This window comes from Sporothrix brasiliensis, assembly GCF_000820605.1.
Source record: "Sporothrix brasiliensis 5110 chromosome Unknown Cont20, whole genome shotgun sequence".
NCBI classification, from domain to species: domain Eukaryota; kingdom Fungi; phylum Ascomycota; class Sordariomycetes; order Ophiostomatales; family Ophiostomataceae; genus Sporothrix; species Sporothrix brasiliensis.
Window position 1 is genome coordinate 681,214 of NW_024467139.1, and position 271,606 is coordinate 952,819.

Below are 271,606 nucleotides of genomic sequence, written 5' to 3' on the forward strand. Positions count from 1 at the left end.
GCGCACCGCCGCACCACCGGCCACCTGCACGTCGCGTAGCGTGAGGACCTTGGTGTTCAGCTGCTGCTCCGGATCGAGGCCCACATCGGACGCGTCCGAGGGCGACGCGGGTGCGATAGGCGTCGACTGGGCCACGACGAGCTTCTCTAAACGCGACTGGCGGCACACAAGTGCGCGCTCCACCACGTCGACAAGATCGCCCGCCACGAGGGCGGCCGTCTTCAGCGCTACGCTGCCGAGGTCGACCTCCGGGTCGAGCACGAGGGCGCGGTCGTTGACAATGTTGCGCAGGATGCTCTGACGCTCCGTCTCGTCGGGCGCGTGCATCTCCATCTCGTGCGTGAAGAGACTGCGCACACCGTCTGGAATCTTGTCGGCCTCCGTGGTCGTCGCGATTAGCACACGTGCGTCCTCGAGGATCTCCTTCATGGACGAGACCATGCGGTCGGCTGTCAGGGCTTCCATGTGGCGGATGAGCAGCGCGCAGCAATCGGGCCCACAGCTCATGGCCAGGCCGGCACGGCCTTTGAGCACACCCTCCGTCTTGGCGTCGCCACCGCCGGCGCTGGCCTCGTTGACCACGTCGTAGGCGTCCACTGTGAACGTGTGCAGGCCCATGTCGGAACAGGCGTCGACGGCCACAGTAGCCTTGCCAATGTGGCGCTGCGTGGACACGAGCAGAATGGCGACGGGGGGCATGTTGAGGTGGAGGGCGCGCTTGCTCGTGGCAGCCGCCACGAGATCGCGCAGCTGTCGCCGCAGAGGTGAGACTTGCTTGCGGTCGGGCTCGACGACGGCGGGGGCGGCGCGGTCGCCATAACGGCGGGGCGGCTCGCGGAGGCCGAGGTAGTACGGCCAGTTGCTGTCCTTGGTGCCAGGGATGCGCGACGTCGTGGTGCCCGACTGTTCCAGGTGCGCCGTCGAGATGTCCACGCAAGCCACCGTGGTGCCCCAGACACTCTCCTCCTCCTCACCCTCGTCGCCGACGTAGTGACGCTGCTGCTGAGGCTGCGGCTGAGGCTGGACATGGGTCACTTTGAACCACGCCACCTCGTCGGCCTTGAGGGTGGGCTTGCCACTCGCGCCGGCCCCGGCACCCGAGGCGGGGGTGCCTGACGACGACGGCGACGCAGCAGCTGCTGCTGCTGCGGCCGCCGCAGACGTGCCATTACTACCGTTCGTAGCGGCGGCCGACGACTCTTTGATGCCACCAGTCAAGGATAGGATGTCCGTGACGGCGGCGTTCTCGCTGGTCTGGAGCATGTCGTTCATGGTGCGGCCGAGCTGTGCATCGATGGGGATGGCAATGTAGTCGCCAGTCTTGACAACACGCAGCTTTTTCTCAAAGTGCCACTTGAGGCCGGCCACGACGGCCGTCTGCACCGACTTTTCAATCGGCACAGGCGTGCGCACCTGCTGGATGATGACCTTTTGCGCAAATGGCGGCTGGGCGGCGGTACCCATCTTCGTAGAGGACCGGCCAGCATGGGCGCCGTGGCGACCAAGGGATGACGAAGGTGGGTGCTGGGCGCTTCGCAGCGGGGACAGTCGCAGATACGACGTGCTTTGCATGTTCGCGAGCAGGATGGGCGACAAATAGGCGATGGGGCTGGAGGGGCGCTGGATCTGCGACTCGAAAAAGGACAGGCGGCGGCCACCAGCCTCGTGCTTGGCGCTGGGGATGCGTGTCACCGGCCGCTGCGAATAGCCCTCGGGCAGGCCAAAGACGCGGACAGGCCGCCAGTCCGGCTCGTCGCCCACGGGTTCACCAAAGCTGCCCAGAGCAAAGCGGCCGAAGCCATTGACGGGCGGCTCCTCGGCCTCCTCGAGACGCACCCAGTCGCCCGAGAAGCAGCCGATGCGGGTCAGGTTGTTCACGTCCACGTAGACGCGGGCCTCATCGTCGTCGTCGGCACCGGGCTTCGGGTGGAGAATCTCGGGCGGGATGGGGGCGGTCAGGCCTTGGGCCTTGAACAGGCGGCCGCGGGGCCGGTCGGGACGGGCAGTTGTGGCGGTAAAGCTAGAGAAGACCGAGCCAGGCGTGGCGACGCCGTTCGTCCTCCGGCCACGGCCAATTGTCATGGGTGAGCCGGGCTGCAAGGTCGAGACGCCGCTGGCGAGTGTGGCTGGCAGCGTCGGGGCCTGGAGGGAGATCATTTCGTCCATGGAGTCGTCGGAGATCTCGCCGCCGTCGTCCTCCTCGAGGTCGTCATCGTGGCCGGCGGGCGACAGGTCAGCCTCGGACTCGCCAGTCTCGGAATCTTCGGTAGGTGCGTCGGTCTCCGTCTCCGTTCGCGTGCGCTCTTCGGCGGCCGAGAAGAACTGGTCGTTGGCCGTGTCGTCGCCCTCGTCCTCAGACACGCCATTCAGCTTGCGGCGCGCAGGAATGGGGGCCAAGTCGGCACCGCGGTGGCGGCCGCTCTTGGAGTGCAGGCGGCCGCGCGACACAATGATACGTGTGCTCGGCGTAAGCACGCCCTGGGCGACAGGCTCGCAGAAGGTGACCTTGCCCGGGTTTGGCGGCACGTGGGTGATGGGGTGGGGCGGCAGCGGCAGCGGGAAGAGGTCGCCGGAGTGGACCACCTGCAGAGTGCCCAAAGCAACGCGGAGGGCGGCGGTCAGACGGTCTTCGCCCGACACCTGCGTGCCGTTTGCGCCCTTGGTCTTGTTCTTCGCGGCTTGCAGAGCAGACGCAGTCGGGTGGTCACGGAAGAAGGTGCCTTCACCGGCTTCGAGCCGCTTGCCGAGGTCCCCCTCGAGGCTCACAAAGACGGTATCGAGGGACACGGCCGTGACATCGAGCAGCATCACCTCAATGCCGCGGCGGCTGTGGCCGGAGAACTTGGAGGGTGCAACTTGCTGCAAAATGGCGGCGAATTTCTGAAGGGCCAGAGACGAGGGCGAAAACTGCACGGTGGAGGGTGCGAGGGCCGAGGACTTGGAGACGGGCACAATGGTCCAGTCAGTGGACTCGGGAGACGCGCTCGGGGCCCAGGGGGCCATTGCTACGTGGTAGACGTCGGGCTCGGCGATGGAGGAAGCGGCGGCTGTCGAAGTGGGCGTTGCGCGGGCGAGGGCTGCACCAAAGCCATTGGCACCTGGGACGCGAAGACGGTCAGCATGGGCCAAGGGAGCGACACAAGGTAAAATGACAGAGCATGTTGAGGCCTACCGTCTTTCTGTTGCTGCTCCTGCTGGTACAGGTGCGGGAAGAGGTCGGCAAACAGGTCCTCGGACAGGATGCCGACATCGCCCCGGACGTGGTCGTCGAGGACGAGGCGTGCGTTGACAGCGGGCTTGTCGAGCCGCCGACGCCGACGAAGACGGCGTCTGCGGGGCCGTGAGGCCACGACTTGCGGCGGAGATGCCACCGCAGCCATAGCGAGGTGTGGAAAGAGGGGAGGATGGTAAGGCAAGATGGTTTGTTTATTTTTGTTTATTCTGATTCCTTCGTTTCTTGTCGTGTGCGTCGTTCAGTTCGAGACGGGCTCGGTTTATGCTGTGTCTGCCCGGCTGTGTAACGCGTGCATCGCTGTTTCAGGCGTGTTGTCGGGATGATGGGTCAATGGCTCGCAGGCTCGCAAGCTGACGCGAAGAGGAGACGTTACAGAGTGCCGGCCACGTCGTGATGCGATGTGATGCGAGATGGGCGATTATGATCCGAGAGGGAAAGTCCAATGGGTCGCGAAATGGTGCTGGGGAAGCAAGACCGAACTAGCGCCTGCAGAACCTCTCCTCGGTCGTCGTTTCCCCTTGTGCTCGCTGCCCCTGCCCCAGAGCTTTCTTACCATTGCGGAGCTTATTAGCGGCTCTTTCATTTGGCCTCGGTTGGTCGCGCCTGCCCTCTGGGGTAGCACTGCTGCGGTATAGTCACGTGACAATTTTGGGGAAAGCCACCGCACAGATTGCTCGCTGACAGTGTGGCAGTCCACTAAACGCGACAGAAACTGGGGCAGATCACATGTGAGCCAGCGAAAGGACCGCTATAAGTACTCCATATCAGCGCTCCACACGGTCCACAGTAGTCGCTTTTCAGGCGGTCGAGGCCCTGTAAATCGCCGTGGAGTATTGATCGCTATGACGCAACACCAGCCGCCCCTTCCCTCCCTGACACGCCTGGGCGCGGCAAGAGCGATCGTTGGCTGAAGTCTTCAACGCCAAACAAGTTTAAAGCATTTTGCCAACCTCTCGTCTCATCTAATTTAGGGTTTCCACGAACCAACTGCCAGCGTGCCTTGTTTTTGCCGTATTGGGAGGTTTGTCCTGGTTGTCATTGACAAGCCTAGCTGTCAAAGACTGGGACGGCTTTGGTTGGTGCGTGGCGGAGCGGCCGTTGTGGAATCCCATTGAATCCAGTCTGACGTCTGTTTTTTATCTTTTTCGTCATTTTTTCTTTACTTTCATTGGCGCCCTTTTTTATGCACATTTTGTTTACGCCTCTTTTCTGTTCGATTTTTGGACAATCAGATCCTCATATATGACCAGATTCCGCTCATTGTGTATCGATCCGTCGTACATCTCTCACTGTTGACTACCCTCACCATCATCACACCGTTTCGATGTCGACCTGATGCAGCATCTGCTTCGCCAAGCTACATACAACATCCGAGGTCGTTGCATTTAGATTCCCATACCCGTCCGAATCCCTCGGGTCCGGACCCCATTCTCGCCATGGTGTCCGAAAAGCCACGACCAGACGGCGATCCACCGGCTCAACAACGGCAGCAGGGCGACAGCAGCGACGACGCCCACAGCCCGCTGCTGCTAGATGAGACACTCGCACAGACAGCCGTCGAGTTCGTGAAGCAGTCCGAGAAATTGTCACTGCAGAATTCCGACAATGAGCCCCCAGGCCAGTCACGCGACATGGCCGTCGAAGCCCGCTTCGTCACGCCGCAAGATCCCGTCATCGTCACAGCCGATGGCAACCGACTGCCGCCCGTGCCCCTGTCCGAGGCCCACAAGCTCAACATCCTCAAAGACGAGCTGCAGGGCAAGGCACAGGTCCTGGATGAAAAGGCTTCTGCGAACAAGGCCACGAAACCAGAAAAAGCAACCTCCTCCAACCAACCCCCCCATGGGGCGCCGGATCAGCCGGGTCCGGCCTCGTCGTCCGAGAAGCTGCTTGACATTGGCCAGAAAGAGCGGCAGAAAAAGGCAAAGAGGGCCAAGCAGCGCTTCGCATCTCCCATGCAACGGTCGGCCGAAGGCACGCTGCAGCGCGCCATGCCGCCATCCCACACCAACCCGCTCTTCCCCCCACTGCCGCTGTACGGCCCGCCGTCTATTTTGCGCAACCTGCAGAGCACCACCTTCCGTGTGACGTCGTTTTTTCTCAGCCTGTCATTTCTGAGCGTCATTGTTCTCGGCTCGCTGTTCACGAGCATCCCGGGCGCCTTTCGACGCATGGCCTGCCGCCTGACGCTGCGCGACCCGGACGCCAACCGACCGCTGTATGCCGAGGAGAAGCGCCGCGCGAAGCTGCGCCGTGACGTGGACCGCAATTGGCGGCGGCAGCAGCGCCGGCAGCGGCAGCGGCGCGACAGCAGCGAAGACGAAGACCCGGCAGGTGCTGGTGTCGGCGACGTCACATACACGCCCGCGGCTGGCGGGCCCGATCCTCTTGTGCCGGACGTGGCCCACTATGCGCGCCGCGTGGGGCTCGACGTCGAGGCGTTCGAGGTGCAGACCGAAGACGGCTTCCTCATCGACCTGTGGCACATTGTCGACCCGAACGAGGACACGCCACGGCCATCGGAGGCCCGCAAGCACCGGGGGCCGGGGCTGCTGTTCGACGAGACGACAAAGGAAGAGCGTGCCGCGACCGAGCAGGCGATGCTGAACGAGCCGCGGACCAACAACAAGAAGCCCAAGTTCCCCGTGCTGCTCGTGCACGGCCTGCTGCAGAGCGCCGGCGCCTATTGTGTCGGCGACGACGACTCGCTCGCCTTCTACCTCTGCAAAGCCGGGTACGACGTGTGGCTCGGCAACAACCGCTGCGGCTTCCAGCCGCGCCACACCGTGCTGCATCCCTCTGACCCGCGCATGTGGTGCTGGAACATTCGCCAGATGGGCGTCTTTGACCTCCCCGCGCTGGCGTCGCGTGTGCTGCGCGAGACGCGCTTTGCGCACCTGGGCCTGGTGTGCCACTCGCAGGGCACCACCGAGGCGCTCGTGGCCCTGGCCAAGGAGCAGCGGCCGGATCTGGGCGAGGCCTTGACCGTCTTTTGTGCGCTGGCGCCGGCGGTGTATGCGGGTCGCCTGATTGGCAAGATGTATTTCAAGTTCATGCGCGTCATCTCGCCCGCCATGTTCCGCATCATGTTTGGCATCCACTCGTTTATCCCGCTCATGATGCAAGTACACCCGCTGCTGCCCGGCAGGCTGTACGGCTGGCTGGGGTACCGGGTATTTTCTTTCCTGTTTGAATGGACCGACGCGCGGTGGGACCGCGGCCTGCGCGACCGCATGTTCCAGTTTTCGCCAGTGTATGTCAGCGCCGAGTCGATGCGGTGGTGGCTGGGCCGCGAGGGGTTTGCGCGGCACAAGTGCATCCTGGCGACCAAGGAAGAGTGGCGGCGTGAAGAGGCGGAGGCTGACGCTGCGGCCGAGGCAAATGAGGCTGATGAGGCCGACGAGTCCGACGAGGCGAGCCCGGCCGAAGACGAAAACGAAGATGATGCCTTGGGAAACCGCGTTCCTGGCTCTTCGGCCTGGTACGACGAGCGGGTCCCACCATTTGCGCTGTGGGTGTGTGGCCGCGACGATCTCGTGGACGGCCGCCGGCTGCTGAGGCGCTTCCTGCCACGGCCCGTCTTTGCAGCACTCGAACGTGGTCAGGGTAGCCGCAGCACGAGCAGTGGGATACAACGCAGCCTCCGCGAGCCGCATGTGCGCGTCGTGCACGCTAAGGTGATACCAGAGTACGAGCACCTGGACGTCATCTGGGCCATGGACGCAGTGGACGAGGTGTTCAGCGAGGTGCGTGACGTTCTCTGGAAGACGTGCAACGTGCGCAATTCGTGCCGGGTGCCTCGAGGCTGTGAGACGGTGGAGGCGTGGGATGACCCTGCTCGGCAGTGGCGACTGAAGAGTGACGGCGGGGGTATGAATGATGAAGACACCATGGACGATGCGGCCGTTGGAAATAGCGGCACGGCCACAGCTGGCGCATGAGTCAAGAAGAGCAAAAAGCAACTATAGATGTGTCGGGCAAAAAAATGGATAATAACGAGAGTCACGAATAGAAAGACAACGCAGCCCACGAGTACACGAGAGCGACAGCCTGCTAGCATAAGGTATATGGTAGAAAAGTATATAGAATGTATATAATAGATCCAAGAAAAGATGACCAGGTGATCAAAAGACTTTTAAATAGGGAAAAGAAAAGAATGTATGGGTAATATGAAATAGAGTGTCCAATCTGAGTGTAAAAGATCGAGAGCAGGTTGAAGTGCTCGTTTGTGCTTCTGTGTTTCTGCGTTCTACGCTTGCCCCAAGCCTTGGCTCCGCCATGTAACAAAAGTTGCTTCGGCAGCTGCCTCCTCGCACGTCTGCTTTGGCATGAACCTCGTCTGAAGTTTGTTAGCTAGGGCCTCAATAGAGTCTGGGATAATGTTTTACTCATCTGCCAACGTACAATGCTTGTTGAGAGCAATGTGTTTATATGTATGTCGTGTGCCATATACCTTGTGCCACTTTGTTAAGCGAAAGCACGCCATACGATCCAAAACTCTCCGAGAAGGAGAATAGAAAATAGACTGGCTGTGATGGTCACAGCCACATAGCCTGACAAAGAGGGCAAGAGGGCTCGTAGCAACGTGACGATGTCACGTTGCGGCTGCCTCTTCACTCGCGCTTCTTCAAATTGTCGATGCCGGTCTTGGTCTCCGAGTGCTCCGTCTGCAGCTTGCGCTGCCTCACAAACAGGCTAGCGAGGACCGAGACGCCGGCAATGACCGTGTACATCAGGAAGATGTTCTTGATGCTGGCCGAGAAGGCGTCTTGGACGGCGCGGCGCTGGCCGGCGTCTGCAATGTCGGCGATGAGGTCGACGTTGGCGGCGGCCTGGTTGCCGGCAAAGGCAGCGAGCGTGGTGCCGTTGAGACCGGCGGCCTCGAGCGTGTGCTGCTCGGTGTTCATGCCGTTTTGCAGCACGACGCCGCCCAAGACGACGGACAGGGCCGTGGCGACGTTGCGGATGAAGCCCATGGTGGCGGTGGCGGTGGCGGTCTCGGACTGGCGCACGGTGTTCTGGACGGCGAGCATGGGCGACTGGAAGAGCAGGGCGGTGCCGACGCCGCCAATGATTTCGATGCCAATGATGGTGCCAATGGGGGTGTCGGGCGTGAAGATGAGGAAGAGGCCGGTGCCGAGGGCCATGAGAGAGGTGCCGACCCACATCATCTCGCGGTAGCGGCCGGTGTAGTGGATGAGGACGCCGGACAGGATGTCGACGGCAGCCTCGGCGGCGGTCATGGGGATGAGCATGAGGCCGCTGCGCAGGGGCGAGGCCTGCTTGGCGCTCTGGAAATAGAGGGGCAGGTAAAACTCGCAGCCAATGGCGACCATGTTGTGGCCAAAGGACATGATGCAGATGGCAATGTTGTGCCAGTGGGTGAACATGCCGAGCGGCATGATGGGGAACGTGGCCAGGCGGGCCTCGGTGTAGACAAAGACGCCAATCATGGAGACGCCCACGGCGATCAGGGCGATGACCTTGGGGCTGTTCCAGGGGAAGGTGGCGCCGCCAAAGTCGAGGCCGAGCAGCACCAGCAGGGTGACGGCCAGGATGGCAACGGTGCCGAGCCAGTCGACGGCCCGCAGGCCGTCCTTGAGGGGCGTGCGCGGGTTGTGCACGTCGAGGAAGAGGACCACGAGGGCAAAGGACACGCCGCAGATGGGCAGGTTGATCCAGAAGCACCAGCGCCAGCTGGCCAGCTGCGTCAGTGCACCGCCGAGCAGCGGGCCCGCCGAGCCGGCGACGGCCCACACGATGGCCAGGGCGCCCAGGTAGAGCGAGCGACGGCGGACGCTAAACAGGTCCGAGATGGTGATGGTGACAAGCGGGAACACGCCGCCGCCCGCCACGCCCTGCAGCGCACGGCCGGCGATCATGGTGGGCATGTTGCGGCTCAGCGCAGCAACCGTGCTAGCGACAGCAAACAGCACGATGGCGGCAAGGAGCGCGGGCTTGCGGCCCCAGATGTCGCTGCCACGAGCCCAGATGGGCCCAGCTGCGGCCGTGGCTAGCAGGTAGGCGCCGCCGATCCACACATAGCCGGTGGCAGAGTGCAGCGACGCAGCAATGGTCGGGATGCACGTGGCAACAATGGTCTGGTCAAGGGCCGCAATGAAGAGGGAGAGCTGAGGTCGTTAGCGTTTGTGTTTTGTGTGTGTGGCGATAGTAAGAGAGAGATGCCAGGGGAGGATTGGAGCAGGGAAAGGGGTATGAGTGGACGTACGAAAAGGGAAGCCAGAATGGCGTACAGGCGCCAGCTGGTGCGCTCCTCATCTTCGGTCGCGACTTCCACGGGATCGATGACGGCCTTGTCTGCCGGGGCAGGCACGACCGCCGGCCCAGCAAGCCCGGCAGGCGTGGTCTCGAGGACGGTAGGCTCGTCGGTGGAAGGCGCAACCGCGGGCTTAATGGCGTCGGTGTCGGCCATGGGAACAGATGGGATGAGGAAGGAGCAAGTGTCTAGCAGACAATGAAGTAATTAAAATAATTGAATAAATAAATCGTTATTTGGTAGTGTTCTTCTCTTCCATTTTAACGTTCTCACAACTCAATTCGCGACGGAATACGATGCCATTTGTATGGTTTTTTTTGTCTTTGTTGTCCAGCTCATCCCGTGTCACGAACTGACATCTGACGCCCTTTACTCCCCGCGTCCCCATGTTGCATTGCGCCCTTTAGCACAGCCTGCGGCCAAAATTGCAGTTGATTTGAGCCCGAGAAGGATCGTGCGCGGCAACTATTTTCGACAGCTGCAATTGTCTGTCATTCGTTGTCTTCCCTGTAACCCGTCTGCTGTATCTCTGTATCAAGTCCTTCTCGACGGAGTCAAACGCCGTTGTTCTCTTGTTCTCCAGTCCCGGAAACGCCTACCGCTGAGTCACTTCCCCGGGCGGCTTGGCGTGCAAATTTCGCGGCTTTACGTCGTAAAAAGTGTGCTGCGCCTTCCGCTTTGGATAACTGGCTGACAGATTCCTCAAATGTGCTTCGGGAAACAAGACGGAAGGAGCGATGCAGGGCATTTGTTCGAGAACATCACGAAACTATTTGAAATCAAAAGAAAATGGCAAAACTTAGTGAAAGTCTCAATGAAGACTCAATGAAGGCTCAATGAAGGCTCAATGGATGCAACATCGTCGCGTCGACCGAGCAAAGTATGAGCCACCAGACGCTTGAGTCTGTGGGCCTGCTGCATCGGATACCCGGCACCGCAAATGCCGCTGTAGAGTTTTGAGCATCGTTTTGGAAGAGAATAAGGCGACGGTCGTTTCTCAAATACCAAACAAAATACCTGCGATCCAAACAGTCGAGGAAAAGCCACTTTGAATTTATCGACGTCGGGACGGACCTCCCTCTAAATAGTGTCCGACAATACAGAGGTCCTTATCGCCCTCTTGGCCGCTAGCTCGGCGTCGATAAATTCCACATAGATAACATGCATAGTTGGCGGCATCTCGTCCACGCGCCCACTCCGTTACGACGCCGTTGGTGCTGGCCCTGGTCGAATCGAGACGCCTGATAACGGACGCCCGACACCGTCGATAGGTCGATAGGTTCACTCGGCGCCGGAGGTGGCCGCGTCCGCGATTGCTACCAAATCGATATGAATATGAAATGCCAAATCCTGATAAATGTGAGAACTTGAGAAAGTTTGCATCGAGACCGTATCTGATATTTACTGCCCTCTGTAGAATCGCTTCATTTGGCTTCCATTTCCAGCCGCACACAGTACTCGAAATCAGGGACGTACTAACAAACTGACCGTCCGTGTTCCGTTGCCTCCCACCATGTCTCGCTCGCTGTGCATTGCCGCGGCCCAGATGGGCTCGACGCACTACGCGGATCCCCGCGACAAGACTGTCGGCCGTATGTTGGCGTTGCTCGACGGCGCGGTGGCCAAAGGCGCCCAGGTCGTCCTGTTCCCGGAGACGGCGTTTGGCACCTTCTTCCCGCGCCACCTCATCGCCGACCCAGTCGAGCTGGACAGCTTCTTTGAGCACGGCGACATTGTCACGCAGCCCCAGACGAAGCCGCTGTTTGACCGCGCGCGCGAGCACAAGGTACACATCTGCGTCGGGTACGCCGAGAAGACGGACGCCGGCGAGGCCTTTAATGCGTGCATCTTTTACGACGGCCAGTCCGGCGCTCTGCTCAGCAAGTACCGCAAGATCCACCTGCCGGGCGACGTTGAGCCCTTTGCCGACGCCAGCGCCCTCAACCAGCTCGAAAAGCGGTACTTTCGCCCGGGCGACCTTGGCTTCCAGGCGTTCCGTGTGCCGGGCCTCGTCGATAGCGCCGAGGCGGCGGCACAGGGCGACCCGATCTTCGGCATGATGATCTGCAACGACCGTCGATGGGCCGAGTCGTGGCGTGTGCTGGGCCTGCAGGGCGTCGAGGTCGTGCTGTGCGGCTACAACACGCCCGGCTTTGCGCCGCACCTGTACGGCACCAACGGGACACCCGCCGCCGACGACTATGCTGCCTCGCGTGCCAAAGCGCTCTTCCATCACCACTTGGTCATGCAGGCCTACAGCTACACCAACTCGTGCTTCAGTGTGAGTGCCGCTCGTGCGGGTCTTGACGACGGCAAGTATGAGCTGATCGGCGGCAGCTGCATTGTTGGCCCAGACGGCGACATCCTCGCGCAGGCGTTGACGGAAGAGGACGAGATTGTCGTCGCAGACATCAACCTCGCCGAGTGCAAGGCGGGGAAGACGCGCACCTTTGACTTCCAGCGCCACCGCCGCGTAGAACATTATGGCCGCATCACGCAGCAGACAGGTGTCGTTGAGCCGCCGCGACTGGGGAGCAATGGTGGTGTTGTAGGCACGACAGCAGCCCCACCATCCTCGCGGAAAATTCGCATTCTGCTCGTCAACCCTAACAGCACCGCGCCCATGACGGCTGAGTGTGTTGCCCTGGCTGCACCAACACTGCCGCCGGATGTTGAGCTGACGGGTTTCACGGCGCCGCGACCTGCGCCCTCGGCCATTGAGAGCAGCTTCGACAATGTCATGTCGGCGGCGGCAGCGGCACGTGCTGTCCTGCCCATCGCTGCCACACATGACGCCGTGCTCGTGGCCTGCTACTCGGACCACGCCCTCATCCGCATGCTGCGCGAAGAGTTGAGTGGCCAGCCCGTCGTCGGCATCATGGAGGCGTCGCTGGCCGTGGCAAGGACGCTGGGTGGTCGTTTCGGCCTGATAGCCACTAGCGACCGGTCGTGCGTCGCGCACGAGGACGCCATTCACAACATGGGCCTGTCGCGCATTTGTGCGGGCGTCGCAAGCTGCAAACTGGGGGTGCTCGACCTGCACGCCGGCGACGACGAGGCCCAAATAAGGGTCAATCAATCCATTTTCACAGCCGCACAGAGTCTCGTGGCCAAGGGCGCCGAGGTGTTGACACTTGGCTGTGCCGGTATGACGCCGCTGAAGCTAGCTGTCGAGGTTGCTGTCGGACCGGACGTGACAGTCGTTGATGGAGTGCTCGCAGGTGTACAATACCTTTCGGGCATCGTGCGTGTAGGCAGCCGCACGGCTAAAATTGGCCTGTACAAGACCTCGTCGGCGACTCGCAAGGCCCGCGGCCAGGACTGGATCTAACCCTGAAGCCGGCCAAGGACAGCTGCATACAACATATCCCAGTCAACGTTGCATCACCATGCCATTGTACATAGACACAATCCATACCTCAAAGAATATACCACTTGGTATGACACATGCCCACCTCTAACGGGAACCGCCTCTCTTGGCCTTGCAAGTCCCCTGGTGCCCCCAGCGTGCTTTCCACGTGCGGTGGCCAAAGTTTGTGTGTGAGTGTGCGTTGTGTGCTCGTGTTGCATTTGTAGTCTTTGGCCTGTTTAGTTTTCCATTGGCCCATTGTCCTGTCCTTTGCCACTTCTGTCGTCTCTTTCTTTTTGTCTTCTAGTATCGTGACGTGTCGTTCGTATTGAAAGGATTTCTTCATCCCTTTGCCCGTGTCCCTTTCCACATTGGGCATCTAGCCGCTTGTCGATTAGCACTGAATCGCAACCGCCCATAGGGCTGCGGCATGGAGGCACACACAAAGGGAGGCTTTTCTTTTTGTCGTTTCGATTCCAGTCGAACACCTGCCCTTCGATTCACGCTGATGAAATTTGCCTCTGCCTGACCGGGCGAAACGGAAAATAGGGCAGACCTAGAAAGAAAGTGCTTCTTTGTTGTTCTTCAACTGTTGGCTTCATTATGAACTCTTAATTGGCGAAATGTGGCAGGTCGACTGAGACACGCCAACCGGCCCCGGCGGACGGGCCAGAGCTACCAAAAGCAACCAAACAAGCGGCGTTCCCTGTTCACTCCATTTGGCAGTTAGTGTTGTTTCCCTCGTTGGTATTGAAAGACTCTGATATGTTGTATGTTCCCGTCACAGTTGCAAAGCTGAAGCAGGGCACCAACATCGCTTCCATGAAAAGCACGACGTAGACGTAGTGCCTGTTTGCTGTACTTTGTCCGCACGAGGGATTCGCAGCGTCCTCCGTGCACATCCGGCCGCTGCAGTTGGCGTTGGCTCCATGTTGGCACGGCCATGTTGGTCACGCTGACCCGTCGCAGTCAGACAAGAGGCAAATGGCCAGCTGCAAAGCAACCCGCCGTCGTTCCATTCGCATAGAAACCCATCCGTCCCCACCCATGTCACGGAAAGACGGTGAGCGCGACAAAACCCAGGTGGCCACGCTGTCGTAGTGCATCGTCGAGGCCCTTGGCGATTGGCCAAGCCTAACAGCATGTGTTTGCAGCAATGGAATGCTTGCAACGCGCAACCGCGAAATGACGGTCAATTTGTTTCATCTGAATCTCACGTGATTCTGAAATTGCCGGCATGGATCAGCATCATATTTAATAGGTGTGTGGGTCTTGCAAGCATCGACGGCTCGAATCGAGAACCGAGGAACAAAGAAAGAAAACAAAGTAAAGCAAAAAAAGAAGGCTTGCCAGACGCCAAAAGATGACAATAGGTGGACGAAAAGCGATCGGCCGGAGGAGGGAGCAAATCGTACGCAAAGTATGAAAAGGAGAGATGCAGGGAAACAAAGAACACAATCCTACAAGTCGGAGGCAGGAACCGAAGTCGTTTGTCGCCTCTTTTGTTTTGATTTGCTCTTTCCCGATGGGGTTGTCCGCTCTCCACGGATAAGGAAAGAGCTTTCACGAGCTAGCATTCAAGGAGGAAAGAGCGAGGGCGACAAGGCGGTAATTCTCCGTGGTTTCTCCATATGTCGTAAGATACTCCCCATAGGAAGGTGAGACATGGCACATTACAGAGGGGGGAAAGAAGCAAAGAAGAACAAAAAGAAGGACCGAACGGGCAGAGAGACAGAGACAAAACGGCTGCCGGACGAAATAAGAAGGAGTGGACGCCAATTTCCACTCATAACGAAGGACAGACGGAACACCACCGAAGACTGTGGAACAACAGAACAGGGGCAGCCAAGCAAACGCCACGCCATGCATGCTGCACAGGAGGCGTGGCACTTGTCGCCAGCATGTGTTTCTGGACGAATCACGGCGGTGTCAGAGGCCTGACACAACGCAGGCTGCAGGGACATGTGTGTATGACGGAGGACGGAGGACGCAGGTCGCAGCTTCCTGCCTGGTCCCAATGCCGTCGGCCGGGACAGGACTTTCAAAACAAACTGGCAAGAGCCCGGGTCCGCATCGACTGGACTACTACAGAATGGACTACTCGAGGTAAGAAGCCCCTTCAAACAAGCGAGACAGGCCAGGTGTACCAAGGTACCAAGCGAGGAAGGAGCGACTGGAGAAGCCCACACACACGCCGGCCAAACACCCAAACACACATCCATGCAGGGCTAGCTCTGGCCCCCAACAGGCCCAATAAACCAGAAACAGGCGCAGCAAGCGTCAAGCATCCAGGAAATTGAGAAAGAAGTAAGGGCAACCGAAGGAAATGAGTCGTTGCGGGGGTGGCAGGCCGTCCCGACTGTGTGTGCAGCAGCGTTTGACAGCGCCAGGGCCCACTCCCTTGAGATTTAGCGCAGGCTCGCGCCTCGAGTGGCCTACCCAAGGTCCTGGCCTGCCCATGCAAGCCGAGAAACAGGCGCGCCTGCCCACTAAATAGGATGTCGGGCCAATTGCATCGTCAAGTCTCGTTGCGGAAGGCAGCAGGCGAAGGCTAAAAGGCGAAGGCGAAAAGCGAAATCGAAAAAGGCGAGGCAGGAGCGAGGGCCCTGGGGCCCATGCAGTATGGCCTGCAGCACTGCAGCACTGCAGCATCGCTCCTGCCTCGCCTGCCTCACACCCACTGCCACCTGCTGGCGCATGCCACCCTGCACCTGCCTGCAGCACAAAAACACGTTTCCGCTCGTTCCTTCCTTTCCCCAAGCCCCCAAACCCCCGACCCCCCCCCTCCCCTCAACACAACCCTCAGCAACCACCCACTCGGGTATTGTGCATTTTGGTAGCGTCGTCCTCCGGTGACCATAAGCCCAAGCCAAACACGTCCGGTCGAATTCTCACCATTTCCACCACCACCACAACCGCCCTTTCGAACGTGCAAACGCCTCTCACACCCACGCCGCACGCCAGTCGCTTCTGGCGCGCCCGTTGCCCATTTCTATCGCCCAACTCGCACACGCCCGTCCGTGTCCTTCTCTCCCTCTCACTCGCGGCCTCTCTCTCATATACGCATATCGCCACTTTTTGAGTTGCTTCACCTCCGCATCCACCGCCGGGGCCACCACTGCCTCTTCCCTCTCTCGCTCCCTCCTTCTCACGCCTTGTCTCAATGCCGTCCTCGCGAGCCGCGCTTTGAGTGAACAGCCAGCGACCGCCATGGTTGGTGTTCCCGGACGCTCCAAGGCGTGCGCGACGTGCCGCCGGCGCAAAAAAGGTGTAAGTGTTTTGGATCCTGGATGGTGTCTGTTTTGCATTGTTTCCCGTCGGTTCTCGTCGTCGTCCGTTGTGTCCGTTGTTTCTTCAGCCGCATCGATCTGGCCTGCGTTGCACAGGACCCTCCCGTCGCACGTTGGGGGCCGTACGTGTTTATTTTTATGTTCTCGCCAACGTGGACGATGGCTGCACGGCTGCAGCGCGCATTTTATTTCCCTTTTGGGCCTGTGCCCAGAGGCCCAACGTTCAACGTTCTTCGTTCATGCTCCCGCGTTTGTGTTTCGTCTTCTCTTTTGCACGGTTTCGACCGTGGGCATCCCATCTCGGGATCTTGTCAATACGACGGCACGCGCTTGTTTGACCAAGGACAGCTCGTCGCCGCACACCAAACGCCTGCCAGCTGCGTCGTCGTGTCGCCATGTCACCTTGTCGTCACTGGTCGTCACCATGCTTCCTCGCCGTCGACGCCTCATGCCATGGTGACGTAGGACAACGCAGGTCGATGCGCCGGATGAAGAAGTGAAGGGCCCAGGACCACAGCGGCGGGACGGCCGGATCGGGTCTCGACGAACCCGAGAGGCAGCCTTACAGGGCTGGGATGGTCGCACACGATGGGGCGGGTGACACAAGTGGTGTTTTTTGGGGGTGCACGTTTTCTTTTGGTCTCGTCTTTCTTTACTAACCAGGGGGCGTTGTCGTTTGCCTGCTCGGCTTCTACAGTGCGATTTCCAACGACCGTCATGTACCCAATGCCTGCGTGCAGGCCTCGAATGCGGCGGCTACGAACGCGGCCGCATCTTTGTCCACACTACGCAGCACCGCCCGTCGGCGCTGGTGTCTGTCCGCGAGAGTGCATTTGCACCCGGCACGACCGTCGACATTGGTGCAACACCGAGCAGCACGAGCACGAGCTCTGGTCTCTCGTCGATTACCAACAACCAAAGCCGAAACACCTCGATTGTCAGCGGCGTGACCCCGAGCCCCACACCAAATAGTTATGACAACGGTCTGCCGGGTGGCTTTGGTTTCCCGAATGGCTATGCCAACCACCTCCCGAACGGCCTGCCAAACGACCTCCCAATCGACTTCGACGACGAGCCGAATGACTACACAAACGACGGCAACGGCCCTATATACGACCAACCGAACGCCCTGGTCACAAACTATGTTGCTACCAACGGCGCCCTGACCAACGCCACGCCGCCGCATACACCCAGCCGGCAAACGCCGACGTTACAAACCCCGCGAGCCACTCCTTCACCGCGGCGAAGACCTGACCTGCGCATCGTGCCAACGTATTACGGGGCCGGGTCCTCGCTGGGGTCGGACAGCAGTCTGATCGGGTCTGCGCGCGAGGAGAATCTGCTCGCCACGTTTTGGCAGGCCTACCTGCCAAACAGCACCATCTTCCCGCCGCAGGCCGTTGGCTATGCCAGTGGCGGCTGGACGAACGTGGTGCAAGAGCTGTACCGCAAAGATCCGGTGTTGCGCCACACGCTCATGGCAAACTGCTTCTCGGCCGCCGCACGCACCGCCGAAACAAAAGACGACTCTCGGGCCTTGGCTGAGCAGAGTTTGCGCTCGCACGGCCGAGCGCTGCACGAATTGCGTGTGGCTCTCGACAATCCGCAGAAAGCAAGGAGCGACAGTGTATTTTCTACCCTGCGGCTCATGATTGTCTTTTCTGAACGTTGATCTGTGGTCCCCACCTGCCGGTACTCCTATACAGTCCATACCCCGGCATGTCTCAGTTCTAACCACAGGCAGATGTTCTTCTCGGATCGATACGAAGAAGACCGGAGGGCGCGCGCCCGCGGCTGGAAGGAGCACAATGCAGGCGTGCTTGCCCTTCTTCGGGCGCGTGGGCCTGAAGCCCACATCTCTGGCCACGGTCATCAGATGTTCGTTGACTGCCGCCTCGCTCTTGTAAGACGACCGCCACACACATATCCAACCCCCGTAGCTTCCTTGTGGCCTGACGGCTAACTGTTCGAAACAGATTGTGGCGGCCATGCGTATTCGCAAGAGGTCACCCCTCAACAGCCACCAGTGGATGACGATCCCGTGGTCGCAGATCCCCAAGACGCCCAAAGATCGGCTCATCGACATCATGTCCGGCATGCCGACCATCCTTGAGAACATCGACTGGCTCGAGCAGATGCCGCGCAACAAAGAGTACGACGAGTTCCGCAGGAAGGTGATCAATACGTGCTGGTCCTACGACGAGCAGCTCAGCGCATGGTACGAAGAGAACGTTCCCAAAGACCGCCTCTTTGCCCTCGAACAGAGCACCTTGCACAGCGAAGGCGCGTTCCGGCCTCTGCCGGAAGACGGCGAAGAATACGCCCTCCCCACAGAGGACCTGTCGATTGTCTACATCATGACGGTCTACTGCACGGCCTGTCTGCTGCTCTACAGCACCATGCATTCGCTGAATGTGCCCGACCTCCCCGAGCGTGCCAACGTGAGCCAATACATCAACAAGATTGCGCTGTACCTACAGGTCTTTTTCCATCCCAGCACGGGCCAGTACGGCCTGGAGATGACGTCCTTCCCGCTCGGCATGTGCCTGCAAATCCTGTCGTCCAACTTCCCCATCGGCGGCGATCCAGTCAAGGAGCGTGCCAAGTTCACACGGTTGCTCGAGACGAACCGCGGCAAGGAGATCCTCGACTTCTTGCGCAGCATGCTGAACACCAACGAAACAACAAAATCATGACTGGATGGGCCCGTTCCATGGACAGCGGCTCATGTTACCAGACGACTCTAATTCACATCAGCTCAATATGGGCATATAACTACCGTCCTACGCGAGATACCACAATACCCACCCTCTGCTACCTACACCAACCACCTACCTCGATTCCGTCACCGTTTATGATTCGACATGACGCTTCACTTGTTCCGATAGAAACACTGGCCTACGCTAGGAGAAGGTTGTCGTCCTTTCACCGCCATGGCCGGCGGCGTCAGTTTTGTACCCCATCATGTTTAATGTTCTCTCCCCTCAGGAGGAAAAGGGGCGGCTTTGAAGATCTCACTTGATGTATGCAATTTATTTCTTGGGCGTTTCTTTTTGTTTTCTGTTTTGTCGTTTTTGCTATATCCAAAGTTGGTGTTTACTTGTTGGACTAATTATCCCACGCGTGGTTAACGTCTTTTGTTTCTTTTCTTTTTCTTTTTTTCTTTTTTCTTTTCTTTATTGAAGGGCTCGCATTTTCTCGGTTGTATATTTAACGATTTGTCTCATTCTTAATGTTTTCATGTTGGCTATTTGTTCCTTGTATTTTTTCTGGTATTACCCCAGTACGCATGATAGGATTCGATTCTAGGGGCGAGGAAAAGCAGAACTACTGGATAGAAAGGTGGAAGCTATTGAATGAAGGCGAATGGGAAATTGATGTTGTATGTACTGTCACTTGGGCATGAACCGGAGAGACATGCGCTGTGAATTACTCCATGTCGTGTTACTTCAACTGAACGAGTCAAAATAGATTGCCTCTTTGTTTTGAGACAATATAGCTAGCGGAAGTACCTTGACAGGGCGGAAGTCGACACGACAAACGACGACAAACGACGACAACAAACGGGCGCAGTCATGGGATGTCGTGTTGAGAATACTATGTTTTGATATTCACAGCATCTACGGTTCTACGTTGCCATTTGCCTAGCATCTACCGGCCTCCAGAACGCAGTATCAGCCCCAGTTGCCAGTCAAGACACCAAGCTTTTAGTCACCCTTTTGACGGCCTGCACAAGTAATTGCACTGCTCTAAATACATCGCCGTCAACCTACTACCAAGTTTCCTGGCAAACGTCATCAGCTACTACGATGTGCACCATCTGGTTCCACATCACCTACTGTGAGACTTGCAACGGGTACATCGACTCTCATCTCGTTGGCACCGTCTTTTGCGGCCGCCGTGACCAGGACTTGCCGTGCGAGGTGGAAAAGGCAATCGGGGAGACGGCGGTGCCTGGACCGTGTGGAACATGCCAGCCGCGCCCAATACTTCGACGAAGCCGGCGCCTGTGGCTTCTGAGCCTGGAGACGCACAAAAAGGGCCATGAAGAGTCCCGAGGGCGAGACGGATGCTGAGGGCGCTGAGGGCGCAGACGCCGACGACAAGGACGGCGACATTTCAAAGGGAAAGTCAGACGCAGGTATACCGTTCGCAGCCTAGAAGTTATGATATACATTGAAGCCTTCATCCCATTTGTGCCGTACAATCTTTGGGCTCATTCAAACCCGAATACAAGCACCTGACCCATGTCGGTGTTGATGCCTTTGCTCTGCCACCCTGTTCAACCCGTAAAGGAAACGTCTCGTGATACGTTCGACGGCATTCTCCGCCCTCGCACCTCGTCTCACCAAACTTTCACTGCAGTGCTCCACAATGGACTGCAGGGCGAGAGGGCCTGACTGAGACGCTTTTTGAAATACGACGGCTGCGTCACTAATGATTCGTCCCCATGCCAAGGCAAGGATTGTTGGCGGTGAGCGTGGGGATGCTGACATGGATGAGATGGAGTGTGCTGACGGCAGACGGAGAAATGGATGGCCGGTTGGTAAATGGAGCTTGGCTCTCCTGGAGACGACACGATGAGCGCGAGAACCGGTGTGGCAGGCAATACGACAGCAGGCCGGAGGCGAGATGCGGTGAGATTAAAGAGTGTCTGGAAAGGCAAAATGCGAGTGCATAGAAACACGAAAGGGGATATTGACAAATTAAAAAAGAAAAAAAGAAAAGAAAAAAAGAAAAGAAAAAAACGCCACCGAAAAGAGTGAAATTCCCACGATATCGGGTCATAAACAACATCCCTCTTCACTCATCGTCGTCCATTCGCACACCGCAGCCCTCAAAACTTCCAGTCGTCCCGGCCCAGCCGCACAATGTCGTTGGTCTCAATCACCCAGTACGCCGACGGCGCCTTGCCCTGCGACGCCAACAGCGCCGCGTGCGCCGCCGCCTTGGCAATGACGTCTGCGTCCTGGGCCATGCTGTCGTGCCACGCCTGGGACACGGTCTTGGACGCGCCCACCAGCGCCTTGAAGACGCCGGCGCCCTGGTGCTCGACCTCGCGGTCGCCCAGGATCAGGCCCGGCTTGAGGACAATGGCCTGCTCAAAGCCCAGTTCCTTGATCGTGTCCTCGACGCCGTTCTTCATCTTGGAGTAGGGCAGGCTGCGCGCCAGCAGCGACCGCGTGCCGGCGCTCGAGACAAACACAAACGTCTTGACCCCGGCGGCCTTGGCGGCGCGCGCAATCTCGACGTTGAGGTCGTGGTCGATCTTCCACTGGTTGGCAATGCCGCCGGCCGCGGCACGCGTGGTGCCGAGCGACGAGAACACGGTGGACACCGTTTGCGCACCCGCGGCCGCCGCCTCCTTGAACTTGGGCGCCCACTGCTCTGTGTCCTTCTCAACGACGGCGTCCAGCTTCTTGGCCAGCGTGGCGTCGTCGGCCTGTTTGGGCGCACGGCGCGTGATTGTATGCACGGTGCCAAAGGCGTCGAGGCCCAGCAGCGCCGTGACGAGGTGGGATCCGACGAGACCCGTGGCGCCAAAGACGGCCGATGTGATGGGGGAAGAAGCCATGGCGGTGATACCGACGTCGAGCAAGCAACTGATGTTGTGCTACAGGAAGCTGGTCGACGTGAAGCTAGATTGCACTCCAGGAAGATGAAGTTGTTAATAGAACGGATGATACGTAGAGAGGACTCAAAGAAGCGGATCGGGCCACTGAAACAAGAGACGTGGCGCAATGGCTATCTATCTGGTTCATCGGACACTTTCCGTAGCTCTCCGCATTGCTTTTATGTTTCGATGCTGGCGTCATTGGGTTTTGTCGCACTTGCCCGAAATGGGCATCACGTGCTCATTTTGACATCCGGCCGCCAAAAATACGCTGGTGCTCGCTGTTAGCGGTGGAGCGCTGCTGGATACCGCTTGGGGAAGCCGCGCAGGGTAGCACCTGCCTGCGGCCTCTTGCGTCAACGCCCGCGCTGCCTGTTGCGCCTGCCGCATCCGCTGGCCAGCAAAGGCTCTGCCCCGCGCCGCACCTGCGCATTTTGGAGCCATCCGTCACACTACGACTTGGCGAGCTTCACGATAGCTCTTTCTTTTCCTGTCCCTCTCCTAGAACCACAAGGACAGGCTTCCACAATGGCCACACCATACGAGGGTGCGTTCCTTCCTCCTTTGTATTCTCCTTTTCCTTCTATCGTACGTTTTGCCCTCAGCTAATAAATAATCTCAAAACATAGTCGAACACAACATCAAGACGTCGTCGGCGCCCCGGCGGCGGCGCCAGATCGACATGTCCACTTTTACGGCGCACCTCAACAACGTGTCGACCGCCACGGCCGCCGGTGCCCATGCGGATGCCACGCACAACAACCCCCACGCCACGCCGACACCGGTCGATGTCGCCGCCGTCTTTCGGCTCGTGCAAGACCAGATGCTGACGCTGCTCCCCGACAGCCCCAACGCGGCCAACCGCGACCTGCTCGAGCAGCTCGCCGGGCAGCTGGAGCAGCAGATTGCCGACCCGCCGCGGGAGATTACGGGTGTCTCGCAGGAGTACCTGGACACGCTGGACCGCGTGCCGAAGAAGCTGCTCGGCCAGGACGAGTCGTGCCCCATTTGCGTCGAGCGGTACCTCGACGACCCGTACGCGCTCGTCGTCGAGCTGCCGTGCCACGCAAGCCACCGCTTCGACCTGGAGTGCGTGGGGCCCTGGCTGCTGTCCAATGGCAACTGCCCGCTGTGCCGGACAGACCTGACAAAGAAGAAGCAGGTGGTCACGCCCGACGACGAGGAGGAGCAGGAGGACGACGGTGGCATGTTTGGTTAGAGCAGAGGACGGGAAAAGGGAGAGAGTGAGAGGGTGAGAGCGCGAGACAGTGAGAGAGAATATGGCAAGATGAATGAACGAGCGAGCTGGCGTTACTGGGCATTAAATTTGGCACGATGCAATCAAACAAATTCAACGACAACCCCGTCTCTTGGCCTTGCCATCAGTGCGTTCCTCGTGTTGACAGTCTCTGGTACACATCGGGACGCGTATCAAAGACCGAAGCCGTACAACCGTCCGGCAATCCTTGCTTATTTGACGAGCCTAGATGCACAAACGACAAGAGGCCATGGCATATATCATGAGACGCAAAGGTGCGAAACTTGAGAAACTCGCATGTTCGACTTACACTGTGTGGCCCTGCCCACGGAATTTGCCAGTCCAAAGATCCAAAGCAGAGTCCAAACAAATGCAACTCGTATGCAGAGGCGGCAAGGGAGCGGTCACAAGGCCCCACGTGAATAGATAGGCCAAGACGACCGGCTCACCAAGCCTGCGCGGCATGCTATTTCAGGTTTTGGCACAAGACAACATACGACGTATGTTTAGTCTGTTCGTCCTGAGCATGGAGGAAAGTAGAATAAAGCAACACTGTGAATTGGGAGATACAAGTCGGGACATGCGGCGGAAAGGGACGAGAATATGTCACAATCCGTAGATATATTGGTGCTGTGGAACATTGCACTGACGAGCACTTGCCTAGCTTCTAGCACGACCTGACTGGAGGTGCATCAAATCTTGGGCCATGGCATGCTAAGAAACACGACCTAGACCGGCCATGCAATGATGGCAGAGCCGTAGGTGCGGCAGGTACTCCGGCAGAGGCACACGGGGAAAAGATACCGAGAAACAATGAGAGGAACGGGACGGACGGGAGGGCACCACCCCGGTGATTTGGTCCCTTCCCCCAGAGACTCTTATGATTTCCACGTGGCAGAGGCCCGCCGTTACTTTTTCTTCACTCCCCCGCGAACCTCTCTTCACCCGCTCTTTTCCCTTTTGTTTGGATATCGTCGACGCGGTCCATTTCATCGTGGTCCGTCCCTTCCTCTAGCGTGGGCGCTTGTTTTCTTCGGCCCAGTCACTATCGTCGTCTATACCGTGAGAATGTCATCTTTTTACCGTGAAATCGATGTCGGCGGGACACCCGACCTATCTTCTCCGTCACATTGGTCCTTTGGAGTCTCTGCCCCTGGTTGGTGCCAGGCCATGTGCCCCTATCTTCCAATATTGGCATCTAGCCCTGGCGTTGTTGTCTCTTTCCGCTTGGTCTATATCTTAGGGCTGTTCTGGGGCGCAGTCCTTCCTAGTTCTCGTTTCCCTGCCGATGTACGAAATACTCTGCACCCTCTTTTGTCGTACTTTATCATATGTTTTTCTTGCAATGTCTCACTTTCCATTGCCCTGTCTGCCAGTGTTTCAATTGCTGGGCTTTCCAGGTTTGCCACGCGCCAAGGCCCAATCTGGGAGGCTGCAGCGACTTATCACACGTGGCGGTGACATGGGTCCGTCGCAACGACCTCGTTTAATACTCCATGTGCGCTGTTGCATCTACATTTCGCGTTCCACATTTCTTGCTCTGCGCACTTTGGCATACCACGGAGTAATTACGACGTACAACGTACCAGATATTGCACGCCGTTGACCACCAACGCGTTCGAGAACGACCCAGCAGTTGGGGTGCGAAAGACTGCTCGTTTCCCTTAGGACAGGGCCATGCTACTTTCGTACTGAGCAGTCCTGAAACGTGCCTTGACTGGCCGCTAAACTTAGAGATACAGTCTCGCCACTGCCGTCGGTAATTTAGATTAGCTTTTCGCCACAGGCCCTGAAAAAAGGGAGACGAAAAATGGAAGCTGCATGGAAGAATGCAAAAGTGGAGCAGCCTTTCGGTGTCTCCGTGGTCCTGGGTTCGCCTGCAAGGACGCCTGCAAGGGGGGCGGTGAGGTTTGATGCAAATGGGGACTTCGTCTCAATTTTAATGTATTTTTGTTTCTGACGGACAGAGAATTTAGTTTCTTCGTCTCAACGCAGGTTGGCCTGTTACTTTGTACTTTCACAGTTCGACCCGCCTCTCTACGCACAGATGTTCTCTACCTTGCTAGCCAGCAACTACGACGTATTCGCACAAGAACTGCATGTTCTATCAGGCTCCCATCGGGCTTGGTCAGTCTCTGTTTCTGACACCAGTCCTCTGAGTTCCGGCTCGCGGTCCAAGCCCTGCGGCCACTCTCACCCCGGACGCTGAATGGACAGGGAAGGAAGGCAGGATCGCTTGTGACAGCGCATTCATGCTCTCCGCATGCGTTTGCCTTGTAAGATTATCTCGTCCGTCCGTCTTATTCCCTGTCTCACATCGCCGTTCGCAGCAACGACAGATTACATTGTGAAGTTACTTCTGTACGGTGTGCACGTATTGTGTGCCCTGTCAGCCTGTGTTATTTTAATCTGGTAAGATACATGCACATGCACAGCAGTAAGTATTAACCCCCAGGCTCTCCGATGACATGACTGGCATATTAATGTCGTATTTCATGGCAAAGTGCCGACTGCCATTTTCATACAACATGTGGAGTAATACGTTGTAGGCACTCTTGCTAGCGTCCACTGCCTCGCTCCTTCCTTCGTCGCTGAACCGGCTGCCCAGAGACTGCGGTGTCTTTTTAAATCAAGATATTTAATCAAGATATTTAATCAAGATATTTCAAAGGACTTGAAGAATGCTTAAAGCACAGCGCTTCCGGCTCAACAAATTCAAGTAAATGGACACTCCGATGTTGGTACTCCTTCAGACTGTGCCGACGCTTTGTGTCCACCTTCGTCGGCCGCTCCTGCCTGCCGAGCCTGCATAATGCGCTCACATGAAAGAACGCCAATCCTTCCCGAATCGACCTGTATTACTGCGCAATTCTCCACTCTTCGTCCCCTGACGCCAACTGCTGTCGAACCAACAGGTGTCAACTGCCATGTGCACACTACAAATCCTTGCTCAACCCTGCTAGAATGTCCCGCTAACAGGCCTCTGTTGGCTCTCTACCACGTTTCCCACACACCACCTCCGCCCCCTATTTCATCGTCAGATCGTGTCTTGTTTCGTCGCCACGCCACTCCCGAAACACTGAAGGATTTGTCTGGTAGTTTGGGTGCTCTGCGCTTGTCCAGCCTGCTGTGCCGAAAGGGGCAAAGGCGATGTCCTTGCAATCATCAAACTATCCAGACTACTTCGTATCTCTTTATCTGAGAGCGGCACCCCGCTCCTTCCCCCGGTGTAAGAGCCGGGGTTCTTTCCCACTCTGTCATCCTGTGAGCGACTGCTCAATAAAACAAGCGCCCCTGTTGCGTGCACATAAGTAATAATTAATAATTAATACGGGCCGTGCATGGGAGGCTGCAGGCCGGTATTTCCATTTTCAGTTGTTTCCCACCGCGCCCAGGAAACAGCGACGAAAGAAGAATGGAAGAAGAAAAGAACAAATAAAGAAGGAAATGAAAGTGCATATTGCAGCACATCTCACTTTCCAATGGAGTCTCACATCTCCAGCCCGACGTGGCAAAGCAACATTGGGCGTATAATTACATGATCCATGCGTCGCGGCGCCGCGACCTCTGCTGGCTGTTGGGTTGCGCCTTCCAAGCACTGCTGTTGCCCAGAGACAGAAACCGAGCCCTGACGCGTCCGGCGACAAGTACGTCGTGTGCATTGCGCCTTCCTTACGAGATAGAAACGTAACGACAGAAGGTGCACCTGCAGAGCAAAGGTCGTCAATACTCCAAGACAGGGCAAGCAAAAGCTTATTCGGCGCCATTTTTATTCGGCTGCCCGTTTTTCAACTTGGAGCCCGTCGCCATTTTAGACCAATATAGCCTGCCCTTTGCTCCTTCCTGCCCATATCTCCTATCACACTCACACACTTGCTCACCTTCCCATTGTTCTGTTTGGCTTCTGCGTTCCTTCTCGTTTTCTTCCGTTGCGCATTCCTGTTTTGCTCACGTCCTGACCTCCCTTCCCCCCTTTCTCTGTCGCCATCTCTCCACACCGCAACTTTCCCTCTTTGCGCGGCCCCGTTTTGGCTTCATTTTATCTCGTTTTATCTCTCCTCTCTCCTCTTCTGCCCGGTCCAGATCCAGCCTCTTCACACCCACACATCCACCCCCTCTTCGTCCCGACTCACGGAGCACTTTGCCCGCCATTCGTTTCTCTGGCTTTCCCCAGATACCATCCGTCCATCCTTCTGGTCACTGGCTTCCCAGGCAATCAATAGTCTGTTCGGACATTTTCTGTAAAGAAGAACCAATCTCGTGCTTGTCTCCCCCCCCCCCTAAACCGATCGGCTGCTCCACACCCCACCGAGAAAACACGTTTTTCTTTCGTGCGTCTGTTCCAGTGCCTGGAGCTGGCCTCCCTCGCCTCCTTGCTTGTCGACACACGGCGGCTTTCCTTTGCATGCTGCCCTGCCTTGGACGATCCACCCACCACGTTTCTGCTTCCCGCTGCCCACCAACCCTCCTTGCGTCCTCACATTGACCCTCACACCTCACAAGCTTCTCCCCCAATCCTTTCCCCTCTTCTCTACGACATACTTCGTTTCTTATAAGCAGCAGGCCGCCTCCTCCGGCATCGACTGCCCCGACCTCACCCAGCCTTCCACCTATGCCGCTTCTCTTTTCTGCTTCTTCTGCTGCTTCTTCGCATCCTTCCTCACTGTTTCCCTTTCTTTTTTTCTTTCAATTTCCACTCACAGCACCCTTCTCACCGTCGCCGCCGTCTTTTGGTTCGATACGCTGCGCCCCGAATCTTCGATTCCCGCATCTTCTTACACCTGGTCTCTTGGATGTTTTTGAAAACGACGTTCCAACCAGTACCTCGATCAACAGCCGATTTTGCGTTTCAGTGTTTCAGCGTTTCAGCGTTTCAGCGTTTTCAGCGTTCCAACCGCCGACAGAAACAAGTACTACCATAGCCAAGCGACCCATCGTCGGTCGAAATCGACGCGCTGCAGATCCGTATCACAGGTGACATTGTCGCCCATCGTCCCCGCTCTGCCAAACAGACGCACCTGGCACACGAGGGCGACGAAAACGGAAACGGAAAACGCAAGCCCGCTCTCGAAATCTACAGCGGAAAATCACGAGACAAGGTGTAGAACGAAGGAGCAGCCCCTTCTCCCCCCCAATTGTCTACGTTGTCCCCCTTTTCCCGACTTTTAATCTCGACGAGAACTCACGGGACGAATACCGAACCCGACTGCCACGAGCCTCGATAATGATTTAGTGCCGAACGTGAGCGACATCCAACAGAACAGCAAATTAACGGCGTCCTCACACTCCCTATTTTCGGCCGCGCAATTAACCCCACCGCCATATTTTTGTCATTCTCCGTCCCGTTGAACTTCCGACGACGCAATTTTGAGCAACCGCTCCCCAGCCAGGTTACGCCGCCGTTGCGTGAAACAGCACCATGGGTAACGGCCAGGGGAAAGTGGCCGACCTGACTGGCGAAGGTACGCTGTCTAGAAAGGCAAAGGACACTTCTCTCCCTACGAAGAAGGGGGGCACGATGGAATAATGGATTTCGCGAGGAAAGGACCCGCGAAACTCACCAGGAAAACGACCGTCGGCTAACGTATCTCGGCCCTCTGCGGCCTCGACCTTCTCTACAGTGAATCTCAACCACTTTCGCCTGCTTCGAGTTGTCGGCCGCGGTGCCTTTGGCAAGGTCCGCATCGTCGAGAGAAAAGACACCAACCTATCGTTTGCGCTGAAATACATTCGGAAAGATGAAGGTGCGTCCCCTCCATACCACACTACCCCCCCCTCTTTTGCCAGAGGAGTGTCAAAGAGCTGACCCGTTGCTTCTATGTCCCTCTTCCAGTTGTCCGGTCCGAAAGCGTACGCAACATCATTCGCGAACGACGCATGCTCGAACACGTTAACCACCCGTTCATCTGCAATTTGCGATACAGCTTCCAAGATATCGAGTATATGTATCTCGTTGTCGACCTGATGAGCGGCGGCGATCTTCGGTTTCACATCTCCCGCAAAACATTCACCGAAGACGCCGTGCGCTTCTGGATAGCCGAGCTAGGATGTGCCCTGCGCTACGTCCACGGCCAAGGCATCATCCACCGTGACGTGAAACCGGACAACGTCCTGTTGGATGCTGATGGCCACGTCCACCTGACAGACTTTGTACGTACCCAGTCGTAAGAAACTGTTCCATTTTGTTGCCTGTGGCTAATCCTCCTCTAGAATGTTGCTTCCGATATCGTCCCCGGTCGGACGTTGACGAGCAAATCTGGAACACTCGCGTATTTGGCACCGGAGGTCTATGCCGGCCGCGGTTATGATGTCCGCGCCGACTGGTGGTCATTGGGCGTCACATTTTACGAGTGCATATACAGCAAGGTACGTGCGAGTCTCGGTGTCTGGACGATGAGAGCCGTTGTTCCACAATGACTCGTCGGCGACGCGTCCGTTTCTAACATTCATTCTCCACAGCGTCCGTTTGAGGGGAACACAGAATCGTCTCTTGGTGCAACGATTCAAAACGCACAGCCAAACTTCCCCATCACATCACCACCCGTCAGCCTCCCATGTCTCTACGCCATCCGCGACGCCCTGCACCCGGATCCTGACATGCGCCTCGGCTCCACTTGGGAGAGCTTCACCCGGCACGAGTTCTTTTCCCAGATCGACTTTATTGCCCTCGAGCGGAAAGAGATTGAACCCGTCTTTATCCCATCGGCAGACAAGACCAACTTTGATGCCACGTACGACTTGGAAGAGCTTCTGTTGGAAGAGGCGCCGTTGGAGGCACGTGCTCGCCGCCAAAAGCCACGGGAGCGCCTCAAGGACGATGCGACCGACAAGGAGATTCGTGAAGACGAGCTGTACCGCACCATCGAGAGAGACTTCCGTCCTTTCGACTACACGCTGGCTGCGTACAAGAAATTGACTGCCGAGGAGGAGCTGAGGGTACATGGTCAACACGTTGTGCCCTTCGACGAGGATGCCAACGATCAACCGCCGCAGCCGCAGGCAATCACGACGGACGAGGCGCTTCCGGCATCGCGTGCTAGCAACAGCAACAGCAACACATCCGACCCGCGGGACTACAACCTTGACTATGCCAACCTGCAATCTCCCGATCCCCATAGACGGGCAGCACCGCCCGGCCGCCCGCCCCCATTGCCACCATACCCCAACCCATACACAAACTCCGCCCGCAACATCAGCAGCCGCCCAGGACGCCACCTTGGCCATGTGCCGAGCGGCAGCATTGTGGTCGGCAGCTCGACAGGCGGTGTGCAGGTGCGGCTGGACGGCGCCGGCGACTGGTCTGAGCTGGCAAGACAGGACAACACGCTCCCCACCGATGCAGCTGTCGGCCGCCTCCTTGGCGAGGGCGGTGATCCCGGAGCGGACGGTAAGGATGCTGGCGGCGGTGGCGGCGTGTTTGGTTTCTTAAGCCGCAAAAAGGGCCGTGGAAACAGCCCGAAGCCCAAGGAACGCGGTGTGCTGGGCAAGGAAGGTGCTCGTGTGGTGATTGGGTGATTCGACGCTTTTTTTCATGTGGCTGCTCAATCCGTTACGACGGCCAACACCACACACCCTGACGCCAACTTTTCACGCGACCGGTAACGCTACCGGACGGTCACGACCGGACAACGGTTGTTGAAACCGTTTCAAGGCTCCGGCCGTGGCACATTGTCTGGCACGATGGATTCTCATATCTGGTCGAGTGTCGGTCGCCCATGAGCCGCCAACCAATGGCAATCAAAATCAGCCCCAGAGCCTCTTCCCATACCGGGGAAGCACCCACCGAGGCACGCATTTTCAGTTCGGAGACATGACCGCGTCTCCAAGCTCAGCCGACTGTCCTTGTGCACACAACCTACTATCCAGCTGCAACTCTTCCAGCGCAGAGCAACGCTTATGCATATTATACACACACATTGTCTGGCGTGCTAGTTATTGTACTAATTTTTTTGTTTGTTATATTTTCTGTTTCTCGTACTTTGCTTCTCCCCTTTGTTCCCCTTTTATTATTTTATTATAAATCCTTTTTCTTCATAGTCTTTCTTGTCTTGGACTTATCTTAGCTCTTATACTACATAGTTGCGCTGCAGGAAACGACGGGAGGTCAGTCTGCTTTATATATTTCATGTTCATGCGGGGGAGGAGACGGCTCGATAGGATACCCTTTTCAGGCATTCTTGCTTTTCTTTAATATTTTATTTTGAAATTTCTGATCACAGCAGCAAATACCAATCAATCTATAATGTACATCTTCCTTGCTTGATATAAGCACGCGCATTTTGTAATCCCATGTCGTACAAGTTGTGCTATCAGATCATATTTCAACTAGCACGAAATGGAAGATGGCATATGCACTTATAAATCGTGGAGAGTTAAGATATAGAAACATAGATCGAGGTTCACTAAGTCTGCAGAATACAACAGGTCCCCATCAACAAAAAATATCAGATAAATGCAAGCCTTTTGTGATCCCCGTGTACTGTCTTTGCTTGGGATACAAAGATGTCAAACGGATCCATCTGCAACGGCGGTCGTTCAGCAACAGTGAAGACGAGTCGGAGCAATGGCTCTGCGAAAAGAAGAAGACAATTCAGACCGTCAACAAACAAGCCTTTTTGGCTTACTGGCGAGACGCCATCGCCAAGCAGTGTATATCCTCGGGCTAGGGCCTCGAAATGGACAACAGTGATACAGAGAAACAGAAAAGCGAAGATCAACAACCAGAAAATGCAGCACAAAAAGGAATCAACGCGAGGCCAAATCGCCGCAAAAGAGAGGCAAATAGAATTATAAGAAAGGAAAAAAAATGCAAAAAATCAAAGATATTCCCCAAAAATTGTCGACTAGACAATTTGATAAAACGCGCAAGTTGCAACCGGTGTAAATGAAAGATAAAACTGTGTTCCCTCCCAAATTCGTTGGATCCCCCCCTTGTTGATATGTCGTGGGCCCCAATCTCGCCGTGACACCTTAGTCGCCGTAATTTTTTTTTGGTTTCTTTTTCTTATGTCTCCGTCCAAGTGCAATGGTATTGTTTCGCAAAAGTTCTTTTGCTCCGTCCTGGCGCCCGTTTCGTCCCATCGTATCGCTATGCGCGCGGTTGTTTGCCCCTGGAAAATCAAAGAGCCAACGTCGTCCCGCGTTCATCGTGTTCTCGCTAATTTTTGTCGTGTTGTACAGTACCCTGTTTCCGTGCGCTGTTTTAACCCGTTTCGCCCATTTTTGTGCATTTGTGCATTTGGAATGTGTTCCCATTGTACAAGACGATCAGCAAATCGCCAGCCGTCCCTCTCACGTCCGTCAACGCCTCATGCGACAGGCGCCTTGACGTCGTCTATCAGATCTTTTGTGCAGTCGGACTCGCCGTCCTTGTCGAGATACTTGTTCATGACAAACTTAAAGTCCGTCTCGTCAACGACGGCGCCCGACCCGGAGCACTTGGCCTTCTTCTGCAGGTCCGAGCACAGGCCGTCCAGATCAAAGTCACCGTTCTGGACCTTGGGGCAATTCTGCAGACGCTCCCAAATCTTGTTGCATGTGAGCATACCGCCAGCAGCAGGAAGCTTGGCCACAGCCGGAACGCCGGCCGCGCCTGCAATGGACGACGAGGCGAACTCGCCCTCCTTGGCTGCATCGATTTGAGCAATCAGGTTGCTCTTGTTCCCGCCAGGCACGACGGGGCTCGGCGCCATGTTGAACGGAGTGGTGAAGTCAATTTCCAGAGCATCGTTGAAAAAGCTGTCGTCGAAGCCACCACTGGACAGAATGTTCTCCTGCGGCTCGCGGTAGTCACCAAACAGCTGTGGGTCAAACCGGAAATTGGTCTGGTTACCCAGCCAGTTCATGTCGTTGATGTCCACATTGGCAAACTGTGAGAAGTCTAGACGGCACATGATGTTAGCTGGGGGGGTTGTGCTGTAGCTGTAACTCGCTCGCACCTCGAGCTGCGCGCTGTCAAAGGAAAATAGTACCTGATGCTGTGTTTGCATTTGCATTTGTGTTGGCAAATATGGCCGGCTGTTCCTCCCCAATCGTCGTCAACGTGTCCACAGGCTTAAAGCCCATAGGCGACTGTGTGAAGGGCTCGGGAGAAGTGCCGCACGACGAGCTGGGGGCGGTGTTGGTGTGCGACGAGGCGGAAGGGGAGCATGTGGAGGCCGAATCCATGCTGGACCGGGACGCGTTGGCGACATTGCCGTTGGTCAAAGGCGGAGTGAAGGCGTTGGACAGCTTGGACAGGTCCTCCTTGGTGCTGGTCTTCTTCAGGCTGTTGATGGACTCGGCGGGGCTGTTGGCGTTGCTTGTGGCGGTCGTGCTCAGACCCGGCAGCTCCTTGGGCGAGGTGGAGCTGAGTGTGTCAAACGACAATCCCCTCTTGTACGACGACAATGTCGGGCTGTTGTCGTTGGTATTGGTGTTGACGGCGGTGGTGCCATTGGAAGACGCTGGTCCTGGCAGCTGGCCAAACTTGGGAAACTCAAACTGGAAGTTGACGTCGTTGATGTTGTTGAAGATGGGGTTACCAAAGACCTGCTGGCCGCCCTGTGTGTAGGTGGACCGCGATCGTGACAGCAGCTCCATGCGCTTCTTGTATTCATTGATCTCAACGGTCATCTTCTCGACCTGTGCCCGCAGCACGCCGTTCTCGCTGTTAGCGGTCTCGGATGCCTTCTCCAGCTCGGAGACCTTGGTCTCCAGATCCTTGAGGTGCTTCTCCTTGCGCTCACGGAACGCCCGCTGGGCGGCGCGGTTCTGTGCCTTGCGCTTCTACAATACGGAGCAGTTTTTGTCAGTAACCGTAAGTCTTCGGGAGTTACATGGAGAGTACGACGTACCGAGCTAGGCTCTGATGTGAGGGGTTTCCGGCCGGGCTTCTTGGGCACCTTTTCTGTGCTCTCGTGGCGCTTCGCTATGATGCCATCGTCCTCGTCGTCATCGTCCGGATGGCTTCTTTTGTCCGGCGAGTCGTTGTCGGCATTGCTAGGAGCCGAATCGGTCTTTGCATCATCGGCGTCGGCGTCGGCATCGTCATTGTCAATGAAGTTCGACTGGTCGCCCTCCAGCGAGAAATCGAGGCTGGTGTCGGCGCCGTCGAATGAGTAGTCGTAGTCGAGGAACGAACTGTCGGCGATGCTGTTGATGAGATCGGTGGGCTTTGTCGTGACGGGTGTGTCCGTCACGCCGGCTCCGTTGGGAGACATGCCGGACGAGCCGCCCGCCGGCCGGTTGGCGTTGAGGGCGGCGAAAAGCAGCTCCTGCTGCTGAGGTGTAAGGAGGAAGTTCTGGTTGGAAGCCATTGGGATGGACCGGGGGGTGGTTGGGGCGGGGAAAAAGTGTTGGGAAGGGAGTGCGGGAAGAGTATAGACGGAGCGAAGATGCTTTGCTCTTGCGATATAGAGCGTCCGCTTTCACACGCAGTGAAGCCTCAAGCGCGCGAGGGTGAGACACAGAGTGACCCCAGGGGAGGCGATGGTCGAGCGATATTGTCGCCTCCCAGAAAAGTGACGATGCTCAAGTCCACGCCGAGCGAGGAAAGAAGGGACAGATGAGAGTGACGAGAAGATGCTGGGTGCTCAATGCACTCGAACCGTTGAGGATCCAGGCCAGGGCAGACAATGCGAGCGAGGCCACACGGATGTGTGGGTAGGGCAAAGAAAGTTGAGATGACGACGTTATCTCGAAGCAACGCACGAACAAAGTATGCAGGAGTGAGAAAACGGGGATGGGGTGAGGGTGAAGAGAGAAAGATTGTGGCCTGAGACGAAACGTTTGGTGCCTGGAAAAATGATCTGGGGGGGAATGCTGCGGGAGGCAAGATAATACCAGAAACTGGGGGGCAGGGAGGAGGACGAGTGGCCCGTTTCAAAGCAGCCAGTGGGCAGAATGGCGACTTCTGAGAGGGGGTTGATAAGAGCCTATTCGTGCAGGTGTTCTTTTTCTTTTTTCTGCTTCTTTTCCTTTTCCAGTTCCCGTCTTCTTTCTTTTCCTCCTTGTTTTGCCGCCTCTTCTCGGCGAGTCCTAAAGCAAATGTGTCTTTCTCACTCCCTGGTATTCCGCTGCTCAGGGTCGACGCTGTCTTGTTGGTGGTGGTGATGAGGCAAACAAGGCGTGGTGATGGGTGGTGGGAGAAAGAGAAGCAGATGGATGGGGTTGGAAAAGAGGGGCTAGAAAGAACCGAAAATTCAATTTGTAATCCGCACTGAACGCGGACAAACTGGAAATAACGACTGGAACCCAGCGCCCCGTGCTTCGCCCCTGCCTCTTTTGGCTCTCCTGCCCCGTCTGGATTGGGGTTCCTCTCTTAGATTGATCTTCTAGCCCCCGAGCCCCCCCACTTGGGCCTCCCATTCCAGGTACGGTGTCGATACCACTGTGTACCTGAGGGAAGGTGCGTCCAACTGCACGCTTGAAAGTCACTGCCCCCAGTTCAGATACCATCGCTCCTTCTCGGCCCCACGACGCATTTTGACAGTTCCGAACTCTGAACAGGTCGACCATACCTGCCTGGACAAACTACGAAGTACACAGGGCAGGAGGGCAAAAATGTATGGCCCCTCCTTCCCTAATCACCACAACGAGTGTCAAGGAAAGAGGAGACAGAATCGACATATTTTGAGAAGAGCAACATACAGCAGGAGCTACCGGGAGACGAGAGCCCACCCAGAGCACCCGGCTCACGAGAAGAAAGCCAGTCTCTCGCTACGCGACGACAATGCCGCCGGACTGTGTCTTACATCCGAACGGCATCGCCGCAGTAGCGTCCTGCCCTTGTGAAGCGGTTTACCTTGTAAAGTGTGCCACAGCACGGTTCGTGAGTCACGGGCATATTCGTACTGAACCTGCTGACAAGCTAAGACGAGCCTAAATCCTGGCCCTGACCATCTCATGAGCTCCTTCCGTGTCTCCCAGACATGGAATCTGCGGTTTCCTCTTTCCTCGACAGTGCTGTGCCTGCCCCGTGCATTTGCGAAATACGTCATTGCAACAGGCACTGAACGAGGGTTCCGTCAAGCGCGTATGTCCTGGTATCCGACATTGGATTACAGACGAACGGGAGACGACAGTTCAAGAGCACTTTAATTAGGCGGTGACTGCGTATTTCGTATATTGCAAAGCGCAAGCAAATAAGTTCGCAGCATCCTTCGTGCATTCCCCACAGTGTGCAACTGAACTAGCACGGTAGATGAAGACAAAGAACCGCAAGTGCGACCGGCCAATGAGTCGCTGCGTCTCACACCACGACCTGGGCGTTCCTTCCTTTGTTCGTGTCAAAGGGCGCGCCTGTGGACAGTGGACGGGTTGGCTGCTTCTGGCCCATAGCGCATGCACGCGGCGTAACCGGTCGCTCCTTCTGTGCCCCTCTGCAGTTTTCTTCATACAAGATGCACGACTCGTCCACTCCTCTGTGCCGAGTAATTAACATCCCTTTCGCTCTCCGGGAAGGAGTGGGTACGACGTATCCTTTCGGCTTTTGCCTGTCAAAATTTGGCCGGCAGAAAAACGTGCGACCAAGTCGTTGAATTTGAAAGCGGAACCATTTCGTCATTGCTCCTCACTCCCCCGATATCCGTCGCGCGTGCCACCGACAGCCTCTTTGTTGCTGCGTTTCGCGAAGACGCCACATCACGTGACATGATCGAGGCTCACAAGAGGAGAAACAGATGGATGACGCAAAACGTCTGGGAATGCAGGTCCTGCAATCCAATGGAATGGCCCAGGACTTGGCAGCTGATCTCGTGGCCAGGGCATAGCCTGGCGTTTTTGATACAATTGATCCCGTTCGAAAGACTGTTGCTATCAGAGGCGCACCCAGTGATAGGGCGTGATTTCCGTTCTTGAGAAGAGCTGTTTCTGTTGGTCGCTCTTGCCAATTGCGAGGAGCAGCAACAGAAGGCTTGCTAGTGCCTGAGGCAAGGGCCGGGGCCAATATTACAGCGCTCTCTGCGGCTTTCCTTCAGCAACCTAAACCTGAAACCCACGCTGAGGGAGCCGGCTTGCTGGGATGGTTCTTTGAACAGGTGTGGCTGGTGTCCCGCTGACACATCACTAAAGTGGGCTTGGTCCCGCCCACAAACCGTCTGAAATAGGCACAAGCCAGTGAGCACCAGAGCACCTGCAACGGCCGTAGGGCGCTAAGCATCCCGCCCAAACCACAAGTGGGTAACATCCTAGTCCTTCTCACTATCACTCCTCCTCTTCGGACCAGCAACCTCACCGCAGAAGCTTCAGCAACGTGACCGCCTCGGACCTCTGCATTCTCTTATCCAATTACAGAGGCACTTTGAGAACCAGACACGGCTTGGAGCAACCTGTTGTGCATCGATACCGTGAGCGCAGGCACGATTGTCGACATCCTCATATCTGCATTGTTTGTTCCATCTCCTTTTCCACTTCCACCCTCTCTGCCGCGATAACCTCTCCCCCCCACCCCCCCCTCCTCAACCCCATCAGCAGCCATGGATCTCGCCTACGACGAGATTACCAGGGAGTCGCTTCCCGAAGACGGTGAGGGCCGGGACCACTCCCGCGACCAGCCACCGGCAACAATCAACGAGGATCTCCAGGCTGCCGTCTCGGCGCTCAGCCCGTGGGCCACCCGGATCGGCGGCTTCTTTGGCAACGTCGTCAAGCAGGTGTGTGTAGTCTCGGGCTTGCTCGAGCAAGCAACGTTGGATGGGACGGACGGTGCTTCAGACTTTCAGATGGAACTGACAACATCGTCTAGGGCGGCTCGGTTGTCCGTGAAGCCCAGCTCGAGGTTACGGCCCTCGGCCAAGACGCATCCAAGGGCCTGACCGGCCTCCGCGACACCCTCGTCAGCCACACACGCAACCTATCCCTTGTCACGGGCCCAGCAGGTGCCGGGGGCAACGGAGAAGGGTCCTCGCCGGCCGCTGCGGCAGGCGCCTCCGAAGGGACACCCACTGCGACGGACGGCGCGGCCGCTGGCGGACAGGATGAAACGGTCCTGACCAAAATCAAGGGCGAGGCCGCCAAGCGGCTGCGTGACCTGCAGCGGGCGGAAGACGCCGCCGACGAGGCGCTGATCAAGTTTGGCACGGGCCTGCGCGACTTCTTGCGCGAGGCCATCACAATTGCGCCGCCAACAGCCGGCGCGTCTGCCGCGGGCGGCAGCGGTTCCAACACGGCAGGCAGCACGGTGCTCTTTGAGAGTAAGGACGCCCAAGGCAAGCGCGTGATCCATACGTCGCGGTTCGACGCGCAGCTGCACGTCATCCACACGAGCCCGGACAGCTTCGCCAAGGATCCGTCGGGCGGCGACGAGTTTGCGGCGTTTGCCAAGACATTCAACATCGACTCGAAGACGGCAGACATTGCGAGCGACCTGAACAAGTACCCGGAGCTGCGCGCCACGATGGAGAAGCTGGTGCCGGCCACGGTCCCCTATGCCGACTTCTGGAAGCGCTACTACTTTTTGCGCCGCGGCATTGAGACCGCCGAAGCGCGCCGCCGGGATCTCCTCAAGGGTGAGTTTGGACCATGAGGGCAACGAGAACAACGAGAACAAGGAGGACAAAACGAAAGGTACTTCATATGCTGACCAACACAGCTGCCTCCGCTGAGGAGGAAGTCGCATGGGACGAAGACTCGGACGAAGAGGACTCGGATGAAGACTCAGATGAGGACTCGGACGAGGACGAGTCCGACACCGAATCCGAGGAGACCAAGGCTACCGGAAAGGCTATCGGCAAGGCCCCGGCAAGGGCCCCCGCAAAGGCCCCGGCAAAGGCCCCGGCAAGGGCCCCGGCAAAGGCCCCCGCCAAGCAGACCGGCTCCGCCGAATCCTCCAAGACCCTTCAACCGCCCAAGAAGACGACGACGAAAGCGACCGCCACGAAGAAGGTTTCCTCGACACCGTCCGTGGACGGCCTTTTGAAGCCCAGCGCCTCGCCGCGTAAGTCGGACGAGAAGTCCGTGGCCGATAGCGAGGCCAGCTACGACATTGTCGGCGCCAAGTCGGGTGCCCCCAGCCAAGCGCCCAACAGCCCGCAGCGGGTCGAGGAGGACAGCGAAGAGGAGGACTGGGAGTAACGAGAGACACGCGGTAGTCGTTTGCATTTTGATTTTTGATTTTTGATTTTGATTTGCCGTTTTCGGACACAGTCAGTCTTGTCGCCGCCTTCTGTTTGCTGTACGATGCGAGACGGAGTTGCTGCCGTTCAATATCCCTTTCCCGTCGTTGGATTTGTTTTGGGCGCCAACCTTCGTTCCCGTTTAGGGCTCTGTTCGCCTGGCCTGACCCGTTTCATGAAAGCATGTCTTCCGTCTGCTGGTCTTTGTTTACACATTCTCTTGGTGGCAGCTGGCGTTTCTCAGGGTTGTTTTCTCGCTCCTTATTTTTTTGGTTCCTATAGGGTCGTCCATATGCCCACTGGTTTTAGGTCTTTCGCTACATACCTACAAGCGTTGACAAAACGTTAATTCACTCCTTAACGCTGGGCAAAAGCAAACTTTTGATTGAACCCAAAGCCAAGTCTATCCCGTAATTGAAGCTGAAATAAGGCAATACACGATTATCATAATTAAACAGCAGTCTTTCCTCTCTCCTCCTCTCTTGATCACCTCTTCTTTCTCGTCACTGTGGTGAAGCCGTCCTCGTCCACCTCGGGTTCTGGCTTGGACCGTGTCGCCGGGCCGTCCACCAGAGCCGGGGCCTCGTCCATATTGACGTCACCGCCCGCATCGTCGTCTCTGCTGTCGTCCTCGTCCCCCTCGTCGTCCTCGTCGTCGTCGTCGTCCTCATCGTCCGTCTGCCATGCCGTGTCCGCGTCGGGGGCCTTGCCGGCATGGAATGCGCCCCGCACCGACTTGCCCTGCGACGCCTCAAATTTCTGCCGCAGCGCCTCGCTGCCCGCAAACTGGCCCCGCCGGCACTGCGTCCACAGCTGCACGATGCTGCTGGCCACGTCGTAGGCGCTGCCGTCGTCGACGACAGTGTCAAACTCGTCGTCCATGATCTGGAGCAGGCGGCTCTCGGTGTCCATCAGCAGGTCTTCGGCCACGGTCGAGGTGGTGCTGGACGAGAGGGGCGCGCTGGTCCACGCGTCTTCAAAGAGCTCGGCAATGGCGCCGGCGAACCAATCGCGCTTGTCGGCGCCGTCGCCGCCGCCGAGGTTGGACTCGACCGCAAAGGAGAGGGGCTGCCAGAGATGGAGGCTCATGGCGACGGCGGACTCGAAGGTGTCCTGGCACGTTTCTGTGGGGAGGAGGAGCGGTCTGTTAGCGGGCGTCATCCTTTGGGACGAGTGTAGACGGGGGAAACAGAGGGCAACGCACGCCGAGAGGGAGCTTGGGCTGCCATGTTGTGTGGTTTGTTGTGGCCTCTGCGAAGACAGTCCAGGATATCGCAAAAGTGGACTTTCTGTTTCTGGTGATGAGGCACTGTAGGTTCGCCGTCGGTCGTTGTTGCCAAAAGATTTTTGAATATTTTAAAGTGGGCCCATCCGTTGCGACAGCCTAGTTAGTAAATAAGCCGTTGGGCGCTGAAGAAGGAACACGGCGAGTTCACCAGACTTTGAGGCTTTCAGCAAGTTAGTTGTGAAGGCGTTGGACTGGTTTATTGTGACATTATTTATAAAAATTACTGTTGAATTATATTTATATTAAAACAGCATGTTCACCGTATTTTATTATACTGCTGTCCTCTGACGAAGGCTCGTTAAGTCTCAACCAGGCCATGCTTGATCTCTGTTCTCGAGTGATACGAGGAAACAAATAATCAAGACATTTATTGGATACATTGTCGAGTCAATGCCAATTTCTTTGATTTGCGTCTTTACAGTGTCTTGTTCTGAGTGACGCCTTGTTTGCGTTGCGCTGTGGTCGCGCCTTCCGTTCATTAGTCCGGGGTCTTGCCATTTCATGAGGGGCAATTCCCGATGGCAATTCCCGATAAGATAAGACGTAAAAAAGTGGTGGAGACATTATTGGCAGGAGCCTCATATGGCGACATTCGATTGTGACGCATATTGATCGTGCTCCAGCAACCCATGTCCGACAACGGCAATGTAAACGGCTCCCATGGTGTTTGACAGTAGATTATTCGATTTTTTTTGGTAGTATTTCCAGCACCAAGGGTGCGGAGTCATGCAGAGTTATATGCAGTGCACCCGAGTTTCCAAAAACTGTATACAAAAATAGAAAAGAGAAATAAAAGCAAGCAATGCAAAATTAGAAAGCCAAGCCGTAAACGCCTCGCGAATAGATTGTGTATACAAGACACGACGGACAAGAACTATGCCTGCCGCCTGCCGCCAGTCGCGTTTTTTCTTGTGGTGTGTATATGCAACCGTCCGCCGTCTAGTGATTGTATTTTTTGGGTCTGTTTCAAATTTTGTGTATCGTCGTGTCCAACCAGAGGGAGAACCTACACCTCATCGACCTGGGGGCCCGGGAAGGGGCCGGTCGGGTGCGTCTTGTCCAGGTAGGCAGCCAGGTCGGTGATGGTACAGATCTTGAGACCGTACTTTTGCGCAAAGGCAATGCAGCCTCCGCCCCGCAGCATGCCCGAGCCGCGGTGCAGGGCCTGGCCAGGGACCGGCTCGCCGTCGTCGACCAGCTCGGAGATGACGGCCGCGCGCCGCTTGCCGGTGAGGCGGCAGAAGTCGATGGCGGCCTCGGTGTGGCCGCTGCGCTCACGGACGCCGCCGTGGCGGGCGCGCAGGGGAAGGACGTGGCCGGGGCGGCGGAAGGCGGCCGCAGCCGAGATGGGCGCCGCCGCGTGGCCGTTGCCGTTGGTGCTGCCGTTGGCCTTCTGGGCCTCGGCAGCCACAACGGCCTCGAGCTCGGCGTCGTCCTGGGCCAGGCGGCGGCAGGTCAGGGCGCGGTCGTGGGCGCTGATGCCGGTGGAGACAACGGCGTCGGAGGCGTCAATGGTCAGCGTGTAGGCGGTGCCGCGGGGGTCCTCGTTGTTGGGGACCATCGGGGGCAGGGCCAGGCGGTCGGCACGGGTCGGCAGGATGGGTGCGCAGATAATGCCAGACGAGTGGCGGATTAGAAAGGCCATCTGCTCGGTGGAGACGTTCTCGGCGGCAACGATGAGGTCGCCTTCGTTCTCGCGGCCTGGGTCGTCCATGACGACAATAAACTGGCCATCGCCTGCGGGGGGATCGGGGACTGTCAGCAGTATCCAGCGCAGCAACTCTCCCACGTCCTCGCGGCGCACGTCTTCGAACAGGAAGAGGACAACATACGGAACGCCTCGATGGTCTCCGGGATGGAGTTGAAGCCTTCTAACGTGGAGCCAGGCATTGTGGACGATGTGGGCTGAAATGGGAGGAAGAGAACCAAATTCAAAGTTGAAAACGTTAAGAAAAGGTCCTGTTCTCTTGATGTCGAAGCAAATGTCGTGTGCTGTCGAAAGCTGGCAAGTGAAGCGAATAAATTGTGTAGTTTGAGCCTCGGCAGACAGCGGGCGACGCAAGGCGAGAAAAAAAAAAACAATAGTAGATAAAATAGAGACGGTGTCAGAGGTGGTGTCGATGGCCAACAAAGACCCGCGTGAGTCGGGAATCAGGCGACTCGCCAAGAAAATCCCTTGGAACAGGATAAAACAAAAACAAAAAGTAGAAGAATTGTATTGAAAATGTGCAATTGGCCGCTGGAAACTGAGATCCAATGAGACTTTGGCGGTCCGATCAGTAAACAAGTGCCAGAAGATGACCACGAGACGGAAGTTGACGAGCGGGAGGTAGAGGAGAGCAAGCAGTTGAGGACGTTGGAGTCGTTGTTCCGTTGTCGCTATTTCGCAATTCCCTTGTGACAGAGGAATACTGGGGATATTAAGCACGAGGGTGGGAGTGGGGCCAGTTGAGAATTGGAGCGACAGAGCAAAAAGACAAAATCGCCACTGGCCGCGCAAAAATGTGCCTTGTACGACGGGGAAGGGGCTTGGGAGCGGTTCCTTCTTAAAGTCTGGGCAAGACAAAGCACGGCAAGGGCGACGCTTGGCGTCCTTCGTCCGCTCTGCGGGCGGAGATTCCCTAAAGTGATTGCTGTTTGCTCTGTAATAATTGCTAATGACTTCTGTAGTGTCTTACCACGACAACATTCTCGGTATTACAGCCTGTTCGGCCTTTCCTATGCTAGCGGCAACGGGGCCTCGTTCTTTTTATGTCTGGAGACGCACCGAGCATGTCCGACTTTGTGCCGTTGGAGGACGAAACGAGCCCTTTTAGGGGACGCTGGCATCGCCAGTACCGGGCCACTTTCAGGCCATCGTTAGGGGGGGCTGCAGCGGTCGTCAGCAGACAGCCGACGAAAGAAACGGAAAGCGCAGAAGCGCAGAAAGTGACCTTTTTTCCGTGCTCGATAACGCGGAAGGTGCGTTCGCGCCGTCTCCTCGTTTTTTTTTTTGTTCTACGGGCCCGTCTAAAGGTTCTTTTGGCTTCCATCCCTCTGTACAGCATACAGTGCTGAGCGCCTGCCGTTTTGTCCCGCGCTAGGCTCATGCAAAGCACTTACACACTCGCGAGCAAACATTATGCGCGCCTTACCAAACGGCTCGGCAGTGGAAGTCGTTGTACTATCACGTAGGATTTACACGCACATGATATTCACGGGTGCGAGCGCATTGCAAAGAGGCAAAGGCTCCAGCACATCATAGAGCGGACCCATAAGCAGACGTGTGAATAGACATGCGAGGCTGGTCGAACAGCAGCCAGTAAATGTGGCAGGTGCGAGTGGCAGCTCCGTTTCTCCAGCATGCATTCCATGAGAGGAAGGAAGGCCAGGCAGAACGAATGGAAAGTGCGTTCCGAAATCTGGCCGGCCTCGTTCCGGGGGAGATCGGGCGCGGGAGCGACATCGCAGACATGAGACGACAATGCCAAAAAAAGACCCTGCAACTGCTTTCCTCCTGGGGGCGGTTTTCACTTCCAACGGAGTGGGTGGGCTCACGGCCGAATGACGTACGATCACATGTACTGCAACGATACGTTTCCACTGAGGAAAGAGGAACAACCACTTTTGGAAGGCGGTAAATCGTGGCAGAATCGCCCCTTCTCATGACGAAGCATTTTGGGAAAGCTGAGCTTCTGCCACGGCCTCGTCAGCTTTGCGTTCTGTACAAACAGCCATGGCACACCCACGAGCTGCAGCGCCAATGCTGCGCCAGGCATGCCGGCTCCGGCAGAGCGCGTCGGCGCGCAGCTTCACAACGGCAGCGGCCCAAGCACATCAGCTTCCAAGCTGTCAACGGCTGGTCCGGAGAGCTTCACGGGTCTCAACACCAACAGCTGCCCGTTGCTCACGACACCATTCGACGACATCCACATCCACAGCGTCTTCTGCGTCGTCCGCATCAGAGCCTCCCTTCTCTTCCGTCAGCCCCGAGGAGGTCGCACACTTCAATGCCCTCGCCTCCTCGTGGTGGGACCCGTTTGGCCCGTCGCGTCTGCTGCACCAGATGAACCCTCTCCGCCACGACTTCATTCGGGCGTGCATCCGCGACGCAGCCTTCTTCTCACCCGCCACCACCTCCGCCCAGCCCATGGACGACCTCCTGCCACGCACGTTTCTCGACATTGGCTGCGGCGGCGGCATCTTTGCGGAGAGCGCCGCCCGCCTGCCCACGACCACCTCCGTCACCGCCATTGACCCGTCCGCCGAGGTGCTCGCCGTCGCCCGGGCCCATGCCCGCCGCGACCCCGTCGTGTTTGAGCGGCTGCAGTACCGGCAGATGTCGGTGGAGGACCTGGCGGCCGCCGAGACCGCCGAGGCCGCAAGCCAGCCGTACGACATCGTCACGCTGTTTGAGGTCCTCGAGCACGTCGCCACCGACCCGGGCGCGTTCCTCGACCGCTGCGGCCGCCTCCTCAAGCCGGGCGGCTGGCTCGTCTTGAGCACCATGGCGCGCACCTGGACGAGCTGGCTGACGACCGTCGTCGCCGCCGAGGACGTGCTGGGCATCGTGCCGCGCGGCACGCACGACTGGAACAAGTACATCAATGCAGCCGAGCTCGAGGCCTTTTTTGCCCCGGGGGCCCCGGCGTACACGACGGCGACATGGCAGAATGCCCGGTTCCAGGGCGTTGCCTATGTGCCTGGTCTGGGCTGGAAGGTCGTCCCTGGCGGCGAGAAGCTGGGCAACTATTTCTTTGCCATTCAAAAGGCCGATACGTCCTGATGGGATAAGACGCTGCCAGCGAACGAACGGACGTGTATCTAATACATGTATAAAGAGACATTGCAAAGGAAAGATAGGATGAGCGTTGTTCTACTCCAACGCAACAAATGCATTCGCTAGACCCGGGTGATCCAGGTCGTTTCTCGTGGAGGAGAGCTGAATTCGATACCACTGCTTGTTTTGCAAGACAAATGTTTTCAAGTACACTTCCGCAGTGTATAATATATTATTGGTTATAGATATGACAAGGTGGTGCGCAAAAAGCAAAAAAAGTTACAGAGTAAAGACCTACAAACAACAGCAAAGTCGAGACGGGGCTGTTTCGAGGCAGTCTAGACAGCCTCATGGAACCCAAATGAAATGTATGTACCCATGGATACACAAAACACAATATCCAAATGAACATACTCCAAACAGCACAAATCAGTTCGGAAGTACGAGCCGCAGCGATCAAATCGCAAAGTAAGAATGGAAAGACCAACGAGACAGAAAAGAGTCCAAAACGAACCAGTAAACAAACCAATGACAAATTCAAACCACACCGGGCGGCCTTCAATCGAAAATATAAAATATAAAATGGAAGCGGAAAATAAAAATTATACCAAAGCAAGAGAGAGTCGGAGTCAGTAAAGAGCCAATAGTCAATTCAATACCATGAGACGACGAGGCAGGGCACGGCACAATGTGGGAGACTCATGAAGCGGTGCTGGCCGTTGTTGAAAGGAAAAAGAAATCCGAAAAATCAGCGCAAACAGAAAAGAGAATACCCATCAACACTTTACCACCTGTAGCTCACATTTCTCATCCGTCCAGTGGATGAGGCAGTCAGACAAGATGGTAACCGGGGTATACCGACTCATGGCAGGATGTAGACGTCGCCATCGATGTTGGCCCAGGCTCTTGATGAGCCGAAGGGACTTCGGATAGGCCCTCGCGCGCAGAGTACGCCGAATCGTATGTCCGCATAAAATCCATTGCACCTGGTAAAGCGTTTGCATGGTATGAAGAGCTGTGGTCCTGCCGCTGCAGGCAAGGCTGGACAATAATTTCAGGGAGCGATACTGGTGACAGTGGTACGGTTCTTGGCACCGGATGCTGTTCGAACATGGCCTTTGCGGTCCTCGGCGACGGCGGCTGGCCCTGAGAGTGCGGCGGCGAGGAGATCAAATGGTACCGCCGGGTCTCATACGGCGTCACAGACACATGCTCCGAGGCAGCCAAGGCCCGCGGTCTCCCGTCCAGTTCGCGGGACTTGTGGTTCATGTCCCAAAACTGCTTTTCCGAATGCTGATACTTGGGGGGCAGGTCGCCCAGCGGCAACGAAGGCCTGATGAGACCCTTGACTGGTGGATACGGGTCATGATGGGCCTGGGAATTGGTCCAGGCATTGGAAGAGCCAAGAGCTGTCGGACATGGGCACGGCAGTTTGTAGTCGTTCGGCTCGTCTTGCTGCTTCCTGGCACCATTTGACTGTTGCCACGGCACCGCCGGCTTCATATTCGTGCCGGTATCAGACGTCGGCAGAAAAAGAAAAGAAGACGGTGACTCTCTGCCCACGGCGGCTTGAATCGCACTGCTTTGCCGTGCAGGGTTCGAAACAGATCCGTCATTGTGAAAGCCTGTGTTTGGAGTCGGCGCCGAGTATGACGATGCCATTTCCGAATAGGGAGATGGCATAGTCTGCAGGCTGCTGATTCCGTCTTGGCGCTTCACATGTGCGTGGACCGACCGGGGAGTGCCCTGTGATAAAGGAGAGTAGGCGATGGTTGATGACGACGAAGGTCGTGTCCCTTCACTGGGCTCTGAATATCGCCCACTGCGAGACACTGGCCGTTCCTTGCGGTTGTATTTTTTAATGCCCCAGAGGCGGAACTGCTGACGGTACGCCCGCTGTCTGAAGACAAGAGGCAAAGATATGTCAGTAAACGTCTTTCCCAGTGTGGTCTAACATACAATACTGCAAGAAGTGTGGAAACATACGACGCGTGAAACCCGTGATCAGTGGCCATGAGAACCATGACTTGGTTGAGCGGGTACTTGTTGACCTGGTAGTATCCCAGTATCGTCTCCTTGTTGTCCGCCCAGGCTTTTGTCATTGTATAGCGGAGATGCGGTGTTTGGCAAAATAGAGAAGAAGTGTGGCAAATAGGTGGACAAGGCGACGCGAAGATGTTTTGAGCAGTGGACAGCAGCAAGTCTATCGTGACAGGTGAGGAAGGAGGGACAGCTGGGAGGCTTTCAAGGAAGAAGGAGCAGACGGCTGGGAAAAGGGGAGGGGACAAGGCTAGGTACGTCAATGTCTGGGAAGGAAAGCGCGATGGAGAACGACCTGAAGAGGCTGAAGAGACTGAAAGAGACGTCTCGGAAACAGAAACCTCAAGGGCGAGAAAACAAAGGATACGAGGAGTCTATATAGACAAAACCAGACGACGGCCATCAGCGTGCAGAAGAGATGGCATGCACGAACCACAGACGCCATGCAAGACTTTCTGATCAAGATGTGCAAGCCAGGTCAAAAGGTCCAGAGGTACCTTCCTCCACCTTGGGCAGTCGACGTACCTGCCACCCACGGCTGCTCCTTCCGTCTTTGACGCCCCCGCTCCTTCGCGGCTTCCTCGACACTTCTATGCGTATCTTGCTCTGTGCCTCTTTCTCTATTTTCTCTCCCCTTTTCTCTACCCCTTTTCTCAGGCCATCGACAACGACAATAACAACACAACCACGACAACAACAAGATAGTTCTCGTTTTTGTGCATTGCGGCGGACTGCCACAATACGAGCACACGACTAACCACCGTAATGCTTCGACAACCTTGACAATGACGCCTTTGCAGCAAACAATGCACCAGTCACCAGGCCACGCTCTTACTCCGTGGGTGCTACTGATCGAGGACAAGGCAAACGCGGAGTGCACAATGTGTGCATATGGAGCCCCTCAGAGCATGCTGGGTCAGGGACAAAACTGCTATTTTCTGGCGGTGCGGCCCAGTGCGGCCCTTTGGCGGTCTGCGGCATGGGATTCGGTGCCTTTCTGGACGCCTGTCGTGAGTATGTCCAGCCAACAGCAGGACGCGGTTTCAGCCTCATCGGTTCGACACTTCGCGCGGGGCCTGCGGGTCGGGACACACCCTCAGAGACAGACGCCCGGCCGTGCCCCTGTTCCCTCTGCCCTTCTTGCGGAAGATAAGGCTACCAATGGCATCACGGCAGCAGCGCATACAAATGATTGCGCGGATGTAGTCCACCGCCTTTTTCTATTTTGGAGTTGGCTCACGTACTAGAAGGAAAGGAAAAAGTCAAGAGGGAAAAAGAAGAAAAGAAGAAAAAGAAGAAAGAATTCAAACGAAGGTGCAGACCGACTCTCCTCGTTGACATGAGCCGGCTGGCAATTTCCCACCTTCCACTACCCGAAACCAGTTGATGTTGGCGTGTGAACATGAGAGACGGAGACGATCGCTTCTGCGCCCGCCCAGCCTTCTCCAGGTGGGCACCCCTGAGGCAGGACGACAATTTCCAGGAATGGGGACAACATACATCTGCCTTGCGACGTTTTGGCCGTCGTTGTCAAGGCCCGGACAAAATCGATTGTTATTGGTGCACACACCTGGCCCGAGGGGACAGGGCCACGAAATACGACCAAACGGGACGCCTTTTTTCGCCCTGTTTTATCGATGCAATGTTTCTTTCCTGACACAATACATTCTTCTTACCAAATTATTCTCGTCCGCAGATTCTGATTCTTTCCACTACGAAGCTCGTTTTTGTACACACCCTCTCGCACGACGGCGCTGAGCTGGCCGTTGTGGCCGAAAATCTGTTTCGGCCCCCATCTTGCATTCACGGCGTCGACGCCTGCTTTATCCCTGTCTCGTGGGCCAAACTGGAACGCACGAAAAAAAAAAAAAAAAGGCGTTTACCATCCCCTGCTCAACCCTCCTCCCTGACGGGGGAAAAGTATCAAAAAAGGAAGAAAGAAAGAAAGAAAAAAGAAAAATACGACGACCCAAAAATGAGTGGAAAGGTTTCGGTATTCAATTTTCAGCTATCGTCTCTGCATCGACCTTGCTTCGTCGCTGCCCCCTCTTTCTCTTTTCAGTTTGGCTCCCGCTCGGGGATCACCAACATACCGTGGAGAGCAACCAAGAAAAAGAAAAGAATGCAGCAAATGCTTTTCAGCTTTCCGAAAGAACAAGAAGAGACCCGACGAAGGGAAGCTGTATTTGTTGGGGACACCGCCGACAGTTTGACCGACAAGGCTACGATTTGCGTTCAAGCTTTGTACTCGCAAGTATGGCGTATGATATCAGCCAATGGGCCGCGCGTATGACAGACAGGGTAGGCGCCCACGCACATGCGTCGATGAAAGACCCAATGGGATCCGAGCCGCAGGCAGACTGGGCTCAGCATTCCTGCGCAGCTGCCAGTTCGTCTGGCCATGTTGTACCCCCCTCCCTCCTAGCCGAAGGGAGGCACGGGAGGAGGTCTCGAGGTTCAAGCGTAGTCTGATCTACTTTGCTCGTCAAAGGTTATCTGACATTCGATTGAGGTAGATTGCCGCTGAATGACGTGTACTGGATGGTCTGGTCTGGTCTGCAAATGGACAGAAAGATGGTGTAGCCACCACTTGACCACTTGAGCTATTCATTTTTATTTTATCTTTTATCGTCGTTACCCACCTATTCGGCCACCTCGACTTGTGCGTCCAGTATACTCCAACACAGCCTATGCACAACCACGGCATAGAGTATCTATCGAAGGTGAGCACAACAACATTTTCCAGACCGTCTTTCTGCCTTCAAGCTGATGTCGGCCCATATTTCTTCATATTTTTTGCTGGTGGCAGACACGGGGAAGCGGAGATGTTGAACAAAAAAAAAATCAGATTTGCACGGCGAATTGACAATTAAAACAACACAGTCCCTCTTTTGATGCCAAAAGCTATATGCGTGGCAGGATCACGAAAAAAAAAAGGCGTCTGTAAAGAGACGTCTGTATATCAAAATGGCGGTGAAAAAATAAAGTACAAGAGCCTCAGCAAACAAGATACAAAGAGATCGAAAATGATGTGGTTTGCCATAATGTCTTGCGGTATTCTGGCCTTGTCATCTCGAATCAAGTGAGATAACCATTACGAAAAAGCACATTGAAAGCATTAGAACGGTGAACCGGAAATTTTGGTTCAACTGCCAACGTCCTAAACACGTGGAAGTGCTGCTTTCTTTCCTTATGTTCCTTCCTTTCTTTTGTGTAGATCCTCCAATGTCCCATAACATACCAACGCTTAGTAGCAAGGCTGAAGATGTCTAGCATGGATTGGCTCAAGACTGATACCCTGCCTGTTCCAAATAGATTAGACAACACTCGGTGCGTGGGGGAGAAATATAAAACGGTTGGCACTGGCCAGGCAAATTCAGCCACAACAAAAAGAATAAAATGATACCAGAAGGGCTCGGTTGAAGACAAGGGTGGTGGAGGTGATAGTCGTAGATTATAAATGGTGGTGTGCGGGAGGATGACAAGACAAGGCTGAGTAGGAAACCCTGTGAACGTGAAATGGACGAGCACTACTCCCTGTGCAAGATGCAAAACACGGCAGCATCAAAGCATCAGTCAAAAGCCAATTTCATATCATAATATTAAGCGGTAATATAAAACAGCGAGACGTATTCCAAGAAAAACGGGAAAAACAGTAGCAAGACAAAAAGTCCATAGCAGGCATACATAACAAAACGTAGTATAAAAAAAACATGGTCAACGCACAACGATAAGGGGATATGGGCCTCCCACTCCGACTGTGCCTCACCATCCCACGTCCGCCCTTCCTAGGCTACCAACGACAGCCTCGTTTTTCTCTCTTCTTTGTCTCCATTTTCGTCTAGGCGAGGGCCTCTTTGCTTCCTCTGCCAATGCAGAACTGCAGTCTTGGCCGATGTCGTTACCCTGGCCAAAATGGGCCCGGGACTGTCCGACGCGGCATACATGTCATCCCCATCTCATTGCAAATCTAGAGACTTTCCTTCACTTTGGGCTCGCCCCGTTTTAGGAACGGGGCGAAAGATGGCAGGTCAGGAGCAAAGTGGCGTTGCACTTTCACCGCGACCACACATTTGGTGACAGATAGTCCTCCATTTCGTCGGCGGAAAGTGGGGATACAGTGGTATGAGGCGACGAGTAAGACGAAGGGGTCTCCTAAGCCAGCGTCTTGGTCTGTGCTGGTGCCACGCCCGCCTCAGCAGCCTTGGTCGAGGGCGCTGCTGCTGCTGTCGGCGTGACGCCCGCCTCCTGCGCCTCGTGGGCCACGTCAGCACCCTTTGTGTCTGGTGAGAAGCCGACGGCGGTGCTCGTGCCGGCTGTCACGGGAGAGGTGATGACGGGAGAGGCCAGTGCAGGCGAGGTGGGGCCGGGTGAAGGCGACGGCGAGACGCCAGCGATGTTGGACGCCGGCGACTTGGACAAGGCAGCCGTGGGCGAAGCTGGTGACGCGAGCTCGTTGGCCTTGGCGCTACCCGCCGGCGACGCAGCAATGGGCGAGATTGGAGACGCGGCGGATTCGGCGTGGCTGGCGTGTGCAGAACCGGCGACATCCAGGATGATGTAGTACCACTTCTCAGCGTCGGCCGGGCTGTGGGCCTTGAACTGCAGCTCCGAGGTACCGGCCAGACGGCTGCCCATGGACTTGCTGCGATCCTTGCCCTTGATGGTGAACTTGTCGCCGTTGGGCGAGCCGATGACGGCGTCGGGCAGGTAGATACTCATTTCGGGGACGGGGTCCTTGCGGACATTGTCAGAGTCCTTGAACTCGTGCAGGAAGCGCGAGGGGCTGACGACATAGTAGCCGGTGCTGGTGCCGAAGCTGAGCTTGTTGCGGCTCTTGCGCTCGAGGCTGCCCTCGATGACGGCGTGGGTGCTCTGGTGGTCCTGGTTGGGGAAGGAGATGGACTCGACGGTGCGGGCCGGCTCGTTGCGGTCGATGAGGATATCACTGAAGCGCTGGTTGAAGCTCTTCCACTCCATGTCTAGAGGAACACGCTGGATGGCGCCCAGCATGTCGCCATAGAGAGAGCTGACGCGGTTCGCCTGGCCGCCGGCGAACATGTTGAAGGCCTCCATGGCCTGCTGCAGGACCTCGATGACATGGGCCTCGAACGTCTCAAAGTTGGTCTGGACGGAAATGAGGTCGTTGCGGTGGTTGTTCTCCTCGACAACCTGTTTGTTCAGGCGGTGGAGAACGCCACGCTGGACAACGTAAGGGTCCTGGGTGGCATCCATCTTGCCGCCGGTGGCCTCGAAGGAGGCCGTCTGCTGGCCCAGCAGCTCGATATGTTTCTGGGTGTTTTGACGGGCCTTCTCGACCTCCTTGGCGCCCTTTTGTGCGCCCTGGGCCAGCTCCTTGGCCTTGGCCTTGATCTCCTTGTGCAGGCGCTCGAGCATTGGTAGGACGGAGCCCTTGAGGTTCTTCTCGGTCTCCAGGTTGGTGTTGATCAGGGCCTGCGTGTTGGCACGCATGTTGTCGAAGAAGCCGTTGATGCCGCCGAGTTGAGAGTCGAAGTGCTGGCCTTCACGCAGGGGCTTCGAGATGGTCTTGAGGACCTTCTCGTATTGGCCCGCCGATTCCTTGTGCAGCTTCTCGACAGCTCCGATATAATCCTCGAGGTTGCCGCAGATGTGCTTCCATGCCTGGATGCGCTCAGCCAGCAGGCCGGCCGTCTGAAACGAGTTGTCAGTGTCTTGGGTCCCACATGTCCGGATGCCACGCATTTTGGAATAGACGCGAATTAAAAGGGGCGCTTACGCTGGTCGGGTCGGCATCGGGAACAGCCTCGTCGCCGGCGCTGGTGACGGACGTAAGGCCAGTGCCCTGGCGAATGGGCAGGTCCTGCTTGACGGACGTCATGGCGGTCTAAGGCGTGATGTAGAGTGAGGGGAAGCAAGGAGAAAAGGGTGACACAAATCGACACGGGTGTCTGCAGAGAGTCAGGATGGAACCCGACGTCTTGCTGTGTTGACGAGGATGTTAGTTTATGTAACTAAACAGCCTCAATAAAAAATCAGGAAAAAAAAAAAGGCACAGTAACTGCACGAGAAGAGGAAAGATAAAGGTCGGACGAAAGCCAAGGAGACGGGTAATCGGCGGATAGCCCAAGCTCTTGTTCGCCAGAGCGGGGTCCCTCAGAGTCCCAACAATGCCTGGCGGTTTAATGAGACGGTGTGTGCAACGGGGCCATTGAGAGTGGGTTCATTTTATTTTACCCCCTCTGAAATAGCTGCTGCTGAACGAACGAGCGATCCGAAAGACGTCACAGCCCCAAGTGCCCGATAAAAGCCAAGTCAGGACCCCCTGAATAGAGACGCTGACTGCCGCGCGAATGCGACGGCAAGGATTCCGAGGCACCGACCTGTGCGGGCCTGGCCTGCCTGGTCTGGGCACATCCTCGACGCTTTGGCCTGGTAGACATGGCGAATGGCGAAAAGGTCGAGATGGTCGCAATGGTCGAAATGGTTGAAATGATGGTCGAGATCGAGAGTCACGCAAATGTTGGCAGAAAAACACGCTTGGAAATGGCTGGACCCTTTGAATCAACTTACAGTACTGGGAGAAGCCGCCTAGGGCCAGGTAAAGCCGCCGATCCAGGGACAAGAGGCGAAGAAGAGAAGAATGGACGAAGACAAGCGCCTTTGGTCAGGGCAAAAAGCGTTAAAAGTGAAGCCAAAAAGTGACGGTTCTTAGTAAAGCTAAGAACTAAGAAACAACGAAAGAAATAGGGGAACCGATTTAGGGGAAATGAGGGGAACAGCGGCCAGTAAAGGAGAATAAGAAAGGAAAGGACGATCCAAAAAAAGAGAAACCGCCCGTGTCTATATAGGAAACCGCGATCGACGCAACAAAACCAAAATGATGCGATGCTAGTCAGGGTAAAGAGAAGACCATTGTAAAATGGGCAAGAGCAGCAACGAGCAACTCCCCGATCTAGGTGGTGGGTCTGGGCCCCGTCGATTGCAGAAAGTTGTCTATTCGTCGACTGGCAAGCGCGACCTGTTGCACCACTTCGCAGCTTCCGATGTGATGCTGTGATGGAGGGGCCGCATGCGAAAAAGAAAGACAGATAGCATTTATGACGTCAACTTGTGGAGCGCCACTGGGAAAAAGGACGGGACAAAAAGGGCAGGAACACATTGGCTCCTGCACCCACTGAGACCGCTTAAAATCCATTCTTTCCTTCCCTGCTTCTGGGCCTCTCTAATGGCCCGATGACGGAAAGGCCGATCGGATGGTACAAGTGCCGGTTCTGGTTTGGATGCATAACACTGTGAATTTTGCGCATGGGAAATATGAAGACAGACAAGAGCTATAAGGAACGACAAAATCATATAAAGGCGACGAAACCAAGCACACTGAACACTAACGTCAAAATAATGCCGTAGCTTGCGACATACATGTACATGTCCTGGCCCTCGTCTTCAGCGAACCATCTTAGTCATTTAGAGCTGTGGTTGTTGACATAGATCGCGATGCCGAAAAGCACGCCGACAGGATTCTGTATCACTCGACGACAGAGCCAACGCACCTGCCATCCGAGCTGCGAGACTAGATAGGCAGCACAAAGCATGCCTCTCAGCGTCTTCTAATGTCCTCTGCGTCACGCGCACACGGTTGCTGTCGTGGCTGTCTTCGAGGCATCCACTAGCCCGAGTCGGGATGGGCCCGGTCTAGATGGCAATGGCCAATCTTTTGCCCATCTGGGCCAGCAAAAGAAGGCGCAGCAGCAGCAGAGGGGCAGTAAGAAAAGTTGGGAGGGGATTCTCTGTGGATCGCCCAAGAGGAAGACAAGAGAGGCAAGGTTCCAAATGGACGATAGAGAGAAGAAAGGGTCTAACCGATCGTCGATTGCTTGCCGTCGGATCAGGGATATCCGTGCCCATTGCATCTAGTTGAGTTGGTCTGGCCATCGCCACTTTTCTGGTCCTCCTTATCTGTAGCAAGCACACCTCGACGGACGTTGGGCCATCACGAGTTCTACGATGTCTGCTGTCTGCATAGCATGCGTCCTCCGAGGGTCGCCGGAAACGAGAAATTGCTGTTAAAAATAATAATGTAGAATTTGACAAAGGGTATAGTATATACTAGAATAGATAAAGAGAAGGGAGAACAAACAGAAGCAAATGTAGCGTGGGTGCCATGACCTATCATGAAAAAAAAAGAAATGAAAATGAAAAGAAAAAAAGACGCCTGCAAGCAATGACAATGAACAGTAATATGCCGCCCCAGGATATCCCAAAAGTCTAGATTGCAAAGGAAAATGACGAGAGATGAGACGGGAAGAAAGAAACAAAAATTGAAACATCGCTGAACGCCCAACAAGTCTGTTTCCCAGTTCGTGTTTTAAATTTAAGTCGTAAACCCGCGGCTCGTCTGTCACATAACGCGAGCGCCGATGAAAGTATGATGTGTCGTGCAATGTCGTTCTTTGTCACACGCAGTTTCTCTAGGTGGCAACCCGGCCGCGTGCCTGCAATAGCTGCAGCCAGCCGCGCTCGTCAGAATCACCGCTAGGTGACTGGCTGTGCCGGGTGTGGAGAAAAGACACGCTGCTGGACAAAGGCCGGCGACGGCCTGAAGACCCCGTGCCTGAGCCAGCGCCCGGGCCCAGACCCGAGCCAGGGGAGGTCGACATCTGCTCTGGATGGTAGCCGGCGGTTCGGCTGCGCTGATGCAGGCGCGGTGGGTGTGCAATGGTAATACCGTCTCCGCTGTCGCTGGCGCCGCTGTTGTTGTCGTTGCTGCTGGCGCGACTGGCGGGTGCGCTCGTCACGTCGTCGAATGCACCTGCAGACTCTTGCGGTGCCTCCGCAATGAGCGACAGAGGCTCACTGGTCAGTCCCGAGCTGAGAGCGAGCCCGCTGGCGCTGGCGCTGGCGCTGTTGTTGTTGCTGGTACTGCTGCTGCCGTTGTTGTTGCTGCCGCTTGTCAAGTTGGCCGGCAGAGACGCTGTCGACGCTGTCGACAAAGTGCGCGGCACGGCAGGTCGCGACGCGGCGGTGCGGTAGTCGGGCAGCTCGGCGTCGCCGCCGACCGTGATCTTGTTCACGCGCGAGGTCTTGATGGCCGTGGCGTACGACGGCACCTTGTTGAGCTCCTGCAGGTCGACAAAGTCAATGTGCTCTGGGCCGCTGGGCTCACTCTGCTCGCTGTTGTTGCCCGTGCTGTGCCGCGACTCGCCGCTGTTGCGCCGCGACGCGGCCTCGGACTGCGGGTGGCTGTGGTTGCCACTAGCCGTGCCGCTGGTGGGGGCGCTGCTGTGGCCATTGTTGCCGTTGGCGAGGCCGCCGAGGTCGGCCGCATAGGAGTGTGACCGCTGCATGAAGGCGTGAGGCAGGTGCATGGGAGTGAAGGGCGTGGTCGTGTCCGAGGACGAGCCGGGTGGCGTGAGGATGGAAGAGCTGTTATTGCGACGGACGGCCATGTCGCGGGCCGAAACGTCCTGCAGGCGCGAGGTGAGTGCGGCTGGGTGGACGGGGATGCTGGGGTTGTGCACGGACGCCAGGTTCTCGCTGGAACCGGCGCGCGACATCCCGTACATGGGGCTCTGTATGGCCGACATGGGCGCAGGGGTCTGCAGGTTGTGAATGTCCACCTCGTCGTAGAGCTGGTCCAGAATGTGCTCACCGTACCCGGGAGGGGCAATGGTGCTGAGGTTGGTGGCGTTGGTAGTGGCCGAGCCGGTCGGGGCGGTCAGGTTGCCCTGCTCGTCGAGCGGGATGTTGGGCGAGATGAAGATGGTGAGAGGGAGCGTGGCGCGCAGCTCCGAGACGTGGCCGTCGGGGTTCTTGAGGGCCACGACCATCTTGAGCTTATGGCGCACCTTGATGCCATGAACGTTGACGTCCTGGACGCAGCGTCCCAGCTTGCGGGGCAGGTCAAGCGAGGTGTTGACGACCCAGCCTTCCTGGCCGGTGTCCTCGATCATGTCCTGCCAGTGCTCGTCTCGGTTGACGCCGACCGTCCAGCTTTGCACCAACTTCTCGTTCTTGAACTCGCGCGTGTGAGCGTGGTAGCTGCTGCTGCTGCCGGACGGGGGTGTGGCCACAAACTCGTGGATCTCCACGAGCCGGACGGTGATGTCGCCGAGCTCGAGGCCCTTGAGAAGCGGCGTGAAGCGACACTCGAGCGGGATGTGGCTGCCAAAGACAACGGCCTTTTGTGGTACGACGATGGAGTACTCGACCTTGTTCGGCCAGATGTTCTCGACGCTCATGGCATGCAAGAACTCGAGGGCGGACGACTCGAGCGTGCGGACGATACGGACGTGCTTGTAGGTGTGCAGGTCGTAGGCGAGCTTGCCGCGGACAATGGTGGCCTTGAGCTTGTAGGTGATGCTGGCCTCGTGCAGGCCCTCGACGCTCTCGCAGGTGTCGCCCGGCAGCATGAGCTCAAAGGGAAACTCATGGTTGCCCTTTTCGAGGACGGTGGTCTTGCCGGGGGTGCCCTTGAAGGACGGCCACTGGTGGGTCAGGATGTTGCTTGTGCGGTCGATCTTGGAGGAGGTGAGGCCGGAGGGAGTGACTTTCGGGTCGCTCCAGACGAGGCGCTGGGTGCCGGTTAAGCGCAAGTGGATGTCGTCGATCTTGAAGGAGGTCGGGACGCAGATGGCGAGGACGCCCTTGAGCAGCTGGCCGCCGGCCTCATGCTCGTTGCCTCGGAACACGATGAAGTCATTTTCGAGGCTGCAAGTTGTTAAGTCAGAATTCCACGCCACAAGGCTGGTTTGGTTGGCTGCTGGTATTGGAGGCTTTTTGCAGGCATTGCTCACCGAATGTCAAACAGCGTCAGTGCATGGCGTCCTGTCACAGCCGTAAACGGATTGAAGGGCATTGCTCCAGAGGATGCGGTCTTCTCTGGAAAATGCCTGGGCAGTTGGAGACGCTGCCCAAAGAGAGGAAAGTTGGAAGAGAGTGGAAAAGTCGTCAGACAGTGACAACGAGCGGATCGAACGAGCAAGAAAACGTCGAGAGTCGAATTCGCTCGAAAACAGTCCAGTACACCGAGGGCTTTCTCGTATAAATAAAGATACAGGGGTCGGCCAGTTTTCGGAGAAGGCGATCGAAAAGCCGTCAAGCGACTAGGGCTTCTCCAAGTGATTCGCTACAAGAACCGTTGGCCGCTATAAGTGACGTGCGGCTGTTGGGCCTGCGTAATGTATTTTGGTGCATTCGTTCCTGGGGACACACCAAAACGTTGTATTACACACGTCTTTGACAGACGATGACTGTTTGGCGGCGGACTTTGATTGGAAAGAAAGGGTCCAGACGACGCTTTTACAGACGGCGCGGGAACGAGCAGCGGGCGGTGCTGGGTGTGTGTTTAGGAGGCGAAAAGGTTGAAAAGGCTAAGAGGGCGCGGTTGGTTCCCGAGGAGGCGAGTTTTGGCGGTACCGAAAGAGCGTGATGCAAGTTGTGCAGCGTTGATGTAGGATGCAGAAAAATAGATTGCTGAAAGGGGCCGAAGGGACGTTTTGTTTCAAAACGCTCCCCAGGGAGACAGAGGTACTAATAATACTCTGAGAAGGAAAGAACTTCAGAGTTGGTTGTTGGGAGGGCGGTCGCAGGGCAGGTGCGGGTCAATGCACATGCCAGATCGGGACAGCGACGGTCTTAGATTGAGGTTGTAGCAGGAACGAGGCAGGGGAGGCAAGGGTAGGGCAACGTGATGATTGTTCTGCCCAGGTGTGGGAAGGCAGGCAGAAAAACAACAATGGCGAGCAGGAAGGGGCGTGCGTGATGTGTTCCCAGTTGGGAAAGAGACGACGGCGGAGGCGCGAGGCCGTGTGTCGCAGTGGGCAGGAGGAAAGTGTGCTTGTGAGTGGACGTGGGCGTTGGCGAGGGTCAGGTGAGGTAGGTGAACGGGAGAAAATGGGAAGGAGCACAAGAGAGAAAATGTGTCAAAGGAGACGAAAAAAGCAAGAGCAGGTTCGAGCGCACGAAGCAAATATGGAAGGAGGTGAGAACGACAGATGTACAAGAAAAGGAAGGAGAGACAGGAAAACACGAGACACCCCGAAAACCGAGTTTCTGGGAACGGAGAAATCTACGTAAAATCATCGGAGGCAGGGCCAAGAGTGCGCATGAGTGCCCGTTGCATAACGAGATGGTGTTCCCGGGCAGTCGACCCTCTTTGTTCCAGATTTTTCTTTTTCTCATTTCGTAATGGGCCGGCGTCGTGCTGGCGTCCGATTTTCCATTTCTTTTTCTTTTACCATTTTATTTTTTATTAACGGTTTTACCATTTACCATTTACCATTTACCATTTTTCTGTTAATTTTTTGTTATTTTTCTACCTTCGTCCCACGATACCATAGATAAGCCATGCCCGGTGCAGTCTAGCCCGAGGTAGAGATTGAAGGATGGAGGGGCGTGTGCAAGAGAACGGCGGCGGAACCCCCCTGTCTTTGCCTGGCAGCCGCATATCGGCTTTTCGTTAGGCCTAAGACGTTGTTTGTTCATGCTCTCCTATTTTCGTCAATCTTGTCAGGTATTTGATGTCCTTGTTATTTCCTGACTTGCTGGCCCCATATTCCCTCCTCGTCAACTGCACCGCCAATTGGGACAGGGAGGGGCCGCTCGACGACACGGACGTCCAGGCGTGCCAGACAGGACCGTACGATACGATACGACGCGATATCTCTCGTTTATTCACGAAGCCAGGGCTGAAGGTGTGCTCCATCCTCATCCTGTGGCATCTATTCTGTACTAGTGCTGAGCTGCGAACCGCAAAGACAATACTGGACACGACGGCAGCGAGGCAGAGGCAGCGCAAGACGTGGCAAATATTGGAGGGCCGCGGCCGTGAAAAACAGCTTGCGTGGGTGGGTTGCTCTCGTACTGGACGGGGTCAGTAAGAAATGGCGTTCATCTTGATGTCATGGGAAAAACCTCGCTGTTTGATTCCCTAGCCCTGTTTGCGACCGTCGGGTGCTAGGAGAGGAAAGGCGCACGGGGGGTGTGCATAGTTTGCTCTTCCTTTCCTTCCTTTTGTTCTTTCCTGGTTCTAACAAAAGCATATCGGTGGCAGGACCCACTCACCGCGCTAGGAATGCCAAATAAAAAGGAGTGTAGCAATTGAAGGATCTTAGAAAGCCATACAGAAGTACTGTGTAGAGTGACGGTCGTGGGCGACTGCAGTGGGCGACGTGGTGTGGACAGGAGGCTCCCGACCATACGCTAGGGCGTTGAAGCCGCGGACGGCCTCCCTATTGGTGGGGATAGCGGCCGCTGAGCCTGGCAACACACAGGGCCGACGCTGGCGGTCTCGGTATGATGTGATTGCGGTCGATATCTTAAAACGGGTCTTCCGGTTGCACCTCTGACAATTACTGAGAAGGTGTTTTGAAGCGGGACTAGAAGACAGGGAACAGTAGGCGTGGGGGCACTTCTTTCCCAGGGCGCTCTTCCGAGGTCAGCACCCATGAACAATTGGCAGGAAAAACCCAGCACAGTTTTGCCTGCATTTATCATCTGCAAGGGCGGCATCTACCGCCGCAGAGGACGGGGTCCAGCATGGACGGAGACTGCAAAGAGTACGATGGCCTCGGAAGGTGGTATGTTGCAGTAACTTGTGGTTAATGTTCGATGTAGTAATACTGAGAGCTCAGAGGGACTAGAGGCCTGTAAGTCGTTGGAAAGCGGCACAAGGATGGGAGAATTTCGGGAAGCCCATACAATACGCCGTAATTCCGCGTACGTAATTACTGCTGTTAGTGGACTGAGGACCTGTACGATGGACGAAGAAGTACGCAAACACACCCAGCGAACCTGCCGCTTGTGCCCGGTTCAGCTGATCACAGGCTCCAAATACAGGACCTTTGTACTGCGCCATTCCACCATACCGTGACCTGTTTCTTTGACCTCGCAACTTGCTTAGTCACGATGCCGAGGAACCACGGCAGCCCAACATGACGAAGCACATGAGAAATGCATCTGACGGACTGTTATCGAACCGCTATCGAACCGTCGGCCCATCAGTGACAGCGACGGAGACCGAATCGATGGCGGCTTTACAGTGCTTTCCATTCGAGTCTGACGACCGTTCCAGGCTGCCATAAACTTGACAAATTTGTCGACCGCGACGGTCGACAACACCTGGCCCGATGCTTGGATACAGACTGCCTGTGTCTTGTGCCCTGCATCTTACGTCTTGTCGTCTAGACCGAAAAAGGAAGTTGTGCGTGGGGGGACGCGACAAGCCACCGAAAGTAAAGTACAAAACGGCCACCGAACATTGAGGAGACAAGTATGTCGACACGACTGCTTCGTACAAGCTGAAAAGTCAGCCAATATTATCGGACACCTCGACATATTGGTGGCTTACGCAGTCAGCATTGGTGAGGCTGTCGTCGGACGCTTGGTCAATGTGATGCGCATAATCGACGCACGAAAAAGATCAGAGAGGGAGCGAGGTAGACCAACGGAATGCTGTCCGTTGCACAACGCTCCTCTTCCGTCTCGGAAGGGTATGCCTTTGCGGGGAGCGGCTTGGAATACAGGAACCGGAGACTTTTAAAGAGTATGGCAAAGCAAAACGTCGTGCTTTGCTCAGCCGCGCTTCGTGGCTGTCATGGACCCAAACGCAGGGATGCTTGCGAAAGGACCTACTCTACCGCCTTCCTCTTTAATCCTCACCACCTCTTTCATACATGGGTTGTCTTCTTTTGTCTTCTCTTGGTTTGCGTCCCGTTCCTTGGTTCGCGGTTCGCACAGACGGGGCATGCAGCGATGGTCAAGGCGACGTCCATTCCGTGTCCGTTGAGCGAAGCCGCATCACCTCGTTTTCTATTTTGTCCTTATTTTCTACTGTGTGGTATAATCAGAGGGTCCCTTTTTGGGAAAGATTTTTGTCAGAATCTCTTCCTCTCCCTTTCGTCATGCCAATCCGAGAAAGCGGTCAAGAAGCGAGGGCGTGCAACGCGTGCAAGGCGGCCTCGACGAAAGAGTGGTCTCCGACGCAGAGAGAAGGTCGTCAAGTCGGCCTGCCCCTCCTTCCCGAATGGGTGGGACACAGCGCGCCTGCTGATCGGGGAAGGCTGCACCCGACCGTGTAAGTTAGCGGCTGCCCCTGCCTATTGTGACCTTCCTCGACGAACAATATACGTACGGACTGTATGGCACGAGCGGATGAAAAGGAAGGAACGTTTGATGGTCTGAGCAGCTTTTTCTTATGAATTTTCCTTTTGACACCCTCCTCGATGACCCTTGGAAAGGCCCGGGCAGTTTGTTGTTTCCAACATCCTTGTGTGATCAATACGTCCACCTGAGGCTCATCTGCTTTCGTAATCCGAAGCGCCGCATTCCTGACACTCGTTCTGTGCTTATGCATTCCATGACTGAGCAAAGCAAAGTGACACCCGCGCCTTCCCTGTAAAGCTCGTGTTGAACAGTGGCCGAAGCTTCTGGACTGTGTCCGAGATTACGAGGAAGGAACGTTCGCTCTTGTCAACTCGAGACGCCCTGGCGACCTGACTCACATTTCAATCATATCTGTGGACAGGTTCCATGGATTGGGGAAAAGCGGACAGCTTTGCGAAATCGCTATGGACATTGTATTGATTTTCGACTTGACTTACCTTCATCGGCCAATGAAACACTTCAAACTTTGAGAGCAAAGATGGTATTGCCATAGCATGACTTGGTCTGGGCGTCGGTCGCGATTGAAATTTCTGCTTCGCCACAGCGGCGTGCTCAGCGTCGATGACGCGATAGGAAGAATGTTTGGCCCAATTCTTTTTCGTTTTCTGGTCTGCTCGTTCACGCATGTTGCTATCACTTTGCCCCAATTTTTTCTCTGTAAAATGTGGGTATGTGAGAGCACTTTTAAAAGATACGGTGAACAGCACCAGCAAAAAACAATCACAGCGAAAGAAACAACGAGTGATACAGAGAGTAAATTTGAGAGGCAGGCTCGCAGGGAGGGAGACGGGGCCTTTGGAGTGACAAAAAATGACTCTGAATAACCTTTACCCAGCCGCGCTGCCCCTTTGCCGACACCCATCGGGAATAGATTCGCCAAGATCGGCATTTAGAGAGCGAAAACCAAATCGAGGCAAAGTCCGTCACGCTCGGTATAAAAATACAAAATGAACATAAAATACTACCAGCTCGGCCGAGAACATCTCGGCAAGGTAAAGAGACAATGCAAAGAATGGTCACAGGAGACAAAGCTTGCATTTACCTTCTACCGTAATGTAATTACCTCGGAAACAAAACGTAAAGGCATTACGGCAAGCCGTCGATCACAGTGGGTAGCTTTTCACATTCACGACTGTCACAGGCAAGTCTGCCGTTGGACTAAATAATAAGGCAGAAGCCGTGCTACCAGGAGACAATAAAATGACGAAACGACAGCTTCCTCGGTCCAAAATAGCTCCCGCCCGGTGCGTGCATAGCCTGACCGAGCCTTGAGGCTGCTGGATCCAAGGTGAGTCTCCGAAATACAAGTTGCAGAGGCCGACGAAAGTATCAAGCTGAGGCCGAATCGTTGCTTTCGCTGAGTGTAAAACTAGCTCATAGTAATACGTTGTACCAACGGAAAACGTGGCAGGCGAAGAAATTTTGTGATTGCCGCCGCCGGCGGGTGGCGAAAGAAGCTCGGGAACAGGCCCAAACGGTGTGAAACGGTGTCAAGTCACGGTACGATGATGGAGCCTGGCGTTTCAAGAACATCGAACAGGAGAATACGACGTACAGATTGAAACGGAGATTCTATTTCTTAAAAGCGCACAATCAGACACCACTCCAGGGGCCGTAAAATGGACTTGTCGGTTGCATGTTATCTTACATATTATGCATACCAATACAAATGTATACTACTACAGGGCTGAGTGTATCCTGCGATCTCGCCAGATCTCGCCATATCAGTTCATGGCACCACCGGGGTGTAATTACAATTTAGAAGCAAAGTCGCACTTTCTGAAGTGCAATAGAACCAAAAATGAAATGCCTAGACAAAATACCAAGTCTCTGCTTGTCCTTTTGTGGCGCCCACACCTCGGAGAAACTTCCTGAGACTCCTGATTGTAGCCTGCCCAGTCGTATGAGCTCATGAACCCACGACGTCCTCGGTCGGCTAGGCTCTCTGTGATGGCGTTATCATCTTTGCCGCCATTTCTTTTATCATATCAGTAATGTATCTGCGTCCAGGGATGCATTCCAAGACGACCGACAACACTCTTTCCTTCTTGCCCATGCCCCGCCGACTTTTCCACACATCCACCCATTGTGTCGCAGACGGAGGAACCATTGGATCAACAGGGCCCTCCCTCAGATCAACGAAAAGTGCAGAAAAATAAAGAGATCCACATATGCTGCGGGAAGAGGTGGACTCGGGTCCAGAGCCGACAACGGGGATCCGCTTTGTGGAAGCTCAAGAAAAATGTCCGTAACAGGAAGAGGGGGGGGGTGCGTTTTAGATAAAGAACGGCCCGAGCTTTAAAAATTCTTTGCCCTCTTTCCCTGTGAAGGCGTGTTCACATTGACTGGCAGGTGCAAGGCTGCGAATGCTTTGTTGGGAAAGAGCAAGGGAGACCAGCCTGGCCGGTCGTTCTTGGCCGATTCGCTTTTGGTGTACGGGCGTGCCTGCAGTGCTTTGGGCAATGGGTTTTGCTGTACCTTTTTTTTTGCCTCTTGCCTCTTGATAACTGGAGATGTCCAAAAATATGACTCCATTCGCAATCTTGAATTTCTGCGTCTTATTGAGCGAGATGCTGGAACCCATTGGCACCTGTATTTCCTCATGGCCATCTTCCACCCTGCTCGACGTTTTGTAGCTGGTGTACACCGTACTTTCATGTTCTCACTCGTCCTGACTTTCGTGACTCTGTGCGTCCACCGGAATCTGCGGCATCCATCATAAAGAGGACATGAGCACTACAGAATACTTTGGCCGGCCTTGCACCTATTTCTAGGGAGAGCTTAGTGATCCAGCGAGACTCGCCAACAAGGGCATCTGTCAGCCCGTGTCAACACCGCTGGGCACCGCCGGGCCGTTTCGGGTGTCGGGCATTGCTTTGCGAGATGCTGCTCGTTATCAGCGAACCGTCTTCCCGTCACAATGGCTTGGATCGCTGCGGGACCCTCGTGTGGATCGCTCGCAGGTATCCGTATCCCTCCTGATAGACAGACGCCTTTGCGACGGCCCGCCCACTCCCCTCGACGCGCGGTGCAACTCGTTCTAGAACTGCACACTGTAATCTGTACCATGCACTGGCAATCCATCTGCAGCTCGGGTGTACTGCACGTAGCCTCGACAGAGCTCCGTCCCGTTATGCAATTCTGATTGGCAGAAACCCCATCACGTCGAAAACGCCAATCACATGCGAGCCTATGTGGAACAGTACGCCGTACCTGGACGAGGCTGGAGACACAAATGAATATCGGAGTGATCTATTTGAACATTTGCATCACAAACACGCACGTCAGCAGTTGGTAAACCAAGCGTGGGTAGGGAGCGCATACGCTTCGTTTTGGTTATCAACAAGCGGAGTCGTTTCTGTTTGGCATTGAAGTTGACTTGTTGACTGGTGAGTGTGATTCTTCTTCTGAAGCCCACAGCGAACGAGATCTTGCCCCAGCACACCAAGCGAACAAAATGAGACACCAAAATCAAGCATAAATGGAAGCGATCGACAAATACTGCGTACAATAACAGAAAATCCAAGAAATGAGCGGTTCGTTTTGTACAAGGAGAGTGTGACATGAAACATATCCAAGGCGTAGAGGGCATGACGTGAAGCACAATGAGGGAAGCAGTGGACAGGACACGCCGACAAAGATGATGTAAAGTGCTTGTGACACCCGGTGAGAGTGAAGTGCGTGCAAAGAAGAAACCAAGTACCCAAAAGATAGCCAAACCACAAATTGGGAGCCTCGGCTTGGCTCTTTATGGCGCTTGCGCTGCGCTGTCGGTCGGCCGCTTCCATGTGCGGATGTGGCCAGTCTTGCTGCTGATCATGATGGCGCTTTCGGTGAATCCGAGCCAGCAGAGGGGGTCCTTGTCAACCACCTGGGACTGCATTGTGTTAGTATGGATATTCTAGTTTGTTGCAAGAAGAAAGAAGACGAACAGCCAAAAAAAGTCGACCTACACAAACAGGCGGCAGAATGGCTGTCCGTGCCCGCGGCTCAACCGGGTGCACGCGCTCGTCACCGCCGTTGGACTCATCCACCATCACGTAGCCGTCCGCGTCCTCCTCGCTGCCATCACCACCGCCACCAGCCGCTGTCGACGGCTTGCTGCTGCCTCTGCCGACCGCCTTCCCGGTTGATGTCGCCGTGTGGATGTTGGAGTTGCTCGTGGACGTCGTCGCCTTGGGCCGGGTCAGCATGCCGACGCTGAAATCCCAGAGACACAGCCGGCTGTCCTCGCCGACACTGCCGATGCGGTAGACGCGGTCGTCGCAGCGCCACGGGTCAAACGCCACGGACGTGACCCACGAGTGGTGGCCCTGGCAGCGGGCGACGAGCGTCTGGTCGGCCACGCGCCAGATGGACAGCAGGTCGTCCTGCCCGCCCGTCACCACGTACTTGCCGTCGGGCGACCAGCACACGCAGGTAAGGCCGCCGTAGTACGAGTAAAAGAGACCCAACAGCTCCTCGCGCAAGATGTCAATGATGCGCAGCGAGCCGTCCTCGGACACAACGGCGACGTGGTTGGCCTGCGGCGAAAAGGCAAAGGCATTGATGCGCTGGTTCGACAGCTTCCAAAACGCAAACGGGTTGCTCTTCTGGCCCTTGGTGTGGATCGAGCGCTCGACCTGAATGTGCGCGCGGGCCGCCGTGCTGTTGGACAGGCGCTGGCGATTGGCTTCGTCCTCGTCAAACACAAAGGCGGCGTCCTCCTTCTCCTTGTCAAACACGACGAGCGACCCGTCCATAAAGGCGGCCATGAACAGGTTCTCGGACCCGGGCACCCAGCGCACGTCGGACACGGGCGTGCCGCGGATGATGCCGTTTTTGTTGAGGCGCATGTAGCGCTGCGAGAAAGGCTCCCACCAGATGAGCTCGCCGGTCGAGAAGCCCATGATCACGTCGAGGTGCGACGCGCTCTTGGTCACCGGGTTGATGTCGTGGCACAGGCAGTGCGCTTTGGTGAACAGGATCTTGGTGAAGTAGTCCTTCTTCGTCTCGGAGGACATGTCGACCCACTGGAAGGCACGGTTGATGTTGGCAAACACAAAGATGCCGGTGGCCGGGCGGTCCTGCAGGCGCTTGGCCAGGTTGTCGTTGACAATCACGCGGGAGATGAACGACGAGTTGCTCTTGGTAACGTTGTTCTTGGGTTTGCGCTGCTTGCCGCCGCTGGCCTTGTTGCCGCCCAGGCTGGCCAGGGTCGCGAGGGCGCTGGTGGTCGACGTTGCGCTATGGTTGAAGCTGTTGGCAGTCAACGGGTTGCTGCTACCGGCTGCCGCATCGGCCGCCGTGCCTGGCGCCGCACCGGATGCAGCAGCACCCGCCAGCGCGGTGTCGCTGCCAGCCGACATGGCGCTGTTGGTGTTGAAGCTCAGCCGGCCCGTCGCAGAGTCGCCTGTAGCGTTGCCTGTGGGTGCACTGCTGCTGGATTCGCCGTCCGGGTGTTCTTCCACTGTCGCAAAGGGGCCCGAGGACGACCCCGGATTGTCTGCGGGAGGAGCAGTGCTGTTGGCGCCGGACAGGAGCAGGGCCAGAGCCGGTGGCGGCGGTGGATCGACAAGGGCGACCATCGAGATCTTGGTGCCGGCAGTAGCAGGCAGAGGAGTCGTCGCAAGCGGGTTGGGGTTGATGACGGGAGTTTCCGAAGGGTGCGGCGGGGGCGTCGCGAGCAGAAGGTCTTCTTCGAGGACGTAGAGACCTAGCGATGGACGTCAATCAGACCGAATGCAAGGCGGCAATCCATTAGCAGAGCAGAGCGCAGAAACATACCTTCGCCGACGAGGAACTGGCAGTCGGGACCAGTTGGGTGTGACAGGATGTTGTTGGTCTCGATCATGGGAACCATCTGGCCACTGAGATAGGCGCCATTGTACAGCATCTGACTGGGATACCGAGGCGGGGGCGGCAGCACACTGGAGGGCATGTTAGATGCAAAGGACACTGGTTCAACCGACACGACAGCATAACGTACAACATGGTTGCGGCTGTGATACTGGCAGTCCCAGTAGACTGCTGTCGGTGTCTTTATTAATGTTTGATGGTTTTCGTGTCACGAATAGTCGTCGCGAAAGAGGTCGCCGAGTTCAGAAGGTCGGTGCTCCGTACTTGGGCGGCTGTTGCACAAGGCTGACAGGTATGAGCGAAATGGACCACGGGATGCCTCTTCACAGAGCTGGTCGGAGACGAGGCTGTCGTCAGAATCGTCCAACCGTCGTCAGTCTGCTGCCGATCGTTGCGATAATGCTTTCAATGATCGTCGGCGATGGCGGACGCCGTGACTTGGTATGGCTGGTTCGAGGGGGGACACTGCAGTAAGGCTGTCCCTGCAGTTGGTCGCACGAGCCAGACAGTCTGTCCGCTGTTTTGTTTGCGGTGCTCTCCAGCTGTCGTTCAAGTTGTCGGTTTATTCGTCGTCGAATTGGGTCGGTTGCAATTCGTCCGTTAATAATGTACGGAATATGGACGATACCACACCGAAATGTCTCCGCACCAGGGTCAGACCAAGGAGTGCATGCACACGCTATCGCCAGCGTCGCTGGTAAAGCCGAGATAGGCGCTGATGAGGCACAGAATGGGCGAGTGTCGATGTTGTCGGTTGGTGGATGGAAATTTGTTGTTGAGGGCAAAATAAGATCACGACGAGAGGGCAAAGAAAAAGAGACGAGGAAAGAAAGAAGCAGCGCGCGTCCGTTGCTACTTCCTCCGACTGGTCTTTTGGCGGTTGATTCGGAATTGTCCCAGGGTTGTGCCTGCCTCGCTGCGGATAGGTGATTGTTGGGAAGGTGCCAGAATGCCCGTCTGGCGCTGTCGAACAGGGCAAGGCGTGAGGAGCTGGGTCGTTCCTTACCCCACAAATAGTGCATGCGCCGACCACTCAGAGGCGGCCGTTCAGCATCGGTTGCGTCCTTTTGGTGGGTGGCTGGCTGTCTGGGCCGTGCCTTCCCCCTCTTTCCCACGTCTGTGGTCTGGCCTTGTGGGTGTTCTTGCCTTGTCAGACCCCGCAAACGTGCGAGCTAGCAGCTACTGGTGCGAACTGTTTCTGGCAAGGCAGGCGACACAGGCCGGTTTTCTGCCGGGAAGGAACCACCTGCAGATGCTGCTGGGTGCATCTGCGCCTTCTACGAGACTTTACATGATTCGCACACAGAGTGACCTTCGGACGTAGAGACAAGATGGCGTATGGAGTACAGAGAACAGACCAGGTCATGATTCACAGGACATTGTGGTTACGCAGCGACGGGCACAGAAGGATGCAAAAATATTAAATAACATACTGTAATACAACGAGCATACTGTGCTATGCAGGGACATATTGTTACAGGAAGTGGAAACTCGTGTCAAAAGGGTCGAAAGACAAAAGAACTGGGTATCATGAGAAGCGTCCAAATAGGAGTGGCGATGGGAGATGAGGGTGAGGAGCAGGGGACATTGAGTAGATCGAAAAAAGTGGCATCTGGAAAGACATGGCCTCATGCCTGGCTGGTCGACCTTCGCCATCTGTGTTGGCATTAGCAACGGAACGGAACTGGGAAAAAAACAAAAATAAAGCACGGTAACGTTAACATACATGATAAAGGCGGCAGCGGCGGCACATGCCACGGCGCCGAGGGCCACGTAAAGGCTGGTGCGGTCGGCGGCGGGCTCTTCGCTCTTGGGAAAGGCAAGGCTGGGGGTGGTGGCGGCCTCGGCCAGCGACACAAACAGATTGCTGATGCTCTCCCAGGTGGCGCTGACGTGCAGCGGGGCACTCATCCGCAGCGCCGCCGTGTAGGCATCGGGCTGCTGCTCGCTGCGCTGGGTGGTCTTGTCGCGGTCGGCCTTGAGCGCGGCGTAGACGGCCGGCAGCTCGTCGAGCAAATGGCCGTTGCGGTTGCGCAGATCGACGAGGTGGCTGAACGAGTCCGGGTCGGACGAGTCGTAGGCAAAGCAGAGCAGGTCGCACTGGTCGAGGCGGGCCTGGTTCTCGAGCACGGCGGGCTCGAGCTCGCCGAGTTCCTCGAGGATCAGGTAGCACTGCTTGCCGCCCTCGAGCTCGACGCTGTTGACGGCACGGCGCGGCCGTATGGTGGGGCGGTGCAGCGGGTCAAAGGGGCGGCCCAAGAATGCATCGAGCAGCGACGACTTGCCAGCACCGGGTGCACCCACAATGTAGCACAGCACGACGTTGCGGTCCACACGGCCCGGACGCCGGCGGCGCTTGCGCGGTTTGGTGATCTTGAACGCAGCTGTGGGGCCGGCAGCGAGGCCCTTGGCGCCGGGTGCCTCGAATCCCAGGTAGGCCAGATACTCCATCGTGGTCTTGGGCTCCAGGAACGTCGTCATGCTCCACTGGGCCAGCCAGCCTTGCAGAGTAATGTGGCCGGCCTCGTTGCGCACGGTGGATGCGGGGAAGTCGGCCTCGACCCAGGACGCGGGCAGGCCGGGGGTGGGCGCGAACAGCGCCGCGAGCTCCTCGTCGTTGAGCCCGCCGTCGTTGTCCTTGTCAAAGAGCAAAAAGAGGTCCATGAAGAAGCGGTAGCCGGCAGGGCTGAGCTCGGCAGAGGCGGAGTCGGGAATGTCAATGCGCGGGTGCAAAAAGCTGTCTGCAAGACTCAGGCTGTCGGTGTAGTGGAACTGGCGCAGGATGACCCAGATGGTCTCGTGGCGGCCCTTTTCGGCGTAGATGCGGTTCAGCTGCAGGAATCCCGCCAGGTCAATGCCGCGGTCGACGAGTTCGGAGGCCGCCGCTGACGCCGACGCCGACGCCGACGCAGCAGCCGCGCTGCGCCCGAGCGTGCTGCTGCTACCGTTGCTGGACACGGGCCGCGAGCCTGTAGCAGCCGTAGACGAGGTCCCGCGTGCAGGCCCGCCGCCTCGCCGAGACCCGGTCGTCGTATCCGCGCGACCGCTGCCGTTGTCGGTGCCTCCGCCGCGTGCGGCCTTGGCAAGCGTCAGCTTGATGCTGGCCAAGTCCTCGGGCGACAGAGCCTTGTTGAAGGCCGTCTCCTGGAAGGCGTGCATCTCGCGGTCGTTGAGGTAGCCATCCTGGTCCTTGTCGCAGAGGTAAAAGATGCGGCGGAGGGCGGCCACACACGCGGGCTTGAGGTTGCCCTCCTTGTAGTCGAAGAGCGGCGCGATGGGGTGGGTGACGGCCTTTTGGCACAGGAAAAACACCTCGTTGACGTTGCGGTGGTCGCGGGCGCTCGCGCGGATGCATGAGTCGATCTCGCGGAACTCCTGCATGACAGGAACCATCTCCTCCTCGAGCACCTGCGCCAGCTGGTCGTCGCTCCCGGGGCTGTTGCCGCCCGAGGCTGGCACACCGCCCGACGGCGCTGCTGGGCCCGTGGCTGGGGCCGCCGTACCCGTGGCTGCAGCGGTCAGGTCGGACTTGTTGGCGCACAGAACCACGGGGACATTGACGCCGAGGGAGCGAAAGTAGGGCATCCAAAACAGGGCAACGCGCTCGTAGCTGTAGTGGTCGGCGTAGACGAGCAAGATGACGTTGCACTTGCGGATCTCCTTACGCAGCGTGGTGCGGTCCTGCGGGCGCGCAGACGTGTCGACAATGGTTGTTGTGACATTCTCCGGCGTGCCGATGTTGGGCGGGATAGTGATCTGGGGCAGCACAGCCTGGATCTTGTTCGTGATGAAGACATCCTTGACGAGCGATGCGATCAGGCTGGACTTGCCGGTGCCCTCGTCGCCGCAGACGCAGATGCGGACTTCTTGCGCCATGGTATGGAGTAGGAGGGAGAGGCGCTGGCGGGCACGCAGGGGCGCGGCGGAGGGAGAAGGGCGGTCGCGTGGTCGAGGTGGACGAAAAGGAGATGACAAAAGACAAGACGAAAGGAGGCAAAATGGGACGCTGTTTACCAGCTGGACCTAGATGTGGGCAGGTGCGGGCGGGTGGCAGGGGTGGAGCTGCCTGCTAATTACGACGTACCGACAGTTTAGTGGCCTTATCAGAGGACGGTGGGGTCTTATCGGGAAAGCACCTTCCTAGCTAGACTTGATGCTCCTATTGGTACCTGCCAGATACGTCACAGAGTACCACAAACGGCATCAAAATAGGAACGCAGCAAAATAAGAACGCAACAGCAATGACGACCATGACAATGTCAGAAGCCTACGACATTTCACCGTCTCAATTTGTCGTTTTATTTGAGATCATCGCTTACAATGTAGACGCTCAATCTCTCGCCAGTCGGTCCTGGTCAGTGGTGGCAAGAATGGCCCTTGTCGCTTTCGTCTCTTCTTTCGCCGAGTTAACTCGATTAATTAGGTGTCTAACCACATATGAAGGGTATTGATGGTCTGTTACTTGCGGTGGTTTTTCTGGTACAGCATATCTTGGAATGGTTGCTAACTCCTACTTTGGCACTCTTTCAGACTGATCATGATCAAGGATCACGCGTAGGCGGTTAACAATCCGCATGAATTACAGTACGGCCGCGTACGGGTGGTAGCGGTAGCGACTGTTACGGCGATCTCGAACAGAAAGCCATCGCTGACGTCTACTGTCTTTGACTGCTCGCCCATATCGAGGCTTCTGGACGTAGGCGGAGCGCACGAAGTGCTTTACGCGATCGCTCTTTCCTTGTCCGGGTCCTACCGCATGCCGGGCCCACCGCCGCGTTCGCTGCCGCATCGTCTCTGGCGATATGCTGGCTGCTCCTTCCTCTTGCACTTCTTGACAAAATGGTTTTTCAAAAGGCAAGTGCGGCTTATTGCCCTTGTAAACCTGTATTGGCTTGTTCCTATTGATGTTGACGCACTCGACTGCCGGCGTGCACGTGGAATTCGTTACTGTATTGTGGTTGTACATTGTGATTTTGTACATTGTGGACTAGTTGGATTCGACGGCCGTTGCCTGTGTCTATTTGTACATAAAATACCTGTTAAATCATGTCTCATTATGGATACTACCACATTGCTCCAAACTTTCGTGTAGTTCGTGCATCGCATCCCCCCTTTTCTATTTTGACTAGTGTGTCCGCTGGAAACGCTCCCGCTTGACACTCCGGGCCTCGCTTTCTGCCTTTGTCATGCGGCGCAGCTGGCTGGCGTCGACAATGTCGTCGACGTCCTGGGCGTGTTCCGGGCCGTTATCCGCGTCGCCATGGCCGTCGCCCTCGGCGTCCGACGTGGCCGCCTCGGCGGCATCCCGGCGGCGACGCTCACGCCTCGCGGCTTGCTGGATGCGGCGGCGCATCGTGGTGTCGGGGACGAGGTCGAGCGCGGTAAACTCCTTGGTGCAGCCAGTCTGGGGGCACTTCTTGGGGACATGGGCGGCGCTGCGGCTGCTGCCGGTGGGGCGGAGGTACTCCATAATGGCGCTGTGCTCAAAGGAGTGCTTGCAGACGTTGCTGCGGTAGGGGTCCTGCATAACCACGAGCGACAACGGGCACTTGAAGCTGATAACCTCGCGCTGGACGACCAAATCGTCGTCGTCGTTGTCGCCGCCCACCTCGTCGCCACTGTCGCCTGCGCCGCTGCCGGCACGGGGCCCGTACGGGGCCGGCTCACCCGCCGCGTCAAACCATTGGGACGCATCGGGCAGCTGTACATCCTCGTCGGGGTACATGCTGACGTGCAGCATCTGCTTGAAGGCAATGTAGTCGTTGTTGAGGCCGTATTTTTGGTGGGCCGTCATCTCGGCGTAGGCGGCGGCACGGATGGCACGCTCCTCGCGCAAGATGCTCAGAGCGCTCGCCGCGGGCGGGCCCTGGTACGTGTTGGTAATGTCTCCGTCGCCGTCGTCGTTGTCGTTGTCATCATCGTCTTCGCCACTGTCGCCCTCGTCTCCACCGTTGTCGTCGTTGCTGTTTTCTTGCTTCGTTCCGTCATCGGTTCGCCGCCGCTTCCGTCGCCGCCGCCGTGATCGGCTGCCACCTTCGGCTGCTCTCGCTTCGCGTTCTTGCTCTTGTTGCTGCTTCCGCTGCTTGTCCTCACGGTACCGTGCCTCGATCCGCGACGCCATGGCCGTCAGCGCCTGCCGCTCGTCCTCGAGCTCCATCTGCCGGTCAATGGTCGTGCGCGCGCCCCGCTCCACCTGCGCAGTCAGGTCGCCCACGCTCTCCTTGAGGCGCGCCACCGACTCGATGAGCGCCGCTTCGCCCTCGCCCGGCTTGTCCCCGCCTCGTTCGCGCCGCCGCTCGGCCGTCGCCTCGAGCTGGGCAATGCGCTCGGCCAGGGCCTCGTTGACGTTGCCGACGGCTTCGCGCAGCAGCTCGGCAGACTTCTTCAGGTGGGTTTCGTAGACGCGCAGACTGGCTGAGCGATTGCCAATCTCGGCAATCTTGCGCACCGAGGCCTCGGACAGTGGCAGCTCCAGTGTTTGGTGAGGCGGCAGGTCATCGGGGGCGAGCCGCGTCAGTTGTTGCGTCGACGACGAAGAGGGTGTAGAAGGACCGCTACTGCGGCGCCCAGGCTGCTGCACGAGCAGACCGCGCCGGTTCATATTGGTTGTATGGAGCGCTGTGTGCCGATGACTCCGTGCGCCCGTGGCGATTCTTGAAGAAAACGCGTCGACCGCGTTCTCATTAACGCCAAACCAAAAGCGGAGCGGAGCTGCATCTTGTGCATAATATGCCTATATCCGTTTATGTAATATTTAGATAGACGAATTTGGCCAGATTGCAAATTGCCGAAATAGGCAATCATGATCTGTGTCCATCTCGAACATTGGAAGATCTTCCATCGTGAAACTCTTTGATGCTGAATATCATAGGCTTCGTATCAGTCATCGACACGGCGTATTCTGTACATCGTACTGCGCCGCCGATCGCGAGTGGACAGCTACAAAAGAAACATCGTCTCCGTACAAGACAATCTCGATCGCACGGCCGACGCCTTGTTAGCGCGATCACGATTCGACGTGAGCATCACGTGACGTCTTACACGAACCAATCGTGTCGGCCACCGATGCAGTTCCGACACCCGAACCGGCAAACAGGAACGGGGATCGTTAGTTGGTCGTTGGTTTTCAGGTGTGTGGTGTTTGTAGTAGTAGAATGCCCGTATGGGGTTAGGGGGTCTCGAGTTGCCGTGCCCTGGCGATGGTCTTTCAGATTCCACTTTACTTTATGGAATTCTTGCAATATATTTCTTTCTTCACAAATTTTTGTTGTACTGTACTCAAAAAATGGTTTTGTAGACGAGGACATGGTTTACTAAGAAACGCCCACGCCACTTGTGCAGCAAATGGAACGACTGAGGAAAAAACTAGTGCGAATAAATACAGAATAAGAGGTTTGTGAAATACCACTCCACGAAAATGCAACCCATGTGTGGCCACGTTCGATGGGGCGTGTTTATTTTCTTAGCCGTTGGAAGACGTAAAGCCGGCAAACGATGTGAACCAGAGCTTGCCGATCCTTGGCGCAGGTTCGTCATCGACGATCGCTTCTCTGCCCGACCAGCTCACGCCGTGCTTCGAATAGTATGATTATTAAATATAATCGAAAGATATAATCGAAAGGTATAATCGAAAGGTATAATCGAAAGGTATAATCAAACTATAATCGAAAGGATGCACCAGGATCTAGCTACTTTTTGAAACACAAACTACGCTGGCAGAGCACGCAAAATAAACAAACCAAAATAATGCAATGAATGTTCGACTCTCGCCAACTTAGACCAACTACCAGTCTCCTAAAGTCGTAGGTTGATTTGTGGTCAAACAAAAAGGAGTACCCAGCGGGATCTACAATGTACCGTTGGCTACAGACCTGTCAATCCGGCATGTCCACTTTTTTCTCAAAACAAGCAGCTGTGACATCGAGATCCGACCCGCATAGCGTTCACGGAGAGGGCCGCGGAGTAAAGGAGCCGGGAGAAAGCAAATATAAAGAAGAAAAGAAGAAAAGAAGAAAAGAAGAAAAGAAGAATAGTATCCGAAAGCTGCAAGGGTTTTCGACGTTTTCTCGTCTTTTTGCGGTTTCCCCCCTCCCTTCTTATGTTTTGTGTCAAAAATACTAGAGTACTAATGGCATCAAACCAACCTGACGGTGGTCTCATCATCACTTACATCATTCTTTATCCGAGCTAGTCTGACCAGGACCCCAAATCTCTTCAATATTTACAAAACTGGATACGACAACGACAATAGCTCCCCCTTCCCCAAGCACAACTATAACACCGGCCACAAAACTGTGACAACCACAACGCCACTAGCAGCATGGTGATGGCGCTGGCGCCTGCGACGCTTGAGCGTGAGACGAGCGCTCAGGATGCCGTCGACCAAGAGCCCGCCTTGGCCTACGACTCCAACCTCTTCTTCTTCCCAGGGATGTACTGTCCCAGCGGCTTTGATCTCATGAAGATTTTGGTGAGCCATACATACACCCATACATAATCCGGCCTTGGCAAGAAGGGACCGGAGCGGCAATGGCATCCGACCCGGGCTGCTGACTCGCTACTAGTACTGCGTCGTGGCGCGCCCGCATCCCGCCATCGACCTCGGCCCCGTCGACGCCTCCTGCCCCATTGTCCTCTGCGACCTCTACCTGCCGGACACACCCATCGTCTATGCCTCCCACTCGTTTCTCGCCCTCACCGGCTACAGTCTGGACGAGGTGCTCGGCCGCAACTGTCGCTTCCTGCAGTGGCCGGGCACGGTGCAGGAGCCGACCGTCCCGCCCTCGGCGCCGTCGACGCCCAGTCCATATGTGCAGCCGGCCGTGCGCCAGCTGCTGCACCAGTCGGTCAAGCACAACCGCGAGGTGCAGCTCGAAGTCACCAATTTCCGCAAGGACGGCTCGGCGTTTGTGAATTTCCTGTCGGTGGTGCCCATATACTGGGACGACGGCGGCGACGGTGACCGAAATCGACATCCAAGGAGGCACCGCTACTCTGTCGGCTTCCTCTGTGACAAAACTGCCATGGAATAGGTGGGTGTGGACTATGTGAATGTGCTTTTCATTTCTTTCCATTTTTCTTGTTATCCTTGTTGTATTTCCTTTCACAGCGAAAGATTTTGATCATTTTTCGATGGTCTGTTGTTGCATATTTCTACCCGTCCGTGTGTTATTTTTGTTTATTTTCACGGATTGAACGTTTACATGGCCATGCCAAAAAAAAAAAAAAAAAAAAAAAAAAACTGCGCAGATAGACGATACCCATGTAACCAATCGAGATTATGAATTATTATACAAAACGAAATTAATACTCACATACGAGTACGAGGCCCGCCCGGTTGAAATGGTACATTCCCGTCGGCTCATGACCACTTAAGCAGCCGCATGCTCTGTCCGGTTCAATGCGCGCCGTGAATCGGATGTCGGTTTTATCGTGTAGCCAACTGCAAAATACACAACGATACTCGACGATACTGCAACAAGTCTGGGTCTAAGTTTTATTTTTGTCTCTACAAGGGGAGAAGATTGGCAGAACTAGAATACAAACGATGCCCATCTTTGCTTTATTTTATTTTATTTTTGTCACTTAGTGTTGTCGACTCCGTTCGTGTAATTGCGTCGCACGTGCCTGGGAAAGACATGCGCAACTTACACTGCCAGACCGACTTCACATCCATGGAATATAGAACGAGCAAGGCGATGAAAGAAGCTGGCACGAAGCCCCCCCTTTTGCCGTCTCCTTGCCCGTCCCGTTTCCGTCCATACCCAAGAATGTCGCTTAACCGCTGGCGGCAAAGGTCGAGTTGATGGGGCCGAACTTGATGTTGGCTGCAAAGTGTTAGTATTGTAAACGGGAGACAAAATCAAAATCAAAATCAAAATCAAAAACAAAACAAAAAAATCCACAACGCCTTGGGAAGACATACAGTAGACGACGTGGTCGCTGCCCTGCTTGGACTCCACATCCTTGGGAACACCGGACGAGGTGTCGCACGAACCACGGGCTCTGCCGGGGGCGGTGGCATCGCCGTCGGTGGGGTAGGTCGAGTCCAGCCACAGCATGTTGGAGTTGTGCTGCGTGTCTGTTAGTACTGTTCTCTTTCAACTTGTTACATTATGTGTTCCCTCCCGCTCGACATGTAGCACTTACGTCGTCCCACAGAGACATGACAAGAACCATGGGGGCGCCGACGGCCTTGGTGAACTGGACAAGACCGCCCTTCTCGCTGAAGTGGTCGTCGTCGCCAAAGGCCGTCTTCTGGGCCTTGCAGAAGGCCGTGTCGATCTGGTTGCCCGTGGTGCCAGCAATGGCCGACTGCGAGTTGGGGATGACCTTGCCGTTCTGCACGTAGAAGCGGCGGATCGACTCGAGGTTGCCGTCCGAGCCCTTGATGAACTGCGTCACGACCGTGAACTTGCTCTTGGTGTCGACCGTCATGCCGGGGCCGTAGAAGTCCTTGACGCCCATGCGGTACGAGTTGAAATCGCAACCGTCGGGGTCGCACGTGCCGGCGTAGCGCGTGGCCGAGTAGGTGCCTCCACAGCCGTCACCCTCGCAGCGCGTCTGGCCGACGTCCGTGCAGGGGTGCGGCGTGTACGCAGTGGCGATCGAGTTGGCCTCCCAGATGTCCATCTCCGAGCAGCACGAGCCATAGCCGCCGACACCGGCGTTCGCGTCGTTCGACGACGCCTTCCAGCTGGCCGAGTTCGCCTCGCCGTTGATGAACTTGAGATCACGAGGGCATTGGGCGTCGCAGTAGCCCGTGCCGTACTTGGCGCCGGCCTTGTTGGTAGAGTACTTGCTCATGCCACCATCCTCGTCCATGGAGACAAAGTACAGAGCGCCGTTGAGACCACAGCCCAGATTCGAGACGTCGACGTCGAACGTGAACTCGTTGCCCAGGAGCGTGAACATCTGGTACTTGGTCTCGCTGGCCATGAGGTAGAAGCGCGAGCCAATGTTGGTCGCGTACTGGCCCTTGGTGACGAACCCGATGGTCAGGGCATTGCCGCTGGTCGAGGCACCGTATGTGGCCTTGTAGTCGGCGCCTAGGAGCAATCGTTAGTCATTTGTTCGTTGAACACATATGACACATTGAACACATAAATTCTGCCTCTCCCCTCAAAACGCACCATCAAGAGCACAGTTGGAAGCGCAGCTCTTGGCGTCCTTGCAGACGGTCGTGTTCCATTCGTTGCCGGTGTAGCAGTTGCTGTAGCCGCCCTTGTCGTGCAGCCAGCGCCAGTTGGAGTCGATGGTGACTTCGCCCTGGACAGTGGAGCACGAGCCGGCGCCGGAGCACTTCTGCCACGACATCTTGGGATGCGTCTCGGTGGTCTCTTTGCCGACCTGCTGGCCCGCGACGAGGGCCAGGAAGGTCGAGAAAGCGGCAATGTTGGCGTACATTGTGGCGGTTGGTTGCAAACAAGGCAAAACAAAAAAAACCTATATAAAAAGAGTGTAGTTGCACGAGAGATGTGGACTTGGGCTTGGAAGCGGCGAATGCTCTACTGCGAAATGCGGGGCCCCGGATCTTGGAGATGGAGACAAGAGAAACAAAAGAGAAGGACGGGGAGAGGCAAGCTTCGACGAGGCGAGACGAGGGCCACTCTTTATAGGGAAAATGACAGGACGAGACGGACGGGACAAGTCGAAACCACAGACCAAGGGCGTGAGTGCAAATGGCCGTGAGCGTGGGCGTGGGAGTTCGAACAAGGTTTGCTCTCGGCAGAACTTGGAGCCATTGCGGTCGTTCTAGAAGGTATACGCGTTGAAGCTCGAAGAGGGCGTCCATGGGTGCATCTAACGGTGCCGCCAAATATGTGAGAGGCGTGCATTGGCAGCCCGCTTTTGCCAAGATGCTGTATCATTGTGTTCTGAAAGACCAATGTAGCCCTCTCTTAAAACGGTAATGAGGGCCCGAAAGGCCGTGGGAGAGACATGCTGCGGTAAATGAAGTTAGATGGGCGGGTCTCAACAGCCTACACGGTGCATAGCCGGTCCCGGGGATGAATGTTGCGATTTGTCGGCGCGTATGGGCCCAGGTTTGGTCCTGGCTGAGAAAATAAGTCTAAAACAGAACGAGATAAATTGGAAGTCGGCAGAGTTGTGGAGCGCGTTGGAAAGCAAATCTAAACAGCTCTAAACTGCTGCCAGGAGAGCCGTACATAGCGTCCATTGAAGTGTATTGTCTCCAGGGTCTGGACTCATTTGATGAGATTGGGGTCGTCCTTATGGACCTTGTGCTCCTGGAAAAAGGCGAAGAGGGCGATGCGAGGAGACGTGCCATGCCACCGCCTTGAACGAATTCGGATCCTCCTTCCGCTGGAACTATCACGGGACAGATAGGTGCCTCATAGATTCAAAGTGCCATGCACTCGCAGAGCACGCCCCGCTCCAACTTGCTCTCGTACCTGTCCTGGCAACGTCTGGGCGGTCCTGAATCTGGGGTCGAGCCAGGCCTTGCTCCTATTTCGCTGGGGCCACCGTACTGGTGGAAAGCAATCCGGATCGAGGGCTCCGGAAAGCAACATACTCGCTTGAGTCAAGATGGACGGCGGCACGACTTGCCCCATACCCGCCATTGTTGGGGCCAAGAAAAGGGACTATGAGCCAAGAACTGTGGAGGCGGAGAGAGCCAGAAAGCTCCCAGTCCTCCACGTTCCTATGTTGAGTCCATCTTTGGTCGGTTTGGTCAGTTTGGCCGGTCTGCCCGTTCCTGGACCTCGTCTGACCTTTCTCTGGCACGGCTAGTATAAACGGAAAATAGACAGATGGGAAGGGCGGGATGAGATGGGGTCAGCGATGCGTGGCAGATGGTGCAACAAGGAAGCAAAGGGGTGGACGAGGAAGAATGGGCGCGATTGTACGCGTTGCCTTTGGTACAAAAAAGGGGCGGTGGAAGAATAATATCGCGGCTGATTGCAAGGAAGTTGGGGGTGGGATGCTCTTTCCCCCATGGCATTGCATCTCGAAATATCGAAAGAAGAAGGGCCGAGGGGACACGGGCAGGCCGCGGAGGGGTCGATGGGAAAGGAAGGATCCACCACATTGTCCACTACATTGTGTTGCTCTTTCCTGTTTTTCTGTCCGTTTGGAGAGAAACACACACTTTCCTTATTTGGACCGTGTTTGATCCGAAGTCTCTCCAATGACTCGGGAGCCGCAAATCGACTCCACTGGGAGCGTCGACGACACGGAAAGAACGACTGTGTTCCTGACGCATGGTGTTGTTTCCCCAGTTTTGTTGTTCATGTGATGACGTCCAACTCAGGGGCTGTATCAACAATGCCATTCGAATGTCAAACAACCCAAACAGCGCCAAAGGCGACGTCAACTTGTCAACTTGTGTCTCTCCCTGCAAGCCTAACGAGGTGATTGATACTGTCATGAAAGTGGATCTTCGCCTCTGTCTGCACGATCTTTTGCCGTCGTCGCCAAGCTTCTTCCCGACTCTTGTCCTTATCTTCTTCCTCTTCCAGTCGACCATCTACCCCGTCTTGCCCCATAGCACTCGCCAGAGAGCATAGTCATGAAAAGTGCGGGCGCGACGGTTGCAAAATGCAAGAGTGGATCCCTGCTGTGATTCTCCAGGCCGTGTTTGGCGAGCAACGACGGGAGTCGAGGGCATTGGACTGCGAGGAACGTCAGAAACGATGCTTCGAAATCGACAAAACTGGGGCATACCAAGACAATATGCCTAGACAACGAATGGAGGCATAAAAACGAAGCGAAAAATCCCCCCCCAAAAAAAGTAAAGACAAAGAAAAAGAGCGGAGCCTTCTATCCACGCCCGTGTGTTTATTTCGACCTGCTTTGGCGAGAAACGGGGTGATTCCTCCTGTCGAGTCTTGTCTTTTTTCTGGGCGCACCTATTTCGTCGACAAGACCCACTCCATAAGGCATCGCGGTAAGCAAAGCCGTGTGCATGCTTGCCAGGAGGCCACCGGTTAAACGGGACTCGCTTCCAAGACGGATAACGAAGGGAAGCCAAGAAAGCAAAAGCCCAAAAAAGAAGACGACGAGTGACAAGCGAACGAAGCGGCCGTGATGCGATGTGCGATGTGGAAACAAGACGCAGTGTTGCCACGGCTACCGAGCGACGTCGACGTTGTTTGGAAAAAGAAAAGGAGGGAACGACAGGAAGAGCCTCATTCATTTCTACAATTAGGTTGGGCCTTCCGAGCTGGGGACGAGCTGGAGAAATACCCCGCGACCAACAAGACATAAAACGAAGACTGACTCGAAGCCGAATGGTGGACGGAGGGGACGGTGAGGAGACAGGAGAGGAGAGGCCAGGATGTCTAAACGACCTATCTAGGTCAAATTAAGTTTTTGATCGATGTCCGGCCTCTTCTCGAATCGCACAGGACACCACGACACCCTTTTGTTGTGCGTTGTGTCATTACGCGCAAATACCCCTGATCTGAGTGATAAAATAAGAAACACGGAGATGCACAGCACGAACGGGTTTGTCCTCTCGATGTAGACGTTGTTGTCCAAAGCATACAAGATGTCGCGAAATCGATGACCAGAGGAACTTGAAAAGCAGCCAACCAGGATGTTCTCGCTTCCCCGCTCGCTCACCTCTCTTCAAGCTTCAATTTCTCCCTTTTTAGAAAAGGCGGGTTGCTCGGCAGTGGGGAGACCAGCTGGGGACGACTGGGGAAGTTGTTTTGTGGCTGTCGGCAGTGACGGATAAATATGCGCAGAGCCATTGGAGGGCATGGGAGGTACAGCTGCGATATGTCGAGTTGATTGATGCCGTCCAAAGACAGCTCGCCCGGTCGTTCGGCACAATTGTCGATCAAGGGACCGAAAAGATATGAAATGGGAGTGGCAATGGCCAGTGAAGAACAAGCAAAACTCATTTGAAAAAAAAAAAAATGGGCGTGTGCAAACAAAACAAGCGGAGGCTCAAACCCCATTTCCTGTTCGAGATACATTAGCCAGACGACCAGCGGCGCCCATCTTTAGGCAGATGGGGGAGAGTCGAAGCGAACGGTAGCCGGCCGAACAGACAATATGTATATATTAGACCCAGCGAGAGCCGACACAAAATAGAAAAGGGTCAAATGAGGAGCACAAAGTGCTGAGACATTTAAGACTTTTATAGGATGGCAGTTGATGAAGGGCTAGTTTGTGGGGAAGATCGTCGACAGGCGGCAGTGACGAGCAACCGTGCGTCGGAAAGGCTGTCCGGAGAGTCGTCGGTGGCACCTGGAGAGGCACAGTTGATACGAAATAATGAAATAATGATGACATAAAAAAGTACGGCATAGAAAGTTTATTTAAAAAAAGAGGGAAACAAATGCGGCACTGGACGACCGTTTCTGTCCAAACGTCGACGTCTGACATAAAAATCTCGGATGAGGTTAGATTACGACTCGCGAGTAACTGCATCGACCCCGGCCAGGTTCTGGCCGGTCTGGCGAGTCAGTCGTCGTATAGTGTATATAACTCGAATTGTGTGACTTGACTTGACTTTTTGATATACCACCCAAACTATCCAAATAAATAGACCAAAACTCAAGTGATGCAAACTCAAAATGAGGTAAACTCACGCGAAGCAAGCTCAACTCAAAACACAACCATTCCTACGTCTCCTTCTTCTCTGCCTCCCCCGTCTTGGGCACCACGTCGTCCTTAATAAACGTGCCGTCCGGCTGCTGAATGCCGAGCCGCAACACATTCTCCTTTACCCAGAGAAGTCGTCCGTCGTCGGCGACCTCGGCAAACAGGTACGTCTCGGCGCCGCGCACATTGCCGTCCGGCATCTTGGTCGTCGAGCTATGGCGGTCGGCGCGCTGCTTGCCGTCGACCAGAAACTGCGTAATGGTCAGCGACACGGCGTTGGCGGGCAGATTCTCGCGCAGCCAGGTGATGTGCTTGACGAAACCCGGGAAATCAAGGTCCTCGAACTCGGCCGTCAAACGGAACGACGGGTGCACTAAGCGCGTTAGGTCGGCCTCGGTCTCCTCCGGCTTGCCAGAGAAAAAGCTGTTGAGCGCCGCCTCGAAGGTGTCCTTCTGGTCGGTGAACGTTGTTCTAGACGTGGCCATGATGGTGACGTTAAGCGAAGAAAGACGGCCGTCGTGCAAGTGTGAAAGAAAAATGACAAAGGCTCAATCGGTGATGGTTTGAATCCGTCTGAAACGGTTGAGTGTCACTCGTTGTTTGTCGCTTTTATATATCGTGCAAAAATATCTGCCTATCGAAACAGGCACCATTATTTCCGTTCGATGCTGGGGCCTGAATTTTTTAAGGTCGCCATTCGAGATTACCTGGTGCCTGATTGCGTGATATCCAGAATTTGGAGGAACGATCTCACCTGTACGAATTGTACGAAATACTCCGCTCACTTGTACGAATTGTACGAAATACTCCGCTCACCTGTACGAATTGTACGAAAGTACTCCGCTCTATTCCGTGGAAATACCGTCTTGCGATAGACTCCGTGGAAATAACGTCTTGCGAGTGATTAGCAGGCAAGCCAATGCCGCCGACAATGAAGCTGCCTAGGATGATGCAAAATATGGGAGAAATGACACCTAACATGTGGAAATGCAGTATGTTGTATATTACAAAGACAGGAGCAATTCGGGGACCAAAACAAAAATACCCAAAAATAAAAAGATCGCCGCGCTCTCAGCTCGTGCTCAGTCGGGTCGACCGCCGCCGGCCAATGTTCGCTGCGGGTGTCTCTTTGGCAGCAGGTTTTGCGGCCGGTTTCGCTGCCGCCTTCTTGGCCGGCGCGGGCTCCGTCTTTGCCTTCTTGCCGGCAGCACCATTTTTTTGTGTGGATTTCAAGGACGGCTTCTCACCTTCGTCGACAGCCTTGCCCTCGTCGTCCGCCTCTTCCTTAACTGCGCCTCGCTTGCGCTTCTGGCCCTTCTGGCCCGCCCCCTTGTTCTCGGCGGTAGACGCCTTCTTGACGGGTTCCTTCTTCGTAGTAGCAACCGCATTTTTGGCAGCTTGCGGCTTCACAGCAGCCGCCTTCTTTGGCTTCTCGTCCTTGATAACCACGGGCTCTTCTTTGATCCCTGGCGCCACGTTGCCGCTCTTCTTCTGCAGTCCGGGCGCAAAGCAGCTGGTACGTCCGCCAACGGTCAGGAACGCGAGCTTCTCACCGTTGGGCAGCCGGGCCACCGAGTCCTTGCCGCCCTTGCCCCACCGGTGCTGGAACAGCCAATCGGCCGGGAACTTGTCCGAGTCGCCCAGCAGATCAACAGCCGTGCTGCAGACATAGCGGATCGACTTGTAGAGCGTCTTCATCTGTGCATCGCTAAACTCGTCGCAGTACTGCTCCGGGTGCAGCCGTGCGTGGAACAGGACCTCGTCGCCCACCCAGTTGCCGATGCCGCTGATAAACGCCTGGTCGAGGAGCAGGGCCTTGATGGGCACGTGGCGCTTGCGCAGCGTCGACAAAAAGTAGTCCTCCGTAAACGTCGTGTCGGCGTCCACGACGGGATCGGGACCGTTTTCGACGAGCGGCGAGTGCTTGCGGATGGCCGCACCGGGGCAGTCCACGAGACGCACGCGGCCAAAGCGGCGCGGGTCTGTAAAAGCGACCTCGACCTTGGGGCTCGAGTCCGTCTCCAGCTGGAACTTCCAGTACTTGGGCGGCCACGCGTCGGCGTCGCCCGGCTTGAGCTTGTTGTAGTAGTTTGTGTAGCCCGTGCGCATGCCGCGGATGTGCAGCCAGCCCGTCATGCCAAAGTGCATCACCAGATGCGGCGCGCTGTCCAGGACGAGCCAAAAGTACTTGCCCTGGCTGCCTGTCCCGACCACTTTCTTGCCTTGGAGAGCATTGGCCACGGCATCGCCCGTCGTGCCCACCTTGCCAAACACGCTGGCGTCGTCGATGCCTCTGGCCGTCTTGATGCGCTTTCCGACCAGATGGGTCTTGAGGAAGTGCACAATGCGCGCGGCTGTGAAGTTAGTCGCCATGTTCCATCGTGGTCTTGCTGCTTGATTTCGTTCCATTTCATCGGTCTGAATGACGAGGCTTACCTTCTGCGATCTCGGGCATAGTGGGCAGTGTTCGTCTCAAAAGCAGTATTGTCAGGCGGTGGTCGAATTTCGAAATGATATGAACCGCGTATTTGGGTCAAGGAAGAAAGACTGGAGGGACGAAATGCCACACAAAAAAGGAGAGCAGCAAGAAATGACAGCCTGGGAGATTTTGCTCTTGATGTATGCCGTATGTCGTACCTGCCCCCTGAACGAGCTTGGACACGCCAGCCGCCTCCGTGTCGCTGCCTAACGCTCCTTCCTTGGCCAAACGGGGAAGCGAAACCAACGCGCAGTCCCGTGACCAGTTTAATTAAGCTCACGTGCTGGATCCCTTGCTGTCGCAGACTGGTCGCTCTTTCTTCCCATACTCACCGCCCTCGACCCAGTTCCCCACTCTTTCTGCCCACGACAAAAGCTCCAGCTCTGAAATTTTTTAAACGCTTTTCTTCCTCCTCCTCTCCTCTCTTTCGACTTCGCCGTTCTGCTTAAGACGGTACAGCCGCGCTGCAGCCAGCCACAACACATCGCCTACGAGCACACCAACAAACGGTAAGTTCCGAGTATTGGCTTTTACGACACGCACTGCTTCCACCGTCTCCTGATGACACTCAACAAACCGCATACAAACTAGAGTCTTTGACCTTTAGGAATGAAACTGCTTTTGTCACGTCAGTCTGAAAGAACGATTGCGGAAGCAGCTGCTTTGCATTGCTGATCCAGTGTCTGTCGACTATAGCCGGAGACTGATTGCTAACTGGCTAAGAATAGGATGCGGTGGTCACGATAGACGTCGTCGCTTGGTGTGTGTCGATGTCGACGTGTTTGGGCCGAAGACGGAGAATGTACTACGCGTAGTCGAGTCGTCTCTTTCCTCGTCCCTCGCTTCGCAAATGGTACGACCAGTCTCTGTGTTTTCGTCTCGTCCTGCACTTTATGATGATCTTCTTTTTGCTTCGGCAAGTTGGAATTACCGACTGAGTAGCCTCCTGGCTCCTGAAGATAACAATTGGCTGTTTCTGATTGTGCATTCACCATGCTTCTTGTGCCTTGCTTTCCACGTGTCAAGAGAACTCTTGTTTCTAACAACGGAAATAGTAAATGAACGAAAAAGGTACGAACACAGCGTTCCGCCAGGTCCTCTCCCGTCCGCCCGCAGCATCCTCCTTTATGATGAAACGGCACTGGGCTCCGACTCAAGTATGAGCAAGACATGCCACTTTTGCGACAGGCCTAGAAAACCTCGTCCACTGATCCAAATCCCATTGCGAAATGGGCGCATGATGCCGCGGCGGGAAAGGATTGGAAGGCAACCGACAGGCATGAACAACGACTAACGTCTTGTCAGCCGATGAAGATATGAACACACAGTAGAGACTGTCTTGTTGCAGAGCAACGACAAGGTAAGCTTCACAGCATCGGCACAGAGCCACTGCACTGCACTGCATACTTGATCCCCCTCCAATATGATGATTTTTTTAGATGACGAGTCTTATCCGCGTTAGCGATGCAGACAACATGAAATACAATTCCATTCATGCATTCCTGATCTTGGATCTTTTCCATTCTGTCGACTTTTCTGTCCCATGATGGTCATAAGCTAATACATCACAGTGTTGTTCGTTTTTGCGGCAACATGACTGCCAGTTCCTTGACAACTTTTGATATGGTATGTTCATTGTTCTCCGTCTACACAATAATGCCCTTTAAACCCATCACAGCAGCCCTGCCTCCCAATGATGATCTGACTTTACCAAATGACAAGCATATGTCAGAGCCTAACGGCACAGATGAGAATTGTCCTGTCTGAGTTGGCTATTGCTGTTTCCCGTGACCGGCTCGATACATATTTGTGTTGCAAAGTGTTCTAACAGTCGCAGTGTCTTGATCTCATTGGCAACATGACTACTGATTCAACCGCCACTTTGCTGTACGTGAAAAGTCCCTTTTCTTGCGCTTTGCCTTTTTGTCTCAACGACACTCCCCCCTGCTTTGATGATGATCATAAATATATATCACGACGGTCTACATAGCTATATGCCTTGATGATAATTGCCTGTGACAAGGCACGATTCCTGATACAAAGCACAGTTTTTCTCTTAAGTGGCAATCGATCTGGAGAGGGGTTTCTGCTGACGACATCTCCAGATTTCTTTCAGGTTCGCAATCCAGCAGTATAAGCAATTCGGCCAAGGTAAGTCTAGTCATCGTAGGCGTATTCGCGAGATGAGATGTGACCTTTTGGGGAATCAGATATCGTTTTGGATACTTTTGAATATAAATTTTATTTTGGCATATGATTTGCGATTTCTTTTTTCAATACTTGAGTGATGGACGGTGGTGACGATGTAACGCTGGTGCTATAACTTCTTTATTCTCTTGGTGCGTTCTCGTATATCACATTTTACGTATCCTCTGTCTTACGTCGATGCTCAAGACTAACGTTTTAAAGGATCACGATCAGCTCTTACGTTTCACGTCACAACCACTTAGCAGCACCTGTTGCTTGTTTCCACAACAGTTTGGTAACGCTTGAAATTAGGAACGCCGTCACCGTTTGACGTACTGCCGAGACGGGCACGCGCCATGCCGCGAGCAGCTAGTGCAAGGCTTAATTGGCCAGCTGCCTGCAGCAGACGACAGGGGTTTGACGAACCTACGATGTTCGGGGATCTAGAATCCTTTTCTCCTTTTTGTTCTTGTGCTCATTTTTTGTTCGTTGCATTGTTGTGATTTTTATCAGTCGCTCTATATTCCTCTCTTGGGCGCTTTTTGCCTAGGACGGATATTACGCGACCCTCTCTCGATCTGTCACGACTCGCCCTCTATTCACACGCAAACTCACTTAGACGTCGAGCCGCCAAGCTCCAACCATGTCCAACAATGGCCCCTCGGCCACCGACATCATCACCTACATTGGCGTGCCGCTCGCCGTGCTGGGCGTGCTGCCCATCATGTACAACACGTTTATCACGCTCGTCAACGCGTCCAAGATCAAGCGCATGCTCCGCCACAGCCGCCTGACGGCGCTCACCCGCAGCGACGTCGTGAACCGCGTTATAGAGATTGAACTGCCACGCTACGCCGTCACGCCGTGGGACCGGTTCCAGCACCGCCAAGAGTACTGGACGCTGTCGCGCAACCCCAGCTCGATCCCCGGTGGCTCTTGGACGACGTTCAACTGGAAGACGAATGCCATCGGCTTCAAAACCCAGCGCGTCGAGTACGCCGACCAGCTCCGCCAGCCGCAGGTGGACATCGCCTTTGACGAGCTCATCTCGTACCTGCTGGACCTGGGCGCCGTGCCTGACCCGCACGGCTGGCGCCTGCTGCGGTCGACGGGTCTGTGGACGCCCGTGGGCTGTGCGCTCATGAAGTCGCCCGACGGCCACCACAACGCGCTGGCTGTCGCGACGCTCGACGACTCCGATGGCAACTTGTCGCTGAGTGTCACTTGGGAGCCCACATGGACCTGCCGCAGCTTTTCGGACCTGCCACCATACTGGGTCAGCCTGCCGGCGCCGCCACCCGAATACAAGGAAGAGGAGAAGCCGGCAGACGAAAACAAGGAGACAGGACCAGCCGATGATGCGGCAGGTGCAGGTGCAGGCGGCGCTGCGTCGTCGGCCGCGTCGTCGCGCCCTACCACGGCCAACAACGCCAAGGATACAAAGGCAAGCCAACGCAACTCGGTCGACTCGGCAACGCGCGAGGGGTATGCCGCGGCAACAACGCCCATCACCTGCCAGGTCTCTGTGGACGGCATCATTACGGCGCTGACGGAGGAGAAGCGGCGTGCCGGCGGCGTTGCCAGGAACAACACGATGGGCGGCAGCACCAGCTTCCCGCTCACAAGCACGGTCAGCCTCGACAGCCTGTACATTGAGCACATCCGTGTGCGTCCGGGCGTGAGCGACGGCGTGTGGTTTGCGAGCGCGGCCACCGCGTACGGCACCAGCAGCCAGACGATTCTGTGGAACTACCGCATCCCCGACGACATCTTGGCGTTTGCGCGCCGCGAGACGGTGCCCTGTGGCGTGCTCGTGCTGCTCGGCGCGGCGGACGAGAGCGAGACGCCCGAGTGGGCCACCCAGCACAGCTCGGACCATATGCACAAACACAACCTGTTTGTGCAGCGGATGAACGAGGCGCGCTTTGCCGAGCAGGCCGAGCAGCGTCTGCCGGCGCACCAGCGCGAGGCAGCGGCGCGCGACCGCCGGGCCCGCGAGAACATGCAGCGCATCGACGACATGCGGGCGGACATGCAGCGGGATCGGGAGCGGCGCGAGCAGCGGGAGATGGAGGCACTGCACAGCGCCAAGTGGGACACGCGGCTGGTCGCCGAGCATGCGCTGCGCTGGCTGCTGCGGGAGAAGAAGCAGCGCGCCGGCGAGACCTCCGATCCGCAGCAGCCGGCACACGCGGACATGAAGGAAATGGCCGGCCACGTCCTGCATCGCATGGTGCGCGACGGCGAGTTTGCGGGCAGGCTGTGCCGCATGCTGGACCAGTGGAAGTCGTGGGCCGACCTGGGGGGCATGAAGAAGGCGGATCTGCAGGCGCTGCGCGCTGACATGGAGACGTTTGTGTATGCGGCGCTGCTCGTCTCCCTGATCAAGGACTCGACGAGCGCCCTCGACGGCACGCTGTCTGTCGACCTCCAAGAGTGCATGCGCATGTGGCGCAAGGTGCGGTTAGGTTGAGTGGTGTCTGCCGTCCCTTGCCTTCCTTTGCTTTTCTTTTGGATTATACATTTCTTTGCATGGCCGTACTTTTGTATTTTGGCATAGATAGCGGTTAGCTGCCATTTATTTTCTTTCTTTCTTTCTTTTTTTTTTTCCTTTTTTTTTGATAAAAATATTCAATATCCGTCAAAGCACCAGAACAAAACCCACAACCCGCCAGGTCCCTTGTCAAACGCCCTGAACACCCATACGAACGCTATTTAACGCTGTCGCTACCCGCATATACCAGTCGCCGTGTCATAACAACCGGCCCTACGCCCGTCCGTCCAAGCCGTCCTATACTTTGTAGAAGCAGAACGCCACGTAGAAGCCCGCCGCTTCCATCTCCTCCTTGCTGACCAGCAGCTCGCCCGTGTTCCGGTCGCGCACACCCATTCGCTCGCTCAGCGGGCCCAGTGTGCGGTCGTCCTTCTCGGCCTCCCAGACTTCGGGGAACGTCTTGTGGTACTGCAGCTCGAGGTTGTAGTCCTCGGCCAGCGCGCGGAACGCGTGCCACGGCACGACGTACTCGGGCACCTCTTCGACGGCCTCGTTGAGGAAGAAGTTGTACTTCCAGCCAAACGGTGGCCGGAATACGCCGTCGACGGGTGTGTCGCCGGGGAAGCGAACGCGGTAGATGCTGTTGCCCCACTCGGCCGTCTGCCCGGACGCCGCGGGCGCCTCGGGCTCGATCTCACCGTTCTCGCCCGGTTCACCGCTCTGGCCCGCCTTGGCCGCCGCCGGCGGTGCCGCGGCGGCTGCTGCCTCGTCGGCCTTCTTCTTCTCGGCCTGCTTGATGTGGAAACGCTCGACCTGGTCGCCCAGCACGTCCGAGTTGGGGATGCAGCCGAGGAAGCGGCCGCCCTTCTTCAGCGCCGACGCCACGTTCTTGAGCATGGTGCGTGCCTTCTGCTCCGTCTCGAACGCGTAGTGCATGCAGAACATCATGCTGACAACATCAAAGCCGCGCCGCGACAGCGGGTTCTGGTCGAAGCCCACGTCCTGAATAATGTTGATGTCGCCAATGCTCTCGCCGAAGCAGTCCTTGACCACGAACCGCGCATCGAACACGCGCGGCGGAACGCGGTGATGGTACCCGCCGCGTCCACCGCGCCCGCCACCGCCGCCGCCCCGTGTCGTCATCTCGCGGTACCGGTCACGCGCCTGGTCGATGCTGACGTTGGCCGGGTCCAGCCCCACGTACAGCTGCACCTTTTGCGGCGCCTGGTTCCACTTGCCGAGATCGCCGCCTTTGCCGCAGCCAATGTCGAGCACCAGCAGCTCGTGCTGGCCGGCGCCGCCGATGCCGTGGAGCGTGCGCTCCTCAAAGTCCTCGTCGGGCGCAAACTTTTGAATGATGCAGCTCTTGACCCAGTTGTTCATGGACCGCAGGCCCCGAATTGTGCTGGCCGTCTTGCGCCACTCGCGCCCGCGTTCGGGGACGGCGTTGTAGTGCGACCGCACAACGTCGTCAATCACGGCACGCTGCTGCCGCCGCTCCAGCTCTTCCTTGTTGTGGCGTTCGCGCTCGAGGGCGCGTTGGCGGATGGCTTCGCGCTCGGCATCGGTGATGCGAGCCCGCTGGCCCGGCCGTTTGGGCTTGCGCGGCAGGTCGGCGCCACCACCACCACCACCACCACCACTGCCGCCGCCACTGCCAGCGCCCGCGCCCGCGCCCGCGTCTCCACCAGCACCCAATCCTGAAGCGGCCGGCGATCTTGAGCGGGCACGTCTCTTGGCCGGCTCGAGGGCGCGGGCGTCAAACGGCTGTGGAAGTTCGTCGTTGGCTCGGCGGGCGTCGTCGTTGTAATCACGGTCGCGGTAGTCTCTGCTATCTCTGCTGCCACGCCTGTCGCGCTCTTCCTCGTCGCGCCGCGACGCATACGACTGCAGTCTGCGCTTTGGTTGATGGTCGTCCCGGCGGTCGTCCCGGTGGTCGTTCCGGCGATCGTCTCTGTAGTCTCGACGGTCACGCTGGTCAGGCGAGTGCGAGCGGCGGCGCTCATTCGGAGCATCACGGTGTCTCTCGGTGTTCCCCTGGCTATGCCGCGAGTCGGATTCGGTGTTGTCGGCCATGTCGATCGACAAGACGAAAGTGACGCTCTTCAAGCCCAAACACCCGTCATGCGCTTTGTGTGCTCCCGAATATCGATGTAAAGGACGGTGGATGGGAGTCTAACAGTGACAAAGTAAAGGTTTTGCTTCTAGATCTATAGGCAGCTTTTGTGTGTCTTTATATTTTCACCGGATGTTGTGTTATTCAGAGACGACGTCGTTTTGCAGAGCAGCTGCTGAGTGTGGTCGCTCTTGCGCTACGCGGCTGAATCGGTGGAGCTGGCTGCTGACGTAAGTAGCGTTGCTCGGCAAGCGATTTCGCCTGTGTGTTTGGAAGGTGCGAGTCTGCCGCCTGCCCTGCCTGGGGCGCCCTGGAACGCGTGCCTTGTCTGCCGCCTAGCGGCCACACCTGCCCCAATTCCCACCAGCCGCCCACTCTGTCCCCTCCAAAAAGCTTCAATCGAGCTGGAGCTGCATATCTACACAGACACCACACTGCACCACGCCACAACCAGCCTCTGACGTGCATTGCATTCGGCGACGACTCCCAGCGCACCAGCCATCGACCATTGCATCTCCCTGGGCCTTGTCATCGCCCATTTCCTCTCTGAGCGAGCACGGCCGAGCTGCCCTTTCCACTGGACAAACGACATCGTCTCCGGCGTCACCACATCTACATCAACCGTCTTTCTCGCTCTCGCTGCCATCATGGGCTCGGACCCGCAGTACACAAAGTGGCCGCTGCTGCCGCTGGCCCAGCAGGTCTTTGCCCTGACCAACCCCTATGCCGGCCGCACCGCCCAGCAGGCCGCCGTCAAGGCCGTCCAGGAGGCCATTAGCGAACACAAGATGGCACCGCTCTACCGGTACCTCGCACACCCCGTCGAGGGCATTCTGAACGGCGTCGGCGACCTCTCCTCCTCCTCTGCGACCGCTTCCTCTGCCAAGACAAACTCCTCTTCCTCCTCCGCCGCCGCCGCCGCCGCCGCCACCACCGCCCCGCATATCCCGCCCGGCAGACCGCTGAGCCGCAAGTCGAGCGCCGTCGGCATGATTGCCAACAAGAACCCCACGGCCACGGCCGCGCTCGCCTGGGACGAGTCCCTGTACCAGACGCTGCAGAAGGACAACGAGACGGAGCTGGCGGGCCTGCAGACCGAGGAGGACGAGGCCGTCGAGCAGGCCGGCGACACCGAGATCCAGGCGGTGCGCGGCAAGCGCGCCGAGTTTTGGGCGCGCGTCGGCGACAAGGACAAGGCCCTGGCCGCGTACGAGGCGGTCTTTGAGAACACGGGCATCCTGGGCGCCAAGATCGACGTCGTGCTGGCCATGGTGCGCGTCGGCCTGTTCTTTGGCGACAAGTTTTTGGTCAAGCGCCTGCTGGAGCGCGCCACCGCCCTCGTCGACGCCGGCGGCGACTGGGACCGCCGCAACCGCCTCAAGGCCTACGAGGGCCTGTCGCTGCTGACGGTGCGCTCCTACAGCGTGGCCGCGCCGCTGCTGCTCGACAGCCTGTCGACGTTTACGAGCTACGAGCTGTGCACCTACAGCCAGCTCGTCGTCTACGCCGTGCTGGCCGGCTCCGTCAGTCTCAAGCGCGTCGACTTCAAGGCCAAGGTCGTCGACGCCCCCGAAATCAAGGCCATCCTGGGCGACGGCGAGGACAAGCTGCTGGCGCTGTCGGGTGTCATCTCGGCTGGCCCAGGCGCGGACGCCGATGCGGACGCCGATGCCACGGCGGCCGCGTCGTCGGGCGCAGCATCAGGAGCAGCAGGCGCGTCGGGCGCAGCAGGGCCCTCCAAGGGCGTGGTCAACCTGACGACGCTGGGCACGGGCCTCGAGCAGGCCGAGGCCGAGGTCGCGGTCGACTTCTCGCCGCTGGCGCAGCTGGTGGCCAGTCTGTACACGGGCCGCTACAAGCAGTTCTTCCAGGCCCTGGCGCAGGTCGAGGAGCAGTTCCTCAACCAGGACCGCTACCTGCACGAGCACAAGAGCTGGTTCATCCGCGAGATGCGCCTGCGCGCCTACCAGCAGCTGCTGCAGTCGTACCGCGTGGTCGGGCTCGACAGCATGGCCCAGGACTTTGGCGTCACCGTCGACTTCCTCGACCGCGACCTGGCCAAGTTCATTGCCGCCGGCCGCATCCCCTGCACCATTGACCGCGTCTCGGGCAAAGGCGTCATCGAGACCAACCGGCCGGACGACAAGAACAAGCAGTACCAGGACGTTGTGCGGCAGGGCGACCAGCTGATTACGAAGCTGCAAAAATACGGCCAGGCCGTGCGCCTGCGCGGAAGCGAGCGGGCATAGTCAAGAACCTGCGTTGGCGAGGGCCGCAAGGATCGTGGGAAACGAGCTGCAGACGGCCAAGGCCGTCTGCAGCAAAGTCAAGGAGGGAAAAGGGTTTGCTGTTTGGTTGGTAAGAGTCGGCACAGGACGAGTCTTGTTTTTTTGACGCATTTTATAAACCATTAGTAAAATACGACACATTCAAACACATCAAGTACAACACACAGTACTGTTGAGAAACTATGCAATAATCCATTCGTTATATGTCTAAGCAGATCTCTCAAATATATCCCGATCCAAGTATCATAACCAAAGAGTGAGTAGCGATGCTGTTGCAGCAAAGACAAATTCATTCTCCCCGGTGCCGGGAACAGAGAATATCAAAAAAGGACACGACACCGCACCAAGCGTATAAACAGCATCCTTCATCTATAGGTGTCCATAAACTCCTTGTGGAACTTGATGATGCTGCCCACCCACTCGGTGCCAGGCGCCAGGAACGTCGTGCGGAAGTGCAGCGTGTTGGGCTTCTGGCCGAAACCGCTGCCCGCCACCACGCACACACCGGTCGCCTCGAGCATCTTGAGGCAGTAGAACTCGTCGGCCGTCCGGCCCTCTGCCGCCGCCGCCGCCGCCGCCTTCTCCGAGAGCTGGATCGTCGGGAACAGGTACATGCTGCCCTGCGGCTCGCCGCACTCGACGCCCTCCATCTGGTCAAAGGCCTTGTGCAGCGCCACCGCACGCTCGCGCAGGCCGTTGTAGATGCCGTTGTACTCCTTGTCGTACAGCTCGTAGCTCGGCTCGCCCGGCTTGGGCGGGTTGACCATCAGCTCGACCAGGCACTGGCCGACCACGGGCGCGCACAGCATGATGCTGACAAACTTGTAGATCTCGGCCTGCACCTGCGGGTCGAAGCCCACGAGCTCAAAGTAGCCGCCGCGGTGGCCACACTCGCCGACCATGCCCTTGGACACCGAGTGCAGCGACGCCAGCTCAATGTTGTCGTACTTTCCGGGGTTCTTCTCCTGCATCCGGCGCAGCACGCCCTTGAACGAGTGGAACTTGCCCACGAACACGTTGGTCTGGTACACCTCGTCGGCAATGATCACGAGCCGCTCCGCGCGCGCCAGCTCGATCACGGCCTCGACGTCCTCCTCCGACAGCGACGCGCCCGTGGGGTTGCCCGGGTTGATGACGACAATGGAGCGCACATCCACGTCGTTCTTGCGGGCCTCCTGCAGCGACGTGCGGACCGCGTCCATGTCCGTCGCCCAGTTGTGCGCCTCGTCCAGGTAATATGGCACGCACTGGGCATTCAGCAGCGACAGCGACGCCGTGTACAGCGGGTATTGTGGAATGGGCACGAGCACGCCCGACGACGGACCTGCACAGATCACATGCAGCAGCGTGTTGACCCCCGACGAGGCGCCCGCCGACATGTAGATGTCCGCCTCGTTCGCCGGGTAGCCGTCGCGGCGCTCCAGGAAGTCGGCAATGCTCTGGCGGATCGCGGGTGCGCCATTGCTTGCGCTGTACGCACCGACCGAGCCGACCTTTTCCAGCAGCCACTTGGCACGTGCAATGACGTCCGTCTTGTAGCCGAGCGAGTTGATCAGGACATCCTCATTCTCTAACAGAAGTGGGTTCTCGACCAGACTCAGGACCTGGCGGAAGAATGTGATGGGCTTCTGGTCGAGCTGCTGCGGGTTGCCGATGTTGGCGGAGACGATCTGGTTGAAGGGGAGGGACGTGTCGTTCTTCGCGAGGCGCGCACGATACTCTTCCGAGCGCACGGCAAGCTCGCCTCGTACGGCGTACTTGGCGGCCTTGACATGGGGATTGATGTTGTCGTAATTTAAACGCCGCTGCGAGGAGGCCGACATGGTGACGGTGGGCGACGAGGAAAACAATCTAGTATGGAGAAATGTCGGCGAGACGGTTGAAGTCTGAGCAGGTATAGTGGCAAAAAGAAGCGGCGACGAGCCGTGAAAAGTGCCAGACGTGCGAGAAGAGCGTAGAGCGGGTGGGATGCGTTGCGTTGAAGAGAAAGTCGGCGACGGCACGGCAGCAAATACGGAGCCGTAGGAAAAAGACGGAAACGCGGTTGTTTGCCCTGGAAGAGTCACAGCCGCTGGCGTGGTCGGCGGCGGTGAAGCTAGGCCTTCGGAAAGCTGCGCTGGAGCGGCAAAAGGCGAGAGTTAGTGAGTTGGGCCGAGCGAAAGCGAAGGGGGAAGGATTGCCGAAACGGGTAAGAAACTAACACAGGCTAGAGGAGCGTGCTGTGCCGTGGGTGACGTGGGGGCGTTGGAGTTGGGGAGTTGGGGAATGGGGTGAGAAAGAAGGAGAGCTCTCACAAGGAGAAGACGATACTGTGCGGATGAAGCGTGAGGATGAAGGAAGAAAGGTTTCGTGATAGGATGTAAAGGTATTTTGGAAAGAAGAGAGCAAAGGAAGGAAAGTAATATTTATACCAGGTGACAGGAAAGAGCTGACCGGAGAGGCGGATTTATGTAAGTAAGCCGCAGAGAGAGACCAGGGGAGGAACGATGCGGCCTGATCATGTGAGGCAATTACAGGCGAGTTGAGGAAGGAAGGAGACAGAGGGTGGGTTTTGTCAGAGGTGCAGACAGGTAGACAGGAAGGATCATGCCGGTTGTTTACGGTGCTGTTTGCGCCTGCCTTGCCATGTATCGTTCGACTTTCGACTGCGCATGAGATGGCATGGTCTTGCCATTTTGAGCAATTGCCAATTTGAGCAACTGGGACTGGACAACGACTTGCCCTAGCGGATCGCACCTCCTCGCACTTGTAACATGCCTCGCCCTTTGCCCCTCTGCGCTGCATTTACAGGTACTTGTTTGGGAAGGATTTTAAGGGCAACAGGAGAAAGAGAAGGAGCGAGCCACTGATTCACTGGTTTGGTGTAACGAAAATGGCCATCGCCGCTCTCGCTTGATAGCTCCTTCTTTAGATGGCAATTATTCCCTTTCTTTCCACTTGGAGTCAGAGGGATAGAGCGGCTGTCTTGGGGAAGGCGCAAGTCAAAACACAAACGGGGATCCGACACCGGCAACGACAGCCTATGGAAAGGACGCACGGCCGCGAAAGACGGTTGAATATGCAGGAGGCCAAGAAGTGAGAGAAATATACGCCCGTATGGGTGAGGGAAGAGAAGGGATATGCCAACAATATGGCGCATAAGACACTCTGGAATAGGCAATTGTAGGCTGAGCCGAGCGTTGGAGTCTTGGGGGTGAAACGATGCCATGCGATTCGAAAGAGGAAAGACCCAAGCAAACAAAAACACACACAAAAACTCACCTGACGAGAAACAGGCCAGAAGTGGGTCAACTTCCTCAGTCGACTGTGGGGTGGATAATGCTGTTCCTGCCCTGGCAGCAACCATCCGACTCATTGACGTGCCTGCCTTCACTCGCTGCGTCCGCACAGCTGCGGTCTGGGCAGAGCCCAGCGCGCCAGGCGCCCTGTAAATGGCAGAAAGCATGGCGAAGTGTCGACAATGGGCGACGCTGTTGGGGAAGAAGGTGCGGTGGGCAGCCAGCGGAAGGAGCGGAGGACGAAATGGTCACGATGTTTCTATTTTACTCCCCTCCTTTTATTCACTCTCCAGGCGAGGAAGGAGGGACCAGCAGGCGTCACTATATATAATAATCCAGTGACCACCCGCTGACCGCCTCGAGATAGCACAGACGCTGACGGTGAAATAAACGGAGAATATATTTATAGGGAGAATATACCGATAGAATGCGAAAAAGAGGGGAGATGTTGTGTGTACGGAGTAGAACGGATCTCCGCTTCCCGCTCTACTGGACTCAATTGGGCCAAAAAGGGGTAACCGGTGGAAGTGGTCTCTCAAGCGGTTGCTGTCGTGTGAGTCAAAAAAGGCCCCGACTCGTCAGTGGTGGACGGATCATTACAGCGCCTTGGCCAGTAAGAGTTTTGGTCCCTGAAAATGGGCGACACAACGGCAGCGCCAAAACTGCGGCCAAAAATTGAGCTGAACTGTTTTCAGCGCCCAACATAAGAGCCCTCTGATTGGCGGGTATCGCTCTCTGACCCACTTTTACCTTTCGACGTCGTTCAAAGGTTTTGGCGCAAAAGCTTTTTCGTGAATGGCTTCACTTTGGCCGCCGTCCGATCCATCCAACAGCACACATTCGAACCTCGCGCGACCTACCAACCCGCAAGTATGGCAAAGAAGGGTACGGCCAATCTTGCAATGGATTTTACCCCTTGATTCTACCGCGCAGCCAATGCTAACGGTCCCGCAGCAAAGTCACGCGTCATTTCGGTGCGCGTCCTGTCGATGGCCATGACCGGCTTCTTCTACACCTTCACCCGGCCACGCACATCAACACCGCTCAGCTTCCTCAAATACGACCCTATCGGTACGTTTCTGTCCGTCTTCTTTGGCGAGGACAGCGCCAGTGCTAACCGTTGCCTCTCCAGTCCGCAGAAAGGTCCTCTTCCTTGAAAAGAAGCGGAGCGGTAAATAGACGACGAGCGACCAACAGCGGCACGGAAAAGAACACATCAAAACGAAAATATTGTCGAGACAAACGAACGGGGTGGAGAACGACCTGTGCGCCGTTTCGTCTGTTCCGCTTGCTCCTCAACAGCACCTTGTACAAAACGCGTAAACGCATCCATGCATTTCTCATCTGGCGTTTGGGGGGAATTGGGAACCTTATAAACACACCTTGTCGAATATACTCTATTGATTGATTGCTAAGAAGAGTAAAATCTGCACACGTGAATGTATATACATATACGTTGCCTATGGACTTCGTCTGCCCCTCTCACGAGTCTTCAATCTTGATAAGCGCCGGTCGAGAACTGGCCATCATGGCCGCAACGGGCTCGATCTCGTCCTGGATCATGGAGGGCAGTACCTCTGACTGCCCGCCACCCTGGAAATACACCGAAGTTTCGCTGTGTTCCCTCACTGATGCTGCCACCACCCCATGGCCGGTTACGGTGTCTAGCCGCTTTCGCTTGGCGCTTCGAGTCGCCCTCTTTCCGGTCGAGCTGACCGGATTGCGCCGTGCAGCTTTGTTTGCCGCAGACGACCGTGTCTCTCGTCGGGTCCGCGTCGGTATGGGGCTCGCAACCATCGGCGAGCTCAAGGTTCCCATGCCACTCTTTGGATCGACTGCTACATGGACGATGCGTTCCTTGTGCACTGGTGGCGGCTTCATGTCCGAGCCTTGGTCTTGGGGCCCTTGCCCATAACCAGGCGTCTTCAGCGAGTCCCTGCTGCCGCCCAGGATCGCCGCCTGTATCGCATTCGTCCACGTCTCGGCAGAACTCCTAGCATGGCCTGCCGTCTTCTCCCCTGCCACTTCGGCGTCTAGGAATGCCGACAGGTCGGACACGCACTGTTCGTGCTCGTCGTCAATGTCATGATGCAGGGGTGTTAGTACGGCTGGTGCTGCTGGTGCGGCTGTGCTGCGTCCGGATCCAAAGCCCAGTTTTGCGTCTTGCTCATTCTGGCACGCATAGTATTGCCGTAGTTGGGCGAGGACGTTATCGATCTGCTCTGCCTCCCGGATGCGCGCGGTCGCGGCACAGGATTGGTCGATTTGGCTAAGCATCTCGAGGCGCGAGCGGATGGCACTAATGTGCGAGTGATCCTGCGCCCAGACGCGCAAGTGCTCGATGAGCACGCGAACCTTTTCGTCGTATGCCTCCATGCTGCTTCGCAGGTTGACGTAGTCCATCTCCTTGTCTGAGAGGGCAGCCTTGAGCTGTGTGATGAGGGTAGCATCATGGTCCAGGCGGGTCTCGAGAGCTCGTGTTTTCTCTTCTAGGTGCACAGTGACGGCTTGGTTGCCGAGTTTTGATGCACCCAGCTCGTTCTGCAATGCTTCGTTGGATTGTTCGATCCGTTTGCTTTTCTCCTCTTCGACAGAGAGGTCTTCTTTGGCTTGCCGTAGTTCCTTTTCTAGGGCTTGACGTCTGGCTCGCTCTTGCTGGAGCTCTCTCTTTGTTTCTTGTTTGTCTTCGCCCGATGTCCGCCGGGCTTCCTTGATTGCAAGCTCCGAGGCTTGGTCCACAGCACGCCGATACTCTTCTTCCCGGTTGTGAAAGGTGCTGGTCAGCTGCTGGAGTTCGGATGCAAACTTTTCCGATGAAGATATGAGTGACTTTGTTTTTTCTTTGAGGCTTTCCTCCAGCCGAGCGACCAGTGCCTCTTTCTCCCTCAATTCGAATTCGAAATGACGACCTTGATCTTGCAGTGCTATGATTTGTGCGGCCATTTTGGGATCCTCACGAGGGCGTTCCTGGAGCGTCCGGAGAGCGTTGTGCAGTTCGCGAATTTCAAGGAATTGCTCTTGTGAGATACGGTTTTGCTCCGCCAGTTGTTTCGATAGCGTTTCGCTATCAACTTCTCGTTGTTGGCAAAGATCTGCTAGAATGTCGCATTCGCGAATTTTGGCGGTGAATACTTCATGAAATGAAACCTCGTGCTTGTCGATGCATTTTTGCAAATCACCAATTACACTGGTAATATCCAAGTGTAAAGAAGACTCTGCCTCTTTTCTTTCACCATCAGAAGCATCAAGTTTGTCCAGAATCCTGTTGTGGGGTCAGTGGTGGTCGGGTGGTGCGGATGCAAAGAAGATCTGACAAGATTAGTGAAACGCACTGCTTGGAAAGAGTCTCGGTCTCCTGCTGTGACATAGCGAGTGCCTCGACATGTTGTTGAGAGGCCGTCAACAGCCCCTTTAGACATTCGACCATGGCACCACGTCTGTTCTGTTAGCTGGTCTACTTTTAGAGAAAATCACAGGGGCAGCGACAAACTACTCACTGCTCTTGATGCTGTTTGTTGATGGCATGTCCCTCAGCCAAAATCTCAGACTTTGAGTCGCTTAGCTTGTCAATAATTTTTTGGGAACAGTTGGTCAAAGCCTGGAGGTTTCGCTCAGGGATGGTGTCTAGCCTGTTGGCCAGCTGCTCGTTTGCGTCTTTCTGGGCTTGGATTTCCGCTTCACGGAGCTTTAGCTGTAGCTGTACGTCTTGTAGTTTTGCATCGGCTGCAGATGTTAGTAGTGTTGCGTTTCAAGTATGTGTATCGGTGCAGCAGCATAGTGCATACCTTTTTCTTGGGCTTGTTTGGCTTTTTCAACGGACATCGCAGCAGCATCACGCAGCTCTCTTTGCAACGTAGTGATTTGTGTCCCCATCTCACTTATGGTCTTGCGGACGGCCAACAGTGCGTTGTGGTCCTGAGCAGCCTTCTCTTGGGCCTTCTCAGCGTCTTGCCTTGCGTGGCCGTGTCTCTCTTCTGATGCCCGCAGTTCATCCTTTCCTTTTTGAACATCATTGCGCAGTTTGTTAATGACGTTGTTGGTATTCACGATCTTTCGTTCGAGCTCTTCATTCTTTTGCTTGAGCTGCCGTTTGTCTGTATCAAGCAGATCTGCTGTCACGTTAGCATCGTTGAGGGAGAACCTGAGCTCGGTGATTTCTTGCTCTTGCAGTTGGATCTTTGTCTGCAGATCTTGGAATCTGGTGGCAATGGCGTCTTGGATGCCGCGACATCCGGCATCCACGTCTCCGGGATGTGAGTGACTGCTCTGCTGAGTGCTCCGTGCCTGGTTGCCGTTGTCCTACGACTGGCTACCCCGGCGGTCATTGTCAGCGGCTAAGCCAGGGTACGAAACGATGTCGCCAGAGACACGGACGGCGTCCTGGGTGCCTGGTGTTCGAGTTTGGATTGAAGAAAGGGTCTTTGGTTGGCCCGTGTGGTCTCGTTGCTGAAACTTTTGCGTGAGCGAAGAGAAGTAGCTGGTCCGGGGCAGGGCCTTGTCTCGATCTCTGGGTTTGGAGGTAGATGGAGGCATTCTTCGTGACGCCGGTGACACTTGCACGATAGCATACCCAGTCAATATAGCCCAAAAGACACAAATATAGAAACATAGAAGAGTGTACGACAAACCATTTCCAACAGGACTCGTCCTTGTGGTTTCAGCATCGAGCTCGAAGGGTTTCAAGAGTGCATTTGGCCGCTTTGAAGACGAAATTTGCGTGTCCTGGCCGAGGCCGACAACACTGGTAGATGCCAACGCATTTCTAGGGGGGAGTAGCAGCTCCATATTCCTGTCCAATTGAGGCGTATCCGGAACTCGAAAGTCGTCGAGGTCCATGATTGCCGTCCGGATAGTGCAGATACTTGTTAGATACTGGTTGTGTTGCTGGCGGTGAGGATCCGATGTGGATGGCGGATGTTGACAAGTTGACAAGAAAGGAGGTCAGTCCATCAACTGGAGAGAAAGCAAGCACTCGTGACATCAGTCAGCAATGGGGAAGGCACGATCGAAGCTGTGTTTATCTACGTCAGAAGCGGGCGTTCCTGCTTTCCTTGCTGTGGATGTCTGCGTGGAAGGAGCAATCGGCTTCAACATATCACTAGTGATACGCCATGGAAGGAGCGACGAGGCTGATGAGTGGAGAGTATTGGACTACTATGAAGTGATATAACAGCAGTTACTTGTAATGTACGGTTTCTAGTACACTTGTGACGTTGCCTTGAGTGTACTTGTGGTCAGATTATTATATTATTTTTACTTTACGAAGCCCAAGAAATGAATACATAAACAAGTAAATTCAAATAGAAAACAAAAAAAAAAGGTTTCCGCCAGAGCAACATTATTTTGTCTCTATTTTCTTCTTTTTTTTCTTTGAAAATATACCACATGACTTCATACCCAATTTCCAGTTCCATATTCTAGAAAACAATTTTGGAAACAAAAAATAATCATATTGCCGACCACTTTAGTTCGAGATTGAGAAACGGCCATTTTTCACACCAAGGCCGATTTACAGACCCAAGATGAAGCACGCAACAATCGATAAGGAGCATTTGACTTTCGAACCGGACAAAAGAGAGGCTTGCAAAACACTCTGTGTGTCGTCGATCTGCATGCAACTGCCACAAAGCCCCAACGTCGTCACCTCGTAGCCGCCGAGCAATATGTGGCACCTGCCGCGTGTACTGTGATTGGCTGGCGGGCGGTGTGCACTAACACGCGAGCCCTTGCCGCTTTTCGAGAGGGAAGGGTGCATGAAGCACACCCCCAAAGGCCCAAAGGCCGGCGCTTGGCCGGTCGACGACAGAAAACAATCGACGAAACACGGCCTGGGGCCTGGCTAGGGTCGCCAATCAGACGGATGCATCCCCTGGTCTCGCCGAAAACACAGTGGTACCTTGCGTGTGCAGTGCCGAGTCGAGCACCGAACCCCCCTGCGTCGATGCTCGCAAAAGAGCAGAACGTGACGACTGTCCAATGAGAAGACGTTTTATCTGAACGACAGAGGCCAGTCACATCACGCGGTGCGCTGGAGGGATGGACAGAGGGGCAGATGCTGTCGAGTGACAACGTAGTGCAGCCTTGGCGATGCACGACGCCGCCGTTCTGGTCACAGTGAAACTGTTTCTTGAGGTGGTGGGCGCAAAGAAAGGAAAGGGAAAGAGCAAAAAGGCAGAGACCCCTGTCAATATGCAAAACAGAGTTGGTTTCTATGAAATATGCTAGAGAAACTGTGCCGGCAAAGTGAAATGTGAAATGTGAAATGTGAAATGGAAACTGGGCTGCCCCAACGATATACAAGTGATGAAATGAATGAAAAATGGCTCCTCAGGGAAGAAGAAAACATCCTGCCGCCCGCCTATATACCAGAGAGCAAGCCCCCTTCTCCATGCTTTTGTCTGTTGGCCCAACTTTTTACTCTCTTGTTTTGGTCGTTTTGATCTTTCCGTGATATCCTCTCGTCTTCTTTCGCCGCTGGACGTGCTCCCTCTCGACGTTCTGGAAACCGTCATCGCCCCAAGCAACACGACAATACAAGTAAACTCCACCTTCGACACCATGGCCGACACTACACAGACAGCTGCGTTCCCGCTGGGCACCGTCAGCTACTCGGACGGCGGCGGCAGCAGCGACGGCTCGGGGGTCGACAACGCCGGCGGCGCGTCCGGCACATCGTCGGGCGGCATTAACTTGTCGCACGGCGCCATGATTGCCATCATCCTCGTGGTCGTGCTCGTGGCCGTTTTTGGAAGTGAGTGAAAAACACGCCAGTCTCTCCTCGTCTTTGCCCGTCGCGTCCAACTGACACTGCCACGTTGAGCCGCCTCGGCTGTCCTCTTTTACCTCGCCAAGAAGCGCGAGTGGAAGGTCCGCCAGAGCATCCGCAGATCGGCGCGGCGTGTCGTCACGGCGCTCACGCCACGGCGCTCCGAGTTTCCCACGTCGGTCAAGGATGGACCGCGGGGTGGTCGCGGTGTGCGGATCGACGACGTGCCGCCGACACCGCGTCTGCCCAAAGACCTGGAGAAGGGCCTGGGCGGTCGTGACGACAGCGGACGGTCAAACAAATCAAGCAAGACGAGCAAGGCAAGCAAGTCGGGCGCGAAGATGAAGCTCTCCAGTATCGGGCAGAAGTGAGACGCGGAGACCGGATAGGAGACGGGCGACGGGCGGAGGCGGAGGACAAAGGCCCTGCACAATATCGGGTCGGGGATCGGGGCGCGTTTGCGGCGGCCGGCGGCATATGTTTTGCCCGAATGAATGATGAGTCGACAGAGCATCTCTTGACGAGCTCTTTGTCCGTTTTGTACTATTAGATGTGTCCATAGCTTCGTGATATGCCGTTTTCTTTTTGTTTTTCGTCTTTGACCTTGTCCATAGCAGAAAGCAAGTGCCAAACTGGATTTTACCTCATCTCCGTGCCTCCTTATTTCTTCAAGTTGCGGAACGTGTTGCCACTGGCGCTTCTCCGCGTCCGGTTGTCGCGTTTCGGCGCCTCGCGCACCTCCTCTTGCTCGGGCTTTTTCTTGGCCGACTCGGGCACAAACGTCACAGACCGCTCGCCCACCACCTTGCCTTTGCGCGTCTGCCCGAGGATGCTGCTGTTCTTGCTGCTGTTGGCCGCACTCTTCTGCACCCGTGCGCCAATCGTGCCGCGCGAGCCAAACTGCGGCGCCGACGACGTCATGCGCATAACCACCCCATCGCTGCCACCGGCACCACCAGAACGAGTGTGACCGCCGCCCGCCGCCGCCTCCTCCTCCTTCTCGTCCTCCCCATCCGAGTCCGACTCGTCGAGGCCGCTGCGCATCGGCTGCCACGCCGGCTTGCCCAACGCGGGCTTGCCCTGTGCGTCGACGCGCGTGCTCGGGTTGAGCGCGCGGAACTCGGCCGTCGTCTCGTCGATGGCCAGCTCCTCGTCCTCGAAGAAGGCGCCCAGTCGGTCGTCGCCCAGAAGGCCGGCCGCCGCATCCACCTTTTGGCGCTTCTCCTGCTTCTTGAGCAGCGCGTCGACCGTCTTCTGGTTGACCTTGACCTTCTTGGTCTCGCGGATGCGCGTCGCCCGCTCCTTTTCAATCTTCTCCTTGACCCGCTTCATCCGCTCCTCCTCGTACACGTGCGGGTTGGCAATCAGGCGCGCCTGGTCGTACAGCTTGCTTGCCACAAAGAAGCCGTGCATGTACGGCCGCAGCAGGTTCGTCTTGCCCACCAGGTGCGACAGGCTCAGCGCCCGCAGCTCCGGCAGCGTCAGGAACTTGTAGTTGTCGTACGTCGTCGACGACACCTCTTCGGCCATCTCGTCCACCAGCCGCTCGAGGAACGTGCACCACTTGGGCGCCGGGCCCAGCATCGGGATGAACCACGCGTGCTGCTGGCGGCCCTCGTTGGCGCTCAGAAGCATGCCCGAGTCGGGGCAGTGCGCCACCGCGCTGATGTCGACCTCGGGCTCAATCGTCGCCCACGGGTCGCCCGTCACCACGTCAAAGATCTTGATCGCCCGCCTGTCCGACGCCAGCAGCATCTTCTCGTCCGACGACGTCGTCATGTGGATCAGGTTGTTGACGCGCGCGCCGAAGCCCAGGTCCTTGGTGAGCAGCGGCGTCGGCCGCCGCAGGTCGTACATCTGGACGATGCCCGTGCTGGAGCCGGTGGCCAGCGACAGGCCCGACCGCGAAAAGTCGAGCGCCGTGATCTCGCCGTCGTGCGTCTGCAGCGTCGCCACGCGCGCCCGGCTGCGCGTGTCCCAGAACTCGACCGAGCCCAACGACGTGCCAAACGCCGACAGACCATGCGACTGCTCGGCAATCGCCGCTGTGTTGACGCAGCCGACGCCGATGCTGCCCTGCAGACCGCGCTCGACGCCGTCGTCCGATCCGACATCAATCTGGTACGACTTTTGGAATCGTCCGAGTTCCTGCACGAGCGGGTTAGCAGAATGCTCGACACACCCAAAAGAAAAAAAATAAAAAGAAAAACACCACCACAAACAGCGTGCACTCACCAAATTCAGCCGAAACACCTCGCCTTGCCCATCGCCGTCCAAACCAGCAGCCGGCACCAAAACTTCGGTGGCCCGCCGGTCGTAGACAATGTCGCGGCCGAAGCGGGGGATGCGCACGTGGTAATGGCAGCCGTTGGGCGTGTGGAACTCGATACGCCGGTCTTCTTGGAGGTGGACTGGAGAGTTATGTTAGCAGTCGTCCGGGCCGTCCGGGGCAAAGTTTTCTTTCTCAACCTACTCGACTTGGAATAGTCTGTCGAGCACAGGACAAACTTGTTGTTGAGCGAGACTGTGTGGCGGGAAAACGAGAGCGACATCTGGTACAGGTTGTGCACATGTATCTGGGGCGGGAACGTGCCCGTCGACATGACCCATTCGCCGTCCTCCGAGACGCGGATGCAACTGCTTGCGCCCGTAAACTCAAAGTCCTGCAGCAGCTCGACGCGGTTGGCAAACTCGGGATCGTGCTTCAGGCCCCGTTTCTTCTTTTGGGCCAGCCAGTCGGGAAGCGACCGCAGCGACGGGCCGGACACCGTATACACGGGTGCCGTGCCGACGTTGGAGAGCTTCATTGTTCGGGGTGTGCTGTGTCCCTTTTCCTTCTTTTTTTCCTTCTTTTCCTTTTTTTCCTTCTTTTCCTTTTTTTCCTTCTTTTTTTGGACAGAAATATATAAAAGTGTCGAGCTTTACAAAAAGTCTCGTTCTCGTGTCGAAAATGTGCAGAGAAATGCCAAACAGGGGTCGTTCTCGGGTATCGTGGGTGCGTAGGACAATGTCGTTTTCTGCCGGGCAAAAGAGTGACGAGAGGCAGAATGAGGCTGTTCCTGCGCTAAAGAAAATGTTGGCGATAAAGAAAAAAACGTCCGGCTCTTATCGATATTGATAAGACCATTGATAAGAAACAGTTAGCGTGGATTATGTAATATTGTGGAGAACTGAAGCTGTTGAGGCCAACCCCACACTGTGCAACATATGTCACAACGGCAGCTGCAGGCCTGCTTCGTTCGCTCTTGCCCCTCCAGCTCCAGGTGCACGTAACGTTCATCCTCGCCAAACATAAATAAAGCCACTTTATAAACCTTCACTCCTTTATCTTCAGCGCTTCGTTGTTCAAGCTTTTCGGCCGCGCACTCACTTACGTTTACTCTCGTGTATTTTACGCCGTCTCTCTCAGTATCTGCAGTCCGCCTGCAACGACAGCCCCGCCAACCGCCGCCATGTCACGACACAGACTTGTTCGCAACTATGACTATGAGGAGGACATGGACGAGTATGACGGCGGCGAGTACGACGAGGGTGCAGACGATGACGGTTTCTATGATGGAACGGAGGAGCCTGCGGCAGAGTACACCGAAGAGGAGGAGCGGGCGTTCCTGGAGCAGGCAAAACAGAACGTCGTGGCCATGCTGGGCGCCGAGAATGCGGCGAAACTGGCAACCGGGAAAGTCGAAGAGGCCATATTATACTACGATTACGACGAGAGCAAGGCCATGGCCTACCTGATGCGCACGTACATCGACCCACCAAAACCGGCAGAGAAAAAGCCCAAGGCGACACCCCAACAATCTCCAGGTACGCCGCATTACCTTTCTCTGTTTTTCAGTTTGTTTATTAGTTTGCGTTGTTTTTCTACCTCCTGTCTGAACGCTTTGCCTTTATGCGTGTTCTTTGCTTGCTTGTTGCTCTTGTTTCCTCTTTCTTCTCTGGCAACGGAAGCGCTCCAACACATTCGTTGACGGTCGACCACGCAAACAAGGATGCCAATCATGCCCCGGCCCCCTCTATCCTCTGCCGCCCACGACAACACCTCGCGCACCGCCCGACAGTGCCTTTCTCGCCGCCTTTTTTAGTGACATGCCTTGGCTGAATGTGCCGCAGCCGCGCATGGCCGTGCTTGTACCGCCACCACAGCGCCGAGGCGGGCTCCTGGGCGGATCCAGCACTGCCGCCGCGCCCAAGATGTCCAAGCTGCAGGCCCTCGCGGCACAGCGCAAGAGAAAGGCCGAGGAAGCGAAAAGGTCGAAAGAGGCCGGTGGCGGCGGATCCCCGGGCGGTGAGAAGGCGGACGAGGACGTGCGCGAGCTCCGGAACAAGGCGGCAAAGCTGGCCATCGACGGTCCGGCGCACGGATCGCCGAGAGACACAGCGAGCATGGTCAGCAAGGCAGCACAAACAAGCCCACCGAGCAAGAAAACCTCTCCACCGCCAGCACCAGAAGAGCCTCTTGCCATGCAGGATATTCGCCAGGAGGAGCCGACACCGGTGAACAGCGAAAGCGAGCCTGCCCTCGTCGCCCAGCCGTCTGCATTTGCTCAGGCTCTGTTCGGCGCAAAGAAACAAAATCAAAAGCAGAGGGCGCATCCGTCTCAAGGCGAACCAAATCTCCTGGCTGTGCCCTCGCTGTCTCGTGCTCCGCCGTCTGCTTTTGACGCTTTTCTAGGACCCTCGCCCGACGATGTCGTGTTGGAAGCACAGGCCAAAGGTTGGCGCCGTGGCCAGCCCAAGAATTGAGGCGTGACAGCTTGTTTGCTCGCGCTGTATTATTTATTATTGAAAAGTACCATGACTAACGTCTATTGTTTCTGTTCTCTTTCTCTGCGCTTTCTACAGCTTTCAAAAACACCAACAAAAACGCTACAACGAAACCCGCAACAAAGAGCGCGCCAAAACAGCCGGAGGCGCTCGTGGAGGGCGTCAAGAACATGAAGCTCGATTTCGCACCCACAAAAAAGAGCAAGAAGCTCAACGTGTTGGAGGAGCTCAGAAAAGCCAACCTGAAACGCAGCACCAGCTTTGTTGTTGTTGGCCACGTGGATGCCGGCAAGAGCACAATGATGGCCCGCCTGCTGCTCGACCTCGAGTACGTTGAGAAGCGGACCGTAAGCAAGTATGAAAAGGAAGCCAAAGTCATCGGCAAGTCGTCCTTTGCGCTCGCATGGGTGCTCGACGACCACGAAGACGAGCGGAAACATGGTGTGACCATCAACGTGGCAGCGCGGCACTTTGACACGGACAAGACCGCATTTACGATCCTCGATGCACCGGGCCACCGCGACTTCGTGCCAAACATGATTGCAGGCGCCTCGCGCGCCGACTTTGCCGTTCTGGTCGTCGACGCGAAGACGGGGGCGTTCGAGTCCGGCCTTCGCGGGCAAACACACCAGCACGCACTGATTCTACGCAGCATGGCCGTGATGCGCGTCGTGGTGGCTGTCAACAAGCTCGACACGGTCGACTGGTCGCAGGAGCGTTACAACCAGATTGTGGACCAGACCAAGGGCTTCCTGCGCGCCACGGGCTTCTACATGTCGCAAGTCACATTCGTTCCCGTCGCGGGCAAGACCGGCGACAACATGACGACGCGGACCAAGACACCGGCGGCATCGTGGTACAAGGGCAACTCGCTGATTGAGGAGCTGGAGTCGTGCGCGCCCCTGCCCCGGCCCGTCGACAAGCCGCTCCGGCTGCCCATCTTTGATACCTCCAAGGCCGCCGGTAGTGCCGTCACTGTCACTGGGCTGATCGAGGCCGGGTCGCTGCAAGTAGGCGATGCACTGCTTGCTCTGCCCGGCAATGCGCGGGCGTACATCAAGAGCATATTGCGCAACGGCCAGGCGGCTGAATGGGCCGTTGCGGGCCAGAACGTCGCACTCGACCTGACAAACATTGACCCGCTGAACGTGCGGCCCGGCGTGCTACTGTGCGACCCGGCCAATCCGGCGCCGTGCATCGATGCGGCGACCATGAAGGTCATGGCATTTGAGCCGCTGATCCCACAGCCCCTGGAGGTGCACCGTGGCCGCCTTGACAAGGCCGGCAAGATCAAGGAGCTTCTGTCAATCATCGACCTGAAGACGGGCAACGTCCTGAGGGAAAACCCGTTCGTGGTCACGGCATGCCGTGTCGCACGCATCAAGGTCGAGCTGGAAAAGAGAATACCTCTCGAGTCAGGCCAGCGGGTCGTTCTGCGCTCCGAAGGCAAGATTATTGGTGCTGGTCTTTTGGAGTAATACAGGAAGGCATATAGGTCTATTATGGTCGGGAAAAGCGTTTGAATATTCATCTTTTCCGTCTTTTTCTTGTATTTTTTTGGCATGGCTAGCACAGGAAACAGCATAACGAAATCGCCCGAGAAACCGCAACAATACACAAATACGCCACACGCAGCACCGTTGCCTCGACATCGACGTCAGATTACGTCCATCCGACCCCCCCTACAGTGGAACTGTGGAGTTGTAGGCGATGCAGCCGCCAAGGAATGTGCCAGACAGGGCAGCTGTGCTGTTGAGGGTAGCCTTGCCGAGGTCGCTTGTGCCGCACGTCAGACCGAGCACGAACGCGCCCGCCATGACGTCGGCCAGGTACGGCGACGTGTGTGTGTGGTCTTGCGGGTAGTTCTTGCGCACAACGTCGGACCCGAGCGCCTTCATGGCCTGTGCCGCGTACGCACCGTGCGGCACAAAATACGCGCCGGCCTTGGTGCCGCCGAGCTCTTCGGCCGCCAACATCGCATAGTACGCAAACCGGTCGGGCCCCCACGAGTAGACGCCCGCGTCGCTCCACACGTCGTTGGGTGTCGGCGCCGACAGGACCAGCTTGGCGCCGGCCTTGAGGAACGCGGCGCCGGCCTGCTTGAGGTACGTCGGGTACGTCTGGACCGTTTCGGGCTTGCCGTCGTACGTCGTCTGGCACGTCTCGTCGCCGGCGCCGAAGCAGTCGGAGCGGCCATTGTCTTTGCTGAGCCCGCCGCCGTCGTTGTGGCCAAACTCAATGACGACCCAGTCGCCGGGCTGCACTTGTTTGAGGACGGCGGCAAAGCGGCCCTCGCGCGTGTAGCTGCGGGCCGAGCGACCGGCAATGGCCGAGTTGACGACGGTGAAGCGCGCCGGGTCGAAGCTGTAGTGCAGGTACTGGCCCCAGCCCTGGATGGCGCCGGACATGCTGGCCATGGTGCTGTCGCCGCAGAGGTGGATGGTCGGAACAGACGCCGACGAAGCAGAAGCGATGGCGGCCGCCACGGCCATGGTGGCTTTGGAGACGGCCAGGACTGCCGCAGAGGCCTTCATGTTGGTGTTGTTGGTGACGGCGAATGTACACTGTAGATTCCGCGTGCATCGATGTATTGCGCACACGAAAATCAAAACAGAAACACGACCCTTTTCTATGAATTGTGAATGACGTTGGCTATGCCTATTGACTTTTTTTCCTCCATACAAATATGGAAGACAGGAACTTGCTCTCCGCTCGCGTCAGCCATTTCCGGGTATATTTGCCGTATATGGGACATACAATTTGCAAGCTATCCAGGGCCGGCACAGCGGGACGCAATATAAATCGGGATATACGCGGTAACGGTGTATTTACCAACGGTTGCGATTGATCCTGCGACTTGTTTTGCTTTGTTGGAAATCAAGCTTCACGGTACTATTTTCAACGTTGTACTTAATCTTTCCTTTTATATATATATTTGTATCTATTTTTTGGTTAAGGTCTTTTCCTTCCACATTCATCAAGCCTTATCTCGTAAAGCATCGTGCTATTCCAAACAAATACAAAAGCTCAAAACAAATGCCGCCGTCATCCACGTCGTCGCCTCGGTATACATAAAAAATCATAAGAAAAGAAAATACATCGTCCCATTTCTCAATAGTACACGGACACTGACCACGCTAACAAGCTTTCTACGCCTTGCTCGTCGCGCCACCGGCGTCCTTGGCGGCGGCGGCCTCGTCTTCGGCCGAGAACTTGAGACTGACGCTGTTGACACAGTGGCGCTCGTCGGTCGGCGTGTTGTAGCCCTCGCCCTTGAAGACGTGGCCCAGGTGGCCGCCGCAGTTGGCGCACACAATCTCGGTGCGCTGCATGCCGAGCGTGTTGTCGACGTTGCGCTTGACGGCGCCGGGCAGGCTGTCAAAGTAGGCCGGCCAGCCGCAGCCAGACTTGAACTTGTGCGAGGCCTTGTAGAGCGGTGCCTGGCAGCCGGCGCAGCGGTAGACGCCGGCTTCGGCAAAGTGCTTGTCGTACTCGCCCGTAAACGGGCGCTCGGTCCCTTGCTCCCGCAGAACGCGGAACTGCTCTGGCTTGTTGTTAGGACTTGGCGAACAAAGGAACACACAACTATCGAGACAATCAGAAACTCACCAGGATTCAACACGGCGCGCCATTCCGAATCAGTGCGCTGGTCGGGGAAAGACATGTTGTTTTTCCGGGCAGTCGAGGAGGAAGAAGAAGAAGAAGAAGAAGAAAAAAGACTGCCAAGGAACGGAATCGAGGGCATGGACCGCAAGACGGTGCGCGATGTGACTGAAGGCGGCGGAGGAGTTGGAAGAGGAAGACGGCGGAGAACGGACCGGCTGGATGCGACGGAGCGTGCAGAGACGGCAGAGACGGTGCGCAAAAGAGTAGTGAAGCGTTGAGAGAGCATGAAGAGCGTTGTGCGAGGATGGTATGTAGTATGAGACGACAACTGTCTGCTGGTGTGGACTTGGCGATATTTATATACATAAGTCGATGAGATTCGTGATACACAAGGAAAGAGGCCATCAGTGGCAATATGGCCGTAGACAGCTGCTAGACAACTGCTAGACAGCTGCTAGCTTAGCCGTCGCGCAGTGATTTGAGTTACAGCGCTGGACCCACTCTTGTCGCGGGCGGCCGATGTGGAATCGCGCGCAAAGCCCCCACTAGCACCTTCCACCAGAAACTCAAATACGGGGCTCGGAGGGGCGCCTTCCCGCCGAGAATCGACTGGATGACGTGAACCTTGGGCAAGGCAAGAGCAAAAGTACCCCGGTAGATACATAAAGCAAGTTGGAGAGGCTGGCCGCAGCGTACTGTGTCGATGCTGTTGGGATTTTCGTGATTACCCATCATGCAGGCTCAGGCTCCCGGAGACTACCCTGCCCCAGGCCTGGCCTCACTCTGGCAGCCTTGTCTGACATCCACGTGCAGCAGTCGTGTTGAGGTATTCGAACGGGGTGTGCGTCAGAGCCACGCTTTGATGCCGGTTTAGTCTCTGTAGCCGCGATATTTGGCCTTTTCTAGGCTATAGCTGGGATTACAGTGACACAAAGAACATACATGTAAAGAACCTTGCCCGGCCATTCAACGATAGGCATGCAAGTGAGAGCATTTAAACATATGGGGGTTTCGCCATGTCCAGAGAACTGTCAATTGCGAGAAAAATCAATAGACCTGTATCATTGCCTTGCTCTGCATAAGTTCTGTCTGTAGTCATACTTGTATATCAAGTTTGTTCAGAGTCGTCACCAGCAAAATATAATTTACTGTCAACCGTCACCCCCAAATAGGAGACACTGTGCCGCAGCGTATATCGCACACAAATACAGTGTCTATAATTAACCAATCTAAACCAGCACTGTACGAGCCCCGCCAGAACCTTGGTCCGTTTCCAGAAGGAAGGCCCCTGGCGCAATGGCGAGTTGAATAAAGTTCCCCATTTGTAGGCCACGACATTTCCGCTCTTTATCACAGCCTTCGGATGCAGCCCAACCTCGTCGCTCGGCCACCTTGCACCTTGCACCTTTCTGCATACAACAGCACTCTCCTCCCATCAATCTGCGACTTGGAGCGTTTTTCTGTCTGCACACGCCTTTCGAAGACCCGTCAACTGCGCACCGCCCTTCACCTCCTCTCGGCCGTCTCCTTTTCTTCTCGAATTTTGTTGATTCCGACTTCAGTCCGCCTCATCCCGTCCCACAACACACTTCACATCGCCATGTCGCGACGACCAGCCCCCAACCCGGCCGCTGAGCGCGCCGCGCAGAACCAGCAGACCATCAAGAGCCTGCTGAAGCTGGAGCCCAACAAGGTCTGCGCCGACTGCAAGCGAAACAAGCGTACGCCCCTGTCCCCGCCTCTCCCCTAACCCTCCCCCTTTCCTATCATCTGCAAATCACACGCTGACGTTGTAGACCCCCGCTGGGCATCGTGGAACCTCGGCGTTTTCGTCTGCATCCGCTGTTCGGGCATCCACCGTGGCATGGGCACGCACATCTCGCGCGTCAAGTCCGTCGACCTCGACTCCTGGACCGACGAGCAGCTCAAGAGCATACTCGAATGGGGCAACTCGCGCGCCAACAAGTACTGGGAGGCCAAGCTGGCGGCCGGCCACGTGCCGTCCGAGGCCAAGATCGAAAACTTTATCCGCACCAAGTACGAGATGAAGCGGTGGGTCATGGACGGGGGCATCCCGGCGGACTTGTCGACTCTGGACGCCGACGGCGACGACGACATCCCCCTGAGCATCGTCAAGGAGAAGCAGGCCATCGACCGCAAGGAGTCCATCCGCAAGGCGTCCATCGGCAGGTCCGCCAAACCAGCCTCAGCCTCGGCCGCGCCAGCTGCACCCGCTGCCTCCATCGATCTTATCGGCGGCGGCTTTGATGCTGCGCCCATCTCGTCAACGCCACCCCCACGGGCCAGCACAGCTGGCCCCCCGGCCGCACGCATACCGCCCAAGGCCGATGCGGCACCGCCAAAGACTACGCCCGCCGCCGCTGCCAACAACAACAACGCAAAGGACTCTCTGCTGGGTCTCGACTTTTTCGGCAGCGCACAGCCTGCGGCGCCTGCACGGCCGTCGAGCACGACGGGCACTGCGGGCGGTGCCTCTGCGGCCCAGTCGCGGCCGGATCTCAAGCAATCCATCCTCTCCCTTTATGCTACGGCACCCCGAGTCCAGCAGCAGCAGCAGCAGCAGCAACAACAACAGCAAAACGTGAGTGGCTTTGGCGGTATGCCTTCACCAGGTCAGAATGCCGGCGGCGGGTTTGTCGATGCATTTAGCAGCCTGAGCTTCTCGTCCACGCCGGCCGCACCGGCCGCCATCTCACCGAAGCCAGTTGATGCCTTTGCTGGTCTCTCGGGCTTCACCAACGCGGGCGCTACCCGCTCCCCCCCGCCCGCCGCATCCTCGTCTGCCTTTGGTGGTCTGGGCGGTGGCAGTTTCTTTGACAACAAGCCGGCGGCTGCACCCGCACAGCCGCCCAAGCCGGCAGCGACTTCGGCGTCGTCGTCGTCGTCGGCCTTTGGCGGCCTTGGCGGCTTCGACGCCTTCTCCTCCTCTCCCTCGCCGCCCGCGGCCAAGCCTGCCGCCGCTCCCGCATCCGGCGCCTTTGGCGACCTGTTTGACTTTTCTGCACCGGCCCCGGCCGCTCCTGCTGCCACATCACCACCACCCGCAGCGGCTGTGAGTCCGCCGCCCGGCGCGTCCGCGTCCATGAACTCTGTGTTCAACCTGAGCCAGCCTGCCGCCAAGACCGCCGTCAGCCCACCCACGGCCACGGCCGCCGCCGCCACCAGCCCGCTGGCCAGCGTCAGCGCCAACTGGGGCAACTCGGACGTTTGGGGCAGCAACGACGGCTGGGGCTCGTCAGCGCCTGCGCCGGCCGGCGCTGCCGCCGCGCCTGCGATCACGACTACCTCGTCCTTTCAGAACACGGGCCTCGGCAAGGCCTCCACGGCCAACGACTTTGGCTGGGGTGGCAGCGGCAGCGGCGGCAGCGGCGGGGGGGCCGGCGCTGGTACCGGCGCTTCGTTTGCCAACCAGAGCATTGTCCCTGGTGCCGGCGGCGGATTTGCGCCTGCGCCCAAGGTCGCTGCGGACGAGGAGTTTGGTGGCTGGTCGTCGAGCACGGCGGCTGCCGCCAACAACGGCGTGAAGCCTGCGGCGGGTTTCGGCGCCAACGAGGACCTGTTTTCCAACGTGTGGAACTAGACAAAGGGATGCGGGAGTATGTCGTACTTGCGGTGACGGATAGGAATACGGACGTGGTAGGAGGAATAGGCAGGACGAAAAGGCCGGTTGTGCCTCGATTTCGGATGTCTTGGCTGCTGTCTTGGTCTTCCTGCCAGCTAAATGTCGCATCATACGTGCTATACGGACAGTAAGAAAAAGAAAAAGAAAGACTGTTTTGCTTTGTATATGGCCGTGGTTGCTGCGATGACGTTCTCTCAGTAAAACCCCGGATTCGATTCGGCTCTAATACAACGTGATATGTTTCTAGTCAAATACAATAAAAAGGCAGAGTGTACAGCTAGTAACAGCGCAAGACGCAAGGAAGACAGCCCCGGGACGTCTCCAAACAAATAAATTCCAGTGGTTCCTTTCCAGAATACATCGCCTCCCAAAACGCCATTGCTATGCCCAGTTATCCAGGCCGCCGGACGAGCAGCCTCGATGCTGTGTGTGTGTGTGTGTGTGTTTGTTTGTTTGTTGTTTGTTGTTTGTTGTTTGTTGTTTGTTGTTTGTTGTTTGTTGTTTGTTGTTTGCTTGTTTGTTTGTTTGTATGCTTGTTGCTTTGATTTCGTGTTATGCAAAGACGTCGAGGTTGCCGTCAAGGCATCTTCGTTTGGTGCTGATTCCGCACCTCAGAATATCAACCGGTAGGCGTAGTAGAGGAAGATGAAAACGCCAATGATGATGCCCGACAGCTTCAGAATGGCCACGCGGTTGCCCGACGCCGCCATGCGGGTCAGCCGCCCCGCCGACCCCTTGAGCTGCGTCGACATGCTCGAGAAGGTGTCGTTCGTCGAGTCGATGACGTCCTGCTCGCGCGCATTGTCGTAGATGTCAATCGTCACGCCGCGCAGCGCCGTCACCTTGGACGCCAGCTCGTCCAGCCGCGAGTTGTTCTGGCGCTCGCGCTCGTACGCCTCGGACATGGTGGGCGAATGGGGAAGAGAGGAGAGGAATATGCGATCTGAAAAGGCGAAAAGGGGTTCGTGATCGTTTGTCGCCGATGCGATGAGAGATGCGATGGAGGCGATGGCAAGGTCTTGTCGTGTCGTTGATTGTTTGTATGTTTGTATGAGACAGTTCAGCGAACAAGTGAACAGATTTGGCGATGCGCAAGATAGAGACAGCGATGAACTGCGTGCTCGAGTCGAGGTATTCGTCGTGTTGGGTCGATTGGGTTGCTCGGATAGGAGATCAAACACGAATGTTTTTGGTCTTTGCGCACTGACGATGGCGCTGGGGCGACTTGGCCAGGCCTTGTTAGGTCCCAGTCAGATGGCAGTCAAGAGCGGCACAAGGCTAGGCCCGCCCAGGCCAGGGCGCCACAACGTCCCAAAATGGCCTGTGTCACAGGACTTCTCAGTGCTGTCTGTGGCTGACGTTTACGGGTGCAGAGTGCTATCCGCTCCTGCGTTGGCAACGTTAAGCACTGCGGGGTGGCCGCTGCAAAGAGATTAGCGCCTTCCAACTGGACGGGGACACAGCCCCTCCGTCGCTTCCGTGTGAACAGGACGAGCGGGAGGCAAGAGGCGCGTCCACCGAAGGACACTGTGAGACTGTCCTGCTTTGCGCTGGACTGGCCATTGCGTTCGCCGGTCGCTGCTTCCATAGAAACGTGGAATCCCGAACACATTCGCATTCGGAGACAGCAGGAGCATCCGACCGTGCCGCTTGCTCTTTCTGCCCAACTTGTCTTCCTCGCTTTCCCTCCCTATGTCTTAATCCCCAGACTTCTCCTGAATTTGTTTTGACATCACTCGTCATCACCACAAACATCGCCATCCTCGCCTCTGCCAACGCCTGTCGTCACCGTCTGCGCCATCCTGCGACCGAATCGTGGTGCCTACATACTGCTGCGTCATACACAGCATCTGCATACTGCCACTTCTGTCCAGCTGCCAGTCCTACGCGCGGCAGGCATCATAGCCACAGGTTCCCTCTTCTTAGGCCTCGTTTCATCGACTCTTTTGTGTCCTCGGTCCCCTTCCATTTCAATTGTCGTCTGAGTTCCCCCAGGCTTCGTTCATTATCCTCGCCCGCCAACGTGCCTTTCCGTTAGCTTTAACACCCATAGCGTTCGATATTGCATCCCTAGCCTCCGCTGTCGTTCCCCACCACGCATCAAAGATCTCTCCGTTGCCCACCCTCTTCTCTTTTGAGTCTGTCTCACTCCGCGTGGCGGCCTCCTTTGTCAATCTGCCTGCACTCCGATTGCCCACAGACGTTCCTGGTTCCGCCTGACCGTTGTCGAACCGACTCCAAGTCGCCTCTTCCACCAGCCACACATCGTACGTCTGCTTCCCACTCGTATCGAAAAAGCAGCTCCCCGACTGTCGTTTTCTTTCGCCCTCCTCTTCTTTCGTTTGCTTTCTTCATATATTTCACGACTTCAGTGCGGTCTCAGTCGCTTCTCTTCCATCGCTGACACGCATTCCATTTAGGCATCCACACCTGCCTCAATCCCACCAATCCGTTCCACTGCCAACCACCCCAATAGCTTGGCTCGTCAACGGTCCTAGCCTGCAATAGGCCGTGCCACGCGCAAATATTCCCCATATTCCACAGACCTTCCTTGTCGTTCTTTCGAACCTTGCTTGTCCTTCCTCCTCCTCGTCTTGAACCCCTTCTTTCCCTCCACAAACGTCACCGCGAACGACGCAAATTCCATCCAGTAGCAAATCGCAAACCACAAAAGCAACCGCAGCCATGGGTATCAACAACCCCCTCCCGTCGTCGATGGCCTGTAAGTTAAGCTCCCGTGCTCAGCAGACATTACCCCTCTCTCTCTCTCTCTCCCCCAACCCGTCGCAATTTCATGACCGTCTCTGACATCACAACCTGCAGCGGAGTGCAAGAAGTGCGGAAAGATTCTGGCTTCGTTTATTGATCCTCGCCAGGCCTTTGGCCCCGAAAAAGTCATCCCTCCCTCGGTTCTGGCCGGCGCAAAGGTACGTTTGGACCCCATCCGGGCATTCTCTCGCCTTCACATGCACATTTTCTGTTGTCTAACGGGTCGCCTCGTGTCCTCAGGGTCTTGCGATCATCACCGTCTTCAAGGCCGGCTTCCTCGGCTCCGCGCGGTTTGGCAGCGGTCTCGTTATTTCGCGACTACCCGACGGCAGCTGGAGCGCTCCCAGTGCCATTGCGACAGGCGGTGCAGGCTTCGGTGGCCAGATTGGCTTCGAGTTAACAGACTTTGTTTTCATTCTCAACGACGCAAAAGCCGTCAAGACCTTCTCGCAGGCTGGCTCGCTCACCCTTGGTGGCAACGTATCGCTTGCCGCCGGCCCCGTTGGTCGCAATGCCGAGGCTGCTGGCGCCGCCAGTTTGAAGAGTGTCGCCGCGGTCTTCAGTTACTCCAAGACCAAGGGTCTGTTCGCCGGTGTGTCGCTCGAGGGTTCTGCCATCATTGAGCGCAAGGAGGCCAACGCCCGTCTCTACGGCCGCCCGGTCAGCGCCAGCGAGCTCCTGTCTGGCTCTGAGCCTGTTCCTCACCAAGCCGCTCCCCTGCTCAACATTCTAAACTCACGTGCCTTCAACAATGGCGGCCGCAGTGGCGACGACATCTACAATGATATCCCCGTCTACGATGACCAGTACGACAACGGCGGCGGATACGGCAACAACAACCGCCGGGGCTACGGTGATGGCCCTGTTCGCGACAGCGGCTACGGCAGCCCATCTTGGGACCGTGGTGGCGACCGCGATCGGGACCGGTACGACCGCGACCGTGATGATGGCTACGGCCGTAACGGCGGTGGTGGCGGCGGCTACGGTGCACCCCGGCGCTCGGCAACGACCAACTCGTGGCGCGACGACGTATATGACGACCCGGGCTCGCGCGGCTTCAACAACAACTCGCGCTCCAACACGTACAACGACAGCAAGCCAGATTCGCGATCGGGCCCCGGCCGGCCTGCAGCGCCCAAGCCCAACTTTGCCAGCAAGCAGAACCTACTTAAGAAGAACGAGGCTGTGGCCCTGTTCACGTTCGAGGCAGACCAGCCGGGCGACCTGGCATTCAAGAAGGGCGATGTTATCACGGTGCTGAAGAAGACGGAGAGCGACAACGACTGGTGGTATGTATTAGCAGCTTTTTTTTTTTTTTTTTTTTCGTTCGAAGCCGCTACCAAACGGTGCAACAGGGGCTAACTCTGAACAGGACAGGAATGATTGGCACAAGACACGGCATCTTCCCCAGCAACTATGTTAAAATGAAGGAGTAAATCCGAGCTCAGATTCTGACACCGAAGACTATATCGCTCAGCAGCGCGGCGATTTACAAACGACACGAGAAAAGCGCAGACAAAAGTGCTTGATGTGCTGCTTACGACTGCGAGTTGTTGACATTCTGATGGGAAACGGCTTTGAGACCCAATTGTTGGGTCTTTGATTTTGCCCTTTGACGTCTTTCATGTTTTACTTTTGGTTTTTGGTTTTCCCATTCCGCCTATTGTATTTCTTTTACGGTTGTTGAGATTTTTTTTTATTTTGAATCTGCTGTTCTTACTCTTAAGAGTTTAACCTGGACTGCTTTTGTCTCGTTTAGTTAAACTTTCATCGGTACTCATTTTTATGATCTCATTTTACCTTTCCATGTTGCCTTTTTTGCCTCTTCGAGCCTCTTGGATGTCATGACGTGTCGTTTGTGACGGCTTTTTTTTGATATTACCTTTATTCTTCCCCAAAGATCCTTTACAGCTTTATCAATCTCAGCCTCCAAGACACTTCTCTGCATATAAGCGTTCTACGATCTGCTCACATTAAGAATCCCTCATCCTACGGACGGTTTCCGCCAACGTAGTTGGCGCTTGGATCGTTGTCCGCTTTGACCAACGTCTGCTCAACAACGGCACCCGGTGGCGCATACCCGCCCAAGTTTGTCACAGCCGCCGCCACATTGCGCCAAAACTGGCAGGGCGTCTTCTCATTCTGCGTGTCGTTGATTGTGCTGAACCGAAAGTCGCCCATATTGAGCACGCCCATGATCTGCTCGCCACTCGAATTGCTCACCGGGTGGTCCCATTGGATCGTGCTTGGGAAGTTATCGACGACGCGATGCGCGTTGGGATTGCCCGCCGTTACGAACGACGCGAAGTAGCTCTGCAACGCTGTGCTGAGACCAAACAACAAAATGCCTGCGGCCGGCATCAGCAGATCCAGGATGTCCTTGAGTACATCGCTGGACAGATTGACACCCGCGCGCGCGTTGAAAAACATGGGCAGGAGGTCTGTGCCGTGCCAGCCGGGCGTGACCGAGTACTGCATATTCCAGACCTTGTTGTCGCCGACGCCCTCGTTGAGGTGGCGCACGTTGCAGGTGAAGCAGCTGTCGCGCAAAAACGCTTCATAGCGGGCGGACTCGCTGCTATAGACGGGCGTACCGGTGGTGTTGTCCACGGGTGGATAAAACTCGAGAATCTTCTCCACGACGTTTGAGTGCGTGTAGTTGGGAAAGGTACCGCGGAGAAAGTCGGCAAAGAGCGCGTCCGTGGAGTCACGTCCGGTCACAAACAGCGTCGCTTCTTCGGCACAGTGCGACAGCAAGAACGCCTCGACACCCTTGGCATAGTTGCCCGACGTCAACTCCAGCACGGGCAGCTGCCGGATGAAAGAGCCGTCCGTGGTTGGTCCCACAGCAAAGGACCCGGCTGGTACGGTGTCCATGAGAGCCTTGTTGGCCTTTTGGAGTGCGTCCGGATGCGCGCTTCGCAGACACTGGATGGTCTCCGTTTCACCGCTCGTACTGCTGGCGTTCCCTCGCTGAGCACATCCTGCCAGCTTCGCAAACGCTTGAAATGTCGCCTCGACCGTCCCTGCGCGGTCGTACATCCACTGGTACGCCGGCGACTGGAGGATGGCGCGCTTGAACAGCGGATCCAGAGTGCCGCCCCCGGCCACGAGATGGTGCATCAGCGAGCCGGCACCGGCCGACTCGCCCATGGCTATGACCTGCGTGGGATCACCGCCGAGCAAGGAAATGTGGTCGTGCACCCACTGAAACGCCGCCCGCTGGTCCCACAGACCTGCATTGGGGAGGGCCTCTCGCTCCATGGTGGTACCGGCGAGAAAACCGTACGCCCCGAGGCGGTAGTTCATGGCGACAAAAATGATCTCGCCGCCGGACTGGTTGATGAGGCCGGATCCGTCATAGAACGGAAAGCCAGGAAGGGCACTGTCCTTGCTTCCGAAAACATAGGCACCACCATACAGCCAAACGACGACGGGGAGCTTGGACGTGGATGGCGACCTCAGGGCCTTCCCCGGCACAGACACATCAAGAAAGAGGCAGTCTTCGTTGCCAGAGTTAAACAAGGGGACCGGAATGCCAGAAACGCTTAAAACCAAGGACTGATGTAAGTCGATATGGGCAGACACATGGACGCACAGAGTGGAAAAAAACGACTCGGCTACAGGTGCCGCCTCACTTACAACTGGTCGATTGCGGTCCCCAGGGGAAACTTGTTCCCAGGGCCGAGTACATTCAAGTTCTTGACAGCAGTTTGAACGCATGCGTGGCCTAAGCTTCCATCCTGAAGTGTGCTGTTCTTCAGCGGTGGCGCCGGCTTTGCCCAGCGCAGATCACCGACCGGCGGCGCGGCATATCGGATATTGGAAAAGATGTATCTGAGGAATGGCAGTGTGAGAACCAGAGACAAGAGTCATTCAGTGATGTGGCTCCTCCGTCACCAGGAAGGAGGATATCTCTCACAAGTCTTCGTCAGCGTTGTAACTGGATGCCCTGTACGATGCGTACGGAAGCTTCAGAATGGGCAACGGTGGCGAGTTGGCCTCACTAGCCCGAGGCCTCGACATGCCAAGGCCGACGAGCGAGAAGAACACGACAAAATGGGTGAGATGGGTCTGCATTTCGGCGATGTCAGGAAATATGAGAGGCAGGATCTCCAGAAATGGCTATTGAATTTGATGCTGTAAGAAGACCGAGAGCATCGCCAGATGGGGTCGATCCCGACCGTCTGGCTATATATCACTCTTCTGCGATCGAAGTTGGCACACAAGATACAACATTTCAGCCGCTCGTGGCCATCCAGAAGCTCGCAGAGACACGCAAGGAGACCAGGTTCTGTTTGCCCCCGCCCATAGGACGGCTCTACAAAAATGACATTTGTACACGAGCGCGGTACAGAGAAACAATCTCTGTCCACATATCTGGCGACAAGTTTCCGACTAAATTAAGAAGACTGTGAACACGAGACGCGACCCGTGGAGAAAAGAAACGATGAAGAAATGAGTCGAGCCAAGAAACGCTCCAGTGCCTCGCACGAGGACATGTGCATCCTTCCTCGGTGGATGTCAGCTGGGCCGAAGCAAGACACACAAACACAAAACACGGGCCTAAGACACCATGGCCACAACGCCACACGGTCCAAGGCAGTGGGAGAGAAAAGAGGAAGGGGAGCAAACAACCACAACGCAAAGAGTAGGGGAAGCACGGGCAAAGAGATACGTTGTCGTCTATTCGGTGTATTCGGCCCTAATCTGTGTGCGATGGCGCTGAGCACGAGGCCGGATGTCGACAAATCAGGAGCCTTACACACCTATTGCCGTCATATTGCAGTGCTTTACCGCCGCACGGCAAGAAACCTGCTGTCTACCCAATCACGACGCGATATGCGACCTTTCGGTGCGTCGATATTACGATTCTACGATTCTACGATTCTTCTAAAACTGGAGAGCCGGTCGGTCGGGCGCTTGTTGTGTACTCCAATTTGGAATACGCATCAAAAGCGAAGACGCAAAAGGGCAAATGGACGACGGAGACGACCTTTGGACTTGGTGATGTGCACAAGTGGCAACGCCGAGTGTCCGTAAAAGGCGTCCACAAGATACAACCACATCGGTCAAGCCTGGCAGTCCGCCCGTGGCAAGATCTACAACAAAATATGATGCCTTTGATATCCGTCGATGCTGTTCTTCGGCTGCATCCGTCCTCTCGTCAACTCGAAACAAGCGACGTCAGCCTCGTTGTACTCGCGGCCACCAGCGAAAGGTAGAAACGAAAAGAAAAGAATGGAAAACAAGTCATAATGATATCAACATCCGGGACGTTTGTTATGCGAACAGAGCAATTTCATCTCGGGCAATTTCTGTTGGTCTTGACGTCACACGAGAGACAGCAAGGCCATGGGTGTGCCGTCTTACACGATCTTTGTTAAGATGATAGATGGTGCATTGCTGGAAGATCTCTTGTCGTTCTCGGCCCGCCTCGTTCTCGCATGTCGTCTACTGCTTCCTCATCCATTGGCAGTGCACGAAAGACGGAAGGACTGCACGAATACCCGTCGCGGGCTCGACATTTCCTGGTGCCAGCGTTGCAGGCGGCAGGGGGAAGACGCCAAAAGCGGCTGCCCACCCTCCGTCGATCTGTGTGAAACACAACGCATCAACCGCATCCATGGCCACTCTGGGAAAGGACATGTCCAAGCTGGGAAAAGTGGACAAGGCTTGATTCGTATAATGCCTTTGAAGAGCTGCTATTGTAGGTTTTCTTTTTTTTTTCGCCGACATTATTTTGAATTTTTTTTGTCTTTTTCTTTTCTTTTTCTTTCTTTTTCTTTCTTTTTTTTACCCTGCGTCATTCACTGCCCTTTTTGCCAACCCCAGCAAACCTTCGAGCCGAGTTTCCGTCACTGCAACCTCCGTTCTCCGCGTGACGTCGTTTTTGTCGGGCTTACTCGCTCGCCAGGATCGTTTCGCATCGCTACATATTAAATTTAATCTATTTTCCCCAGCTAGTCGAGCGGCCACTGCCCTTCTCCGTCGATCTCATCAACATGCCAAGCACCTCGTCTCCGCGTCTACACCTAACCACCCCCCACCCCCGGCTCTCTCTCCACAGACTTGGCCTTCCGTCTTTGCCGTGGCTCGCTCCGTTTCTTTGGTGTGCGTATATTGCTTCGATATTGCGATGCCCTCCGAGGCGGAGTCCACCCAGGGTATGGATCCTCAAAAGACGAAAGTGTTGTGCAGCAAGGGCAAAAGCCAAGCCGTCCCTAACCCGGATGAGCATGTTTTCGACGATTGCATTTGAGGCGTTTTTAATATGATGTCGCGGCTTCGGCACGGCGCACGCAACCACTTCATATGCCATGAATCCCGAGAAGGCAGAGCGAAAAGGGTGGTGTTCTTGAACGTGATGGTGGAGCGTTCACGCCAGGACGAAAAGTATAAAGGCCGACTTGATGACCTCGATTCCTTGGCAATGCGAACCAACAGGCAGAAGCAGCATTCGCCAGACTCGAGTCTTCAACCTTGACCCGAATTCTCCAAATAATTCTTTGCTCTTTGTCAACAACTCCCACCCACAAAGCAACAAAATGCGCTTCTTTGCTCCCGTTCTACTCGCCGCTACGGTCGCCGATGCCCACTGTATGCTCTCTCCCCTCCCCACCGGACATGGCTGTCCTTCTTTCCCCTTGCTGACCATTGCTGCGTAGATACCTTCTCGGCCCTGATCGAGGGCGGCCAGTCCTCGGGCGACTGGGTGGCCGTCCGCAAGACAGTCAACTGGCAGAACAACGGCCCTGTCACAGACGTGACGTCCAACGACATCCGCTGCTACGAGCTCAGCCCGGGAACGGGGGCGGCTGAGACGATCAACGTCACGGCGGGCGGCACCATTGCCTTCCAGGCCAACCCCGACATCTACCACCCGGGCCCGCTGGCGTTCTACATGGCCAAGGCGCCCAGTGGACAGACGGCGGCGTCGTTTGACGGTGCGGGTGCGGTGTGGTTCAAGATTTACGAGGAGCAGCCCAGCTTTGGCGGGCAGACGCTGACGTGGTCGAGCAACGGGCTCAAGACGCCGTCGGTGACGATTCCCAAGTGTCTGCCGGACGGCGACTACCTGCTGCGCATCGAGCACATTGGCCTGCACGTGGCGCAGAGCGCGGGTGGCGCGCAGTTTTACATCTCGTGCGGGCAGATTTCGGTGTCGGGCGGCGGCAGCGGATCGCCAAAGGACCTGGTGGCGTTCCCGGGCGCGTACAAGGCGACGGACCCTGGCATCCTGATCAACATCAACTACCCGGTGCCGACATCGTACACGAACCCCGGCCCGGCGGTGTTCACTTGTTAAAGCGGTATGTGAAGCAGCGCGGTATCATCTCAATCTCTTGTATCTTGTATTCCTTTCCCTTTTGCCATCCATATGATGGATCTTTGTGCCAGCGCCTTCTGGGTCGCCGTTTTTGGCTGCATAGCTTGTCTCTTTGGAATACACTTCTAGACCATTCTCTCCCTTACATGCAGAATGAGTTTGTCCGCTGTGTGCAGATTTCTGTAAAGCGAGTATGGAACTCAATGGCGTATCGTGCAACGAGACGCGCTTCGGCCTCGTCGTGGTCGTCGGCGCCCAGTGCTTTCGTCATGCTCAGGCACTCCTTGAGCATGCCGTCCTTGAGATTGGCCAGCTCTTGGAAGAGGTCCATGCCTGCCAGGAGAGCGACTTCCGGCTCGACAAAGGGCGCTGCCGTCTGCACTTCCGTGTCGGTCGTGGCGCCTCTGCGACCATGCGCGCTGGCTGACCGCGTGTCCTGGCTCGGTGTCCGCGACAGGTGTCTCGTGACAGACTGTGGCAGTTCTCGTCGCGGCGGCGGCTCGTCCACGTCGTTCGAGGCCATCAATTGTGGCGTCCGACTGAGAGATCGGCTTGCAGGGACGTTGACGGGCGGCGGCTGTCGAGCGTCCTGCATAGGTACATCCGCAGCCGACGACTCGCGACGTAGGAGACTCGGCGAACATGTGGTCTGTGACGCAACAGACGTCTGGCGACGCTTCATTCTGCTAGCATTGGCGAGGTCCGGCGGTGCGTCGGAGTAGGTCCGCTTGAGGGAGTTCTCCAGAGGACCAGTGGAGCGTCTTTCGGCTGGCATGGCTGCCAACGCCGTCGACGCAGACCGCACAGCCGGTTGAAGGGACGTCGATGTGCGGGCGACGAGGCTGCTAGAGCGTGCAAGACCCGACGCAGTTCTCTTTGGAGAACTCCGCTCCTGTGAGCCTTGTGAGCTGGCCTGCATTGACACGACAGAGGACGTTCTGCTCAGCGTCGCGCGGCCGTCACGAGTTGGCAAGGAGGTGCATCGAAGGCCGATGCGCATAAACTCGTGGGACGCGGCCTTGAGATCGCCGACACTGAGGAAGCACAGCTTGAGGAGAGATCTCTTCTTCTGCGACGTATCTTGTGTTAGATGGGAAGAGTGCTTGTCGACTGTGTCTATATGTCTGTTCTCACCCTTTGTGATACACTTTGAGAGGCATCTTGCGAGCCAATCTGTGTCTGTGGCTGAGACATACCACGGCCATTGCCACGTCCCATTCCAGAGCGGCCTCCATTCCCGCCTTCGCTCACGGTCGGATCGTCCCCCTCAGAAACGAGCAGCGTGGCCCGTGTTGGCGGCACGATGCGGACTTCGCTGTTGCCGGGGTTGAGTTTTGAGGTGTCGATTTCTGTCTTTGCTTGTCAGCTGTGCCTCCCTGACGAGACGGCGAGTGTGACCTACTATCACAGTCGAACCGTCGACAATGCAGATGCGGTACGACGGCTTTGCCTCCGCTTCAGGCCCTGCGCGCTGTCGATTGGAAGATGGTGCAGACGGAAAGGAAGAAAAGGAAGACAACGACGAAGACATTTGACTGTTGGAAATGCTCTCCACGTGCAGTGTCACTGGCGCGGCGGCTGTCCGTATGGCCGTCCTTTGCTCAGTGATGGCCTCTTGGAGGACCCACTGGGCGATGAACTGCCGTGCCATGATGCTGATGGTCGGCGAGGAGGCTTGCAAGTTGAGTACGAAGACGATAGAATCAGAAATTGGTTCGGACAAGAAAAGGGGCAGATTCTGGTGTAGCTGTTGTTCCTTCTTGATATGGAACGGGGGATGCTCGACAGTGCTTCGTGGAAGGTGCGATCAAATCGCAGCATTGCATTCGTAAACGGAAAGAGCTCGTAAACATAAACAAGAGGATATCATGATACAAACTGTATCTCATAACAAATACAGGACTGCTCGATGAGACATGTATCATGTCCATGCAAGTCAATGCGATGGTCAGCCCTAAATGAGCTGTTCATACAGTTTATGATTTGTCTGCATTGTATACGACACTCTCTGTACTCTGAGCATTCAGCATAGACATAGCACTGAATATGCATGTATGCTATTGTATGTTATTATATGACGTGCACCAACAGTCAACATGTCAACTTCAGGCTCATCTTCTCATGGAAATGTATTCGTAGTCGTGGACGTTGTTAGTCGTCTTGGATGTCGTCGTGTTATTCAGTCCCTGCTCCACGTTAAAGCCACAATTGGTGTGGCGCTAATAGCGACATGTGATTGGCCAACGCCGGGCCCCGCACGGACCACGCTTTGCCTCGAAAAAATAGCAGCCCTTTCTCACATTCGCGAATTCTAGCGTCGCCTTGTGGCTGCTGCAGCTGCGCGTCTCCAGCATCCCTTTAACACGCATCCATCTCCAAGCGCAAACGACAGGGCCCATCGCTTCGCGCAACGACGACAAGCACCGGCATCGCGCATGCAGCACGGCCACCACGCACGGCTGCTCTGTTTTCGATAACAATACGAGTCGACGCGACGATCGCGTCGTCGCCGCCAGAACGCGAAATCGTCGTTTTGAGATCCTCCAGATTTGTCGAGACCGACGAGGCGTTGCTTGGAGCCTCGGTTGCAGAAACGTCCACACGGGGCGTTTGCGGCGTCCGACGGAGAGAGCACGACGGACGGGGCCGGCTACGCGCAGAGACGCGGCCACGCTACATGATACCAAAGGCCAGATATCACAGCAAGACAACAAACATCACGACATCACGACATTGACACAACGACAACTTGATCCGATCGAATCGAATCCGAGCTCCATTTCGTCGACCTTCCTCCTCCTCCTCCGTCTCCTCCTCACTCCTACTTCACATCCCCCCTTCCCCCTCCGGTGGCCACGATGGCGCCGCAGCCGGGGCACACAATCGACCAGACGCCCGAGTACGTCGAGTTCATTGGCAAGCTGCGCGAGTACCATGCCAAGCGCGGGACCAACTTTGAGCCGGAGCCCAAGGTGGGGCAGACGCCGGTGGACCTGCTCAAGCTGTTCAAGGTGATTGTCGAGCACGGCGGCTACGACAAGATCAGCGAGGAGAAGCTGGCGTGGCGCAACATGGTCAACGCGCTCGAGCTGTACAGCAACAACGAGGCGTCCGCCGCCTACAGCCTCAAGCTCGCCTACTACAAGAACCTGGCCGCCTACGAGATCACCACCATCCACAAGCAGGAGCCGCCGCCGCCCGAGATCCTCGAGCACATCTCGGCCAAGGGCGGCGGCCTGCTGACGCGCACGCTCGAGAACTTTGGCGGGCACCGCGCGACCATGCGGCCGTCGGCCGGCTTCGACTCGCCGATGGGCGGCACCGGCAGCAGCATGGGCGACCCCATGGGCACGCCGACACGCCAAGACCATGCGGCGGCCGGGGCCGGGCCCGACGGCACGCCGCTGAGTGGCCGCGCGTCACGCGGTCTACGGGAAGCGCCGGCACAGCGTGTCATTTTCCAGCCGGACACGGCCTCGACGCGCCAGTCACGGCACGCCTCGGGGCAGCAGGCCGGCAGCGGTGCACATGCGGCAGGGCACCACGGCCCGCCGGGGCACCATCACCTGCCAGGAACACCACAGGGAGCGGCGGCGGCGTCGTTTGGTGGCGGCATGCACCCAAGCCAGAACCACCACGGCCTGCCGCCACATCAACAGCAGCAGCAGCAGCAATTGCTTCACCGCAACGCGTCCATGGTGTACAACCCGCCCAACTCGGACATCTTCTCGTCGGCCGTGCAGGCTTATGAGCCCCGCGGGCCGGTGCCGATTGTGCTGCAGCTCGCCGAGGCGCCGGCCAACGCGCCGGCCAAGTTTTTGCAGCAGAACCGGCTGCAGCGGCTGCAGGCGTCGGGCGTGTCGCTCAGCCGCTTTGCGGCGCGCCCGCCGGTGCCGCCCGGCAGCGAAGGACCTAACATTTACGTGCGGTGCCTGGGCGCGCTGCGGTCGGGCCTGCAGGCGGAGGAGGCGTTTGCGCTGAGCCACCTGGTCAAGATCTCGTACGAGCGGGGCGACAAGTACAAGTTCGAGTCGTTTCCCGGCCTCGCCGAGGGCCTCGTGGAGAAGGCGCTGCAGGTGGGCAGCCTGTTCTACCACGACGTCGCGTGGACGGTGTCGTACGACGCGGACGGCGGCGGCGGCGGCGGCGACGACGCGGACGACGTGGGCGAGCTGGACGGCGTCCACGGCACGCCGGACATTCTGGAGCGCATTGCGCAGCTGCGGCCGCGCGCGCGCATCGACTGCATCCAGACGGAGGCGTTTGCCGACCAGATGGTGCTGATCACCGAGGCGGCGCTGACGGTGCGCAACATGGTGACGCTGCCGGAGAACGCGTACTTTGTGGCCGACTTTGCGCCGTGCCGCGACTTTCTGTGCATCGCGCTGAACCTGCCCGACCGCGACGCCGTGGTCGAGCTCAAGCACTGCGCGCTCGACATTGCCGAGCAGCTGACGCCGTTCCTGGTGCTCGGCGACGACGACCCGCTGTACCGGACGCTGCTGCGGCAGCTGGCGTCGCCGGACCGCGGCATGGTGCTGACGGCGCTGCGCGCGATTGGGCGCATCTCGATGAACCTGGCCGAGACGAACCGCCTCGGCGGCGTGCCGCCGAGCGTGCTGCAGCGCGTGACGCAGTGGCTGCTGCTCAACGACGACGAGCTCATGGACGCCTGCCTCGACTTTTTGTACCAGTACACGGCCGTCGCGGCCAACGTCGAGCGCCTGCTGCGCGCCGTGCGCGCCGAGGGCCTGGTCAGCCACCTCGTGCGGCTGCTGTCGCACGGCGCCAAGCGCAGCGTCAAGGAGCTGGTGCTGCAGCCCGAGCGCAGGCTGCCGGCCGCCGACGAGGTGCTGGCGCTGCCGCCGGACCTGCTGACGCGCCTCGTGGCCACGGACGAGCCCGAGCGCTGCTACACGTGGCTGCGCTGCTTCTTCGAGGAGGACCCGGACTCGTCCATTACGCAGATTGCCATCTGGCAGGCGTACCAGTCGTCGTTTCTGCAGCCCGTGCAGCAGTCCGGGCGCACGATGCTGGGCGCCGCCGAGTTCATCCGCAACGTGACGCACGTCTATCACGCGGCCGGCGCGCAGATCCAAAAGGAGCAGACGCCGCAGGGCGAGGTGCAAAAGTTTATTATCAAGGGCATTCGCCCGCGCCGGCGGCCCATCAGCCCCGAAGGCCAAGAGTTTTTCCGCTGCCAGTGGCGCACACCGGCCGCGTCAAAGGCTGCCACCGCGACCGCCGCCGCGCCCCTCGCCTCGCCGTCGTGCGGCATCTTCTTTGGCGCCGCCGACAAGCTGTACGCGCACATCCTCCACGACCACGTGGGCGAGACACCGGGCGCCGACGGCAAGGTGGCCAATGTGAAGGACTGCGATGTGCGCTGCCTGTGGGCGGGCTGCCGCAAGTACCCCAAGGGCACCAAGATGCCGCTGGCGGACTTTATGAAGCACATCAAGACACACGCCGTCCAATCGGAGCAGGACATCCGGCAAAATCAGAAGCAGGTGCAGCAGCCGCAACAACAGGACGCGCCGGCCTCTGCCGAATCCGGCTCGCCCGCCGACGGCAGCAATGGTGCCGCACAGCCGTCCAACCCCCTCAAGCACCAGCGCCAGCGTAGTAGTGTGAGCAACGGCGATTTGCTGGCGACGGGCGGCGCGCCGGGCAGTGGCGGTGCCGGCGGCAGCAGCAGCAGCAGCGGTACAAACGGTGCCGCCTCGACCGGTGCCAACGGCACGCCCAATGGCACGTCACCCAACGGCGGCACCGTGGCCGGCGGCGGTGGTGGCACCGGCGCAGCGGCCACGGTGCCCAACAAGCGCCAGAAGCGGTCGTACGTCGTGCCGGCCAAGACCATCAGCGTCGCCTACGAAGAGACGGCCACCATGCGCGACGAGCGCAACCCCAACCTCCCGGCCCAGGCCGCGGGCATCCCGCTCAGTGCCGTGCTCGTCCTGCGCAACATTGCCCGCAACGCGTCCAAGGCCGAGGTCGTCCTCGACGAGCGCGGCCAAGTTGTTTTGCTGGACGACGATGACGAATGGGAGCAGCAGCAGCAGCAGCAGCAACACCACCACCAACAAGAACAACAGCACAAGAACAATGGCACGGCCGGCAAGCGCAGCAAGCCCTCGCTGCCGGGCACGCCGTCCTCGTCCTCGGGTCTGCTGCCGCCGACGTCGTCCAAGTTCACCGGCGGTGCGGCGGGCGGCGCTCGCCACGCGCACTCGCCTGCCGACGCGGCCGCTGCAGCAGCTGCGCAAGAGGCGGGTGGCTGGAACGAGCGGCTGTTCCGGCCTGTGCTGCCACGGCTGTACGAAATCATGTCCGAGAACCGCGCGCTGGCCACGTACATTGCGTCGCTCTTCCAGCTGATTGGCGAGGATGTGTGATGGTCGTGGGTGAATGTGGGCCGAGATGGACCGAACGTGTTGTTCTCAGGAGCGTAATCCGATTGTGTGCTCCTTGTTTTCTGTTTGTTTTTTCGTCTTTTTCTCGTATTTTCTATTTGTTTTTTTCAGTCTCCGTCATTTTGTCATCGTCATTTGGAACGTATGTCTACGTATTGTTGCTGCAAAACGGTGGGAAAGCGTGGGATGGGAGTTCTACGAGACATAGGCAAAGGGGAACATTGTCCTTTTTACTTTTGTTGTAACCTTTCTTTTGTTTCGTCTTTGGTCTGCAATTGTCCTCGACTTCGGGTTGCCTGTTCCCAAGGTTTTATTCTCTCCTGTCACCTTTTACTCTGATTCTACGTGTACGATTATTCCCAGTCAAAATAAAAGTCTAAGCCTAGAAAAGCGAGCACAAAGGTGTGGACGTGCATGTCATAGAACCGACGAATACACCGTTTACGGGCAGATTTGTTGACGATCGCTAAGTCAGTATCGCGACGCAGGAGTCTCCGCGGACATTCTCTGCGTCCAAATCCGACCGATCGCGTGGTAAATTCAATCGCAGCGCTGGACGACGGCGCTTGAATCAGATTGTACACAAGAATGGGGCGGCGCCATGGGAAAGGGGAGGACAAAAAAGAATCACTAAAATACCACAAAAAACATCGTGAAGAGGGGCGCTAGAAACACCGGCTTCGTCTCCTCGAGGGTGCGGGTTGGCCCGTGGAGGAGGGCGTGCGCATCGTCGCGTTGCAGTCTGGGCAATTCGCAGCTCCCGGGAGCATGGCACCTGGGACGGGAGGATGACTGGCACGGAACTGGCCACAGGTGAATGCCGCAGAGATTGCCGCGCTGTTGTGCCTTATCTCTGTTGTGGTCTTTCACGATCTTTTGCTGATATGGGGTAAACAAGATCGTGAAATGCCAGAAAGGGTCCGGCAAAGGGGGTCTTCGGCCAGGCCTAGGCCCTTGTTCGTGGCGGGTTGGTGGGTGTCAGCGGCCAAAAGGGGCAATTCGGAGAGGGGGCGTGTATCCTGTAAAAGCAGAAACGTTTAAAGCAACGGCGGCGATATCTGAAAAGTTTGTTTTTCGAAACAACAAAATCCGGGGAAACCTCCGTGGCAAAACGAGGAGCACCATTCTCGACAAACGACAAGGACAAACGACGACAAAGGACAGACGACAGACGACAGACTGGGCAACGGCATCCGACAGAAGACAGACTGTGGAGGCAGTTGGGCAACATGTTGTCTCCTCGCTGTGCGAAAGAGCCTGTGCTCATCGGCGGCGAAACGAGACGAGCTGCCAGAACAAAGTTCAAAGTCAAGATCGACTTTCATAAGAGAGGGCGAGGACCGACGAGAGAGGACGGAGGCCGACTCAGACATCCAGGAGACCGACCGTCGAAGAGAATCGGAACCCTTGGTCCCATCCCCGAGCCCACTCACCACTCACCATTCTTTGCTCGTTGTCATCCTTGTTCCTTTTTCTTTTCTCTCCTCACTATCTTGGAAGGGGTAGGGGAAGGGGGACGTCGTCCTCCCCCAATCTTTGCTTTCGTGCTGCCATGTCCGTTTTCGGTGAAGAGAGCTTCGGCCAGACTAGGACGGGAAAAGAGCGATGGAAGCAATAGATGAAAAACGAAATTTCGCCGCATGATGAGACGATCAGAGCTCCATTGTCTTTTCCGTTTCGGTGTTTCCCCGTGCCTTGTTTGTGGCCCCGTGGACATGATTTGCATTGTGATTCCCCTGCTCCGTGCGTCCTCGCTTCGGTATCTTTTGTCGTCCTTTCTTTTTCGTGTCGTTTCCTTGAGCGATTGCACAGTCGCGTTGCTCTCCAATCTCTCTTTCTTCCGCTGTTTTCTGCCCATTTGGAGAAAATTTGCATTTCTCCTCCCTGTCTGGAGGGGGAGTGTGTGATACGCCGTGTTACTGTTGGGTGTATGTGGTGGAAACTGGGGGTGCCGAGATGCTAAGAGGGGCGTGCAGGAAAAGAGGGGAGGACCAGGAAGATGCCTTCTGTCTCCAGTCAAGGGGTGAGTCGAACGTGTCGAGTAGATTTCTTTCCATCACAGAGACACTGGCCACATTGCGACCAAAGCACAACGACCAAGGTCGTATGACACGCAAAATGAGGACTGTGATTGTGTGGGGGTCCGATGGCGTATGCTTGACGGGGCCCTTAGGGAAGGATGGATGCTCGGACGACAGCAAAACTTCTCGAAGCTTTTGCGTTTGCGATGCTTGCCGAGTTCATCGTGAAGCGACTCCGCTTGCCTGGGCTTCCCTCCGTCTGATATGTGCGTGCCCGCGACTGTGGCAAGCATTGTCACAGCAAGGCGCTCCTCGTGTATGCATGCCTGGCCGAGTGAATCGAGTATGTAATGATGCGTGATTTTGTGTTGTCCTCGTCTTCTGTTGTCCCACCTCTCTTCAAGGGAGAAAAACTGCTTATCAGCTAAGGCCACGGAAGGAGTGGACAGAAAGAAAGCAAAACACAAAATTGAAAAGGTGTGAGCTTCGTGGGTGGATGGCGACGCAGAGACGCAGCATCCCCCCACTCTCGAAGCACGTCCATGAGCTCCGATAAAGCTTTGAGCTTTTTGGCCTGCCCTCCGTCTTCTTGACGCAGCCAATCAGTAGATTGCCTTCCCTATTCAGAGCCAGAGAAAAAGGAAGCGGGGGAATGCTCCGTACCGATGCCTCATTTTGTATGCTTTTTTTTTTCTCTGCATCCGAGAAGGAAAGGCAAAGGACGGGCATGGAGATGTGTGGTGACAGACGTTCGTCCCCGGGCCAAAGCGTGCCCGCAAATGCTTCGGCTCCCATGCGTATTTTGTAGCCCAGTGGCCCGTCTTTCCATTGCCACAGTGCAGGACAATCCCACTGGGGGCTTCACCGGCGGCAAGGTGGGAGGTAACAGGGCAAACAGAGCTCTGGTATGAGTGGGCGTGTCTGGGCAAGGTGGTGGAGGGTAAGATCAGCACTAGCCAAGGGCCTCGAGTGTTCCATGATCTGATTGTGTACTTTTCTTCCTCTCGTTCTGCCCAACTGTGCTTTGTGACTGCTTTGGCTGCAATGGTCTCCTGTCCAGTCGTTTGGTTCATCCTGGCACATGTTCTGCAATATGCCATTCCACTGCACTATATCCCTTTCCTTCTCAAGAGTTAACAATTTGCGGAGCACAGCTGCGGTAATGCAGCTGGCAGCATTTTTACTGGAGCACAGCTTCCGCTTCGTCTTTCGATCGGGCATTCTCTGTCTGAAAAACATGTTAGCATACGGCACCCATCCACTTTTTTTTCCATATGTGCTGCAAAGGCACAAAAATCAGCCGCCGTGCCCGTAGAGCTTGCTCGTATTTCGTGATATTGTTGAGGAATCTGTCGGTGCGCCCCGAAGTTGCAATTGGCTTGTTCACCGTACTTACCAGAACGGCGGTAAAAATAGCACGGCTGCTGGCGCTGAAGTAGCGTCGACCTTGGCGTGACTTGTCACTCAGCCGCCTGGTTACCCCTTTCTTCTCCTCTGCTCCCTTTTCTTCTTTTCCTTGCATGCTGCCTCCTTCTTACGCTGACAATCTTCCTTGGTGCGTTGTGATTTCGCGTTGAATTCCTCGAACGGGCATACCCCAACGCAGATGACGGGAGAGCGGGGTGCTGTTTCCTGTCTTTCTTTTCGCATTCCTTGTCATCGGATCATCGCCTCCTGCTGGTTAGCCACTCGCCGTGTCCGTCTTGTCCACTGTTGTGTGTGCTTTCCAATTGGTAGCTCCTCCACTTGTTGATTTTTTTTCTCTCTCACACCGCCTCTTCAGACCAAGACAGGGTGAAATATGGAAACGTAACACATATTGCATGCCCAAACACCACTAGTTGCGTGAGACCCCATACTGCTACTTTTGAACATTTGCGTTGGCCTGGTCATCGCGGGGAAGGGCTCCGGGCGGAACAGAGCCGACGTGCAGTAGCTCTCCTGCGCAGCGTAGCGTTGCGGCCCCCTTGCGTTTATCGGGCGAAGTCCATTTGTTTTTCCTTCCTTTTATTTTATTTTTAAAAAAATATAAACAAAAGGATAGGGGGTGCAGCTTCGCAGAGTTGTCGTTTCGGTCGTTCGTCGATGGCCGTGTGGCTCTATGAGAGATTGCCATTCGTCAGGCGGAGATTGCCATGTGGAGCAGAGGTGTACGAAGTATGACAGGATGCGTGTAAGTCAGAGGTGGTTCTTGAGTGCGGTAGAAGACAAAAGCGGAGTCCCGCCCGACTTCGTACAAAGAGCACAGGTCTTTCAGACCAGGTTTCTTTTGAAAATGTTTTGTCTTCTGTAGAACTATATTCGAGCGTTTGCGTGTAAGTTTCAGAACGTAACGGGGCAAGAAGCCGATTCCTAGCTGGCGGATGTTAACGAATAACGGCCACGACTGTGTGAACTTGTCTTAGCCACCAAAATGCAAGTGTCGCCTCTTTCCGCAAGCAAATAAGGCTGATGGTGCCTGTCGGCAGGTGTGATACTGACACAAGGTACGGAAGTGTGGCATGGTCTGGCAAGAACAAGTTGTTTGTGGCGCGGACGATTCTTGCCTTCGGATCAAGGAGAGCTTCTGGGGTTGAGGGACACGCCACATAACAGAGTTAGACCCCGGTGGCCCCGTGTTTTGAGCCTCCTTTGAGCCATTCTGGATTCGCTGTGCAGAACCAGATGTCTGCGTCGTGCGTCTCGAACCGTGCGCTGTGCATCGTCCAGTTGTATGCATGTACACCACTTTGCTGCATATCCACACCGTAAAGGTACACGGCACCCTTGTCGTGGTTTTCATGATTTATATTTTTTCGCCTCACATGACCCTTATATGCCGGCTTGTAAAATTGCATGGCATCTGCAAGATGCGCCTCCTGCTTCAGGTCCGACCGAGACCCATCGAGCCAGGATGGTTTGATGTAAGAAAGGGGGCGGAGCTACACCGGATGCTGGATGCCGCACTTTGCTTGCACCTGCGCCATTCTTTGTTTGCGCTTGTGCAACGTCAACCAAGCCCTTGCATTCCGAGAACGAGTTGCGAAAATTGAAGAACAGATGTGGGCTGTAAAGTTGCTCTTTGGTTTGCGACTGTTTCTGTTAGCAGATTTCCAAGCTGCAATAGTGTGTCCCTCAACAGACGTGGCGGTGAGGTCGACTCCCCAACTCAAACCCAAACCAGCGCCTGCGCCGGCATGAGCCGTGCCGGACACATCGAAACCCGGATATTTGCCATCTTTCTGTGCTGCTTTCTTACCACGAAAGCGATAGCTTGCTGCTTTGTAAAGAGGGAAATATGCCGTAGACTGGTTCAAACCGTCAAGAGTAGCTCGGTGAGATAGGCAAACTGCCCCCCACACGAGACGTATCGTATCGATGCACCTTGTCCAGGTTCGTCTTCACTTAGCACAGCGAGCCCACACAAAGCGGCGCATGCCGACGCACGCCCTCCGTGACGTGCAACCCGGTCAGACGAATCTACCATGACAAAAGGTGATGCCAGACACACACCCTAGCTCCGAGACCGATCTGGGTGAACCCCATGACCGTTCGAATCTGCTTGCTGAGGAGGAATGTGCATCAACAAAAACAGAGACCCCCGCACTGCATCCCACACTCCCAGGGGCGGTCAGGCGAAGCGGATAGTCGCGTAAGGAGCAATTACGGGGTATGGATTCTTGTGGTCTTTGCCTCTTGTGGTTCTTCGACCGATTGCGTCTTTTGTTGGGGGGCTTTTGTTAGAGTGTGTTATTCGAATTCGGTTTGCTATGGGATTCTCACGTTGTGTTCTGTCGACTGGGGTCCTCAAGTGCAAGTCGTCCTAGCGTGTAAACAAAGCAAAGTAAGCGATGGAAGCACTAGAGAAACCAATGTTGTGGGACAAGGAGCAAGGGTGTTGGTATGTGATCCTTGGAGGCTTGAAAGTCAATGGGAAGAGAGGAAATGTGCGGATGGGAGAAGAAAGGGGCCATCTTTTGCTTTCGTCCACAATACTGCCCACAACCACTTCGATACTGGGGCTGGTCGTTCTTGCCTTTTGTGCTTTTCAAATTCTCGCCGCCTTCTATCTCTTCTGACTTCTCATCGCTCCTTCCCATTTTCCCCGTCCTTGGACAAAGTAGTGCCGACCGACACACGCCGTGCGCCTTCCTCGACTTCCCATTCCGCGGCTTCCGTCTGGCATCGAGTAAGTACGGTCGCACCTTCCCCGTAGAACACACCATGCAAAAACGTCAACAAAGGCCGCACCTGCCAAACAAAGAGCCGCGCCCCTGTATTCCCCTGGGTCTCCTTCTCGTCTTTTTGCGATCCTCGTCGTCTCCGTCCTTCCCGCATACTTTTTCGTCAAAATAGCTTCACCCACCACCTTAAGCATACTTTGTACGCTCACACCCTATATTTCACCGTGTTAGTGCAAAGTGGCCCTCCCTCCCCACCTTTGGAGTTACCCAGGTGCATCTTCATTTCACATTTCATTCCGCCTGGGCCTGTGTCATACCTGACTTTTTTTTTTTTTTTTGCTGACTTTCAATGGCACAGCGTTGGACCCAAGCCAGAGCTTGAGTCTCCCGTCTACCGGCTGTCAAATCTTTCTCTCGACATACCCTCAGTTCCTAGGTGAGATCCTCCTCGTCTTCTCATCACTTTCGCGTCACTACCGTTTCTTCTCGTAACGAAACGAAACAATTCTCCCATATTACATTTGCCATGTTGGTGTCTTGACATCTCCTCACTTTTCCCTCACTGCCCTCTCTCTCCGTTCTGGCAGCGATCCTTGTCGATCCCTGGAGCCTCCTGTCATCGACGGTCAGATATCTAGTGCTGTCCTAACTCCTTTATCCGCCTGCCAGTCTATCCGACCACTGTCGCAACTGAAAGCTTATTTCCAGATTGCCAGACTAAAGTGTATTGTTCGCTAATAATAGAGGTCATCACAGAATCCGTCCTGATCACGGAGTAATCCAGGTCACTGTCACCCTCCACCAGCGCCACGCTAGCTGCCTGCCAGGCCAGACCGACCTCATTCTCTATCCACGCCCCAGAAGGCCAGGCCTCGTTCCTCGTTGCCGTCCACGCCCGCCGTGTAGCCACTGTTTTACGCACACCTCCCATCCATTTCCTCAACACACCCTCTCCTCAGTCCCATCACTCGAGTCTTGGAGCTTTGCGGCGAAGCTTGCGAGGATACGAATGCCCCCAAATCCCGTCCACGTATTCAGACCTCTTCACCCCCAGAAACGCCGAACACCGCAGTGCAGATTTTTCGGTTCTGGACTCGCCACGTCCACGCGGTCGCCTCCCTAGCTTTCTTCGCGTCGACCGAAGCATTCTATTGACCCCTTTCTGTATTGCTCCTCTCTCATCTCTCTGCTACCTCTCGCTGAACCCCCAAACCCCCCTCCCATTGTCCTATATAAGACTGGCGGCTCTGTCCAACAAAAGGATTTTCTAATCTCCCTTTTTTTCTCGTCATATTCATTTACCAAAACCTATTCAAGTTTTGTCGTCGTTATTGAGGCGCGTAGGTACTCTTTTGTACCGCACTCTATAGTTTTACCAAACCCAAGTTGTTTGAGTTGGTATATTCCTATTCATCGTCAACGACATTTTGGCGTTGCATTCCCCACACAAGCTTCCAAACCCCCGGATAGTTTGGCCTTCGTCGAGTAAAATTCACGATCCGTCCAACCACCCCACTACCTTACCTTTTTACTACTCTACTTATCTTCGCTCGCTTCACTTACACACACCTAGTCCCCAAATCTGCCGTTCTCTATTTATTCTCACCTTTTCTTTTTCACCTTTCGCTTTTTTCTTCCCCCTTCACTCCTTTCACATCCTCCGATCCGCATTCTTTTACGTCTTTTCTCATACTTTTCACATTTGCCACAAATCGTCAAGATGGGCTTCATTGTCGCTCGCTCCGTCGTGGGCTCCATCCGCCTTGCCTCCAAGGCCCCTGTCGTTCGCTCGACTTTGATCAAGCCTGCTGTCTATCGCACGCCGGTGCAGTCGCGCGTCTTTTCCGTCGCCACCCCTCGTCTCACGAAGAAGAGCGAGGTCATCAAGGAGACCGAAGTCCCTGTGTCCATTTACAGCCCTGATAGCAAAGGCACCGCCTCGAGCCCCGACCATTTCAGCATCCCCGTCAAGCCGGCTGCTCAACCCTCCGCTGCGCTCAATGAAGATGTTGAGAACGAGGACGTCGTTCCCCTCGATCCCAAGGTCTACAAGGCCATGTCCCCCACCATGCAGAAGATGTCCGTCATGGGCAAGGTCATCATCATTACTGGGTAGGTCTTTATGTTTTTGTGTCCCGCTTCGCAGAGCCTGAATGAACGTCCTTCTTTTCAAACGGCCAGTAGCTAACAAGTGTCTAAGTGGTGCCCGTGGCCTCGGCAACCACATGGCGAGAGCCTGTGCTGAGGCTGGTGCCAAGGCTGTCGTGATCTTTGACGCCAACCAGGAACTGGGCGACGAAGCCGCCGAGGAGCTACACCGCAAGTCTGGTATCGACGTCTCGTTCTTCAAGGTCGATGTTCGTGACGGCAGCGCTATTAACGCCGCTGTTGATCAAGTTGTCAACCTCTACGGCGCTCCCGACGTTCTTGTCAACTCTGCCGGTATCGCCGATTCAAACATCAAGGCCGAGACATACGACCCTGCCATGTTCCGTCGCCTGATTGACATCAACCTCACTGGTTCGTTCCTCATGGCCCAGTCCGTTGGCCGCGTCATGATGGCCGCTGGCAAGCCCGGTTCCATCGTTCTGGTTGCCTCCATGTCCGGCAGCATCGTCAACTACCCCCAGGAGCAGTCTTGCTACAACGCGTCCAAGGCTGGTGTCATCCAGCTCGGCAAGTCTCTGGCTGCCGAGTGGGCCAAGTACTCCATCCGCGTCAACTGCATCTCCCCCGGCTACATGGACACTGCCCTCAACAAAGTCCCTGCCCTCGATGCCCAGAAGAAGATCTGGCGTAGCTTGACTCCCCAGGATCGCCTCGGCGCTGTTGATGACCTCAACGGCCTCTGTGTCTTCCTAGCCTCGGACGCCAGTTCGTTCATGACTGGCTCCAACGTCCTGATTGACGGTGGCTACACTCTCTACTAGACCAGGCACATGCGTGTCTACTAGTAGATGATGATTTTCGATGATACCCAACGATTATGATTATTTACTTTCCGATTTGTGCCATTTGATTATCATTTGGACAACCCAATGCTCGCTTCTCTCTGGCTTAATGTGGATGGTGAAAGAGAGGGTAGTGGGATACTGGGCGACATGATCTCTTCTCATATTGAAGACTATCGGTTCTTTTCTTCGGATTTGTGTCTTTGCACCCAATCAACTCAGGAGTACGCAAGGGCGGAACGGCAAAGAGTGTTTGCAAAAAGGTGTTTGCTTTTTTTTCTTCTTTCGTTTTTGCTTTATTTATGAAGCTGCAAAAGGGGAGTTCTACAAGGTTTTCGGCATTTCATACGGCTTTCCGACATAGAATAGCGATTTGTTGTGTTTACGTGCACGTTGATCACAAGGGAGTTCGTCCTTTTTTTTTCAAAAGAATAGAATTGGATGACAACATCCACCTTCAAAAATACACACCTTTTTCAATTTAATACCTGCTGTCAATAATAAGACATCAATTTTACGTCGCAAACCAAATAAAAATTCCCAAATTGTAAACAAACACCAAGGAGACGACGAGGTCACCTGCAAGCTTGTCTTGACCTTCAACCTGATGAGCAAGTCAACAAGGTGGCACAGACGTAATATTACCGTTGTGTCTTAAGTCAAAACAGTCACAATCATCAAGAAGAAAGATAGTAGGAACAAGACCATAAAATAGGTAGAATAGATTCAGATTTATTCGGCCTCCCCAGATCGTAAACACAGGGAGCCAGTAGCTGAGAACATAGGAAAAATCCAGGCAAGGAATAAACTGCCGGAAGATGAAACTGAAAAAAAAAAAAATAGAAATAAAACGAGCAGCTTATAATAACCTGTGCTGCATATGTCCATCGATGCCTCCTTCCCCGGGGCGTACTGTCGGCGTCTAAAGAATTCAGAAGTTTCGTGTGTTCGGCGTGAATTGCGAATGAAGGAGTTGTTGGTTGACGCGTGAATTGTGTATGGTATGTATATATGGTTTGGTGTTCTCGTCATGTCCACGTTTTGCTTTCATGGTGGCGACCCGACTTCCCCGCATGGGCACATTAGTCGCACAGTCCTGGGATGTTATTTTGAGTTTTTTTTTTGGCCGTTGTCTTGTTGCGTGGTTGGTGGTATATCTTTTTCAAAACAAAGTCTTGGTTTCACGTCACTTTTTATTATTTATTTTGCCTGGTCTTCTCCTTTCCTGTGGATGACCATTGTTCATTGCCCCTTCCGAGCCTTCTCCTGGGCTTTCGCTTCACGGGCGGCACGAACCAGCGGCGACAACTGCGATAAGTCCACACATAGCTTCATAAAATCATGCTGGAGGAATGTTAGCATCGGTCAGACTCGGTAGAAACAATGGGTAGCGAGCGCGAGAGTCGGGAGAGCCTATATTTCACATACCCTTAACAGGTCATGGGCGCTTGCCCGCTTGTCAGGCTCCACCTTGAGGGCAAAGTAGAGGAAGTCGCGGAAGACCTCGGACAGATTGTGCTCCTCCTTGATGACAGGCGTGCCGTTTGTGGCGATTAGCCAGAGAGCGCGCAGCGGCGATTCCGTCAGGTAGGGCGGCTCGCCCTCGATCATCTCAATGGCCATAATACCGAGAGACCAGATGTCGACCTTGCGGCCGTACTCCTTACGCATGACCACCTCAGGAGCCATCCAGTAAGGCGTACCGACCATAGTAGTCCGCTTGTTTTGGGCTTCGTTGATAGTCGCGCAAAAGCCGAAATCAGCTGCAAACGGTTAGTTTGTGAGTCCAGAAACAGTACCTTTTTTTTTAAAAAAAAAAAATGAAGAAAATCAAGGACGTGGTAACATACTGAGCTTGATGTTGCCTTCCATAGACAGTAGGATGTTGTCCGACTTGATGTCACGGTGGATGACACCCTTGGAGTGCAGATGCTGTAAACCCTTTAGAGTTTCGCGGCAGACGGACGCAATCTGGCCTTCCGTCATGATGTTGTACGTGACAACATCAGTCAAGCTGCCGCCTTCCATGAACTCCATGATGACCCACAGCTCGCCCTCCCACAGGTAACTGTCAATGAAGTTGACAATGTTCGGGTGGGAGCTGTCTTTCATGACCAGGATCTCGTTGATGATCAGGTCCTTCTTTGGCTGCTGCTCCAGGTTCATCTGCTTAATGGCAACCAACCGGTTGCTGCCCCGCTCAAAGCCCGTGTAGACACCACCCGAGGCACCCTGGCCAATCTTGTTGAAGCCACGGTACATACGGTGCGGGTCGCCGTCGGAGCAGATTTGCCGGAGGCGCGCAGAGATATCGATACCAGTAGCGGTGTTCGTACGTGGTCGCTGGCGCGGCCGGGCCTGGGACTGCAACTGCTGGAGCTGCTGCTGCTGCTGTGTGGTCGTCGCTGCTGCCGGATACGGTTGGGCCTGTGGTGAGCGCCCAGCGCCATTGATGTCGGGCGAGCGAGCAAACTGGTGGTGCTGGGACTGCGGCGGTGTGGGCTGCTGTTGCTGTATTGGTTTGTGCTGCTGCTGGCGTGTGCTGGTCGTCCGTCCCAGCTGTCCAGTCATAGCGGCCTGCGCCTGCGCAATGGCCTGGTCCTGCTGTTGCTGGAGGAGCTGCTGCTGGTACGCAGCGGCTTGGGCGGCCGCGTTCGCCTGCTGTGCACTGCTCACGCCGCCAGCCCCTGGCGGCTGGTACGGCGCTGTGACACGCGAGTTCGACCGAGAGCGGTGTTCTTCGGGAAGCATGGGGACGTTGTCTTTCGGCGGAGGTGCAATCGGCGGTTGGCCCGTTCCATCGTCTTGCTGATGGTTCATACCAATGCCCGAGTCCTTGGTGGGCGGGAATGGTGCCTGGGGCGCGGTGCGAGACGGCAGGCTTACAGGTGGCCGGGGTGCGGGTCGGCTGGGCATCAGGTTGATATCCTTCAGGCCAGACGAGCCCGGGCCTTTGGGTACGGGTGGTGGCGAACGGGGGTTCACAAAGCTGCCTTCGTAGTTGACGAGCGGGAAGCGAGGACTCGTGGGCGGGCTCATGAGCGGTGACATGGGGTTGAATGCTCCGGGAACACCACCTGCCGGGACGTTGGGGGACGGAGCCGTCAAAGACGTTGACGAGTTTGCTTGTGGAGGCATACCAGGGCGGGCATCGTGAAACTTTTCCAACACCTGGTCCTCCTGTGGCTTCTCCGTCGTCTCCTTGTAGAACGTGATGACCTGCATGAGGGCTTCTGGATTTTGCGTGCGCTCCTTTTCTGTGATGCCACTCTCATTAATCAGTCGCTGCCATTCCTTTGGCAGGCCCTACTCTTGTGTGTTAGCTAACCTTAACGTGGGAGGGGGGGGGGGTGGAGGGGTTACTCAAAAACCCTGTTTGCAAACTTGCCGTAAACTGTCCCGTATTGCTGTCGTAGCCGACATGCGTGACGTGAACGGGGTTCTCCGGTGCAGAAATCAGCGGCTTCTTTGGTGAGCCGACCAAGCTGGTCATGAAGCCTGAGAAGCCCGACTTTTTGCGCAACATGCTCGGTCCCCTGAGCTCTCTGCCTTCGTCGGAGTAACGCTTCGTGCCTGGGAGCTGCGAGTCGGCGCTAGAGCCTCCAGAAGGCCAGGTCGGCCCAGACTGTGCTGACGGGGTCTTCTCGCTCAACTCGTTTGAAGGCGTGGGAGACGCAGCGGCTGTAACGGGTGCCGATGCGGCGGTCGTTGTCGAAATCGCGGCGACAGCGGGATTGCTGGTATTGGCGGCATTGGCAGCACTGGCGGCACCGGCGGATGGCGTTGAGCCGCCTGGCACGCTCGTGGGGAAGCCCGAGGCCTGCATCGTGGTGTTGGCGGCGGTTGGCGGTACCGGGGCGTTCCGCGAGGGCTGAAATGACTGTTGTGGGGGAAGATTTGAGGACAAAGACGAAGAGTTCGGGGCAGGTGTGGGTGTCGTAGTCTCTTCGATGCGGTTCAAGATGGCGGCGCCGTCAAAGGGTGCGCCGACAAAGTCCTCGGAGGCCGAAGTGAGAGCGCTACCGTTTGACGGCGAGCGGACAACGGCGTCGGGGATGGCGCTGTGATTCATACGATTGGAGGGCGCGGATGCAGCAGCAGAGGCAGCGGCCGCAATCGAAGCGTTGTATGGGTACGGGTAAGAAGGATGAGGAGGAGAATACAGTTGCTGCTGCTGCTGCTGCTGCTGCTGCTGCTGCTGCTGCTGCTGCTGATGTTGCTGCGTCTTCTGATGCTGATATTGCTGGTAGTCGGCCGTGAGGAACTCGCCGCCAGGTAGGTTGGGTGAGGGGTTTGAGAGCGACGGGGTGCCTGCAGAGGGCAGATGGCGCGGCGAAGAGGACGTGGACGAGGACGCGTAGGCCGAGAAAGACGTGCGGGTTTGGGGAGCGCTCGGAGCGCGCCTCAAACTCGTGGAGCTGCCTTTGCTCTGCAGAGACTGGGTGTCGATTGTGCGACCATCGAAGCTCGTCGACGAAGAGTGTTGGTATGACGAGGGCGGAGGCTTTTTGGTGAGTCGGCGACGATTCTGCTGCTGCTGTTGCTGCTGCTGTTGTTGTTGTTGCTTCTTTTGTTGTTGGTGGGAAGTGCCGAGGGAAGAAAGAATATTCAGGCTTTGGCCGCCACCGTCCATGGTACTACACCTCTCAGGTGGAGCAGGCTAAGAGGGAAGGGGAAGAATGGGGGGGGGTCACAGAAGGGGGGGGGGGAGGGTTGAGAGACGGTGGAGATGGGCGAGAAGAGGAGGGAAATGGAGTGGTTCTGGCGGGGAAGAACCAGAAAGTACACGGCAATGGGCGGGTCAAGCACGCATACAGCAAGTACCAAAGGCGAGCGAGACGAGCGAGACGGACGGAAGACCAAGGGAAAGGGGCCCTGGGGAGCAGCGACGGACGAGACAGAGGTGGGAAGCGTGGTATGGCAAATGAAGGCGTGCGATTGGCCGACAAGCGTGGAAAAAGACGAAAATGAGTGGGAAGAGGAGAGTGGGAAGAGTGGAAATAGTGGGACAGGTGGGCAAAAAGGTGGGCGTGTGAAAAATTTGGACGGGTCGTCGCTGTCTGGCGCAGTGCAGCTGTCCAGGCCCTTGCAGGCTTTTGTTGGTGCTTTTGGGGTGTGCTGTCGCCCCTTGGATCGCCCGTCTTGGGTCCCCTTGGTCGATTTTGGCCCTGGATGCGAGACAAAAACTGACAATCGAAATAAAGGGTAACTGTGGGGTCGACCGGGAACGGAGAGGCGTGAGAGGCGCGAGAGGCGTGGATGGCAACAGCTAGTCGCGACGGACGGACGGTAGCGTCTGAGCGAGAGATGCGGTTGCAGACGGCGTGGAAACTTGTGAAGCTGCGACGTCTGTCCTTTCGCAGTGCGTGCTGCAGATGTTTAGCCTTTATTCTCTTTTTTTTTTCCTTTCGTTTCTCCGGTTTTATTTTTTTGTTGCAACTTCTTTGGCGTGTCCGAATGGGTGGTGCTGTTTTAGGTCAGTGGAGGAGGGGCGAGTGGAGAGCGAATGGAGAACGGGGAACAGAGGACGCAGAATGGTGGAATGACGGCGTGACGAAGGACGGGTGACGGATGCACGAATACCAGATGTCGATGAGGGTGTGTTGTTGATTTTTTTTGGTTCGCGTCGGAGGATGCAGGAAAGGGGGGGATTGGGAGAAAGAGGGCGGCAATAAAGAAGGAGAGAGCATGAAGAGGAGAGGGGGGCCAAGAACGGGGGATATATTGGACACTGGGAGCAGGGCAGTCGCGACCCGATCGATGGTCGACACGGAAGCAACGACGGGCAGAAAACGTCAGGAAGAAGGAAGGAGGTGGTAATCGAGGGCCAGTTGGGCTTGCTGGCAGCAACATCCAAAGGCGCCAAAAGGAAGGAAGCGATGGCGGCCTGGAAAGTGGCAGCCAAGTTGCAAAGTGCAGTCGCAGCGCAGCGTGCAGAATGCGCCTGCTCCGTTGCGTAACGGTAGACGTGTATGTTGCAGTGGAGACGACCTTTGAAGAGCAAGTACCCGCGCGCAGTCGGCGGCAGGAAGGAGTACTTTGCGCCTGCACGTTCACGTCCACGTTCACGTTCACACTCACACTCACACTCACCTCTCACTTCGCATTTACACGGACGGTCCGTAACCCAGGAGCGGCAGACGCTGGACGAGGACGGCGGTCTCTTTCGTCTTTTGTGCCGTTTGTTTGCAGTGCGACGATTCGTGATTCGGCGTCGGCCAAGCGCGGATGGTGGTAAGACAGCGTTCGACGGCGTTGGGTTCGTGTGCTGATCGTCGTCTGTGGGCCGTTTGGTGTTGCCCGTTTCGTCGTTGTTGCCTCCGGGAGACGAAAGCGCGAAGAAACACGGAAGGTGCGAGATCGTCGAGCGGGGAGGGAGACAGGGGAAGGCGGCAGGAGCTGGCGAAGACAGAAGATGATGAAGGAAGGAACGAACGGGCACGATAGTACCAAAGAAGGTGAAATTTTGGATGCAGAAGAGGACGCAGATTTGAATGCCCCCTACGACGTCAGGCAGGAAAAGATAGGACCAGGGGAAACCGAACATGCGAGCATGGCCAGGGTCTCTCTGGGTGCTTGGCCTGCCCCCTCGTCTATGAATGCTCCGTGTTCATAGTAGCTCCGCGGCAATGGGCGTCAGCAAGCAAGGCCTGGCCTTGTCGCAATTGAGCAGAACAGGAAACAGCTGGGTAGCGGGACAGCTTGGACGCACCTTCCCAAGATTAAGATACCTAGAACGCTGTCGCGTTCCGCGATTTTCGTCTCCTTGGGTGCGCGTTGTCTTGACTCTCTTTCAATCAACTACGACATGGCACAGTCCGGGGTCGTTTGACGGCGCTGGGGACGGGACGATTGGCCCTTGGTTCGAGATACTGTGGTTGCGCTTTTGTCCAGGAAACATTTGTTGGCTCTGCCGCGATCGTCCCTGCACGTGGTCGTCATCTACGAATTGCCGTCTCTTGCGACCTCACAAAGTATTTGCTTTGGCTCTCTCTGTCTGGCCACTTTTCCTGCACCGCTCTTCCCTTCATCATGTTCGTCCGGTGTCCGGGCGGTGTGGCAGCACGAGAAGCACATGTTGAGCGTCACACGCGCAGTCTCAGCGGTTACAGCAGCGCGGTGTTGGCCCCATACCACACGGCGGTCGTTGTATCGTGCGCTCGATGTGCTGTTCGATGTGCCGTTCGGTGTGCTCCGTTCGGGGCCCAGGAGTACATGCAACAACGTCCAAACACCTCTCCAAAGACGGCGAGCCATGCGACGTACACCCTATGGCGTACAAGAACTCGGATCGCAGCTTTGAAGACCACAAGACAGGCTACAATACAATTCGACTTTCCCCAATTCACCAAGCTCTTTCACATTAAGACGCAGATTTGATGAGGTGCAATAGCTTTGCAAACACGCCAGTGGTACGCTCCTGTTTCCAGCCCCAGAGCAACAGGCCCTGTGTTTCACCAGTGGCCGGTTTTTGTTCTCGACGGTCGGTAGAAACGGACGAAACACAGCTTGGCGCGGCAACAACTGAAAAGACCCTTGGGGGCCAGTATTTCGCGAATGCCTGCAATTCTGTGTTTTCTGCGCTGTGATGATGAACAACAGTGAATGGAGCGACCGTTGAAAAGCACAGATGGCCGTGCATAAGCACAGTGGATACAGTCGGCGCGCTTCCTCCACACGCCAGCCACGACTTACACGCGGCGGCGCGAGTCAAGCGTCCTGTCCCCACGATCTGCAGCAAAGTCCCCAGAAGACGCAGAGCCAACGGCAAGCAGGCTTCTGACGTGGACGGAGACCTACAACGCACAGCATATCTCCAGATAGTTTTCAACCTCGCAGCTTCCACGACGAGCTGACGACAGAAAATGACTGCATGCAAGATACACCTACCACATACGCCGAATGTCCGCACGGCAAAGGAACAGCTGTGGCGTGTGGTGACGCGCGTGTGTGGCGTGCGTCTGAGCTCTGAGTAGGTTCTTGATCTGTCGCCCCTAGTGCCTGCTTCTGCAGTCCGTTGGGCTTTGCAGGCGCGTCACGCATTTTCCTGTTCGGGATTGGCCCAACCCGTTTCTTCGAGCTTCGTCCCCTGTCAATCCAGCCTGGTAGCTCTGTGCTGGCAGTTGCCATGTCGTGTTATTGTGGCGCAGGCGAGACGAGAATTTCGGGAGAGAAGTACGGCGCGGTGAAAAACGAACACTTACGAATAGTGCTGCACGAGGAGACGAGGAGACGAGGAGACGGGCCGGCAAAAGCCCAAGGAAAGAGGCTTAGAGGGACGCAGAAAACCAGAAACGAGCCCATGACGATCGCTTCCCAACGAGTTTATTGCTCCGTAGTCCGACAACGTATATTTACTAAAAGAGGGAACAGATACGAAAGGTTCTAGGTCTTGTTGTCGATGCAGGCTCCCAAGCTGTCCAGAGGCGCCTTGGTGCCTTGGAATGACAAGTTGGCAAAATGATGCATCAACGGGGACCGCCTGCGCCATTGTTCTATAATTATCCTTGTGGAGGCAAAATGACCAAGCATTTGGGCCACAAAGCGAACAGCGTCGGGCAGGCACGCAGTCAGACAGTCTCGCTGCGAAAGGCAACAGCGAGGGCAGCGGTCGCAATTGGCCGTTTTCTCACTGGCCCAGCATCAAGGCACAAGTTGGCACGCAGGCTGCCGACCGTGGCACAATATCTTCCAACATACTTCAGGTTCCATCGTAGATTCGTATCTTATGCGGTCGCTACTACAAGTGACTACTGCGTAGTTGCCATCTTTCTGACAAAGAATACGCCACGTAAAATCTCAGCGGCAGGCACTGGAAACCCCCCGGACTAGTTTGTTTAGCGACCTTTATCGTTGTTTTAGGGCCTGAGATTCATCATGGCTCTCCCAGCCCGCACCACTAGACACTCTGCCTGCACTCTTAACCCTCACTACCGTCAACTCACCACTGGCTGCGGAACTCCTCTCTTATTTGTTTTATCTTTTTATTTAGTGATTTTAGCAGTCTTTCGTCGGCGACTGGGTCTTTCCCCACAGTTTGTCAAAAGCGACCGATCCAGCACCGTCGAGCGTACGAGTGTAGCAGCTTCCGCTTTCAGATCGATCGCACAGAAAGAAGAAAGAACGATAGGCGAATGCTGGTGGACGATAACGGAGGGCAAGTGCAACGGCGCGATGCCACGCGCAAGTGCGACGGCGTATTGTCCGTTTTTGTCTCTAGCGTCCATGGCCTCTGGTTCGAGCGGGCGGGACTTGGGTTGCTGTGTCCCTGGAACGGCATTGACAGTTACAGCACTGGTATGCGCCTTCCCACAACAAGATACGATTCGTACTACAGGACGGAATCAGGAAGGACGGGCCACTGCTCGTTTATATCTGGCAGGCACCGCAAAGAGCAGATGGAGCCTTCCGTGTTTGTGCAATATACTTTGCAGTCCTGAATCTTCAGCAACTACGGAGCACATAGTATTTCATCTGTGAGATATTTCCAAGAGGCATTTTGACACAATTTGGGCGCAGTTGCAACCTGCAACCAACCAGCAATCGATCCACCCGAAGCTGTAGAGCATTGCGATTGCGTCTTTTATCAACTCGACTGCAGACCGTCCTATAGCCGCCAAACCAAAACGGGCATCGGTTGTATTCCGTTTGTCGCCCATAGTAATTCGTACAGAGAACATAATACGGTCTAGTGAAAACGCTCCATCACCAGACTTGTTCCTTCACTCACGAGCAAGGCCTGGACTGTCGTGTTTTTCTAGGGCAGTCCGAAGCGCAGTTGCTCTCGACGCTAATTCGCAGTACGTCGAACGTTCATCGACGGCTTCTCTGTTGACTTTCTAGTCCGCTTCTGTGCGGCCAAAATTCAACATTGACATATGTTTTCTCGGTACTTTTGTGCAAAAGGACACAAAACGACAGGCAGCAGTACTGTACGGTGGCGGCTACGTCGAATATCTTCGACAATAGGCAACTTGTCAACCGGTTGGGGGCGGTGCTCTCGAAACACCATCAGCCGATTACTTCATACTGCTTGCACTTTGCACAGAATGTTCATCAGCCTGGGAGACGCTACGAGGACCGCAGCCGTCGATTCCTGCTTTCGCTGCCCTTTTTGTTACTGTGCCGGTTTGTATCGTCTTGTCCACCTGCGAACCTAGCCTAGGCCACTTTGGCCGGGCCTATTGATGACTGTGGCAGCCTTGAACCCGCAACGTATCGCATCACGGCAGGTTTCCAGGTCGCCAAGGCGCCACAATACTGGCAGCATGCATGCTCACGTCTCTCACTTGCTGCCCACAGACACGTACGGCCCCATCTTCCAGTCAGCTCTTGACGACCCTTGGATGGCCTGCCGGCATGGCAACAGTGCAAGTGGTAGGGCACATCCAAATAGGCGATCCTGTCATCCGGGATCCGCTTCAGCGCTGCGCCCATAGTAGTTATATAGGCATATACTGGATATATTGCTATATACTATCCGCTGCAAGCCTTGCCCTTGAATTCCGTCGCTAGTGTTTGTTGATTCTTGCTCGTTGCTGTTTATGTCAAGGTAAGACCTGGGAGAGAACCAGATATCCCATCGGAACCCTGAAAGGGGAGGTAGGGCATCCAATGTCAAAATCCAGGCCACGGCATGACAGCCGAAATCATGCACCACCACAGTTTCTACAAGCTCTGTTCCTTTCACAACCTTAGATTCTATGCTCTCCCTAGGATTCGATGCCTTCCGTATCTTGGATGACGAACATCTCTGTAGCAACTGGTCTACCTGTACTCCGTAGCTCTGCTTGGCATTATTGAGGTTTATGAAGGCGCCGAAAATGTCATAATTTGTAAACGTCGGAATCTGAACATTGTACGCTGTAAGGCAGCAGAATAAGCAGCCTATAAAATACACTTTCTTCTGTCTTATAGACAACCTCGCCGCCAATCGTCCTAGCCCTTCCATCACTTACCGGCTTCTCATCGTATTTGCCTCTCGCTTTCTCGTTTATTGTTTATTAAGCGGCGCCTCCATTATCCTTCGTTACTTGCCTCGTCGAAAGCGTCGCTTCCTACTTCCTCATTATCCTTCTTTTACCCACCCTAAGCTGAGTTACTGGCGCGAAGGTCCTTCGTCAACAATGACGGCCACAGCGAGCAGCCGCCTCCTAGATAAATCCACAACACCCTAGGCCAGAGCTCAAGCTAGAGACGACCAAGGCCGAGGAGCACGAGGGCGCACATGCACCAGTTGCTAGCTGGCGGGCGTCGGCATTCCCGTGGTCCGGTGGTTCGGCACGGACGGCGAGCACAATGCCATGGTGCTTGACCACCTGGGTCCGGGACCCCAGAGTCCAATGACCTCAAGAGAGAGCCACAGCATGTGTTGATGTGCTGAACCTTGTCCGTCGTCATGTTCTGCCATGTTGTCCCTCGGATGAGTGGCTTCTTTTATGGTTACGTCTCTGCCTACCCGACGCAGTCAAAGTTCCTTACGATAATTCTTTGCCATAATTTTCATCGTACCAGAAAGGAGGGTAAAGGTGTAAGAAAAGAAGGAATCGAGACAGTGGTTGGGTGAAGTTGTATACGTATAAACATAAATTTACGACGGATTTACGGCTGGTTGAAGGCCACGTGAATATGAGACCCACAAAAAATGGTCCTACTAGCCCCGGCTTCTTCCAGCCTTGTGCTCGCCCAGCATCCAGGACTAGTCTAATAAGCGCCTGTCACAGAAACTGACATGATGGGGCCCCCATATACTACACGCCAAAGGCCACGCTCCTGCGCTCATGACAACCACGCGCACAGCTCGACAAGACCATGGAGCTCGAAGACGAAGAAGAATAAAAGGTCAAGAAGATTCTCGATCACCACAGAGAAGAACCACGAACAGAGTACCTTGCAATGTGGAAGGGCTGTAGCAACGACGAAAGGACGTGGAAAACAACTCCGTAACCTGACCAACACGCAGGATGCCGCCATATCACCACCATTTAACACAGAAGCCCCGACGCGGTGCGCGGCGTCAATCCTACCATCGTATTAGACGATGAAGCGAACGACCCTGCACGACCGGAATCACGGAGAATCAACCATAGGCACTCGGCCCTGCTGCCTGAAAATCCGTCGCGCCCAACAGACACCGCACCAAAACAAAACCGCGACAACGAGGCGTCGTATACAAGACCCATTCAGTCGACCACCCCGACACCCAGCCTTCTCCTCTTCCACTCTTTACCATGGACAAGAAACAAACCTCCCAGGAGCTCTTGCAAAGAGAGCAAGTTCCTGCAAGCCCACCGTCACGAAAAAGACAGATCGACAGCGACAGTGACGACGAAACTCCGGTAAAACGAACACGACTGACGCGGGAGAACTTGGTCCTGTTCGACAAAATGGGCCAGAGGAAGAACAAGAAGTCAGACCCCTCGGACGACCCAAATTCAACCAAAACCACGTCAACAACGACATCTGGGTTTGCCGACAAGGCTTACAAGAATGGAATCCTCGAACCAGCATACTCAAGCCACCCACGAACCTCGACGATATTCGTAAACGACATGCGGCGTCCCGCGTTACTGCTTCGCCTCCGGAGTCAGTTTACGAGGGCTATGTCAACCGAGTGGAGGGGGCCGGTAACGAAATAACCATGGTCATTGAGACCAGCGGCAAGCTGCTGAAGGGGTATGATGACAAAGGGTACAGCCGAGCCTTCAACCGATTGTTTACAAAGGCCCCGGCAAACGCCGGGTACAACGACGGCTTGTCGGCCCCGCAGCCCGACTTCGTAGAGGGCCTCGAGAAACAAGAGTTCCGCCCGTTCCAGGCCGCCGACTATATCCCTGGAGCCACTCTTTATAAGGACGACCCCCGTTCCATAACCCTACCGATGATTGCTGGAGAATGGAAGGGCCCTGCTGGGGACATGAGAGAAACGAGAGTGCAGAGTGCCTACGACGGAGCAGCTCTTGTCCACGCAAGAAACCAAGCACTCGCCTACATGGGAGGGTCTGATCCCCCAGGCCACGCAGAAGTCACAACATTCACCGCAGACGGCACCAATCTCAACCTGTACGCTGATTTCGCGACCCCGTCAGAAGGAGACAAAGACGCACTCGAGTACCACCAATATCCCATCTCGTCAATAAATCTCACAGGCACTTTTCAAGCTCACAAGGACGGACGGAGACGTCTCAGGAACGCCCAAGACTATGCGAAGACTCAGTCCGAAGAACTAAGAGACCAGCTGAAAAAAATATTGGAAACAGCAACGCGACATCCTCCAGACCATTGCTGCACCACTGCCTCCACCGAGCGACGAACCCCCAATCCCGACGGACACCTACGACACGACAGCCCCTGGCGAAGCATACGAAGACGACGGGTACGAAATACTCGAACAGCCTTGGCAGCCAACACACGCAGCTTCTACTGGGCCCCACAAGTCAGGATCGCACTCACAGTCTTCCTCGAAACCATCAAAGTTGCACTCCACAAAATCGAGTCACAGCCACAACAGCGAAGGCAAACGAAAGTCTCCGTCCTCACAATCATCCCATGGATCTTCCGGGCACGTCAGCAAGCACAGAAGCTACTAGAAGAAGGACCCTGCGACGGGGCGGTATTCCCACAGGCATTCGGATGGCACCGTCTCTTGGCTGGACGAGGAGGAGGGAGACAAGCTTGACTAGTACGGTCTCTAGGACATCGAGTATGACGGAGGGGAAACCTGTTGCAACCGTTTACTATTGCTGCGGATATATATTTACTAATAACTCTTTATATATGTACTTGTATTTGTCCCCCGTGACGCTCTTGCCTGTGTCTCCTAACTTGCCATCTCCCCCTCGCAGCCCGCTTCCAGCAGCCACACAATTGTCGCTCATCGTCATACTTTGATCTCCTTGTACGTCGCCGCTCCACGGTTATAAGAGTCTTCGAAAGAACGACAACCTTACGGAAGTTATTGTTCTTCGTCTCATGTCATTCCTTTCTCTTCCCAGTTTCCATGTTATGGAATAGGCAAGAGTAAGACTTATGTACGCTAGTTCATTATGCGTGTGCTATTGCTTAGACAGTAGATAAGTCATGCAGTATATTGTCATGTTTACTAAAACAAAAATATAAAATACGAAAGTGTGGCATACACATGACATCGTTACCCTTCCCACGTGTCTGTGCTGTTCTCTTTCGATGAATTTGTGACTTGCTCGACCACGTTTGAGCGGATAGAACAAGGGCAGCTCCGTTCGTCTGGCCACACGTCTGCCGGTTGTTAAAATAGATGGTGGCGTTTTCGCCTCCATGTGTGAGATAGAATACCCAGCGTTGCGAGTAAAGTGCAGTGGTGATGTCTACGCCCGGTTTCTGGAGTGAAACGCAGCAGAGAGAGGGAGAGACAAATGTCTAGTCGGTGCTCTTCGAAAGACGAGCTTTGAGATGATTTTGTAGTTGTGGTGCCTCGGAATTCACGATTATCTCTTTTAATTTATTTTATTTATTTAAAAATGTACAACTTCTATTAAAAATAAAATCGCGGAGTGCGGAATGTCCTTGAGACTTAACTGATGCGTACTTGCTATTCTGCACAACATGAAACTCGTGTGGCAAGGCTGGCTCCCATTGTACGTCGTATGCCCGAAGGACTCGGGCGGCCAGGCCGAGTTCGTGTTTGTTTGAGGCGCTTGGGTCGGGTACTGGTACTTGTCAGAGACCGTGGCCGGAAACACGAGAAATTGGCGTGGACGTCAACATTGCCGGAACTTGGCGCTTGGAGACCAAGAGGCACTATCGCTGATGCACTGGGCACTTGAGCACTCGTGAAAGGCTGTGGCAGGGATTGTCAAAGCTTCAAAGATCGGCAGAGCGCCAACAGGGATGAGCTTTCGTGATACGCTCGCCGCACATCAAGCAGCCTTTCGGCGGCGTTCTAGGGGTCTTCCTTTGAATTGCAGGGCGCAACGAATGCCATTTGTTTCGGATTACCGAATTGCGGCCTGTTCCGCCGTTCTTTCCCAATGACCGTTCCGCCGGTCACAAATTGCCAGAGAAAGCACTCCGAGTTGGTCTGACTTTCCGTTTTGTAAGGGAATTGAAGACTTGGGCAGCTCCTTCCCTTGGTTGGGCTCCTGTTGGGACGCGGAAGGAGCCACAGAGTCGACCTGGAGAAAGACCAACCGACTTCCTACTTGGATGATTCAGCACTGTGAGCAATGTGGGCGCCGGCTATTAGTACTCGGTCCAGGTCATACTTCCTGTGCGTTTCAGTAAAGCGGAACGAAAACTCAAAGCTGGCTTTCCTTTCTGTCGATATTCCCAAGGTCTTCCTGACCCTGTCTGCTGTCTTGGATTCACCAATCAGATTGCGTCATTGTGCGCTTCTGTGTTGTCCTCCTGTTCCCCCTTGACCTGTCCTTCGCTGCTTCCTCTTCTTCAACATCCACCGCACCATGCACTCCGCTGCTTCCCCCTTCTTTCTGCTTCTGAAGCTGCCCCGCGGCAGGTGCGTCTCCATTTCCACGCTATTGCAAAATTGCCCGTCGAAATAGCGCATTTTTTCTGTTGCTTTCGCTGTTCTGTCCTCTGCACCTTCCTGTCCCAACATGTCTTTCCCTGCTCGCACTGCGGGCCCCGATTGTCCCTTCCTCTGCTTGCTGATTGCGCGATGGTCTGCTTCTCCTGAAATGCCCCGTAAACGTAAGGAGACAAGGCCATTGGCCGGTTGCCCTCCGCAACTGCGCAAGACGTAGCTTCTTCTTGCGGACAGCTTGTCCTGTCCCACGGTGGACCGCGAGGCAATGTGGGGCCCCCTTTGCACCTTCCCCCGACTGAAGGTGGTCTCCTCTGGCAGCAGGCACCGTTCATCGTAGTCCAAGGACGGCGTCCTCAATTCCCCATCCCCCATTTCCTCTCTCCTTCTCTCCATCCACAACATCACCACCGTCACCGCCTACCGCCATCCTTACACACGCACCGTCTCGTACGAGCACAAAGCTATCACCGAGGGGCTACCTGCCCGTTCTATTGTTCACTGTACGTTGAATTGAGTCGTCTGCAATTCCTGCGGAACGATCTGGTCGCCCCGCCCCACATTGTTCTCCTTGCGAAGACATGTGCGTTCGCCTCATTTGCCTCCTCATTGTGTCGCTTTGCCCGGCAGAGCTTTGCTCCTCACATGGCCTGCGCAAGTGGCATGGCTCTTAGGTTTAGGACTTAGTGGCCAGACGTGTGTTGCTGACGAGTACCGCATCCAATGCCATGTATCCTATACATCGCTGGCGCGGCTTCCTTTTTTTTTTTTTTTTTTCTGGTCTTCTCCTTATTTTGGCTTTTCTATTCTAACCATTCATTTCCCCAAACAGAGTTTTTTGTCATCTCCAACATCCACCTGCTCTGTTCGGTTGTCTCGACGCCTCGGCCCCCCATCTCTCTCCGGTAAACGACTCTGCGCCTGGTTAACGAAAAATGGCCTCCGGTTCCCCGTCCACTGCCGATTCCGGCAACGCTTCCTCTGCGGCTCAGCGCCTGCTTCAAGAGCACGGCAGCCACCATGTGACCATTGAGACCGTCCCCGATGAGGAGGACCTCAAGCACGACGCTGTTCTCCGTCGCGAGGCAGCTGAGGCGGCCTCGTCTGGTCCTGCCCCGGCTGATGCCCCGGCTGATGCCCCGGCTTCGTCTTGGGCGGCTACGCCGTCTGCCAAAGCCGCTGGCAAGCAGAAGGCGCCCGAGCCCACGCCTGCCTCCAAGCTGGACACCCACTCGCATGAGCTGTTCCCCGAGCTGGGCGCGCCCAAGAAGGCTGCCGCCAACGTTGCTCCCATCTGGAACGCAAAGACCGGCGGTGCTGCCAACGGCGCGAACGGGTCATCGCAGCCCTTGTCCAACAGCAGCAGTGCTCCGGCTGCTGCCACGTCCCGCTCGACCGCCCCTCCGACTGTAAACATCCCCGGCCGCAACGTCTCGAGTGTCACTCTCGAGGACCACCAGCTTCTGCCCCGTGGTTCCCTAAAGCGCCCCATTCCCGACGTTATCAAGGACATCAACCGCAAGTCGCGCGCCAACATCACCATGCTGCCGCCCACCGGTAACCGGAGGCAGTTCAACGCGACGGGCCCGCCGGAGGTTGCCCAGCAGGCCCTGCGGGACCTTGTCCAACAGATTGGTGCCAAGGTGAGACTTTCCCCGCCCCATCTCGTTTGATTGTCACGCAAACAATGTAAGAAGGGTGCTCGGACCATTTTCTTTGGTGCGTGCGGATCTTTTTTCTGCTACTCGTTACACATTGTCTGCGGCCGTTGCCGACGGCCAACAGCTTTGCTGTATTTATGCATTGCCCCTTGTTTGGTTCGCTCAATCTTGGCTGCTTGAGACTAACTCTCTTCTCTCTCTTTTTCTACAGGTCACAGTCAACGTGCCGATTCCCCAGTCTGTGAGACCCCACATCATTGGCAAGCAAGGCTCGACCATCAAGTCGCTCCAGGAGAAGACGGGCGCAAGAATCCAGTTGCCCAAGGCCGATGAGGTTGCGGCTGCCTACGAGGAGGACGATGACGCAACGATTGACGTCACCGTGGAGGGTAATGCCCTTTCTGCGCGTGCGGCTCAGGATGCGATCCTGAAGATTGTTGGCGAGCGCTCCGCCAACACGAACACCCGCCTGCGCGGTATTCCTTCCGAGTTCTACCCCTTCATTGCCGACCCCACCTTCGGCCTGCTCTCCAACCTGGAGAACAACGGCGTCCAGATCCGCGTGCCGCCTCTGCAGCCGCGCTCTGCTCAGCCCCCCACGTTGGCTGCTACTGGCCGTCCTGTTTTCACGCCGTCTGCCGACAACCACATCCACCTGGCCGGCGAGCGCAACGCTGTCCTGAACGCCCGCGCTGAAATTGAGAAGGCAGCCGCTGCCCTCCAGCAGCGCCTGCAACTGCAGCAGACCTCCATCCCCCCCGGCCGCCAGCAGTTCATTATTGGTCAACACGGTACGCCAATGGAGGACTTCTTCAACGAGACCGGCTGCGTGGTGATCCTGCCGGAAGATGCCGAAGACGATAACGTCACCATCATCGGTGACGCGGACCGGGTCGAGGCCGGCCTCGAGCGCGCCATTGACCTGGCTATGGGCATGCAGTGCTCCAACTACGACATCTCGCGCTTCCACCGCCAGGCTCCTGGCAGCGCGGCCGCCCATGCGCGCAACGTCACCCGCTACCTGCGGCAGCGGAAGGAGATTGAGCGCCTGGAGCGCGAGTACCAGAGCCACATCAACACGCCCTTCACGAGTGAGGGCGCCCTTCCCTGGGAGCTGTACTCGCGCGACGGCAAGAACGCCTTCCGCGCTCAGACAGAGATCAAGAACATCATCTCCAGCCACCCGCCCAGCCGCATGGCCTCGATCCCTGTCGACCCCTTCTTCCACCAGTTCCTGCGCAATGACGTTCGCCCCCGCGTGCAGCAGGACTACGGTGTCTACCTCGTCGTGCCCGAGGCGTCCGAATCCGACGCACCAGTCCTCCTTGTTTACGAAGGCCCCTCGGACGACTCCACTGGCCCGTACACCCTGCCCCAGACGGTGCCGACGCCGCAGGAGGTTGCGGCCTTCCAGCAGGGCGTCCGTGATGCGCAGAAGCACATTCTCGAGCTTATTGGTGCTCAGGAGGACATTCAGACCACACAGATTGAGGTGCCCCTAAAGTTCCACGAGCGGCTTCGCCGGTTCATCAAGAAGGAGCAAGAGGCCCGTCCTGCCAACCAACCGCCCGTCCGTGTCTCCAGCCTGGGCACAGCCGTGACCCTGCGGGGACCCAAGACCTCCGTGGACGAGCTCCTCCTGAAGATCAACGCCTTTGTGGAGCAGGAGAAGGAGGACGAAAAGGAGCGCGGCTTCACGCTGTCGTTTGACTTCCCCAAGGCTTACGCCAACCATCTCATTGGCAAGGGCGGCAGCAACATTCGTGAGCTGCGCGACAAGTTCGATGTGGAGATCCAGGTCCAGGATGGTCAGGTCGAGCTCAAAGGCCCCAAGGCCAAGGCCGAGGCCGCCCGTGCCCACATCAACTCGGTGGCCCGCCACCTCGCGGACGAGACCACGCACATCCTGAAGATCGAGCCCAAGTTCCACCGTGAGCTGATCGGCGCGCAGGGTAGCACCATCAACCGCCTCCAGACCCGGTACAAGGTCCTGATCTTCTTCCCGCGCGTCGCCAAAGCGGCCCGTGATGACGAGTCGGTCACCGACGCTGCGAGCGACGCTGGCAAGCCCCGCCGCCAGCAGGGCCCCGACGAAGTGATTGTGCGCGGTCCCAAGAAGGGCGCCGATGAGGCTCGTGAGGAGATTATGAAGCTGTACCTGTACCTGAAGGAGACCTCTTTCACTGCCACTATTGAGGTGCAGCAGAAGCAGGTTCCTTACCTGATTGGCCAGGGCGGCTCCGCGATGGAGGCTCTCCGCCAGCAGACCGGCGCGAAGATTGATGTGCCCAACAGCCGCGGCGACCCCGACTCGACAGTGGAGATCCAGCTCAAGGGCACCAAGGAGCAAGTGACGGCTGCCAAGAAGATTCTTCTGGAGAAGAAGGCTGTGCTCGACGACACCATCAGCACGACCATTGATGTCGACAAGAAGTTCCATAAGGCGCTGATTGGTCCTGGAGGTTCGTCTTACCAACTGCATTGCTCATCCATTTTCTACAGTATGCAATGACTAACTTACAACCCCTTGCAAACTAGGCTCTACTATTAAGGACCTCGTCGTCAAGGCGGGCGGCTCCGACGACCGCAGAGAGCTGTCTCGGGCGATCCAGTTCCCCAACCAGGACAGCAACGACTCTGCGATCAAGATCGAGGGCCGCCGGTCGTTTGTCGAGGCCATCACCAAGTCGATCCAGGAGTTTGTTGACCAGCGTTCCAACCAGGTCTCGGAGACGATAGACGTTCCCCAGGACAAGCATCGGTCGCTGATCGGCCGCGGTGGCGAGACCAGACGCCAGATTGAGGCCAAATTCTCTGTCGTTGTCGACATCCCCAGACAGGGTGACGAGCGCACGGATGTCAAGGTGACGGGTGCGCCGGACAATGTCCAGAAGGCCAAGCAGCACATCCAGTCGCTCATCAAGGAGCAGCACACCACGACCGTCCAGGTGCCCCGCAGCGTGCACCACGCCATCTCCAACAACGGCCAGTTCTTCCGTCGCCTGCGCAACGAGCACCAGGTGACTGTTGACCACGCCGGCCAGGCCGTGCCTGCGCGACCCGTCCCTGCTGCTGCCAACGGCAACAGCACCCTGCCCCTCATCACGGACGACGAGGACGCCGCCGACGGTGCGCACTCGTGGCGCGTGGTGGAGGTGTCGACGACGGAGACAGGCGAGATTCCGTGGGTCCTGCACGGCACGCCGGAGAACGTTGAGAAGGCCAAGAAGGCCCTGGAGAAGGCCCTTGAGCAGTCGGGCCGGAGCAATGCTACGGGCTACCTCGTCCTGCCGGACTCGAAGCTGTTCCGCCACGTTGTGGGCCAGGGCGGCAAGAAGATTGACTCGATCCGGAAGCAGAGCGGCTGCCGCATCTTTGTGCCGCAGGGCAACAGCGGCCAAGATGCCATTGAGGTCATTGGCACTGTGGACGGCGTCGAGACGGCCCGCGAGCTGATTCTCGCGGCTGTCAAGGAGGGCACGCAGAAGCGCGAGCTGTAGCGCCAGCATCGCGACGAGAACAATGCCCCCCTATCGGAGGTAATGTGAGGGGAGGAGTCAAATTACATAAAAAAAAGGCGTTCGTGTTCCGTTACGATAGGATGGAGTAGAGAATGAGAGCGGAAGAGTTTGGTTCACTGGCTAGAGAAAAAAAAGCTTTTTTTATTCTTCATGAGGTTGATTTTTCACTCTTTAGTTTTAATGCACAAAACAAATTGGACGCCAACTGAGGTGAGCATCTCTTTATCGTGTTGCTTGTATTTGCGGGCAAAAATGGAATTTGAACGAAACGAGGCGAGAAGACAAAGAAGTCAAGACCTTGCCATAATGATTCACTACAATCAATTTCTAGTTTTGAAGACCTTCCACTATGTACAAATATTAAAGAGGTAACACTGTACACTACCAACATTGCTGCTGTATTTGCGATGCATAATGTAGAGTGTCGAAGCTACCTGATTGAGCACGTTTGAGTGCGAGTCCTGGTAAATGGTATGGATATATAACAAACACAAAACTCCTGGTGATGCATTGCAGAAACGCCATTTTGTATGCAATTATAAACACGTTTTCATGTCGTATTTTCCAAGACCTAAAACGACAACAAAAACACGTCACTTCTTAATAAAACGGGAAAGAAACGTAGTATGGATGCTGCACCTTTGCAGAGCACGCGCTCACATCCGATGCTAGCGCGGAGGGTGTGTCGGTTCCGGGTTCTTGGCCAGGTCCTCCGTCAGGTACAGCAGGGCTTGCTCGACAAGTCGGTACTGGTCCTCGAGCGACGTCTGCGCCATGGATATGTCGTCGGCCGAGCCCGGCACGCCGAGGCCCGAGAAGAGGCTGCCCAGCGGATCCGCCAGCATGCCGCTGGTCAGGTTGCTGCCCTCCTCGACGAGAGCATCCGGGGCGCCCGAGACGGGACGCGTCAGACGCTCGCGGCACCGCTCCAGAAATTTCTGGCTCTTGAGGAAGTTCATCAGCGTGTCGTCGGGCAGGGGCATCTCGCCGCGGTTCATGGACACGGCCATGCGGGCCGTGTGGTCGGTCAGGGAGACGATTTCGCCCAGCAGGGACTCGCACCGCGCGCGGCGGGCCGCCAGGTCCTCGGCCACATTGCCGTTGGAAGCTTGATGCGGCAGGTTGCTGGTTTGGAACATCTCGGGGGTGGGCAGGGGCAGTGCGGCGAGTTGCGACATCTGCGCCGCGAGCGATGCCAGTGCGGGCGCGATGGGCGGCGGCGGCGGCGGCGGGCCAAAGACACGCGGTGTCGGGACCGCAGGTTGCTGAGCCTGGGACTGCTTCTGTTTCTGCTGCTGTTGAGGCTGCGCTTGGGACACGTGGGCCTGGGCAGGCGGCTGCGGCTGTTGTTGCGACATGCCCTGCAAGAGCTGGTCTTCCTGTGCCTCCAGAGCGGCTTCCTGCTGCTTCAGTCGATTCTGCCTCTGCTGCCGCTTCTGGCGCTGCTTACGCTGCCGAGCGGTTCCTGGGGGTCCGCTCGGTGCAGACGCCAAAGGGGATGGCAGGGTCGTAGGCGTCCCCTGCGTCCCCTGCGTCACCTGGGCGGGATTCACAGACGGAGACGCTTCAGCTGGCGCAGCATTGGCGGCGGTGGGAGCCTGTGCGGCGGCGTTCGTGGTAACCGACGCCGCTGGGACGACCGGGGCAGGAGGCGTCGGGACAGCTTTGCCCTCCGCACGGACACGGACCTTGACCTCGCCCTCTACGCCGTCGACGCGGACGCGTCGCACGCCATCGGCTGGCTGCTGACCGTTGGCTGCTGGTCCACCGGTGGCATTGCCGCCGTTGCTGGGGAGCGGGGTCGACTTGACGAGCTCGCGGACAAACAGGTTGGCTTCCTCGCAGCCGTCCATCAGGTACTTGAGGCACAGCTGGACACGCTCGCGGGCAAAGCGGTTATGGTCGTCGTAGACGCACGCATTGAGCAGCGCGAGCATGCCCTTTTCTTCCATGATTTGGCTCTGGACCTGCGCATTGCCGGGGCTCGTCCTGCCCGGGTCCGGCTGCAAAAGGGTGGCGAGAATAGACAGCACCTGTGTCTTAATCCCGGCCCAAGGGAACTTGTACGCAGGGTCCTGAGGAATCGGAGGCGGCGGCGGAGGCGGAGGCGGCGGAAGCTGCTGCTGCTGCTGCTGCTGCTGCCCGGGCCGTCCAGCGTTAGCAGCGGCAACAGCAGCGGCAGCTCGACCGGCCGTGGCACCGGCCATGGCGGCAGCAAGGGCGGACGAGTTGGCATTCGGCCTCTGGGCCGCCGCCTCGACCAGGGGCTTCTTTGGGATGGCCTCCTCGAGCCCCTTGAGAAGCGCGACCAGTTCAATGGCCAGCTCCCAGTCGACCAGCTGAGCACGGATTTCCTCAATCTCCGAGACGGTGGCAAAAAGCTCCAGCACCTGGCTCAGCCCGTCGCGGGCACGCTCCATGTCCCAGGTCTCGATGGGGAAGACGGAGCTGTCGGTGGCGCCGCGGCGAATGTCGCCTTGCACGGACATGAAAGCCAAGCACTCGGGCACAATACGGCACCGCACCGTGCTGACCATGAAGTGCACCAAGCGCATGTCTCTGGCATCGACGCGCTGCCGGGGCGGTGCGCCGTTGGACGCGGCGGGCAGGGCGTTCTGGCCAAGGTACTTCTTGCGGAAGAAGTAGGTGATCATGCGCAGCATGACAGCCTGGGCAGGCGACACGACATCCTTTGGAATGCGCAGCTCCGTCCAGGCGTAGGGAATCAACGACGCGTCGTGGATGGCCTCGAGGATCTGGGACGTGAGCTCCCAGATCAGCGAGCTCTCCTCCTGGTCCCAGACGGCAATGAAAACGAGCAGCTCACGCAGCAGGCTGCGGCCGCTGTCGGATGCCAGCAGGAACTTGCAGCGCGCCTGCTGCAGACTCTCGCCCTGGGGCGTCAGGCCGCTGCCCATGGTGTCGAGGATGCACGACTTGATAATCATGTGCAGGGCTTCGATTTGCTTGGGGTCGAGAATGTTGGGAATCTCCGTGAGCAGGCCCAGGACGGGGCCCTCAGCGTACGAGTCGTCGTCGAGATCGTCCCGGTCGCTATGGGGCCCGCCGTGATGGTGATCGTCATCGTCATCCTCCAGGTCGTCGTCGTTGTCGTCTTCGTAATTGTCATCGATAGGGTTACCGTGAATGTCCAGGTAGGGACCCTCGTGTTCATCGTCGGTATGATCATGATGTTCATGGTGGTGGTGGTGGTCATGGTCATGGTCGTGGTCGTGGTCGTGCTCGTGATCGTGATCGTGATCATGGTCATGATGGTGATGGTAGTGGTGATGGTGGTAGCGGTGGTAGCTGCGGCCGTGGCTGTGGTTGTGATGCTCATCGTCCTCGCCATCGCCTTCGCCTTCGCCTTCGCTTTCGCCTTCCTCGCCGTCTTCATTGTCTTTTTTTACGTCAGCCTCAGCATCCTCATTGCTAACGTCACCGTCCTCGTCTGTACCGTCTTCGTCGACCTCGACCACACGGCCGTCGGTCTCCTCGTCGGTCTCCTCGTCGAGCTCGTCGAGCTCGTCAAGTTTGCTATCTAACTCGGCGTCGCCCTTGCCGGCAACGCGGAAGTATTCACCGGTCATGTGGATGCTGTATCCTTGAGCGGCGTCTTCGTCCCGCATCCGCCAGCGCGGGCTGAACCTGTGCAAGAGAATGTGTTTGAAAAAGGACTGGCGGCGCTTACCGTAGGCACGGTCGGGCATGGGTAGCCGCCACTCGTCGCGATTGGGGTCGCTGACGCGCTCCCACCAGATTTCGTTCTCGTGCGAGACGCGGCCAAAGGCTTCGTCTTGGGCGTACTTGGCCTCGTCGCGGCCGACGTCCGGGTCCAGGAGGTTGCTGGGGATCCAGAGGCGCGCGAGCGGGGAGTTGAGCGAAGGGATGCCGGGTGCCTTTGTCTGGTGTGTGTTGGCGTATTCGACGAGGCGTTCGCGGGCCTCGGCGCAGATGGTGGCATTGCGCTCGAGCCAGTGCCGCAGCTCCATCTTGGCAAGGTCTGGGCGGTAGCCGGTTCCGTCGCCGCCCAGCGTGTCCAGGTCGTCGGGCATGGACTCGTCCTCGAAGAAGACATAGTACCAGAAGGCCATCTTGTTGCGGTCGTTCTTGGCGGTCCAGTTGTGCACTTGTTGGAGAGATGTCACCAAGAGTTTTTTAACTGCCGGTATTAGTGAGAAGGATGAAGGATTAACCCAAAAAAACCAAAAACACAGCCAAGTACAAAGACAACTGTCACATACACAAATCATAAATCTCGTTGAGCTTGTTGCGGCTGGCGTCGTCCAGCACATCGCCATGGTAGCCTTTGCCAGCCAGGTTGACGCACAGCACAATGATCTGGAAGACGACGGCGTCGAAGCTGACCGCGGCACAAATGTCCTGCGGCACCTCGGGCACAGAGCAGACCAGCAGGTTGCGGGCAATGTGCATCAGCTTGTTGAGGATCTGCAGATCTTCCTTGAGGCTCGCGTGGTTCTTAATCATCAGCTCCGAGTTGTCGTGGCCCATGTGGGCGTGCAGGTGGTGGTGGGCGTGGGCGTGGCTGCCGCTGGCGCTGGCGCTGGCACTGGTGCTGCCGTTGGCAATGCTCGACTTGTCGTCGTAGGGCGGGTCGGTCAGCCCGGCAATGGATCGCAGGGTGAGGTTGTCGATGGCGTTGTTAAAGATGCGCGTCAAGTACACCCAGATCTCGACGTTGCGGGCGAGGGCCTCGCGGACGTCCTTGCGGCCGTGCGTCTTTTCGAGCGTGCGGGCCACCATGCCGGCCACCTTGGCCTGCGTCTGCGAGCCCGGGATGGACGGCAGGTCGCTGAAGTGGCCATCGAGGCAGATCAGGGCGGCGGTAAAGCACACCTCCTCGATGGACTGTTTCGAGGACGGAGCACTGATGCGGTCGACGGGCGGCACATTGCCGGTCGCGATGGGTGCCATGGTACACCGTGCGGCGGCAGCCCGACGGACGCTCTAGGAAGGGAGTCGAGGAGTCGAGGAGTCGAGGCGTTTAGTAGTCGGGAAAGGTAGGAAATTGGGATTCGATGAGGTGAGAATGAGCGGAAAAGGACGCGGTGGAAGACAGGCAGACGCAAGACTGTCAATTCGAGAGGGAGAGTCAAAAAGGACCGAAGTCGGCAAAGAGAGCAGACAGCCTGTGTGTCGAAATGCAAAGAGACGGTGAAGGTTGGTCGAAATCCCAAATAGAGAGAACCGGATTTGAAATAACCAAAAAAAAAAAAAAAAAAAAAAAAAGAACTCAAAACGGCTGCTGTAGCGCTGCCGAAAGGGCGTGGTCCCGTTGCCCGCGTTCAAGGTAGCCGGACAGTCGTCGCAAGCAATTGCAAGAGGGTTGTGGGATGCAGAAGTGCGGTAGACGGGGCCAAAAGCGAGGTCGTGAGCTTTGGCGATGTTTTGTTGCGGAGAAGAGAATGCTTCTGCCGGAGTCACGGCGGAGAGGCACGAGACTCGTCGTCCGCTGGGCCAAACGCAGCTTTGGGCAGGGGCGGACTTATTTTTTCGAGATAGGAAGCTGCTACTGTGATTGGCAGAAGGTGCGGGCGGTCGGGACTTGGTGCCTGCCACATTTGCTCTCTTCTGCTCCGGGGGACCTTCCCTGCGTACACAGCACAAACTCGGCAGGAACAGACTCGGAAGGAGCAACCGCCAGCGCGAGTCCAGTGGCTGGCCGGCCTGGAGGCACGTGTGGGAGCCGCTGTAGTTGGCCAGATTGGAAGCTGCCAGCCCCTCCATAGCGCTGCTGACCAGCAGTGAGACGAACCGAATTCGTAATCGGCGGGGTATTGCGTCTTCAGCAGCTTCATCGCAGCGAACAAGCAACGACCAGGCCGCGCCGGCGGGCAAAAGCATACGCCATGCAAAAATAAGAAAAATCAGAAAAAATCCAGGAACCGCTAAAAATGCAAGATAAAAAAAGGCCGAGCATTATGGTCCCTATGTTTTATGTACTCGTACTACCGGCGGATCGGGCACCTTATATTACCGCCATGGGTTGCTCCTGCCGATCTTGAAGCTGCACGACTGTGTCCCTCCTTCCTTGTGTTGCCCAGAACAGAACTGTTCTTCTCTCCAAACAGCGTTTCGTTCCTTTTGGCAGTTGCCTCCTTTTGCGCTTCATCTTTCATCGCCACCATGTCTGCACCTCTCGCCGACCACTACGACCGTACGTTCTGCTGCCTGTGCTCGCCCCCCCCAGGTCTGACCCTGCTAACCCTCGCAGACCCGGTCTCCATTGCCGTCATCGGCGGCACCGGCCTCGCCAAGATCGAGGGCTTCGAGCCCGTGGCCTCGCTCGACATCACGACGCCCTGGGGCAAGCCCTCGGCGCCCATCCAGATTGTCGAGCACAAGGGCGCGGCGTTTGCCTTTTTGGCGCGCCACGGCGTCTACCACCAGCTGGCGCCCCACGAGGTGCCCTCGCGCGCCAACATGGCCGCCCTGCGCCACATTGGCGTGCGCTGCGTGATTGCCTTTAGCGCCGTCGGCAGCCTGCAGGAGCACATCCGCCCCATGGACTTTGTGCTGCCGGACCAGGTCATCGACCGGACCAAGGGCGTGCGGCCCTTTACCTTTTTTGACGGCGGGCTCGTCGGCCACGTCGGCTTTGCGGACCCCTTTGACGCCAAGGTCGCCAAGGTCGTCCAGGGCTGCGCGGCGGCCATGCAGGGCGACGGCGTCAAGCTGCACGCCAGCGGCACGCTCATCTGCATGGAGGGCCCGCAGTTCTCGACGCGTGCCGAGTCGAACCTGTACCGGTCGTGGGGCGGCTCCGTCATCAACATGTCGGCGCTGCCCGAGGCCAAGCTGGCGCGGGAGGCCGAGCTGGCGTACCAGATGATCTGCATGTCCACCGACTACGACTGCTGGCGCGTCGGCGACGACAGCGAGGACGTCGGCGTCAGCATGGTGCTCAAGTACATGGAGGCCAACAGCGCCAACGCCAGGCACCTCGTGGGCGCCGTGCTGGACGAGCTGGCGCGCCCCGAGCACAAAGATCTGGTCCTGGCCAAGCACCACGAGGGCTCGGCCGTCATGGCCGTGCAGTTCATGACCAAGCCCGCCGGCCGCAACCCGGAGGCCGTCAAGCGTGTCGAGTACCTCTTCCCCAACTTCTTCAACCAGTAAGTGGCTGACGGAGACGAGTGAGACGACAGGGTCTTGAGGGCGTCAAGAGGCGTCAGGGAATGGTTTGCGGGATTTTTGGGAGAGGACTATTCCAAGAAGGCTTTTGCGCTGCTTCGTTTTATTTTTTATATTTTCGTCTCGCCTCGATTCACCATAGACGGCTTTCCATGATCACGACCCACAGAGTAAAACACATTCAACATGAAATGTCTCCATACGACAAAATACACCGTAAAACATCACCCAAGCGCCGCGAATGATACGCTGCGAACTAGACGAAACAAAATAAAGACAAGTATATCTTTGTAAACAAGACGCCCAAAACGTATGATGGCAACTGAAAGCAAAGGCGCTTGAAACAATGACCGAGCATAGAATATAGTATGCGAGTTCTCGATAACACATACATACAATAATGCAAATAATGCAAATAATGCAAATAATGCAAATAATGCAAATAATGCAAAAACAGTGCGCAAATATCCTACATCCATCGACAGAGCGCCCGCGCGGCCCGCTCGGCGGCGGCAATGTGCCACGGCCGCGCGTCGCGCTCGCTGTCGAGGATGCCCCGAACGCGTGCCAGGGTGCCCAGCGCCCGGTACGAGGTGAGGATGTCGCGGGCGAGGGCGTCGCTGACGCGGTGCTTGGGGTCGACGTGGACAATGTTGACCTCGAGGACGACGGGCGCGTCGTCGCGACCGATGCCGCCGCGCTTGATGAGGTAGCCGCTGACAAGCGCCGGCTGCAGGTCGACCCAGGTGGAGGCCGTGTTCAGGCGGTGCGCAGCCACGGCGATCCAGGTATTGTCGGTGACGTCGACAAGGACGACATTTCCCTCAATGTCGACGACGGTGTTGGGGTCGGCGCCGGCAGCGGCAAGCTTGGCACTGGCATCGTTGTTGGCGTTGCTGCTGGCGTTGGCATTCGCATTGGCGTTGGCGTTCGCGGCATTCGTATTCGCATTGGCATTTGCATTTGCATTGGCATTGGCATTGGCGACGGCACCAGCACCAGACGGCGTATTGGGAATCGCCGGGCTGTTTGGGGCCGCGACACCGGCCTTCCCGAGCTGGCCGCCGCCCGGCGTGGCCGGCGTGGGAGCGCCACCGGCGGGTGTACCGGCCGCCGGCGTCGTGGGGTTGTTTGCAAAGCTGCTGCTGCCGCCGGCCGGCGTCACAGGGTTCCCGCTCTGCTCTGGCGAGAACACCGACGCTTGCGGTGTCTGCGCAAGGGTTTGGACCGACAGCTGCGACAGCACCGTCGGAGCCACCGTGGCAATCGGCGGAAGCAGCTCCAGCGTCGGCTGGGTGTCGACAGACACCAGCGTCAGACTGATGGATGCACGCGTCTCCGCCTTGGCCAGCTCGGACCAGATGCCGATCTCGTCGGGATCCATGTGGCCGCTCTTGGCAACAATGGCCCGCCAGTGCACCTTGAGGTTGGAGACAATGGCGCACGTGTTGGTCCAGATCTCGCGCGCAACGGCGTCAAACGAGTTTGCGGCGCCGCGTGCGTCTTTGCGCCCGATCCAGTAGGCCGAGCTGAATTGTCGCCACCCGCTGTTGTCGGTCCACGCGGCCGTGATCCAGCGCTCGTCGGCGCTCGCGGCGTAGGCCACGTGGATGCACGAGTTCTCCCGCTGCACGTCCACGAGCGGTGTCGATGACAGTTTTAGGTCGAGGTTGCGCGCAGGCGGCTGCTCGAGCAGGAACGCCGGCGCCGGCCTGGGCCCACGAGGGCTGGCACAGCGGTCGTACACCTCGAGAGAGAGGCGCAGCAGATCGGTCGGCGTAGGCACGGCGAGGGACGTCGGCGAGGACAAAAAGTCGGCGGGGATGAGCTGCAGAACGAGGTCGTTGGGCTCGGAGCTGCGGCTCGTCACCGCAATGTCGTAGAGCTGCGACAGCCGCTGGAAGGCCAGGCAGGCATCGACAATCGCCGTCGTGATCTCCGGGCAGTACACAAAGTAGACCACCAAGCTCTTGCCCGGCGTGTCCTCGGCCGCCAGGGCCTGTGCCAGCTTGTGCACCTGGTCGACGCCCGAAAACTCGGCGCCGGGCGTGGACTGGGACAGGGGCGACGACGAGGACAGGCTGCTGTTGAAGGCGACCATGCCGTCGACAACGCTGGCCTTGAACGACAGCGGCTCGTGGGCGCCCAGCCGCAGGGATTCGTAGACGATCCGCATGCGGTCCAGAAAACGGGCGACGTCGCCGGACAGGCCCTGGTAGTTGGGGTAGGCACAGACGGCGCGGATGTCCTTTGGCCCGTGCAGCGGCTCGAGGCCCAGCACCTCCCAGAACTCGATGCCGGTCGGCTTGATGGACAGCGTCGACTCGTTGCGCCGGATGCCAACAAGCGGCGTGGGCGCCGGAAAGAGGTTTGGGATGCGCTGCTCGGACCCGGGAGGCGCGCGAGGATGTAGCCGACCGGGTGGCGCCAGCTGCAGGGCATCTTGGACGTCGAGGTACGGCTTGAGCGCACAGCGGGATGCGCCGTCCAGCGAGGCCGGCAGCGAGTCCTCGAGGGTCGCGACCGAGTAGCGGACACGCTGCAGAAGGGTCTGGCGCAGCTTGGACGTCTGCAGGTCCTGGCCGTCGTCCTCGTCAAAGACGGATCGGATGGTCGCGCGCGTGATTTGCTGGGTCAGGATCTGCGCCACGTCGGCAATGTCGTCGTCTGCGTAGTTCAGCTCCGTCGGCTGTGGCAGCGGCTCGGCAAAGAACCGGGCAATGGGAAAGTCCCAGACGCCTTCGCTGTAGGCGCGGGACAGCTCTGTGGCGGCCTCGGGTGACGGCATCAGCTCGGCCATGGCGCGCGCGCGCATCTTCCTGTGCACGGCGGTGACCGCCAGAGGCGCTTCGTCGTCGTCTGAGTCGTCGGACGACGAGCTCGTGCTGGACGCGTTGGAGGATGTGTCGCCGCCGTCTTCGAGGTCTTCGAGAAGACGCGGGCTGGGCGCGGCGTGCAGCGAGCTCGACTTGAGGCCGCGCGTGATGCTGGAGATGAGGGACGCAAACTGCGGCGACGCATCCGACAGGCCCGGCCGTTTCTTGAGCGGCCGACGAAAGGCGGTCGGCGACGTTGCCGAGGACAGGTCGGACAGCATGTCGGCTTCCGGATGGGGCCAGCTGAAGCCGAACTTGCCGTTCAGCTCGTACTTTTTGCTGTTCTGGATCATAAACTCGGTGAACCTGAGGCCTTCAAACAGCTTGCCGGGTTGTTGGGGGCGAGGCTGTCGTAATGCACCGACGGGGAGCGCCTTGTTCGCCTCGGCAATGGCGCGGACGCGCTTGAAGACCGTCACGGCATTGAACGGGCTCGGCGATCGTTTGCCGCTGCCTTTCCTGGCGTCGCTGAGGTTGCTCCGTGCGTGCCGCAGCTCTGGCTTTGCAAAGACGGGCGACCCGGGCGTCTTGTTGGATGACTCGCCGACTGTCTCGTTTGATTTACGGTCGGATGGTGGTTGCTGTACCGGTGGTGGAGGAGGGGGCATGGAAGGTGGGTTTTGGGGTTGGTTTTGGTTTTGATTTTGATTTTGATTTTGACGTTGTGGTTGCGGTTGTGATTCTGACTGTATATTTGAGTCCGCTTGCGATGTGGCCTGCGCATGGGCATCTGGCAGTGTGTCGTCTGCCGGCATTTCGCTTGGTCGGCTGCTGACGTCCACGTCCATCTTGTCCGGGGCGAGAGCAGCAGACGAAGCCGTCGAAGATGGACCGGCTGCTCCCGTGGCGCTGGCGGCCGTGGCGGCATCCGCTTGCTTCGTGTCGTCGAAAAAGTTAAAATCGGCGTCCGTAATATCGTCGCCGAACATGTCCGCGCCAAGGTCGCCGCCCAGCAAGTTGTCGGGCTCGCCCATGAAGGCTTGGTCTTGGTCCTGGTCGTTCTGCTGGGCGCCAATGCTCGGCCAGTCGCCAAAGCCCTCCTCGGCGCCACTCGGCCGTTCGGCCGGGATAGCGTCAAGGTCCGCGGGACCCGCGCTGGGTCCCATGGCGTTCCCGGGACTCGACGTCGCGCCATCAAACGTCGGTGTCGCGCCAACCAGACTGAGAATACCATCGGGCGGCGTTGGGTAGATGGCGCCGGCAGCGGAAGTTGCGGAAGTTGCGGACGTGGCTCCTGCTCCTCCTGCTCCTCCTGCCCCTCCTGCTCCGCCTGGCCCTCCTGGCCCTCCTGGACCTCCTGGCCCGACTAGGTTGTGCCGTAAGCCAGCAGGCGAAGGGCCGTCGGACTGTGTCCCTTTGCCGATGCTCGAGACGGTTTGCACGTCTTCCATGACAACGTCCTCGGGGGCGGCATCGTCTTCCTTGGCGGCCTCCTTGGACCGCAAGGCTGCTTCTTCCGCCCGCAGCTCTTCCAAATACGCCGCGCGCAGCTCCGCGAGCGGGTCGAGCCGCTGGAAGGGCGCAACCGTGACCAGTGCGTCCTCCAGACACCAGAAGCAGAGGACGGAGGGCCACAGGATGACGACCGAGTTGCCGCTGCTGTTGTCGCTGTCATTGCCACTGGGCGTCTTGTCGTCGAGCACAAACTCGAGCTGCAGCCACGTCGAGTCCTGCAGAACAGACGCCGACGTGCCGCGCATCTCCAGCATCTTGGCGGCGAAGCTCTTCCAGACATGGGGCACGGCCGGCAAGGGCACGCCGTTGCGTTGCAACCGGGCCACGGCATAGCGGCTGTCGTCGGCGGACATGACGGGCGGGTAGGCGTCCTGCACGGTGGCAAACTTGCCCCAAGGCGCGGTCAGAACAGCGGAGCCGGGCGGCGGCACGCCGGCGTAGCACTCCCACTCGGAGCAGCCCATGCCGCGCAACAGCGAATGCGACAGGCTGACCAGCAAGGCGCCGGCGGTCGTCAGAGTAATGCGCAGCGTGGCGACGAGCGAGCGGCTGTCGGTGCGGCTGCTCTCCCGGCCGTCCCACAGCGGGTCGAGCGGCGGCAGCAGAAAGGTGCGGTTGTTGAGGGCAATGGCCTTGGCGTTTGAGCAGTACGCGGTCGACAGGCTGGCCAGGACGGCGGACATGAAGAAGTTGTAGACCACCTTGGTCGGCACGGCGGGGAAAGCGGATCGTGGATCGGACGCCTGTGCTTGTGTCTGCGAGCCGCCTTGCGTTCCTTGCGTCCCCTGTGCCGCGTGTGCCGCGTGTGCCGTGCCGCCGTCTTGCGTCCCGTCACGGTCAGCGCCTCCATTGCTCCCGGCCGTCCCCTGTGCCTGTGACGCCGGAGCATCGACCACGCCAGGCAGCCCAGACAGGCCAAAGGAGGTGTGCAGCGCGATGGATGTGGCGGACGACGATGCCGAGCTGCTGGGCGTGTTCACGGGGTTGGCGCTGGTGCTCGCTGCCGGCTTGCCCAGAACAAGGCTGCCGGGGTCAAAGGCGCCGTCGGAGACGGTTGTGAGCTTGTACGGGCCGACGTCGATGGTCGTGCCGAGCTCGGACTTGGTGGGCGAGCCAATGGGCGAGCCGTCCTTGCGCAGAAGCCGGAAGCACCAAATGCCCTGGCGGCGCGAGTCGGCAAAGACGAGATGGCCATCGTGGCGCAGGGCCTTTTCGACGTCCGAGGGCGAAAAGGTAAAGAGCGCCGCAGACGCCGAGGCCGCAGCGACGGGGCGGTAGACACGGAAGGCAATGGAAGCGATGTTGGTGACCGCCAACGTGTTGGTCTCATATTCGCCTACTTCCATGTCGCCGTCCGTTTGCCGGGACGGGCCCTGGGCACGGCCACCCCGCCGACTGTGGACTGAGGGCGGGAAGGACGCGGAGGGCGAAGACGAGGACAACTCGCTAGCTAGCCGGTGAGCAGCGGATGGATGAAGAGATGAGCCAGGCCAGTGGACGGCTGGACTCCATCACCGTGCGGCGGTCGACGAGAGACTGGGTGTCGGTCGCGGGACAAACACCGGGCGAGGAAATGTCGAGGAAATGTCGAGGAATGTCGACTGTGTCGATGTCGTGATGCAAAGCGACAATGTTCAACGTTTTGCGTCGGATATAGCGCCGTGGGTGCGCCGTATTCGGAACCGGCGGCAGGAAAGACTGAGTCTACCAGCTGCAGCAGTCGTCGCTCGTCAGCAGAGACGCGCACGAGAGCGCGAATGGGTCGTCGGGTGGCCGTGGGCTGCGTCGGATGGTCCGGTCGATGTCTCGAGACGACAGGAATTTGGTTGGTGCGACGTCGATGTTTTGGGTTGCTCGCCTGAGCTGTCTGTCGCTCTTTCCCCGAAACAATGGAAACAGCACACAATGCCCACAGGCTGTTGATAGCCTAGCTTTGCCCCAATGGCGGAAGGCGCTACGTGCGTGCTGTGGGGCCGTGCTGGGGTTTGCGCGGAAGGTGCTGCAGGGGAACGATGGAGCGACCTCGACGTATCTTACGGGCAGGCTCGATAAGTGAGCGCACGTGACGCCTACTGCCAACGGCAGGAACAAGGGGCGGTGGCCAGCAGCCAGGCCACAGGGAAGCAGCGAGGGGCAAAAGTAGGCAGGCCACAAAAATCAAAATTCAGCGGCCGCGATCCGCTTTGGAACTGCCTAGAAGAGCATCGACTGCAGCAAAAGCTGTACCACCAAACAAAACCGCTTTTTGGACCTCACCCATTCCACCACAACCACACCCAGACCCACGACCGGCGAGACACGCATTCCGACACAGACGCCGAAACACGCACCCTCCCCTACAGTCGCTTGGTCTCGCAGAGACGGCAACTCCTCCAAACATGGCGATGAGTGCGTTGCAAAACATCCCCGCGCCCCGTTGGCCCCTATTTCAGCCTTTTGGTCAGCAAGCTAACTTCTCGCCCACAACACAGATCTCGACCTCTCCAACGGTATGCAAAGCACCCCAGACCGACCCAGCTGCCTTTTGTGGAAGCTCGCAAGCCTACTAACACGCCACAGCGTCGGTGATTCAGGATGAACAGGGCCGGCCGTTTATCGTGGTCAGAGAGTAAGTCTGGACAGCACAGCTCGTCCGTCCGCATGGCGTCTTCCAGGTACCAGACCGCCGCTAACCGCCCCCCCCCCTCCGCAGCCAAGGAAAGAAGCGGCGGCAGTTTGGCAACGAGGCCGTCAAATCCCACATCCTCGCCGCGCGGACAGTCGCCAACATCGTCAAGTCGTCGCTCGGCCCGCGCGGCCTCGACAAGATCCTCATCTCGCCCGATGGCGACATCACCGTCACCAACGACGGCGCCACGATCCTGCAGCAGATGGAGGTCACAAACCACGTGGCCAAGCTGCTGGTCGAGCTCTCCAAGTCCCAGGACGACGAGATTGGCGACGGCACGACCGGCGTCGTTGTGCTGGCCGGCGCCCTGCTCGAGCAGGCGGCCGAGCTGATCGACAAGGGCATCCACCCGATCCGCATCGCCGACGGCTACGACCAGGCGTGCGACATTGCCGTGGCCGAGCTCGACAAGATCGCCGACGTGCTGCCCTTCGGCCCCGGCGACGTCACCAACCTCACCAAGGTCGCCCGCACCAGTCTGGGCTCCAAGATTGTCTCCAAGGCGCACGACCAGTTTGCCAAGATTGCCGTCGACGCCGTCATGTCGGTCGCGGACCTCGAGCGCAAGGACGTCGACTTTGAGCTCATCAAGGTCGACGGCAAGGTCGGCGGCGCCCTCGAGGACTCGCTGCTCGTCAAGGGCGTCATCGTCGACAAGGACTTCTCCCACCCGCAGATGCCCTCGGAGGTCCACGACGCCAAGATGGCCATCCTGACGTGCGCCTTTGAGCCGCCCAAGCCCAAGACGAAGCACAAGCTCGACATCACGTCCGTCGAGGAGTTCCGCAAGCTGCAAAACTACGAGCACGAGAAGTTTGTCGAGATGATCCAGCAGATCAAGGACACCGGCGCCAACCTGGTCGTCTGCCAGTGGGGCTTCGACGACGAGGCCAACCACCTGCTGCTGCAGAACCAGCTGCCCGCCGTGCGCTGGGTCGGCGGCCCGGAGATTGAGCTGATTGCCATTGCCACCAACGGCCGCATCGTGCCGCGCTTCGAAGACCTGACGGCCGAGAAGCTCGGCACCGCCGGCGTCGTCCGCGAGATGACCTTTGGCACCACCCGCGAGAAGATGCTCGTCATCGAGGAGTGCGCCAACACCCGCGCCGTCACCGTCTTTGTCCGCGGCAGCAACAAGATGATCATCGACGAGGCCAAGCGCTCCCTGCACGACGCCCTGTGCGTCGTCCGCAACCTCGTCCGCGACAACCGCGTCGTCTACGGCGGCGGCTCCGCCGAGATTGCCTGCTCGCTCGCCGTCGAGGACGCTGCCGTCCAGACCCCCGGCCTCGAGCAGTACGCCATGCGCGCCTTTGCCGAGGCCCTCGACGCCATCCCCATGGCCCTGGCCGAGAACTCGGGCCTCAACCCCATTGCCACCCTGGCCGAGGTCAAGAGCCAGCAGATCAAGGCACAGGGCGGCGCCGCCCGCGGCCGCCTGGGCGTCGACTGCATGGGCGTCGGCTCCAACGACATGAAGGAGGCCTTTGTGATCGACCCGCTCATTGGCAAGAAGCAGCAGCTGATGCTGGCCACCCAGCTGTGCCGGATGGTGCTCAAGGTGAACAACGTCATCATCAGCGGCTCGGGCGAGGACGACTTTTAGAGGGCGGGGGAGGCCCAAAGGTGATCGAACGGCAATATAAAAAAAATGAAAGAATGAAAGGAATCCAAAAACGTATGGAGCATGTATAGAATAAAAAGCAAGTACGGCGACGGGGTTCAAAACGACGCCCGTTGCACGACTGTATACCCCCCCCCCCTGTGTTCTGTGACTGGGACTGGGCAAGGAAACAGGAAACGTTTGGAAAATACATATGGTTTTCAATATAAATGACTCTCAAATGCAAAACCGCGTGCGCCCCATTTGGGGTTGATTGTATGCTTTTGGAATAGGATGTCTTTTGTGTACTTTACAAGTCAAAATGAGTATCCCAACGACGACACCATAATTAGGAATAAAGAACCTTGGCAGCCGCATCCCGAAAACGCTCGCTAGAAAGCAATGTCGGCCCCAACTTGTCTATCGTACTCTTTGTTTCCGCAACTCTTTTGTTTCCGAAACTCTTCCTCGTTGCCCGTCTACGAGAATCCAAATCCCTTGGCATTCTCCAGCGCCATCGCCAGCCGCTCTTGGAGCACCTCGCGATTGGGATACTCGGGCAGCAGCAGCGTGCCGTAGCACGTGTATGCCGTCGGGAGATGGCCCCCCACGGCTTCCTCCTCGCCGTTCCGCTGCAGCACAAACTGCATCGTCTTGGCGCCGCCCACCGGCATGCGGTCGCTCGCCGTCACAAACTCGAGCAGCTTGCGCTTCATCGGCTCGTCGTACGCCGACACAATCGACCAGAAGTCGCTCACCGTCGCGTGGCCCGTGTCCCAGCCCACGTACCGCGTGTGCTGCCGCAGCTCGTCCATGTCAATGGTCTGCTCGCCCTCCAGCAGCGACTGCAGCAGTGCCGGTGTCAGCAGCGTCAGCGACTTGGGGTGCAGGCACTTGCGGAAGCCGCGCGAGAACGCCTCGTACTGTGCGCGCACCGACACGTCCGTCAGGTAGCGGATGTAGTCCGTGACGTAGGCGTTGCGGTTCGCGCCCGTCACCATGGGGGCGTCGTCGCCAGGATTGCCAGCGGCCAGCGGCGATGCGTTGGGAGCGGAGGGATCCTCTGCTGGTTCGGACCGAGCGGCAGCGACATGGGTGGCAGCAGCAGCTGTATCGGACATGCCTATTGGTGCTGTGGCCCGCGCCTCAATGTCATGCAGGACGTTCTCCCGGATCTTCGGCCACGGCGCACAGTCGTCCCCCATGACGCGGGAGATGGGCTGGCCAAACAGGTCGACGGAAAACTCGTACGTCCGAACAAAGACGTCCTCCACCGCACCATCCTGCTCGTTCCACTCCAGCAACGCGGTCAAGCCACTGGCCAGGTCGGGCCAGCCGTCGGCAATGTGGTGCAGCTCGTCCACGGGCTCGCCGAGCAGCTTGCGGTAGAGCGCCTTGGGAAAGGTCACGGGCAGCGATATGCCATTGAACAAGGCGAGGGACACCAGCAGACCAATCAGCTCGAATTTCCAGTCGGCCTCCAGCGTCGTCGGGTTGAACCAGGTCATGTGTGTGCGGCTGTCGACTGTGAATGCGCCGTAGTTGGGCTCCAGGGCCTCCGCCAGGGCCAGCCGGAAAAATTCGTACTGTACGCCGCCGGAGTCGATGCCCTCTTCGCCGCTGTTCTCGCCGAGGCGGACCTTGAGCGGCCGCAGCAGCTCGCGCTGTTCACGGCGCCACAGCTGGTCAAAGGCGTCGGAGAGGATCGAGCTGCGGCTGATGTCGAGAACAAGGTACTTTGTCGATGCCATCTTGAGTAGGTCCTGCAGCACCTTTTTGTGGTGCGGATTGATAATCAAGCTCCCCGGCGAAATAATTGCATTCATCCGGCTCTGGAGGGAGCTCGACTCCTCAAACGAGCGGTTCATGCGCGAAAAGTTGATGGCCCGGAAATACGAGACAAGCGACGTCGGGCTGAAGATGAACGGCAAGTCGAGCAGGTGGCGACGCTTCCGCGTGGACGTGAACGACAACCACGCGACCGGCATTTCCATCTCGTCGAGGCGCTCCGCAAAGTACTCCGTCCGGAACTGCACGTCGCCGACCAAAAGAGCCTGTCGCTTTTCGTAGAGGGCCGCGATGAGGGCGAGGGCGCCGCCAAAGTGGCCATCGCCGGGCACGGCTGGCGAGCCGGTCCATTCGCTGAGCATGACGGCGCGAGCCCAGTCAAGGAGCAGAGTCGGCACGCGCGTTTCGTGGAGTGTCCGATCGGGGAAAGAGAAATTGAGAATATAGGCCGCGTCCATATTGAGAAAGTCCAGTTGCGAAAACAGCGGCGCGAGAATGTCCATTGTGCCCTCGGCCGGCCGGCTGCCCCTGCGGCCTTGGCCGGCAATGGTGCCGGCAAGGGCGCCGTCAGAGCCGGAGCTGCCGTTAAAGGTGCGCTGTGCCGCGATGGCCGAGAACAAGACCCGGGCCAAGCGCAGGGCAAGGTCGTTGGAGAAGGCATCGTCGTACTGGAGGCAGAGCTCCGCCGGCTGTCGCACGACCAGGCCACTGCCGGCGAGGCTCAGGCCTTGGGAGCGAATGCGAGACATGTCGTAGAGCTGCGACTCGTTCTTGACAACAGGCGCAACGGCAACCAGAGCATGCAGGCAGATCGCCATCAGCATCCCCGCCTCCGCGTCGGTCAGCAAGCTCTGCTGCTTGTGCGGCGCGAGACGTGCCTCGGGCAGCCGTCGTGCCAGGAGCGTCTTGGTGGGTACAAGCAGCGCCTTGGCGGCCACCCACAGGCTGTGCAAGACGAGGCTCGGCGCGACACGGGTGAGGCGGAGCATGCAGTACCAGAGGGTATGCGTATCATAGAGCTGGCCCTGCTTTGTAAACGAGGAGATGAGGGCCCTCGGGTCGCTGAGGACGTAAAACAGGCTCTGCTCGACAAACAGGCGCCAATCCTCGGCGAGATGGACGTCCTGTTGCCTGCCCTGCGGCTTTGGCTTCCGTCGGAGGGGAGGCGAGCGGCTGCCCCGGGTCTGTTTGTGAAACTGCTTGACGACAGGCGGCTCAAGCATGTGCACCTCGCGGGTGCAGTCGTCTTGCAGCACATCGCACACAAACTCCACGACGTCGGCGTTCAGCCGTGTCAGGGTTTGCGGGAGCAGCATGTCCAGAGCGGCGTCTTCAGTACTGTCGGCCCCCGTACCATCGACGTCGTTGGCAGCAGAGGACTGGTTGGAAGAAGATCGGTCCGAGGAGCGGGAGCGGGAGGAGGACGAGCGTGACTGCGGAAGGCTGGTGTCGCTTCCGCTGTGGGTCAAAATGTCGGCCTGCGTCCGTGCCGTCTTCTGCGAGGCCTCAAACGATCCTTTGAGGTTGAGCGGCGGCATCTTTTCCAAAGGGACGCTGTCAAAGAAGCCAGCGCTGGACAGCTGCGAGATGGGGCGTGCAATGGTGGGCGCCGTGCTCTTCAGCGATCTTGCCGAGGGGGCTATGGGATTGAGATCGCCCTGGACGCCTGGCAAGAGGGGAGAGAGGACCGGCGGGATGTCGTCGGCGTCGGCGGCAAACGGGTCCACCGACAGTTTCCGTTGTTGTTGGCGTGTGGATGTCGGGGCTCGCATGCGGGCGCTGGCATTCAGCACCGCATGGCCGTTTCCGTTGGTGCTCGCGTGACCATTTGGAGGTGAGGGTGCACGCTGGGAAATGCTTGCGACCGGCTGGTCCTTTTGTGTTTCCGCTGGGCCACCGCCACGATCGCTCGGTTCGACACGTCCAGTCGTTGCCGTGCTGCCGTCTTTGCCTTCCATCTCACCTGACGATACGTCGCGGGTCGGTGCCGGAGACTGGCCCAGGGGCTGGTCCGGTGTAGCCTTGCCGGAAGAGGGCTTGGACACCTTTCTTGCACTTGGTTGAAGCCCGCCTTGCAGCACATCTGCTGCGTCGGTCATGGTTTCGACACTCGCAGGCGTCAACCATTCCAGCATTTTGAAGGCTACTGTGCCGAACATGTTGGCGGCAAAACTCCGGTAGTCCTTGCTCACGGGCTTCTCCGTGATTGTAAAGTACAGCTCGTCCTTGTCATGCTCTTCGTTTTTGTCAGAGTTGGCGTGTCGAGGTGCAGGGTGTGCTATTGGCGGTGGTGATGGCGTCTTGCCCGTCTTTCTCCCCGTTGCCTTGTCTGCCTCGGAAGAAGTCCTTTTTGCGCCATGTACGCTCTTTACGCCATTGGATCCCTTCGAGACCTCGTCATTTGATGCACGGGAACGGAGTGTGCTAGGATTCGGCTTGAAGCTCCCTGCAGTAGCAAGGCCATGCATGGGCGCATGCTTTGGCGTGAAGATGACCGAGTTCAACGCGTCCGGTGGTGACTGGGGCAGCTTCAGAGCTGGGCAGAGGCCAGCCTCCGGGTTGTCCTGGCTGGCAAGGTGGATCGCCAGCGTGCGTGCGCTCGTTGTGTTGTATCGACGGAGGGGGGCCTTGCCGGCGAGTCGTTTGCGAAAGGAGAGGCAGGTCGCGTTGCCACACGTGGCCGTGCCGCAGCCATCACGGAGCTGCACAATGTACCTGGGGCGGGCATGGTTAGCGAACAGAAACATCAGCACGGTGGCGTTGGTGTGTGCGGCAAACATACAACTGGATCAGGAGCTGGAAGTTGTGTCGGCGGCTGGCCTTGTGGACGGCATAAACACGGCGCGGGTTCTCGACCTCGTCGACCAGTTCGCGCAGCTCGGCTGGCGCGTCCCAGGGCAGTCTCGCGAACGGCGCCTCCTCCCACAGACCGGCAAGCAGGCCACTTCCACTGCCACTGCCACTACCGCCACCACTTGCACCGCTCCTCGCGGGTGGCCGTTGTGTCTCGATCGTCATGACGTCCGTTCAAGGGTCAGTCGCTGGTGAGACGGAAGGGCCGATTCATGTCGAGGAGGGTGACTGCAGAGTTCGGGGTCGGCCAGGGTAACGCGGTAAGTGGTCGCCGTAGGCCGTTGGGATACGGGCCGGTGTACAGGTCGAGCGGTAGTCGCAGTCCGGTCGCCAGATAGGCAACTGTCGTTGTGATGGTCGTTGAAAGCCCTCCACGTTCGAGGCTGAGTCGATGTAGGGGACCGACGAGAGTGCCGGATGGAACGAAGGGAACGCGGCCTGCCGAGACACAAGACGCGGGTTGAGAAAGAGCGTGCGGTGTGATGGATACCAGATGGTGCGAAAGTGAGGCCGTTGACTGTCGTTTGATGACGGAAAGTTGAGATGGACGAAAGAGACGATGCATCGTCTGCCTTGGGGCAAACGGGGGAAGGAGAGACGGGCTGGGGGTGCCTGCCGTGGTCCTGGGTTGTTTGACCTGCGGAGGCTTTGTAAAGAGGAAATTTGGGGCGCTAGAGTGCCCTAAAGAGAAGTAGCGCGCCCTGGACGCAGCATGGGCGGCAGCGACGATGCACGGACCACTCAGCGTTTAAGCCGCCCCAGGAGGCGAATTATGACCTAAGTCGGGCAGGCACGCGAGACTTCCCGTCGCAATGCTCCGTACAGGCAGGTGCGTTTGCGCTTGCTTGGTTGACGGGCGCAGAAGGTGGAAGGTGCATCTGAGCAGTTATTCTGCGCCTGTGTTTTCGGTTCTATGAGATTGTTTGTGCGAAAGGGTCGCACCTTCTCAACAGGTGTGGCCATCTGCCACAGCAAAGCCGCACCTTCCGTCTCTGTTCGTCTATGAGATCATTAAATCTGGAAATCCGATTGGCCGTCATGTTGAGATAGCAGCCACGGAAAGCGTGTGGGATGAACCTTCCTCTTTCTGTTTCTGTCCAAACTTTTGTCAGGAAGGAACCGCGAAAAAGGAGGCTGATGTACGACATACTGCTCACTTTACCTACTTCCTATTCTGGTCAATGCCCTGCACATGTTGCAGCATTCCGGCATTGCCAAACACATCGAAGGCAGTCGCGACCACCGATCGTAGCCCAGGCGGCCCTAAGACCGCCCCACCTTCTAGAAGCCTTCCCACCCACTAAAATCGCCCGAAAAAGAAATCCTGCATGACGGACTTTTTTCCGTCCCACTCAAATTTTTGTCAATCTGCTCCTGCCAAAACCTCTCTGACGTCGTGCCTTCCTCCCCTCACTTCCACTTTTTTGGCTTTGTTGTCACAGCCTTTCTTCACGTCGTTAAATCCCCTTTGCGTCAATTCTTCCTTTTTACCACACGTTTTCTTCCACGCTCCTCTACCCCCTGCAACGCTCACTTCCTTTCAACGACCACCCACGACAACGACCCTCGACGCTTTTCATCATCGCGGGGCTCGCCGCTCCCACTCGTCCACCACCGTATAGAGCCTCCATCGAGACGATTCTGCTTTGGCCTTCAGCAGCATTGACTCAGACTTTCTCGGTGTCATCAATCTCCCAGTGATCACCGGGCTCAATAATACGTCCGGCGGCCTTCCAACAGACTCCCAAGAGCCAATAGCGTCCACTTTTTTGCTACCTTATTTTCCGTGTCTCACATCAGTGGCAAACTTGTTTACTTTGACCGACAACTATTTCTCTGCCGAATTTGTCGAGTTTTGACGAAACAACGATCAATCCCTCGTCCTGGATTACGAGTCCCTATCCAAACACTTGCCATAACGACTACTCATAGCCACCGGCCATGACGACAATAGCAGGCGACCGGCCGGTAATGAAGCCGGCGGAGGACGCGGCGCCGGCCACACATCAGTTCAGCTGCAACTCGTGCCAGGTTGCGTTCCGCAGCGTCGAGCTGCAGAAGAGCCACATGAAGAGCGAGTGGCATCGGTACAACCTGAAGCGCCGTGTGGTGTCGCTGCCGCCGATCTCGTCGGAACTCTTTGCCGAGAAAACGCTGCAGAACCGGGCCGGTGCGGCGGCTGAGGCCGGACGTGCCGGCTTTGAGCGCAGCTGCGATGTGTGCCAAAAGACCTACTTCAGCGAGAACTCGTACCAGAACCACATCGGCAGCCAGAAGCACAAGGCCAAGGCGGCGAAGGCGGGCACAAAGCGCAGCAAGACCAGCAAGGCACCGATCGACGATGCGAGCTCAGTCATAAGCTCGACGTTCTCACTGGGCGAGCCGACGCAAAAGATGAAGTCTGCCGTGGCTGACACCGAGACCGAGACGGTGGGATCGGAGGCGGAGGAGGAGTTCTCACAGGTTGTGGAGGGCCTCAAGAAAACAACAATTGAGGGCCACTCGCCCGTCAAGCGGCCTGCCAATCCGCGTTTGTCAGTGGCGGCACAACACAAGGGTGAGCATCTTCTTGACTTAGAGGCGGCGGACAAAGAGTACGAGGACGACGAGGAGCCGGCTGCCCCGGCGGCTAAGCAGTCGGCGCCGGCGCACTCGCTCAAGTCGTGCCTGTTCTGCAACTACGCATCGCCAACGATTGCGCTGAACGTGGCGCACATGGGTCGTTTTCACAATATGTTCATTCCCGAAAAGCAGTACCTGGTCGACCTGGAGGGACTGCTTGCGCATCTTGAGACGCGAATCCGCGACGACCATGCGTGCATCACCTGCGGCAAGGTGCGCGGCGACGTCTTTGCTGTGCAGACGCACATGCGTGATAAGGCGCACTGTACCATCCCGTACCTGACGTTGGAGGAACAGGTGGACATTGGCGATTTCTACGACTTCCGTGGCACGTACTCGGACAGCGATCCGGAAGACGACGATGACGAGGAGGATGGCAGTGATGACGGGGATGGCAAGAGCCCGACGAAAAATGCCGCTGCCAAGCTCGGCGCCAAGCGCGCTACCAAGACGACGACCGCCGACGGAAGCGACGTTACGGGCGACGATGGCGCGGATGATGGCTGGGAGACGGACAGCTCGGCATCGTCGCTCGACTCAGCCGACCTGACGGCCGTGCCGGCGGACAACCACATCCACCAGTACGAGCGTCTGGACAAGCACCCGCACCACAGCCAGACCGATCCGCGGTCGCACCACCAGGCAGATGGGTGGCACTCGCATGCGCACAAGCACAACCACGCGGTGTACTATGATGAGCATGAACTGCACCTGCCGTCAGGACGGTCCGTGGGCCACCGATCGCTGAATCGGTATTTCCGGCAGAACCTGCACAACTACCCGTCGCTTGCGGAGCGCGAGAAGCAAATGCAGCTGGCCATCGAGGCGGGCGTGGAGTTTGACTCGGAGGACGAGGACGAGGACGTCGACGGACTCGGAAGTGAGGCCGCCTCGCTGGCGCTGGCCCGGCGCACAAACGCGGCCAAGGCGCGCGCGGTGTCGACGCGCCCGGCGCCGCGTAACACGCTCGGCCTGACGGGCGTGACGGACAAGACCAAGGCGAACCTGATCAAGGTTGAGCGGCGACACGAGCTGGCGCAGCAGATTGCGGCGGACAAGGGCCGGATCAAGTTCAGTGCCAACTCGATCGGCCAGAGCTTCCGCTTCTTGGGCCGGACGTGAGACGTGAACCCGTTGCGTTTGTTGTCCACCCGATGTCTATTGCATTCCCGGAGTTGCTAGAGGTTCGTTTCTATCACGTTTCGTTTTGCCTTTGAGTCTCCTGGATGCTCTATTTTTTTCTTTTCTTTTTGGTCTTCTTCAATTGATTTTGCACCATGTATTCTGGTATGAATTCCTTTATTCTTTTATTTTTCACCCCCAAAACGGCGTGGACTGGCAGCATTTTAATAGATCCGGTACAATCCACCATGGAGTCTTTTGTCTGCCCTATTGTTTTCTTTGACGTATTACACATATGGCTTACTTATGTAACGACTGGTTATCTTAAGGTACCATGAAGAAGTTTTGAGAGCCGCCTCCTATTGGTCCGTTGAGGCCCGCTTTTTCCCGAATACCCTCCGTTCATTGGTTGTTTGGAGAGTGCGTAGATTGTTGTAGCCTGATTGGTCCGTCACGTTAGCGGCCCCTAGTTTTTCGCCCATTTAAGCCCTCTTATTCGTCAGAATCGTTTTTTTGCTCCACTTTTTCGTTAGCGTCGTACGTGGAATCGATTTTATTCGTCGAAGGGGGGTTTTGTGGTCCGTTTTTATAGGTCGGTTTATTTTTAACCGTCGTGTTTTTTAGTCGTGTTTTTACGTTTAAATTAGGTTTATTTATATTCGTACTTTAATATTACTAATTGTTTTTACGAACTATTACTAACTATTTCACTTATCGTTTATTTTATACCGTTACGATAAAAAACACCTTTATATCTTCTCCGTAAATATGTTTTATATATAAACACACCTTTTTTACTACTTTTTTCGTAAAGGAACGGTTAAGTATTAAACCGTATCGGACTTATAAAGACTATACTACTACTTTAAAGAACCGACGTACCCGAGACTCTTTTTTTTAAACCGTTTTAACCGATATACGGAAGTGTATTAAGTGTAAAAAAACCTTTTTAATTTCTTCTTTTATTAACCGTACCCGTAAACGGTCGTAGTAGACTTATTTTAGTTATAAAGACGTCGAAAGGGGGTATATTACTCTTACTCTTATTATTAATAATATATCGTAGTTCCCCCTCTTTATCGTAATAAGTGTTTCTTTTTATAATACTAATATAATAAATATATTTTAGTTAGTTTTAACCGGTCTTTCGTCGTAACGTTTTATTTTTAACTTTAAGATTTATTAAAATCCCGCCTTTTTTACTACACCGTAATAACCGTAATAGTTATTTTCTTCCTTTTTTACTTTAACTACTCTCTCTTTTATTTTCCTTTTTTATTTACCTTTTTCCCGACGTGTTTTATAACCGTAATAGTTAAAACGGGTTTTCTTATTTCTTTTCTCGATATCTTCGGTCTTTTTTATCTCCTTTCGAACCGTGTAATAGTCGTTATAATCTTCTTCGTTTTTTTTTTAAATACCTCTTTAATCTCTTTAATACCGTAATAAACGAACTTACTACTTTTACGGACTGTTTCACCGATACTAGTAGTTATTACGTCTTTACCGTACCGTCCGTCTCGTTAAGTTTTACTTTTAATAACGTTTCGGCCCGTATTTAACTTTTAAAATAGCCCTCGTTTTAAGATTACTATAAGCCTTATTTATTAATATTATAAGGTAATTCGTTAAAAAAGAAACGGGCCGTAATCTTATTACGACGTTAAAAGGCGTGTATTATAATCTTTATTAAACCCTTTTAAGTTTTTAATAAACTTATTAATATATAAGTTTTATTTTTATTATATTTCTTTTAATTACGTTTTTAACTATTTCCGTTTATTTTAATTAACACTACCCGAGTAAGACGGTTCCGTAATAATATTCGGAAGTATAATTATATATTTTCGTTTACTTCGATTAATACGACTTAAACTATATACGGTACGGTCGGTAACGCTCCGATAACGTACTAGATATAAGGTACACTTTACTATAACACCGGTCCGTTATAACTAGTCGATAATAAACCTCTTTAATTTACGTAATATTACTTTTTAAACGTGTAAATAACCGTTAAGGTCCGTAATATATACACGTAATAAGTGTTAAACGAGGGTTTAAATATAAACGAATTAATTAAGATTAATTAGTTTTTAACCGAATATAATTATTTCGTAACTATTTATAAAAACGTAAAGGAACGACTAACGCGTAAAAACAACCCTCGGACCGTTACGTTCTTAAATCCTTAAATACGGTTAATTATTAATAAACGTAACGATTAACGACGTTATAATACACCCATTTTAAACGAGGTTACGGCCTTAATCTTATACGAATATAATAAATAGTCCGTTTACGATATCGTTTTAAAGTTAAAAGACCCGAATTAACCTTATTACACTTATATTAACTTTAACCACGTTACTTATTTCCCTTTAGTATACGTATTAATGTTTCCCCGTAAAGAGATCGGTTTTTATTAAAATATTATATTCGATAACGGATCGAATAATAGTAACCCTCGTTTAACGTTAACGAAATAAACCCGATACTACTTATATCGACACGAAGGCCGGTTTAATATTATCCTATTCCTTTACGGTCGTTTATTTTAATAATTTTTAATAAATATATAAACGTATATCGATTAAAAACGAGTCCGATAAATTAAAACGAATTAAAAGAAACTATTAACGGAGTACTACTATATATTACGTACCGTGTTAAATTAGTTAAGATGGGACGAAATTATAATTAAAGAGTTAAGGCGTGTATTGATTATACTTATAACGTATATTAGTAACGACCGTTTTATAATAATATATTACGAAGACTTTATAGTTATTATACGTATATTTAGTCGGTCGTCGTTCTTTATTATATTTACTTATAACCCGAATAGTTTCGAATTACTTACTTAACTTCCGTTCGGAGTAAATATTTATAGTTATTCCGATATTATTATATACGTATTTAATAAATAAACGTAAGATTTATTTAATTAAGTCCGGAATAAGTAGATTTTTAAAGAGTTTCGTAGTTTAATATATACGATCGAGTATTAAAAACACGGTCTTTTATATATATATCTTTTATTATTTCTATTTATTATAAACCGTAATAGATTATTAAACCCGTATTATATTAATAATATTATTTTTACGGAAATTCCCGACCCCGAAATAAAACCGGAACTATATAAATTAGTCACCCGAAATATAATATACGGTCTTTACGGTCTTAATTATACGTTTATACTTTATATAAAACCGTCGAAGAAACCCGGTTAAAGTCTTTATTATTTTAAGGATTTTTTAAAACCGTTTTAGGACGAAACAACTATTAATAAAAACGGTTACTTATACTACCGTCGTCGGTACGGACGGGTTTATACCGTAACGACCCGTAATAATTAAAGAATTAAGGATAATAAATAAGTCGTTTTTTATAGTCCGTATTTATTATTACGGTATAAATCGTATATTAATATAAAGGTATACGGTTTTATAAATACTATAAAATACATTTATAAATATATTTATAAAGGGTCGGATATAGTCTCGGTCGTTTTTAAGGCCTGAAACCCGTGTAATTCGAACCGTTTTAATAAAATCGGGTTTTATACGAAATACCGTTATATTAGTCTTTACAAGGTAGTGTAGTGTATTTTCGAGTTTTCGGTATACTAAAAGTGGTTAATTATTATACGGTTTACGGTTTATTTTCCGGATAATTAATAAGTAATTTTTAAACCGACTTAATTAAAAACTTTAACGGAGACGATATAAAGGATAAAAAAGGTGTCGGAAAAGACTAGAACGACTTTAACGGTATAGTTTAAATATAACTCGTAGTACGAAAAGGCCCGGAACGTGTTATATTAAGACTTTTCGAATAAATATACTTTTTACGGTAAAGAGTAGTACTTAAAAAGAAATAATACTTATATTATCGGTCGTATACGGGTCGTTTTAAAAACGTACGACGAGATGTATTTTTTACGACTCTTATTTTATAACGTTTTAAACGTAATATTCTTTATATACCTTTATATAGTCGATAACGTCGAGTATAAAACGTTCCACGTCGTTTATAATACTCTCGGTTTATTAAATAACGATAACGATACGATTTATACGTTAACCGAAGTAATTATTATTCGGAACGGAACGGTCGTACGTTTTATATTTATAACTAAGTTAATGTTTAAGTTTATTACGGACCCGAATATTTTATAGTCGTAGTTTTAATCCTTTTTATACGATAACTTACTACGTCGTATTATAACCGATTAGTCTTTATCGTCGGTTATTTCGGATAGTTTTAATAATCTTTATTTAAATTACGGGTTATTTCTCTTCGAAGGTTTATTATAATAATACGGAAAATTATTAAATAATTTTAGTCTTTTTATACCTTAACTTAATTAATATCTTAATATAAAGTGTTTTATATTTATAAAAGAACGTTATAATTATAAAAAGTAAACCGTTACGGTAATAATAACCGAGGTATAATTAAACTCCGGTTAAAAGTTATATTTTAAAACTATTACGGGCCGTATCGAGTCGGCTCTTTCGAATACGCGTTTTTTTTTATAAAGACTTATAAGTATCGGTAAGACGTTTTTATACTAGTTATTAATCGTATACTACCGTTTTAAAGAATAAATCGTATTTTACGTTACTTCGTTTAATATTACGGCCCGTTTTTTACTTAACGGTCGTACGTTATACTCGTATTTTAAGATTTTAATTAAGATCGAGAGTACTTTTATATATAACTTTAGTAAAAGAACTATATTAGTCCGTTTAATTCGGAAGACGGGTTTAATTATTTAAAACGAGGTACTTATATAAGACCGTCGTTATTTCGAGGTTATAAATAAATAATTATAAAATATTCGTAGTTATAATAACTTATTTAACGGTTTACCCGTACTTTTCGGTGGTGACTTTATATAAATTCTTCCTGTTAAAAAAAAGGGAACGTGTTCGGAGATCGTAAGTCTCGTATTACGGTCGTTTACGTTTTAAAACGAGTTAACTATTTTAAGTTTAATAAAAAATATACGTTTATATAATTAAAACGATTTAAACTTATCCTTTTTACTTTAATTATAGTCTTTATTATACGATTTTAAAAAGTATAAAATAATTAAACTATACTCGGAAATTACCCGTGTTTTTTTTATATAAGACTTATACGAACGTATTTACCCGTTATATATTTTATAATAAACCGTTACGAATATTACTCTTTTTAAAAATAAGTGTATTTTAATTATACGGAACGATTTAGTAGACGATACGAATTAAAATATCTTAAATATATTTCCGGGTGTAAAACGGTTATATCGATCTTATAATATAATCGAGGATATAAAACCCGGTTCGTACTAACCGTCTCTCGAGGTGTTACGGTCGTTACGTCTTTTTTCGATACTTACGGGTAAGTTAACGTTAAAGGTTAACGTACCGGTTATACTATTACGGAATTTATATTTAAATAAAGGACTTTATAACGGTACGTAAATGGTTATTACGTTTATAAACCGTTCTTTTTTACGTTATATAATCTTTAACGGAGCGTTTTATAATAAAAAGGCCTTTATTTTTAAGATTATATTTATTTCGAAGGAGGACGAGTTTTCGTATAAGTTAAAACGGTGTTAATTTCTAGTCCGTCTTTATTTTTCTATAACTATTAATAAGTTATAAGATTAGTCGTTCCGGACCGTTAGTGTAAATTTACGGACGTTTATTTTTACTTACGGTTAGTTATATATAATATTATCCCGTGTAACGGATGTTTCGGGGTTTACCGTATATTTAACGGACCGTGACTAAGATTATACGAAGAATATTATATATTTAAAGGTATTAATATAAAACTAATTTTACGGGTGTTACGGACTAGAATATAAACGGAAAGTAACGTAATATATTAAAAAAATTAAAAAAACAAAAAAAAAAAAAAACAAATTATCCACCCCGTAACGGTTTATATTAAGTGCCCCTTATAAAAATTCCGTTAATTTATCGGCCTTTACGGTCCGTTTCGTATCCTTACGTTTAAAAATATTAATGTTTTTTTTTTAAAAAAAACAACCGAAACGGCCCGTAACACTTAAAAACACCTTACTAAACCGGTTTAAAAATTTCGAAAAAATAGTTGTAACGGCCCGTAATATATAAAACACCTTACTAAACTAGTTTAAAAAATAAAAGAAAAAAATAAAAAATAACCGTTTCGGCCCGTTATATATCCTATATAACCTTTCCGAAAAGGGTGAAAAACTTAACGGTTTTAACCGTACTCTTCGAATTAAGGGTTATTCCGGCCCGTTTTATAAACGTAACGACTATAACGTTATTATTATTATCGTCGTTATCTTCGTCGTCGTCGTCGTTACGGACCGTTATAGCCTATTTTCCCTTTTTAACCGTTCGAGACGGGCCCGGAACGGTCGTAGTAACGCGTTTTACCGTAAGGCGTAATTTAAAGTCTAAAAAAAATATTAATTTACAACTATAATAGACCGTTTCGTTTATATTTCGTACTTACCCTTAACCTTAAATATACACTTATTAATACTAGAATTATAGTAGTAGTTTCCGTAAGACCCGTTACTAACGTTTATAAACGTAACGTAGTCGGTGAACGGTCCGGACCGTTTAAAATAATAACCGTAACTAACCGTTACGGGCGTGTTAACCGTTTAAATTAACACTATTTTAATGTTAAAACTACGTTATAAGGTTAACGTAGTCGTTCCGGTCCGAAACGTAAACGAACTATAAAAAACGACCTATTATAAATGTAAATTTAATACGTAATAACCGGATATAATTAAAAATAATTTTTAATAAAAAAGTAAAGGTCCGTAATAGTTTATAATATACTATACGTTCGACTAATAGTTTAACCGTGTTTATAATTAAACGGTAGTTCGTAGTATCTTAGTCGTTTACTACCGTAACTAACCACTCTTCGAAACAGATCGGATCGGACTTAAAGTTTAATATTTAATAAATCGGAACGGTTAATTATAGTTTTATAAAAAAACCGTAAAAAATAAATTTAACTATAACCGACCGTAATATACCGTCGGATCGGTCGTAAAAGGGACCGTAACGTTACGGTCCGTTATTAAACCGGTTACGTCGGGCCGGGTCCGGGGTAAAAAAATATTTAAACCGTTAAAGCTCGTAACAACCGTTTTATTAGTTATAATAACCGTGTTAACGTTTAAGGCGTTTATAATAAACACGCCACTAGTCGTAACGGGTCCGTCACTAACCACACCGTTAACGTTTATAACGTCCGTAACGCCCGTAACGTTTATAACGTTTATAACGGGGGGGTAAAGAACGGCTCCGTTAATAAAAACACCGGGAGTTATAATATATATAAGGTTTAACGATATCGTATTTCGTATATTTAAAACGGACCGGAAAAGTGGGTTATTAGTAAGATTTCTTTAAAATTTTAATATCGTTTAATTCGTTTAAACCGTACGAATCTTTTAAACGTAGTAAAATATACGCGTATCGTTTATATTATATACGAATTCGTCTTAAATACGTACCGTTATTATTATCGTTATTATTATTATAAAAAAGAGGGTTTTTTAAATCTTTAAATTATTTCACCTTTCGTCCCTTTCGTCGTAAACGTTTTATAAGTCTTCGTAAGATTAGGTTAATTAAAGACCGTTATTTCGATTACATTCGTCGTATCCGACGAATCGTAAAATTTTTCACGTTTTACTTTATTTTAACTATACTTTCGTCTTACTTTTTTCTTACGACCGTATAAATAAATTATCATCAACTTCCAACTATTACGTATATTTTCGCTTCGATATTAACATCACGTTTCATCTCTTTTCGGATCAAAACTACTTTTATTGTTTGTCTATCTCCCACCCCGGTAGCCCTGAAAGCGAATTGTACCAGGCAGAATCAGCCCTACACAACGTAGCAATAAGCTAATAGGAGCACCCGTACGTCCGACGAAGGAGGGCGGGAGGGCCATGCTAGTTACGTATAAGGGGCAGAGACCTCCGGCGCGGCGACAGGACGAGATAGGACTTGGGGGGGTAGAGTCTGTGTGGTGGTTTTCGACTGGTAAAATTAAAAATTAAAACACATATTTATTCATAAGACGTCCATGTGTCATTATATCAAGTTGGCGTTGGAAACCGAACATAAAGGCCGACGTGCCATGGTCATCACTCTTTCTCGTTTGGGATTTGCCTCCGCGTCGGCGCTCTTGCCCCCGGTCATCCTTCTCAGTCCACCGGTGCAGCTCGGGCCGGGCCTTGGCAAGAGCAGATCCGAAGACCACCCGCGACTTCTCTGCTCCGATCTGTGATGATATCAGTTCACCCTCCACACTTTTTTTTCGTTATCTGCACCACCAATGACACACACGAGAGCAGCGAATGTTTTGGTCCGATAGGCAGCCCTTCTTAGGCCGCTCTACTATACTCCCACACTTTCCGTATTGCTATCACTTCTAGTGCGGCAATCGAGGACACAAAGCAGTGGAAGGAATGCGTGAGAGAATTGAGGGAGTGAGAAATGGGTACGATGTAATACAGACGCGTATATTGCCCATCCTGTGGCATGCACTACGCGAGGCAGCTGCGACCAGCATCCAGGCCCAGCCGATACGATCAGAACGTGCAAAGAAGAAAAGGGCCATTGGAGGCTTGGGAGCTGTAAATTTACGCATCACTCGCTTTTATTTTATCGCTTGATTGTGAAACAGTGAGCATAGGAAATACAAATTTGGCCGGGGGGTAAGCATCAGCAGAGGGAAGTGTGTCACCAAGAAAAATGAAAGGTAAATTAGACATTGATACTCTTTGCCAGTGCCAACAGCCAACACATACCAATAAAGTCAGCAACAGCCCGTCAAAACAACTGCCGGCTGCTGCCTCTACTCATCTGTCGGTCAATACGAGCATCAGCGCAGCTATCCGCTGTCACAAATGTCGTCTCTCCTGTCCCTACAGCCAATGGATTCGCCCCAAGCCTAACGGCGAATTTCAATTGGCAGTCGACAATCACGAGCGCTTTGAATTTGTCTTTTTGTTTGCGCCGTGCTGCGGGTGGCTTGTCGCCACAGCCCATTTGCACAGCGGCACAGCCTCTCAGCTCTGTATACGTCGTACATTGAGATGCAGGTTGACTGCTGGTTTTCTGTCGAATGAAAATTCCAAACGGTCGTCCTCTCCTCACATTTGTGGGTTAATTCAGGTGAGCTTTCATTTTCCTTGGACGCTTCTCATCAAGTTTATCGTTTAAGTGCTGGGGACCGCAGCGGTCACATTGTAAGATGACTAGTCGAACAAAGCCTACCAAGAGAGTAAGGCTGAAAGACGATATGCCACAGACATAGGACGTAATTACATAGGCAGCGCAGAATTAAAATAGATTGCATCAATGATCGTCGTGACATTGATCGTCGGTGTCCACTTGACAGGTCTGGATGGGGCATTGCGAAAAACGCCCATTGAAAACGATCAAGTCCGTACAATTCGGAGTACAACATTGTATGCTTTGCCTTTTTTGAAAAATAAAGTAAAATAACAAAGAATGGATAATACTAAATAAAATAAACATTCCGTTTATCATCCCTATTTCGTTTGGCTCTTTGCTCACCGCCCATCCGAGCCAACGGGCTAGGTTGAAAGACAGCAATGAAAGTGGTGTGTGGCTGCGTTGGCCTGGGCCTGGTCAGGTCGTTACGACACACGATGCCTGTGGCCAGCCGCACAAAATGGTCATCTGGACTGAAAGACGGCGGGTAGCCACCTTACAGCCAGCGTGACAAGGGGTGTTATCTGCCAACGCATCAGACACCTTCGGCGGCCAAGGCGAAAACACGATAGAGGGGTGGGGGGCACGGCAGTCCATTGGGGAGATGCTGAGGAGGTGCAGTAGAGAGAGGACTTGAAGGTAAAATACCAAAGGACAGGCAGAACCTACCGTATCGTTTTTTCATTTTTACTTCTTTTCTTTTTTCTCTCTTTTTATTTTTACAGATTCATTATTTTATTTCTTTACCTTTAGATATATTTTATTCGAATACGTCAACATAAATCCAACTTCATATCAGTCGGTCAGGCCGCTAGGATGCAATGCAACGCATTGTTGCCAGGTTGGCCACGCAGATACACACAACATTTATTGGTAACGCTGTTCAGCGTTTGACTACATTCCAGCCTAGGACAGCCCCTATCCCTTTATCGGACGGATCATTACCGCATGCTGCATTTTGTATTCTATGTTCTGTATCTTCGTTTGCATTCGTAATATGCCTTGAGACGTGCCCGCAGCTTGTCCATGACCAAGATGCTCCCCTCCTGTGATCGCCACGCCAAACTTGAAGAGGTTGTAGGAGTGAAACTCGAAATGTCAACGTTTAACCAGAATTAATCAAAACAGCACCGTCTCCGTTTCGTCTTCTAATCTACTTCTTGCTGTCACATTTTCACCTCCCACCTCCCCCATACTACTCCCGTTATCTCCCCGTAACGGTGGTTTCGGCCCTATGTTATATTGCACGCGGCAAAAAGCCACATGGAGCATCGCGGGGGACGGTCCGCTCTGCACTTTGCCTCCAGGTGAAGCTTTACTGCTCCAACATCGCAACACTGTCCGGAGAAATGGGACAAGCCACCCGCCGGAAGGACCACTTTGGCTAAATGGCAGTTGGGGCGCGGTAACCCCCGTGCTCTTCTCCCTCGGGGAGACAAAAGTCTACAAGAGCCACGTGGGAGGAGAGGGGAGCGCCCAGGGGACTGCCGCCGGTGGAAGAAAGCAGTGATGGTGCGGCCTTTTTGAACTTGGTTTTCGAGGGGTGCCCTGCCTTTACCTTGCACCTTTTTTACGTTCCATGGAAGATTCCATAGATTGGGCTTTCATTTGGCCGTTTTTTCCTTCCAAGTGCCGGTGACAACTTCTGAAATTGTATAGTAGATATAAATAAGGGCGTGGGAATATGAATGTATCGAAATCATGGCCAGGCCATGCTCGCATCGTTCTATCGGATGGGCCTCCCGACAGACCATCGACTTCGATATAGCACATAACGGAGGACTGGGCTGTATCATATATTGTGTCGTGCGTATTGAAGAAGCAAGACGTTGTAAGATGTGTTTTTACTAGACAAGGCTGAGGGAGGTCACGACAGCTATCAGAGGAAAAATCAAAATGGAAGGAGGCTAGGATGCTGCCGCTCACCGACGGCTCTTGCCGTTTCCCGACGCTGGCTTACACGGAGCTGCCACGTGACAAGACGGAAGAATCAACGCCAAACAGAGAGCAGAATATCACACCAGCCAACGTTGTACTTGCGCGGTCGTCTGACAGTTAAAAATAGGTGCTGAGCTTGGGTATGTAAGGGCGTGGCACACGTTTTCAGTGCTGCACTCGGAATGAGCGCCTGCATGTCCACCGGGGGCGCGCGCTTACAGCAGAAACAACGAGTAAGGGGCATCATCCTCCCACCCTCTTGTGTTTTTGTCGCTGGCAGCATCGTATGGTTTCGGCTTTCACAGGAGAATTAAAGGATTGCTCTTTGATTTTATCGACGTTTTCGTTCGTCAAGACATAAGGTGATCAAAACGGAGCCATAGTGAATCGAAAGCAAGTTTCCATTTTATGTACTTCGTCCTTTGTTATTATCGTCCACCGTTTCCCCCTTCTTCGTACCCAGTTCTCTGGTACATCTGGTAAATGAATGAGGCGGCATGCCGTGGCCGTCAACCTTTGAATGCCTTCGTTTGTCAACAAAAGCGGGTTTTGCAGTATTATAGCAGCATCCCATGCACCGCGAAAATCTGGGGAAATATAGGAAAACGGGCCGTCCAGGTCTCGATCATGGGCCAAAACGGCCAGTCGAAGAGCTTCTGTATTCTCCTTTCTGCCGTCTGCTTCTGACGAGCCAAAAGGAACCCGTACGCTCGGACGGCGTGCATCCCGCGCCATGACAAAAAGGCGACGGAAAACAGTGGTACGCGTCCGAAAAGGGGAGACGGGGATGAATGGAGGCCTGTTAACGGAGGCAAAAAGTGCGAGAAGAGCGGTTGATGCGACGCTGGACGGCCCAGACCGTGTCGCTTTTGTGTTTTGTGTTTCGTGATCTCCAAAAACTGGCGGTGGCAGGACACTGAGGGAAAAGAATTCTCAACATACGCAGTTCCATTGTGCGTATTTTTTATTTGGTTTTGTTCCTTGTTCTTGTCTTGCTTTTTTTTATTTCCGTCTCTCTTTATCCGTCTTCCCTTCGCCGCCCTGGTATATGCATCTGTTCGTCCTGTCTTTTTATCCCGGACACATCCAGTTCGCAAAAAGAGTCACGAGACGACCATCGTTTATGCGCTCCAGCAAATCCCCGTTTCATGCAACGACGAAGTGATGCAGATAGACAAATACGGCGTGAAGACGGTGCGTAATCGCATCGACGTTGGCATCTTACGTCACATTTTGGACGTCGCGTGGTTGCTGGTTAGGGACCCTGTAACCGCTTGTTTGTCTCGTTTGGTCCAAGAACGACGGTGACAAGCCATACAACGCACTCATTCGCACACTCAGGCTCAATACTACGTAGCAGAGTGGTACGCATGGAGACGTGCTCATGTTGGTGGAATGCCCTTCGTAATCGATCCCCCAAAAAGCTTAGACCTTCCTTGCTTGATCTGTCAACGGCCGTCCATTCAAACGGTCATGTCCGTGCTAAAACGGTCAATGTCGTTTCGTTTTGACATTTTTGACATTTTTGACATTTTTGACATTTTTGACATTTCTGACGCCTTGACTTCTGTGCACACCCTCTTTGTTTCTCTCGTGCTTCATCTAGAGTCAAAGCTTGCTCGGGTGATTGGCAACGTCTTGGGGCAGATTGTCGGATTGAAGAACTGCTGAACGATACAAGGCCCGCGCCGAAGACGAGGCCTCACACCTTTTTTTCGGGTCTGTGAATGAGTGTGGGCCCTGGCTGTGGGCTACCCTTTTCTCCGTTCGACCTCATATTAAGGCACTGCCATTGCCGTGCACATAATCATACGACGTAATTATATTATATGGCATAATTCGTACCCCGTAATCTGTTAGGGCAGCTGGCCAAGGACGGAGCAGGTGACACAATTTCGACTCGACGGCACAGCTCCTCTGCACTACGCGGACGGACGACGGACCGTGTGGCCGAGGACGCCAGACAAGCACAGAGGCTCTGGCCAATGCATCTGCCGCTGCACCTTGCCACAAGACCATCTGGGCAAGGCTGCAGCCTGGTCAGACGCTGGCCGGGCCTCGGGGATGCATTGCAGCGTTCCGTACAAGTTGAAGGGCGCATATAGGATTTCGGATCTGGTGATCTGGAGCGACATAAAGTTTTTCGTGAAAATAAATTAAATAAAGTAAAGACAGCCATTGGTTCTGCACATCACTCCCCATTCAGAGACGTCGTATTTCATCGCAACCATTTTAAACTGCAACAGCTCACCTGCCACACACACTCGCACGCCCACGCTCGCCACGCTTAACTTTGCCTCCCTACAAATGTATGTCAAACAATCTGGGGAAGATGGCTGGGTGGTTGTATGCGTGTGGGGAGTGGCGATATCGATTTTCGACGTGTCCTGGTGTCTCATCGAGTCCGCCGTGGAAGGTTTGCATTGGACAACAAGGGTCAAGTCTTGTTGACCCTGTCCACTCTCACTGTAACTCTGCAACGGTTCATTATCAGCAGCCTTTCCATTCTTGTCAGGCGGAGGCACCAATTGACTTCAAAATAAACAAAATACATGCCTCATCAGGACCAATTTGAAGATTGCCCGAGAACGAAACTGCCACACAACCGGTCCCCTCGTGACCATTTTCTCTCGATTCCTCTTCTTCTTCTGTCAACTCGCAGCTCTGTCTTGCCTCGCTTCCCACCTTTGCCGCAATGCCACACTGTTTTTGCCTCTTCTGGTCCGAGACCACCCCGAAGCCGTGCGTTCGGGGCCGGCGAGGGACAGACGAGCGGAAAAGTGAAGGGACTGGAGACTGGAGAAACTGGAGAAACTAGATAACTGCTTCGTAACGACTTACTCATCGAAATGTCGTACCGTTCCGTTCTGTACGGAGTACTCTGGTTCTCTGTGAGAGTGCGACCGGTGAGCTCAAGACAGGGAATCCCTTCCTGAGGGAGAGGTGAGATACAAAAACGCCGCAATGACAATAAGAAAACGACAAGACGGGAAAACGGGACGTTGTCAAAACGGAGGAAATGGCAAAACGGACTACGAAAAGGAAAGGGGGCGTGGGGACCGGGTCTGGGAAGGCTCTGCCGACGTGGTACGGAAGATGGAAGACGGTACGAATTAGACGAGCCGCTCCTGCATAGCACAAAAACGCTCACCTGAGCAGAAAAATAAGACTGGCAAAAAGGCAAGGACAGATGTGCTACGGCATACAGAATACAGCAGGATGATTTTATGATTTGGCATCGTCGAGGGTCATCACTGCCGATTGCGAGTGTGACTGCCGGGCTGCCCATCTGTGAAATCTGTACAATAGGAGCGCTGCATGGCCTCGTCTTGTCGTCCTGCCGGCTGGACATGCTCTGTACACCGCCTCCTTCGTCTTCGTATCTCTTTGTCTTCGTCTCTTTTCTGACGCACCCCTGTCTCTGCTTCCTTCTTTGTGTCAGCATTGTGACCGGCGACGACGACAATGGCCTGTCGTGGCTGGTTGCATTGCGTCTATGTAGATCCGGCTACGTCCCTCCAAAAGCCCTTCTGGTCAGCGCTGTGCAACCGAGGAAAGCTCGGCCCTTTTCTGGTTGTCCGTTTGATGAGAAGCGGAAGGATGTTGGGACGCTGTGGAAACAGACGGCGCGGAATGACTTTAAACGGGACCTATTCTTTGTCCAAAATAAAAATCATCGTCTGGCCTACTAGCACAGAGTGCAGCCATTTGTTTACTTCCATCAAGCTAGTATTAGTCAAACAGGGGCATCCAATGTTGCGTGACATGTCCCTTGCTATGTTTATCTTTATTTGAGTATTTTCAGTATTTTCTGTATTTTCAGTATGTATATATATATATATATTCGTTTTCAATTATTGATTATTACATTATTGCATTCCAACGACGAATTCTGTCCTGACAAGTTCTCCATCTTCCAGTCTTGTCTCACCGACCGTCATGCCATGCAAACATAAACATCTTCGCCATCGTGAATCAGCTCAACTGCATGTCTTGGTCAAAGCTGACATCATCGGTTGCACCGTTCGGCTCGGGCGATTCGAGCAATTCAGGCAGCTCACAATGTCCGTCCAATCGAATCCGCCAGCCGCATAAATGCACCTGCACATGATCTCTTTTGTCCCGCCTGGCGTGCTGTCGCCTTTTCGACCTTGGTCTGTTCTCTGTTCTTTTCTTGTCCCGCGAACAACAGCACACAGACGACTACCACGAGATGCAATGATCGTCTGGCCGTCGGCTGCGAATGGGACGATATGCAAAGCAGCGGGGACAAAGCAAGACACGACAGCGCAGCAGCAGGCAGCAGGCTCACCATCCGTCACCACGATGACCGCAAACCTGCCTTGGCTGCCACAAAGCGTGACTGCTTCCTACGCGGCCATTTCCCCGCATAAACGGGACGACTGACCTTGTTTGGCGCATCTTATTCGTGCATTTTGTGTGCACCCTGTACGACGTATGGTTTGTTGCATCGTCCATTCGTTGCATGCAGGACTCCTGTGCCTTTTGGTGTCCTTTCTGTCCTCGCGTACGCTCGGGTATGACGAAATGGCCAGCGTGATGGGCTGTCTCTGGCCCCCAAATCGTTCACCGGCGGTTCGTATCCAGAAACGAACGGCCTAAAGCATCCGAAAATAGCACGTCCGTGGCTGAAACCGACACAGCCCGAAACACGTCTTGTCAACTGACAGTCAAGATGGATGGTTGCAGTTGCAGTCGGCTTGCGAGGCGGTTCGAGTGTGCCGACATGTTTCTGCTATACTGATGTTTCTGGTGTTCTGATGCGATGGGCTCTCCTCTTGCACACCTTCTCTCGGTTCCTTCGCTCCCAGGGTCTCCTCTCCGAGTGCCAACATTTGAAACATGTCTTGCAATCGCCAGTCTTGCCCTCTGGCGCAGATAGAAGACCAATCGAAGGCCTCTAGAAGCATAAAGGAGGTGCGCCATGGCGGCTGTCTGGACACCATCGCTGCCGAGAGAGACGGCGACGGTCCACTGGCGTTCCCGACAGTCTTCTCACCGCTGTGGACATTGCCACAAACAACACACCCTCTCGCTTCCGTCTCCCCTCTCCTCTCCCCTCGTGGATCTTGTCACTTTTCACGCCGTAACCGCCATCGTTGCGCGTCGCGGCCCTTGCGGCCCGACAGAAGGGGTACGGCTCTACGCAGGGTGACGATGGCAAAGATGGTGTGATGTGTGTGTTGGCGACAACACAACGTGACAACCGACTGACAACAAGGCGAGACATGGGCTTGAGACGGACAAATACACATCCGCCTCGGGTTGAGTCCTGGGCAATGGTATGTCTGTCCTCGGCGTCGTGACAAAAAGAGAAAGAAATTCAGAAATACAAAAATACATAACAATCTATTTCAAATTAACATCAAAATAATTTCAAAATAATTGTCACCAAATGGTAGGCAATTCAAATGAAAATAAAGTCCTGGATAAAATTCAACAAAAATAGAGCGCGGCCAGACATAAATCATAACAAACAAAAACAACCCGCCATTCACTAGAAAGTCATTTACATGTCACCATCGTCAAAGTGCAGTCGATAATGCCAACACGTAAAAACAGACGTCCCATGATCACCAAAAATATGCCACCGTGGTTCAAGCGTGGGTGCCCATTTGGCGGGGCGGAGGGGCAGCGGAGAGACCCCCATCGTGATCATGCACGGCAGCAGCCTAACCCATAGATGTGTTGGCCTTGCGGTCTGTCGTATGTCGCATGCGTACTCCGTCTCCATCGTGAGAAGCCAACGGCTGTTCAGCCCTACTGTCGACTCCATTGTGACCCTCATGGCAGTTGGCAACATGACCCATCGTGCCTGCCAGCAGTATGCGCCTCATCTGCATGCATACGCAGTATTCAATTCAGCAGGCACGATCGTGCGCGACATCCCGCACGTGGCGGGCAGCAGCCGGCCCCAAATATGCAGGAAGGCACGAGTTGCGTTCTTTCTCGTCAAATCGCACACGGTCACATGGTCACATCCAGCAGTGCACAATGGGAAGGCGCGACAAACTGAAATCCGACGGCAAAGGAAAAGGCACAGATTAACCTCTGGACAATGCTTCGTCTACGACTACGTCGGCGTCGACGTCTACATCTACGGCGTCGCATGACTCCAACTGGACAAAGAACGAGGCGGAGAAATGGACACGCGGAATACATATTGCTCCATTTTCATCTTCATGTCCCCCACCCCATCGACCGGACATCGTAGCCGGCCCAAAGGGGAAAGAAAAGAAAAAAAAGAAAAGAAAAAAAAGGCCAATCCTCCCTTCATCCATCGTGACGATGGAAAATGGCCTGTTTGTGAGTCAGGACGGCCATCGTCCACAGTCCACGATGGCTGCACGGTCTGGCGTCGTGCAGAATACCCCGTACCAAATGGGGTAGGCGATCCGACAGGAAAACAAAGAAAATAGCCGACCTGGGGTAAACGTTGAATAAGAGCCCTGGGCGATCGTCGAATCGAACCGGCTCTATTTGGCGCATGTTTTGGCGTCCTTTGGTTCGCCATGTTCGTCTGGTGTTGTAGCCGGGTCGTCGTCTTGGTCGCCTTTGTCTGCACCATAGAGGGAAGTACGAGAAAGCAAAGCAGTCCCATGCGACAACGAAGGACCGGCCATGGACACGGGAAAACTCACCATACACAAGCCAAAGCCAAAAACTACCAGCCTGGATCTCAGCTGCAACAAATTCCCGTACATGTACGAAATACACCCACAATCTAAAGTCCGATGCGGACGAGTTCTGAGCCTGGACAGCTTCAACCTGCTGAAGAAGACGAGTCCGCCGATTGGTGGCATCTCGGGCCAGTCGCAGACACACCGGATGAGCCTCTCCTCAAAGAGGCAAGCAGATCAACCGTTTTGGGGCAATGCTCGGGAACTCGGACAACTACACCGAGCCACTTGGCTGCTAGACCTGCCCCCAAGAGGCTGGAGTGGCAAGACTCGTTCGGAGACGATGTACTTCCGCATGGAGTATTGTTGCTCCATCGAGGGCAGACGGCATGGCGAGAATGGCTGCAGGGCCTGCACAGGCTCACAGGCTAGGCCCTTCCCTTGCCAACAGGCCTCCTGCGGCAGGCAGCATGTCGGCTCCTGGCTCCAAGCGACCAAGCGCCATTTCAGGGCCAATTTGGCCGTCCCCGTTTTGTGCATTGCCGCCGGCGCCTGCGACGTCCAGCCAGTCGCCGGGGCTGGGGAGGGCAAGGCTCCAATCGCGTCGACGTCGACGGTCATCCGCGGTCGTTGTCGGCTGTTCCGTTTTGGCAGGGGAAACAAGGGCGAAACTCTCACGGAGAATTGTTTCTTGTTGGCTACACCTACACAGGCTGGCAAGAGTCAACGGCCAGACGGCCCTCTACACCCTCTCGCCGTGTCTGTGAGAAAGCTAAACAAGGTGCCAGGCATCCTATCAAGTCTCTGTAATTTTACTCGTTGGCATCGGCGCTCGTGAGATGGTGTGCGAAATTAATCGCTCGGCCTCTTCCTCGCTCGTATCTCGCCGAGTGCCCTCTGCTGCCCTCTGCTTTCTCCCCAGGCCGGTCTCCCCCGTTTTGCATCCCCCATACCATACCCCAGACCGCCGGCCGTCACGATGGGCACCGCGTCTGGGGCGATGCAATAGTGCCGACAATGCCCCAGAGTTTCCTACGACGTACATTCGTAAGATACTACATACTACTTCTGTATGTCCAGACGTCATGCAGGGGCTGCAACCGTTTGCGAGGCGCCTGTATCAGTCTGTGCTCGCTTGCGCGGCACCTCACCGTCGGCTCCACTGCGTCGGACAATGCAGCCAGTTCCCCTTTCGCTGAAGAAGACTGCGAGGCTGTCTGACAGCCCTTCTGTCACAGCCCTTTCCCCTCACGCATACTCCGCACCGACTCGGGCCTTCTTTCTCTGACGCTCCTCATTCCCTGCGGAGTCTCGGGGCGGTCTCGCGCGGTATGAAGTGAAATCACGTCACAACTTTCTTTGGAGAGTTATCATCACTCATGCGTCGTGTAATTACAACTTGTCGTATCGCGACTGTTGCTGAAGGGTGTTTCCTTTTTTCGTTTCCAGCCTTGTGCTCTGTACCATGTGCTCTGTACGACGCGTACTCGGTATTTTCCCTATGCTCTCTCGGTAGTCTCTGTGTCCCCAATGGTATACGGCCGTTGCTCAAATCTCCAAATTCACCGATGATTGTCCGTGTCGAAAATCGCTTGTCGACATCCGGGTAAATTCGGCTAAAAGCGCCGGCCAAGTCTCCGCCCCCTGCCTTCTAACACGAGGACACTCGTCCTCCGTTTTCTCGACTATCGTTCGGCGTTCGAAGCGTTCTAGAAACCTGCGTTCTTTCGCTAGGGCTGGACAAGAAACGCTACTTTGTAAACATGGTCGTAAATCGTGCAATGGGTGCATATTTTGTCATGTGATAACGGGCACCGCACTCTGAATCAGAGCAAAAGGCATCCAGACTCCCACCGGACACGATTGTGGCGAGTGTCTTGCGTGTCCGCTATACGGCGTCATTACGACAGACAAAGTATTTCGTACATTGCCATTGCCCATGCATTCTGCTCTGTCCTTTCTCTCTGCCCAACGCCTGCATCGCCTGGCCTTTCTTTCCCTCATAATGGATGCCGCCGCCGCTGACCAGCCGCCAGCCCTACGGTTCTTTTGTTCTGTGCCCGGTTCTCCTGTTTACTTCGAACGTTGCACACCGTCACCAACCCGTCTTTCCACTTTGGGCGTCTGCTCCGTATTCTGGGACTTTTGGGCCTTCCAATCAAAACCGGCTCCACATGGGCGTTGTCTGTTGGGCTTTTGCTGTCGCCCTTCCTCGTCTGGCCCCGGTGCCATGTGGCCAATACCACTAGCCTCGTCTCTAGTCAACGGAAGGGCCGTCGATGTACTCTGAGACTCTGTAGTTGTACAGAATATCTACTCCGTGCAATGTACGTTGCCATAACAGCATCACCCATGATATGTACTCCGAAAGTCGTACTCTTGCAGACAGCGATGCCAGCATCGCGCAAGGCAACAGCATTTGCCGCGTCGAAATATGGAATGTGAAAACAGCTATTTCGTACGCCACGCAGCTGACCTCGGTGAAGACGGACCGTTTCGTGCATCGCGTCACGTGATTTATACTCTCATCGCCCAAAAGCTCTTCGCCCGCATCCTCCTTCTCCGCACGGCAACAGGGGACGTCTTCCGTAATTGCAGGGAACGACGGAGTCACTGGGCGCGCTATGGTGCTGGGGCCCCAAAGATCACTGGGATCTGCTCCGCATTGGGAAAGAGTTTGATCTTCCGTCGTGTTTTTGCCATCTCCAGCAACGTTGCCTCTCTTTTGTTCACCTTCCCAAAACCGTAACACAACAGTGCCATACAGGGTGCGTGCGGTGTGAGATCTCGTTCTTACTCTCCCGAGCATTGTTTCTTGTTCCTGTGTGCATTAAAGGATCAGCAATGGGGGAGCGGGGAAGCCGCCCAGCGGTTGGGTCCTTTCCTTGCCGGTGACCCATCTCCTCTCACAGGAGCCATTCTCCATTATGTTGTACGAAATATTCTTCCGTTGTATATGTCGTACTTGTATGAGGCCCAAGCACATCCGCACGACCTATTATCCGTAGATCAATGCGGCTTACAGACCTCTCGATTCACATGAGCCTGTCCAAGTGCCGAAAAAGGAAACCAGCTCATGGTCATCCTTGTGCTCTGTTTCTGCGCTCATCATACGGATATTACTTGTCGCAGTGACCAAGTCTCTGTTGTCGCTGTTGTCGCTGTTGTCGCTGTTGTCGCTGTTGGTTCTGTTGGACAAGTCGCTTTCCTTGTCTCGTTACCTCCTTTCCTTCTTCCTTTCGACCACGCAAAACGGGAATGGTAAACAGTACTTGTCGAAACCAACGTGACCAACAAGGAGCCTGGTGTTGGAGAGGAAGGCTGCCACAAACTCCACGGAAGGTCCGTTTTTAGCGGCATCTCAGACAAGGTCCATATCGGCTGGCCCTTGTCAAGTTTCCGCCCAGAAGCACAACACCGCGACCGCATCGCATCGCACTAAAGCAAGGAACGGCCTCCTTCTGCGCGTGCTGTTGGACATGCATGGAGTGCTGTGTCAAGCCCTGCACAGTAACGCGAGCGACTCAAAACGTGCCTGCTTTATACGATGCAAGCAAAAGGCGTGCTCTCCATACGCGATCCCAAACCGTTACCGAGCGTATCGGCACGAGATCAACCAAGCAAAAGCCAAGTCGCGGCCGCGTCGCAACATCCGCGACGGCCTGTCTTTTCATCTCCTGTCACCCCCACAGAAGGCTGACTTTGGAAATAGAATGGTACGATGTGAACGTTGGCGCCGTGCGGTGCCTGGGTGCTTTCCAACTGTTGGTGTTGGTGACAATCATCAATCATGGCTGTGATGATGGGCAACCGCTCGTGACACTTGAGCGTGGGGGGTTTCCTTCCTCTGTTTCCCTGCTGCGCTTTCCCCTTTGACGTACGACGTATCATCTCCGGATTAAGAAGGCACGATGTTGTCAGCCGTAATACTTTCTGTACCTTCTGCTTTCCCCCCCACCCCTTCTTCCCCCTTCCCCCGAACTTTCGTGTCTTCGTTTGTTTGGGATGTGTTTGCGTGCCAGGGGGAAGGCGCAAACAACAACCCCCAGGCTCCCAGCGAGCCAGGTAAGGAGAAACACACGGCCGACAACCAGAGACATGGAAGGGGCCCGCGGGCAATATTACCCCCACTTACAGCGGCCTCAACCCATGTGTCTCTTGGAAAGCGTTCCTATTGGTTGGATGACCCCCAGTTTGAGAGGAGGAAGGGGTGACCCTCGTTTCTGTTTGCCCACCTGACCAACGCCTGGAATTGAGTCCTCACATTTTACTTTCTTTTTTTGGTTGCTCTTTCTCTTATTCTGGCTGACAAGTGGCACACGCCGGATCACGACTGCCTATCCTGGCTGCTGGGTACCCCAGTCCAAGGTTCCCATTTGTGCCCCGATCACTGCTGGCTCTACCAAGAGAGAAAGTACCGCTCTCTTTTTATGGGGCGGACAACGGTGCTCCCCGGCGGCCCGTCGAGACCCAAAACTTGGGCAGCACCTTGCTGACCATTGAAGCAGGCCAACGAGACGCAACAGGAAGCCCGGCAACACGAAAACGATTTCCCTTGTCACTCTCACGGAGCATGTCACATACATCATCCAATACTATCACATTCGAGTACTCCGTAGACATGCTCCGTGGAGGTTCCCCTGAAGGATGTGCAAGAGACAAGAAAAAGGGAAAGGAGAAAAGAGACACATGTGTTTGCTTTTCCAAAGAGCTGGTATTCTCGATACGTGTGTTTTGATCAGGTTTTCTCGCTTTTTGAACGTGTCATTTTTTGCGTTTTTTCCTACTCCCAGTGAAGCAAGGGCTATGTTCAGGTGGCGAGACAATACGCATCACAAGACGTGAAAAAGGGGAGACGTTTCAGTTGTCCATGGTTTGATAACGGAGCCCTCCGTTTTCTGATTTCCTTTTCTTCTAATTTATTGACCGAGAAGTGGAATGGAAATTGAAAAGAACCCAAGGAAAGAAAATTGGAGTATTTCTCACAACGGTTGACCAAGCAGCCGACTACCCCATGACAGAAAAGTCAAGATATCGTTTGGAATACATTGTACAGAATACCGTTGCAATTTCCCCAAGCTACGAAAAGTACTGTCCCCCCACACATCTGTAAATACCACCCGCCTGGGACTTGGGTCTCTACGATTACTACGTAGTAGGAAAATGAGGGCATCGTGGGACATGACTGGTGGGGTATGTTTTTGATGTCGTTCTTGATGTCGCATAGCATGCCACCGTGAGCAAATTCTCATCTCTGATTGCGCGAGGTGTAGGTACTCAATGGGAACATCCTGCCCAGAGAAAGCTTTTCTCCCCTGCACTGCCGTTATTTCTCAACTTTATCCATCCAGCTGCAGGAGACCTTTCCAGCAACCTGGGTTCGCATGAGCGGGACGTGCTCATTCTCCGGTGCTGCCCAGACTACTGCTGGCAAAATGCACAAATCATACGGTGCATGCACACAGAAAGGGGCATGGGCCTTGGCGACATGCATGTGCAATGCCGTGGCCCATCCTTCTCTTGCCTCGTGGAAAAAGACAAAACATTGAGAGAGTATGGACAGAATTGTCGTTGCGACAGAAAACTTTCAGTGCAAAGCTGCTGAGCAGGCGCCGTCGCGAGGGCGAGTTAAGATTACCTATGTTTTCTTTAAATGTGACGAGTCAATTTCCAGAATGGCACATTCCTGTGTTGGAGCCCAATGAGCCCTGTACTTTTTACTGCGCTCCATACGGAATGGGCTGCCCATGCAGGATTATTGTTCCCCTGGAGCCAGACGACAAATTTAAGTTGACCGTCGCTGTGGTGCTGGGAACTTGTCAGATCAAAGTAGGCAAGCTGGCAAGGTAATTTGGGCAAGGCGGAGAATGGGCGCAGTTAGTCTGATGTTGCAGTCGCTGATACAAAACGTAAGATAATACGTTTTGGCCGCAGTTGGCACGGAGTAACAAAAATACAATCCTAATTTTCTTTTGCACAAAGGAGCCTGTCGTTTTACAATATTGCTTGGACCAGGCTCGAGCAAGACTTTCAAACAGGCCAGAATCATAATTTTGATACATATTTTTTTTGTCTTATTCTCCCTCCTGGTATTTACCCCCATTAACATACCACTAGAAGAAGTTGGCGCTTTACCGCGAGCTTTGCGGTCCGTTTTTTCCGAGCGAACCGGTTGGCGCTTTGTGGTGAGTGCCAAAATGGCAGCGCATTAGTGCGGCACTCGCTCGTAGTGTAAGGCTCCGTGTAAGTTGTCTTACAAACCGAATGGACGCTTGGTTTATGGACGTCTTATTGATATGTCCGGTGAACCTCAACGATCGGCACCATCGAAATGCAAACACTTTGCCGCCTTTTGTCATCCCTCCCGCTTTCCGCACTACGATCGTGGTAACGCGATACTCAAAAACAGGCAAGACAGGCAAGACAGGCAAGACAGGCAAGACAACCAAGACAATCAGGGGACATACATCGATTACATGGCTTATACAGTGAGGTAAGCTAGTTGCTCGTCTTACACACGTAGATAGGCGAGCATACGATTGCCCCTGGCTGGAATGGAGCCTCTGGGGGATGAGCGCGCGCCCGAGCTGGACTGAGACCTGTACTCGGATGGCTTTTGAAGAGATGTTGGGAAAGGATCGTGGTTTTGCAAGAGAACTTGGCGACGATACGTCGCATTCTATATTGTTGCGAACATTGTAACATTGTACATGCGTACAGGTATTAATTACTCCGTACATGTACACGGTCAGCAAGCCACACGGCACTTGCCGCACCGTTTCAAGAAACTCTGACATCGTGTTGAGAGTGGAACGACGCCGCCGCCGGCGCGTCACCACAATAGCGCCGAGCAAAAGAGGCCACCAGGCCACCAGTCTGACAACACTAAACTCGTGTATATGACAGGATTTTGCGACCTTTGGATGGCAGGCGCAGTGGAGCAAAGAGCGACCCAAGCTCGCCAAGTCCAGACGGACAGACACAGCAGACAAAGACAGGGCCTCGAGCCCGCTTCCAAGGGGCCGGGCCACGGAGGCGAGACGCCTCTGGTTGAGTGCCGTAAAACCCACGAGCCGGCGAGGAATTGAACGGAGGAATACGACGCACTAGGTACGATTTACTCTGGATGCAAATATCTGGTAACAGACGTCTTTCTTTCTTACCCATTTCCGCCATACTAGATACTTTCGCAACTGGACCTGCATCCAGCGGCACAATGTCGGTCGGACGGCCATATCCCGAAAGTTTGGGTCAGGCTCGTCTATTATTTTTTTTGTCTCTAAATTTCTGTCGCTACTACAAAATATGTGACATTTCCTGATAAATACATGTACATCATAGTGTCCGTTGTCCCCACAGAATGGGCAGGCGAAGAAAACGAATCCAGACAATGCGGAGCCGCGTAACCGTTCTCCCGCGAGAGAAAGAGCGAAGGGCAGCCAGTGAAGTGCTAGTCCACAGCCGTCACTGAATGCAGAAGGACCTAGTTCCGTCCCGCGTATGTCGCCCTTCGTACTTTCCCTCCTTTTGTCCTCGATACGGAACTCGATACGGAACAAAGAACAAAGAAAAGTCCGGATGGCGGGCTCTCTTGAAGAGCGGCTAATGCTCAAGGCTACCTCGTAATTGTCCAGAGGCGGTCTTGATCGGGACAGTCGAACCTGCGCGCCACCAACCCAAAAGACCAGAGGTTGACAATGCGAGAGGCTTGCGGGGTTTCCGTCCCGACGACGAGGCAATTTACAGCACACAGGTGACCTGTCCGTGTGCACCTTCCTCCTTCCTGCTTGTTTTTCAGGGAACATGTTCTCCCGAAGGCAGGTGCGTTTTTCGGCCCATTTTCTGGCGGACGGAAGGATCTGGCTGGGACAAGACCGCTAAGCTTTAGTGCACGTAGCTGGACTGTGTTGTTGTAGAAATAGTGGCTGTTGGCGTCCTTGCTGTGGGCTGCCTGTCTACCTGTCATGTCATGCCTGTCATTCCTGTCCTTCTTCTACTTCCCTGCTCTCGGGGTTCATTTCGGTGGCGTCCTCGGGGAGGTGCCAGTAGGAGGTTGCGTATTAGTTATTAGTATAAATAAAATGTAAGAAGTCGACTCGCCGGTCGAGAAACTCGAGGGTTCTGCTGTCCTTTCACATGACATGAGTCGTAATTACAGTGCTTTGAGTGGTGACGGCCATTCCGCCGGGGATAGTTTGTGTCCAAGTTCAGAGGATGAGAGGAAAGTAAATAAGATTTGATCATGATGCCACAGCAAAGTCCCAAGACCAAATGAACTGTTGCCGCATGTTGGGAGTGTTTTGGAAAGCCATCTCGAGACAACACACTCTCGTCACCCTTCTCCTTTCGTCTTTCGTTCTTTCTCTTGTGATGTGACTTTCTTGTGTCCTTTGGTTTCCTCGAGTGCGGAGTAATTCGTACGTTTTCGGGATTTCCAGGACACTTGTTGAATCCACCCAAATAGGTGGGTTACCCACTAACAGAGGGTCCTTGGGTAGGCAAATGCTCCGAACGCCTCCAAGCCACTGCCCGACTACCGAAGGGCTTCGTAGAGGGCTGCCAGGTAAGACTACTTGTTCTAGTCGTGCCTTGCCTTGCTGCTCTCGCAATCCCCCGAAAACGGTGGACTTTCCCCGTATTTTCAGCTTTAGTGCCTGCTGAGCTGCTGAGCTGCTTCTTCACACCCTCCTCCTGTCAAAAGCCACGTTTTTGGTCTCTGCCACCTTTTGCTCGCCTGTTCCAGTCGCACTTGCGACTGAGGCCCCTTTCGCACTTTCTTGCCATTGCGGCGTACTCGCGTGCTCCGTTCTGCGTGTCGAGATCGTGCCGACCCTCTTGACAGCCAAGTCAAAGTTGACGCCTCTTTTCAGCATCTTGATTAGCTTCACCACCACCACAAGAGACGGTCTGTCTGTTGGTCGCCGGGTCGAGTTTTCCATGCTTTTTTGCATGTTCTGCTCGCCGTTCCCGCTCATTGTTGTCCATATGGCGCGTTCTCATTTGCCGATTTGCGAACAATGAGGCAAAGTGAACAATGGCCGCGTGAGCGCCCTGTGACATAATGGCATAAGCAAAAACCAAGGAAACGGGATGCAGGCAAGCTTTTACTGTGTAAGGAGAAGCCGCTACTGAGAAGGGAAGAGAACAAACAGAAAATGGCCGCAGTCACGCTCCTTCCAAACAGATCACGAGGCAGCGCATGACTGATTTTGGCGGCTTTGCATTCTCCGTTTTGGGCTGCGTGAGACGGAATGACAGACACTAGCCGCACTTTCAGAAAGCTTACGAAGTAGTAGCTGTGAAAACGGTACACTGCCCACTCGTTATGAAAACGAAAGGATTGGGGAGGTCACCTGCTGGCATTTTCTCGTCTGAGGCTACAGAGCATGAATTTACCCCAGTCATCACAGAGTCACAACGGGAATTGGCGGCGGGGGTGGCGGAAGTCTGGTCATGTCCAGCATAACTCGGCTGTGGGACAATCACAACATCACCAGGGAAGGGGTAAGATATTAAGATGCAGAATCCAACAAGAAAGAGGGAGACTGGCAGCAGCCTCTGACCCAGTCAGAACCACTGCTTTGCCGCCCAGTGATGGGATGAGTTTTCCGCACGGCAGAGCGAAATCAGCTCAGAGGCCCACTGGCCCAGTAATGACACTGCGTATGCTTGCCAGGGATCACTGCAGGACACTGAAGGGGCTGTGTCTCGAACTTGAGATGATGTTTGTGACTGTGACGATCCATCCAGCGCGCGTACCATTGGCGGCGAAACGAGCTTGAAGCCTCAACGTCTGCCTCTGGGGAAGGATGTGCGCCGCGAGAGGGCGTGCCAACAGCAATGGTGCTGCTTGCTCCTGTGTGCTCCCGCCCTGCCAATATGCTGCCAATGCTGCCAATAAAGGCCCAATGAGGGCCCAATGAGGACAGGCAAGACTCTCAACCCCCAACAAAACATGACGATGCTCGTCTCCCAGCAAACGAAAATCACGTATGGCAAATTGCGTGTACTGCCATCACCTTTTCCATCACTTCCCCCAGGAGAACGACAAACGACAAACGATGCTTGAAAAGGCAATTTATGACCGAAGACACGATGACAAAGACGCGCAAAGCCCAGACCATGGTCAGCTGCCTCGTGACGAAGTCCCATACGTGAACCGCGCGCAAAGGCTATTTGGGTAACCGGCTCTGTAGCCCGTCTGGACCGCTGGGGTTCAGTTTGCTCTCGCACGAAACGGGACGGCCTCCCACCGTATCTGAGCTGTCTCGTGACCGCGGTCTAGAAAGTGGTGGGGCCTCACCATCTGGCTCCGAGGCCCGCAAAACGCAAAAACGGTTACCCATCATGTGACCGGCTCCTGGGGGTCCAGGAACGCCTTGGCCAGCTATGTTTCCCAAAGAGGCATTCCAGTCATTGACTAACCGTAAGAGGAAATACCACCTAAAATCCTCCGTTTTCGTCCTCTCCCCCAACTCGTGCCAAACGATGACAACAATCACGGACCGTCATGAATCATGGCGTCTTGTTCTGCGGTCGTTGAAATGCTCCTTTGCGTCGAGATGGACTACCATTTCAAAGAGATGAATGAAAGATCATCTGCGTGAACAACATAAAGTCCGGTCTCTTTCATCTGGGCACATCGTGCTAGCTGTCTGAGTCTGTGTCGCTTTGACGGGGAAATGGGAAATACGTACGATTTATGCAAATATACAAAACAGCACATGCCCTGTTCCAATTCCAAAAACGCCCCAATCGGCCCTTCGTCGAAATCGTAGTCTTCATTCTACCTCGCCGGGGGATTTTTGTTGCTTTCACCGTAGCGCCTCCCTCCTCGCCTATGGCCTAAACTGTGCCTTTGCCGCTGCGCACTGCCGCTAGAAACTTGCTGGACGTTGTAGGCTCAGCCTAGCCTCTTTGGGCAACGGCTCCGTTCTGCTCGAGTCAGATGGGCAGAAGTGGTCGCCCCGAACGGGGCCTGGCCCTCGTACTCTCTCTGCGCGGCCGCCTGACCCCAAAGCCTCCGTTTTGCCTTCCGTTTTGCAGTCCGTCTGTCGCCACCCCAGCGTAATCTGCCGGAAGTGGCTACCCCCTTCCCTCCCTCGCTCTTGCCCCCCCTGCTGCCACGATATGGTGGGACGGGGCCACCTCTCACAGGAACGTACCTCCCCTGTCGTTTGTAGAAACGGATCAGTTGGGTGGAGTAGGAATGTTTTTACCTCACCGCGAGTCTGGGAGGGCTCTTTCTTTTTTCGGTCCATGACCACACACACATCACATCCCGCGCCCGCCCTCTTTCTTTTTGAGTTTTCCCACGCCCCCCCCCAACCGACCCAACACCCCCAAGTCCCAATACCTAAATCGCTCCTTCCCTCCCACCACCTCGCCCACCACCACATTTTCGCTCATTCTCGATCCAGCCGCCCAGGACCATAATTAACATTCGCCTCCTACATATACATACTCCCCCCCCCCACACATCACAGCGCCCTTTCTTTTCCTCCCTTTTCAACAACATCGCAAACCACTCACCTCGTCGCCCACCGCCGCCTCTTGCACAGTCTTCTTTCGGCTTCTACGATCGAATCCCAAACGACGACATTTCACGTACGAGTACTTGAGAGTCTTGGCTCGAAGTGTCATATACCCTCTCGAATTTCTCTCTCGTAATTTTCCAGACGCCTCTTCTGGTCATTTTTCTCGACTCTCACGACTCTCGACTCGACGACTCTTTGGACGCTCAACCTGTTGTATAAGAACCGTGCAATCCTTTGAGTAAAAGGCTCTCTCGACAATCTTCCGCTCGAGAGCATCCGGTGCCGTTTATATCTTCATTGTCCATTTTGGAGAACACCCATCTTTTTCAAACGATCCAGCGCCGACGTCGACTTACGAACTGAACATCTCCTTCTTCGGTCCCAGGTCGTCGCATACGCGCACCCTTACAGACTCTCGTCTCCCCATCTTTCTCTCTTTCGTCCGTCACCGTGTCTTTTTCGCAGTCCACCATCACAGACGACACAATGCCGTCGTCTTTAGACGCACCTGTGCTCCAGGTGGATGCCAATGTTATCCACAAGGTCGACACCTCCAACCCCCAGAACCTTTTCAGCATGTGGACTGGTGAGTGTCCAATCCTCTTCCACACTAGCCCTGTCCGCTCTTGATGTCTTAATTTCTTATGTGGCATACTGACGCGTAGACCCAGTGTTCGCAAGGTGTGCAGACAACGTCGCCCAGGGCCGCCGGCTAGAGAACCTCAGCTGGCGCCTCTGGACGCGCGAGACCTTTTGTGTCGAGGCTGCCGCGCGCATCACCTCGAGCAGCTCGTCCGATTCATTTGCTGTCGCCTCCTCCGACGAGAGCGCGTCCATTGCGCCCACGTCCCCAAGACGTCCCACCACCATTCCGCGCCGGAGTAACCCGTCCACAGAGGAGGTGCCCCAGCTGTCCGGCAGTGTCGAGTCGCTGGCCGACGAGGACGCTGTTGAGTTCTCGTCCGAGTCGAGCGCCGTGGACATTGCGCGTCCGCGGATACGTAGGCAGGATTCGTGCGGCAGCAGCCGTAGCCGTGGCCGTGAACGGCACATCACCTCGGACGACCTCGAGAAGATGGTCGTCTCCATTGTTCAGGAGACGGAGCCTCTCAAGGGCCCACTCCGTGACGTCTCTTCCAGCATGCAGTTTTCTTCACCCTCTCCCTCCATGTCGCCCGTCGCCACTGAGCAGCCAGAACAGACACATGTTGCTCCTGTTTCCGAGTCCCAGTCGGCTCTGCCAGAGCCGACCCCTGAGGCTGAGGAGTCGGCGGTTGCAGCCCCGTCTGCTGAGCCTTTCCCGGCTCTGGCACCCGAGCCTGTTGAGGAGGAGCAGCAGCAGCAGGAGCAGGAGGAGGTAGCCACCCCGAGCACCCCGCCTCTGCAGAAGAGCAAGTCGACCACGGAGGTGATCCGCGGCTTTTCGCCATCGCACATTCCCGTTGTGGTTCCCCAGATCCTGACACCGCCACCGTCCGATGAGCAGGTGGCTGCGTCTGCCGACGAGGATGTCATTCCCTACCCAACGTCGGAGCCTGCTGCCAAGCAAGTGCAGTCGAAGAAGGCGGCCACATTTGCCCTGGGCGGCTCGTCGTCCTGCGAGGATTCCATGAGCGACCCGTCGCGCAGCCTCGAGATGCGCAAGTCCGCCATGTCCGAGATGCTGAAGCGCAAGTCGACGCCGACACCCGACGAGGAGGGCTCGCTGAAGAGCGCCCTGCACCTGTCGCGCCACTCGCTTTCGCAGAAGAAGCAGACGTCGTTCAGCAGCCAGCTTGTGACGCGCGCCATCCCCGCGCCGGCAGTGGTTTCCGACGACGACGATTCCGAGTCGGACGACATTGACGAGAGCGCCATTGACGATGACGACGACGACTCGTCGGACTGGGAAGACTCCAACGAGGAGAGCGGCCGCTCCAGCATGGACGACAAGACGCTCTTCCAGCGCGTCGACTCGACTGTGCACCTGCCGTCGCGCCGCTCGCTGATCACACTCATGATCCAGCGCAGCGAGCGCGAGGTCAAGAACGGCCTGACCACGTCGCAGTCCACGCTTGGCCTGAACCGCGCCCGTCCGCAGCACAGCCTCCAGGTCCAGCTGCACCAGCAGCAGCAGCAGCAGCAGCAGCAGCGGCAGCGGCAACACCAGCCGCCCTCGCTGGTGGCCTCGCCCAACGACTCGGACGATGCGGCCCTGATGATGCGCCACCGCCCTCGTGGCCCGCAGTCGACACTGCGCCCTATCAACGAGATCCCGCGCTCTGCGGCCCAGCCGATCATGACGTCGGCCACGGCGGCCAACCACGCGCCCGCGCTGTCGCCGCGCACGAACCGCCGCAACATGCTGTCGACAGAGCTGACCGAGTCGCTGCGCCGTCATCTGTTGTGGGAGCGGTCGCAGAAGACGTCGACGGCCAATGCCGTGCTCAAGAGACGCCACACGTCCCAGGACGTGGCCAACCTGCGCCAGTATCCGGAGCCGGTGCACATGGGCCGCGACGACGCCGGCGGCGATGCCAACGCCAACAGCTTTGATCAATATCTCAACCGTGACGCCTACAACGGGTACCACGCCAAGGGCTGGTGAACATGCACGAAACGACACACATAATCTCACGCCTTCTCTCAAACCTCCTAATTCTCTTTCTCTTACTTCTTCGCACTCGATACCCACTCGCCACCTTCTTTACCTCTCTTTTTTGCATTTTCTCTTGTACCAATATTCATTGCGGCCACTCAGCATGCATCCAGCGCGGTTGTTCTATTCGTTTATTTGTGTTTTTGTGTTGTTGTCTTCATCGTTCCATATCAAACGGTCATGTATGCATTCTCAACAACTGGCGTTGTGTCTGATTGGTTTCGGAAACCATCACATGTGCTGCAGCCACGCGTGCACTGTTCTGTTGTTTCCCAAAAAGAAAAAAAAGCAGTGACTTTTTGTTACCTTGTTTTATTTTATGGAGGGGCATTTTGTGGAACCAAGGACATGATTCCTCATCCCATTTATTCTCACGATACCAATGTGTTTTTTTTATTTATTATTGACTCGTTTTCTCGTCACTACGGCCTGTTTGTAATATGTCTCCTCATGTTTGCTCTTTCGTCATTCTTTCGTGCCTGCCTTTGCCCTCCCTCGTGAAAGAGGAACACACAAAAGCGACCCAAAAAGCCAAAAGCCAAAGCCAAAAAAGCCGGAAAAGAAAAGAAGCAGCAACCTCGAATCGGAGCCTCAGAAAAACGAGAGGCGAGCTTTCCATGATGTTCGTTGACGCACACCCGCATTTTGACGATCTTTTGCCCTCTTTTTTGATATGATAGAAAAAAAGGACAGCCAGACAAAAGAATAAAAAAAGAACAAGCAATACAACCTAATAATCATTCTTAACGTTCATGATCCGATTGTCTCTTGATTTGTTTGTTATTCATGACGCCAATCTTAGTACCTACTATATATCGCTTGCATGTGATACACGTTCAAGCTCACAAGGTCCCGGTAGCTGTCGATGTATCCACTGCCCTACTATGAACTCTTTCACGTTCCTGGCGTGTCGCTCTCGGGGATTTCTCCCTTCTGGTTCTGGCGCGCCTGTGGCGCTGTACAAAAGGACTTGCTTCTATATGCGCAGGGTCGTTTGCAAAAGAACCGGCAGATGTCTGTGAGGAGCACGGGACAATGGCAACGGGAAGGCCCAAAAGGCCGCTGGCCAAAGTCGGCCTTTGCAGCCAAACAAAGGTCCCATGGGGAAGGAACGACTTTCCCAAAACGGAGGTCAACGACGTAATTCAATTGCACCAAAAGACTTGACAAGGAACAAAACGATCGAGACCACTGTCCATCATCGAAAGGGAGGGATGGTGTCGGCTGGGACAGGGGGCAGAAAAGCATGTGAACTCCATGGCATAGTGGCCAAAGCGACGCTGAGCGGCGCCAGTGCGCTGGCTCACCCCAGCTCGATCCTAGCACAATCAAAGCTGTTACAGTGGGTTACAGTGGGTTACAGTGGGTTACAGTGGAGCTGATCGCTAGGTTAGCTGTTTGCATGACTTACAGCGGGAAATATGGGGTGGTCGGTACGCCGTAATTGCTCCGTAACAGATCATGCGGATGGTCGCCCGTTTTCCGGGTTTCCGCATTTTGTCCGTTTTGTCCGTTTTTTCCACCCCGTTTTGGCAAGCGAACCGTTTGGCGCACGTCGAACAGACATCGCAAGCATCTACCGAAAAGAGAGATCGCCTCCAGGCGACACACGTCCTCCATTCCGTCGCTTTATTTTTGCTGCAAGGTCTCATGACACGACATAGCCTCTTTGACCGTCTTCAAGACCACTCGCGAGAGGGAGAGGTCTTTGGGGCGCACGGCTCACAGACGCCTCCCTTTGTGTTGTTCAGCCTTTCATCAGTCTTTGTTGGTCGATATTCATGATATGCTGGCCAGAATCTTTGTATGCCACAATACAGGGATGGAACCAGAGACGGCACAGCCCTCCTTGCTGTGTATTCGTATTCTGTCTTGCCGGTGATTGCCTCCCCAATGAAGAAAGGGAGCAGGTGTCAGCAACTGTCGCAAACAGCACAACATACACGGGAGAACAAAAACAACAACGGGGCCAGAACTACCCCTTGCGTGAGTGAAACCGCCTCTGTTGGTGTGATGGAAAATACGGAGGCAGATAAATTCAAGAGTCAAACACAATTTATCTAGAGTAAATTCTGAAATACCGTACGACATCGAAGCATCACCGTTTTCAGACCTCAGGTTTCGTCGTTTTCATTTATCTACAAAAGCGACATTAAATCGCCGTGTCACAACGCGAAAGGAACGCGTGTCGATCGATTGGCGTCTTGATGTGGTTGTCAACTCCACAAAGATTGGATGAAAATTGCCTGTCGACCCAGACACCTTTTCTGGGCATCTGACTACAACGCGGGGAAAGGCTGGCGTCCATTCGGGAAAAAGGACGGAGAACGGAGCACGCGGCCACACAAGCCGGAACAGCTCAACCTGTTTCTTGGGATCGCACCCAGTCTATGCAGTATGCAGATAGCGAAAACAAGGAATCGGATGAACGACAAAGGAAAGGCAGTTCTCGCAGTTGGCGCACTGCTTGGCGCTCCTGAGATCCTGATACCAACCCGCCCATAAACCAACGCGGACTATACGTACATGCTGGTAGATTCTTGGAGAGTGAGGAGAGGCGGTGGCCAGACGGGCACGAGTGTGTGGTCTGACACATTCATGTAATGGCTCGTCGTCTTCACCGCCATCATCGTTGGGTTCGAATACGACGAAAAGCGTGCTGCGTTTACAAATCGTCACAGTGTAACTGTCGTATATCTGCACTGAATCAGCCCAAATGGGCGTTGAGCGAGTACATCCGACCTGCCAATGCCCTAATAGCATTGCGGCGAGGCATTGAATCTCGTTAGATCCCAGGAGGCACACCTTCCGTGGTTACGATTCTGTCGTGTTGCCTTCTTTGAAGGACAATAATAAAGATCTAAAAGAAATATCAAAGGACATATACAAAAGCTATTTTGGAAAACAGAAACAGAATGGGTTGAAACGAAACGGTTCCTAATCTGGTTGCAGGTCATATCTGCACCTGCGATCCATGCAACGTATTTCAAGCACATACCGTATTTCATTTATTTTATCTGTATCTTGCTCGCCTTTTATTTTCTATTTCGTTTTATCTGATTCTTTTACCAACACATGATCACAGCAAATCAACCACCCGATTACAGCAAATCTCCTGCATCGGGACTGCCGTGGCTGCCTCGTCTCCTGCGTTTTGAATTGTGCCATCGCACCTGCCGCCAGTGGGGGTTCCGCCGTTGCGCCTTGCCCTTCTGCACCTTCCCTCGTCACCGCCAGGTCGACTTGTTCTTTCCCTCCGCGTTTCCCCGTGCCCGCTTCGTCGCGCCCCTCTCCACCAGTAGATTCATGCCGTTACGTGCAGGTAACGTTGAAACGGCAACTGCGAGTGCCCGCTGCTGTCCGCCGGTGTCCACTTGTGCGGAAGTGTCGTGCTTGCCCCTCCGCCTCAGCCCCAGCGCATGAACACGCACATGCAGCGCTAAACTAACGTCAACCCGGATGCGCACCTGCCTGCACCTGCAGTTCGCCGTCCTGTTCACCGACTTTTCACTTTTTCCTCACACGCCCTCCTTCCCTCAATGGGGCGCGCGGCAAGTGCGACTAGGTGCTGGATGGGGGCTGTAAAAGACGTCAAACGGGTTTCGTCTCTGGTTCTCGCGCTCTCTCACGACAAGAAGAGTCATCGTGTGTTTTGTTGTGCCACCCACCCCTCCTCCATCCCCAATCACCCCCACCGGGGTCCCTAATCTTTCCGCTGTTCCGTCCCTGTCTTCCCTTCTCGTCGTCTTCAGGATCCGGTTTCCCCGGGAAATACACGCTCGCTGCGAGGCCGGCGTTCGTCCCGACTGTTGCGACTAGATGGGCAGTTTTCAGAGTATTAGATTATGTGCGGCCGGGGCGTCTTGTCTGTCTGGTTTGTCATCATCGTCACCGCCGGGACAGTCACCCATCGAGCCGAGCATTCTCACTTCTCCTTGCCGAAGCACCTCCTTCCGGCCCGTTTCTTTGGGAAGCCCATTTTGTGTTTTGTGGCTTCCCTGTTCTCGGGTACGAGGTTCGCTTACTTGTCCTGGGCATGTAATTTGATGTGTTTCCTTCGTTCGCTTATCTACAGGTTCTGGATTACCGTAGACGGCGGCATACGTGACAATGCGCCAGCACGGCAATCGCTTCCCATGTATCGATATTGTCAGCGATCAGCCCTCCCTTGCTTCAAACGCATCTTCCTGCTTAGGTACCCGTGTTGTCTTTGCAGCTCCCTGAAAACTTACGAAAACGGGGAACTGCCAATGCGAGGGTTCGAGATCCTCAGCCTCGTGATGACGTCATTATCAATTCCGAGGCGAACGTCTTCGGGCGACATGCTCTCTTGGTATCGTGAATGGTCACGGCCAAGTTTGACAGATGACCGATGGCAGACCTGATCGTTATAGTCTAGGGGCCTACTCCGTACATGTAGCCAATATCTCGGCCTCGCTAAGAAGTACTGCCGTCGTTGTACAGAGGCGAACCAATACGACAATTAATTTGCATGCTGTGCATAGGGGAAGGTAGTACACGGGAAACGAGGAGATTCCTCCGAGGAAATAGACGACTCTGGCTTCTTCAGTTACGAAAAGAACGGTGGATGCCGAAGCAGTGAAAATTGTGGAAGCAAAAGTGAAGCGTCGTGAAAGTCGAAAGTCGAAACTAGGATACAACGATTCAGTAAACAACAGTGCCAGCTGACGGCAGCCTGGCAGTTACAGTGAGTGATAAGCGCTATCATGTGCGCCACGGCGTCACCCGAGGCCAGGCTAGCGTCCGCAACAAACAGAAGCGCAATGGTCACGAGGAAGCCCCGTGGTGCAGCAATGGCGGGGTGCGGCAGGCACGAAATGTGCTGTGGTTTGTACTTGCCATAGTATTAGCTAATGCCGCCGTCGGGTGTCGCTAGCCTTGCGACCTTTGGGGGCAGGTGCGCCCCTCCCTGCCCTTTGCCCTTGCCCGCTCGCTTGCGGCCGTAGCTCACCTGCTCCTTCCGCCTCGCCAAAGCACTCGCCTGCGCCTGCCTCTTCTGCGCCATACTCTGCATCCAAGTTGACTCGACGATTTTGCTATCTTACGATACGACTTTGCAAAAAGGACTGGCACGTCTGCCAACCTCAACACTTCGCTGCACATCGAACCAGCTCCGCCGCAGCTCTCGCACGGCACTTCCCACGCAGGACGCGGAGCAGCCCACACCACCCCTCACTTACCGTGACATCACTGCGGGACGACACGCAAAACACTACCAAATACAAACGACCGACGAAACGAGCCGCAAACTCTGGCTTTGAGTTGGGAGCATTGTCTCCAGCTGGTCGACCGCATCTGCATCGCCGAGTCTGGGCGTCGACGGCCTCGGACCCCCGACCTCCCTATTCCAGTCACGAGCCGCCCGCTCGCCAAGGCGACGCTGCCAAGGCCATCTGCTCACAGCCTCTCTTTTGAAGGGAGGCACGCCTTCGTATATCTTGTCGACTTCATGCATCTCGCTGTTTCTGCGACCAACGACTCGACGGATAGCTAGGCCTGCCGCAGACATGTTCTCTCAAGTGCGTGGAAGGCGGAAGACACATACACCCCAAAAACCAACCAAAAAGAAGAAAAAACACCGGTACCGGAGAGCACCAGATCGCGACTCCATATCAATACTAATTCGCCTTTCTCTCTAGAAAAAACCCTACTCGGCCGTCACGGTCACGATCGAGAACCTCACGGGCGAGGCGTACGAAGAAGATGACCTCAGCGGCATCCCCGACCTCGTCGAGGTCATCAAGCTGCAGGCGTCGGGCCCGACCGAGGCCGCGCGTGCCATCCGCAAGAAGCTCAAGTACGGCAGCGTGCACCGTCAGCTGCGCGCACTGACGCTGCTCGACGGCCTGATCCAGAACGCCGGACCGCGCTTCCAGCGGTCCTTTGTCGACGAGATGCTGCTGGAGCGCCTCCGCGTCTGCGGCACGTCGGACATGTCCGACCCGGACGTGCGCAAGAAGTGCTCGGTGCTGTTCCGCGGCTGGGCCGCCGAGTACAAGAACACGCCCGGCATGGAGCGGCTGGCGCGTCTGTACAAGGAGCTGCCGCAGCGCAAGCAGGTCGTGACGCAGGCGCAGTCGCGCGTCGTGCGCGAGACGGAGAACCCCTTTGACGACGACGAAGACGAGGCCGACACGGCAGCGAATGCGGCGGCGGCGGCGGCGGCGGCGTCATTCTCGTCGTCCTCCCGGACCTTTGCCCCACAGACGCAGACACAGCCGACGGGCCGCATCGAGTCGTTTAGCTCGCTTGGCCGCGACGGCAGCAGCAGCAGCAGCAGCAAGCCGTCCAAGGCCAAGGACAAGCGGTCGAGCACCAGCGGCAACAAGAAGTCGCGCAAGCCGTTCAACCTGGAGGCCGAGAAGCCGGTCATGAAGGCCACGATTGCCGACGCGTCCATCGCCTCGACCGACCTGACCAACACGCTGCAGACCATCAACCGCGAGCTCGAGCGGATTTCCGAGAACGAGGCCGCCATTGCGCGCTTTGAAAAGTGCAAGCTGCTGCGCCGCAAGATTCTGCGCTACATTTACCTCGTCAACTCGGAGGAATACCTGGGCAGCCTGCTGCACGCCAACGACGAGCTGGTGACGGCGCTGATGCTCTTTGAGCAGCTCGACCGCTCCATCGATGCCGACAGCGACTCGGACGACGACCTGGCCGAGCAGGCCCACCGCTACCGCATGATCCAGGAGCAGGCGGCCAAGGACAAGGAGTCTGGCTCGACGCCGGCCTCGCCGACCTCGGCCTCCGCCGTCGTCCCGGACTTTGCCACCCTCAACCTGGGCGACGCCACCAGCGGCCGCAGCAGCAAGCGCAACAGCGGCGTCCCCTCGCCCCCCGTGCCGGTGCCGCCGCCGCAGCAGGCGCCCCTACCGGCGCTACCACAGCAAGCCCCACGCCCACCGGCTCCACCACGGCCCTCGGCCATGTCCAAGCCGGCCGTGGGCCACTTGGGCGGCCGGCCCGCTGTGCCCACGGCGGCCATGATGGCGGCCGACGCTGCGCGCAACCGGTCTGCTGGCGGCGGCGGCGACGACTCGGACGGCGACAGCTACGTGGACGACGACGACAACGACCCGTTCGCCGACCGGAACGCCGTCGGCACGCCCAAAGTTGAGCAAGGCGAGCCGAGATGGTAGTGCAGCGGTGGTTTATCTGGCTATCCTCTTCTACTTTCGTCTAACATCTGTCTTCTTCCGTCTCCCCTTGTAATAGCGTCTGATTGGACTCAAATTTCATGGGATGTGTGATTTTGTGTTCTTATTGTCCTCCTTTAACTTCTTCATAGTTGATATTCCCCTTCCGCAGACGATGTGTGCTTAGAACCTAGTCTACAATCCCGAACCGGAGACGAACAAGCCTCTCTAGCCTCCATGTCCGTCCACGTCTGTCGCGTACGGCCACGGATACGCGAATGCAAACGAGGACTACTTATACTTGATAACGTAGGGTGTGGAAGACTCTAAGCCCACCAGGAGACGGACCTGTCCGTGATGATCCGTGCGGCGTCTAACTACCTCGAAGGCTCTGATATGCCACGTTTATATCACACCTTGCCTCATGCTGCTCTCGCTATTTATACTGCAGCATGACTACGTCTAGTCCTTTTGTGGTCGTTCTAGCTCTTCATTATCATCTATCGAATACCCACTACTCCCCCGGCCCATCTATCCGGTAGATCACCTTGGCCGTGTTGAAGTATGCCTCGTACTCGGCGTCGGCCGGGGTCGAGTCGTGGTGAAAGTGGCCGCCCTCGCCACGCTCGGAAAAGCAGTGCGTGTGCTCGAGGTGCAGCCGCAGGCCGGGATCGCGCGCGTGGACGACCGAGAGGCACGTCAGCGGCGCGGCCACGTCAAAGAACGTGAGCCAGTTGTCTTGGTTGCCCGGCAGGCGCGGCTCCGTCTTGAAATCGGACATGACGTGGAGCAGCGCCCGGCCACGGCGCAAGACGAAAACGCCGCCGAGGCTGACGGGCTGGCTGTATGTGCTGCGCAGCACGTCTTGGATGGCCGCCGTAAAGTCGGGGCTGTCTGGTTTGCGGCCGTGGGCCACCATCTTGAGCACGTCGCCCGGAGCGCCGTCGCTGGCATACAAATTTGTGAGCAGGGCGCTGTCGGCTGATTTCGGTGCCGGCAGGGGCCGGCATCTGTGCGCCAGCGTGCCGGTAGCAATGTCCCGCACGCTGTCGGTTTCGGTGGCCGGCACAATCCGGGCAAAGCGCGTCTGGTTGTTGGCCACGCCGTCGGTGTAGCTGAGGTTGGGCATCAGCTCCGTGTTGCCGCCGACGTGGTGAAACGGCCCCGCGCCGGCACCGATGACGAGGCCGTCCTGCATCTCCATGAGATCCATAATCTCGCGCAGGTGGTACTTGTGGTCCAGTCGCGGCAGCGGACGCAGATTCTGCGGTCCGCCGACGTCGCCAATGCGCTCGCGGCCCGAAATACCAGCAGCCGCGAGGTGAAAGGGCGCTTCGCGCAGTTCGGGGCTGCGGGTAACGTGGACCGAGACCGACTCAAAGTGCTGTTGGAGACCTGTCTGGAGCACGGCCGCAAGCTCGTCTAGAGGCGGCGGGCTTAGCTCATATTTTGTGGTGGTCCAAGGCATGTTGGCGGTTTGGAGATGCGACAAGAGACGGAGTGCAGTTGGGAGGTGGAGTGGTAAAATGTTGGTAAAATGTTGACTGGAGCCGTGGGCGAACGTGTAAGACTGCATTCCGGTCTTGACAATTCCACTGTAGCATTGCGCCTTCGCCCTAGTGTTTGTGGTCTAATGACACATCGCCTCACCTGCACAACGCCGAGGCATTAAATCGCTGATTTTTTGTATCGCTGGTAGAATCATATTAGAACCTTTTGTTTTGGTCATTTCTGGGGGTACAAATACGCGTCCATTTGATGGTACCAATAGCTCGCAGGACGAATGGATAGCAGTTGTGCACGGCAAGGCAAGGAATGAATGCATAGAAGACCAGAGCCCTAGACGCCACCGAGACCGGGATCAAAACAGGAAAGAGCAAGACGGCCACGCTTGGCACGCCGGCCCGTGCCGTGCGTCAGGATGCGGGTCAAGCTGCGATCCGGTTCCGTGTCCTTCCGGATATGGATTGCACCCGCGCCCGTTTATCAGATTGATGAAAGACAGAAAACAAATCCGGCCGGATATCACAGGGCTCGGTCTGACCCTTTAATGAATGATATGTTCTCGTTCACTTTCGGCGATATACATCGGGGTAGAGCCGGGGAAAGGCCAGGGTTCAGCTGGTCATCGCCGATCCTATCCAACATCGGCGCCTTACACCATTCTGCCCAAATTGGGTCTTTTCGTGTCTTTATTCTATAAATGGCGTCAACAACACCGGCGATGCCTGTTCGGGACACAACACCAGTGGACGATAGTACGGTGTGTGTTTGCGGCTTGGGGGACACGACGTATAAGTAACGGCCGGTGATCCCTGCCTGCGTCGTCGGTAGATGTCGGTGTTTATACTACCGTCCGTCGACGCCGTGTTCGTCGCCGGCCTTCACCACATTCACCACACGCTTCGCCATGGGTCTCGGCATTCTTGAACCACACAACCAGTCCAAAGCGGTCCCGGCCGCCGTCCAGCTCGAAGGCGAAGACGAGGCCACTCTCCGCGCGGCGGCCAGGCTCAAACATGGCTCCGGTCGCCACGTCGATGTTGTCCTGGTGCCGCAGCCATCTGACTCTCCAAATGATCCACTGAGTGCGTTTCTGCCATAGTATAGTACAGCGGTACTCCCTGTCGTCGCCTCACAGATTGTGGCCCACCAGAGCTACGTCTGGGCCTACCGCTACGCCGTCATCACCACCTCCGTCTATGCCGTCGTCCTGTTCTTTTTCGTCCCCGAAACCGCCTACAACCGGCCCAGGACGCTCGATATTGACATACGTGATGGCAGCGTGTCAAGTAACGATGACCTGCAGGGCTCCGATGCGACAGACGAGACGAAGGAAGAAGCAGCGCCTGCAGCGTCAGCCTCGGCCGTATTTGCCGACAAGCAGCCCGCCAGCGACGACGGCGAGAGCGGCAACAGCGGCCGCACCACCACCGCAGTCGCTCCGCTCTACCGGGGCCGCTTCAGCCACGAGAGCTACGTCCGCTCGCTCCTGTCCCCCTTTGCGACGCTTCTATGTCCTCGTCTTCACTTTCGCGATACGAGCCGTAGACAACACATCAGAGCTCACCAGCTCGTCCTTACCTACCTGAACCTTTCGCCAGCCGGCCGCCAAACCGTGCCTTACAACAGAGCATCTAAGAACCGGTAGTCATCCCCGCTGGCATCTCTCACGCCAACCAGCCCTGTGAAGCCACTATCGTAGGCAGTCCCGTAACGGATCAAAATGCCCGCTTTTTCGGCCAGCTTCACGAGTTCCAACTGTGATGCTGGCAGGACTCCGACTGCAGCTTGAAAACGATCCCAGAATAGCTCCCGCATGACATCCGCATTGTCGTACCACCGCCACCCGGCATTGCTCATACTGCCGAGTGCGTGGTCCAACGCATAGAGAGCAAACCCAAATGGTTGCATGCTGGCCTCGGACCAGTCGACGATACCAGTGATGTTGCCGCTACTCGCGTTGATCAGAATATTCATCTCATTTAGGTCGGCGTGTGTGAGAACGACAGGATAGGTGGCGGTGAGTAAGTCTGGCAGTATCGCCTTCACTTTCTCGACGGTGGGCTGAAAGCGTTTGGGTAGGTTACCGGCCAGATAATCAAACCGAGCATAACATTCAGATCGGAGATGTAGAATGTCCACCGGCTGCGGCTCAGCAATGCCTTTCTGCCATGCCTGGGCAAAAAATCTAAAATTCAAGTTAGTAAACGGGGGACACTACGACGTATACAACAAGAACAAAAGCGAATTTCCCACCTTGCCAAGCTAGCCACAATGTTTACTTGCTTTTCCGGCGCCAGATTAAACCGGGCAGTAATACAAGTATCGCCTGGCATTCTCTCCATGTCGTACATGACCAGTTGAGAGCTGTTTTCTTCGCCCACCCGCCCGACTTCTGAGCAACGTGGGACGAGCTCAAGATGAATGTCTTTCGCCAGCGCCAAAAGCTTAACATCCAAGAGTGCGGCCTGCTCACGGAACTGGACGATTTTGTCTTTGTTCGGCCCGGCAATCACGGTGTAACTGTTCGACCCTTGAACAGAAACCGGCTCTACCGGATCGCCAAACTTGCGACGGGCGATGTCGTCGCACTCGGCCCTGGTAGACGCCGCCCCGGCATGAGCAAAGAAGCGTTCAATGGCGCTGTCGAGGCTATAGACGACGTACGGCATCCTGTACGAGTAGGGCGTCTGAGGAATGTAAAGTGTGCTGTTTTGTCAAACATGAAAGCGACGTGGCTCTCAGGCATGGTCATTCTGTAGGACCCAGCCCAGCAGGTCACGTGTTGGTCCGAATTGGTGGTCGTGCACCTGAGAGGCCTCGTCTGCCGTCCTGTAGAATGCCATGTGTATTATCCCACACAATTTGAAGTCACGTCGAGACCCCGTTCATTCGTCGTTGCTTGCATCCCAAGAGCCCCAGTTGGGGTACGGTGCGCCCTCGCGTGGTGTAGAGCGGCCGCCGGTGCTGTATACGCTCCGCATTGAGAAGCTATGAAAGGCCGGCGTGCTTTGGGGCCCTGGATATTGATATCCGACGCTGGCGTCAACCCCACAAACAACAGCGCTCCGAATGTCCAGCCGTACACACGCTGACTCTATCGCAATGTTGGAATGTCGGAATGTCGGAATGTCGGAATGTAGGCGTCCAAGAAGCTTGCGGAGCATGGCGCACGCGGAAGACGATGTCCGCTCTTGCATTCACAATCCCGCACCGTACCGGCAGCTTCCTTAAAGGTGGTGTCCCCCTCTCTGGTGGGACGAGACGGTGGGAGGGGAGGGAGTCTTTTGGTTTCTTTCTCACTCCGTACTCGCATGTCTCCAACATCGTGTCTTCTGAGCTTCCTTGTCAACGTGAAGGACAAATGACCGAGAGTGAGACGACAGGCAGACACATCCATCCCATCCCCACCCCCAGCCAACCCGCCTCATGGCCCCCTCTGCGCTCCGCAGGACAGCCGGCCGCGTCGTCGTGGGCATCGTCGGTCTTGCTGTCGGTGCCAGCGTCGTGTCACGTGTCAAGCGCGCCGGCGCCCGCCTCACGGAGGATCCCGCGACGAATGCCGCGCGTGCCGTCATCGGCCCTGACGGCGTTGTCAAGACAGATGTGCTGATCGTTGGCACCGGCGGCCCGGCCCTCACGGCCGCCCTGCGCGCCAAGTCCCTCGGCCTCGACACCCTCGTCGTCGAGAAGAATGCCAAGGTCGGCGGCACCTCCTGCTTCTCCGGCTCCGGCCTCTGGATTCCCAACACCCACGTACACAACGACGCAGACGACTCCATCGAAAAGGCCTTGACCTACATGGGTGCCATCATCGGCGACGCCGGTCCGGCCTCGTCCGGCCCCCGCCGCGAGGCCTTCCTACACCAAGGCCCGGCCATGGTCAAGTGGCTCGAGAACGCTGGCTACCAGTGGCGCCGCACCCCCGTCTACCCCGACTACTTCCAGGACAAGCCCGGGTCGCAAGTCGGCGGCCGCAGCATCGAGGCCCTCATGTACGACGCTGCCCTGCTCGGCCCCTGGCGCGACAAGCTCAACATCAACCCCGTCCGCCCCCCGCTGCCGCTCTACACCGACGAGCTGTCCAAGATTGTGCGCGCCCGCTGCTCCCTGGACGGCTTCTTGACCGCCGTCAAGATCTGGGGCCTGCGCCTGTACCCGAACCAGTTTCTCGGCGCCGAGCCCGTGTGCCTGGGCGTCAGCATGATCAGCCGCCTCCTCTACATGAACGTCAAGCAGGGCACGCCCATCTGGACGTCCAGCGCCATGACCGAGCTGGTGGTCGACAAGGCGAGTGGCCGCGTGACGGGTGCCAAGGTCGAGCACGACGGCCGCACTGTGACGGTCGAGGCATCCCACGGCGTGATCCTGGCCGCCGGCGGCTTTGCCCGCAACGCCGAGATGCGCACGACCTACCAGGCGCCGCCCATCACGGCCGACTGGACGTCCGCCTGCCAGACCGACCAGGGTGACGCCATCACGGCCGCCCAAAAGATTGGTGCCGCCACGGCGCTCATGGACTCGGCCTGGTGGGGCGCCGCCATGTACGACCCCGTGTCCAAGCTGGGCATCTGGTGTCTGTACGACCGCGGCCTGCCGCACTCCATGATTGTCGACAAGCAGGGCAAGCGTTTCCTCAACGAGTCGCAAAACTACAATGCTCTCGGCACGGCCATCTGGAAGCGCCACAAGGAGGGCCCCGCGGCCATCCCGGCCTACCTGATCATGGACACCAACCACCGCAACCGCTACCTGCTCGCCGGCCGCTTCATGCCCGGCAGCGCCATCCCGCAAAAGGACCTGGACTCGGGCTTTGTCACCCAGGCCGACACCCTGCCCGACCTGGCGGCCAAGCTGGGCATTGACGCCGACGGCCTGCGGGCCACCCAGGCACGCTTCAACGGCTTTGTCGACAAGGGCGTCGACGACGACTTTGCGCGCGGCACCAGCGTCTACGACTTCTACCTGGGCGACCCGGCCTACGGCAACAAGAACCGCAACCTGGGCAAGATCGAAAAGGGTCCCTTTTACGCTGTGCGTATCTGGCCCGGCGACCTGGGCACCAAGGGCGGTGTGCTGACGGATGAGTTGGGCCGTGCCCTAAAGGAGACAAAAGACGGCCAGTATGCCGTGATCCCCGGTCTGTACGCGGCCGGCAACTCGTCCGCCAGCGTCATGGGCCGCACGTACGCCGGCGCCGGGGCGACACTGGGCCCCGGCCTGACGTTTGCGTGGATTGCCGCGACCGACTGCGCGCGGTCTGCAGGTGTTCCGGGAAGCAAGCTGACGGTGTAGGTGAGGCAATGTGCAGCGGACGGTCCACGTAGCGTCGAAGACGGATCCTCGTTTTCCAGCGAATCTGTACGCATCATGGTAATTGGCGGAATAGACGTTTAATCTGTTCATCTGTCAATCTGTTAAACTGTTAAACTGTCAAGTTTGTAAACTGTTCCATGTTATATTTTGGACCTGCTTGGTTCCGTTTCGCTGCGCGGTGACTACCCTGTCAGCGGCCCCCTGCAGGCCGTTTTCCTAGACCGCATTCTTCTCCAGGTACTCCAGCCACTGCTCGGCAGTCCACGACGACGAAATGTCGTTGTTGACCAGCCCGTCAAAGAGCACCGTCGGGCTGACGTGCACGCCCACGAGCCGGCCGGCCCTGATCACCAGCTTGAGGTCGTTGGTGACGGCGTTGCCCGTGTTGACCGAGCCGTCCGCCGCCGGCTCTGTGGCGACGGCCAGGTCCTTGTAGATGGTGCCCGCGTCGAGAGCGCCGCCCGACGACGCCGCCGCCAGCGCGGCCAGCCGCTTGTACGTGTCGTTGCGGCCCTCGCTGACCACGGCCACGTCCATGTACGCCTTCTGGTCCTTGAACAGCGCCGCGCTAAAGTCCCAGAACAGCTGCGGCTTGCCCGCGGCCACCGCGGCGCGCTGCACGGCCAGGCCGGCCTCGTGCGTCAGCGTGCTGCTCGGGTGCCACGGCTGCACCTGCTGGCGGAAGATGACCTGCACGCGGCTGCCGACGCCGCTCGACCGCGAGCGCAGGACGGGCACGACGCCCGTGTAAAAGGTGTTGAAGAGCTTGGCCGAAAAGGGGCAGACGTAGTCGAGGAAGATTTCGACGGTGTGGACGGGCGCGACAGAGGCGGCGGCGGAGAGGTCAGTAAAGACCAGGCGGTGGGCCGCAAACTTGGGAGCGAGAGCCATTGTGGTCAATGTGATTGTGTGAGGGGTGGTGGGGTGGAGCAATGTTGTGTAAGTGACGTCGACGCTGGAGTCAAAATTGAGAGTGAAGAATCTGGAGAGAGACGTGAAAGAGAGATGAGAGAGAAGACAAGAAGGAGAAAAGGGGCTGATTTGACAGCGGCACGTCGTAAACACAAATGCACGGAAGGAACGGGAGTATGACAAACTGGGGAGGTAAGAGCGATGACGTTAACGGCGACGGTGTTCTACAATGCTCCTGCCAATGTCGCAATGGCCCCATTGCTGACGGCGAACCCCGCCAAGCCATGTGTCGGTGGCTCATTCCTTGGGACACTACAAATTGCAAGGAGAGAACGTGCGCCTGCACTGCACCTTCCTCTTTACATTGTAAACGGCGCATTGTTGCCAATTTGCGAGATGGACAAAAATGTCACATAAATACAGGCTATGGAAGGAGCAACAACGGGATATAAACAGGAAAGACCACACCCCTACCCAACCGTGTTCTTGGCTACGATCCCCCGGGCAAACTCTCCAAATGTAATGTGCTGCTCGCGGTCCACGTCGTCGCCCAGGTTCGGCTGCGTGAACACGGCCAGCGTGTTGCGCGCAATGCGGCTGGTGGACCCGGAAACGGGACGTGCGCCGCGGACAAAATGCGGCACGGCCTTGAACTTGCCCGCCGTGATGCGTTCCAGCGCCTCGCCCGTCTGGAAGGCAATGCAGTCGCGCGGGATCTTGACCTGGACGATGTCGCCCGTGCGCGACGTAATGTAGAGGCCGGCGGCCGGGTCGGGCGACGCGTCGAGCTCCGCGAGGGGTTCCAGGGCGGAGGACGCCGCGTCGGGCACACGTGTGTCCACGGCAGCCTCGTCGACAAACATGGCCGACGTCAAGCCCGTCAAACAGCCATGGTCCAGATGCGTCGCACACCAGTCGTCGTCGTTGACGCCGTCTTTGTCGTTGTTGTCATTGATGCTGTCGGCTGCGGTCTGCGGGTAGTAGTGCAGCAGCCGCGCCTTGGTCGTCGTTGACGTGCTCACGACCGCCTCGAGATAGCCCGACGGGTAGTCTGGGATTGCCTGGGCGGCAAACCGATCGCAGGCGCGCGCCACGAGTACGGCCACGTCGATGATCAGCCGGCACAGATCCTCGAGGGCCGCGCGGAAGCCGGGCAGCACCGACTCGGCAGGCCACACGTTGGGGGACAGGTATTCGGGGAACGTGGCAGGCGAGAACTCGGCCGTGGGCGCAGCACAGTCGAGCGCCGCATCGACGTAGAATGCGCAGTTGGCATAGTACGAGCCCTTGAGCGTGTCGACCTTGCCGTTCTTGAGCGTCTCCTTGCCGCACGACCAGCCCGTCAGGTACTTGGCCGTCTCGTTTTCGAGTCGCGTGAGCTCATCGGCCGGCAGGTTGCCCAGGTACGATGCGTAGGAGAGCAGGCGCTGGCGCAATGCGGCGAAGGCAGCGGGCACGTCCCGGACGACAAGAATGCCGAGCGAGTCGGGGCCGAACGCCTCCTGCAGCTTGTCGAGTGGGACGGTTCCTAGCTGTGTTAGAGGGAGACACGAGTCTTTGTTTTGGTCGCATAAAACGTCTGCTCAATCTCACCCTTTTTCAGGTCCTCGAGGGACACCGTAACAGCTTTTGCGAGCGGTGCCATACTACCGTTAGGCGCGGACAAAGACTTTCAAGAGGATGTTGTCAAATTTGAGCCAAGAGGTTGGCGAAGAAGAGAATGCGAGTCTGTAACATCAAAACATCAAATCAACGATCCGGAGTCTTTCTCGGCGAAGAACCGAAAAAGCTTACCAGCGGCTGGCGCCGGCGTTTCCCCTCACCATACGATAAGATATTCTCGTACTTCTCCACAGCCATGAACTAAACCGATACAGAGGGAGTAGCCTCAAGGTTTGTCTGAAGAGCCATCCGCTTCTTTCACTAGCACCTGCCCCTTTTGCACAAGGCTGTGCACGTTTGCCCTAAGCAAGTTCTCTGAGGGCTTCACTGCTCACTGCTCAGTGCACACTTGCAGCCTTGCATTGCCACCGTATGTATGGCGTTCTCGACAGCCTTTGGTCCAGCTGTCGTCTCCCATTATGTCCTTCGTATATCGCACTTCTATATCGTTGTTCGTGTATTCATATCCAAGTAAATGCACCCAAAAATGGCAGTCCTTTTTGTACGCTCTGCGCATTCCCCCAAACAATTAACAATCAGCTTTGTAGAGTGATTTCTTTGCTGTTCCCTTTGTTGTCACGCGACAGTTTCTCCTCCATGTACGGTACATCCCCGCCGTCGACTGCGCCCGTCTCGATGTCGTGGCTGGCCGTGTATGTCGGCGGAGCTCGTCCAAAGAGAGCCGCCACATGGACCAGGTGCCTCGTGTGGTCATCCACTTTTTTCACGATGACGTCGGCGGCCGCCGTGCTCCAGAGCTTAGCCAGGTCTGCAAACGATGCCGACGCATCTCGCTTCTCCTCCCATGTGCGGACGAACATGGGCAGGATCTGGTGCGACGCAACATGCGTCATGCCTGTGATGGACAGGAGCGAGGAATAAAACCAAAACGTCTTGGACGCCCAGCTCTCCTCCATCACCGCACTCAGAGTCGTGCCACCGAGCGCCGTCTCCAAAGCTGCCGTGTCGGCCAGCCGTTCTTCCTCCGCAAACACCTCGGCAAAGGCTGCTCGTGCCTCGTTGTATGCGGCGTATTCGTCGGTCGCAGGATTCGAGATGCGGTCCACCGAGGACCATGTAAGCCAGGACGGCACGCGTGGCATGTCGGCGGGCGCCGAGAACATCCACTCGAGGTCGTACATGCCCGTCACGTTCCAGTTCTCGTCCACCATAAAGTTGGACGCGTTGGCGTCGGACATGTAAAGTACAAACGGCCCGTTTCGCCAGCGACTGGTCCCCCCGACAAAATGGTGTGTGACCGCTCGCAAAAAGGCCATGATGCCCATCTGGTATGTGGCATCTGCTGCCTCGACAGCTGCATTGGGCGCTGCTAGGAATTTCTGTTCTTGAAACGTCTGCAGGTCGCTCACGTACTCGTTGACATTCGTATATGTCGTGTCCACGCTCATGGTGCGCGGTGCACGTGCGTTTTCGAGAACAAACATGTCCGCTGTCACGGGCCGGTTATCAAGCGATATCGTGCCGTCGTCGTTGAACCGGAACGCGCCGATGCGCGGCTGCGGAACTCGTGCCAAGGCCAGAATGATGCGAGACACGCCCCGGAACAGATTGCGCATCTTTGCCGGCTGCGCCAGCATCTGGATGGGCTCTGGCAAGTACTCGACGCCGTCCTCCACAATCCTGGTGTCTCGCGCCATCAACGACAGCTCCTGTCCAAAAGAGGCACCAAAGTGCTCCAAGATCATGTAACCAGAGTCAACAGGGCACTCGTCCTGTGGCACCGAGATCGCGACATAGTTTGACAGAAGAGGCCACCGCATCCAGGATGCAAACCACTGTCGAATGCACAGCAGCGCGCGGCGGGCAAACCATAGTCGGCTGCAATGTGTATACTTTATTTGTCCCCTGTCAGTACACGTGCTGCCACCAACACAGAACTCCACCGCCGCATCGTTGCACTTACATGTGTCCCGTCGGGAAAGCCGAGGCCAAAGAGATGCGGGATCCGAATTTGAGAGCAGTTCTTTTGCATCCACACGTACGTCGCCGTCTCGCAGCGCATCTTCTCGAGGATTGAGCCCGGGTAGACGGCCTCGGCGCACCGTGGCGGCATTGGCAAGCGCAGCATCACGCGGCGCAGGCTGTCCGGCACCTCGGGCGGCATGTCGCCTTGTGGCGACGGTGTGTGGGCGGCATCGGCCGCGGCTTTTGTGTCAAACACCAGCATGGGGATGGCCACATTGAATGCGCCCTGGCGCCACATGTTCAAGTGGCTCATCTTGACACGGGCCGCATGGACGCCCAAGTGCCGCGCCACCAGCCGCTCTAAAGCCGGCCGGTGCCGTGACACACGAAACCAGAACGCCATCGACTCCATAAACTGCTGCCGCTCGTGTGGGATGTCGGCCTCGCTCTGCATGGCATCGTCGTAGCCAATCAGCTTGTCCGGCCCGAAGCCGATGCAGACCTCGTCATCCGTCTCAAAGGCCTGCCGCAGCTGGGCTGCCGTCTGCTCGTCCATCATCACGTCCGTGTCCTCTGCCTTTTTATTTGTCCTTTTAATTTCTGTATTCCATGTCCATTGGTCTCGGCCCTTTTCTTCGTCTGATTCGCTAAGGTACCAACCACTGCAGCAAGCAAGGGCCCGGATGGCCGTGCGCCCCTGTGCCCGTGCCCAAATGCCGTATCGATCGTCGTGTGTTGCGTCTGTGTTGTGTCGAGCCGTCGTCGGCCGCGGTCGGAGGAGATCGAACCGAAGAAAAACAAAAACAAAACAAAACCAGAAAAAAGGGGGCCGTCGTACGATTGCGCAAATTACCAACAAGGCAGCAGCAATACACAGCGCGCAGCTGGCGTCGCGATGATTAGAAACTACGACCGAGTCTGACCTCCGGGCGAGTCGTCTCCGTCAGGCAGGCGCAAGGGCGCAAGGCAGCGAAATTAGGTGTGGTGAGAAGCTTGCCCGCAAACGCACCTTCCACAACACCGATGTCCTGTTGCATTCAGCGTGAGGCTGGCGACATGTGGCATCGCTGCATCACTGACGAGCACCAGTGGGCCGCAAGTCCTACGCACCTTCCCCGGAGAGGCAAGGGCGCGGCTGCCCTGAAAGGGGAAATAAGAGGGAATGGGGCAAGCGCGAGGGCGGTGTGACAGCGAGCCTGGCCATTGGGGAAAGAGCAACCGATTGAACAAAATCCACCGCTGGAAACGGCAAGGGGCAGCAACGATAGGACACGACAACAGGGAAGGTTGGACCCTCAACAATATTTTTTCTGGTGGGGCACACCTTCCCACCACAGCTACGGCTCGCACTCAGTGCAGCGCCGGGTCCGCCTTCCCTTGATAAGTAATTAAGTACGCCGGTCCGGCGAGCTGCTCCTTCCTCGCGACTGCCTCCTATTCATTATCTCGACTTCTTTCCCATTCACGACTTTTGCCTCCTTTTTGAACCTCTGCATTCTCTCGATATCTTTTGTCTCACAGTCCCTCCAACCCACACATTACAATGTCTACCGTTCCCCCCGTCTACATCGTGGCTGCGGCCAGAACCCCTGTCGGCTCGTTCCTTGGGTACGCTGCCCCTCCTTGCTTCGCTGTGTTTTGCCGCCTCGCCGCCATTTCGAGCCATTGGCGTTTTTTGTGATCTTCAGACTGACTGACTTTCACCTACAGCTCTCTGTCCAGCCTCTCGGCCGTCCAGCTGGGTGCCCACGCCATCAAGTGTGCGTTTTCCTCGTGCCCTGCTGCTGTCTTGCCCGCCTTGGCCTTGCCCCGACCCCTATCCGCCAGCCCCACTGACACTGAATAGCTGCCGTCGAGCGTGTTCCGGAGATCAAGCCCGAAGATGTCGAGGAGGTCTTCTTCGGCAACGTCCTGTCTGCCAAGTAAGTGCGACGACCACTCGTGCTGCGCTCTCAGCGCAAGCTGGCCCGCAGTTGGCTAACCGTGTCCCCCCCTCCAGCCTCGGCCAGGCCCCTGCCCGCCAGTGCGCCATCGGCGCCGGCCTCTCCAACAAGACCGTCTGCACGGGCGTCAACAAGGTCTGCGCCTCTGGTCTGAAGGCCGTCATCCTCGGCGCCCAGACCATCATCACCGGCAACGCCTCCATCGTCGTGGCTGGCGGCACCGAGTCCATGTCCAACACCCCCCACTACCTGCCCACGCTGCGCACCGGCTCCAAGTACGGCAACACCCAGCTGATTGACGGCGTCCTCAACGACGGTCTCACCGACGCCTACAGCAAAGAGCACATGGGCATGCAGGCCGAGCTGTGCAGTGCGACCCACGACATCCCCCGCGAGGCCCAGGACGCCTATGCCATTAGCACCTACCAGCGCGCCCAGGCCGCCACCGAGGCCGGCCTCTTCACAGAGATCGCCCCGATCGAGGTCCCGGGTCCCCGTGGCAAGCCTGCCACCCGCGTCGACCGCGACGACGAGGTCAAGAACCTCAACGTGGAGAAGCTCAAGACCGTCCGCCCGGCCTTCAAGCCGCAGGGCGGCACGGTGACGGCCGCCAACGCGGCCCCCATCAACGACGGCGCGGCCGCTGTTGTCCTCGTGTCCGAGGCCAAGCTCAAGGAGCTGGGCCTCAAGCCGCTGGCCAAGATCCGCGGCTGGGGCGACGCCGCCCACGAGCCCGAGAAGTTCACCACGGCCCCCGCCCTGGCCATCCCCAAGGCCCTGGCGCACGCCGGCCTGAGCGCCGACGACGTCGACCTGTACGAGATCAACGAGGCCTTCTCGGTCGTGGCCCTGGCCAACATCAAGCTGCTCGGCCTCGACGCCGACAAGGTCAACGTCTTTGGCGGCTCCGTCGCCATTGGCCACCCGCTGGGCTGCTCCGGCGCCCGCATTCTGACGACGCTGACGACGGTGCTCAAGGAGAAGAAGGCCAAGATCGGCGTGGCCGGCATCTGCAACGGCGGTGGCGGCGCCTCGGCGCTTGTCATTGAGAACCTGCAGTGAGTGGTTTCCCTTGTTCTACAGTGTGGGGAGAAACTATACAAAAGATTTTGGCAGGTACCCCAAGAAGGACCAAAGCATCGGGACAAGCAAACTCCTGCCCGGGGGTTGAAAGAGGAGGAGCATCATACTTTCCCCTACGCTATGGCGTGCCAGGAAAAACGAGACATGATGGCGTTCGACAGATGTCTGGAAAGCAAAGGAAGTGGCGAGGGAGGGGGACAGCAAAAAGCATGTAATGGAAGGAGAAGAGATTCCGTGACGGAATGGTGTTTGTTATTTTGTGCCTACTTCCTCTTTCTTTGTTTTTTTTTTTTTTTTTTTTTTTTTTTTTTTTTTTTTCTTAAAAATGTGTGACGTATCTAAAAGCAATGGCATATTATAGATCGCAACCATCGGCACGGACGGAGCTGAAACCGAACCTGTGATACATACCTGCGAGTATATACGAAATAAAAGAACATCACAAAGTATGTAAACCATAATGGCCGTAAATGTAAAGCTGAATTTGTGATATATTTTGATTGTACTTCGTGCAGCCCTACAAACAGGGGTAAGACATGTTGAAAAGGCATTCCATTGCCAGATCAGTCTTAAAGAGAGAGTAGATCATAGAGAACAATAAATGAAAAGAAGCAAACGCAAACATAGCATGCAAAGTAAGATACGAGAGGAGCGAAAGGTCAGACATCAAGACCAGACAGGAACAATTACCAGGGCGGATACTAAAAGGGAAGCAGAGCGGCAAAAAAGTCAGAGAATAAGAACAAGGAAAGAAATGAAATGAGAATCAGAGAACAAGAAACGTCAGACGCAAGCAATCGAAAAAAGAACAAGATACGAAATAGAAAAGAAAACCTAAAACGAGAAAAGACGATAAAAGAACAAAAGCAAACAAAAGCCAAGAGTATCCCCTCCATTTGGTCCCAGCACTCCTCCGTTTCGCCCTGTTGAAACACAAAATAATCAGGAGTATCAGATCTTAATCGTATTCGCCTTTTCCCTTCACCGTTTCCTACTCGGCTGTGTCCATTGGCGCAACACCGTCGGCGGCCTCGGCCTTGGTCTTGTCGGCGGCGGTCGCCGACGACGCAGCACCCGCCGCAGCGGGCAACGACGAAGCACCGTTGGACGAGGACGCGCCGGCGCCGGCGCCGGCACCGGCAGCGGCTGGCGCGACCGAGTCGCCGTTGGGCAGCGCGCCCTCGGACACCCACCGCAAGAACTTGTCGGTCTGGCTGCGGACCTCCTCCTGCGTCTTGTTCTTCATCCACGCGTTGTTAATGACAAACTTTTCGCGGAAGCGCTGCTCGCGGTACTGCTGGCGCCGGCGTGCCTGGTCCTCCTTGTGCTTGAGGCGCTGGCGGCGCTGCTCGGCACGGCGAGCAGCCTGGGCAGCCAGCTTCTTCTGTTGGGCCTTGCCGTCCGAGTCGGCGCCCACATCAGCGCCGGCGCCGTCGGCAATTCCATCGGCAGTCCCGTCGGCGCTGGTTTTGTTGTTGGACGACGTGCCCTTGCCGCCCTCGTCGTCGGCGCCGTCGGCATCCTTCTTGGCAGCCTTCTTGGCCGTCTTCTTGTCCTTGCCAGCCTCGTCGGCGTCGCCCTCGGCCTCGGCCTCGTCGGCCTGTGCGTCCGTACCGGCCGCGGTGGCCGCGGCGGCGCCAGCGGCGGAGGCGGCCGCGGCATCGCCGTCCTGGTCGTCGTCCTCGAGCTCCTCCTCCGCTTCGTGGTCGTGGTTGTAGATGAAAAACTCGCTCGAGTTCTTCTCGTAGACAAGCGTGAACGAGTTCAGGCAGACCCGCATAACAAGGCCCTCGTGAAAGGCAACGGCCTTGCGGCCGTCGCCATTGTCCGATTCGTTCTCGTTGGCCGACGGCAGGTTGCGCGAGAGCACCGACTTGCGCAGGCGTGATCGATCAACGCCTTCGGTCGGCTCGATGCGCATGTACGTCGAGATGTAGTACTGCCAGCGGTCCTGCAGGGCCATGGTGTCGGCGTTGAAAGTCGGCTCGTCGCGCTGCAGCCAGCGCACGGCAGCCTCGTTCTTGGCCGGGTACCAGGTGATTTGGAACATCTCGCCGTCCTTGATGCACTTCTCGGCGAAACGGCGCGCGCTAATCTCCATCTCGTAGCTCGTCTCGTCCTGCTGGCGGCTCGTGAGGAACTGCTGCACGAGGTCGGGCGTCTTCTCGCGCGAGTCGGAGCCGCTGCACACAAGCGCCTGCCGGCACAGCGTCTTGAGCAGGTCCTGGATCGTGTACAGCGTCCATCCCTTGTTGAGGTAGTAGTGGCGCAGCACGTCAAAGTAGCGGCTCTCCTCAATCTCGCCCGTCAAAAAGTCTTCGATCAGCTCGACCGTCTGCGGCCAGAACTGCTCGGGGTTCTTGGCGTCAAAGAAGGCCAAGGGCTCCTGCATCATGCCGAGCGCCCGGCCGGGCTTCTCGGCGTTCTCGCGGGCGAGCTCCTGCAGCACGCTCTCGCGGCTCTCCTTGACGCCCTTGAGCCGCTTGTACAGCGTGTGGAAGACGCTGAAGAAGACAAAGATGGTCTGGTTGCTGAAGAAGTTGTACCACTGGCGCTTGAACAGGCCGTCCGCCTTAAGGTCGCTGTCCGCCGTCAGCGGGTTCTCGCCGGTCACAACGGTAGGCTTCGGCACCGTCGGGAGCCAGTGGTCGCTGGCCAGCTCCAGGGCCGATGTGCGCTCGTCCGCCGCTGCCGCTGGCGCCGCCGCTGGCGCATCCGGCATCTCCTCCTCGTTGGCCGAGTTGACGTCGGGGGTTGTCTCCTTGGACACGGAGCCGGCTGTGTCCTCCTTTTGGTGGCGCGCGGCCGAGCCCGACTTGGAGCTGCCGTTGCGGCCGGGGTCCAGCACACCGCGCAGGAGATCTGACTTCTTGGCCGAGCGGCGCGTGCGGCCGTTGGTCAGCTCGGTGGGTGTCGCGTCGTCGCCCTCCTCATCGCCCGATTCGCGGTCAATGTCGCTGAGCCGCTGCAGGACAAGATCCTCGGGCAGGTCAAAGAACTGCGGGACGAACGTCTCGAAGAAGTCGGTGATGCGCTCCTTCTCGGCGGCGCCGTGCTGCCCGCTGTTGAGGACGTACAGGATCATAAAGCGCAGCAGATCCAGCAGCACGTCGCGGTCCGAAAAGTCCCAGAGGTAATGGTGCACGCCGGCCTTGCCGCTGCCCGACGCGACGGCGCGGCGCTGCTCCTCGTGCTTCGTCTTGATCAGGTCCACGAGGTGCTTGGCCGACAGGTTGCGCTTGTCGGCCGACTTGACCTGGATGCCCATGTGGTCGAGGCTCTTGAGATGCATGGCCTCCGTCTGGGCCATCCAGACCTTCTCCCACTCGCGCTGGGAGAAGCGCCACTCCTCGTCCTTTTGCTTGAGACGGGCCATGATGACGGGGACCGCAGCAAACGGATGGGCAAACATGTCGTTGGCCACGTCGGCGCCCTTGTCGACGCCATAGACCTTCTTGAGAACACGCTTGTAGATGGACGTGCTCTGGCCGCCCAGGCCGGGGGGCATGCGGAAGCTCTCGCGCTCGGCGGGGGCCAGGGTCAGCATTTGCTGGGCCAGGGGCTCGAGCAGCTGGATGAACTTTTGGTTGGCCTCAATGTAGAAATCGTAGTCGTGACGCTCCTCCTCGATGCGGTGCAGGCCCTCCTCGTAGCCGTTCTTGCGGTGGGCGACAAAGCCAGAGTCCTCCGAGGCCCAGGTAGGGTGAGAGGCCCACTCGTCGTTGAGGACCGAGTTGCAGAGCTCGTCGCGGCCGCTGCAGCGCTTGAGGCGCTCGCGGCGGGGCAGAAGGCGGTAGCTGGGGCCGAAGCCCCGGCAGTTGCTGAGAGAGACTTTGCCCGAGGGCGGCGCGGGCTGGTTGTCGACGACCTCGTCCTCGCCGGTGTAGCCAACAAAGGTCTTGAACCAGTTGAAGAGCTCGGCGTTGCCGCCAATAAAGGAGTGGCTCTTGGTCACGAGGACGTTGAGCTCAATGAGGCCCAGGCGGTACAGGTTAATGAGCTTGAGGAACTCGTTCATGGTGGTCCTGTTGGGCAGGAACTTCTTGACGCGCTCAAAGAAGTGGAGGCCGTCCTGGGTGTCCTGGATGTAGCCAACACGCGGGAGCGGGCCCGGCATGGTGGGCGTCAGAGTGGGCTCCACAAGAGGCGCGACGTCGAGAGCGCCCTTATGCGCAAGCTTAGCGCGCTTGTTGGCGGCCACGGGGGCCAGGCCGCGAACGGCCGATGTGGAGGCCGATGTGAGCTCGGCGGGCGGAGGCACAGGAGCGGGCGCCTGCTTGTCCTGGCGGGGGCGTTTCTTGTTCTCCTTGGTGGTGCTGGAGGGCGGCGCGAAGTTGCCGACGGGAGGCATCTTGGGCCCGTCGCGCGCGGTCTGGCTGGGCGGCGTCGTTTGAGCGGCCAGGACAGCCGCGGCGGCGGCAGGAACGTCCTCGCTGGGACGGCCACCAGCCGGTCTGGCGTGGGCAGCGGACTCCGGGAGGAACTGCTTAAAGTCCTCAAGCAGATCGGGAGCGCCGCTAAACAGGGTGGTAACCTGTGCATAGACCTCTTGGATCGGCTTCTGCTCGCGCTGATATGTCTGCAGGATTTCGAGGAACTGCTTGTAGATTTCGGGTTTGTCCTGGAATCGGTTCTGGAGACAAGGGGAGGCAACGTCAGCAACCGGTGAACGAGTAGGCGGGTAGGCGGGTGAGCAAATTGGTAGGTGGTGGGTACAAAAGTAATGGAAATGAAAGCACAATTTGCATGCAAACAGAAGTGGGGGTGAAAATCAAGTCGTTTGACAAAACAACTCTCGAGTCAAGCAAAAGTGAAAAAGGTACACATACCTTGATCTTGTTCACGTATGAGATGGCATGGTTAAACTCGACAGGGCCGCGCTTCTCGCCGCTTGCTTGCTGAGACGCGGCGCCGTTCGCAGCAGCGCCGGACGGTGCGGGCGTGTGCGTGCTCCTCGGCACAGGCGGCTGCACAGCAGCCTGGCCGGGGCCACCGGGGCCACCGGGGCCACCAGGACCGCCCTGGGGCCCACGCGGTCCGTCGTATATGGCCGATCCGGCGCCGCCGTGGCCGTAGGGGCCAGGTCCTTGGGGAGGGACGTTCTGGCCCGGCCCGCCGTACTGGCCCTCAGGTCCCTCTACGCTGTGCTGGACGTGCTGGGACGGCGGCGCCTGTTGCTGGGGCTGCTGGGGCCAGGAGCGGGGCCCAAGGAACATGTTGCCTTGGCCAGGCGGGGCGTGGGGCCCGTCCTGGGCCAGGTTGCGGCCGGCCCCGATCGAGTGGATGGTCGAGCCGGACGGGGTCGTGACGCGGATGCTGTTGGGGTTGTTCTCGAGGCCGCACTCGATGCGGTAGCCCGGAGGGAGGAACGTGTTGAACCCCTGGATGAGGTTGGGATGGCCAGCGAACAGGTCGGACACGCGGTTGATGACGCCCGGAGTATCGATGCTAGGGAGAGACAATTGTTAGCCGGGATGCACGGTCGTCAGCCAGAAAAGAAGGCAGCAAGGCGGAGAAGGACGCACGTCTGGCTCTTGAAGTCCTTCATGATATCCAAGAATCGGTTGTAGACGTCCGGCTGCTCGTGGAACTGCACCTTGACCTGGTCGAGGTAGCTCAACGCGTCCTATGGAATAGACTCGAGTTAGAAAACATCGCGCAACAAAGGGAAAGAGACAAAAGCACAAAGTTCGCAGCAACGAAACACGTAAACGCACATTGAGAATCGGCTGCTGGCCTTGAGACACGCCTCCCGAGGGCTGCTGCTGGGCGCTCTGCGGGCCGCCTTGCGGTCCAGGAGGACCAGCTGGCGGCGGTCCGACATGGCCAGGGCCCATGCCACCGGCGCCGTACGATGGAGGAGGCGGCGGTCCGCCCCGGCCGTCGGGCGGAAGAGGGCCTCCAAACCCAGGCGGAGGTCCCCCGGAGGGGCCCATCGCGCTGTTTTGCGGAGCGGGTCCGGCGTTGTAGTACATGGACTGCTGTTGCTGTTGCTGCTGCTGCTGCTGCTGCTGCTGCTGTTCCTGTAGAGAAGATGGGTGTGGCCGGTTCGGATCACCACCAGCGCCGTGCATGGGCGGCGGCGGGCCGCCATAGCCCGACGGCGGAGGAGGAGGTCCGCCGTGCGGCTGTTGCTGCTGCTGGGGCGGAGGAGGTGCAGCGCCGGCCCCGGCGCCATGGTTGGCCAAAAGCCCGTTGGGGCTGTGGATGGCACCCGAGATGCGCGACGCCACAGGCTGGTGGATGGGGATGGAGCCGGCCGAGCTGTGGTGCGGCTGCTGGCCTTGGGGCTGGCCCTGCTGCTGCTGTGAGGGCGGCGGCGGTTGGGGCGGGTACGGCTCACGCTGCAGTTCGCGCGGATCGCGTTCGCGGTCACGATGCGCCATGGTGTCTGGGAGCGGCTGTGTGTGGGGGGGTATGTGATGTTGTTGGGCAGCTAAAGGGAGCTTGCGTCGCGGATGGTTGAGCTCTGGCTCGTGCTCGCGATCTCGGTCAAATGGTAGGTAGGCGTGTTGGTCATAACTCGCCGACGCAGAAAACTGGCGTGGAGAGATACATTTAGGGACGTCGAAGAACACGATGGGCCGCAACTGGATCGAAAACGGTTAGCAGCGAGCGAGAAAACGATGCGAAACGTGGCAAAGACAAAAGCTGTGACGAGGGTCGAGAGCTCCCTTTTTGCTGCGGAGGCCATTCCTCCGGAGAAGGGCCACACCGGGGAGGGACCTCAGACAGCAACGTACCTGGAAATCAATTGTGCCTCGTCAGCAGACCGTCGCCCGTCAAGACTGGCACCCGGGTCTCGACTGGTCAGCGTCCCACGAAGCTCGTCAACAAAAGTCGCACGAGGCGATCAGTCGAGGCCACAGGGGAGACGCGGCGCAGCAAGCGACAAGCGGGCGACGCAGCGGGCGATGCGACGACCGAAACGGCAAAAGGGAAATCGATACTTCAAAATGCAAAAAGAATCGAGCTCGTGGCAAGGCTGGTCGGCATACAATCGTCGCTCGCAGATGCAAGAGGCGCGTGAAGGGGGGGGAAACAAAAAGGGAGGAAATGAAGCCAGAAAGGGCAGCGAGTTTTGCGCGAGCGAGGCCGAAACAGCCCCCAGCTTCGCACCTTCCCCCAAAGCCTGGCGTCACGGCACAAAAGGAGAGGGCTGGATTTTCTGCCGGCCCGACGACGATAAGCGATAAGAAAACAGACTAGGGGAAGGGGCGCGTTATCTGTCCGTTGACGGCGACAGTGCCCCAGTTTTAGTCACGTGGTGATACTGGTACACATGCACGTGATTTTCTGTTTACATGGTGGACTACGGTACTGAAGACCGTACAGAAGTATCTAGCCTCGCTGTTGAGGCCTCTCTAATTTGCCAGTTGGCATCTAGTTCCTATTCATTGTGAGTGTGATGACCAAGGCTACAGAACGATGATGCGTATGGAGTACGTATGAGACTCGATTATAACTGTGTCAAGGCCCAAGGATACAAGGATATATATTAAATCTATCATTCTGGACGGGGTGTGAACAGGGCCATTTGGTGTTGTGACAACGTAGCCGTTCAATTCAAACCAGCAAGATAAGCACGAACCAAGGTTATTCAAATAACAGAAAGCGCAAAAGACAGATTCATTTTGTGTAATCGTATTCCTCGTAGGTGAGCATCGGTTTTTGTCCTCCTTCATAGGTGACAAGGCAGTCACGAGCCCAACCGTAATGACAACGCCATAGGAACAAATGAGACTCGCCAGCAAGACATAGCAAACCAAACCCAACGGAGCCAAAGGGAAAAAGCAAAAGGAAGCCGTAAGCCACAAGCCGCCGGAAGACACGCAAGGTAGGTATAAAGGAACGTCCATCTCGTCATAACACGCACTGCCCCGTCACATCGGCGGCAGCGTCAAATCCTCGGGCGACTACGACGAATAATTGCGCACGCCCTTGATGATCCACTAGATGTAGGTTAGAATGAAACGCCTCGAGATAGCAACACGGGGGAAGACGACGTACCACCTGGCCATTGGCAACCGTGCTGGCGACACTCGCGACTTCAATGTTGCCAGGTTGAATCTGAGCTGTTAGTACGAGAACAAACCAGAAAGTACAGTACATCCCAACCTTTTCAGGTCAGACTCACCACTTTCGTGCCGTCAGAGCGCGTCTCCCACCACACCTCGCCCGCGCCCGCCATGGCGCTGGCCTTTTGCTTCTCCGGCCACGGGCTCACGGGCACAATATGCGCCTCCACAAACCGCCGCAGGTTCTGCTGGGCACGCTCCTGGCCGTCGCTGCCCTCATAGGCGTCGGCGCCCAGCGTGTGGTAGTCCTGCGGGTCTTCCCAGGGCTTGCGCGGCAGGGCCTCAATGGCCGAGTTGAGCGGCGCCAGCACCGTCGAGTTCTGCGTCGCGTCGTCGAAGCGGTTTGTGATGGGTGCAAAGTCGCGCGTGAAGCCGGCAAAGACATTGATGCTGCGGTCGCGGCCAATGACATCAGACAGGATGACCGTGCCGGTGTCGGACGGCGGGCCCGTCGTGTCGGAGCCGTCGCCCGGCTGCACCGGGATCGCCGGACCGGCCGGGGGCGGAGGAGGAAGAGGCATGACGAGGGGGTTTTGCGGTGCTTCGCCGTCGGCGACAGCGTCGAGAACAATGCGAGGAGGTTGTGGCTGTTGCTGCACGACAAGCTGTGCGACGGAGACGAGACTCAGCGATGCGATGATGGGCACGTGTGCCAATCTCATGGTTGCGATTTGACAGCAGGGAGAGGGGAGAAGAACAGAGACAATGCGAGAGACAGATAGTGCGAGATGCCCAACAAAGGCTCAAGCGGCTACGAGGCGATCGTAGTAAGGCAGTAAGGCTACCGGCAACAGACAGGGCAGGAGCTGTAGTGTGGACCCAATGATGTCAAAGACAGCAAGAGCGCATGGTCTGACAATGAGAGCGATACTGGCAGTGGTCACCTGCCTGAGACAATGACGCACATGGACCTGTCAGAGAGTGGGGATCCGCCGCCTTGTAAACGAAGGCAATACATATCACGTGACCGTTCCAGCGCGGCACGTGCCATTAACAAATGCCGGCTTTTGCAGCAATCCACAGCCTCACTTGCAGCGACTCTGCCAGCATGTCGTTTAGGTATGCCTCGGTGACTCTCATAGGTGCATTATCTCAACCTACAATGTCAGATACAGAGTCGTAGCGTCGACCCCCAAACGGTCCACCAAGACGCCACAAACGCCGTAAACGGACAGTAGTCTCCGATCCTCCTCCGTGCTGTTCTTGTTCCCGGCCGATACAGAAACAGAAAAAAGTACGAACTACATATTACAGATTGGCCATCGGGAGGAATCCACCGCCAACAGGCATTTCCAGCTCCGTGGACTGAGTGGGCCGACACCGGGCGAAAGACAAAAGGTTGCAAACCAACGAGGTCCACCTAGAGTATCAGGGGTAGACATGCCCGATCGGGAAGACGTAGGAGTGTTTCCACCCGGTATTACCAGAGCGAAAGGCGTGCCGTCGCCATAGCGAGAGAAGCACGCTGTACTCCGTGCGTGAAGTGAGCTGACCGAAGACGCTGGCGGAGAAACACCATTTTGGGCTCGCGTCAGGTGACCTTTCCACTTGAGGCTTCAGTCAAATGACAGACAGACAAACCGGACCGACGTCGCCGACAAAAGATCCTCGGAAATATGGAGGATGGACGGTCATTTTTATTGTTTACGGAATCACTTATTTTACGTGGCAGCGTTGGACCCGGGTCGATTGGCGATTTCCCTAGTGCGCATGTTGCTCAAGTGGTAGCTGTTGTTTGGGAGTTGAAGTTGCTATTTGCGGAGACCCCGGACTTCACAATGACATGTGAAAACACCCGCACATCGGGAAAATTGCTACATTGAGACTCCCTCGTGACAGCACCTAAAGTTCCCAAAGGCCAAGGTGAGAACAAGAGCGATGGACAGACAGGTGGAAGGGACAGGAATATATGTTTTTACAGTAAGGTGCGCACATGCATTGTGGACCCAATGTATTCCGTACAAAAAAGAGAAAGGCGACAGCAGAGGAACGATATATATCCCAGGAACGTGCGTAGCACAAGGGGCAGATGAAATAGATAGGGCAGGACGATGGTTGTCCTGACGCGCCTTCTGATAGATTTCGTCGTCCGTCAAAGGAAAGCATATTCTCTCTGGTTGGTCTTTCTGGCTGGTCTTTCTGACTGGTCTTTCTGGCTGGCCGATTCGTAAGCCTGCCCTTTCCTCCTCAGTACGACAGAGATTACTGCGTACAATGCATCGCTACGATGCTATGGGTCTGCGAATATGAGCGGCATCTTTTGAGGCTGTTTGTTGCTCGGTTGTCCATCTAATGCGACACTTTATTTATATCGTTCTCCGTCCATCGCCTTCGGGCCCCAGCACGATAGCTCCTGCCGTTTGGCCGACATATGAGGTTGGTTCCTGAAAATCGATGCCGGCTGGTCGCTCCTTCCCTGGGCCTGGCCACTTTTGCGCTTCGTTCTAACGACTCGGAGACCAGGGGAAGTGGGCTCTATGCAGAAGCACAACTGGAGCGGGCCTCGGCACAAGCTACTGCGCGCTTTGCAGACACGAGTACACTGGGGCGCGACTCGTGTGGGCAGGCGCTCGGCCTCAGCTACAGCGACCGCGAGACACATGCATTGGGATGTTGCCCAGGCAGGCCGGCGTCCCAAAGTTGGGCAGGAGTAGGAACAAGAATTAGATAAATACAGGAAGGAACGAGCGTGCTAGAAACGAGGAAAGAGAGATGTTCAATGATTTTTTCTTATTTTTTTGGTTAAAAAAATCGAGCTGGAAACGACCACAGTGAAAAAGGAAAGCGCAAAGAATGCTGGACCGAGACAAGAAGGAGCGGCCCTGGCATGCAGCTAGGAGCAAAACCGCTTGCAGCAGAGTGTGGTTGCCGGGTTGGGCAATTCTGCGACGAATCTTACAGCGAATACCAGCTCCGAGACAGTGGGATTTGTAGCGACTTCCTCATCACTGAGAGTAAAACACGTCCCCTAAGCCCCCCTCATTATGTTCCTTCACCTCAGATAGTCTGACATATTGATGGGGATTACTGAGGCAGAAACCGATGAACTGACGACTCGCTCGTGGCAACAATGACCGCCCTGTGGCCTGCAGTGATTGCAGGTGACGTGATAAAGTCAGACGGCCAGGTTGACCTCGGCATTCTGGAGCTCCACTCCTCTCTGCTGTGCACTTTTCAGTGGCACGAATCAGCGTGTCAGCAGTTCGGCTTAGCTCGCCAGGTAATCTTAAGACTAAGTTCTACTGGAGAAACCACGTCTCCAGTGGTCCCTACAGGCTCCGAAGCGAAAACCGCCCCATCGCACCTGCCCCGTAACCCCAGTGCCGAACTCCAAACTCCAATTCCATTGCCCCATAATTCCAGAGCGACGAAGAGGCAAGCACAAGCCAAAAACAGCAAGGGCAGCCCCACTGCCGTAGTGAAGAAGCTACGCATGACGGCGTGTTACAAGGGCAGCCACGGAGGGAAGCAACGAGGCAGGCGCATGCCGCTGCTCCTGCTCCGCCTGGAGTAGCCAAGGCACTCGACAGATCCGCGGCCAAACCACGACCATTCTTGCTGCTGCTCTTAGTTCTCCAGACTATTTTCTTTCGTTTCTACTTTTCTACCTTGTGGTCCGTTTGTCCTGGTGTCCGCTCTGGTACCCTTTTTCTACCGTCCTGTCCGTATTTCTTCCGACTCTCGACCCTCTTCCGACTCTTTCTTTTTCCTTCTTTCTTCTCCCCATTCGTCTCCAACTCTTCCCTCTTTTCTCTCCTCCTCCCTTCCACACATCTCTCATCGTCACCACCTTCTTTGCCACTGTTCTCGTTGGCATTCTCCTGAGCTTCTTTTCTCGTCGTTTTCCTTTCCATCCTCGTTTACACACAATCCATCGCAATGGCTCCCAGAGTGATTGTTGTTGGTGGCGGCTGTACGTATTATCGGACCCTCTTTCACATGTGATTCCCAGCCCGCATCGCATCGCGAGTTGCCGCTCGCCAGGCAGCATCAGCTGCGCACAACGCATCAGCACGCGATTTTCTTTTGCACAGCATGGATTGCTAACCGTTCGTCTAGTGTCTGGCCTGAGCGCTGCTCACACCATCTACCTCGCCGGCGGCAACGTCGTTGTCCTCGACAAGCAGAGTACGTGAAGACCATTCGTCTGGATTCGTCTGGATTCGTCTGGATTCGTCTTTTTTTTTGGTTGGTCCACGTAAACTAACACCTCGACTCCAGGCTTCTTCGGTGGCAACTCGACCAAGGCCACCTCCGGCATCAACGGCGCCCTGACGCGCACACAGGTCGAGCTCAACATCCAGGACAGCGTCAAGCAGTTCTACAATGACACGCTCAAGTCGGCGCGCGACAAGGCCCGGCCGGATCTGATCCGCGTCCTGACCTACAACTCGGCCTCGTCCATCGAGTGGCTGCAGGATGTCTTCGGCCTCGACCTGACCCTGGTGTCCCGCCTCGGTGGCCACTCGCAGCCGCGCACCCACCGCGGCCACGACGCCAAGTTCCCCGGCATGGCCATCACCTACGCCCTGATGCAGCGCCTGGAGGAGCTGGCCGAGCAGGAGCCCGAGCGCGTGCAGATCATCAAGAAGGCGCGCGTCACCGGCCTCGTCAAGGACGGCAACCTCGTCCACGGCGTCACCTACGAGGCCAACGGCGAGACCAGCTCGCTCGAGGGCCCCGTCGTCCTGGCCACCGGCGGCTACGCCGCCGACTTCACCAACTCCTCGCTGCTCAAGAAGTACCGCCCCGACACCTACGACCTGTCGACCACCAACGGCGCGCACGCCACGGGCGACGGCCAGAAGATTGTCATGTCGATTGGCGGCAACGGCATCGACCTCGACAAGGTCCAGGTCCACCCCACGGGCCTGGTCGACCCCAAGGACCCCAAGGCCAAGACCAAGTTCCTGGCTGCCGAGGCCCTGCGTGGCGAGGGCGGTCTGCTGCTCAACGCCGACGGCGACCGCTTCTGCGACGAGCTGGGCCACCGCGACTACGTCTCCGGCATGATGTGGAAGGAGAAGGACAAGGGCAAGTTCCCCATCCGCCTCATCCTCAACTCCAAGGCGTCCAACGTGCTGGACTTCCACACGCGCCACTACTCGGGCCGCGGCCTGATGAAAAAGATGACGGGCAAGGAGCTGGCCAAGGACATTGGCTGCTCGCCCGAGCACCTGCAGAAGACGTTCCAGACGTACAACCGCATCGCCGACGGCAAGGAGAAGGACCCCTGGGGCAAGAAGTTCTTCCACAACCTGCCCGTCGACATCAACGACGACTTCCACGTCGCTCTGATGGAGCCCGTGCTGCACTTCACCATGGGTGGCATTGAGATCAACGACAAGGCCCAGGTCCTCAACCAGGACAAGCAGCCCTTTGAGGGCCTGTACGCCTGTGGTGAGCTGGCCGGTGGCGTGCACGGCGCCAACCGCCTGGGCGGCTCGTCGCTGCTGGGCTGCGTCGTCTACGGCCGCGTGGCGGGCGACACCGCCAGCAACTACCTGTTCCAGAAGGCGCTCAAGTCGACCGGTGCCGGCTCGGCGGCCCAGCGCCTGGGCCAGATCTCGCTGCACATCGACCCCTCGCAGCCGGGCAAGGTCTCGGTCGAGTGGGGCAACGGCCAGGCCTCGTCGGTGTCGGCCAAGAAGGGCAGCGGCGACGACGGCGAGGGCGGCTCCGGCAGCAGCGGCGCGGCCGGCGGCGGCTCGGGCGCCAGCGCGTCGGGCGCGGCTGCCTCGTCGGGCGCCAAGGCTGCCTTCGCCATCCCCGAGAAGGAGTACACCATGGAGGAGATTGCCAAGCACAACACCAAGGAGGACCTGTGGGTTGTTGTCAAGGGTGTTGTCATGGACCTGACCAACTGGCTGGACGAGCACCCGGGCGGCCCCCAGGCCATCATGAACTTCATGGGCCGCGATGCCACCGAGGAGTTTGAGATGCTGCACGACGACGAGGTCATCCCCAAGTACGCCCCGAGCCAGGTCATTGGCCGGGTAAAGGGTGTCAAGCCTACTCTGGAGTTCTAGAGGAGCGAGCGGCAAGACCAAACGAAACCTACAAAACTATTCTACAAAGAGAGGCTCACCCAGAGTTGGATATGATTTGAGTTTTTGCCCCCCGGCCCCCATTTGGCCTGTATTTCTTCTCTTTTTTCGCATTTTTGCATCTCTTTTGTCCTACTACTCTATATTGTAAACTGTTTTGATCCTGATCCTTTTGTGTCTTCTTTTCTCTCTTCTCGCCCACTTTGGGCTTTGTACAAAAGAAAGTACGGCAAATTGTTAGGCTACAAAAGAAAAATTCCCCCCAAGTCCTGCCCATCGTCATCTCTTGCAAATCGTGAATATGCAAAACCCCCCCGTCTGCGATACAATGTGTCCACTGCCCGTCGAAACAAATGAACGGCAAATTGCAACATCGCTGTACGTTGCACGCTGCCGCCCTACACATATGTTCACCTTGTCGTGGCATGTGAAAGTCCCAGCGTAGCCGATCATGTGAAAGTCGCCTCCCATCGCTAGGGGACCCACTTCTCCGCCATCTGACCCCAAATGCGTCCAGCACCGGCCAACCAGAGCCCAACCCTGGCACTTGATGCGTCTCAGCACTTCCAACCTTTATGCGTTTCCTGGCTCCTCCCGTGTCGTCCGCGCCGGCCTCTATTTTCTAGCTGAGAATTGGTAATTACGACATGCCTCTGTCGGACCGTGCATATCGTCACCACGCCTTCCGTCTGGATTTTCTAAGCGTCCCTAATTTCTCGTGGCCGCTGCCGGACCTCATGATCCTCTGCTCCTCCATCATCGAACGAAACACCGTCTCCATGTCCGTTTGCGTCTGCCCGTGTCCGTCGGAAACGCGTGCTTCCGCCATGCCCAACCCCCCATCCGTTCCTTGCGAATGTCGATACATCTGTTGTCCCGTCGTCACCCCGGAGCACAATGTTTTGGATGCATAAAAGAAAGGGCTTGCTGATTTGCTTTGCTGTTCTTCCATTTCTTCTACCGCCCCGGGACCCGCATTGTGTCCAGACTCGCTCGTGGACAGCGTCTGCATCACTGCTTGCCTGGTTGGCTTCCCTGCTATCGACAGTCGTTTTCTCGGTGGTTTTTGCCAGTCGTCGGCTTGGTCGACGGCGACCACAGTGTGCGTATGAGCTTTCGCCTCGACATTGAGCGGCGTCGTGATACCGTAGAGGCGTAGGCTATTTCGACCGTGTCGTGGGTGGCTGTCGCCCGGTCAAAGTCACATTTTGTAGTGTAGGTCGTCGTTGCATTGCGAATGGACAAGTTGAGCTCTGTCGTCGACTGCAGACTGCAATCCATCACATCGACAACAGACAGGAGATGGAGAGGTCGTGCAATCTGCGCAGTGCTGAATCAGATGTACTAAAGGTCAGGAGCATGACGGCGCCAGTATCTCACCCGTCGTCTCGCCCGACGGTATGAACGTCAGTCCCAACAGTCGTCGGGTCAAGAGATACGATGGCCACATAATTATGTGCACTACCAGACAGGTTTTTGAGAGTTCCCCCCGGTATCCTGTCCGTGTCATGGCATTTCACACTAGCCGATAAGCAGGGCCCGTGATGTTTGGTCCTGTAGGCTTAGATTATATGTCCAATATCCATCCATGCCGTGGCGGGTTTGACCGCTGTGTCTCGACATTTCGTCGCCAGAGACAGATGGTCTACTAATGCGGTATGCAGCATCATACCACCGTCTTCTGTCCGCTGTCTTTTGAAATTCTGGTGGAAAGAAGACGGTAGTATGATATGTATACGGTCACTGGATTGACTTTCAAATGGCCGACTTATGTTGACGGTCACAAGATTGACTCTCAGATGGCCGACTTGAAAGTGGTGCTGATGGAGAATCCATGTTTCTTTGGCCGTTCAATAAACTATGGAGAGATACCTACGCTTCACCCGTTTTAGTTTTTCGGTTTTTCCATGTGCATGCTACAATTCTCAATTTCAGAAGGTGCAACGGTAAGCGAGGCTGGCTCTTTCCTCTTCAGATGGCAGACGTCACGGCTGCATCCGGGCCACCGCAACAGGAAGGAGCAAATCGAATAGCCATTTCCAGAAAGACAGCCCAATCTGTTTTTTATTAGGACCGAAATGCACGGCAAAGCCTACATATGCTGCAGGGATGGAGACATACGAAGTCTGCTTTGGCGCTTTGCCATCTAAGTCCACGACTATCGACGCCCGGCATGGTCTCCTACAGCCTGGCACACGCCCTGGGAGTTGGGAGGCTGCCAGAAGGGGTATAACTATGAGAGTCACGGACAATGCGAGGCCTTGTGGGCGACGTGCACCGGGGACAGCGACCTCTGATGCGGACTGGGAGGTTGGCCCAAGCTCCATAGCCGACGTTGCCGGGCCCGGACTGACAGACCTATAAATTCCGCGTCGCCGCAATCAGAGTGGCCGGTCGATTCTTCCCGAGATGTTGATCGAGCAGGCCGAGACGACCGACGAGGTACACGCCGAATAGAAGACAACTACAAAGCAAAACAAGGACGTCTAGGTCACTAGCATACTGCTTGCTTTACTTCCTTGTTGAACCCTACGTGACAGTCGCCAACAACGGCTCACATGTTACGTTACCGTGCGGTCGTGCAAGATGCAGATCCGTGACGGTCACAGAGATCTCGTCGTTCGGCTCTGTAGCTTGGTTACCAGCCTTTTGAGGTCTGCCTCCCCCATGGAGCCGTATCACCACTCTTGCACCCCCGAAAATGCGGTTGGCTGGGCCGTAGGTCGGGTCTCTACAGGCCATCCACGGTGACGAAAGGGCACCCATACGCAAGCACAAGCACATATTGAGGTGTACAGATGTATGAAGCACAAGAACAGAAGACGGCATCAAGCAAAACACAGTAGGATGCTGCACCGGAAGCACTACGCTCTTACTCCGAGGGAGCACGGCATTGTGGTGCATGTACCCATGGCCAGGCAGGGACAGTGATACGATACCAGACGAATGGCAGGACAAAGACAAATATGAAGACAAAATGGAAGTGTGGTGACCAGGCTGACGAGTTGTTGCAAAGACTGGGAGTCCGCTGAACACGGCCAAGGATCACTCCAGAAGGCCATGGACAGGCGGTACGACGACTCGGGGAGCGGAGAGATCGTCACTCTTCTTCTTCCTTTATTCACCAACGCCCATCCAGAATAGCTGAAATCTGTCGATTTCTTTTGTTTGGGAGTCCCAACTTGCATCGTTTCGCTTTCAACTCGGCGACGTACATCGATGTGGCCAGACGGAGCCGTTCTCCAGTGATCTTGACTCCATGATGGAGTACTCGGTTTTCTCGGTTTTTGTTTAGTTTTACACTCCCATCTACAAGGAAAGGTTCTCATGTTTTCTTCCTCTCCCATCATTACGGTAATTCTCGGTGGTGTTTGTTCCCTGAATGGCGAGAAGACGGGCAGGATGAAGGTCGAGGAGTCCTGGAAGCACCTCTGGTTAGCCTTCTCGTCACCACGCTTTGCCCGAGTGGTCTTTTGTGAGAATCGTTTCTACAGTCTGTTTCTTTGTGCGGCTCTATTTTGATCCGCCTCTGGAATGGACATACCGACGTACCACCTTGTGGGCTCGTGGGCAACAGAAGCGATGGTCAAAGCGAGACCTCATCTCTGCCGTTGCCTCTCCATTTTCTGGAACCGTTTCCCTGGTTCTCGTGGCGCTGTACCGTGTGCTTTGGGCCGCCAATCTCGTCAAAAGACCCTTTTATTTGTCCAGTCCCAGGCCATGAGCCGTTTTCAGTCCAGCGCGCGGCCCACACGCCAGTGGCTCTATCTTACGTTCAGCTGGGGAAGCACAATATTCGCGTCCTAAAAATACACTGCCGTAATTTCACAGTGCTAGACCTGCAGCAGTATGCATACTCCCTGGAGAGGATGGCAGATACGTGACGAAACAGGAACATGTCAGCCTTTCCTCGATGGGCTTTGCTCAATGGATGGGTGAAGCAAGGTTGAACGTAGGACAGGTGGTCCAGCCAGGGAGCTGGAGGCAGGCATGGAAGGCAGAAGGAGAACGATTGGGCAAACGATGCACACGGCAGACGCAGGCAGGATGTATCATGCGTGCTCGCCTGTTGTACAGCACGGAAGATGACCTCGTCCAATCGATACCGTCGAGTGATGAGGAGCCATAGAGAGAAACAGTCCCGAGTGAGAAAATAAAGGCCGTGTGTCATGCCGAGATACGCAAAGGTGGTACTGCAGGATGCTGTGTTCTGCAGCCCTAGGAGTGTCCAGCTGTCCAGCGAAGCATCGCCGACATGCAGTGAAATGTTGTGGCCGTCACGGACGATGCGTCTGGACCCATTCGAAGGAAATTTTGCTTTGCATACTATTCATGACTATTCATGATTGCGACATGCCCTTTCTTGTCCTGTTATTTGTGCTTGGTTTTATGTGGTATTTTTTTTTCATTTTTTTCATTTTTTTTTTGTTATTGTAAATACGTATATTTTTTCTGTTTCTTTTTTTTTTTTTTTTTTTTTTTTTTTTTTTTTTCCCTTTCTTCTTCTTCTGCAATATTCCTTATCTGTCAACCACTACCTACAGAAATTCGGCTACTATTGCAATTGCTTGTCGCCCTCTTCCCATTCCTCGCATCTCGTGATGTATATGCCGCCACCTCCCGACTTTTCGTCTTATCAGTCGTTCACCACCAGACCCCCGTGGAAAGCCTGCACCTTCCTCCCCACAGAAATGTGCTCCATGTGCTGCGAATTTAGAGTTATGACCCGGATTTAGCCGGCCCACTGGGGGGGGGGGGGGAGGGATCTTCTCCTCTGGGGGAAATGCTGGGCGCTTCTGAGAGCAATGGCACTGACGACTGATAGGGGCTTCAGCTGAGCGGTCAACGGGAAAGAGCCAAGATTGTATCTTACAGCAGGAACCGGGGCCAGGTATCTATGCACCTTCTTCGCTCTTGCACATGCAGGCGCCTCTTTTCGTCGAGAGGAAGGAAGTCCTGAGAAGATGAAACAGAAAGAGCAGCCGAGAGCAGCCCGCTGTCGTTGGCGTATTCCTTTGAGCTACAGAGCAGGAGCAATGCACCACGCACGGCCTAGGTCACCCTCCAGGGGGCAGGAACACCCGAGGATACTGGTTTTCGCGTGCACATAAAGTGGAGAACATCGCTCGGCTCGACCCACTCCGAATTTCAACACATTCGACATTCATGATACTTTTTTGGCGTCCGAAGGATGATGAGGGCGAGAAAGCAACATGACTCGGAGGCGGAGGAAGAAATCGAGCTCCATGTTGGATGTGTTGCAACGGCGAACCCAAGTTTCACGTGAATTGTGTCAGAAGACCACCATCGGTCAACGGTCGTAAATGCTGCCATCAGACCCGTGCGAGGCAGAACGACTGACAGTGCCAACTAACCGACGTACAAAGTATTGTATGTTTCTAGCTTTCTGTTTCAACAGAGTATTCTGTAGTCCTTCCTGCAAAGTACCAGTTATCCAAGGAGGTCCGTCGTGCTTCTCGTCTCTTGCTGTACCTCACACGTGCTGTGCCTCTGCGTCCATTGCGTTGGCCTCACTCAGTCCCTCGGTTTTCGACCGCAGATGGTCGAATATTGGGAATATTGGTGGAGATTACCGTCACATTCTGGGCACGCCGTCCTTGAAAAACGAAACGGCCAAAGGTCGTGCGTATGGCTGCATTGAAGAGACGATGGAAAGACAGTGGGCCTCGACTTGTCTCCTTTTTACAAGTCCGTTTTTTTTTTTTTTTTCTTCTTCTTCAGCTTCGTTTGCGAGTCCCCTTTTTCGTTCGTTTTCGCGCATTATGGAGCCTTCAGAAGCTATTTTGATACTTGCCGTTCCGTCCTCTGCAAAGCATTGCCGAACATGTCGCCCATGGACAATACTTTTATGAATTACCGTACCCCATCCAAACTCCAGCCTCTCCCTGGACACACACTCTTTTTTTTTGCTCCGGTTAGACCCACTGAAGAGGATGTTTGTTGTCTGGCCGTGGTAGTTTTGTGTTTTCTACAACGTACGATGCCAACACCCGCCTTGTGGAGACTTCTTTTATGACATTGACACGAAAGAGCGGCGGCAAGTGTCCGGGCAGCTGGTTCGTTGTAACCATTCCTAATTTTTTCTTGCGTCGGTGGTATGAACTGATTCCATAGCAATCTACGAAATAAAACGTTATCGACACGTACGCGAACCCGTTATTTTCGATCCACGCGTGTCAAGTCTCTGGCATTCAGAACGTCGCAACAATGACTGAATGACGCGCTGCTATTCACCGGAATGACCAATCCAACGGCCATCGTCTGACCCCAACAATTAAATTCGTAAAGATCCAGCGATCCAGAGACTGCTGAAGACGGAAGGGACCAGCGCGCGCAACGATGCAATGCGAGCCACCGACAACGTGGCCCGTCGCAACCTGCCCTCTGCCCAGGGATGCTGCGCTGTGATCGGCACGCTGTAGGGCCTCCTGACGAACCCAGGACCCGTGCTGAAGCTGAAGTGAATCTCTTGATCTGTTCAAAGGTTGGGACTCCAGCAGATTGGCCACTTTGCAAAGTCTGTTTGGCAGAGTCCTCGAGTTTAATAAATACGCGATTTCAGCGTGTTTACTTTGCAACGGCGACTAGCAAAAGTAAGATACATAAGATACATCAACGTGACTAGACCAAGCGGTGCTGTCACGTTTATTTAGTGGCCGACCGAGTATCGCACAGCAGTGAATGTTTTGTTTGTGACCCTGTCAGCCCGTCTTGTCCCAATAACGCAAAGCAGGACGAAAACATCCAGATACTCCTGTACACTTGATCCAGAGGCCCCGAGTCATTCCTTGAACTTTGTGGCCTCGTTCGCTCTTCCCTTTTTCAACTTCAGTTATTTCACTTTCCCAAGGGTAAAATTAGAGGAGAACGGACGCTTGACGCTAGCGGGTGGGAACACGCTACTCCATTTTCAGCCCTAGCGCATGGGCCAAGTCAAGAGCGGCTGCAGCCAGCAGCAAGTGAGAAATGCGAAAAGAGGGGGAAGGGGCCGTCGACGGTCTTGGAAGTACCTTTGTACCTTGTACCATTGTACCTTGTACCCTTGTACCTTTCAACGTCCATCCTGGGCCTGCACAGGACTGCCAAACCAAACCGAGATATGTCGTACATATTGCTCAACATCCATATTACCCTCGTTATGACTGTCCCCCCTACGAAGTATGGCCAGTCTCCCAGCTTCGACGTGACCCTGGAATTTGACAGATTTGATTTCGTTTATTTTTATTCTGTATATTCAAAAGGTCGGTGCACTCTGCATCCCGCCCGCTCGTTTTTGTCTCTGCTCTTCCGTCTGACCCCCCGTCTCGTCCCTTGTCCACATTTGCGATTTGCAGGAACACACGAGGATTGGATGGGGATGCTTGAAAGTGGGCTTGTCGGCGCAGGCCACTGACTGAAAAGAATTACGCCGTACCACGGAGCGACACAGGATCAACAGCCTCCAGCGTTGCACTGGCACGAACGGGTGGTCAGCCCTGGGAGCTTCCTCGCCTGGACAGCGACACGCAGCACCTGAAGAAACAGGTATTTTCTGTACGGCAATCAGGTCGCAGTTCGCCCACCCATTTTTAGGCCTCTCTTACCCGTGCGCAGTCTGGCTGCGCGGATTCATGGCCCGCGGAACGGAATGCAGCCAACGTGTAGTTGTCTTGAAGAGCAGTGAGGGCGAGGGGCGGGGAGCGAGGGGAGCTCGAGAATGTGACAAACTGAAAGAGAAATACAAAGACGCCGAATAGAAACTCCGAAGGAAACGAAACGAAGTAACTGACCTTTCTTTGCTCCGTTGAGTGAGGGAAAAGGGAACGGTACCACGACACGCTACGCTGACGGCTGAGACACAGAGCCAAGAAGAGCAAGCCTCCGTACATGCTCCAAAAGGCTGCTCTTGTCGCACGAATTCCCGTACGTAGGGGGCGGGTAAATGAACAAATGCGAGGCACGAGGCATCGAGGACAAGAAAGGCCCAGGAAACGATGGCCGAAGAAAAGCGAAAGAGACAGGCACACAGGCTGACAGGGTTGCACGAATACACTGGAACAGTACGCCGAATGAGAAGATGGCGAGACACAACAGGGGCGGTGCCATAATATTGGACCGTGGATGTCGCACGTCGTCAGTTGACTGTCGGATGAGGCAGGCAGGCTCAAGAAAACCAAGACACGACAAACAACCCCAAGAACACTGCAGTCAAAGACAAGACGCCTCCCCCAGGAATACCAAGACCACCCAAGAACTCGGGGCAAACAGGCCGACGAGAACGACATAGGACCAGGGATGACTGCTGCCCGTTGTCGAAAACGTGTTGGCAACCCGTGAACGTTTACTGGTGAAATCTGACGCCGTCTCGTATTTGATACAAGCAAGGAATACACCAGCGCACCCAATTCGAGTGCTGGCAGGAGGTGCTGTCAGGTCGTCAACAGGTTCCTGCGACCTCGCTTGTCTTTAGAATCACCGTCGAGTCCTGTCAACATATCAGTAAATCGACTTCCCACGCCGCCAATTGATTACTTTCCCATCCCTTTCTCGTGCGTGTGCATTCGCGCTGTAAGCTCCGCGTGCTCTATTGCGTTGGGTCAGCAGTGAAAAGACGAACGCAGGCCGACAACTAAGAGAAAGAAACAAATAAGAAAGGGCAGAGAGATGAGAGAAAGCGGATGTAGTCTTGTGGGTCCGCACGAGACCGACGAACCAATGGAACCGCGTTTCGACCCACCCTTTCTCCTCAGTTCAGGACGGACAAAGCAGGAAGGAGGTACCGGGTACAAGTGCAAAGTACCTGCCCTTTGGTAAACAAGCGGTGGCAGCGATGGTAGCGGTGGCTCGTCCCCCATGTCCATGAATTAAACTTAATGCCAGAAAAAACAAAAAATCTTATATTGGCTGCTTGGGCCATTTGTCTGGGGGAAAGACCGGGTCAACACGCCAAGGGTCAGGGCGCTGCCACGCCAAAGACGGCCAAGCGGCGCACGACGCCTCGCACGCTTGTACCCAGTACCAAATCCCTGGAGTCCTTCTACGAACTTGCCCAGAACACCTGCGACTCGCTGCTTCAGTGGCTTTGCTTAGTGGCAAACCGCTGCCCCTTGCAATGTCTACTGAGTATCTTACACAGTATCTGCCAACCAGCGCCCCCCCCCTAGTCCGCTCCTTCCTGATTCCCTTTTGCGGTCCTTGCCCCCCTCGTCCTGGGCCATTATGAATCCCCTCGTTCTTTCCCTTTGCATTTCCCTCTGCATTTCCTTCCGTCTCACTTTTTCAGGCAGGCTCGAGGCAGGCAAAGCCCGCGGTCTGTCTGAACTTTCCTGTTTGGTCTCTTTTATGTCTTGGTGTCTTGGGCCTTTGTCGTGGCGTCGCCGCTTCTCCTCTTCCCTCCCTGGCCCCACTTTCTGATTACCCACACACCCATAACCGCCCACAAACTGCACGCACCGTGGCACCTTCCCCGAACCACCCACAAAATAGCAGACTACCACTTAACCAGAATTTGCCAGTCTTTTTCTTCTCTTCTTCCACCGGCCCCTTCGTCTCTGGGCACTGCCCTCCCCATTCGCCAGAAAAAGCGGAGTGCAGGCCCTGGCGTTCGATTGCCTCCCTCCTCTTTTCCTCTCCCCAATTTCATCGGTGTCACTGCCTCCTGCCTCCTGCCTCCTGCCTCTTGCCCTCCTGCTTCAGGCTACTGTCGCTCCTGCCCCCTCTGCTCCCTTTCCCTTCCCTTCCCCCTGTTCCCCCAGTCGCTCTTTCCTCACGCCTGGGTGGTGTCGTTTGTTCCTTACCACTTTGTCCCTGTTGAAAGTCACCTCCTCGCTCCTTCCCCAGTCTTCAGTCACAGAGTCAGTCGCAGACCCATCCGCCTCTTGCCCCGTCTCCTTCACTTCCACGGACCCTCGACTTCTTTCCTACAAACTGCCACACCCCTTCCACTTTTCTCACGTCCGTCCGGCATCCACCTCTCTTTTCTCTCACTCCCTGTTCTTTTGGCACAATTTGACCTCGTTCTGTTGCCTGTTGATTTGTGTTCAGAGAACAGATCAGACTTGTATGTCCTTTCTTCAAACCGTACGCGCCATTCGCAATGTCCTAGCCTTTGGCTGTCTCGCCCTGCTTTCGCTTTACGTCTTTTTCCGACTCCCTCTTTTTTTCCGGCAATCAAACTCGCAACGATCGGCAGCAACGCCCGCCCTTTGCCTTCGCCAAAGAACATCTCACGATTCTTGTCACAACGTTACTCGCCTTGTCTCTTCCGCACTTCTCGAGCGGACAGGTGACAGTGACGAAGCAGACGTACTGGGAAACGACGACGCCCTACGAAACGGAAAGACGCATCGAAAGGAAACCGACTTTTTGTCATGCAAATTTTGGCCTCGACACGACACGATTTTCGATCTGTCGACTTTTGAAACCCACCCGACGACACAAGTAATTGACGACGATTGAATTGACGACCTGTTGACGTCCTGTGGACGACTACCTCGCACGGCCGAACCCGTGCCACTCTTTGTTTCCGACCCCGACGGAACTGGACGACGCTCTTTTGACGCGGACGACGACTCTCGACGACTTGACTATCTTTGACGGGACTGGAGTTTTTATCATCCCCTTCAATGCGGATCTGCACTCGCCGCACCTTTGCGTCTGCCACCCGCACGATCCCAGCGACCATTGTAGACGGTTTCGTCTCGTTTTCCGGCCCTGTCGCCACGTCCGGAACACCTGCCCGACGACACGACTGATACGGTGTCACCGCTTCTCACCAACGCGCCCCTCCACGGCGTGTCCCTTCGCCATGGCGATCTTCGCCATGGGTTGGCGAAGGCCCGACAACATTGCCGGCTCCTCTGCGCAGGCAATCATGGTCGGGTTCTTCGTCGCAACCGGCGGCCTCCTCTTCGGATACGACACCGGCTCCGTCAACGGCATTCTTGCCATGGAATCCTTTCTCTACCAGTTCGCGGGCGATGGCAGTGTACAGCGCACGCCCGACTCAACACCGCCGCCATTACCCGTCAGCCAACAAGCCATCATCGTCGCCATGCTCAGTGTCGGCACCGTGGTCGGCGCTCTGCTGGCCGCCCCCATTGGCGACTACTTTGGCCGCCGCAGATCCATGATCGCGGCCGTCGGCGTCTTCGTCTTTGGCGCTATTTTCCAGATTTGCTCGACGAACATCCCGACATTACTCGTCGGAAGGTGCGTTGTATTCTCTCTACCGTTGTTGTTGTTGTTGTTGTTGTTGTTGTTGTCGTCTCCCTGTTCTCTCATGTCCTTTTTATGCTCTCCGAGTATTGCCCAAGCTCGCTGTGATCATGTCTACCTCGTCCCGCCAAGTCATGATCAATAGCTAATACTGTGCAGATTCTTTGCGGGCGTCGGCGTCGGAACCATATCTGTTCTCGTGCCGCTCTACCAGTCTGAGATGGCACCCAAGTGGATTCGTGGTACCCTTGTTTGTGCTTACCAACTCTTTATCACAATCGGCCTCCTCGCTGCCTCCATTGTCAACATCTTGACCTACAAGTTGAATGGATCCGCAGCCTACCGCATCCCCATGGGCCTGCAGCTGACATGGGCCTGCGTCTTGACTCTGGGCCTGCTTGTCCTCCCCGAGACCCCGCGCTACCTCGTGAAGCGTGGCCAGAAGGAAGCCGCCGCTTTGTCGCTGAGCCGGCTGCGGCGCCTCGACATCACCCATCCGGCCCTTATCGAAGAGCTGGCCGAGATCATCGCCAACCACGAGTACGAGCTGGCCCTCGGCCCGGACACATACCGTGACGCCTTCTTTGGCTCCCCCCACCTAGGCCGCCGCACACTGACCGGCTGCATCCTGCAAACTCTGCAGCAGCTGACGGGTATCAACTTCATCATGTACTATGGCACCAGCTTTTTCCGCCAGGCTGGCCTGGGCAACGCCTTTACCGTGTCGTTGATCATCAATGTTGTCAATTCTGTCTCCACCATCCCCGGCCTGTTTGTGGTCGAGTCCTGGGGTCGTCGTAACCTGCTCATGATTGGCGCCGCCGGAATGGCCGTCAGCCAGCTGATCGTCGCCTCCTTTGCCACGGCCGCGCCATCGGACATGGCCCAGACGTCGATGCAGATATTGGTCATCTTTGTGGCCATCTACATCTTCTTCTTTGCTGCGTCCTGGGGCCCCGTGGCCTGGGTTGTCACGTCGGAGATCTACCCTCTCAAGGTCCGCGCCAAGTCCATGTCCATGTCCACTGCGGCCAACTGGATCCTCAACTTTGCCATTGCCTACGGGTCGCCGTTTTTGGCTGGCGATGGCCAGGGCTCCGCCCAGCTAGGCTCCCGCGTCTTCTTTGTCTGGGGCTCTTTCTGCATTGTCGCCATTGCCTTTGTGTACTTTATGGTGTACGAGACCAGCAAGATCAGCCTCGAGCAGATTGACGAGATGTACGAGCGGGTGCCCAAGGCGTGGCAGAGCAAGTCGTTTGAGCCCAGTTGGAGCTTCCAGCAGATGCGTGACTTTGGCTTCTCGGAAAGTGGCATTCCACCCGAGGAGATGACCGACGACGCAAATGGCAGCCAGACTGGCCACGGCGGCGACGACCACGGCGACGCGCCGCCGCAATACACGCCCCACGCAGCAGCAGGAGGACCGACGTCGATGGCAGCAAACACTGCGTCCATGCAATCGAATATCCCCGCCACCCCCTTTCCCGCCTACCGGCAAAACAACCCACACCGCCGCCCGCCACCGAATACGCCCGCACCAACAGCAACAGAACGCTCCGATACGATCAGCACAAGTACATCCTCAACAACAGCCGTGTCGTCATCATCTTCGTCTGATGCTGACAAGATGCTGGCCTCCATGGCCCATGTTGACTTGTCTTATTAATGAAGAAAAGAGCGTGATATAGCATTGCCGAATCCGCTCCTTGCTCTTCCTGAACGTTTACGACACACTGTTTTGCATTTCATTATACCCTACTACTTTGTCAGTTCCTACAAACGACAAGGCATGTTGTTGCTGCTGCTCCTGCTTTCGTGCTTTTCGTCCTCATACGTCACATCTGGGTTTTATCGGCACCGGCGAACACAAAAGGGGAACTCGATACCTTTCTGCGCTCTTTATATTTTGGTTATTTCTCTCTTTTTTTGGTTACGCCTTCTTTTTAATTTTGTTCGGCCTACCGAATCGACATACCCACTCGTTTGCCCTACCAACATATACTATATTATATTCCCCTGTTTTTATATAGTAGCTACTGCCTTTCCAGGACAAGCCTCTCTTACCTTATTATTTCCTTATGTCTTTATTGTCTCGTTGGGTATTGCTAGCGTTGGAGTTTTATGATCAATCTCAAAAGGAGTTCTATTTACCAGGGGACACGGTCAGGAGAACTGGAGGACAATGTTACTACTATTTTCATCAATTTATTTTTTGTCAAAGCTTGCTTTTGACCGGCCGCGATCCATACTTACGTGCAACCACGACTGCCAACAACGGGCGGAGGCTTTCCACACTGCCCTTGACGAAAGCGTGTATTGCTTTCGTTTGGTACATCTCTTTCTCAATTGTGGATGTCTTATTGTCCTTTCATACGCACACACACTCACAAACACAGATATACTCTCATACCATTATTACTATTCGTTATCACATTAAAAAATGATGATACGTTTTGCTCAGAACGGCACCGTCTCGGTGAGGTGGTGAGTGCCACTTCATTGCCGGTTCTATTGTTGATGTCACCGTCTACGACCACGACTGTTTTCTGTACTAACCGATCCACGGAGAAAGTATGATCGTCACAGGCCACTCGTCGCTTGCACAGCTGTTCCGCCCTTTCGGAAGTGCACACTAGCAGGGCATGGGCCTTGTGTTCGTCCAACGGCAGGACTACCATGAAGAAAGACTGCGAGCAAATTCCCAAAGGGAACAAGGAGGTTGGAGTGAAGAGGACAGCTTGGAGAAATCAGCCCACCCCAGTGCAACCTTTCTTCCCTTTGCAATGCCTCTCTTGCATGGCAATAAGCAGTATGTACTCGGTGCATGGCCGTCTGTCTGTTCCTATGTCGACCGACCGCCGATATGTCCTCCCCGGGAGTGACCAAGGCCGAGGCTCTATACCTTTACTCACCCTCCCGAAACGGCCCTTTGTGACCCATGTTCCGCATTCCCAGCCCATCACCATGCATCGCATATCGACCGGCGCTTTCACCGAACAAGGGCCTGTTTTAGCACTCTTCCCAACCTTCCTCGCTGTCTTTTCGTGGCTGTTTTTCTACATTGTATGGACACACGACCGAGTTACCTCCATAAGGTTAATGCGCCTTTTCGTCCCCTGGCATGGCCAGCAGAATTAAAGCCGGCAAACGGCCACCGTGTGCTGCACGTCGGCTCTTCTCACTTCGACTGTCAGGTCAGTCATACTGGGTCATGCCTTGGCGAGGAACGATGACACTCCTGGTGTGCCCATCGGTCCTATTGTTATGCTTATGCGGTGCATCGAGGCAAGCGGCCGAGGCTTCACCTAGCGAGGAGCACCACGATCATCGCATGAGCTTCGCCACAGTTCCACGGTTCCACCAGCCTTATTATCTAGTCGTCCTTTTCGCGGCAAAATCAAGGCAGAAGAAGTGGCAACAGAGAAACGGCGGAGATGGGAAGGCCTGGGGACGTGGGACCAGGAAGTAGACGATGAGAAATCAGGATAGGGCCGACGCACGCCCGCTCGCTACGCGGCTGCAGCACACCGCCCACGGCGATGGAGACACGATTGAGACACATCACACTAGTGTTTATTTCCAATGGCCAATTATGCGGCACTCGCATCGAACTGACCATGTCTCGTCCAGTTGCCATGTAGACGTCGTTGGCGCTTGTCCGCTGTCCACTGCTTTGTACAGCTATTTCGTCCAAAGTCTTTGTCCCCCAGACTGGAGCACACCAACCACACCCAATCCGAAGCTACTGAAGTAGTGCGTCTGGGGAAATTCATCCAAAAATGTGAGTGGATCCTCGCAGGTCCCCATGCTCACCGGGCAGCCAGTACAGAATACCACCCCCTCTTTCTCATCGGCCCGTTGTGTCCTTTTTCTTGCTTCTTGTTTCCCTGCGCCGTGACAAATCTAGCGTCCTTTGTCAAGACCAAGACGGAGTACGGTCCTTTTCAAAATGACGTATCGAGGATGCCCGTTTTACTTGCTTTGCATGGGCAGTCCTGCGAGTGTGTGCCCCGTCGTCGGCTCCGTCCTGTTCGTCTCGGCTGGCGCGTCGTTTCTGGGGATCGGGGAAAGTCAATCACACCAGGACGTACGGTGGTCGTGTCTCCTTCAGCTGTCTTGTACAAAAGCAGTGGTCCGGCTCCGCTGATTGTCGGAGCCCACTGCGGAGACCCCGGCGAAGCAGATTCGAGGTCGCTCCGTATGCGCGGAGTACCAGCGACTGCCGATCTTCTGTCAACCCAAACGCAGCTTGGAGGTATCTTATTCGCCAACGCTTCTCAGAGAAAAGAAGCGCCTGTTATTGCTGCATTGCTCTCTCCGGCGATCTGCCAAACACAGTCGGACGAGTCTTTGGGTTCCAGGGCCGTCGACATCCTCAAGACCATCACAGACATGACTTTTGCCCGTCATATTTGCTTCTTTTATGCCACGCGGCTCAAAAACCCATCTCAGATGAGATTTACGTCTCATCCGTTGCGATGACTTGTGAGACACGGCAAGAAGCACATTAAATGCCACGTGCCCGGGTTGTCGACGGGCAACGTCGTAGGGTTGCGGGGTGTATTCGCATGTCGTGGTACATCCACAATACTGGAATGTAATAACAGCCGCCCAGTAGGCTGTCATCACCACTTTTGTATAAGCATGTTTTCGCTGTTATTTTCGCTTTCCTTTTTTACTTGTATTTTTTGGTTCCTTCCTCTTCTCGGCAAGCCCACAAAGCGAGAGAAGAGACGGCTCGTCATGGAAGGACCACGTCAAGGAAGGAGCACTTCACAGCCCTGGCTCTTTCCCCATGCCGTGCCATTCGTTGCTCATCGTTCTTGCCGAAGCAACATCCGACCAAG

General features: G+C 55.7%; 64 protein-coding genes across 64 annotated transcripts in view; 31 read left to right on the top strand and 33 right to left on the bottom strand.

The window, feature by feature from the left end:
- SPBR_06341 (peroxin-6) overlaps nt 1-3,380 on the bottom strand; it is a gene marked incomplete at both ends in the record, with an annotated part of 4,896 nt that extends 1,516 nt beyond the window's left edge. The window contains 2 exons of the mRNA XM_040764598.1: nt 1-3,098; nt 3,173-3,380. The exon at nt 1-3,098 is cut by the window's left edge and continues 689 nt beyond it. Coding sequence (XP_040616188.1) covers nt 1-3,098; nt 3,173-3,380 — 3,306 coding nt within the window. The remainder of the gene's footprint in view (nt 3,099-3,172) is intronic.
- A 1,291-nt stretch (nt 3,381-4,671) lies between these two features.
- SPBR_06659 (uncharacterized protein) lies at nt 4,672-7,176 on the top strand (the record flags this gene model as incomplete). The annotated part of the gene is made up of 1 exon (XM_040764915.1): nt 4,672-7,176. One exon carries the CDS (start codon nt 4,672-4,674, stop codon nt 7,174-7,176), a length of 2,505 nt encoding a protein of 834 aa, XP_040616189.1.
- Nucleotides 7,177-7,848: 672 nt separating this feature from the next.
- On the bottom strand, nt 7,849-9,668 carry SPBR_06968 (MFS drug transporter; the record flags this gene model as incomplete). The annotated part of the gene is made up of 2 exons (XM_040765224.1): nt 7,849-9,336; nt 9,465-9,668. The coding sequence occupies 2 exons, from the start codon at nt 9,666-9,668 to the stop codon at nt 7,849-7,851; spliced, it is 1,692 nt and encodes a 563-aa protein (XP_040616190.1).
- Nucleotides 9,669-11,025: 1,357 nt separating this feature from the next.
- SPBR_06969 (uncharacterized protein) lies at nt 11,026-12,843 on the top strand (the record flags this gene model as incomplete). The annotated part of the gene is made up of 1 exon (XM_040765225.1): nt 11,026-12,843. One exon carries the CDS (start codon nt 11,026-11,028, stop codon nt 12,841-12,843), a length of 1,818 nt encoding a protein of 605 aa, XP_040616191.1.
- A 3,228-nt stretch (nt 12,844-16,071) lies between these two features.
- SPBR_06588 (fungal transcriptional regulatory protein) lies at nt 16,072-18,847 on the top strand (the record flags this gene model as incomplete). The annotated part of the gene is made up of 4 exons (XM_040764844.1): nt 16,072-16,131; nt 16,849-17,805; nt 17,896-18,054; nt 18,128-18,847. 4 exons carry the CDS (start codon nt 16,072-16,074, stop codon nt 18,845-18,847), a joined length of 1,896 nt encoding a protein of 631 aa, XP_040616192.1.
- Nucleotides 18,848-19,960: 1,113 nt separating this feature from the next.
- Nucleotides 19,961-20,312, top strand: SPBR_08004 (uncharacterized protein; the record flags this gene model as incomplete). Its single annotated transcript, XM_040766255.1, has 2 exons — nt 19,961-20,112; nt 20,192-20,312. 2 exons carry the CDS (start codon nt 19,961-19,963, stop codon nt 20,310-20,312), a joined length of 273 nt encoding a protein of 90 aa, XP_040616193.1.
- A 676-nt stretch (nt 20,313-20,988) lies between these two features.
- Nucleotides 20,989-21,726, bottom strand: SPBR_07801 (protein fmp52; the record flags this gene model as incomplete). Its single annotated transcript, XM_040766055.1, has 1 exon — nt 20,989-21,726. The coding sequence occupies one exon, from the start codon at nt 21,724-21,726 to the stop codon at nt 20,989-20,991; it is 738 nt and encodes a 245-aa protein (XP_040616194.1).
- Nucleotides 21,727-22,293: 567 nt separating this feature from the next.
- On the top strand, nt 22,294-22,984 carry SPBR_07840 (uncharacterized protein; the record flags this gene model as incomplete). Its single annotated transcript, XM_040766094.1, has 2 exons — nt 22,294-22,312; nt 22,395-22,984. The coding sequence occupies 2 exons, from the start codon at nt 22,294-22,296 to the stop codon at nt 22,982-22,984; spliced, it is 609 nt and encodes a 202-aa protein (XP_040616195.1).
- Nucleotides 22,985-28,442: 5,458 nt separating this feature from the next.
- SPBR_06818 (serine/threonineeeee kinase 32) lies at nt 28,443-30,538 on the top strand (the record flags this gene model as incomplete). The annotated part of the gene is made up of 5 exons (XM_040765074.1): nt 28,443-28,485; nt 28,645-28,767; nt 28,857-29,173; nt 29,234-29,389; nt 29,483-30,538. The coding sequence occupies 5 exons, from the start codon at nt 28,443-28,445 to the stop codon at nt 30,536-30,538; spliced, it is 1,695 nt and encodes a 564-aa protein (XP_040616196.1).
- A 1,793-nt stretch (nt 30,539-32,331) lies between these two features.
- Nucleotides 32,332-34,320, bottom strand: SPBR_06880 (fungal AP-1-like factor; the record flags this gene model as incomplete). Its single annotated transcript, XM_040765136.1, has 3 exons — nt 32,332-32,924; nt 32,995-33,790; nt 33,859-34,320. 3 exons carry the CDS (start codon nt 34,318-34,320, stop codon nt 32,332-32,334), a joined length of 1,851 nt encoding a protein of 616 aa, XP_040616197.1.
- A 3,159-nt stretch (nt 34,321-37,479) lies between these two features.
- Nucleotides 37,480-39,076, top strand: SPBR_07103 (bsd domain containing protein; the record flags this gene model as incomplete). Its single annotated transcript, XM_040765357.1, has 3 exons — nt 37,480-37,656; nt 37,749-38,511; nt 38,595-39,076. The coding sequence occupies 3 exons, from the start codon at nt 37,480-37,482 to the stop codon at nt 39,074-39,076; spliced, it is 1,422 nt and encodes a 473-aa protein (XP_040616198.1).
- Nucleotides 39,077-39,603: 527 nt separating this feature from the next.
- On the bottom strand, nt 39,604-40,346 carry SPBR_07797 (pre-rRNA processing protein; the record flags this gene model as incomplete). The annotated part of the gene is made up of 2 exons (XM_040766051.1): nt 39,604-40,241; nt 40,322-40,346. 2 exons carry the CDS (start codon nt 40,344-40,346, stop codon nt 39,604-39,606), a joined length of 663 nt encoding a protein of 220 aa, XP_040616199.1.
- A 1,065-nt stretch (nt 40,347-41,411) lies between these two features.
- SPBR_07691 (3,4-dihydroxy 2-butanone 4-phosphate synthase) lies at nt 41,412-42,295 on the bottom strand (the record flags this gene model as incomplete). Its single annotated transcript, XM_040765945.1, has 2 exons — nt 41,412-42,211; nt 42,238-42,295. 2 exons carry the CDS (start codon nt 42,293-42,295, stop codon nt 41,412-41,414), a joined length of 858 nt encoding a protein of 285 aa, XP_040616200.1.
- A 1,866-nt stretch (nt 42,296-44,161) lies between these two features.
- On the top strand, nt 44,162-45,170 carry SPBR_08995 (hexaprenyldihydroxybenzoate methyltransferase; the record flags this gene model as incomplete). The annotated part of the gene is made up of 2 exons (XM_040767121.1): nt 44,162-44,264; nt 44,326-45,170. The coding sequence occupies 2 exons, from the start codon at nt 44,162-44,164 to the stop codon at nt 45,168-45,170; spliced, it is 948 nt and encodes a 315-aa protein (XP_040616201.1).
- An 825-nt stretch (nt 45,171-45,995) lies between these two features.
- On the bottom strand, nt 45,996-47,266 carry SPBR_07352 (uncharacterized protein; the record flags this gene model as incomplete). Its single annotated transcript, XM_040765606.1, has 2 exons — nt 45,996-47,064; nt 47,124-47,266. 2 exons carry the CDS (start codon nt 47,264-47,266, stop codon nt 45,996-45,998), a joined length of 1,212 nt encoding a protein of 403 aa, XP_040616202.1.
- Nucleotides 47,267-51,359: 4,093 nt separating this feature from the next.
- On the bottom strand, nt 51,360-53,064 carry SPBR_07024 (PH domain protein; the record flags this gene model as incomplete). Its single annotated transcript, XM_040765279.1, has 2 exons — nt 51,360-52,877; nt 52,963-53,064. The coding sequence occupies 2 exons, from the start codon at nt 53,062-53,064 to the stop codon at nt 51,360-51,362; spliced, it is 1,620 nt and encodes a 539-aa protein (XP_040616203.1).
- Nucleotides 53,065-55,654: 2,590 nt separating this feature from the next.
- SPBR_06701 (carbon catabolite repression protein) lies at nt 55,655-58,041 on the bottom strand (the record flags this gene model as incomplete). The annotated part of the gene is made up of 2 exons (XM_040764957.1): nt 55,655-57,893; nt 57,980-58,041. The coding sequence occupies 2 exons, from the start codon at nt 58,039-58,041 to the stop codon at nt 55,655-55,657; spliced, it is 2,301 nt and encodes a 766-aa protein (XP_040616204.1).
- Nucleotides 58,042-66,096: 8,055 nt separating this feature from the next.
- On the bottom strand, nt 66,097-68,268 carry SPBR_06778 (catabolite repression protein creC; the record flags this gene model as incomplete). Its single annotated transcript, XM_040765034.1, has 3 exons — nt 66,097-66,225; nt 66,302-68,043; nt 68,115-68,268. 3 exons carry the CDS (start codon nt 68,266-68,268, stop codon nt 66,097-66,099), a joined length of 2,025 nt encoding a protein of 674 aa, XP_040616205.1.
- Nucleotides 68,269-69,814: 1,546 nt separating this feature from the next.
- On the bottom strand, nt 69,815-72,062 carry SPBR_06742 (uncharacterized protein; the record flags this gene model as incomplete). Its single annotated transcript, XM_040764998.1, has 2 exons — nt 69,815-69,842; nt 69,913-72,062. 2 exons carry the CDS (start codon nt 72,060-72,062, stop codon nt 69,815-69,817), a joined length of 2,178 nt encoding a protein of 725 aa, XP_040616206.1.
- Nucleotides 72,063-73,311: 1,249 nt separating this feature from the next.
- On the bottom strand, nt 73,312-74,787 carry SPBR_07191 (chromosomal organization and DNA repair protein; the record flags this gene model as incomplete). Its single annotated transcript, XM_040765445.1, has 1 exon — nt 73,312-74,787. The coding sequence occupies one exon, from the start codon at nt 74,785-74,787 to the stop codon at nt 73,312-73,314; it is 1,476 nt and encodes a 491-aa protein (XP_040616207.1).
- Nucleotides 74,788-76,506: 1,719 nt separating this feature from the next.
- Nucleotides 76,507-77,218, top strand: SPBR_07825 (vivid protein; the record flags this gene model as incomplete). Its single annotated transcript, XM_040766079.1, has 2 exons — nt 76,507-76,656; nt 76,751-77,218. 2 exons carry the CDS (start codon nt 76,507-76,509, stop codon nt 77,216-77,218), a joined length of 618 nt encoding a protein of 205 aa, XP_040616208.1.
- A 745-nt stretch (nt 77,219-77,963) lies between these two features.
- On the bottom strand, nt 77,964-79,592 carry SPBR_07079 (1,4-beta-D-glucan-cellobiohydrolyase; the record flags this gene model as incomplete). The annotated part of the gene is made up of 4 exons (XM_040765333.1): nt 77,964-78,013; nt 78,112-78,259; nt 78,336-79,234; nt 79,319-79,592. The coding sequence occupies 4 exons, from the start codon at nt 79,590-79,592 to the stop codon at nt 77,964-77,966; spliced, it is 1,371 nt and encodes a 456-aa protein (XP_040616209.1).
- A 4,190-nt stretch (nt 79,593-83,782) lies between these two features.
- SPBR_07958 (uncharacterized protein) lies at nt 83,783-84,247 on the bottom strand (the record flags this gene model as incomplete). Its single annotated transcript, XM_040766211.1, has 1 exon — nt 83,783-84,247. One exon carries the CDS (start codon nt 84,245-84,247, stop codon nt 83,783-83,785), a length of 465 nt encoding a protein of 154 aa, XP_040616210.1.
- A 586-nt stretch (nt 84,248-84,833) lies between these two features.
- Nucleotides 84,834-86,217, bottom strand: SPBR_07266 (formamidopyrimidine-DNA glycosylase; the record flags this gene model as incomplete). The annotated part of the gene is made up of 2 exons (XM_040765520.1): nt 84,834-86,116; nt 86,199-86,217. The coding sequence occupies 2 exons, from the start codon at nt 86,215-86,217 to the stop codon at nt 84,834-84,836; spliced, it is 1,302 nt and encodes a 433-aa protein (XP_040616211.1).
- Nucleotides 86,218-89,071: 2,854 nt separating this feature from the next.
- SPBR_06401 (uncharacterized protein) lies at nt 89,072-93,079 on the top strand (the record flags this gene model as incomplete). Its single annotated transcript, XM_040764658.1, has 3 exons — nt 89,072-90,886; nt 91,289-92,602; nt 92,672-93,079. The coding sequence occupies 3 exons, from the start codon at nt 89,072-89,074 to the stop codon at nt 93,077-93,079; spliced, it is 3,537 nt and encodes a 1,178-aa protein (XP_040616212.1).
- A 606-nt stretch (nt 93,080-93,685) lies between these two features.
- SPBR_07099 (26S proteasome regulatory subunit N7) lies at nt 93,686-95,287 on the top strand (the record flags this gene model as incomplete). Its single annotated transcript, XM_040765353.1, has 1 exon — nt 93,686-95,287. One exon carries the CDS (start codon nt 93,686-93,688, stop codon nt 95,285-95,287), a length of 1,602 nt encoding a protein of 533 aa, XP_040616213.1.
- Nucleotides 95,288-95,691: 404 nt separating this feature from the next.
- Nucleotides 95,692-97,149, bottom strand: SPBR_08981 (alanine transaminase; the record flags this gene model as incomplete). Its single annotated transcript, XM_040767107.1, has 1 exon — nt 95,692-97,149. The coding sequence occupies one exon, from the start codon at nt 97,147-97,149 to the stop codon at nt 95,692-95,694; it is 1,458 nt and encodes a 485-aa protein (XP_040616214.1).
- Nucleotides 97,150-100,086: 2,937 nt separating this feature from the next.
- On the bottom strand, nt 100,087-101,547 carry SPBR_07205 (uncharacterized protein; the record flags this gene model as incomplete). Its single annotated transcript, XM_040765459.1, has 1 exon — nt 100,087-101,547. One exon carries the CDS (start codon nt 101,545-101,547, stop codon nt 100,087-100,089), a length of 1,461 nt encoding a protein of 486 aa, XP_040616215.1.
- Nucleotides 101,548-105,162: 3,615 nt separating this feature from the next.
- On the top strand, nt 105,163-105,741 carry SPBR_07894 (uncharacterized protein; the record flags this gene model as incomplete). The annotated part of the gene is made up of 2 exons (XM_040766148.1): nt 105,163-105,355; nt 105,425-105,741. The coding sequence occupies 2 exons, from the start codon at nt 105,163-105,165 to the stop codon at nt 105,739-105,741; spliced, it is 510 nt and encodes a 169-aa protein (XP_040616216.1).
- Nucleotides 105,742-106,030: 289 nt separating this feature from the next.
- SPBR_06797 (ribosome biogenesis protein ENP2) lies at nt 106,031-108,177 on the bottom strand (the record flags this gene model as incomplete). Its single annotated transcript, XM_040765053.1, has 3 exons — nt 106,031-107,518; nt 107,606-107,781; nt 107,844-108,177. 3 exons carry the CDS (start codon nt 108,175-108,177, stop codon nt 106,031-106,033), a joined length of 1,998 nt encoding a protein of 665 aa, XP_040616217.1.
- A 645-nt stretch (nt 108,178-108,822) lies between these two features.
- On the top strand, nt 108,823-111,615 carry SPBR_06585 (elongation factor 1 alpha-like protein; the record flags this gene model as incomplete). Its single annotated transcript, XM_040764841.1, has 3 exons — nt 108,823-109,177; nt 109,362-110,087; nt 110,216-111,615. 3 exons carry the CDS (start codon nt 108,823-108,825, stop codon nt 111,613-111,615), a joined length of 2,481 nt encoding a protein of 826 aa, XP_040616218.1.
- A 204-nt stretch (nt 111,616-111,819) lies between these two features.
- SPBR_07724 (rhamnogalacturonan acetylesterase) lies at nt 111,820-112,671 on the bottom strand (the record flags this gene model as incomplete). The annotated part of the gene is made up of 1 exon (XM_040765978.1): nt 111,820-112,671. One exon carries the CDS (start codon nt 112,669-112,671, stop codon nt 111,820-111,822), a length of 852 nt encoding a protein of 283 aa, XP_040616219.1.
- A 615-nt stretch (nt 112,672-113,286) lies between these two features.
- On the bottom strand, nt 113,287-113,801 carry SPBR_07926 (methionine-R-sulfoxide reductase SelR; the record flags this gene model as incomplete). The annotated part of the gene is made up of 2 exons (XM_040766179.1): nt 113,287-113,681; nt 113,747-113,801. 2 exons carry the CDS (start codon nt 113,799-113,801, stop codon nt 113,287-113,289), a joined length of 450 nt encoding a protein of 149 aa, XP_040616220.1.
- Nucleotides 113,802-115,343: 1,542 nt separating this feature from the next.
- On the top strand, nt 115,344-117,344 carry SPBR_06871 (stromal membrane-associated protein; the record flags this gene model as incomplete). The annotated part of the gene is made up of 2 exons (XM_040765127.1): nt 115,344-115,464; nt 115,540-117,344. The coding sequence occupies 2 exons, from the start codon at nt 115,344-115,346 to the stop codon at nt 117,342-117,344; spliced, it is 1,926 nt and encodes a 641-aa protein (XP_040616221.1).
- A 653-nt stretch (nt 117,345-117,997) lies between these two features.
- On the bottom strand, nt 117,998-118,291 carry SPBR_08020 (blocked early in transport 1; the record flags this gene model as incomplete). The annotated part of the gene is made up of 1 exon (XM_040766270.1): nt 117,998-118,291. The coding sequence occupies one exon, from the start codon at nt 118,289-118,291 to the stop codon at nt 117,998-118,000; it is 294 nt and encodes a 97-aa protein (XP_040616222.1).
- Nucleotides 118,292-120,071: 1,780 nt separating this feature from the next.
- On the top strand, nt 120,072-121,591 carry SPBR_07161 (SH3 domain-containing protein; the record flags this gene model as incomplete). The annotated part of the gene is made up of 4 exons (XM_040765415.1): nt 120,072-120,108; nt 120,210-120,313; nt 120,396-121,444; nt 121,528-121,591. 4 exons carry the CDS (start codon nt 120,072-120,074, stop codon nt 121,589-121,591), a joined length of 1,254 nt encoding a protein of 417 aa, XP_040616223.1.
- A 553-nt stretch (nt 121,592-122,144) lies between these two features.
- On the bottom strand, nt 122,145-124,235 carry SPBR_06820 (uncharacterized protein; the record flags this gene model as incomplete). The annotated part of the gene is made up of 3 exons (XM_040765076.1): nt 122,145-123,702; nt 123,798-123,992; nt 124,078-124,235. The coding sequence occupies 3 exons, from the start codon at nt 124,233-124,235 to the stop codon at nt 122,145-122,147; spliced, it is 1,911 nt and encodes a 636-aa protein (XP_040616224.1).
- Nucleotides 124,236-126,703: 2,468 nt separating this feature from the next.
- Nucleotides 126,704-127,464, top strand: SPBR_07780 (uncharacterized protein; the record flags this gene model as incomplete). The annotated part of the gene is made up of 2 exons (XM_040766034.1): nt 126,704-126,755; nt 126,824-127,464. 2 exons carry the CDS (start codon nt 126,704-126,706, stop codon nt 127,462-127,464), a joined length of 693 nt encoding a protein of 230 aa, XP_040616225.1.
- Nucleotides 127,465-127,627: 163 nt separating this feature from the next.
- SPBR_07168 (uncharacterized protein) lies at nt 127,628-129,136 on the bottom strand (the record flags this gene model as incomplete). The annotated part of the gene is made up of 3 exons (XM_040765422.1): nt 127,628-128,565; nt 128,682-128,838; nt 128,888-129,136. 3 exons carry the CDS (start codon nt 129,134-129,136, stop codon nt 127,628-127,630), a joined length of 1,344 nt encoding a protein of 447 aa, XP_040616226.1.
- Nucleotides 129,137-130,343: 1,207 nt separating this feature from the next.
- Nucleotides 130,344-133,883, top strand: SPBR_06453 (chromatin structure-remodeling complex subunit RSC9; the record flags this gene model as incomplete). The annotated part of the gene is made up of 1 exon (XM_040764709.1): nt 130,344-133,883. The coding sequence occupies one exon, from the start codon at nt 130,344-130,346 to the stop codon at nt 133,881-133,883; it is 3,540 nt and encodes a 1,179-aa protein (XP_040616227.1).
- Nucleotides 133,884-141,805: 7,922 nt separating this feature from the next.
- SPBR_07400 (uncharacterized protein) lies at nt 141,806-143,015 on the top strand (the record flags this gene model as incomplete). Its single annotated transcript, XM_040765654.1, has 2 exons — nt 141,806-142,197; nt 142,286-143,015. The coding sequence occupies 2 exons, from the start codon at nt 141,806-141,808 to the stop codon at nt 143,013-143,015; spliced, it is 1,122 nt and encodes a 373-aa protein (XP_040616228.1).
- A 1,263-nt stretch (nt 143,016-144,278) lies between these two features.
- Nucleotides 144,279-147,669, bottom strand: SPBR_06468 (p21-activated kinase 1; the record flags this gene model as incomplete). The annotated part of the gene is made up of 4 exons (XM_040764724.1): nt 144,279-144,380; nt 144,465-144,799; nt 144,887-146,293; nt 146,421-147,669. 4 exons carry the CDS (start codon nt 147,667-147,669, stop codon nt 144,279-144,281), a joined length of 3,093 nt encoding a protein of 1,030 aa, XP_040616229.1.
- An 8,007-nt stretch (nt 147,670-155,676) lies between these two features.
- On the top strand, nt 155,677-156,265 carry SPBR_07890 (uncharacterized protein; the record flags this gene model as incomplete). The annotated part of the gene is made up of 2 exons (XM_040766144.1): nt 155,677-156,098; nt 156,205-156,265. 2 exons carry the CDS (start codon nt 155,677-155,679, stop codon nt 156,263-156,265), a joined length of 483 nt encoding a protein of 160 aa, XP_040616230.1.
- Nucleotides 156,266-159,491: 3,226 nt separating this feature from the next.
- SPBR_06391 (KH domain containing protein) lies at nt 159,492-163,717 on the top strand (the record flags this gene model as incomplete). The annotated part of the gene is made up of 3 exons (XM_040764648.1): nt 159,492-160,199; nt 160,429-162,679; nt 162,756-163,717. 3 exons carry the CDS (start codon nt 159,492-159,494, stop codon nt 163,715-163,717), a joined length of 3,921 nt encoding a protein of 1,306 aa, XP_040616231.1.
- A 647-nt stretch (nt 163,718-164,364) lies between these two features.
- Nucleotides 164,365-167,283, top strand: SPBR_06554 (uncharacterized protein; the record flags this gene model as incomplete). Its single annotated transcript, XM_040764810.1, has 1 exon — nt 164,365-167,283. One exon carries the CDS (start codon nt 164,365-164,367, stop codon nt 167,281-167,283), a length of 2,919 nt encoding a protein of 972 aa, XP_040616232.1.
- Nucleotides 167,284-167,974: 691 nt separating this feature from the next.
- Nucleotides 167,975-168,673, bottom strand: SPBR_07836 (uncharacterized protein; the record flags this gene model as incomplete). Its single annotated transcript, XM_040766090.1, has 1 exon — nt 167,975-168,673. One exon carries the CDS (start codon nt 168,671-168,673, stop codon nt 167,975-167,977), a length of 699 nt encoding a protein of 232 aa, XP_040616233.1.
- Nucleotides 168,674-169,885: 1,212 nt separating this feature from the next.
- Nucleotides 169,886-170,878, top strand: SPBR_07597 (5'-methylthioadenosine phosphorylase; the record flags this gene model as incomplete). Its single annotated transcript, XM_040765851.1, has 2 exons — nt 169,886-169,916; nt 169,974-170,878. The coding sequence occupies 2 exons, from the start codon at nt 169,886-169,888 to the stop codon at nt 170,876-170,878; spliced, it is 936 nt and encodes a 311-aa protein (XP_040616234.1).
- A 484-nt stretch (nt 170,879-171,362) lies between these two features.
- On the bottom strand, nt 171,363-176,570 carry SPBR_06334 (uncharacterized protein; the record flags this gene model as incomplete). The annotated part of the gene is made up of 1 exon (XM_040764591.1): nt 171,363-176,570. One exon carries the CDS (start codon nt 176,568-176,570, stop codon nt 171,363-171,365), a length of 5,208 nt encoding a protein of 1,735 aa, XP_040616235.1.
- A 1,032-nt stretch (nt 176,571-177,602) lies between these two features.
- Nucleotides 177,603-179,498, top strand: SPBR_06928 (T-complex protein 1 subunit epsilon; the record flags this gene model as incomplete). The annotated part of the gene is made up of 4 exons (XM_040765184.1): nt 177,603-177,612; nt 177,696-177,713; nt 177,784-177,832; nt 177,917-179,498. 4 exons carry the CDS (start codon nt 177,603-177,605, stop codon nt 179,496-179,498), a joined length of 1,659 nt encoding a protein of 552 aa, XP_040616236.1.
- Nucleotides 179,499-179,974: 476 nt separating this feature from the next.
- SPBR_06379 (hect domain containing protein) lies at nt 179,975-184,301 on the bottom strand (the record flags this gene model as incomplete). Its single annotated transcript, XM_040764636.1, has 2 exons — nt 179,975-183,998; nt 184,066-184,301. 2 exons carry the CDS (start codon nt 184,299-184,301, stop codon nt 179,975-179,977), a joined length of 4,260 nt encoding a protein of 1,419 aa, XP_040616237.1.
- Nucleotides 184,302-186,077: 1,776 nt separating this feature from the next.
- SPBR_06975 (pre-60S factor REI1) lies at nt 186,078-187,880 on the top strand (the record flags this gene model as incomplete). The annotated part of the gene is made up of 1 exon (XM_040765230.1): nt 186,078-187,880. One exon carries the CDS (start codon nt 186,078-186,080, stop codon nt 187,878-187,880), a length of 1,803 nt encoding a protein of 600 aa, XP_040616238.1.
- Nucleotides 187,881-217,760: 29,880 nt separating this feature from the next.
- SPBR_06816 (uncharacterized protein) lies at nt 217,761-219,861 on the top strand (the record flags this gene model as incomplete). The annotated part of the gene is made up of 2 exons (XM_040765072.1): nt 217,761-217,860; nt 217,964-219,861. The coding sequence occupies 2 exons, from the start codon at nt 217,761-217,763 to the stop codon at nt 219,859-219,861; spliced, it is 1,998 nt and encodes a 665-aa protein (XP_040616239.1).
- A 5,579-nt stretch (nt 219,862-225,440) lies between these two features.
- SPBR_07072 (vhs domain containing protein) lies at nt 225,441-227,075 on the top strand (the record flags this gene model as incomplete). Its single annotated transcript, XM_040765326.1, has 2 exons — nt 225,441-225,452; nt 225,573-227,075. The coding sequence occupies 2 exons, from the start codon at nt 225,441-225,443 to the stop codon at nt 227,073-227,075; spliced, it is 1,515 nt and encodes a 504-aa protein (XP_040616240.1).
- Nucleotides 227,076-227,586: 511 nt separating this feature from the next.
- SPBR_07633 (uncharacterized protein) lies at nt 227,587-228,540 on the bottom strand (the record flags this gene model as incomplete). The annotated part of the gene is made up of 1 exon (XM_040765887.1): nt 227,587-228,540. One exon carries the CDS (start codon nt 228,538-228,540, stop codon nt 227,587-227,589), a length of 954 nt encoding a protein of 317 aa, XP_040616241.1.
- Nucleotides 228,541-229,482: 942 nt separating this feature from the next.
- SPBR_07798 (uncharacterized protein) lies at nt 229,483-230,223 on the top strand (the record flags this gene model as incomplete). The annotated part of the gene is made up of 2 exons (XM_040766052.1): nt 229,483-229,660; nt 229,688-230,223. 2 exons carry the CDS (start codon nt 229,483-229,485, stop codon nt 230,221-230,223), a joined length of 714 nt encoding a protein of 237 aa, XP_040616242.1.
- A 1,781-nt stretch (nt 230,224-232,004) lies between these two features.
- Nucleotides 232,005-233,870, top strand: SPBR_08971 (3-ketosteroid dehydrogenase; the record flags this gene model as incomplete). The annotated part of the gene is made up of 1 exon (XM_040767097.1): nt 232,005-233,870. One exon carries the CDS (start codon nt 232,005-232,007, stop codon nt 233,868-233,870), a length of 1,866 nt encoding a protein of 621 aa, XP_040616243.1.
- A 237-nt stretch (nt 233,871-234,107) lies between these two features.
- SPBR_09006 (uncharacterized protein) lies at nt 234,108-234,782 on the bottom strand (the record flags this gene model as incomplete). Its single annotated transcript, XM_040767132.1, has 1 exon — nt 234,108-234,782. One exon carries the CDS (start codon nt 234,780-234,782, stop codon nt 234,108-234,110), a length of 675 nt encoding a protein of 224 aa, XP_040616244.1.
- A 491-nt stretch (nt 234,783-235,273) lies between these two features.
- On the bottom strand, nt 235,274-236,448 carry SPBR_07434 (uncharacterized protein; the record flags this gene model as incomplete). Its single annotated transcript, XM_040765688.1, has 2 exons — nt 235,274-236,331; nt 236,355-236,448. 2 exons carry the CDS (start codon nt 236,446-236,448, stop codon nt 235,274-235,276), a joined length of 1,152 nt encoding a protein of 383 aa, XP_040616245.1.
- A 553-nt stretch (nt 236,449-237,001) lies between these two features.
- SPBR_06900 (uncharacterized protein) lies at nt 237,002-238,950 on the bottom strand (the record flags this gene model as incomplete). The annotated part of the gene is made up of 2 exons (XM_040765156.1): nt 237,002-238,261; nt 238,390-238,950. The coding sequence occupies 2 exons, from the start codon at nt 238,948-238,950 to the stop codon at nt 237,002-237,004; spliced, it is 1,821 nt and encodes a 606-aa protein (XP_040616246.1).
- A 984-nt stretch (nt 238,951-239,934) lies between these two features.
- On the top strand, nt 239,935-241,396 carry SPBR_07203 (acetyl-CoA C-acetyltransferase; the record flags this gene model as incomplete). Its single annotated transcript, XM_040765457.1, has 4 exons — nt 239,935-239,999; nt 240,102-240,151; nt 240,238-240,313; nt 240,391-241,396. 4 exons carry the CDS (start codon nt 239,935-239,937, stop codon nt 241,394-241,396), a joined length of 1,197 nt encoding a protein of 398 aa, XP_040616247.1.
- Nucleotides 241,397-242,408: 1,012 nt separating this feature from the next.
- Nucleotides 242,409-247,803, bottom strand: SPBR_06327 (paired amphipathic helix protein Sin3a; the record flags this gene model as incomplete). The annotated part of the gene is made up of 4 exons (XM_040764584.1): nt 242,409-246,050; nt 246,247-246,865; nt 246,943-247,043; nt 247,135-247,803. The coding sequence occupies 4 exons, from the start codon at nt 247,801-247,803 to the stop codon at nt 242,409-242,411; spliced, it is 5,031 nt and encodes a 1,676-aa protein (XP_040616248.1).
- Nucleotides 247,804-249,333: 1,530 nt separating this feature from the next.
- On the bottom strand, nt 249,334-250,157 carry SPBR_07743 (FAS1 domain-containing protein; the record flags this gene model as incomplete). Its single annotated transcript, XM_040765997.1, has 3 exons — nt 249,334-249,369; nt 249,428-249,487; nt 249,555-250,157. 3 exons carry the CDS (start codon nt 250,155-250,157, stop codon nt 249,334-249,336), a joined length of 699 nt encoding a protein of 232 aa, XP_040616249.1.
- Nucleotides 250,158-253,374: 3,217 nt separating this feature from the next.
- SPBR_06794 (uncharacterized protein) lies at nt 253,375-255,524 on the top strand (the record flags this gene model as incomplete). Its single annotated transcript, XM_040765050.1, has 3 exons — nt 253,375-253,408; nt 253,555-253,623; nt 253,717-255,524. The coding sequence occupies 3 exons, from the start codon at nt 253,375-253,377 to the stop codon at nt 255,522-255,524; spliced, it is 1,911 nt and encodes a 636-aa protein (XP_040616250.1).
- Nucleotides 255,525-266,349: 10,825 nt separating this feature from the next.
- On the top strand, nt 266,350-268,425 carry SPBR_06832 (uncharacterized protein; the record flags this gene model as incomplete). Its single annotated transcript, XM_040765088.1, has 2 exons — nt 266,350-266,753; nt 266,919-268,425. The coding sequence occupies 2 exons, from the start codon at nt 266,350-266,352 to the stop codon at nt 268,423-268,425; spliced, it is 1,911 nt and encodes a 636-aa protein (XP_040616251.1).
- Nucleotides 268,426-271,606: the final 3,181 nt, after the last annotated feature.